We start from the raw sequence: 288,358 nt of genomic DNA, 5'->3' as shown, positions 1-288,358 counted from the left end.
AAATGGAAAATGAAAGGGTGAAAAGGAAATAGGCCAAGTACACTTAAACCCAATTGCATTAGTAATTTCAATAATGTAAACAGAGTTGCAACACCAATTAATTTTTTTAATTATCTGAAAAGCTAAAAAGAGAACTCTATGCACTTTTACAGAACACACAGTTTAATTTTTTTTTAAAAGCCAAATATTTAAAAACAAAATGATAGGAAAATGATATATTACCTAAACAATAGATGTGAAAACAAGAAAAATGGTGTGGCTACTTAATATTAGAAAAAGTAGACTTCAATGTATTTCAATGTATTTCATGTATATGAAACTAATTTTGATGGGCGTACTAGACAATGCCACAATCAAATACAGAAATATAACACATCTTTCCTGGTAGCTGACAAAATGAACATAAGTTAAAATGATAAAACAGAAAATAATTAGTGAGGATATGAAATATTTGAAGAATATACTTAATTCCAACTGCATGATATGGAAAACATTCTATTTCAACAACTGCAAAATATGTATTCTCTTTAGGGAACACTTACGTGGAACACTTAAAACATAAAATGCAGACACAAAACAACTCTAAATGACTGAATTATTAACTTCATCAATGAAGATAAATGATTGACATGTAAGATTATAAAACAATGTCACTGTCATTAAGCATAAGGGAAAAGCAAGTTATATCACAATGAGATACTACTGCATGCGTATTAGAATGTCTAAAAAAATGCTGACACTATCAAGTGCTGACAAAGATGCAGAGCAGAGCAACTGGAAATCGTGATGGGTATGTAAAATGACACAGTCACTTTGGAAAACAGTTTTGCAGATTTGTTATAAAAAATGTATATTATGGTTTAGTAATTTCATTTCAAGTTAACTACCCAAGAGAAATGAAACTATGTTCACAGAAAAGACTACACATAGATACTTATAGTAACTTTACTCATAATTACCCAAATTTTGGAATAATACATGGTTAATTATTATTAATACACTGAATTATCAAACTATAGTACATCCTCACATTGGAATACTATTCCAATAAAATACCTATAAAAAGGAATCAGCTATAGAGTATGCAACAACATGGATGAATCTTGAAAGCATTTTATTAAGTGAAAGAAGAAAGAACCCAAAGATTACATATTTCATTTATATGATCATTGAAATGATACATGGGAAAAGGCAAGAAGATAAGAAGGAAAACAGTTTCAAGTTGCTGCCATGGTTGATAATCAACCCCTAACCATACAAAGCTAGGAGAGATACTTCCTTTATACGTATGATAGGTAAATATATGCTTCACCTCTATAGTATTATTTATACAAAATCGATAACCACTGTCTAAATATGGGAAACATCACATAAACCCAAATTTATAGACATTCTTTAAAACACCTGCAATATTCTTGAAAATATCAGAGCCATAAATGACAAGGAAAGAATGAGGAACTGTCACAATGTAGAGGAGACCAAGGAGATATGCCACATGAATGCAATGGATTGCATTCAGAAACAGGGGAAAAGACATTAGTGCAAAAAGATGGATTTGTACCAATGTTAATTTCTCAGTTTTGATAAACAAATGAATGATCCATGGTTACAGTAGATGTTAACAAGGCAAAAATGGGTGAAGGTGTATAGAAATGCTATGTTCTATTTTTGTAACCTTTCTGTAATTCTGACAAAAATTCAAAATATTTTTAAAAGTTTTTACCAATAAGAGGTCTGATGAACTTAAAAAAATGAGTCAGAGGTAACTATGAGACTTCTTAATGAGTATATTTATGTAGTTAAGATTTTTGAAACTATGAAGGTATGAGCCAATCAGAAATCAATTTATTATTTAAAAATAAATACAAATAAGAGAAATGAGTCTTCTTAGGAAGTGATTCTTTAGCAACTCTCCAATATTTTTTTAAAGATTTGTATACAGGGCCTCCCCGGTGGCGCAGCGGTTGAGCGCTGGGTTGCGAAGCTGCCCGCAGCCTCAGCAGCACCAGCTCGATCCCCGGCCACCGGCTGAGGGTCCCACATGGCGCGCAGACCTCTCCTGCCTCCCGCTGCTCCCCTCAGCAGTGTACTTCGGTCCTTCTGCCTGCTCTGCTCCCCGCTCTGGCTCTGGTGAATTCTCTCACCCTCCCGCGCTTCTGACTGTATCCAGTGCTTGTATAAATAAATAAATAAATAAATAAATAAATCTTAAAAAAAAAAAAAGTCAAAACTACCACTTTAAAAAAAAAAGATTTGTATACAAGGCTGGTCACATGCATGTATGCAGTAATTGCAATAATACAATGTGCTTTAGAAGAGAGAGAGATATTTATATACCTTGAAAAAAGTAATATAAAATATAAGGACTTATGTAAAATTTGTGGCAGAAAGTATTCAAATCTTGAGATCTCATAATATAATATCAAAATAAAGTTTCCATTGTTACTGTGTGTGAAGCACAAAAGTATATCCCAACTCTGCCAGGTAATAATTTAGATGACATAAATCATTCTAATTAAAGTCCTAGTAAATGGTCAGTGAACACTGTTGCCTTTCTCCTCTTTAGGCCTCAGATGGAAAGGGGATAGAGTATAATTTTATGGCAGCCTTTTTCTGGACTGAAATATACTTTGAGTAGATGAACTAATGTGCAGGAAAAATCAACTGGAGGGACATGATGGCCATAAAAAAAAAAAAAACTTTCCATCTTTTGTTTCTAAAATTACTTTTCTATGTTCAATTGAGAATCCAAGGTTGGGCCTACAGATTTATAATTATTTAACTGTACAGAATATTTAAATATTTTCTTTTGTTGCATGTGCTATGTGTGACTAATGTTCACATGTTAAAATTCAACCATATTTGCTAGTGAGTGAGTGCCGTTAACAAAGATATTAAGGGAACCATGTGCTTTGTATCTCTTCTCTGATAATGGATTCTTGTTCTATGACTCTGCCATCCAGTAGACAATGTTTTCTTTAATTTTTTTTTGTGGTTATTTTTCTGACCATATCAATTTACATGAATTTAAAATCAATTTACCTCCAAATACATGAACTGGAACACATTTTCCTATTTTTATACAATTATTCCATGTACTTAAGGAAAACACTAAGATTAAGTCATATTTTCTTTAATGTCAGGATACTTTACAGCCATGGCTTGCTTCAAGGATTTGCCAACGCTCTAATCTAAACCTGTTCTCCTTATCAAGTTTCACTATAAAACTGGGTTATATCAGGTCATATTAAACATCTACAACTTTGTTAACAGTAAATTTATATAGCGTGGTTTCTGACAAAAAGGTTATAGCTAAATGCTGCTTTCTGATCAGAACTTCTTGCACAGACGATTATTTGATTGCAACAGTCCCTCTGATCTTTTTCTCAATCTTGAGCACATGAAAAGTTCTAGATTAAAGTGATGATTTTTCTTATTGGAGATGTTTTACTTTCATGTCAAATATGTGTTCTCTCTGCAACTTCCTACTCTTATCAGATTATATTTTCATCATGTCTTAGTCTCAATGATTCCTCAACATTTTGAATGGTGATTTTGTTATTGCTGTTGATCTGCCTCTATGTGAGAATGTGTTTTAAATTATTTCTTTCCCCTGAATAATAACTTTAGGATTAAGAATTCCTGAACACTATTAATCCCATAGGCAAGCATGTTTGTCTTTCTGAAGTGATGCTTTATTAAGAAATCATTAAATATATTAAGAAATCATAAAATGTAAAGAAATCATTTCCTACTTATATTAAGATCAAACTGTAGGGTTCACAACAGAGTACTTAAATGAAATCTCATTTCATTTAAAACATTTTGGTTAGAATAATGTATTTTTTAGCTAATTTCAGAGCATAATGGAGCTTCAGGATCTCTATTGACACATGAGGGCTGAAAAGTCCATGCTCTGTAGCACACCTCTTCTCTACACAGCTGTAACCTTTCACAACACATTTTCAGGCAAGTTCTAGTTTTGCATACCCATTTATCAGTTAATTTTTAAATGCCCATGAAAGTTATATTTGTATATGCTCCTTGTCAAAGATCTCAGAACCATTCATAGGAAATGGACTCAACCAATCAGAACAGACAATCATGCTGAAACAGGGTCTTAGAAGCTCACTGCTGTACTGTGGAGTTAACTCACGTTTTCCTACAGGAGGGGACTGCATGGCTGCAGTGGGAAGGGGAACCCACCAGTGGGCTCAGATGAAAACTATCAATTAACAAGGAAGTATATGAGAAGCAGAAGCAGTCTTACTTAGATAGGCAAGAAAATGGTGCTAGAAAAAAAATCAAAACTATATTCTACTGAAAATATTGGAAGGATATGTCAGAATATTAGCCATTGATATTCTTTTTTTTTAAATTTATTTATTTATGCATACAAGAACTGGGGTACAGACCAGAAGTGTGTGAGGTGGCGAAAGGATTCACTAGAGACAGAGTGGGGAACAGAACAGGTGAATCTACTGAAATACACTGTTGAGGGGAGAAGCAGGACAGACAGGAGAGGTCTGCTGTGCCATGTGGGTCACCTCCCTGGCCAGGGATGGAACTCGTGCTGTAGTGGGTGCGGATTGCTTCATAGTGCTGTGTCTTAACCCTTTGAGCCACCAGGGAAGCCCCAGTCATAGATATTCTTTGGGTGGAGTGACAACAGATTGTCACTTTTTTATTCTCTTTTGAATTGTTATTTTCCTTGGAAATTAATTATGAATTGCTACTATTGCCAAAAATGAAAAATAAAACTTTTATTTTTAGAGGATATTCTTTAAACACCATATAACAATGTAGATACGGCATTACTACACAATCCTAATGTTCTGAATTTATTTAATATTGCAATAATATGCATATTAGGCACAAGGAAAGCAAATCAGTTCATATTTACAGTTATTGAAATTGCATCTATGTCTCAAAAATAAAAGTTTTTCCAAGGCGAATCTCTGCCACAGCATATCTGAAACTCCAAGTACAGAGTTCATGTGTAGATTATGCAGCAGAACCTGATTTGTAAGCTCTATAAGTGTCTAGAGGAAGTTTCTCTGTATATGGGAATATTACAGCAAGCAAATGGAAGTAACCTGAGAAGAATTCTTCCCAAACTTGGGCAATACACCAAAACAACAATGTATTTTAGCCTGTAGAAGGATGTTTAAACTTGATTTCTCCTGTAGATAATGTGCAAAACAATGAGTGTAATTTGACTTAAATTAGTAATTTTTATGTTGTCCCTATCACTCTGTGGAACCGTTTTAAAAAACTATTTAGTAGCGGTAGCATGTTTTCTACGTGTAGTCTAGAAAATATGCAATCTATAAAATGTTTACATTTGGGCCTCCCCTGGTGGCACAGGAGGTTGAGCACAGTGCTGTGAAGCTGTCCGCAGCCTCTGCAGTGCAGGTTCCATTCCAGCTGGCCAGCAAGGGTCCCACACAGCACAGCAGATCTCTCCTGTCGCTCTTGCTGCTCCCGTCAGCAGTGTATTTCGTCAGTCTGCCTGTTCTGTTCCCCGCTCTGTCTCTGGTGAATCCTTTCACCCTCCCGCGTATCTGGCCTGTACCCTGGTTCTTGTATAAATAAATAAATAAATATTTAAAAAAAAAAAATAAAAATAAAATGTTTACATTTGTTGTTCACATTGACTACAAATGTGAGGCAAGACCTTACATTTAACAATAAAGATCAATGGTTCTTAAAAATAAAGTGTCAGCTTATTCAGAATACCTATAATTCTGAATATTGTATTAAAAACCATAACAATGTTTTATCTGTATTTTGAGGTCATCTCAATAAAAATATTTTATACTTTTTTCTCTAAACTGAAAAAGCATTTTTATATAAGGCCTTTTTCTGCAAAGCAATTAATATGTACTTCTCAATTTTACTGTTTTTACAAAGTAGTTTTAACATCAGCAAAATATTATTAGTTGATAATTAAATGCTAATATTTAATGACAAAATAAGCAGAAATCTTAGTGTTCTATGGCTTCATGATACAACGGTTCCTGATATTCTGCTTTTACAACATAGATTCAAGGTCAAGCATATGTTAGGATCATAGTACCACGAATTAACAATAGCAATTCCAAAATGGTGCCAGAGGACATAAAATTTATAATTACTACTCTGAAGACCTTTATAGGTCTTTAAAATTTTAAAGGTGCTTTAAAACTAAAAATTTGTCAACTGCCATCACTAATTTTTTCTCATATAAAATCAATTCACTCTTTGAATATTATTTTTAATGTTTCACATACATTTCATATCCTTCCATAGTTCATTGAAATGTATTTGGGTTTATTTAAATATGTCATTATTCCAATTCTTCAATTTAGATCAAAGTATGAGCTTGAATTGCTATATATTCTCGCTTAGGAAAAGTACAGAATGATGCTGAAATTATTGGTAGATAGATAGGTAAATAGATGATTGATAGAGATAGATAGAAGGTAGGTAGGTAGATAGACAAAATATGTGACTTGCATTTTCAATATTTAATTTATAATCAGTATCTATGAATTGCCTACATATTATCCATTCTTTCTTTTTGCTTAAGAGAACTCATGGTTAATGGTGACAAAGTACATTTTCTCAACTCCTTTCTAGGGAAACAGAGTAATGCAAAAGTAAATGTTTTTGGGAGAGGCTTCTGAGAAATCTGTTTTGTGATTAAGATGGCTAGTGTTCTTGCCACCATCTTGAACAATAAGGGAGCCTTGAGAATGAAGCCATCACGGTAATGATGCTGAAGCAAAGACTGAAAAGCCTAGGTTCTATATGATTCTGTTAAATTACCACTTGAATCCTGAACTAGCTAATTTCAGATTTCTATTTTAAGTCACTGCTATTACTGGACACTGAACTATCAGCCAAACACAATTTCTAATTTACTTTAGATGTAATCTTTACCCTTAATTAGTGCAATATATTTATAGTCTAGTCATAAAATACTTTGTTATTCTATTTTTTTTTAAGATTTATTTATTTATTTATTTATTTAGACCAGCACTGGGTGCAGTCAGAAGCCCGGGAGGGTGAGAGAATTCACCAGAGTCAGAGCAGAGAGCAGAGCTGGCAAACTGATGAAGTACACTGCTGAGGGGAGCAACGGACAGTAGGAGAGGTCTGCGCCCCATGTGGGACTCTCACCCGGCGGCTGGGGATCAAACCGGTGCAGCAGAGGCTGCGGGCAGCTTTACAACCCAGCGCTCAACCGCTGCGCCACTGGGGAGGCCCTTGTTATTCTATTTTAAATATGTCAGTCATAACCGTAACTCATCTCATAATGCTTTTCTAAGAGATGACTACTTAACAAATTTTTCTTCATTCTCTAAATATTTTCTGAATAACCAGCCATGAGGGCCTTAGAATTCAGCATTGAAATGTATGTGTTGGGGGCCTCCCCCGTGGCGCAGCGGTTGAGCGCTGGGTTGCAAAGCTGCCCGCAGCCTCTGCAGCACTGGCTTGATGCCTGGCCACCGGGTGAGCGTCCCACATGGCGCGCAGACCCCTCCTGCCGCCCGCTGTACCCTCAGCAGTGTATTTCACCTGTCTGCCTCTTCTCTCCTCTCTGGCTCTGGTGAATTCTCTCACCCTCCGCACTTCTGACTGTATCCAGTGCTTGTATAAATAAATAAACAAATCTTAAAAAAAAAAAAAAGAAATGTATGTGTTGGGTTAAATTACTGAATACGTTTTGTTTTAACAGTGTAAATAAGTCAACAATATTTTTTTAATCCAACATAATTTTGGAACTTATATAATTTGATCACATAGCTAAATATATAATCTAATGTTACCTAGAATTTTCTTCCTTTAAGTGAAAGTACATATTTGAATATTATGAATATTTGTTTCTCTACAGTTGTGAAAATAAGCATTGCATAGTTTTTATACTTAGGAGAAAATTATAAGATTATCCCAGAAGTTAAATTCCCTTCACTCTTAAGTAAAAAAATAGTTTTAAAAGATCTTCACACAGCAACTGATTAAAAGATGTAGCCTAAGACTTAGGGAATTTATGATGTTTTCTTCAAATTGTGTGATAAAAAGTGTATGACAACAATTCTAATTGCAAGTTTTAATTATGCTTGCTAATTATCATTTATTTTTTCTAAGAGATGCCATTGTCAATTATATTTATTTTTTTCAAAGACTTATTTATTATACAAGAGCTGGGGTACAGGCCAGACGCATGGGAGGGTGAGAGGATTCGCCAGAGACAGAGCGGGGAGCAGAACAGGCAGAGGAACGAAAGCACTGCTGAGGGCAGCAGCAGGCACAACAGGAGAGGTCTGCTGCAATGCGTGGGTATCTCCCTGGCTGGCCGGTGATCGAACCCATGCTGCAGAGGCTGCGGACAGCTTCAGAGTGCTGCGCTCAACCACTGCAACGTGCAAATAACTGCTTTTGTTTATTCATGGTGATATGTGTATGTATGCTCCTGCTCTCCGTGGAGATAATTTTTCTCACATTACGAAACGCCTCAATTAATATGGAGAACAGGCTTCACCTGCCCTCTTTTTCTTGCCATGATGCACTGCACCATCTTCTTTATGAAGAGCCTTGCCTGGACTTAAAAATAAAAGTTTGGAAATAAAGTGGTTGCAATTTTCATTCTCATCTTTTTAATACTGGAATTTTAAAAAATATTTATTATGCATACAAGAGCTGGGGTACAGGCCTGAGATGGAGGGCAGGGGGAGGGGGAGAGGATTCACCAGAGACAGAGTAGGGAACCGAACAGGCAGACTGACTGAAATACACTGCTGAGCGGAGCAGCGGGCAAGACAGGCGAGGTCTGCTGTACCATGTGGGTTGCTCCCTGGCTGGTCGGGGATAGAACTCGTGCTGCAGAGCATAGAACTGGTGTTGCAGAGGCTGCAGATTGCTTTATAGTGTAGTGCTTAACCCCTTGTGCCATGAGTCCCTAATATTGGATTTAAAGCCTGCCCTTGATCTTGTCTCCTTAAAATATAAATAAAATTATTACGTAGCTTTTTAAAAATAGCTTTTAGCTCCACTCTGTGTGGCTTTGATTTTTAAAATCATTCACTATGCAAATTACGGTAGATATCGTCCTTCAGAATTCAACAAGTCAAATTCATTCTGCTGTTTAGCCTGCAAAATTTTGTTAGCACACAAGCATGCCCATTTACAGCCGCTTTTGTACTACAGTGGCAGAACCAGGTAACTACAGTGAGACTATAACACCAAAAGCTAAAATACTTATCATCTTGACCTTAGGAAAAACGCTTGCCAACTCCTAGTCTCTATAGTAAGCCTGGGAGAAAATTTCTTACAGGGTTCCTGTAAAAACAGAAAGCCTTTTCCTGTTTTCGAATCCCCTGCTGGGAGAGCTGGTGGTTGGAAATTCAGGGCTCTAAGGTGTTGTAATATTTACAGATCTGAGTGTTTGAACAAGTTGTTCCACCTCTCCAAACAGTTCACCATAGTGGGCAATTAGCATACATAACTTTTCTTTGCTGTGCAAGGAAGCTTTATGTTGAAAATGTTATTGTGTGAATGCTGCTGATAAGAAAGTTAAGTATTTAAGATGTCAGAGGCAGATTTTTCAGCACTTAACATCAAATAAACCATCTTTGTAAGGCCCAATGCTAATGCACCATACATTTCTTTGCATTTAATTAGTCTTCAGACATCTACTCAATACTTAGCTTTCTGATGAAACCCAGTTAAATTTGAAATGTCAATATTTTCCTGTCTACTTCCACATCATTCTTTGTACTAATATACTTGCTATCTTTTGTCTGTCTGATACCTTTTATTGTATTTATTTTCTAAAATTATATTTGTTTCCACAGGAAAACCACCTCTATTTTATAATACTAGAGTATTTATCCCTTGAGATCAGATTTCTTCATTAATTCTATCTTCATTTCAGTCTCAAGCAAAGATAAGTAATTAAATAATCCCCCAACTTTTTTTCTTCTCTTCTGATTTCACTTTTGTAAATAAAAATGGGCTTTATATATACAAGAATTACTAATTTATTATTTAACTTAAATATATATTTTCTTGCCTTTCACATCTAAATTTAACTCATAAAATAGAATTATCTGATGTATTTGGATAAAGCAGTTAGCTTTTCAGGATGAAACAAGTATTTCTATCCCGTGGTTAATTGATTAAATCATAACTAAATTAGGGGCTTTTAATAAATCCCTACATATAAAGTGTGACGGGGGCCTCCCCGGTGGCGCAGCGGTTGAGCGCTGGGTTGCCGGCAGCCTCTGCAGCGCCAGTTCGATTCCAGGGCGCCCAGTGAGGAGGGTCCCACATGGCGTGCAGACCTCTCCTGCCCCCGCTGCTCCCCTCAGCAGTGTACTTCATCAGTCTGCCTGTTCTGTTCCCTGTTCTGGCTCTGGTGAATTCTCTCACCCTCTCGTGCTTTTTTTTTTTTTAAAGATTTATTTATTTATTGATTGATTGATTGATTTATACATACAAGCACTGGGTACAGTCAGAAGTGCGGGGGCGGGGGTGAGAGAATTCACCAGAGCCAGAGCGATCGCACTTCTGACTGTACCCAGTGCTTGTATAAATAAATCAATCAATCTTCAAAAAAAATAAAAATAAAAAAAATAAAGTGACGGGAAAAAATGGAGGAAATATTATTTTTAAAGCTCTATTTGGTTTTGGTTTTGTTTACCCCTTGTAAAAAGATAAATGAGCCAATGGAGAGAAACCACCCTTATTTCACATGATGGGTGAAGGGCAGAGCCACGTTCAAGCAGAAACTTCCAAAGGAAGGCTACCCCAGGGAACGCGCCTCAGCCATTTCTAATCTCTTTGATAAATGCTACTGCAGTTCAAGTTTCAGAATCAATTGGAGAGAAATCTGAAGCAGGGCTTTTTCTGAAGCAGTGGCAGGTCTGTTCTAGACAGGCATACATACTAAATCAGAGTTTTCACATTTCATTGCCTGGAACTAACTCAAACTGTCAGTAGGTGGCCAGGTGTAAATAGTGCAGTTAAGATGGAAGATAAGAAACAACTTGAGCTGCAGTATAAGATACTGGAAAATAATTTGTAGATCACGTTCTTGGACAAATCACTAGGAAAAGTCAAATTAATGAGAATAGTAAGAAGATTAAATGCTAAGTGTGCAGACTGCAGGATTAAAGTGGAACAAACTACTAATTAGGTTATATCAACAACAATAATAATAACTGGAGTGAATCTCATTTAATTTGTTAACTTGATTTTTAAAAAGTCACTAATGTATATGCGTTGTCAAGGCTTAAACGTAACTATAAAAAGTAGTAAATGTCTTTTATCTGAACGTAAAATCACCTGATTATCTTCTATAGCTGGAGGGCCTAGCTCCACTGATTTTTATATCTCTAATTTTTTTTTCTTTTGTGCCACTGAATTTTAATAAATAGAATATTTATGTTGATGTAGTCAACACTTAGATCTCTGCAACATAGTGCAGGATCCATAGGTACGCTCTTTTACAGGAAGGCTTAAGAGTTTATCTGGTGGCAAGAATACATATTCATTCTTTCTCTCTTTCCTAGGTGGTTCTGAATTTTGTCAATCTAAGGCACATATTTAGACATATATTGTGCTTTAAGGTTCATCTACTCCAAGCTTTTCGTATTAGAGATGAAGAGAGGCCCCATGATATTTAATGAATCATTAAGGAGGAGCGTGATCTCTTTAAAATAAAACTTAGTTTAAAATAAAACTCTTTAAAATAAAACTTTCTCTAAAATGAATTTAGAGAAAATTAGATTTTAGTCCTAACTCTAAAAACACAATTTTATTAATGTCTTTGAAGCTCAGTTTCTTTCTCTATAAAGTAAGAACATAAAATACTCTCTCCCCCCCCCCCACCGCCCCCTCCCCAGGGAGAAACTTTCTTTTATTTTTTCTAATCCTGCAGCCAGCCTTTGTAATTTGAGTCTTGGAAACTCTATTTGTTCCAGAATTAGTTATCAGATTAGAATCCATCAACAAAGACATCTATGCTTAGCTTTTCAGTTTAATAGGCAAGGTCTCAGTGTTTACACTGAAATGATTTGAAAGTAGATATAGATGTAGTTTGCAGTACATGATGTAGGCTGGTTCTTTTCCAATACCACTGATACCCATTTCCCTACTGGAAAAAGACCCTCTACAATTGGGAGTGAAGGAGAATTAGAGGGTAAACAATGCTTCTTGGAAGTTAGTCTGTCTCCTGGAAGCCTGCCATCTCCCTAACTCCAAGAAGGTGGGTATAATAACAAAAGGCTTTTAAGTGGGTTTGAAGGATCACATAACTACACTTTCATTATTGGACTTCTTAGGCATTTTGAATCAGAAATCAAACTGATTAAGAGGAAAGACAGGTAGAAATTTGTTCATGTGTTTGACTGTCAAATGAGTACTTGTATTAGTTTCCCATTATCACTCTAATAAATTACCACAACTTAAAACAATACAGATTTGTTCTTTCATAGTTCTGTAGGTCAGAAGACCAAAATGAGTCTCGTGGACCTATATCAGGAAATCGACAGGGATGCTTTCCTTCGGAAGCTCAAGAGAGGAACATGTTGCTGAAGCTGTTTCTTTGGTTAGTGGTTCCTTTCTCCATCTTCAGTGAAGGCAGTGTAATAGCTTTAAATCGCTCTCAAACTAATTTGCCTGGCTTTTCCAATGTGTAAGCATCTTTGTGCTTAGACAAGGGTCATGCAGATAAACCAAGATAATTAAGATTATTGAGACACTTATTTTAATCACATCTGCAAAGTCCTCTTTACCCTGTAAGGTAACATATTCACAGTTCTAAGGAATGGTTTGTGAATACATTGTGGGCCATTATTCTGCCTAACATACTACTTTTGTGTGTGTGTGTGTGTGTGTGTGCGAGAGAGAGAGAGAGAGAGAGAGAGAGAGAGAGAGAGAGAGAGAGAGAGAGAGAGAGAGAGAAGGAATAACACACTTCATAAAAATTCATTTTAAATATTCATGTTTCCATCCTTCAGATTAGCAGTTAGTTAGTAAAACCACTTATTAAACCACAGGACTCTTGACTACTTTCTATTGCATAAAAGAAGTCCCCCTTAAATATCTAATGCATTTGCTTGATAAAATATCAGAATGAGACTATTTCTGAGATGATTTTCATTAGATTATAGCTACTAAGAACTAAACATGAAAACAAATAAGCATCACACTGTGAACAATGACCAGCCCTCTTCAGTTTGATATCTGACTTCCTTCACTACCTGGTCCTAGTCTATTTTTCTAGTCAACCCACTGTTTCCCTTCATTCCTTCAGGTCAATAAGTTCAGGTTTATTAAATCATCTGTCATTCATAAAAAGCATCTTTCCCATGTCTTTGTTTATGCCATGCCCTTCACATTCAAGGTAATTTGAAGGCCCCAAATCCTGGCCATAGAACACCATGCTCATATTTTGATGCTACAGTTAAGTCTTATCTCTCCGATGAGAGTTTCTAAGCTACAGTACACCAAAGATTGTATGACGCTCTCCTTTGGCAATTCACACTATACAGTATTTGTGTCCCTACTTTAGAATTTTTCTTTTATTGCTTTTTTTAATATCTGACTTCCAGCAAAAATTGTGTGCCTCTGGAATCTTAGACACAGTTTTAGTCACCATGATATTCCTCACTTTGAGGCATGTTTTTATTTATTTATTTGTTTGTTTGTTTGTTTGTTTGTTCATACATGCACTGGGTACAGTCAGAAGCGCGGGAGGGTGAGAGAATTCACCAGAGCCAGGGCGGGGAACAGAGCAGGCAGAGGGACCGAGGTATACTGCTGAGGGGGGCAGCGGGCGGCAGGAGAGGTCTGCGCGCCATGTGGGACCCTCCTCTGGTGGCCGGGGAGCAGCCGGGGATCGAACCGGCAGCTTCGCAACCCAGCGCTCAACCGCTGCGCCACCGGGGAGGCCCCCAATCTCAAGAGGTTTTACAAATGCTTTCTTTTTATTCTAGCAGATCCCAAATAAATAACTAAAATGTCACTACAGTTTTGATTCCATCATTTGAAAATTAGCTTAAACTGTTTCTCAAGTCACTATTCTCAGAGACTTTGTACTGAAGGATATAATTTCAAACAAAGCACTTAGAAATAAGTTGATGAACCTATACTGGCATGTAACAAGAGACAAATTAAACAAGAATCTGCATCAGGGCCCCTGCTGGTATATATGTGTATACAAGGGGAAAAATGCTTTCATCTAGAGGACAGAGAAACAAAACAGTGATATTTGAGGGGAGTAAACTGTAATATCAACTACCCCACACTGCTGACAGCTGTCATCCAACCTATTCACTACATCCACTAGAAAAACAAAGCCCCTGAGCATCTCTGGCACCTTAGAGAATGACTCCAAAAATACTGTAAATAAAGTGGAAAATGAGGATCACCTTTTTGAGGGAATGATAAGTGAGTTTTATGCTAGTTCTTATACAATAGCTTTCTGATTCTCTGTGTTCAAAAGTATTCTGGAGGCACATCAAAGCTCAGTGGGAAAGAGTGTCAAGAGAAAACTGGCATTGGTAGAGGTGAGGGCCAGCTAGTTACTAGGGAGGCACCTGCCAAAGTTTTTATTTGACTGTGGGTACTTGGATCCTAACTCCAGGGGAACTAAACACGTGATTAGAGAATCTAAGGACCAGCCTCATCCTACCCTGTCTCCAGGGAGGGAGAGGGACTGGAGGTTGAATCAATCAACAAACCAATTATTTAATCAACCATGCCTATGAAATAAAACCTCCATTGGAGAACTTCTGGGTTCTTGAACGTGGTGCTGGGAGAATGGCTGCCACAGAGAGCATGGAAGCCCAGAGCTCTTCCCACATACCTGCGGTTTGCATCTCTTCGTTTGGATGTTCCTGAGTTATATCCTTTTATAAGGTTTCCCTATTATCTAAAAGTTCGAATATTCCCATGAAAGCTTTGGCAAACATTGCATAAAACAAAAAAACAACTACCATTAATTTATATGGAAAAAAATATTGAGAGTTTTCAGACCCATATTTGAGTAGGTTAAAAAATAACCTAACAAACCATACCAAATAACACATAACACCTAAAACAACACTAACATGTCGTAAAAGCAGTTATGAGATAAAAACACAACCCTTATAAAGTAGAAATAATATATGTACCTGCAGTTTCACTCACCAGCACAGAAAAGAGAGCAAGCACCCTGGAAGCTGACAGGTGGTGAGTGAGGCTGTGGCGTCAGTTTGGGGTGGTGGGAGGACAGGAGAACCAAGGGTGGGAGTCGCAGGAAGAAGGTCATCTGTTAATATTTCATCTTCATCCGAATCCCTGGGGTGGGCAGGCCACTAACATCTACCCCTTCTCCTACCTGCCTGCCTGTGTCAGAGGTCGTGGTGTCTCATCTGCTGCTGCTGAGGAGGCCAAGGTGGAGGGCGTGAAATAGACGTTTCTGGTTGACTGCTTGGCCTCGCACATTTCATCATCAGACAATTTTTGGAAGACACTCAAAACACCCTGCTTCAAGCCTATGTTTCCTTTGAAAATTAAAGTCATTACAGCTCTGTCAATTGTAGTAAAAATCTCCTGGAAGAGCTTCACTCCGCTCCTGGACAGCGTCCTTGGCCAGAGGAGAAAAAGAAGTCAGTTTCACTTTCAGGCCTTTCACTGTTATGTTCACTATGGATTCATATTCGTTGCTTTTGCAATTGCCTCAGCTCTTCCTCTGCCAGTTCCTGGCCATGGATTCCAAAACCTCTTCAACATCATCTTTGTCAAACACCCCTTGATGTTGAGATACTGAGTGTCGTCCCTGGCAGAGCTTGTGGGTGGGCGCTGCACCCGAGGCGTGCACAGGCCTCTCTAGAGTCTGCCGTAAAACAATCCGCTGAACGCTGTTACAGCGTTTCAACTTTTGTCGTAAAAGGCAAACGCGGAAGTCGAAAAGTGTCCTCGAATTTCTCTCATTAGGAAAAACAGGTGGTGATATAGTTCTCTCACAAGAAGGAGAAGTTGAAGCAATTTTTGAAAAGCAGGAGATACCTGTCGAACAAACCAGTAATCTACAATAGTAATTTTTTTTTCTCCAAATAGACAAGCACAAGTCATAAAGATTCGTGATTATCAGTGAGAAGGTGGTTTGTGGAGTAGGTGAAATGAGTGAAGGTGGTAGGAGGTAAATATTTCCAACTATAAAATAAAGAAGCGGGCCTCCGCGGCGGTGCAAGGAGTTAAGACGATGCTATGTGCAGCTACTGCAGCATGCATTTCGATCCCTGGCTGAGGAGCTGACCCTCATGACACAGCAGGCCTCGCCTGTTTCTCCTGCTGCACCCCTCAGCAGTGTATTTCAGTAAATCCACCTGTTCTGCTCCCCACTCTCTCTCTGGTGAATCCTCTCACTCCCTGCCCCCCCACACATACCTCTGGCCTGTACCCCAGTTCTTGTATGCATAAATAAATAAATCTTTAAAAACATCTATTTCAGAGTTATATGTCAGTTGCTATTTTGACATACATTCTGATATACTCCTAAATTTTATTATTCTAAATTATCAGCATTTCCCATTAGCCTATACAAATGATTTCTCACTTTATCAACCTCACTAAACTTTACCAAAGCCCACTTCTCAGTCACCCCATACAATCCAGCACATATGAAAATTATTTGTGTAAACAAATTCCTCTATTAAAAAGCTTTTTATAATCTTCATTTTAATATTTCATGAAGCAAAAAATTATCTTGACTGGTAATAAGACTTTCACGTTGATGGCATCTATAACCACAAGCACTCCTAGAGAAAGTAAGGGAGCTTAACAAGTAAAAGATTGTAAGACTAATTGGCCCAGACCATATAGAAAAAAAAGATATAATGAAGCAAAAGGAATACTCACTAATGATTGGGAAAGAATCCGCTGCATTGCTTTGGGATATTGAAATACGTGGTAATAAACCTTAGCTTACTGACAGTGAGGATTTTCAGCTTAGACAGAAGGGTGAGGGGATAATTCAACAAGATTTAGTCATGGTTTTTTTGACAAGAAGAGTTGTGAAAACACATTTTATATAATCAGTTCATATATCTTCTTTCCCATTTCCTTAGCACAGAGGAGAAAAAGAACTAATTAGTAATACTGTACTTTCCTGAGAGACATATGTTGAGGTCAGTGATTAATGATTAATTATAGTTGAGAATATATTGCTAAACATTTCAGTGATTTTATTTTTATCAAACAGTGGAGATTGGAAAGAATGTATATTGATGTTCATTTTAAAACTAATATCCAGGAAAGAATGCTATGTGAGAAATGTGAGTATGAACTATTGATTATTTCAAAAAACATAATAAATTAGACTAGAGAAAATAATAGAATGTATATAATACTACAGCTAAAGTTATTTGAATGAAAATTTGATAATGGTCACAGAAACTCCATAGCCCCAAATATCAACTCTGAGATTCTACTTCATTGACTTGAACTTTACTGCATATCTTTGGGCTAGTCAATTAAGTTTGTAGATATAAATGCATTAACTTGAGCATTACTCACCACAGGAATTACCTAACTCTTCAGAGGATTATTTAGGACCTAGTGCCATTGAAGTGCTTCTCTCTCTCTCTCTCTCTCTCTCTCTCTCTCTCTCTCTCTCTCTCTCTTTCTTTCTCTCTCTCTCTCTCAAAACTGCTGTTTGGACTACACAAAGGTCTTGATATAAAAAGTGATGATTTTTATGTTCTATTTATTGAAACTGAGACCTGACACAGTTGCATATCTCAAACCCCATTCACATTTGAATGCTTAAACTACCAATATAACATACCCAATTTATTTATGGGTGTTTTTAAAAGATTTATTTATTTATGTATAGAAGAATTGGGGTGTAGGCCAGAGGTATTGAGGGTGAGAGGATTCACCAGAGACAGAGTGGGGAGCAGAACAGCCAGATCTATTGAAATATACTGCTGAGGGAAGCAGCAGGAGAAACAGGAGAGGTCTGCTGTGCCATGTGTGTTATCTCCCTGGCCGGGGATCAAACTCAGACCTTCCAGTGATATGCTGAGACTTAACCCCTAGGGCCAGTGAGGCCCTATTTATGAGTATTATTCTATTTGAAAAGTAATCTCAGCCACCAGGGACAGCCCAAAGAGAAGGTTGGCTAGAAAGAGGATTTTACCACTAATATTACTTAGACTTGCTGGAGCATAGTATTCTTGAAAAGCATCCTGACTTCTATGTGTTTGTTACCATTTAATATTCTCTATAGACACTGCCTCCTAGATTGCCTGTGTGTAGGTGGACTGCTCTCACTGCTCCACTCCCACCCTCTGCTCCTTGGTTTGTCAGTAACTGTGCTTTAGAAACAGTATCCCCATTTTCAATACAATGGTGGTATTTTGCCATCTTTAATTACTGAAAGAAAGGTGGTTGTTTGCTGTGAGGAAGTAGATGCCAGGAAGCATGAGGTAGGAAGGGGTGGGCATGAAGAGAGAGAGAACATTTATATAACTTTGATTATAGTATATTGTTATGGCTGTTTTATTTTAGTAGTAGTTAATGTCATTAATCTCTTATTGTGCACATTGTTATGTATGTATATCCATGTATAAGAAAAATCATAGTATCAATTAAACTTTATCATAGGTGTGTATATATGTATGTATAGAGAAAAAGGCAGAGTATATATAGAATGCATTACTATCCAAGGATGTGTACATGATAAATGGTGCTTTGCATTGCATCACCTTGGCCAGTCTGATTGTGTACATATACTGGGGGTCTTACAATGTTTCCCACTGGATTAGGGAGTACTGTTCTAAGAGATACAGACCTGTAGTTGATGTGCCTACTTTGAAAATGCAAGTTCAATTCCATTGACCGCCAGTGAAGTCTCCCAGACTAGAAGACCACCCAGAATTGTTCACCTTTATTGTAGGAGGTACAGCATTTATTCACAAACTTTTATACCGATTTGTATGGACTTAGCTTGGGGAGATCATAATTAATTATGATAGACTTCTTTTCTTTTTCTTTCCCCTCTTTTGTTGTTGTATAATTTTTATTGCTTTTACATGTAGTAGCAGCAGCAGTAGTAGTAATAGTAACAATAGTGGTGGTAGTAATTTGACATTGTGAACCATGCAGTTTAAATCAGACTGGCCAAGGGGATGCAATGCAAAGCACCATTTATCAGAAATTATTCTGATTGACAATGTTCACAATGGCCTGATGTTTGATAGTGCTTTCTCAACTAGGCATACGTTAAATTTACACGATAACACTGTGGAGTTGATATTTTTATTTTCATTAATATTCCTACTTTAGATGTGAGGACTGCTTGCCTTAAATCAACACAGCTAATAATTTGTAGAGCAATGACTTATACATACAGTGCTCTTTCTACATTATTTGCTATTTCTTTTTTAAAAGAAATAAGGCATGTAATACATCTATCTTTGCTTGATATTTCTGCCATTTATATGCATGATATTTGAATATTCAAGGGAAACTGAGTATCAGAAGTCATGTTGACTTCTGGTTTTAGTTGTAGAATTAAAAATAGAGACAGATAAAATATACATGAGGCTAGAACCTTCATCCATGCTAACCTGTTCAACTCATTTTACTTGCTATGATTCATACAGCCCTCTGAGGAGCGCTATGGCACCCAGCCAGCCTTTGTGATAGGCTTCAGGATGTCTGCATCCTGCCATTAAGTAGCTCCTCTACCCTCCCCTCAATGAATAGACTAATCTGCTTAACCAAAATGGCAGAGTGTGATTTCTGAGCCTCTATCGTAAAACACATTTTCATGCTTTCTCTTAGCTTATTTGTAACATGTCATCTGCCATATGATGAGGAAGCTCAGCAAACCACTGATAAAATCTCATGGCAAGGAGCTGAGGCCTCTGGCCAATAACCAGCACTAACTTTCCAAGGATATGAGTGAACCAGCTTGGAGTTAAATTCTCCAAGCCCAATCAGTCTTCAGATGACTGCAACTTCCTAAGGGACCCCAAACCAGAGCCACTCTGCAAAGCCACTCCTAGATTCCTAGCCCGCAGAAACTGTATGGGATAATCAATATTTACTATTTTTTTAAGCCACTAAGTTTTGAGAGATGTTTTTATGCATAAATGGATAGTTAAATCAGACAAGAATCTGGAAGGACTAGTTCTGGACTAGTTTTTATTACTTTGAAAATATCCAGCTGTGCTGCATTCTTAGAACTGACAAATAGAATTAAGATTCACAATAAATTACATCTACTAAGATAAACACTGTAAAATTCTTACAGATTAAATATCCAAATAAGGAAGTGCATTTGTTATTATAATAGCTGACAAGACTTTCTGGTGCAAAATGAATCTTCTTGATATAAATCCCAATCTAGAAAATTCTCTTTAACAACTAGTGTTACCACAAAGTTCCCATAATCTATATTTATTTGGCTCCCTATATTATGTCAGCTCATATATAGCACTTAAGTTAGAATTTGGGTGTCCTAACCTTGCTGCTCACATGGTTTCAAGGTAACCAACAAATCATAATGACCAGATTTGTCAATCTGAAATAACTTACCTACAGGTATAAAGCTATAGCATATACTATGAAATGACTGGGGGGAGATAAACAGGGGATTATTATATTTAGTGGAAGCGATTGGTCAAGTGAAAAAAATGAAATGAAAGTTAAGTAATAGATAAAGCATTTTAATAAGCAATTTTAAGACATTGAATGCAAATTGCTTATAATAAATAAAGGGGATGCTCTAAAAGCTAGGAAATCTATAAAGAGAGTTACAATAGAACATCACAATTATACTACAATACTTTAGGGGAAGATAAAAATACAGAATAATACTAATATCTAGTATATAGAGAGTAATTTATGTGTTGTGTGAAGTGCTTTATACGTATTAATCATAGTTAATCCTCAGGAATGAATCTTTAGAAATTCTTCCACATCTTAATTATTCTCAGCAGCATACAAACATTTTGTAATTCCTCTCATTTAAAAACAAAAAACCTTTCTTGACCACATATTTCCCTAGCTACTACCTCATTTCTCAGTTTGGGCTTATATCAAATCCTGAGAAAACTGCCTATATTTGTTGAGTCCAATCCCTAGAGGGCTTGCAAGCGCTCACTCTCTCGCACGCACTCGCTCTTTCTCTCTCTCTCTCTCTCTCTCTCACACACACACACACACACACACACATACACACACATTCACACATGCTTGCTCGCTTGCCTTCACATTTTACAAAGGCTTTCACCTATAGCAGTCCACCCAAACTGCTCTTGGCACTTGTCAAAGTCATCAAAAATCCTTACCTGCCAAAGTCATTCACTCAGTTTTCAATAATCAGTCTTATTTGACCTTTCAACAACACTTAATACATGTGATTCTTCTCTCCTTGAAACACTTCACTCACTTGGCTCTATGACACATACTCTAGTTCTCTGCCTAAAGACCATCCTATCTCTTTTTCAGTGCCTTTATCTCATTCTTCCTAGAGATATTGGGTTACTGTTGGGCTCAGTCCTTGAGTGTCCTCTCTTCTATATGCATTCACTCTTTTGGTGTGCAGACCAAGGGTCACCATGTGGGTTCCCAAATTTGCACACTCTAAAGGGATCTGGCCATCTGTGCACCCAAAGGAAAAGCGGACTTAGTGTGAAAGAACTTTATTTAAATAGGACAAATGTGCACAGAGAGAAAAGAGAAGAAATGATAATAGTTTCCCAATAAATACCCAAAATTACCTGTCTCTTTTGGGGTAAATATCCAGCCAAACAGAGCTGGCCCGATGTGGGACTGCTGTGGCCTAAAAGCGTGCCACAAGTCTAAGGAAACTTCTGGCTGGAAACCATAAAAAAAGGGCTGGGGGAAGCAACCAGGAAAATCTGGGACCAAAGGAACAAACTCAAAGTACAAATTAAGTTACTGCCTGTCAGTGTCAGCCTCCCCATGTATTTCTCATCCATTTTACATGTTTCTCCTTATGTTTCTTCCCATGTCCCCCAAGTCCTTAGTGCAAGTCCAAAGTGGAGAAGCAAGAAAGCCCTTTTCCATATGTCTCCACTCTGTCTCTTCAGAATCTACCTGCCTATACCTGGCTGCTCAGTTCTACCCACTAGTTCACAGTAGCTGGTCCATGGTGGCTGCATTTAAATAGGTATGGAGAACACATATTTAATGCCTCCACATTTTTTGGAGATGCTTCTGTTATAACTTCTGCTAGTCTCCCACTGTAAGCACCATCCATTCATTGTGGGCATCCAAATTTGCACTTACACTGTCGACTCTCATTTGAAGTCCAGACTTGTATGCAAACCCTCACTTGATTTCTTTTAAATGCCTCAATCTCAACATGTCCAAAACTGAGCTTCTGATCTCCACAAATGTTAGCCCTCCCCATTTCAGTTGGTGGAAACTCATTTTTTTAAATAGTTATTTAATTTAGAAGCCTTGGAGTCAAAATCTATTCTTCCTTCTCTTCTAACCTTTATCCAGTATACCAGCTTACCCAGTTGATACTACAGTAGAAATATATTCAGAATCTAACCACTTTCCAACTTTGTAGTGCCGCCCTCTGGTTCATGCCACTATGTCCTCTCAACAAGATTATTACAATGGCTGCATAAGTTTTCAATCTTTGCCAACCCAACAAATTATCCTAACAGAGTAGCCTGCTTTCTTTTAGATATGTATGATCATGTCGCTTCTCTGCTCAAACATTCTGGTGCCTTCACTCAGTCAAATGAAGTTTTGACTTGATGCCTCAAGTTTGCCTTACCTCCTACTTCACTCTCCCTTACCTATAGCACTTCAGCCACAGTTACTTCTGCTTCTCTAAAGATAGCCACTCATGTATTTTCAGGGCATTACCCCTTACATCACCTATGCCTGGATACCCCTTCCCTGGGATATCTGCCTGGGATAGTCTCCCCCTCTCATCAGGATTTAGCTTAAATGTCTCATTCTTGGTGCATGTGATGCAAAATTCAACCACAGTGGTTTGAAAAAGGAGTTTATTTGTTTCATGAAACAAGGAATTTGAGGTTAAGCCACCTGGGATGATTATGATTGCTTGAGGAAGCCACACTTAATATGGATTCAAAGTCTTTCATTCAAATAAAACATAAAGCAAAGTGCAGGTCTGTTTATGTAGATTAGTTTTAAAAATTATTTTCAGTTAATATAAAAAGAAAGTAATGTTTGATTTTCCTCTTCATTTGAATTTTCCTTCTTACTGAATGAGATTTTGAGTTTTAATTTTGTTATCCATTATGTTTTCTCAGCTACCAAAGTTGTCATCAATGAGTGTGTCAAATATCTTTTAAATTCTTCACTTTACTTACTGAATCACTAAGCAGAATAGCTAAGAAAGAGCCCGTGACAAGCTATTAAAGACCATTCTTTAAACCATCAGTGCTTTATTGGAACAATCTTTCTATGAAGAATCAAAGTAGATATAATATCATTTATAGTTCTCAAAATTTTTTGTAAGCTCTTGTGAGAGATCTTGTCAACCACAATGCTAAAATTCTGACACAGAATTTCCCTGGCCAAGATCTTGACACTGAGCTTAATGTCCCTCTCCCTCCTCATAATATTTTTCGTTCTGGTTTCCTCAGGCCCTTTCACCTATGCTTTGAACCAGAAAATGAGCTAGCACTTATCACAGACATAATTATTATTACTTTCACAAGGAAAACAGCTCCAACCTTGTATGGCAACAGAAAAGGTTCTCTTTGCCTTCTTGATTGCAGTGATAACTGTTCACTCTGGAAACTGTTTCCTCTGGCAAGTTTACTAGCAAGCTCCTGAAAAGTTAGTCAGTCAGTCAGTCAACATCTTCCTTCTGCTCTGAATGGTGATATGTGTTCTCATGTGGTAATCAGATGACAATCAAGAATCAATAACAATGACTTTCTCTCAGTCACTAGTCTACATTAACTGCTGACTAAATCCATCTACTGGAAATCCTATAGGACCATTATAATCCTCATGTGCCAGTCCAGTGATCTCCCTCACTCCTAGCCCACTCTACTTTCTCCTGTCTATACCCCAATCTTCAATTTAGCCCAATTCAGTGCAGACATATATAAATATTTTTTGGGTACTGGCCCCAGAAACTACTCTAAGCTTTCCATATACAAACCTCAAAGCACTTGGTCTGGAGGGGTTAACAAACAGAAAATGACTTAATTATATGAACGATAGCTTAATTAAATTAAAGAAAAATAGGATATTCGTGTATGCAGGAGTATCTGAAGTATTGCCTTTCAAACGTATGTAGTCTATAAAGTGACTATAAAGTAGACCAAGAACACTCAGCACACAGGGTTCTTTTTAAGGATTTTACGCAGAGGAAACATCTAGGAGACATAAAGCATTACCCTTGCACTTAAATAACACTGTAAGACAAAAGGGATATACAATGCATCTTGGGGGGATGGTTAGGGGAACAAGGGGACATCAATCAAGGTAGAGGAGGAGCTATGACAAATAGCCAGAGCCTTTGCCCATCTTAATGTGAAGATTCAACATATTTCTGGGTGTGGAGAGGCTGAAAATGTTGGGAAATGTATAGCTTCATCACAGATGGCTTCAGTACTCATCAAGATCACCAAGAAACTTAAAATATCTTCTGAAGCTTGCACTCAGTGGAGAATTTGGTACACATCATGTCATAGTTGGTATTAGTTTATGCAGATATCTCTAGCTTAGTGCTACAGTGAAAATCATCATATTTTTATGGATATTCACTATATGCCTAGCTCTGGACCACAGACTCTAGGAAGACAATCACTTATGATCTCCTTTTGAAAATATTCATTCATTCACATAAGGTTCCGAGCCATTATACAATCTGCTATATTGTGATATATCTGTATACATGTGAAGAATAAAACAGTATAACTACAAAGAGAGAAATTGTGTAAAGGGCAAGTAAAATGCAATTCTTCAGAGTCAATATGGAAGTTTAACTCTAATAAGATCTATGAAAACACTTTTTACAAAAGAAGAAACCCTACAAATGCAAGATCACAGCAGTGGTGACAACAGCATATGTCTCTTAATCCTGTGTCCTTGATAATGCATTTTAAAATTTCTAGCACTTTTAATCCACATTTTATATTTCTGCATGTTCTTTGATATCACAGATGTAGCATATTAAATGGGAAAATAAGGATGTAAGAAATAGGAAAGCTAAGAAAGGGAAACCAGTGATATCAGAGAGATTAAAAAAGTGTAGGTGTGTGGCCATTTAGCAGAAAGCTGTGGTAGTTTAAAAAGCTCAGTGTGGGGTGTGACTTCCCCACATACATTCTTTAACTGTCTGTTCAAAAAGCTGTGGTTTCTGACCAAGAGAAAATTTTCAGTGATTTAGAAAGCCCCAAAGAGAAAAGAATGTTTTTGCAAACTTCTGAGATAACACCCTGCCAGAGGCTGCCTTTCCCAAGCAAGCATCCATCAGGCCCTGACTCAGCCAGATGTCCATCAACAGTGCACTGGGCTCACTGTTCACATGCAAAGACTGAAATTGTGGCAATGAAAATAATAGAGACAGGAAAAGTAATAGTTTGTCTTCAGGCCAGGTAACTCTCCCAACCAGATTAAATTATATTAGTTGCAATACTTCGCATTTGTTAAAATATGTAGGCTTTTTTTTTGTTGTTAAAGATTTATTTATTTATCTATACAAGCACTGGGTACTGTCAGAAGCGTGGGAGGGTGAGAGAATTCACCAGAATCAGAGCAGGGAACAGAACAAGCAGACTGAAGAAGTACACTGCTGAGGGGAGCAGCAGGCGGCAGGAGAGGTCTGTGGTTTCTGACCAAGAGAAAATTTTCAGTGATTTAGAAAGCCCCAAAGAGAAAAGAATGTTTTTGCAAACTTCTGAGATAACACCCTGCCAGAGGCTGCCTTTCCCAAGCAAGCATCCATCAGGCCCTGACTCAGCCAGATGTCCATCAACAGTGCACTGGGCTCACTGTTCACATGCAAAGACTGAAATTGTGGCAATGAAAATAATAGAGACAGGAAAAGTAATAGTTTGTCTTCAGGCCAGGTAACTCTCCCAACCAGATTAAATTATATTAGTTGCAATACTTCGCATTTGTTAAAATATGTAGGCTTTTTTTTTGTTGTTAAAGATTTATTTATTTATCTATACAAGCACTGGGTACTGTCAGAAGTGTGGGAGGGTGAGAGAATTCACCAGAATCAGAGCAGGGAACAGAACAAGCAGACTGAAGAAGTACACTGCTGAGGGGAGCAGCAGGCGGCAGGAGAGGTCTTCTAACTGGAGGCCATGTACTATTAGTTGTGTGTTTGTATTACACCCTTATTCATTTCTCTCACACTGGTGTCAATTCTCCCCAATAGTGCCCATCATCAATTTATTCTTTATTTTTCATCTCTAATTTTATGATTAATATTTTGACAGGGTTACCTGTTAAAGGCCACCAGTAACTTCATTAACCAGCGAAATATTAATAAACCATTTTATTCTATCTGATGTGAAAAGTTCCTTTAGTATGGTTATTTTTGTTGAGGATTTTGAACAAACTCCAAATCATTCTATATATTCAGCATTCTGACTAAATGCTTACAGACCTCATCCAGAAAGGTCTCATGAAGGATTCTAGAGTTGCTTTGCCTCATAATGTATCTCAAATCCTTCTTAATTTTCTTCCCAGAAATATGGCCATAGGAATTCACAGATAAAGGTGGTCCTATCTTATCTCAGGAATAAAGTGCTAGCAGCATGTTATGGAATTTGGATTCTGAAACCAGAGCCAGGAGTAGACAAACTACAGATGGACCTTCCATATTTAACCAAGGCAGCCAACCGTACTGCGACCAGAGCTCAGAGCTGTGAAACCAGCTGATGCAGTACATGTCACCTGGATCTGGGGAGGATCAGAGTCTTCAAGCAGCACAGAAGCAAATCCAAGAGTAAAATATCCTATAGATAAGGATAGATCTGGAATCTTTTGGGAAACTGGTCAGAATAACTGGTTGCATAAACAGGGTTGCCTACATCCTTAGAATGTTTGATCCATCACAGTCGAGTGTCTGACTCCCCAGCAGGTTAAGAATTGTTATTAAGTTCTCAAGAAAATGGTCTCCTTTTCACAGGTTCCTGTAGTGCCCTTCACTAATATAGCCAATAGACATGTGGTGAGGACTCTCTATGTGCCAAGTCATTGCTTGTGCTGTAGGCAAAAGTAGAGTGAAACAAACAAGATGCATATATGCATTGAACTTAGACTCTACCAAATATGGATACTCTGTTGATAAAGAGTTAGAGATATATGAAGCTGGATACAAAGAAACCATATAAGATGTTATAAATAATTTCAGATTTTTTTTAAGATTTATTTATTTATGCAAGAACCGGGGTATAGACCAGATTCACCAGAGGGTGAGAGGATTCACCAGAGACAGAGGATTCACCAGAGACGGGAACAGAACAGGCAGACTGACAAAATACACTGCTGAGGGGAGCAGCGGGCTAGATAGGAGAGGTCTGCTTCGCCATGTGGGACCCTCGCCAGCCAGCCGGGATTGAACCGGTGCTGCAGAGGCTGCGGACAGCTTCACAGTGCTGTGCTCAACTGCCTGCACCACCAGGGGAGGCCCAAATTTCAGATTTTTAGATGATAGTAGCTTGGACTAAACCAGTAGGGTAAAATTGGAGGTAAAGACGTGGCTTCACAGGACAGTTAGAAGATAAAATTGACAGAATTTGATGAAAATTTGATATTAGTTTGAAGGAGGGATAATCCCTGGGTTTCTGACATGTACAACTGTATATGTGGTGGTTCCCTTTACTGAGTGAGATCTACCATCTGCAGTGGTAGATCCAGGGAAATATTCTAAGTTAACATGCTGATTTTAAGATGCCTTTGACACAATCAAGAAGCTATTGAATAAGTAGCTGGGCAATGTAATATATCAAGGCTTAAGAGAAGTCTGAGTTAGAAATGTAGGAATATCTGCATATGGATTCTATTTAAAACAGTGGGTATAGTTGATAGTGTTGCGAGGAAGATTATAATAGGGAAACAATGCACTTATATTGACATATGTTTCCAGTGAAAAATAAGTACCTGTGGCACATCAAAATCTTCCTCGGTATTAAATATCAGTCAGAGGTTCATCATATAACATAGACATATCAACTTCTCCAACTTTAGGATAAGCCTTTTGCCCACCCAGTTTCCTCCTATCTGTTCTAATGAGGCTGTCTGTTCTCTTTTGCCTCATGTTTTGAGACCTTAATCCAAGGATTATTGACAGTGAGGACCAGACCCTGCTTTCTACTTTTGTCCTTGTGTAGTGAATATGTCTGCAGTCTATTCTGGTTCTGGTTCACCAGGATCCCCAAGTTTAAGATTAAAATTTGATGATCCACTATAAAAACAAAACTGTAACATTTCTAGTCTTTCCTATTAAACATAACAGGAGAAACAAAACTGGCAAGTTAAGCAACTTACTTATGACTTATAAAGGCAAGAAAGGAAACATGTTCAATTGTAAATAGTATATAATAGCTTTCAAGTTTCTACTTCCTAAAACTAAAGTTTTCTTATCAAGTGGTATCTTAGTAAATAAGTATATCGAATCCTAGTATATTTATATTTACACACATGTAACAAAAATAAACAAAACTCCCTTATCTATAAATAGTGGACTAAAAGTTCTGGAATTTATGATAGAGTAGGAAATATGGACTCTTAGGAAGGACATAATATTCACTTAATAATTGCTCAGATGACAAACTCTAGGGGAAAAATGTAGGATTTTAGAATTCCTCAATGTTTTCCTTTCAGCTTTTTCTTGCACAAGAGGGGAAAAAGTGATAACCTAAAATCTTATAGAAATATGCTAACTAAGAATGAAAGTAACTAAGAATGAAAAGATTAACAATTTTAGCAGTTGTTGACATTTTAAAAACAATTCATGTTGATTTATTTGCAAAATGTTATTTACATAAATTATACCTAAAATTAATGAAACCTAAGGAATACCAGTTCTTCAATTTTCTAAAGATTGGTTCTTTGTAGAGCATGCCTGAGTATATTTTCTTCTTAATTCTTTGGTCTACATGGAACACTGAGATAATAATGATTTCTTGTATTTTACTTATGAGTAAAAGGGAAGCCATCTGTCTTGGCAGTTCTCTCACTTAACCAGCTTAATTTAAGGAATGCTATTGAAGTGATGTCAAGACACATAGGGGAGAGAGCATAGTCAGCAAAAACCACAAGCCACTGTAAAAGAAGATATGTCTGGAAGGGAAGAGAAGTCATGGGACTAAAGTGTCTGGGGACCTCCTAGGAGAAGTGACAATCAAATACTTTCACTGGTGAAATTGGTGTCGCCTATCTACCTGTTGTTTTATACACCTGAAACTTGTATAAAGCAATGTCACTTCAATAAGAAAAACAATTAAAAGAAAAACGCTGTAAGTGCAAATAGAATGAAGATTGTTTGAGATGAAAGGGATGACATGAGAGAATGACTGCAGTGGTAGTTGTGACTCAATTACAAAACAATCAAACAAGGAAATAAAAAACAATAAAATCCTACTCCTATGAAATAGAAGTTAACTTGAATCAATTAGTAGGGGTTAAACTAGCAGTACATTAGAGTAAATTTAACTACTTTCGATACTAAAAGACTGTTAAAGAAAAATATCACAACTATGTATTTTTTTTATTCCTATGCCAACGCAATTAGGCAATGGATGTATCTTTGGACACATCTCAGTACTTAATTATTCAAAATGTTTACTTACAGACACAGAACAGAGATACCCATCAGGTACTTGAGAAAGAACTGGGCTCCAGAGCTATAACCAAAAAACAGCAAATTTTAAGATGCAGTTGAGGTGATGTCAAGACACCCCCACTTACTCCTCTCGGTCCTCCTTGAATGATTATTACAGAATGTAAAGCTAGTGTAACTTTCACAAAACTTGCTCATGCACCTCAACTTTTGTCTCTAGCATTTAAATGCATTGTAGCTTTTCTCCAGTTGGAAAGGAGAGGAGCTCCTTTTTATCTCAAGTAAAAAGGACTAAGAAATCTGTAGATAATGGGAATTTTAGATATTCAGAAGTAGGCAGCAGATGGTTTCAATCAATTCTTTGGAAGGACTAGGATTGATGTGAAGGATGCTACACAAAAAAGTTCCATCTAAGCAGATAATAAGTCCTCTAATCAGAAAGAAGCCTTGGTAAACGTGAAGCACACTCTCCCATGTTCTTTATTTCTTTTTTAATATTCATCTTGAATATTTGAGATTTGGGTAATAGAGGCACTACCAGATCTAATACTTTGACCTTTCTTTGAATTTAAAAATAGAAATCTCCTACTTGGTATGGCTCCCTGTATTCCTTTAAGTGAAAAACTGAAAATAAGGATTTTTTAAAAATGTAGACTGCAGTCACATTTAATTGCATTTTATCTTATGCTTCTCTAACTTTGACTATTATCCTTAGCAAAAAGCTTAATAGCATAATTACAGTGCTATGAAAGAGTCCTTGCCCCCTTTGTAAACTCACATCTTCATCTGATACATTTCAAAAAGTGTCATTAAGTTACACAACCTAATAATTATTAGGTTTCTAATATAATTCAAAAAATCCAGGAAAAATATGCAACATTTTCAGAGTACACTATTTCTAACTTTGCTAATCCCTAAAGGCAATAACCCAAATCTTTAAAGATGTTAAAATATTTGATAAAGCCAGTTTTTCATAGATATTTATAGATTATGGAAAAATAGATAGATTTTATTATATTGCATGTTATATACCTAATGAAGAACTACTAAAATACAAATGTTACTTTTTGGTAAAAATAGGAAATACTAACCTAAATAAAAATTCATATCTGACTCTGTGTACGAAACTACAATCCAGTATATCCTCCCTTTTACTGAAAAATCACTAGACTACAAAATTTACTTTTCTTGTACCATTTGTGTGTGTCCAAAAAGTATGCTCTCTCTTTTTGGGAGGGTTTTACCTCCTGCTGACAGATGTGTTTATTGTCAATTTCAAGTTGCTTTTTAATGTTGCTTTATCTCTTGAAAATAGTCTTATCTCAAATACAGTAAATACGTTTTATATAGTCAGTTTGCCTTCTTTGTACCACTTACTATTATGTCATACTTCCTTCTGTGACAAACATAAGATAAAGTCTTCCCATAGTCTCCACTCATCTTCTTACTCTTCTATGCAAATATTTAGGATTGAACTGTATATTTTCTACAAACATAAAAAAGCTGCAAAAATAATTCTACAACAGATTTGTCTTCAGTGTAATTTCCTGGGTTTCTGAGTTACATCACTGGACCGCAGCCCATAAGTAAATTTTAATATTCAGGAATCAAAAAACTATCATTAAAGTATGTATTGGAATACATACTAGTCATAATCAGTACTTTATACAATAAATAATGTAAACTTTTTTTAGCATCAGATGAATTTTATAGTGTTTCACTTTATTTTTATTAATGAAGCAATCAAGCACTTACAAGGGTATTTTCATATTTCACTGGAGTATTTTTAATTGAGAAAATTTGCATTAATTTGAAATCTTCTAATAATTTTCATATCATGAATTTTATCGAGTCAACTCATATAGATTTAGCTCAACTTGTGGTTTTTAAGTATTTAAATTGTTGAACTGGTGCTCTCCAACTGGATAGTAGACAGAAACTAATTTTGAATGTGAAATATTACATTATAAAAATGAAAAGAAGACATGACCATGACCAAAATTAAAGAAAGAATTATACAGCTGCCCCAATACAATGTTCATGTGCAGTCTAAATAGATTTTAAATATAAAATAAGGGAGAATCAATCCCTGAAATTGAAATTGAAGTGATGCATTTAGGAATTGATATAAGTAAGGGAAATATAATAGGTTTGGATATATTATTTATAGAGCTTAGCTGAAAAGTAGCTATACAACTACATCTACTAATTGCTTTCAATTGAATGAGCTTATCAAGATACTAACATGTCTAAAGAAATAAGACTTTTGTGTTAAAATGAAAATGCATTTTTTCTTCATGGCAATAATTTACTTAATAAAATGTCAATAAATAACTCAAAACATATACCCTAGCTAGATAAGATTTTCTGTTTTTCGATGAATGTGGTCAACAAGATAGCAGTAGCTACTCAAATAGCATTCTTGTGTCAGAGAGCCCAGTTCTTCAACTGTGAATGTATTTTTGATCCTACAATGGTTTGTTTTAAAACTTAGTTAATCACTAGTTAAGTGCAATAATTAACATAGCAGGGAACTTTTTTTTTTGCTTCATCATTTTGGGAGAAATTAATCTAGCTTGTGATCTTGGTTCCATCAAAAAGGCTTTTGTTATCCATTAGAAAGTCCTTTGTGAAAATAAAATAGTTCATGTCCAACCTTCTTTGATCCTTTCTCTCTTAACATAGCATTCTAAATCCATAGTGTTTTTTCCTCTAGCCAATGTCATTATCCATGTCATTCTCTCATTTCTTCAACTTCTTTCCCCCCAAGACTATTTAGCCCTCTGGCTCAACTATATACTCCTTAATGTTGCCCCAAAACTCATTCATCTTGCTGGGCCAATATAAAACACACGTATGTTTCTTTTCTTTTCTCTGAAATTCGGACCAAAATCCACATTTTTCCAAAACATTTGATTTCTGATGATTAAGATAGATGAACCTTAGTTATTTTCAATCCCTGTGTTCCATGTTAATAAGTACCTGGAAATTTGCTAGAAACCTAGATCAAATGGTTGAAACTGTAATCCTAGAATAAGAGTGTTTGAGAGCAGTGAAAAAATATGATAATATTTACTGAATTATATTAATACATAATAATGTCCCTAAATTGTAATTTGCAATCAAAACAGTTGGTGGCACCTTTGAAGCAGTTTGTTTTTAATCAGTGTCCCTGTTTCCTATAAATTGTTAGACAGTTACACTAATAAACAAAACCCTCATAATTACATTGATTTAAATATATTCCTGATGTTCCAACAATCCTGGGAATGAATAAATACAGAAAAGCAACTGTGTTTTAAAATAACATCACTTAGTATTCACATATCTTTGTGAATAACATTTTAATCTGATATAATATTTATTTAACCTGATATAAATTTTGTTTTCTCTTAAAAGCAAATCAGGGGTTCCTTGGAAAGGGTATTTCTTACTCAGATATGAGATCAGACTCTGTAAACACAGCAGCACAGGGAGGATTGAAGAGACTTATTATTAACCTCTGAATTTGTCCCCGATCTAGTAGATCCTCTTTCCCATTACACTGTTTCTTGACTTAAACTTCCTACTGCCGCGGACCAGCACAGCAGTAGACGATGAGGCCACCTCAGGGTTGAGAGAAGCGTGCAGGGTGGTCAGGGCATCGGTGAAAGAAATGACAAACAGACACACTTCAAGAGTGAAAATCTGAGTGTAATTTTCTTTGAGTTTGTGACCAGTATATATATGTTTTCCAAAAGCACAGGAACAATGAATATCAATGAAATCAGCTTGCTCATGGGCTCAGCCTATCACCAACAGGGCGGTGATCTACATCTGGACTCAGCCTCATTCCTAAGTAGATAGACCATTAGTTTTGTTTTTAAACTATATATATAATCGCATTTTTTATTAACTACTTTTTTACCTAAACTATATTTTAATTATTACAGGGTTTAGTAATGTTTCATTTGAGTCAGCCTTGTTTTAAGGATTTCATATGATTTTTTAATTAACAAGCAATGACCTTTATAGAAGAAAGAAGGAAGTTTAGAAAGACAATAAGGGATTAAAGTTTGTAGTTCTAGAAAGACAGGATAAGGTTTTGTAGCATTCTTGTAGTGGTTCCTGGTGGTCGTTATCTTTTGATAAGCTTCTGTCTTTTCAGGGAACTTTGCTGTACTTCCCCTGCTTCAGGGTGTTTTGCTGTTCTCCCCCTGCGCACTGGTTGCCCGAGCCGGACCTAGGGACAATGGCGAAAGCCTTTCCTAAAGGTCACTGCAGGGGGAGGTGCAGCAGGTATGTCTTCAGGGGGTTTTACTGTTCTTGCCCTGCACGCTGGTTGCCCAGCCGGACCTAGGGACAGTTAGCCCTAAAGGTCACTGCAGGGGGAGGTGCAGCATCCTACTATAGAAAATTATTCTTCAGGGTAAAATATTACAAAATCTGTGTAATTCCTTTAAAGGGCAAACATCCTGGATAGGTGTAGCACTGAGGTTTATTCAAATTTAACAATAAGATACATTTAGATAAAAGAATATAAATATTGATTATATAATTAGATATTTGGGTAAGGTTTTACAGTTTTTGTTAGAAGTGGTGATGGATGATAATCTCAATTCATCCTTCAATTTTAAACCAATTGTGAGGTAAATTCATCCAGATGAAGAACAGACTTTATAGAACTGAATTGAGAATATGTTTTGACCAGCCACCAAATACAACTCTGAATACTTCAGCATGAGATTTCACCACCTCCTCCTTAACGACTCAGGAAGTTAAAACAAGGGATAATGGAGGGGCATGTACTATTCTATTAAGCAGTTATAGTATCCAAGATAAATAAAGCTGGAGACGAATTTAAGTAGTAAGGTGAGATTTTAGTCATTATATCAAAACTATTGCCAATGGGAAGAGGGTCCAGCTTGAACTGAACAGAACTGCAGTTTGTTTAGGGTGACTAGCCTTTTAAAGGGTAAATGAGAAAGTGGGATTTTGACCAGTCAGGAAACTGAAAGATTACTAAAGCTTGGTCAGTGTAAATGCCAATTAGGGTAGCTGTACTTTTACCTGAAAGTATGGAAGTTAGGATTCTCTCCTTCCAAGGACACTGAGAGACAGGCCTTGTCCTAAATTATTTCATTTCAAAGAAGTGGCTTGCAGGTTTTTGAGAAAGATACCTCTGAGAGACAGAAAAAGGATTCACAATTGTAAGCCTTTTTTAATAAATGTTCTGAAAAAAGAAGATCATGGGCCTATCTCAGGTGCTGCCTAGAACAAACAGTATTCTTTTGATAGCCTTTAGCTTGTCCAGATGAAACTCAAAAGAGGACCTGCTGGGTTGTCTTGGGAACTCTGTGGAGGCTCCCTGAAGCATGTTAAAGTTTGGCCAAGACCCTTAGTGTACGTGTTTGAATGTTCTGCAGAGAGATTTTCAGTTCTCAGTAACCCACAAAAAATGCTCAGAAGGGGCAGGACTCAAGCATGCTCTCTACCTCTGCCAATTGCTGGAACAATGTGAGAGTTTTCTTGCCAATACCAGAAGACAAATATTTCTGTTCTTTGGAACCAAGCAGGGTTACAGGAGGAGGGTCGTCCTCAACCAGGAATGGCAATGCCTAGAGATATTTTTGTTTGTTTCATTCAAAGGAGGAGGATGCTCCTAATGGCCGTCAGCAGGTAGAGACCCAAGATGGTGCTGTGGGAGAGAAAAATAATATTCCTTCTACCTTTCTGATTTCTTGATTGAGATTCCTATAATTTAAGACAGGTTAACAAGCAGAGACAGTTTATTGACATGTATGTATGGGAGATATCCAGGGTTTAGAAATCAGGATTAAATACCATCTTCATAGGGAAATGGGAGGGAAGATATAAGTCTCTTGAGAAAAAGAAAATAATTTTTAGGAGGCCAGGACCTCAGGAAAATATGTGGGAGATACGTTAATATATGACAAAGTTAGTCTGGCAGTGGCACTAACTTCTAGTCTCCTCTGTGGAGGTGAGTCAATTTTCTGTTCTTGAAAGATAGGAATTACGATAATTGACTTCCTTTTGGAGAACTGTATTTAGGCAGGTAAGAGGAACTAAACACATTTTTTCTGTCCATATGACTTTCTATTTTTAATCAACCAAATGAATATCCACAATGAGGAGAGAAAAAAAAATCTGAATCAACAATCTGCTGCCACATAGAAATCATTTAAATAATGAGTGGGCTTACCAGGTATATTTTGTAATTAAGGCAAAACCATAGAAGTTGGGAAGCCTTCTTGTTCTCATATGTTAAATGTGTTTTTTTCCAGGTAATCAATTCCTAATTATAGGCAAAGGTAACTTGATAGTCAAGGGGAAGATTTGCTCCTAAACCATATAAGTTACTCCTGTTCTCTACTTATGACTGGTCTTTTTACTTTCAATGCTTTTTTTTTTTTAATATACAAAAGAAATTATAACTCCACCTGGAATCTTAGAAATATCACACAATTGTCATGCTCAAATTGACAGTTAAAACATCTCTGGTGCTGTCCTGAGTGGTTAGCTAAGATGGCTGCATCTTAGAGTTGTTTTCACATGTGACTGAGTGGTGAAACATAGCTCTTCCTTTTTACCACCACCAAAATGGGCTTTTTTAATGGCTTTTGTTTAGTTTTCACCAGTATCTGCTTTCATGATCTGTTGTTACTAATGCTATCTGTTCTTGCATGAAGAATATTTTACTGAAAGCTGTGTATCTGGTGAATTCACCTTTACAGTTATTTCTCAGATAGTATTGAGTTAGCCAATAAGATGACCAGCCATTTACCTATAGAATTTGAAAAATAATATTCTGCCTTTTATTTTTATTATTTTTTAAAGATTTATTTATTTATGCATATAAGAGCTGGGATATGGGCCAGAGGTATGGGGGGGCGGGGGTTGAGAGGATTGACCAGAGACAGAGTGGGGAACAGAACAGGCAGAGCTACTGAAATATACTGCTGAGAGGAGCAGCGGGCAAGTCAGGAGAGGTCTGCTGTGTCATGTGGGTAGCTCCCTGGATGGCTGGGAATTTAAATTGTGCTTCATTGGCTGCAGATAACTTCATAGGTTGCGTCTTAACCCCTTGCACCACCAGGAAGGCCCTATTCTGCCTTTTAAGTTAAGAGCCATGGGTAGCACTATGGAAGCATAATGAGCTGTCTTTTGCATCCACACCAGCAGGCATCCAGAGCATTTGCCTGACCTTATTTTTAGAGAAAGCACAACATCATAGTCACGTTGTCCTGCTTGAAGTCAAAGTCATTTTAAAACCTAGAGGCACCTTATGTAGAAACTCAACAGTAATAAATCCAAATAATCCTCACAACTGGTAAATAGAACCAGAACAAGAAGTCCACTATTAACCACATTAACATCTGCCAGAATTTTATCCTGAAAGGTTGTCTCACTGCAGGCAAGGCAACTACTGTCATCAGCTTCTAGCTAATTAATTTAAGGAGACAACTTGCAGTTAGTCACACAGTTTGCAACAAAGTAAGGATTTGGGTACATCTGCTAGATACCCCCAATATAGTCTTATAGTCTTTACAATCCAAAGCATGAGCAAGATAAAATACACTTTTGTAATTATCAAGAGATGCTTAACACAGAATGGAGCAAATACACAGTTTTAATATATCAGTTCTCCATTTCTTACAAATATATTTATCTAGACAAAATCTTTTTTTTTTCCTAGGACTTATCTTTACTGTTACCAGAGAAATAAATTCATATTTTTATAAAACTTATAAAAACATCAACAACTAGTTATGTCACTAGGCACAAGGGTTATGTTGATGTTGCAAAACTATTTAATCTTCCAAACCATGTCAAGAAAGACACATAGATTTCAAATCTCATGCCAAATCAAATCAATTGGTAATAATTTCAGGAATACTTTACTTTTAGGTAATTCCATGGTTGTGTCTCTGTTTGGCAGAGACAGTGCCATGATTGATTAGTGATGAATGCTATGGGCATGGGAGGGACAATGACAGCTCCCTTAACATGAATTTTTCATACCAACTTGAGGCGTTGGAAGACAAGCTTAACAGGCAAGCAATGTCCTAGTAGTATAAATGAGCATTGATTACCAAAAATATCACCAAAAAATTCTGTGAAAACATACATTTGTAGAGGCTTGAACCTATAGCCTCTTAAACAAATACAATGATGTAAAACTAATTTACCTCAGTAAAAAAAATAGTAATAAAAAATATGACCAAAATTCAAGAATATGTCTGTGTACCATAAAACCACTTCTGTTCTTCTTACACAATCTACATGTCATGAGAAGTTTCTCAGTAATAATTCAGTAGAGTAGCAGTGCTGTGAGGCTGTCCAACCTGGAGAGTTCGATCCCTGGCTCGCCAGGGAGCAACCCACATGGTGTGGCAGACCCCTCCTATCTCGCCCGCTGCTCCTCTCAGCAGTGTGTTTCGGTATATCTGCCTGTTCTGCTCCCCATGCTCTCTGGTGAATCTTCTCACCCTGTCTCCCCTCCACCCTGCACACTTCTCAAAAAAAAATTTAGAAACACATAACATCCAACATCACAGGATAGAGTTCAATAAGCTACTGATACCTATTTCCTTAAAACTTCAAGTAAATATGAATTAACTCATCCCATGATTCTAAAAAATTTGTAAATTTGCAATATGTGAATATGAACACCACAAAGAATTAAGGTAGTGAGTTAAAAATGTACAGTAGTGTACTGCATTTAAAAGGTAAGGTAAAAGTTCTGATCATACATTTTGAACTGAATAAATTTAAAATACCACATAATCATGAAACTATAACATCACTCTACAGGATCAGCTTGGCTCTGATTTTTCATAGATTGAATTCCAGTTTTCTTACACACTAGACTTTAAGTATCATTAAAATTTTAGATTATTTTTGAAGTGACTTTATGACACTTTTTTAAATATTATAACGTGTTTATAATAGTTTTATTTATTAGTGTTGTAGTGAAGTAAGTGCCTAAGGTTAATAAGCTGGTAGTTCAAAAAGTGTGCTAACTAGAAAAGAAATGACAAAATGTGATGAATCCACCAGAGAATCTCTGGAACATAAATGATTTTTGCATTCAAAGGATTTAAATAAAGCAAATGATTAAAAATAAGGTGTTTATTATTAAATTAGATATGATAGTAAAAATATATAGACATAAATTACAGATAATATTCTATTTATTCTTTTTAAAAATTAACAGAATTAATTTTTTAAAAATATACTGTTTATAAAAATGTTAATAGAAATATAAATAAAATAAGACTGAAATCAACTTAATTAAAAATAAAAAATGTTAACATTTTGTTGACCAAACTGTGAATTAATGATTTTATTTTTACATCACTGATGCATTTGTGACTAAACCTAACATGGTTGAGTTCTCAAAAATCTAAATTATTGACCATTTACTCACACCATGAACAAAAATTAAGTCAAAACAATCCAGGGACCTAATTATAATTATAATTAAAATGATAACACTTGTGGAAAGCAACATAGGAGAAAAAATGCTTTGTGACATTGGTTTAGGGAAAGATTTCTTAAATAGGAAAAAAATTATGAAACATGCAAAAAGTAATAAAGTGGACTTCATCAAAGTTAAAATACTGTGGTTCTTTTCGGGACACAGTTAAGAAAATTGATGACAAGCAATAGACTGAGAAACTATTTGCAAAAAAAAAAAAAAAATTCTGCATCATAATTTAAAAATAACTTTTTTGTACCATAATAAGAAAAAAGTACATTTTTTAAATGAGCAAAATATTTCAACACATTTCAAATAAAAAAATATTTATAAGCAGTAAACTTATGAGATGTTCAATATCACTAGTGATTAGGAAAGTATAAATTAAAACCGCTGTGACTTCCCACTATATACTTACTAGTAAGTTCAAAATTAAAGAGATTAAGTGTTGACAAGTACATGAGCAACTAGACTCTCATAAATTTTGGTGGGATTGAAAAATAGAGTGAGTCCATTTGGAAAAACAGCTTGGCGGTTTCTGATCAAGCTAAATATTCACTTGCCATTGACCTAGGACTATTCACTCCTAAGTATGCACCCAAGAAAAAATGAAAACATATAGAAATATATATATGCTAATGAGGGGTTTATTTATAATATCCAAAACTTAAAATGAATTACATTGACTAGTGACTGAACAAATTGGTATAGCTATACTATGGAATATTAATATAGGAATGAGCTATTGATACATGCAGCAATATGGCTAAACATTTTATTATGGCAAATGGAAGCAACCAGAAATGAAAAAACTATAAAGTCTGATAACATTTATATGAAATATAGACTATAAAAACTATAGTAAAAGAAAGTAGATCTGTGGCTGCTTACGCTCCATGTGTTTGAGAGAAGATTGTATGCAAAGAAGCATGGGGAAACTTTTGTTTATTGATGAGCATGTCCTATATGTTGATTGTAGTGGTAGTTACATAATTGTTTATAATTGCTCAAACGCAACAAGCTATGCCTCAAAATGAGTGAATTTTACCATGTAAATTTTATGTGAATAATACTAACATGTCTTATTTTTTCAATTGCATCAATTCCATTGATTCCATTTTCCCATATTTCACTCCTGAGCTATTGATACATTTACCTAATTATTATGTATGGAGTCCTATATTTACCTAACTTTAATTGTGTGGGATCCAATGTTCTCTGAAACCAAAAAAAACAGAAATAACCATTGAATTTATATATATATATGTATTTCTAATATGTAGCTTATAAGTACCACCCTACACTAAAACCTGCTCCTATAGTAGAACTTTCAGATATAGTCCAAAACACAAATATGACCCAAATAAAATACAATCACTAAAATAGTACCACATTTAAAAGTTATGTTCTAGAATTCTTCTTTATAAGAATAATTATAGTACACGACTTTTACTCTAAAGACAATGAAAGATCTGACAGACTAAGAACTGTCAGAATAAAAAAATAAATAAAATCAGGTCTTGATGCTTGATCCAAGATTCAATCTAATTAGCAAAGGAAATGGCTGTGCTTTGTCAGAAGAATCTAAGCTGGCAGAAATAGGAGAGGAGAAAGAAGCAGAGGCACGAGAGGAATTGGGTCACAAGAATGAATGCAGTAGATGCATGTGTAAGGATGACTTGGTCAATGCCTGAGCCTGCAGATGTGGGACAATACCAATTACAATTCATGGCCCAGAAATAAGAGGCAAATTAATGAAAAGAACCAGATGGTGGGGCAAGGACCAAAGCAAGTACCTGTAAATAATCAAACCAAGCTGCACTATACAGTCATAAAAGGCAGCCATGGTAATGTCCTATGCAAATGACAGATGTGGACTAGGAGCGTAACAGTAACAAGAAGTCAGTGATCCTAGAAGGCAAAGGAGTGGTGCAGTCAAAGGGGCACAATTCAGTTCTGCCGGAGCGAAATGGCATTCCTGTGTGACACATCATATTCATAACACATCATCCTTTTAACCAGGTTACACAGGACTGCAGTCATAGTCTTGTGATTTCAAAGAACAAATCAACTTTATTGTTGTCTTTGCAATAGACAAGAAGTCCCCGACCTTAAATCCCAATGAGATATAATGAACCCAGAGAATCACTGACAATGTGAAAGTTTAATATATTTTCCAGCCAGGTTATTTAAATGGAAGCATTCTTGATACTTTTGCAGAAAAAGAGTGGGAATCATGGCTGAGAAGAGCCTAAATTTCCTTAAAGAAGACTTGGCATTGCTAGTGTTACACCTGCTCAGCACAGTAAAGAGCAAGAACTATCATTTTTCATTTCTAGTCATTCAAAGTAGCAGTCAGCTGCTGAGCTGCCCAGCGTCTTTTCCCAACCAAATACTTAGTGACTGCCAAAAGGTGCATGATCCTGAAAAAAGAAAGAAAATATTTTAACGAAACCAATGCCGATGAGATTCACTGTGTGCCTAAAACATCAAATCGTTTTTCATGTTATTTGCAGACTAAATAAAAAATGGGGAAAGTGAAAAATATGTCTGTATTGCTAGAATCATAGGAATTCGAAAGAAACAAAGAATACAGTAGTGTTACCCAAGAGAAACAAGAGCCTGAAGAATGAGAAATGACATCTTTCAACATAGAGGAAGAAACAATAAGGTGGCATATCAAAAGTCTTCTAAAAGAAAACAGGCTGAATATCACTGTATTACGGGAAGCGAAGCAGCAGAAGTAAAATGCACAACAGATTTGTAATAAAACTGTACTGATTTTTATTTCAGTAGCAGAAAGAGTGTTTTACATATACATGTATTACTGTCTATTGTAAACCAGGGCCATTTCACCATCTTGAAAATCTGCATAAACTGTCAAGGGGGAAAAGTCTCCATTTTACAGTTACAATATGATTAAAAAGAATTTTTCTAGATATGTTAATTTGGATGTGATACTATTACCAGGACATCTACTGATTAAACCTTAACTTGTTCTGATCATACTTTGCATGCTAGCCCACATAGAAATTCTTCTATTTTCACAAGAACTCATTCCAGAAGGATTTCACTACTTCTCCATATTTCCTAAAAAATACTTTGAGACCAGCAGTGCAATTCAGGTATCTTGATACCCCGAGTATCCAGCGTAGTGCTTGGCCACAGATAACAGGTGCATAGTAAAATTTTATTAATATATTAATTTTCTGTTTTTCTAGTGCCAACTGAAAATTGACTGGTAATTTATGAATAGAAGGTGTAACTCAGAAACCTATTTTGTTACTTTTAGTTGAACTTGAAAAAGATTTTGTAATAAAGTAGATTGAAACTACTGGTTCTGCACTATGATTACATGTTAATACTTTATTCAGACACCCTTTCTCCTTCGTTAGCGTGAATAATGGTCGGTGTAAATCAACTGATCTAAGAAGGACCTTATTCTTGAGACCACAGCAATGACCAAAGCAGTTTTAAATGGTTCCTCATGGAAGAGGAAGTTCAAAAGTCTAAATTGGCAGTGTTGGTAACTCAGAGGAAGGAAAGAATCCAGGTAACTCTTCACATTAGTGTTTCATTGATGTCTAACACAGTGCTTGGAGAATAATGGGTGTCAGTATATCTCTGAGCAATACCACATGGTAACTTTATTTGCCAAGTAAGCATAGGACACCGATCTTAACTCCTTGTGCAAATTATAACTTACTGCGTAGGCTGTGAACTCCTAAAGAACAGGACACATAGCTTCTATGATTTTTGTGTTTCTAGCATATAGCACTGTGCATGACATACAGGAGAAAGCCAACTATTTAGGGAATAAATATATGAGTAACTGTTCCAGACTGAACAAAGGTATAGTATGAGTCTCCCCTCTCATGATATATGGTGGTGTTTTTTTTTTTTTTTGAACTATTAAGGTATGTGAGCAAGGAAACAACGTTATGTTTTACAACTCACTCTCTCAAAGCTCCTTTTTGCTTTTCTGTTTCCTTTTATTCTTTGATACTACTATGCATGAGTTATTTAGAACTGGAAATTTTGAGCATAAAGTCATCTTGCAAAAACCCAATTTCAAAATTGTTTTGACCTTAAAATTGCGTCACCTGATGTTTACTCCACAGGTATGTATTGTTGTCTTGGTAGTAAGATGCTGCCAACCTTGAAAGTCAAGGGAGACAACTAGAGCAGAATAAATTGAAGTGGAATAAAAGGAAACTCACATTTTTTTTTTTTTTTTACTAATTCTCTTCACTTTCTGAGGCATTATGTTTAAAAGTATACCAACTGTCAGATAGTGTATTTGCCCCCATTTCAAAGCTCTGACTCAGAGAGGTCAAAATGATTTGATCAAAGTGACTGTAGAAAAAGTTTGAAGGGAGACCGAGCTGATCTCCAGTGTCTGTCTCTTTACTGTGTCTCATTGTTCACATTCAAAAATAAAGACCTATACTCTATTGTGTGCTCCTGAGAAAGGATGGACAAACTTAGAGCCAGGATTCTGGTCACAAGTTCAATATTCAGGGCAGAATTTGTCTCTTTTTTTCAAAAAATAAATGGCATTGGCCAGTCACATAACATGCTTAACTCTAGAAATATGTTGTTCCCTTTGTTTGCAGGTAATGACCCATGACAGCATTGAGGTCACTCTCCTGTGATTGCTCACAGCTATGTTCTACACACCTTGGATAATGCCAGCTCAACAGGTTTTAAAATCTGCAGGAATAGTACCTTTTGAAGCCAAATGACAAATCTATCAGAGTGAGTTCTTTTTTCTCAGTATGTTACAACCTGCAACATCTGACTGAACCCCTTGATATGGCTCTCTTGGGGAACTGGGAAGCCAAAACAAGTTTTACCTGGTGTTTAATGATAACCTCTGAAAATAAGGGGAAATGTGAATACTTGTATTCGTTGACTTGGCAGTTTCCTTACAGATTAAATTTATTAATATGAAGTTGTGGTCAGAAGCACTAAAAGCAATTTTGTATGGTCTATTTGACACATTCAAAAGGTAGCAATTGGGGATAAATAACTATTTCCAAACAAAATGAAGGTATTGCTGGTATATATAAATATAGCTATAGATAAATATATCTCTAATGTTGTAAACATTTTAGAGTCTCTCCTGATCTATCATTTATAGTGTCTCCATTAAAATTATATTTTGTTCTCTATATTTATCAAAATGTATTTTTCTTGGTTTTAACTTTTAACATTTATTAAGGCAGTTTATACACATGTTTTTTTAAGCAAATACTGCTATCCTATCACTCTCCAACCCCAATATAAATCCTATTTCCATGAACTTTCTACTTTTGTGCCTTTTATCTATTTCTTTAGCGTGCAACACTCCGTAACCATCAAAGGTTCTTATAAACCCTATCAGTGGTATTAATGTCTAATGAAGACAATGCTTAGTCTTTACTTTGGATATAAGTTAATCCACCTAGACACTCAGGCTTCTAGGAGTGTTCTGGGTTCCAATATATTTTAATAGAGACTTCAAGTGGGAAAAGTACCTTTGCTTTCTCTAGTGCCCTTGTAGTCTGGATTGGAGATCAAGGTCAACTAGAACAACATTAATTCTCCTCTGACCTCAAAAGGTAAGTCAGTCTCCTGCAGAGCACGAGGACCAACTGTGCCTAAGTCAGTCCACACTGATCAGTGCTGAGGTGATAGGGTGGGACAAGTGCTTAGGTGAAGATCAGGACTGGGCATCACTGGACTACCAAAACAGAGTTTGGAACCAGGCTGGAACCCAGCCTTCTGATCATTCCAAAGGAGGTATTTAATTGTTCCCATAAAAAAACAACGAGGAAGAACAGAGAAGGAAGCCAAGATTTTGGTGTCCTCCTGCTCCTGGATTCCAAGCCATGATTATACTAAGGTTGATGTTCTCCTTTCCCAGTCATGTAGCATAAACGTCCTGTAGCCTGTCAGGTTCCATCCCCCAGTGCTGACATCCAGCGTTTGTAGGTCTCTTCACATTGCCCCAGAGTACAATGAACAAGGGAGACTTCACAACCTATATGCTTCTAATTATAGTTTACCCCCAAAATGCTGACTCAGTCTGGTCTATGCACTGTCAGATCGGTCAACTCTAATTACTCATAATACATTTTAAAGTAATATTACCTAGTGTCCTAAATCTCATTCCAATTTTATATATCTTTTACTCTTCCTGTATTATGGTGCTTCTCTTTAAGCTCTAAAATTTCAGCATGAGGACAATCTGCGTTAGAGTAATTATGCTTAACTCAAAATCTCCCCACTCCTCAAATCTGGTTTTAAAGATTAACTCTGCCTTTACTCTCTGGCCTAGTGTGATAAGGGGAAAAAGTAAATGCTTTAATTCATGGTCTTTAATAACCATCCTTTGTTAATGATGACTATAAGTTGCATGGAGGAAGAGAACACGGGCATTAGTAAAAAAAATAAAAGGAGTAGTTGTCTAGGAAGAAGAAGAAGAAGAGAAAAAAGGGATGGAGGAAAGGAAAGGATAAGATATCTCACAGGAAATAGCTTGCCTGGCTCACAGAAAGCATTTTCATCAAGTCTTCTTCAGCTCAAAAAAAAAATGTTACCACATATAATCAGAGACATCCAGTCATCCCCTTTCTTTCCTTTGAAAATTCCATCATATACAGTGTTGTAACCCAATAAAATAAATGAAACTATAAAAATGTTATTAAAAACAAATAAAATATATTGCAAAAGGAAGAAACTGCCAAAAGCAGCTGCATGCTAGAACCAACATAGTTCAGTTTTCATAGCCAGAGAGAGTGCCTTCTCTTCCCAACTCCACCTTCTATGGTAGCACATCAATAGTTTGAAATTGGCCATGATGAAAATATTTACACCATGAAAATTGGCATGCTAGGGTTCAGGCTTCTTCCTCCCTGCTTAGAGAATCAATAGTTGAATATTTATCACCACACCCCTGGCTAGAAGCCATGGAGAGGGAGGAACCCCAGGATCAGGATTACCGGGAACAGTGGGATTAAGGCTTTTTTTGTAGTAGAGAAACAAATGAAACCAGGTGGCAGTAGGGCACAACTGTAGAGACTACTGATGGTGCCCGGAGTATTAAAGCTCATATTTAAACCAAAGAAATAATGATGATCACTTATGTGATTTGCAGTTTTAGTGAAATTTTGGTGAAATAACTTCAAAAAGTGGTGCAGAATCTGAGCCTGTTGGTTGAATACTATCTGAGGGAACCAGGATGCCATGTGCTAGTGTCAGTGATCTGTCTGACCTCTCTGCATTTGAGCAGCCCCACTGAACATTTCTGTCATGCTGCATTGCAGTCAGAAGTCATATATTATTTGAAGGTAGACAGAAGTAATGCTGTTCTATGTTGGCGAATCCCAAGTCTAGACATACCTTACTACAGAGTGGGGAATAATAAAAAGCCCTTAAGTGACCTCAGCTTATCTCTTGAAATTATTAATAACCACATATATGAAGTCTTATATAAATAAATCATGTGCTTTATAGGTCAATTTTATTCATTTTGTTCACTCATAAAAATATTTTTTATGAAATAATTTTGTGGGCCTTCCTGGTGGTGCAGGGTTAAAATCTCAGCCCTATCAAGCTATCACCAGCCACTGCAGCATGAGTTCCATCCCCAGCCAGGGAGCTAACCCACATAGCACAGCAGACCTCTCCTGTCTTGCCCACTGCTCCCCCCCAGTAGTATATTTCAGTAGATCTACCTGTTCTGCTCCTTATTATCTCTGGTGAATCCTCTCACCCCCCACAACTCTGGCCTATACCCCAGTTCTTGTATGCATAAACAAATAAAAAATACTTCTAAAAAACAATTTTGTGACATACTCCCTAAATCAACACTATTTTCATCAAGTTATTACACTTATTATATCATAAGTAAAGGTATAGAAATAGAAATAATGTATTTAAAGATAATTTTATATGCATAAAACAACCATAAAATACATAAATAAATATGTTTAATCTTTATTTTCACTGCATTAGTCAGCCTGATTTAATTACCAAAAGTACTTGGTTTTTCCTTTTTTTCCTCTGAACCATGAGTAAGGGGGAAACTTGATGTATGTCTTCAAAAAGAAGACTACCAGAGAGGAAAGGTAGCGGATGGACAGCAAAATGTGAGGAGGCCCCAATGGAATGTGGTGGAGGATAATGGGAGCTTTGGTGGTGGGTGTGGTGTGGTAACACATCTGAAGCAGTGTCAGTCTATACTACTAAATCATACATGGTGTGGTAAGCTAACTTTACCTCAATAATAAACAATGCAATAAAAGGGTTTAACTATGGCATGTATCAGACAGAGATTTAATATTTACTGATATCTACCTGTTGTTAATTGGAAATTTCTGTATTTCTTAGGTAGACTTTACATATATATTTTTTCACCATACATTAATGAAATGAATTCTTTTGGCAACAACATAATTCCTGGGGTGGAATCAAATGTATTACATTTGTATGCTATATTCTCAATAAGGTTTAAGATCCCTATTGTGAAATGTATGTATTCCATTACATTCAAATGATTTTATAGTTTTAATTATGCATGACACTACAAATATTATGAAGCTTAAACCCTTAATTGCTAATGATAAAAAGTGAGTTCACAGAAAATGAGAACCACAGAAATAGAAATCATAGAAATATGTGTCATGAGTTCGTACTCTTCAGAAAATATGAGCATTAAATTTGAGTGAAAAAACAAATTCACAACAGTCAATACAAGATATTAATTGCATGTTTACAAGTCAACCCTCTGACACAAACTTATAATTAAATGTAGAGAATCTTTTCATTTGCCTCTCTTCTGAGGCAACATTAACAGGGAATTTCCTAATAAATTCAAAAAATACTACATTAGGAAATATTTTCCAGAATATAGGAGCCTAGCTAAAAATAACCTAGTGTATTTTACAATGGAGTGGCACTTTATGTATATTTAATAGCCTAAAAACTTATGTATGAATGTAGTGAGAAGATAATATGCATAAAGAAAAATAAGAGTATGAGATGTCAATGATGCAGAAAAAGGACTTGACAAGATTCAACAATATTTGTGATAATAAATCTCAATAAAATGGGGAAAGAAGGAATATACTTCAACATAATAAAGACCTTATATGACAAACCCACAGCTAGCAGAGAACTTATTTTGTAGGTATATGTCATAAATTTTTCCAAACCCATAAAATACATAACACCAAGACTGAACCCTAATATAAATTGTGTCAGTGTAGGGCCTTCAATTATAACAAATATACCATTTTGGTGGGGATGGTGACAGTGGGGGGAGGCTATGGGAAGGGGTTATGCGGTATATAGGAAATCTTTGCACTTTTGACTCAATTTTGCTGTGAACCTAATACTGTGAAGCATATCTTTTCATTAGTCTTTCATAAAAGGTAATACATTTTCTCAGTTACTACTTACATGTAGCACTGTGATTTTGTCTTACATTCAAAATTGTTTTCTTTCAGAATATTGAAGATATTACTCAAATGCCTTCTAGCATATGATGGGATTGTAGTTCCTTTTACGTTAACATTTTCCTCCTTCTCTTTTTTGTATTCTGTATATTTATGGTGCTCTAAAATGTGAAGCACATACACTGAGGCATCAACGTATGTTATTTTGAAGTTTATCCTATTTGTCTCTTGGAATCTTTTAAATCCAATTTTAGGCTTATTTTAGCCCTGAATGTCATCTTCTGTTATTCCCTTGCTTCCAATATCTCACCACCACCAGAAAACACACACACACAAACACACACACACTCCTCATGTCATTCACTTATGGGATTCATATTATTCGGTTTTGAAACATTTTATTATATTGCTTTTTTAAATCAAATATTACTTTTTTTCCTTTAGATTTGGTTCAACCCTTCCACTTTCTATTCCAACTAATTTATTCCCTTTTCATCTAAGCCCATTTTTTATTTTGTTTTTCTCTTGAATTTTCATGCCTAGAAGATTGATTTTTCTGTCTCCTATTTTCCAATCTTTTGTGAATGGAACATAATAATCTTACTAAGGATATTAATGACAATTATTTTAAAGGTTTTTGTTTTGTATTTTCTTGCTTTACCCCATTACTCAGGTAGTAGTTTAATTCCTCAGTCTGTTGCCTGTCTTTCAAACATTGATATTTCTCAAATTCTTGGTTTCTCCTCAACTTTGTATTTCATAATTCCTATTTGCCTGTCGGTAGCTATAAATTATGAATGCTGGATCCTTTTTTCTTTGAGAGCAGCAGTGGTATAGAATGTGTGCAAGAAAAGATATGCAGTTAAATTGTTTTTTGGTTATGCTGATTCTATTTGCCACCTGAAGATTATTAATTGCCTTTGGCCACTGTTCTGCATTTCAAATTCTAGCTTTTACATTCTCTAGTTTAGCATGAACCCAACATTTCTATTGACTCCTGCTTGGCAAGAGAGAGAAAAGGTGCAGCATGAGCTTGTAAAATCCTGGTTAAAGTTTCATATATAATCTCTCAATTTTTACCTCTGATTTTTTCCCATTCATAACTTCCATTATCTCAGAATTTGCTACAAACAGAAAAACCCTACTCTCTGCATCATGTGTGACTTTTGCAGTTTCATTGTTTAACTTTCTTGTCTATCCAATGTCATTTCTTTTTATCAGGATGTTCTTCATTTCGCCTTCTAGCATGCTAATAGATGTTTGTAAACACTTTTTTTTTTTTTGTAATTTCAAGCTATTGAGGTAGATGGGGGATATCAAATATGTACTCAGCCAGCTGTCCTGATTGAAGCTACATTTTAAAAGGGACAAAGCTGAGGCTTCCACCCAGTTCTCTGTTAAAAAAACAATTCTCATTCCACTACACTGTGCAGTAACACTTAAAAGCCATGATAAAATTGGTAAACAGAAGGTGATTTAGCCCTCCTATCTTTTTGGATCAATTAACTTTTATAAATTTACCCTTCAGTATATAGAAAAAGCATTTTTTTCTTTTAATCCCAAAGGCAAACGCTCCTCATGTAAAATCAGATCAGTTATGAATTCACTTTAGGCAAGAAAGCATATTTGCTAGCTTTGCTTTTTAATGTAAATAATAAAACCAATAAGCAATAGTCTTGTTGAACATGAACAACAAAATGTATAGACTCTGTTTACTATACAGAAGGCTTGCTGAATAAAAAATGGCCTGACTTTTATTTATTTGGTGATCGAATTATTATTTGCATTAACAGAGCAGAACTTCTATGCCATCAAAGCTAATTTTTTTAAGTTCACAGCATATCTTATTCCTATCTGAAATAATTTATACTGGTATTATTTATTATTAGCTTTATTGATTAGGTCAAAATTAAGGACAACTTAAAATTCAGAATTTTCTGTTCTCATTTTTGTTCTCTGTCCTGCTTCTCTTTACCACCTGCCAAGTTTTACTACCTGTCACGTTTAAACCATATCGTAATCAGGCACCAGGATTTTTGACATTTGATTATTTTAGCTAATAATACAAAGGCATATCTGTATACTTCTCCTTACTTCAATTTACTCACACAATCAACACCTAACAAGCCTTTTCCAGAGAACAGTCTGAGTCATTAGTATTAATATTTACCAGGCTGTCATGTTATCTCTAGCATTATTTTAAGTTATTCCCTTTTGAAATATGAGTATGAAAATATTTTTCCCTCAACTTAGTATTAGTCCACCCTTGAGATACCATCTGTTTTTTTTTTTTTTTGATTGCTTATAGTATTCATTCTTCTCTGCTTTATGTGCTACTTTTTTGGAAGTCATAATCCAATTGGATCAGTTACTCTTGGTATAGAAGTAATTTTCTAGGGGACCACTAAAGCCAAATTTCCCTTGTAACACTTCTATGCAACAAAAGCATAAAACCTAGATTCTTTGTGAGTTTTGCTATAGTACTCTGGCCAAAATTCAATTCCTTAAGTATGTTTTTCCCAGAAGCTACTCAAAACAGAATTAAGTTACCACCAAGAACAATTGAATAATCATACCACTTTCAACTTTTCAAGGGGAAGGGTTGTCTATTAAAAGCTTTTTCATGATTTGGTATCAAGAAATTTGCTCCCTAATTATTATTCAGATCATACAGTCCTATTTTGAGGAAAATAAGTAGAAGGAAAGTTCATGAAAATAAATCTACTATGCTTAGGTGCATAGCATGATCTAGGAAAGAGCTTCCTGAACCCACGTACTTAAAAAGGTTACACGGATGACAATAAATTGAACCCCTAGCCCTTGTGGTGTTCCCATTTGGTCCCAGGGCCTGGAGACCATGTGCGGTTGACTCCAGTCATTACTTTCTCATACCTCATCATACTACACAGTTGCATTATTCCATGGTATCATGACTGGGTGGTCTCACCAAACCCAAATTACTAGATCACTTACATGATGTAGATAACTACTAATAAACCCAATCACCTCAACCCATAAAGTTTTTTTTTAAAGATTTATTCATGCATACAAGAGCTGGGGCACAGGCCAGAGATGTGAGGGTTGAGAGGATTCACCAGAGACAGAGCAGGGAACAGAACAGGCAGACTGACTGAAATACACTGCTGAGGGGAGCAGTGGGCAAGAGAGTAGAGGTCTGCTGCACCATGTGGTTTTCTGTCTGGCTGGCCAGGGATTGAATTCGTGCTGCAGAGGCTGCAGTTTGCTTCATAGTGTGCTGCTTAACCCCTTGCACCACCAGGGAGGCCCCTCAACCCATAAAGTGTTTATGCTAAAAATTCTGTTCATTTCTAAAGCAATCAGGAGAGGAACTGAAGTGCATTTTCCAATTGTTTACTGCTTAATCAGAAAAAGAGAATTTCAGTATGCAAAAACTTTAGCAATTCTATATCATTTCAGTTTTCAGAAAATAACTTACTCACTTCTCAGGGGTAAAACCACCACTGACCTGTATATAGCCTCTGATAGTGATTATTGTATTACAGTAAAACAATGTGAGACTTGCTAAGAAAACTAGATGTCACTCTTCAAATCAAAGTCATTGAACATACCTTAACACTGACTCAAATGAAACATCCTTTATAAGTAAACTCTCTTTTCAAAAAAAAAAATACCCCACTAAACAGTCAATATAATTTGTTGCTTAGTTAATAATATTTAATTTCTTAATTTTCAGATTTTAAATATAAAGTCTTATATATCCTGACTATCCCTTTATTTCTTAATCTTCTTAAGAATTGAATGCAAAATTTATTCACAGTACTTTGCCCTTTATCTTCTGTTTTACTCAGCATTAAGAGCCTCTTCTGTAATCTGTTTGTCTGTGGAGGCTAGGTTAGGGAGCAACCTACACTCCCTAGGAGATACTTAATAAATGGGTTGACTGACTAACTTTAGTTTCTTTTTTCTTGTACTGCACAGCAACCTTGACAACTCATTTCTTTTCCTTTCAGCACAAAAAAGAGAATAGTCAACAAAGAAGTAAATAGCTATCTTTTAGAGAATTGGCATTAAAAGAATGTTTGCCTTCTAGTTCACCACCCTCCCTAGGATCCATTTTTACCCAATAAGAAAAATATTTCTTGGGCCTCCCCAGTGGCAGAGTGGTTGAGCGCTGGGTTGTGAAGCTGCCCGCAGCCTCTGCAGCGCCGGTTCGATCCCCAGCTGCTCCCTGGCCACTGGAGGAGGGTCCCACATGGCATGCAGACCTCTCCTGCCACCCACTGCTCCCCTCAACAGTGTACTTCAGTCTGCCTGCTCTGCTCCCCTCTCTGGATCTGGTGAATTCTCTCACCCTCCTGCACTTCTGACTGTACCCAGTGCTTGTATAAATAAATAAAAATAAATCTTTTTTAAAAAAAAAAGAAAAAAAAAAGAAAAATATTTCTTTTTCAGATAGTTGTTTTTGCCCCTCTCTCCTTATCAAGCAGTAACTGCTGGTCTAATCTAATATGACCAGAAGATTGCTTGTCCATCAACCTACCATTGCTAGCAATGGCTTCAAATACAAACTGTCTTGAGTGAAGTGAACGCATCTCTAACAGCATAGCAGAATATTTTTGAACCACAAATTGGCATAAGATTTTAAATGATTTCACCATAAGCTTCTGCCTAAGAGTTTCTTCTCAGTCAATCTAAGTCACATCTGGGCTGTGATAAGCTGCAAGATAGAATCATAAAAAGTGAAAGGATTATGATATAATTTAGTGGATGGCTATAGTAAGGTAAATTTCAAGACAGTAACTGAGTCTTGAAAAATCTCAAGTATTATGAATTTTTGGCATAATTTGAAAATGTGGGCAAATGCTTTAGGCAGTACCAAGGGCAATGCAGTAGTAACATGCAAATATAATTTGGTAATGAACCATCATGAATCCCCTCAATCTTAAGAAAATAGAAAATTATTGGTATTTTCATTAGCTAACCTCTTACTTTTCCTTACTATTTTATCACAAAAAAGCATGTAAGGCTTATAGGAGAACTAGATTCACCTACAACATTCCAGGGGAAAAAAACAGTACAAACATTCATTAATCAAATTCATCATTAATTAATCCAATTAGTCCTTTAGAGCCAGAAAGAAAAGAAACACACATTCCTCTAAGTTAACAACCAACATTTTCAATCATAGTAACATGAGAGAAAGGTTAAAATATCCTCTTCCACAGGTATGAATACGAGAACAACCAGGTGCAGTGACTATATCTGCTGATAAAACTCTTGGGGGGAAGGATGATAGCAATTTCCTCCTCTTCCATTCTTTCCCCAGGATCCTTCAAAGAAGCCAGGAATTTAATAGAGAGGAAGATCTACTTACACCGAGAACTTAGGGCCATTAATACCAATTTTGGTAACCAGACTGAGATCTCTCCCTGGCCTTGGAAAATCTGCGGAGTATCAGTAAATAAGACTTGGGAGCCTTTGAGGTCAGAGAGAGGAAGGACTGCATTGGGCTGTAGCTTTTCAATTTGCCATAACATGTGAGAAGCTTACATCTCAGAAGTCAGACAGGATATGAGTTTTTTTTAATTCCCTTAATATAAAAGCAATGCTGCTTGTAATAAAAAGAAAAAAAGGCTGACTTAGAGGAATTCCTGAGAACTATTTTCAATCTTTCTGCTTTTTCTATATAGAAAAATGATATAACATATGTCATTTGAAAAAGAAAAACAACTGAAATGTAGATGAAAACAAAAAAATTTTAGCAAAATTGGGATAATTTGCCAGTTAAAAAAACTATACGGCCAATTTTAAGTCAAGATAAATGGATGGAAGTGTGTCAGGATCCTTTCAAAGAAGTGCCTCAAAGGGAAGTAGGCCACTTACTATATGATGGAGGACATGCAATTAATGATGACTAAAATGGGGAGAGATGAAACATAAAATTTTAATAAGAGAAATGTCTACAATTATTTTAAAGCAAGAGAGCACTTAGAGAAAAAAAAGCAGCCATTAAAAAAATTAAAGCATGTGAGCCAATAAAAAGCATCCAGGTAGCCCACATCTAAACTGAATGTATTAAATGAATTAATTGCAAAATATTCTTAATCACATACTAATAAAGAAAGTAAGAGTGGTTTTCAAGTTAAAACATGACAAATTATACAAATATAAATAAAGCCCGGTAATAAATATAGAGAAAAATATGTATGTAATTCTTTTTTTTTAAATATCGAGAACTATATTTTTAAAGGTAATATAATGAGCACAAATGCAGTGATTTGTAGAAGATGCTACTGATGACTCTAAAGAGAAAGTGCTCGTGTGGAACATTTTAATCTGAGTACAAACTTTCTCAGTCTTTCCATTTTCCTTATTTCTCCTTCAAAGAACTTTTAGAGAGTACTTAATAATATTAGAATCAAGAGAGAGGAACCATAGATACTTATAAAATCTTTAGAAAACATTCAGAAAAGTCTATGTGGCAAAATCAAACAAACAGATACTTGGGCTTGTATGCTAAGCTTTTGCTTCTGTAACCATCATTACTGGCTGTGTAGTTTGGACAATCTTTTTTATCTCTTGAATTTCATGTTTTGTATTGTGTTGGTTTTCTAACTATACTATGAAGAAGATTAGGCAAGGAATTCTGCAGTGTCATCTGTTCCATGGTATATATATTATAATTTGTTATCAGATTTGTCACACAAATATTTGTAAAATATTTAGTGAGGCATCGTAAAACATTTGATAAAGCATTGTATGTGAAAAAAGCCAAATAATTAAGCTGTAGGGGTATGTTTATTAAATGTAATTTTTAAATGCATAGGAGTTTTGGTACAGGTTATTGCTGCTTTGGTGGCAGGCATGGTATGAAAACATAATTTTGTGGAGGTATGCACTTATAGTTCTAAAACATATGCACTGTTGTAGACCAACATTATGACAATAAACATAATAGAAAATGTTTTAATAAATAAGATAAACAATACTGAAAGCATAGGAGTAATTATTGAGTCATGAGGTTGGTGAGATTTCAAAATGAGAGAGAGAATAGAGAATGCAAGAGTGATTCTGGGGATTTCTTTCTTCAGGGTTCAAGAAGCTACAGTTAGAAGAAAGGACAAACCAGGCAATAGATTTCTTTCTTTTTTTTTTTAAAGAGGCATGTATTTTTATTTATTTGTTTGTTTATTTGTTTGTTTGTTTGTTTGTTTATACATGCACTGGGTACAGTCAGAAGCGCGGGAGGGTGAGAGAATTCACCAGAGCCAGAGCGGGGAGCAGAGCAGGCAGACTGACGAAGTACACTGCTGAGGGGAGCAGCGGGCGGCAGGAGAGGTCTGCACGCCATGTGGGACCCTCCTCCGGTGGCCGGGGAGCAGCTGGGGATTGAACCGGCGCTGCAGAGGCCGCGGGGAGCTTCGCAACCCAGCGCTCAACCGCTGCGCCACCTGGGAGGCCCCAGGCAATAGATTTCTAAGGAAGCAGAACTTAGAGTGAGGAAATGGCTGAAAGGATGAGGAGCAGCAGAGTGATAAAAAGGTAAGTCAGTCATAGTAATTTCAGTAAAATAGACAGTGACTTTTCTGACAATGAAACTACCTTGACAAAGTACTACCTGTTGTCTAGTGGAGGAAGTTGTGACAGTTGCAGTAGACCTTCCATTTTCTACCACACTCACACTAAATCAGATGCACTGCACTCTTTACTTTCTCATCAGAAACTCACGGAACTAACTTCAAAGACTTAAACACAGAAAGGCCACATTTAAACAGCTGGTAGTGGCAGAAATAGCAGTATGTAAGAACCCAGAGAAGAGAATTCATGTAGATGCTCTATGACAGGCCAGGCGGGAAGCAGTTGCACTGGGACAAAGGTGAAATTCAGAACCAAGATTACTATGGGAGCTCCGGGAATCACCACCTACTTCTCAGAAGATCAATAGCACCACTTTTTCAGTTTTTCTCCCTTTTTTGTATCATAACGAAAGGAACACTGACTCTTTCTAATCTCTTTCTCACTCCATTTTCCTCTTCTCTCCTTTTGCTCTCTCTCATGCTCAAGAAGAAGGGCTTTCGCATTTCCAGAGAAGAGACATGGCTGTACCCTGGGTTCTTGACATCCTGATTTGGATCACTAGTATCAATTAAAACGGCTATATTAAAAAAAAAGAAAACAACCAAAAAAAAAACTACAACTCTTTCATAAACTCCTCAACATTTTCACCTACTTTAAAGAACTACAGAAATGTTGACAACTTCAAAGATCAGCAAAGGCTTTATTATAGCAAATATTCACATTTAAACTTTAAATTATATAAAATTATTTTTAAACAACCACAAGGCTCATCTTTAAAGTCTACCAGATGGTTCTTTGCCGGCACAAATCGTTCCCTATGTTTATAACGGGTTTCTGTAAGTGCTTTTGATTGACAGCAACCAGTTATGTTACAAAACAGTGTGACATCAGGTCAATCATGATGAAACTTGATAATGCCACATCAATAATGTGACATTTTATATTGTAGTTGGAAGCAAATTGGTTGAAGGGAGGAAAGTGATACTTCATAATGGATAAATATTCTAAACAAAATGTTAACTCATCACATCTCAGTCTTTGTTGGTAATGTTCAAGGCCATTGGCATGAGACCAATGACCCACCGACCCCCTAATGACTCTTAAGTTGAAAAATCAACACATCCTTCAATTCAGAACATAGCATGTCCTGTTGTTTTCGTAAAACAATTGCTCTACATCATATAATTTATTTGATTCCACATCAAATTAGAGACATTTGGGTACATATTTCACAAGTATAAACAAATCTTAAAGGCTACCTCATGCACTACCACTCTAATTATAGGATGAATAGAGTGGAAAAATCTAGCCAATTTTCTGTAGTGTAGGTTGTTCAAATAAACAAGTCACCACACACAATAATCTGATCCATTCCTGGCTCCATTAGTTAGTGTACTTGACTTTCCCTATCTGTGATGGTCATGGCAGCCTTCGCATAGTAGAGAAAGAAGTTTTAGCTTAGCTGCAGAAAATTCAAGAAGAAAAGTAAATCATAAAAAACATAAAATGATTTAAGAACTGTCTTGCTTGCAGGATATTTGATACAGAATGAATGAGGTAGAGTGATATAGACAGTGAGAGAGATGAAACAGTGGCAACTGTGAAGATAAACTCTGGTAGGAAATCCAGAATTTTCTATTGGGGAATTTGATTGATTTTCTGACTTGTATAATGAAATACATTTCCTTACCTCCCCAATTAAATCTTCACTTAATTTTGTAATGTTGATGTGTGGAGGAGGTGGCTCTCTTAGGAGTGCCATGAGTAGAGCTGTTTTGTGGTGGGTGATAGTGTGAATTAAAGCTGCCAGTGAGTCTCATATAACTTATACTCCTGCTTCTTTGCAGGACAAGTTGTCTGGCCTTTCTCTGAATATATGCATCATTGCCCTACTTTCATAACTTGGGACTTCCTCTTCTCTTCCCATGAATTGAATCTAATAGTCCTTTGTTATAGGGCAGGGTGAGGCGTTTCCCAGGACCTCCAAACCTGCGTGCTCAAAATAGGTTCTTCCATATACCACATAAAGACAAAATATATTCTGATCCATAAGACATTCAATGGGAAGGAAATTTAACACACTTAGTGTGCAATAGTGATAAGAGAAAGAGTATAATTTAAAATAATTATACACCCAAAGTTACCCATCCCCTTATGAGTAAATGCCCAGCCAAACATGTTTGGCCCACTAAGGCACAAAAGCTTTCCAAAAGTCTAAGGCACTTCCTGGTGGGGACCCATAAGAAAGGTGAAGAAGGAGCCAGGAAAGTCTCGAAGGAAAAGAACAAAAGCAAAATACAAATCAAGGTAAAGTCTGCCATTGTCAGCCTCCCCACAGGTCTCTCACCCATATCTCTGTCTCTCCTTGGTACAAGTCCAAGCCTGAGAAGTAAATTCCGCTTCTTCACATGGCTCTCTGCTCCATGTGCTTCCTCCAAATCTTCTTGATCTCTCTGCTTCTCCTCCTCACTTCCTTCCCCCAATTTTCTCTAATTTCCCCTCCATGCTCAGCATCTTCCTTCCTTGGGTGGGACAGGCAACCTGAAACTTCCCCTTTCTATGGATATCATACTGTCACACCTTCAAATTTCTACCCAAATGCTACATTCTCATTGAAGTTTGTTCTATTTTCCTAACTGAATATGAATGCTTCCTCCCTAACATATACACAGCATTTTTTTATTAAAGTATCATTAGATTACAAAGTAAATGTGTTTTACACATTCATTGTTGAGAATAAACATGTGTATATATGACACTAAGTTCCCTGCTAAAAGTCCAAACCTTATAACTTTTTGTAAATATATTTCTTAAGATAATCTGGCTTTTATTCTACCTGGTATGGCATTTAATTGGAGATCTGGAGTTGTGCTTTATTTATCTTTATGGCCACTGAAGTGGCTATCCCAGTACTCAACAGGTATTACTTAAATTATATTGAGCAGAACTAACAGATTATTATTATGAAACAGAATATTTTCCTTTTAGCTGCCTTGATCTCTAAAAATATCTTTAGAAGAGAGGGGAAATGCTTAAATTTAAATATTTGATTCAACTGGGTTCTCATACCTTTTGTGACATCAATTTATTTTAATAATTATTTCCAAATGTAACAAGAGAGCAGGTATTTTGTCAAAAGGAGAACATGGCCTTTTGCCCTTATCCACTATCTTTTAGAGGAGACAGAAAGTCAGGTTCTCTGAAAGTCCTGTGATGTAAGGTACATAGTATAGTATAGTATAGTATAGTATAGTATAGTATAGTATAGTATAGTATAGTATAGTATGTATTTCTTACATAGCATACTACTTACTAGGCACATAGTATAGTATAGTATGTATTGCTTACATAGTATAGTATTTTTTACTATATACTGTATTCTGTCTTTGTTATTCTTTTTCAGTGATCAATTAAAGGAATATATTCAGAGTATGTTTTCTTTGACAGATGTTTTCTAGAAGAAAGAACTTCTTTTGATTTTTGCCATTTTTTCCCCTTTATCCCTCCCCTTTCTAAATAGTTAACTGAGGACTATGCTAAACTTGCCCCAATATAATTTATTTTGTAGTTCACTGTCCCAACTGAGACACAAAAATTGAGTCTCACATGGTGTCCTATATATTTTCCAGTTTCTTTTTCGGGTTTAGACATCAGCAGGAGACAATAGTGATTGGAGACAATGGATTGGAGCCACAAAAGCCCTTGAATTCCTCTTTCACAAAATTAATCTTTTCCTTTGCATATATAATAGACCTGCCTTCTGCATCTCTGCTAATGTCAGGAAAAAAAAAAAAGGTAAACAGAAAGAATAACAAAAGTACCATATATTCTAGACCAAGGTATGAAGAAGGCTTAAGCATTTCAGTATGGACTGTTTGCCGTGAAAGTATCCGAATGAAGCGGCCATTCACAAAGAAAGCTCTATCCAGTAAAGATCACTTAAATTAAATATGCTTGAAATCTACTGCTTTTGCATACAAATTGCAAAAGAAGTAGTCCTTAAATGAAAATACAATTATAGCTTCATCTTCATTGCCATGTTACTTCAGATTTTGTTTACTGGTAGCTGTTGGGGGAAATTCTGACTTCTTATAAATAGAATTCAAAGTATTTTGAGAGACAAAATGGGAGAAGTAAATTGCTGAAGGTGTGTATTTCATTCTTCAACAATGTAAATTCATGGCAAGCACTAATGTACATCAGGATGATTCAGCTCAAACATGATGTGACAAATACTGAGGCAAAATTAAACCTTTTAATTTATTGGAAATTCCTCCTTTTCATAAGGTTGCATAGATGATTTTGGCCTTCAGAACTCCCCTAGCCATGGTGCCTGCTCAAAAATTTTATAATCATTCATTGAACACATATTGATTGAGTGTTAATAGATGTCAAACAGGGCCTCCCTGGTGGCCGAGGGGTCAAGTCTCAATGTTCATCAATACAGCCTAAGTTCAATCCCCTGACTAGAGAGCTAACTTACATAAGGCACAGCAGACCTCTCCTGTCTTACCTGCTACTCCCCTTAGCAGTGTATTTCAGTCAGTGTTCTTATTCTGCTCCCCACTCTGTCTCTGGTGAATCCTCTCACACCACCTTGCACTTCTGGTTTACACCCCAGTTCTTCTACAAAATAAATAAATAAATAATTTTAAAAAATAGACATCGAACAGTGTCTGAAGCGCAAAACTAAGGAAAGATACTGCCTCTCAAGGTGTTCATAGTTCAGAGGGTTGAGAGAAAAAAGAAAAAAAAGATATTATTAAATTCAGTAATGGTAGGGTATTAAATGAAAGTATTGAATGAATCCTCTTGCGTATATTAAATACAAACTCTTGATAAGTTAGAAAATGGATTGTTGTTAGCAGTGGATGTGATAAAAAGCAGAGAAATTTCAAAGAAAGACCAAACTTGAAAGAAGGAAATCATGCTGTGTTTATCATTTATCCCAGGATATGCCTCAGTCTAATAGTGTGAAACAGATAAGCTTGAACAGAGAGCTGCAAGTTTTCTGAGCTGCTGAAGGGACTGGAAATTAAAAGAAAAATTTCAAAAAGGAGCCTCTACAGAGGAGAGCCCAAAATCTACATATAAATTTTTCTAAACTCTTTATTGATTCTTGAACTGTGCATTTGAGAAGGAAACTGAATGCAGTCCAAGAAGTAGCAACTGGAATGTTCAAAGAGCTTAGCAGAAATATGAGTACCTGTTTCAAAGGAGACAGTGTTTGAAGTTCAAATTTCACATAGTAGGACCATACAGTAAATATCTCATACATTTTATTGAACTCCCAGAAAAGTATTGTCTTAGGAGTAAGAAATATGTCCTGAACTAAGAAATTTTCCATAAGCCTAAAAGTAAAACTGAGATAAATCCACTTAAAAAGTCAAAAGCCATTTCTAAAAACTAAACTCACAACAATGCATTCACCAACTAGAGAAACTGAAAATTTTTATAGACTTGATCCACAACATTTAGTATACAAACAAATATTGTGGAGGTGTGAAGAAATGGGAAAATGTGGCCCATAGTCAAGAGAAAAATCTGTCATTGGAAACAAACTCCCTAACAATACTAATGAGGAAGTTAGCAGATAAGAACTTTTGAATATCTATAGTAAATATGGGGGAAAATCAACAGGAAAATAGATACAATGGAAAAAGAGATGGGTAAATCAGGAAAAATGGAAATGTGAAAAAGAATGTCTAAAATGAAAATATAACATTTGAAATAAAAATGGAATTGAATAAAAGTTGTTATATTGGGTAAGGAAAACAAAACCCAAACATCCAAATATCTGTGAACTTGAAAAAAAAAATCTCAAAAGAAATCAATTAAACTGAATAACTTAGAAAATGTAGAGAAAAATAATAACAAAGGCTCTGTAACTTGTAGAATAAAGTCAGACAGTTTAATTACACATAATTGTTTCTCCCAGAAGAAAAAAGGGAAGAATTATGGGGCAAAAACTCTGTGGGAAAATTAGCTGAAAAGATTTCAAAATCTGACTTAAAAAATTAGCAACTTACGTGTGGTAGATTGTCTCCAAACTTATAGAGACAAAAACTATAACGTTTGACAATAAAAATAATGCTTAATGAGATTAAAAGCAATTCATTATTGCAGATTAGTGCATTTGAAGACATAGAAAGACAAATTATCCAATATGAAGCACACACACAAACACACACACCAAAAATAAAGCAACAGAATAACTTCAAGTAGCCTAATACATGTGCATTTGGAATCCTGATGGGGAAAAGGGTAGGGCAGAAAAGTAAAGGCCAATTTTTTCTCTAGTTGATGAAAATTATAAACTTCCAGATCCAAGAATTTCTACGATACCCAAACTCAGAAATATTATAAAACTAAAACTATGGTAATTTAGACTGTAATTATAGTCCAAAAATGACAAATAGATTAATGGAATTGTATCCAGAAATAGACTCAAAACATACATGGTCCCTGAATTTTTTTTTCAAGTTCCTAATGGGATATAAAATGGTACAACCACTTTGGGAAGCAAGGAAGTTTTATTATAAATTTGTATATTAAAATATTATATGGCTTAGTCATTCCACTCCTACATAGTTAAAAAAAAGGAAGTAAAGCATATACTCATAGAAAGACTTGTGCTGGAATACTCTTTCCAGCTTCATTTCTAAGGGTCAATTACTGATACAATCAAAATGTGTAACTGGTAAATGGATGTACAAAGGTGATATGTCACTATCTTTGTATCTCTATACCTATATCTATCTATATATATATATAGATTAGCAATCTCTGTATCTATATCTTTTGATTAGTAATAAAAATTTACTTACTCAATACGAATGAAAACGTGTCCATAAAAAAACCTGTATAAGAATTTCATAGTATTATCATATACAGTACCCAAAAAACTATAAAGGCCATTAAAATACCACAAGAGGTAAATGGTAAATTATGGCCTGTGTAATATATGGAATATTTCTAAGTATTAAAAAAGGAATGAAGCACTGACAAATACAATAGGTTTTTGTATTTTCAAGTATCAAAGAAACCATGCATAAGGAGTACATGTTTGATTACATTTTCATGAGGTTTCACAACAGGCAAAACCATAGTATGTGATAGAAATAAAAAGTATTTCCCTTCAGGTGTTTGAATGATTATCTGGAAACATGGGAAAAGGGACTTTTGGGGGATAATATGCATGTTCTAAATCATAATACAAGTGTAAGGTAAGCAATTGTAGACATTTGTAACAAAGCAATTTAAACTTCATATAAGATCTGTGCATTTTATTGTATTATTGTATCTCAATAATAATACTTATAAAAATAAGAGAGCATGAGTATTTCATATCCAAAATAATGGGGTCTCAATTTACTCTGCCTCACTGAGGGAAAGAAAAGTCTTCCTAGAAGAAACACACCTGAGCTGAAGCTTGAATAGGAGTTTGCTAATAATAATGTTATTTGGATAGGAGATTACCAAACTTTATGCACTATCATGAAGCTATGAGAGATTGTGTCCCTTTTGAGGAACAGATCTTGGCTTAAAAGAAAATGGAGTTAGGTCCTCCCCAGTGGCACAGCAGGTTGAGCGCAGCGCTGTGAAGCTGTCTGGAGCTTCTGCAGCACCGGTTCAATTCCCGACCTTCCAGGGAGAGTCCCATATGGGGCAGCAAACCTCTCCTGTCACACCCGCTGCTCCCCTCAGCAGTGCTTTCCGGTCCATCTGCCTGTTCTGCTCCCTGCTCTGTCTCTGGTGAATCCTCTCACCCTCCCGCACCTCTGGCCTATACCCCAGCTCTTGTATAAAAATAAATAAATAAATAATAAACAAACAAACAAACAAACAAATAAATAAATAAATAAATAAAATGGAATAATTGGAGAGGCAGAGATGAGTCAAGAAAGGTGGGCAGAGTTTTAGCTGAGAAAGGTCTCCTGTACCAAACTAACAAATTTCTTTATATCATGCCTTAGAAAGTAATTGAATGATAAAGCCACAAAAGAACTTTAAAAATCTTTCATTTTAATACCATCATTTTATAACTACTAGTATTCATTTGCCCCTGAAAATCCTAATGACATGTTCTATTCAGAGTTCTTTTTCAAATTCTCACTGCTTTTATAAATTTGGCCATTTGCAGCTATGTCTGGAAGAGGATAAAAGTGTACAGACTTAGGAACTGTTCATAAAATAGAGAAAGTGCAGTTTGAAGACCATCATAGAAACAAAGATTTTACAAGTCTACATTTGGAGAGTATTTTCACAAAATGATTTAAAGAGATTGCCCTTTCAGCTGTTGTTATTCTTTTGCAATCATGTTCCTGTTGTAGGCCAAGTTCTGCATTCTAGTTGAAACGGAAAATATCTCTTCTCTAGTTGAAGGAGAAGTTCTAGATCAAGAGGAAGATATTCAAGACACAATTAACACTTACTCTGAAAAGTAACTGAGAACCCCTGGAGGACTGTAGCGCCTCAGAAACCTAGGGTAAGAGATTCACTTATCCAGGTAAGCACTATGTGAGCGTGGAGAAATCTAATTGAAGAAAACATGAGTTTTCCCCTGAATTTAAAAATAATTTATAATCCTTCACAATATTTCTTCTTTTGATTTTATCATTTCTCTTGTCTTTATTCTTTTTTCCTCTTTTTATCTTAGGAGTTACTTTGTAGCTTACAAGTGTTGCTGCTTAAACACCTCAAGTTGAGCGGCATAGCTAATGACTGTATTTAGCATGCGTAAGGACAAGGTTCATACCCCAGTGTCTCCATTATTTGTTCTCTCTCAACTTCTTCACAGCTAAAAACATTCAACCTGCTTTTGAAGGCTACGTGGATGAAACAGTGGTAATATCCTCATTTCATAATGAAAAAAAAAAAGTAGACCTCTCTCTGCAATCATGATTCTGTTATCTGCAACAGACTTCAAAATCATTTTTCTCAGTAAGTATAGTGTACCTTAGTGCAGCCATTATGGAAAGAGTATTGCAGTATTAAAGGCCTTCAAAAAGCAGTATTGATATTCCACAAAAAATTAAAAGTAGAAATTCCATGCAATAGAGTTATTCCACTTAAGGATATTTATGTGAAAAATGATAATTCTAGGAATAAAGGCATGTCATGTTTATCGCAGGACTGTTTACAGTAGCCAAGAATTGGACACATACTATGTCCTTATCAGCTGATGAATGAATAACACAGATGAGGCATATATACACAATGGAATCCTATTCAGTATAAAAAAATTAACTGCCATTAACAAAGTGTATGAAACTAAAAGGAGTTATGCTTAGTGAAATTAGTCAAACATAAAAAAAAACTATGATTTCACTCATGTTGGATGCAGAAAAAAAGCATTATTTTTTAAAAATAGTTAATTATCTTTTAAAGAGATTAGAAAATTAACTTTAAAGTCTTATATATTTGCTGTATAGTTACCATTCCAGAGATCTTTATTCCTTAGTAAAAATTCATATTTCTCTGTTATTTTTCTTCTGCATGGAGGACCTTAAACATTCCTTGTAATGCACTTATTATCTGTAATCAACCCATGTGGTCCTTTCTCTAGTCTTTGAGAGTTTCCTCACACATATGAACTGATCAGTATACAGTTCAATATTCAAAGGGGAGCATCTGCAGATCTCTGGGTTTGTTTTCTATTCAGCTCTCTCCTCTTCGGTGCACTCTCCTGAGGACTCTATCCATCTTTGTTTCCCCAGACTCTCAGATCTACCTCATATCTCACAGATATAGATGCTCATGTGAATATCCCCTCCCATGTCTGCATACAGGACTTCTCCTTACAAAGCTTAGAAGCAAATCCAATTGCCAAGATTAAGACCTATTTATTTTCTGAGACAGGTTACACTCCTTATCTAGATTTTCACTCAGACTGTCTAACAAACATACTTTCCTTTCTGCCTGTTATGGGTTGTATTATGTTTCCCAAAAGTGTGTTGAAGTTCTAATCCCAAGTAATTCAGATGTTGGGAAATAGGGTTGGTGTAGATGTAAGTTAAAATCACTTTGGAATAGGATGAACCTTTACCCCCAGATGACTTGTTCCTTATAAGAGACATTGTGAAGACACAAGAAGAGATTGCTATGTGACAATCTCACATAGTAGTACAAGAAGAATGCCATGCAACTGCAGACAGAAGTAGAGATAGGGATCACGAAGCTGTAAGATGAGGAATGCTGGTGAGCACCAGAAGCTAGGAAGAACAAAGAAGGATTTTATATAGCCTCAGAAGGAGTATGGTCCCACTAAAAGCTTAATTTTGAATTTCTAGTCCCTAAAATTATGACAGAATATATTTCTGCTGTTGTAAGTTACTCAGTTTGCAGTACTTTGTTAAGACAGTTCTAGGAAACTAATACACTGTCTTAAAATGTTTAAATTAATTTACTCTATTTTTCACACCCACAACGTTACCAAATAGCATTAGCTATGTATGTACTTCATTCAAGCTCAATCTGTATTCATGAACAAGAAAGAAAAGGATTTAGGTTTGACTAATAGATTTCAGGAAAATTTTATAGAACTTATTTATAATCTGTACCTTATTTTTTGAACAGATTTTGCCAACCAAGGGTACCTAGGATAGAAATGCTTACAGAGGAAATATATTTTTATCTTTTCCAATCTTTAATTCTGACCGTAATTCTGTCTAAAAGACAAATCCATCAATACTTTTTCTGTTATTATTTTTGATTCTCTTGTTTTTATAAAATTAATTTACTTCTCTGACTTTCATTTGTAAATAAGGACTTTTTTCCCCAGCATAAGAACAGTTGATCAGGTTGAGTAATCTCAATTTAGATAATAGAACATTAGAAGTCATCACACTCTATATAAAAGCATAGATGCATCATACTTCTGTCAAACAAACAGAAGTTGGCAATGAAAATCAAGTGGTGATAAATTCTATGCATTTGAATTACATACATAAATCTAAGACTCAAAAAACCTTAAAGACTTTCCTCATAGCAAAGAATATTTTTGTTCTCTGTTTTCTTTGGTTTTCATAACAATTACATTCACTAGTATAGCTCTGTATTTTTAAGACATTTTATATTGATACAGCAAATTAAATCATATAACAAGACACCTAACAATTTATCTATTGTAATCAATAGATTCCTCCTGCCTATGGGACAAAAGATTACTATTCTTTGTTATTCCTGTTTCAGTGTGAAAATAAGTATAGTGGAGCTTTCGTTTCATGAGCTACAGCACATGGAAGTTTATTGTCAGTGAATTGATAATTGTTCTTTGAGGAAATATCTAAAGCCACTAATCTTAGATCATAATTAATGTAGTCTCTAACTTTGCCAGTCCCTAAGTATGAACATCATGACCTTTGTCAAAATAAGTATACTATACCTGTTTGTGGACTGACTTTATATATTTAAATAGTTTATGTATCAATACCACATCCAAATTATATATTGAATAGAAATATGTAATGTAGATACTTAATAGCTTACTATTTTTAAATGAAAAAGGCTTTGAAGTTGGACCTACTCTAGTTCATAAAACATGTTTCATAGAGCACTGGATTCCTCAAAGGAACTGAAATAGTTTCCTAACATATATAGCACATATTACATCATTAAAATACACAGCACAGCAAGTTCAAAGCATGCACTACAGGATGGGGGCAACAATTAAAATGTGAGTATCAGATATTGCAGTATATCTCCGTAAGGTGAACAAGTGACTATGAAAAGTTAATTAGCATTACCTTATATTTCAACTCAGAGTGGATTCCAAAAATCTTCCAAAAATCTTCATCTAACTACATTGATTAGATTATGTAAAACATTTACAATTCCAGATATTCAGTATATCTCTCCATTTTGCTAATGTTTTTCATGAGCTTTTCATATAGACAAGTATAACAAAAGATATAACACTGGATTATGTTTGATGCAAGAATATAAAAAAGAATACATATGACTATATATATGAACATGTGAAGCATATATATTAGGACAATCCACTAATTATCCTGTGTCCACTAATAATCTAGAAATATCAAGACCATAAATTTATATGAAAAAATTTTTGAATATTCCCAGTTCCAATATAGAATCTACCAAATCATACCAAATAGCAAAGTTCTAATATAAGATAGTGGGAAAAATACATAGTTAAATGTCTTTAAGTAATTACATTACTATAGTAGCTAGCATATTGCTGGTATTTTTGCACAATAGCTAAACTAAATTTGATAATAATGTAGGGTATGAAATGTAATTGTGTTTACAGTTGAAGATAAAATGGCAACAATGAAACAAAGTTAAATATGGGATTCAGTAGGCAAAATGAAATAAGTGCCTACACTTTAAGTACAAGGAGAGACTATTTGCCAGAGTCAGGAATTAAAGGAACTAAGACTTTTAGTGGTCATTTTTAGCATCTTATAATGGCAAAGATCATCTATTAGTTTCTGCCAAACAATAAAGCATTTAAATTTGTTAAGAAATAAGTTATTATCACCTTCCAGATAAAAGGCTGACCTACTGAGGGATTCACTAAATAGATATGTTGGTGATTCAAGTTTGAAACAATAATTTCCTTTAACTCTTTGTACACCCTTCAAATTTCCTCGCCAACTCATTGAGCACTTTTTTGCTATCAGTTTTTGTAGCTACTTAGCTAGATGATATGATGCTTTCAATATGATATATTTATTTATTCATAAAAACAACAGTTTAAATGTTCAGGTTAGTATAAAACTTCAAGCATACTTTCTTTATTAAAAAAATAATTATTTATTTCTGCATATAAGAACTAGGGTACAGGCCAGATGTGCAGGAGGATGAGAGGATTCACCAGAGACAGAGTGGGGAACAAAACAGGCAGATTGACTGAAATACACTGCTGATGGGAGCAGTGGGCGATACAGGAGAAGTCTGCTGCACCATGTGGGTAGCTCCCTGGCCGGGGATTGAACTTGTGCTGCGGTGGCTTCGGATAGCTTCATAGGTTGTATCTTAACCCCTTGCACCTCCAGGGAGGCCCTCGAGCATACTTTCTGAGGAATAAATTCCTCATAGGAGTTTTAATGATTGCTAGGTAAATTTTATAAAATTTGGATTGTATTATTATAAATATTACATATTATTGTATTACATATGGATATATATTATTACACATTTATATTATTAAAGTATTACAGATAATAGAAGAGAGATAGATGCTGCACATATCAAACTTCAAAAGAATAACATTTTTCATTTAACCACTATTTACTTTGTCCCAACAAAGAATGTACTCAAACCTTCCCAAGAAAATTATTATTTAATATCCTTTCTAAAAATATCTTTAGAAGAACAAACATCTGACAAATAAATTCTAGTTATTTCCAAATCAAAATCCAAAAGTTTTCAGCATCTACCCTACATTTATGTAACTTATTTTACTCTATAAATTTTGCCCTAACCTTTAATAAACATAACAACCGCTGTCATAGGATAGACTTCAGAATAAAATTAAATCACTTCTTTAAGCTTTATCTTCTTAAGGCTAGACAAAGTAAATATCTTTAAGTTTCAATTATAGGGGTTATTTTACAGTATAACGTCCTGCAGGAATAAGAGAAATCAAAACCTTTTGTTATCAATGACCTTTACTGGCCAAGAGTTGAAAATGATACAAAAGTCTACTATCCACACACCTGGCCTAATCAGCAGAGAAAAGCAAGATCGCCTGTTAGCTTTATAAATAGAATGAAAGGAAAGAGATTGTAGATTGTTCTTAGATTGTCCTGTGCATGAAAGAATAGAAGTCATGGCTGAAAATTGTGTAAGACAATGTTTTCAGACCCATTAACTTAACAAGTCTGGATTTAAAGCTATGTTCTTTATTATTTTTTTTTAAGATTTATTTATTTATTTATTTATACAAGCACTGGGTACAGTCAGAAGCGCGGGAGGGTGAGAGAATTCACCAGAGCCAGAGCGGGGAGCAGAGCAGGTAGAAGGACCGAAGTACACTGCTGAGGGGAGCAGCAGGGGGCAGGAGAGGTCTGCGCGCCATGTGGGACCCTCCTCCAGTGGCCGGGGAGCAGCCGGGGATTCAACTGGCGCTGCAGAGGCTGCGGGCAGCTTTGCAGCCCAGCGCTCAACCGCTGCGCCACCGGGGAGGCCCTAAAGCTATGTTCTTTAAATGGATCACAGGAACATATAGCTTAATCTCTAGGGGTTATTTCCAAATCCTCTTTAGAGCATCTACAAAGAATTTTCTCTTAAGCACCTTTAAGAAACACAAGAGGTCTACATCTGTAAGCTTATGTAACACTATAAAGCACCATAAAGATTTCTTGTACGCAAATCTCAGAAAAATTCCTGTTAAAAACTTTTTATGAACATGATATCTTTCACATAGACATGCAATAATCTTGTCTCAGTTTTAATGTTTTCATTTTGCTTAGCTATTAACTCAAAACTAATTATTGTAGTTTCAAGGTACCTATTGCCCTCACACATTTTTCTTTTCTTTGAAATTTTAAGTATTTTCTGCTTCTTTACTTTTTTCCTTTTTATGTTCCTTTACATGGCTTTCATGAGCTTAATAAAAACCAAAGGTTTTTAGTTACTAATGCTTTAGCTAAAACACAGCTTATTTTCAAATTTCTGAGTAAAGATGATTCTTAACTTGTATAATTGTGTAGATGCAGTAAGTAGCACTAAACCACTCCTGACTAATTTACATTTCTTTGTTGAAAGCTGTCATCTATAATTTAAGAACATACTGGTATTTCATTTGTTTTTTAAAAAAAGATCAAATTTTTCTCATCAAATTTTTTATTTTTCATTATAGTTACAAAGCTTACTAACCCAATATACAGAAAAAAATACTTTAAATTCATACATATAATTATACATACATGTAGTGGGTTAAAAAGTGGAAATAATAAAGTCAAGTGAGCTATGAAAAAATTTAAATAATAATTCACCCTTCAACCTTATTATAGAATATTTTTAGAAAACTATAAAGCATTGTCCAACAATTCAACTCATTGACAGTGAAAAGAGACATTAGTCATTTTATGTAATAGAGTTATCAAATGTTTTCTTGTCCAAGAAGGCCACAATTGATTCTTAAAGGAATTGCTGTGAATAATTCACTAAAACAATAGAAATAAAACAAATTATCCTGGGAAGGAGGGAGATGAAACCTTTATATAAATATTGGAGTTACAAATTAAATTTTAATCTTCCTTGTATAATTCAAAAAAGTTAAATTTTGAACAACCTAACATGTAGATATTTATAAATTCAGTTAACATACTTAAATTTGAAGCAGGTATTATAGGTCTTGCTCATAAAAATTTAGTATTATTAGGGAAGGATATGCAGTGTACTCAGGGAAAGAAGTCTCTTTTACCAGCCGCAGGATATAAATCTTGCATGTTATTATACAATATCATTCATTATCAAAGAATACATATAAGTTGCATGCACATACACCCACTCTGTATACATGAGAATGTATTTTTTGTCTGTGCAATCTTAGGGATAGTTATCATTTGCAATACCTTATTCCAAGTATAGATAATTAGAGTTTGGACTATCCTATTTACAGTGGATATAGAGTGTTTAAAATGTACTACAAAGCCATAATAAATATAACAGGATGATACTGGAACAAACACAGACTCAACAGACCAATGGAATCAAACTGAAAGTCCAAAAATAAAGCCACACATAAATGGTAAACTACCCTATGGCAAAAGAGCAAAGAATATGCAGTGGAATAAAGAAAGTCTCTTCAATAAATGGTTCTAGGAAATCTGGACTGCCACATGCAAAAGAATGAAACTAAACTACCATCTCACACCATACACAAAAATCAACTCAAAATGGATAAAACACTTGGACGTAAGTCCTAAAACCAGAAAATATATAGAAGAAAACATAGGCAATATATTACATGACAACTTCTGAGCCATCTTTGAGGGCTTATTTCCAGAAGCAAGGGAAAAAAGGAAAATGTAAACAGCTGGAACTATATTAAACTTAAAGGCCTCTGTACAGCAAAAGAGACAGGAACCAAAACAAAGAGACACCCAAATGAATAGGAGAAAGTATTTGCACATTATACATATGATAAGGGGCTAATATTAAAGATCTACAAAGAGCTCACACAGCTTAACAAAAACAAAGCAAATAATCCAATGGGAAAAAAAAAATGGGCAGAAAGGCTAAATAGACACTTCTCCAAAGAAGAAATGCAAATGACCAACAGTCATATGAAAAAGTATTCAACATCCCTTATTGCCAGGGTTGTGCAAATCAAAACCGCAATGAGATATTGCTTAACACTGATGATAATGGTTCATATTTAAAAAACAAACAAACAAAAAACAGAAACTAGTGAAGATGTGGTAAAAAAGTGCTGGTGAAGTTGTGGTAAAAAAGAAAACCTCTTACACTGCTGGTGGGAATGTAAACTGGCCCAGCCACTATGGAAAGCTGTGTGGAGGTTCCTCATAATACTGAAAATGGATCTCTCATGTGAATCAGCAATTCCACTCCTCAGAATTTACCCAAAGGACACAAAAACACTAATTCTAAAGGAAAACTGCATTCCTATATTTATTGTAACACTATTGACAGTATTACAGCTAAGAAATATAAACAAGATAAATGCCCCAAAACTGATGAATGGATCAAGAAGATGTGACATATATATACACAATGGAATAATACTAAGTGATCAAAAAAGATAAACTCATGCTATTTGCAGTAAGATGTATGGAGCTGGAAGGGATTGTGCTCTATGAAATAAGTCAGAAGGAAAAAGATAATTATTGAGTTGTTTCACTTAATGCAGAATATGTAGAAACCAAACAACGGGTCAGGAAAAAGACAAAGCTTGCAAGCTGACCATATAGATTTGAGGCATCCAGGAAGAGAGAAGGAGGTATCAAAACAAGAGAGCAAAGAGCACAAGGGACTATGGTGAGGAAGCATGGGTTTTATGGTGGTGGGAGAACTAAGCAGACTACACACGAGGGATGAAATCACATACTGTCCAAAAATCAACAGTGATATAAGAAAAAGGAAAAGTGTTTTATCTAAAAATAAACTTATTTTTTAAAAAGAATAGATAAAAAACCTTACTGTGTGGCTAGATCAGGCCCCCTAAAATAACAGATGTGTCTGATAATACACCTAAAAAGTAGTGTAAATGTAGGAGTCAAATTAAACCAAACTGAGACACTTTGGACTCCATGCCCATGGAGTCTCTGAAACCTTCTTCAGATTGATCACTGGAGTCTCAGCCAGAAAACTAGAAATCTCTGCCTCACCCTGAAGAAGCTGATGCCACAAATGCCTCTCCTTTTGGTCTCCTGAACCTCAACTTAGTGGTTTATAAATTCGCCATGTTTACTGACAATTGAATTGCATGCTTATGTCATCACAATGTGGATTTTCCCCAATATATCATATTATACTTATACATAATTATCTTGAGTCATAATTGGAGGTCTGTACTTTATATTTCAAGAAATAAATCCAACTTATTAATAAAAAAAAAAGAAAAGGCAGAGTCAAAAGAATTATAAGCCAAAAAACCGGTATCCAGATTGTGTAAAGAACACAAACTGCCCAATTTTAAAATGGGCAAAAAATTCAAATAGATATTAAACCAAGCTATGAGCATGGCAAATATGCATATGAAAAGATGCTCAATATCATCATTCATGATACAAATAAATAAAATGCAAACTAAAAACACAATGAAATACTACTACGCACATATCAAAATGTCTAATATATGTAAATATGTATATATGAACTAACCATGGCAGATTTTGGAGGAGATGTGGAGAAAGCAAAATACTTGTATTCTGTCGATATGTAAAATGGTTCAATCTTTTTGGAAAATAATTTTCTAGTTCCTTAAATAATTAAGCACAGACCTGCTATAGAATCAGTGACTCCACATGAAGAGAAAAAGAAATATATATATATATATATATATATATTTTTATAGAGGCATGTTTTATTTATTTATTTGTTTGTTTGTTTTTTTGTTTGTTTGTTTATACATGCACTGGGTACAGTCAGAAGGGCGGGAGGGTGAGAGAATTCACCAGAGCCAGAGCGGGGAGCAGAGCAGGCAGAAGGACCGAAGTACACTGCTGAGGGGAGCAGCGGGCGGCAGGAGAGGTCTGCACGCCATGTGGGACCCTCCTCCGGTGGCCAGGGAGCAGCCGGGGATCGAACCGGCGCTGCAGAGGCAGCGGGCAGCTTCGCAACCCAGCTCTCAACCGCTGCACCACTGGGGAGGCCCCGAAAAGGAAATATATATTCACACAAATTTGTAGGAATGGTCATAGCAGTTTTATATGTATTAACTAAATCCTGGAAACAATTGAAATGTCAGTCAATGGATGAATTGATAAAATAACTTGTTATATATCCATACACTGGAATACTATTCAACAATAAAAAGGAATGAACAATTAACACAACAACTTGGATGATCTGAATTATTTCTATTTCACTTAGAGTGAAATAATCCAGATAATATAATTATAAAAATTTATTCCAAGTAAAAGATGCAGAACAAAAAATAGTCATATCATAATTTCATTTATATAAAACTCTAGAAAATATCTAACAATATAAAGAAGATCCATAGTTACTTGGGAGTGGGAAGATGTGTCACAGTAAATGAAAGAGAGGAATTACAGACATGACAGAAACTTTTGGGAGTGATGAATATGTTCACTGTCTTGATTGTGACGATGGTTTCACAAATGTATTCTTGGCTAAGCCTATCAGATTTTTCACTTTAAATATATGCTATTGACTGTGTCAGTTGCATCTCAGTACAGCTGATTAAAATAAAATTATGTTTTACATGTTTTTGAACTATATATAAATGAAATCATAAGAATTATTTTGTGACCTGTTTCTTTTATACTGTACTACTGTTTGACGTTTAACCCTGTTGATTAACTAGTTATTAATTAGTTAATAGTTATTTTCACTGCATACAGAATTCTTGTGCAAAAATATATCTCCTATTAAATTGGCTGCTAATAAACATTCAGGTTCCTTCAACTTTTTCCATGGTGGACAGTACTGTTTTGCATATTCATGTACTTCTCTCCTGGTGTACTACTGGAAGCATTTTCCTGGAATACATTCCTCAGGGAGAAATGTAAGGTATTTGCATATTCTGTTTTTCTAGGAATTGCCAAACTGTTTCAAAATGTGGTTGCTCTAATTTATATTCCTTATCAGCACCAAATGAAAGTTCCTTTAATCCCTCAACTAACCAAAATACACACGATGTAATCAGAGTTTTTAATGGTTGCCAATCAGATACATGTTGTCATCTTAGTCAGCTCAGTCTGCCCTAACAAAATGCCATAGACAGGGTGGTGGTGTAAAAACAGAAATGTATTTTCTCATGATTCAGGAGGTTGGAAGTCTAAGATCATGGTACTAGCATAGTCAGCTTTGGTGACTCTCTTCGTGACTTGCATATGGTCATTTTCTTGCTAAATCCTCACGTGGCATTTCCTCAGTGCAAAGGCAGGGCAGTGGGATTGATGTTGCTCTTTTTATTCTTTCTCTTGTAAAATAGAGTTTATATGTTGCTATTTAGACCACTGGGAATCATGAATTTTGTTTGATTATTTAATTTAAACTAATTAGTGCCGAGGACCAGCCTCCGGCAAAACGTCTTGCCAGGGGTTCCTGAAAGGATGAGATGGCGTCGGCGAAAACGAAAGATCTGAAACTTAAGGGCTGAGGGGAAGGGGAATGAGGTAGAATGAGGAGACACTGACACTTGGTGAGGTGCTAGTATCTTCTGCCGAGAGACTCAGCAGGTCTTTCTTTATTCATTATTAGTAATAATAATAAGGAAATACATTATCATGTGTAAAGCAAAAACAATTAGTATATTATGTTTCCCATAGACTACTGGCCCCTACAGGTCTCAGCTAGACGGCAGCTCTCAAGGTTAACAGATAATAAACCAAACCTAACATTAAAGCTACTTATTTTTTCATTTAGACAATTATTAAAAACAGTGAATAACCGCCAGTGCATCCCTATCAGCTAAAGCCTAAGCATCAAAGGACTATTCTATTCACATGACCTTCAGCCGGAGACCAGCTGCTGTTCAGCTATCAGAACTTTTTTCTACCTAGAAATTCCTTAACTCAAATAGCTTTATTTAAAAACTTTCCCAAGAAACTTCAAGAGAAGGCAAAAGAAGGACCTATTATAATTATTGTATTGTAATGCTTGTCAGGCATGTTTAATAAACCATCTCCCATTGTCAAGTGGGCCAAACTGCCCAACAACTAATTTCTAAACAGACAATTTCCATGCTATTTACTTACAGTATGCTGATACATATAATTTATTGCCTAATATACTTTGTGATAAATTTTTCTCTATGTCCATGAACAAAAAGCAAAGGGATGTCAGATCTTCAGCCCCACGGTGTGAGGCCCTTTCTCTTAGCTGCTTGTCAGTATCCTATCTGGCTGGAGCAACAATGCCTCCTGCAGCAAATTAGTAATAGCCCAACAAAGATCTTTGGCCAACCATAATGTCATAGTAAATGTTGGATAGCAAATTGGAAAAATGAAAAGATCTTTAATCCCTGATGATGTCGTAGGATCCCTCAATAAACTCTGGAGTCTATTTATTACTATGGGAGTTAATCTTTTCCTGCCCAAGCCACTCTTGTCTGAATATTCTTTTATTTACAGCTAAATTTTAGCTATTTAATACAAGGTGAGACAATTACGTGGTCACTTTTTCTTGAGTGTGAGTAGGTAACAGAAGAAAAATCAGGACATACTAGAACAACCCTGCTTCAGTAGTTTTTTATCTTGTTACTGGAGCTTGCATAATGCATTTCTTAATGCCTAATTGGAGAAGTTACCTTATCTTTATGGAGAATCCTGCTCTGTTTATAAGATATTGGAATCCAAAATAGAAAAGAAAGTGGTCAGTTTTGGTTAACCAAACAAGGTACGTTTTCGGTATTGAATGCAACGCCCACCCTTGACATCAATACTGAAAATCAACAAGCTCTTCAAACAGTTCCCTTAAAACAGCCTCCACCTTGGGGGTGGGGGGAGCCAGAACCTGAAAGATTTGACTTGTTATTAGTGGCAGTAGTTATGTGGTGTTGTTCTCAGAGCAGTGCATTTGACAGAGCATTATTGTAACTGAAGGGCTATGTTAATGTCTTATGAGTTGTAAACTTATGGAAAATGCACCTGAATTCTCAGAGGTAAGGAAATGAAGATGTAAGTAAGCCTGGAGCGAATGTTTAACTTTGCAGTTTATTTTTTGCTTAACAATAATGGGAGAATGAGCAGCAAACTCCTGTTACTTGTATTTCACAGAGCAATCCTCTTAGACCTCAGGTGGACAACTTTGGCAAGATGAAACTGTTTGCATCTTTATACTCAAGAGAGTATTCCTCAAAATCTGGATTGTGAAGAATTGACAGTGTGAGGCATCAGACCATTTAGAAAAACCCATTATGTGCAATTTGTTCCAATTAATATGAAAGCCTACCGTTTCTCCAAAAGCACCTCCTAGGGTAAGCTGTGAATAGACTGATATTTTACAGATTCTGTTGATTAGGTTATCCAGAGCATAAGGCATTATGACTATCAGTCACCAATAATTATGTTTAATGGGTATAACAAAGTCTCTCATTTGCCTCTGTGGCCTGACCTTTCAAATCCCCAAATCACTTTATTGCTATTCAGTTCATTTTGTAGGATATGACCTCCCAATAAAATTTATTAGTTAACAAAGTTTGGTGAGAAAGTCCTATACAAAAAGAGATGCCTACTTTAGAAGAATTAAGGAAGGAGAGCACAACACAGACTGCTCTGGGATTTGGGAAACTGATAGGACCAGACCTAATAATAGCAAAAAGCATTGTGTGAATTATGTAAACTTTTTTAAATTTTATATGCTTTTTATTTTATAATGAAGTGCCATTGTTTTATATCCTTGTTAATTTTTGGACAATATAGGATTAGGGTTACAGAACCCTGAAGACAGAGAAAGTGTCATATGAGCCAAGATGAACCATGTTTACATGAAAGAGAAAAATCATGTTATTTTTCTTTTCTATCAAACAGTATAATGTAATCTTGACTCATTTAGGTCTTTACCCATCTGGGAAATAAGGAAGAGGCAAATATAACACCATTTAACAGAAACTGATTTATAGTGTCGTAGAGCAGTGTGTTAAACACACACGCACACACATACACATGTGCACACTAAATACTCTCAGTTAAAAAGCACCATTGCCAGCAGAAAAATTGGATGAAGGTCAAAATCTGGACTTTGAAATACAATTAGAATGTAGAAAGGATGGTTGTTGACCATGAAAACAACATGAGCATACAATTAGTTGGGGATTAATGAGACCACCCAATAGAGGTGATTGGTGGCTAACAATGTAAAATAAAATTTGGGAACAAAAGTTATGAAAACTGCTTTGGCAAAATATCCTAAAGAAACCTGTGCTGGTGATCTGCCTATTGACTTTAAGGTCTATCCTTGTCCTCCATCCTGCCATGTATGACAAAGACCTGTCCCTCCAATGACACTTAACTAGACCTTCCTTTGATTATTGTCTTCTTACCTAGGTTTAGTCGATGAGAAGTACTGGCTAGACTTTGTGGAACAGGAAAACGGACAAAACCAGGGTATATCTTTTTCTTACAATTTAACCAATATCTCCTATTTCTGCTATAGAGAGCCCTAGCTACTGGGCTCATGAGCTCATTTCTTTCCTATGGTTATCTCAGTGTCAATTTCTAAGGAAACACAAACCCAGGTAGCTTGGATTTTATATCCCAGGCAAGACCCTAAGTTATTCAAAGCCTTTTCTTGAATCTCCATGTCCATCCTTGTTCCACAAAATCCTATGTAAACCTTTATCTTCATAGTACTTACTTTATGAATTTGAAATTATCCATTTACATTTCTCTATTCTCCAAGGAATTGTAATTCCTCTATTGAGTACATTCCCTGGCATAAAGTAGCAGCCCATTAAATATTTGCTAAATAAGACTATGAAAGAAGGGACAAGTCTTGGAGGGGAATATTCTCACCGTTGTAATACCAGAACCCAACACATTGATTAACAGATTAGAGATGCTCAATAAATATTTACTGACATAATTAATAACTGAATGAGTTTGCTGAGAACTAGGTTTGAAGCTAGATTTTAAGACAGGACAAGGTGAATTATTGGAAGAAATGCATAAACATAAAAGAGAATGTTATTGTAATAAATGAGGTAATTTTGTAGCAAGGGAACTATAATTGAAGCATTTGAGTGGGAAAAAATAGGAAATATGAATTCTAGTGACATCATTTCTTATGATTTCCTTGGAAAAATAATGAGTCAAAAATCAGGAAGGTATCTAAAGAAGTCAGTATGTAATAGTAATAACTTCAAAGTCACCTTAAAATCAAACATTTAGATAAAGGTGATTAGGTTCATATACAATATTTGAAAATCAGCTACAAATAACTTCCTGAATGATACACTGAAATTAAAATTTATTTAACATTTTATTTTCAAAGTTATTTTTCACTATAGTTATGTGCCTTACTAATTACAAATTTTTCTCAAAAAATAATTGCCATCAAGTTTCTAAGAGGTCATATTTTTTGCAGTCATATACTTTTCATTTAGTCTTTTGAAAGAGGACCAAAAGTATTATATGACCCCTCCATCCCCTTCACTAATCTAAAGTATAGTGAATCAAAAATATTTCATTCTTGGGCCTCCCTGGTGGCACAAGGGTTAAGATACAACCTATGAAGCAATACACAGCCACTGCAGCATGAATTCAATCCCCTGCCAGGCATCAACCCACGTGGCTAAGCAGACCTCCCTGGCTCACTGGATGCTCCCCCCAGCAGTGTACTTCAGTCAATCTGCCTTCTCTGTTCCCCACTCTCTCTCTGGTGAATCCTCTCACCCCCCAAACCTCTGGCCTGTACCCAGCTCTTGTATGCATTAATAAACAAATCTTTAGAAAAAAAATTTCATTCTTAAAAGGGTCTATTGAAAATACAGACATAAATCTTTATGATATTCTTAGGTATTAACAGAATCAGATTCTTTTAAAAACTTATATTTAAATAAATAATTATGGTCAAATATAACAAAAAACCTGGTACTCTATTATAAGTATGATATGGTGCTTATAAAATATATATAAATATAAAAATAAATGTTTATTCTTAACAAACATTTACTAAGATAAATATTTCATGCCATGCAACCTGGAGAAAGTCAGACATCAGTAACTCTGACTCTAAATGAGGACAAAAAAATCAATTTCAGAAATTTGTTTACTGCTCAAACTACTTGTCTGCCTATTTTAGATCACATGGTAATTTTTTGTTTTGTGTAAGAATTCTCATTCTTTTAGCTTCATGACAGCACACTCCCGTAGTTGCTCTACTTGTATGGGATGCTCCAACTCCAAAATATTTATCTCCAGCACCGGTTTGTCCCAATCTCGCCATAACTGAAGACTCAAATGCAAGTTCCTATTCTATATCTCTACTCAACATCATAAATTTAGTGGGATCAAACAAAACACTGATTTCCCTCCTCACTTTCCACTCACTCTGCTTTGATTTTCCTCACTTTATACAGTGATACAATCCATCCCCAGCCCTCCACTCTCACTCAAGAATAACCCAGAGGAATTATCCTTAAGTAGTCTCTTTTCCTAGCCCCATATCTAATTTTTCATCAAATCCTGTCATGTCATCTCTGAAAAATTTCCTGAATGTCTCCATCCCTCTCTTTCTCCAGTATGAGTATAATGATTTCCATGATCTGTTCTGTCTCCTTGTCTCCTATAGTTTACCTCACAAAAAGACTACAGAGAAAACTTTTACAAACAATAACCTGATCACATCAAACACCTTACTTAGAAAAATACCATTGCGTTTGAAATTAAAGGCTAAACTCATTACAAGAGCTTTCAGAAGCAACCTAGCTAAAGGTTTCCTACCTTGCCAACCTCATCAACCTTCATTGATGCTGATCTTTTATTTCCTTGAATATGTCAAGACCATATCTATGTTACCTCTTTGCATTAACTATTGTTCCTCATACTTACAATGCTTTTAAAAAATTATTTGCATGGCTTATTATAAATCATCTCAAATGACACCTGCTCAGAGAGAACTTTCCTGACAACACAGTCTAGAGCATTATTATTACACTATTTATATCATACCATTTTGCTCTCATCACAGCACTTAGTCTCTCATGTATATTTTTTCTTTACTGTCTCTCCTCCTTCCTTCCTTCACTTTTTTTATGGTTCCATTTACCATAATGTATGTTATATCAGTATAGACTTAGTCCAGTTTTTTCATTTGAGTATGCCTAGAAACTAGAATAGCACTTAGAACAAAATAAGCACTCCACAAATATTTGTTGAATAATGAATAAATTAGTTAGTTTTTTTCCCCTGGAGTAACTAGAATGAACATTTTACTGTGCATTCTTTTAGTCTTTTTTCTATGCATATCACTAAATTAGTAATTAATTTTTTTTTAATAGAGGCATGCTTTATTTATTTGTTTGCTGGTTTGTTTGTTTGTTTTGTTTATACATGCACTGGGTACAGTCAGAAGTGCGGGAGGGTGAGAGAATTCGCCAGAGCGGGGAGCAGAGCAGGCAGAAGGACCGAAGTACACTGCTGAGGGGAGCAGCGGGCGGCAGGAGAGGTCTGCGCGCCATGTGGGACCCTCCTCCTCCGGTGGCCGGGGAGCAGCCGGGGATCGAACCGGCGCCGCAGAGGCCGCGGGCAGTTTCGCAACCCAGCGCTCAACCGCTGCGCCACCGGGGAGGCCCAGTAATTAAAAATTTGAATCTACTGTTTTGACTTCACTGACATCTCAAAATCTACTAATTACACAGCTGGAACATTGGGAGATAGAATTCTGTATTCCCTCTTTGAAAAAATTTAATATTTAGACAAGGAGACACCACACATCACAATCTAAAATTTAATGGAGGAGGGCCTCCCCTGGTGGCGCAGCGGTTGAGCGCTGGGCTGCGAAGCTGCCCGCAGCCTCTGCGGCGCCGGTTTGATCCCCGGCTGCTCCCCGGCCACTGGAGGAGGGTCCCACATGGCGCGCAGACCTCTCCTGCCGCCCGCTGCTCCCCTCAGCAGTGCGTATCGTCAGTCTGTCTGTTCTACTCCCCGCTCTGGCTCTGGTGAATCCTCTCACCCTCCCGCGCTTCTGACTGTACCCTGTGCTTGTATAAGTAAGTAAGTAAGTAAGTAAATAAATAAATAAATAAATAAAATAATAACAAAGAACATTTAATAAATAAATAAATAAATAATAAAATTTAATGGAGGAGCCTCCCTGGTGGCACAAGGGGTTAAGCACCACACTATGAAGCAATCCACAGCCTCTGCATCATGAGTTTATTTTTTTTTAATTATTTTTTTATAGAGGCATGTTTATTTGTTTATTTGTTTGTTTGTTTGTTTTGTTTACACATGCACTGGGTACAGCCAGAAGCACAGGAGGGTGAGAGAATTCACCAGAGCCAGAGCGGGGAGCAGAGCAGGCAGAAGGACCGAAGTACACTGCTGAGGGGGGCAGCGGGCGGCAGGAGAGGTCTGCGCGCCATGTGGGACCCTCCTCTGGTGGCCGGGGAGCAGCCGGGGATCGAACTGGCGCCGCAGAGGTCGCGGGCAGGTTCGCAACCCAGCGCTCAACCTCTGCGCCACCGGGGAGGCCCTGCATCATGAGTTTAATCCTCGGCCAGCCAGGGAGCAACCCACATGGCATGGCAGACCTCTCCTGTCTCTCCTGCTGTTCCCCTCAGCAGTGTAATTCAGTCAGTCTGCCTGTTCTGTTCCCCACTCTGTCTCTTGTGAGTCCTCTCACACCCCTGCATCTCTGGCCTGTGCCCCAGTTCTTGTATGCATAAATAAATAAATATTTAAAAAATTAATGGAAAATATGTCATTATATCAAATAAGTTTTATGAGGCAGTGTCTTTCAAGTTTCAGAGGGAAAAAGCCAGAGCAATTAGACAACAAGAAATAAAAAGAATACAGATTGGTAAAGAAAAATTGAAACTATTATTATTTGCAGATGAAAAGAATATGTATATACATATGTGTATATATAAATATATATAACCCTAGAGATGCCACTAAGAAACCATTTGAAACAATAAATAAATACAGTGAAGTGGTCTGTTATAGAATCACTATGTAAGAATTCATTGCATTCCTATATGCAAATAAAATATGAAAAATAGAAATTAAGAAAATAATACTGCATATAATCACATCGAAAGAGTCAAATATCTGGGAATAATTTTAACAGAGGAAGTGAAAGAACTATACAGCAAGAACTACAAGACACTGCTAACAGATGTAAAATAAGGGGACATGCTCAGTGAAATCAGCCAGAAAGAAAAAGAAAAACGCTGGATGGTTTCACTTTCAGGAGGAATGTAGAGGATCCAAATAAGGCATCAGGGAAAAAAAGTAATTATAATAAAGTAATTATCAAAAATCAACAGGCAGCTATAAACCAGAGACATTCTACAGAGGGGTATAGGGGAGTAGGGTCAAAACGGGTGGGAAGAGCACAAGGGACCATGGTGATAGTTCACGGATGAATGGGTGGTGGCAATTTCATGGGGACTACAATCCAGATGAGAAGGCATACATTGTACAAAAATGAAGAATGATGTAAAAAATATATAAAAGAAAAGAAAGATACAAAGGGATCAAAAGATATTTCATGTCCATGGATGGGGAAAATTAATATAGTCAAAATGACTACCTTACCAAAAGCAACATACAGATTCAATTCAGTCCCTATAAAAATTCCAATGGCCTTATCCAAGGAAATAGAGCAAAAAATGCTAAAATTTGTATGGAACCCCAAAAGACCCCTATAGAGCTAAAGCAACCTAGAGAAAAAGAAGAAACTTGAAAGCATACTGCCTAACTTCAAACAATTTCCAAAAGTGAGTAATTAATGGAAACAGAAGTAAACAATTGGGAATATAGCCAATTAAAAAAAAAACTTTTGCACATTGAAATAATATTTCAACATATCAAAAGGACACCTCCCTGAATGGGAGAAGATATTTGCACATCATATTTCTGATGAGGTTAATATCTAAGATATACATAGAACTCATAAAATTTAAAAAGTGATATATGATCGGATAAAGAAGACGTCGTATACACAATAGAATATTACTCAGCTATAAAAAGATGAAATATTGCCTTTTACAACCAAGCGGAAGGAACTTGAGGGGATTATGTGAAGTAAAGTAAGTCAAAAGGAGAAAGACAAGTTTTGGTTGGTCTTACCTAAATAAGGAATATAATGAAACAATGCAGATGAAAGAAAAAAATAACAAAATAAAAATAAACCAGTGGACAATGATACCAGAACTGAGATTACCAGAAAGGAAGAGGGTGAGAGTGAGAGCAAGGTTGAAGGCGGTCTAACCAATGGCAATGGATGTGTGGTTAACAAATGAAAAAGAAAAAGAGTAAGCAAAGAGTGAAAACTAAAAGAAATAATGGGTCACCTGAAAGTAGTATGAGAGTGGGAGGTAAGAAACAAGGCACGATTCCCAAATCTGTCTTCTCTCTACATTGTACTGTAAAAAACAAACAAAACAAAACCCCTCTTTTTATGGAAGTTCACAGAAGGGAAAATCAACTAGATGAATGGTGAAACAATGGTTTGATGTTGGGACAGATAGAGAGGATAGAGGATAATAGAATAAAATAGTGAAGCAAGAGAAAGAGCATGAGAAGGCAGGGAGGAAGAATTGCTAATCTAGACTGAGCTGCTAGGACTTAATAGGGTTCAAGTATGGAAAGCTTTCAAATAGAAAGTGATGTAATGAGAACAGTCAGAAAGAAGACTGATCCTGGTCCTCCCCTGGTGGCGCAGGCAGTTGAGCGCCGCGCTGTGAAGATGTCGGTGTCCTCTACTGTGCGGGTTCGATCCCGGCTGGCGGGTGAGGGTCCCACATGGCACGGCAGACCTCTCCTGTCATGACCGCTGCTCCCCTCAGCAGTGTATTTTGTCATTCTTCCTGTTCTGTTCCCCGCTTTGTCTGGTGAAACCTCTCACCCTCCCATGCATCTGGCCTGTACCCTGGTTCTTGTATAAATAAATAAATAAACCTTAAAAAAAAAAAAAAGAAGAAGACTGAGCCAAAAATAGCAAGCAAAGGAAAGAGAGGAAAAATTATTAGAGGAAGGAGGATCAGTTGGGAAAGTTGCTGTAAAGAGTAAAGCATGAGACAATTAGGATTCAGACTAGGATAGTGTTAATGACAAGCAAAGGGTCCATAGAAAAAAATGGTTACTGTATGAGGTGATTGATGTGTTAATTAACCTGATTGTGATAATCATTTCACAAAGTGTATGTGAAACTTCTTGAAATGTATGTCAATTTACATCACTAATCTTACCTGATTTTTAAAGTTTATGACAACTTTACAAACTCACAGATGATTTATGAATGGTATTCTATTTTCTTAACAATACGGTGATGATCAAAAATTGTTTAATGACAGCAATAATTTAAAGACAAATTTAAATGACAGAATTATTGCAATGAAATTGCGGTCTTTGTTCCCCTGACTAGTCTCCACAAAAAAGCATGAATTTTTACATTTTCAAATAGTGCAACTATAGAAAGCTAAATATCACACATCCTCCCTTGCATTATCTAAAACAAGAAGAAAAAAGTCAAAAAATGATTTACTGAATTATTAAATTTATCTCAAAACTCCAAAAATTTATAAATTACTAAAATGTGAAATATATCAACTTTGTGTTTATTTCCTGCCTAGAAATATAGCTAAATATGTTATTTAGCTCTGGAGAAATTGAATAAAAGGTACAAAATCAGTCTTAAATCAAGCAACTATATAGCAACTCTCCCTACTTGCTTTGCTTCAGAATGCGGAAGAGTCACTAGTTCATAGGATACGCTATAATCTCTAGCCTTGTGAGGTTTTTATAAATAAGTTATTATTTGGCTTTAGCCTCCTTTAGAACAATAAATACAATAAAATCAGAGCTTAAACTGAGAACTACTTTAGACCCAGAATGTGAATAAGGGATAACCATTCTCTTTTTCACCTTGACTTTCTCTCATATTTTATCCATACTTTGGAGAGAAATCAACACCAAAAATGATAGGCCATATAAATTGCCTTATTTGTACTATGAGTTCACCTAACATGAGCCTATGGAGATGTTTAAAAATGAGGAATCATATTACATGGGAACACAAAAGAGGTCACTTTGTAACAGGGAAATCTAAGGGATTGTCAGTTTAAATTTAAATAATCCTTAGGCAAAGGGAGGAGACTCATGAATTTTGTATATGGTTCAGGATCATTAAAACAAAAATAGGAAGAGACTCTTGACTGAAACGCTGAAAGATGAAGAATACCTTTTTTTTTTTTTTTTTTTTGTTTCTTCTGACATTGCTTGGTTTTCAGCTGATCCGAGAAGAACTCAAACTATATTCATAAATCAAATAGTTTAAATGTTTGGATACTGAGATGAGAGGAACTGCTGCCAAGCATGAAACTTTTCTACAAGCTACTTAATTCCATAGTTGTTCTGTTATGCAGGGAGCAACTTTCAAGATGATGAAAATTATCAAAAGTTCAAGAGAAACTTTTCTCATTTTAAATACTTTGTTTTGTATTTGAATATGATCTATATCTGTCTTGTCAAATCTACTTAAATACTTTTCTGCTTAGAGGCAGATTGCATAAGTTAAGAGATAGCCTCACTTTTAGGATATTAGAATTTCAGAGTTCCTGGGTTCCGATATAATATACATTGTATGATATAATACAATAGAAAATATCTGATCAAGTCTTTCTGGGAAAAAAGTTAGTGGCTTATCTAAGATTATACAGTTGGCTGATAGTAGAATCAGAATAAACTACTTCAAATGTAGATGAACAAACTATGTATTACATCAGCAACTTTTACCTTTTAAAAAAATCACTGTTAACTAGTAATATGCACTCAGGATAATTATTTAGCTTATCTCTCATTCAGCATCCATATATAAAAATAATTTTCAATTCTTAATCTTTTTTTATAGAGGCATTTTTTTAATTTATTTATTTGTTTGTTTGTTTGTTTGGTTTGTTTATACATGCACTGGGTACAGTCAGAAGTGTGGGAGGGTGAGGGAATTCACCAGAGCCAGAGCGGGGAGCAGAGCAGGCAGAAGGACCGAAGTACACTGCTAAGGGGAGCAGCGGGCGGCAGGAGAGGTCTGCGCGCCATGTGGGACCCTCCTCTGGTGGCCGGGGAGCAGCCGGGGATCGAACCAGTGCCGCGGAGGCCGCGGGCAGCTTCACAACCCAGCGCTCAACCGCTGCGCCACCAGGAAGGCCCTCAATTCTTAATCTTATATTCAAATTTGGTATCTGAGTAACCACTAAAATTTGTGAACTCAAAACTTTAACAATGAACTTCTGTAAAAAGCCTTATAAAATTTGGTATGTATACCCTATATGACACAAATACTTGGTTTTGTTTCCCAAGAACCATGAAAATGTTAAAATTTAATATAAATAACATTTGGTTACTCTTCATATATATTTCAAAATTAAGAAAACATGGTTACTTCAAAAATATTTCAGATATTAAGAAAAATGTATGCTGTTTTCCTTTTATGATTTGTTGAAATTATCAAGGCAATCAGGTTAAAAATTTGCAAAGTCTTGGAGACTGAATTTCTGGTCTTATTAGAATTGCCCATTCTCTTCTCTTTATAATATTGTTTGCCAAATTAAAGGAGTACTTTGCTATGTATGTGAGAGAGCTAGATAAACACACATGGACTAGTTGAGCAGTGAACTTCAATTCAGAAAAATAAAAATAATATTTTTTGAAAATAGAGAACCTGAAAGTTTAAGATAAGCTATCAGGTGACTGCAAGTAGCTAAAGTGGATGTTATCCATAAACTCGATTTAGTCAAAAGGCAGACATTGTGTTAATCACTAAATTATTCAAAACTGAACATGTTTACTTCCTACGTAATTTTGTTCTACTCTTCCAGTGAATGCCTGTTATTCTTCTAGATTATATATACAAAAGCTTTTAACGTAGGGTCTGGCAACATGTTGGTAACCAGTAAAATCAGGTTTTCTTCACATCACATTTATGAGAGACAGAGAGATGAAATTTGCTTACTTTTTATTTTTTTTTAAAAAAGGTAGAAGTATATAAAAAACTATAGAAAAGGACCTTAAATATAGAAATCATAATTCAAAGAATCAGAAAGCTGGAGGAATTTGCAGGAGGCTCAGATAATTTGGTTAATATTCATGTGCACTAGTGAAATCCTGGTAACCACTGGGAAAGGTAAACCCCATGTTTAGCTCCATAGTAAAAATGTACTGAATGATGTAGAAAATATTTCTTGTGGAACCTTCACTCCCACTCTCCTCATTTCTAAGTTGATTAACCCTGTTTTCCTGACAACTCCCACCATTGTACTAGAAGACTAGGATTACAGGATTTCCCTCTCATTTTTTTTTTTTTTTTAAGATTTATCTATCTATTTATACAAGCCTGGGTACAGTCAGAAGCGTGGGAGGGTGAGAGAATTCACCAGAGTCAGAGCGGAGAGCTGAACAGGCAGAAGGACCGAAGTACACTGCTGAGGGAAGCAGCGGGCGGCAGGAGAGGTCTGTGCGCTATGTGGGACCCTTGCCCAGCTGCCGGGGATGGAACAGGCGCTGCAGAGGCTGCAGGCAGCTTCGCAACCCAGCGCTCAACCGCTGCACCACCGGGAAGGCCCCATCATTTTTCTTTTTATGCTATCTTTCTTTCCAACATTTTGGCCATTATCTGATTTTTCTAAGCCACAAATGTAAAGCAGTCTGAAATGAATGTAGTGTCTAGCTGATGGTTTTCACCTCTCCATCCCCTTTGTCTATCAAGAACATTTCTATCTTCCTTGGAGAATTGACTCCCACATATGGTCTCCTTTAGGTTGGTTTGACTCAATATCCCATTGTTCCCACACCCCCTTCCCTAGCTCCCAATCCAGGAATGAGCATGTGGTCCTAATTAGAGATTCAGTACATTCTATCTTTTTAGAAATAATGAAGAGTTTAGAGATATGTTTGACTTGACTCTGCTGAAATTGTCAAGAAGACAGGACTATCACTTTGCTGATGGGGCAGAGTTATGAGAATGCTGGTGTGGAGTTGCTAGTACCCATGTCTCTCTAAGGAAAGAGCTTTTCTGAGAGTGAAACTACATGCAGGAAACCAAAATCAAAAGAGAGGGGAAGAATGCCTGTGACAGAGTTTGAGCTAATCTGATCCCTATGATTAAAGAATTAAATCTGAATGTCTTGATGAGTGTAGAATCAAGGGACAATTGAAAAAAATCCAAGTGAGTGATAATGGTGAATCGGATTAGGATGGTATTAGTGGGAGTGGTGAAAGGGATTACTTTGTGAATAAATTCTGTAAATAGATCAAGCAATATTGATCAGATGTGGGGTGCTAGAGGAAAAAGGATTTTATTTTTAAAATTTGTATATGAGCAATAGAATAATGGAGCTGTAATGGCTTGAGATGGGTGATGTTGAAGGAAGAAAATTAGGTGTGGATAGAAAGATTCACTGGTCGGTTTGGTTATGCTTATATTTGACATACTGATTATTCATCCAGGTGGCTGTGTGAAGTAGGCATTGGCAGGTGGTTTGTGAGTCATTTCCTTAGAGATCTTAGTTATTAAACTGAGTATTAATACCTCTTTAGGGAAGTGCGGGGATTTTTTTGGTTGTCATGATTTTTAGGGAGAGTTCAGCAGTATTTACAGGGCAGAGATCAAAAATGCCAGGGTTCTCACAATGTACAAAGCAGTCCTGACAACTGCTGAACTTCCCTGAAATTTCACTAATTCTTGAATGTCCTGCTAATGGGAGTGCTAATAAAGCTAACAATTTCTTTTTTGATATATTCTGAATTTTTCTGGAACATGACTTTTAGACAAATCAACAGAATATTATACATTGTTTTGTTCTCAATTATTATACTATTTTTCATTTCAGAATATGTAAACCAACATTATCATCATTACTGATATTTGAGATAGCACTTACCCCTAAATACCAGCCTGCCTTAACTACTATCATATTCAAATATGTGACAAAGGGGAATTGAGACTCCACTTCAAAAATCCTAGAATCAAATACTATTAAATTAGTGGAGATACATGAAATGCATGTTTTTTTTCAAATATTAATAAATACTAAAAAATCTTATTGCTGCTCTGTGAATTTTAAATATTCTGTTGTATTATAATAAGAAATCTATGTTGTGAAATTACTTATTGAAATTTTTATTTAATTACTGCTTCTTTTTCTAATTCATTCACTATTCCCCATTGCCTATAAAAAATATGGTCTCCAAAACCTCATTAAATACAAAAGCAATTAGAGCAATTCTAGGTTAAGATGTATGTTATGCATACATACATACATTATGTGTGTGTGTGTATAATATACAAATACTTTTAACACACTCTAAAAATATGCTCATGCTCTAGTATTAGAGCATCATGTTTTCTCATTTCTGTCATTTTAATAATCTAAAATGTGATTTTGAACATCATAGTTCAGTAAAAGTTGTTTATATTTTTCCTTATAACAGAGTAAAAACTCAGATCTTTTTTTTTCTTTTCCTAACTATTTTTTACTTTAGCGCCCACCCCAAAACTTTCATTCTTCAACTACTGGTACTTTTGATACAGAATAACTACTGGTCTTTTTATTTATCTTACAGCCAAACTTATTTATTCTAAATCTTATTTGGCTTTTTCACCACACCTTTTAAGTGTAGTTGAGATTGTGCATTCATATGATAAAATATGTATTATTTTATTGTAAGTATGTTTCTGTAATTTTCCTTTGTATTATATCAGTATAATAATTTTATTAATCATTTATTTTGGTATGTATATTATCCATAGGTTAACTTTTATGATGAAAGTAAGGAAGCATCAATATGTATTTGTTATAAAATGGAGTATATTAGTAGATAGAGATAAGAACACTTGACCTAAGGAATAAACTACTGTATTAATCAAGATTCTCCAGAGACTTAGGAGAGGGTAGTCTTTTGATATATTCAGACTTTCACTTGATTGGATGAGGCCCATTTATAATATAGAGGACTGTTTTACTGAAATTCCTCTGATTTAAATGTAAATCTGATGAAAAGACAGGCTTCCTAAAAAATCCAGAATAATGTTTGCTCTGTATTTCCCCATTATATTATTTATTAATCTTTTTTCTGCAAGAGTAGAATTCTTCTCTGCTTATTTTTGTACTCATAAGAAAGTAGCTCCCTTATATCAGCATATTTCTTCTCATTTCTGATCTGTGAAAGTATTGGCCTTATTTTAAACACAGTAATTCATCATTAATGTTTAGGTTTTACATGTTACCCACTATTGTTTAGAGCAGAGAAGAGCCTCAGGTTATAAATTGATAAGATGAGATGAATTAGAATTCCATTTTTCTTCACTTTATTTTTGAGAATTTCAGAAAACACATTTATAATCATACAATTATTTTAAATGTTCATATAAAAATGATAAAGAAACAAATAAACATATAACACACACATGAACATGAATAATTTTATGTGAGCACCATAGTAATGTTCCAGAGAGATCAGTGTATGAGAAAAGAACAGCATATTTGGCAGAGATATTCAGATGGGGAGATGGGGAGTGGTCAGATAAAGAATGACTGTCTCACAAATATTCAAAATATTGTTCTATTTCACAGAAGAATGAAAGTTTTAGGGCAGGGTATCTTAACCTTGACATTATTGATATATTTGATCAAATAATCTTTGTTGTCAGACTATCCTGCGCATTGCAGGATGCTTAGCAGGATAATCTAAATCTATTCCCTAGTTTCCAGCAACAATCCCCAGTCATGACTGTCATATATGTCTATAAAGATAACTAGATATTTCTTGAGGGTAAAATTTTTCAGTTGAGAACTACTGCTTTAGGTCAATGAGTATTAATGCATGTGATGTTGCCAATGGGCAACATCATATTACTCTTGAGTCAGTGAAATGCAGGATGATAATATTTAAACCACACAGAATTTGTTTGAATGCTAGATGTCACTGTAACCTTGCACAATCATGTTGCCTTCCAGGTTTTTTTTTCTTTAATGATAAAAAGGATTGTAAACTGTGTAACTGCTCTGTACATATGTTGAAAGTAGCTCAGATTACTGGAAAGACTTGGACAAATCAAAAAGAATTTGCTTATCTAAAGGATACAGAAGGAAATCAGTATGGTGATGGTATCTGATAGATAAACATAATGCAGGACAGCGGATGCTTCACTATGGAGGTAAGGATGGGTGACAAAGTAGGGGTGGTGGTGGTGAAACAGTTGAGAGAATGCATATTTGGTGTTGCTAATACAGAAGAAGAATGAAGAAATGCTAGAAATGCAGGAATTCTCTGGGTTTTCATATATATGTGGTCTTATATATAAGATAGGAATCATATTCCAAATACCCTTGTCTGAAAACATGAGTTACATGCCTCTCATCAATCCCATAATTATTTGATGCATGATATATTGTCAGACTTGAATGACGTTTTTGTCATTTATTACCCCTTCCAAGATTAAGAGAGTCTGGTCCTAGTAGATTCAAGAACACCTAGGTTTGGGGCAAGAATGAAGAAAATTTACCCAGAAGTTTTTTAGGGTCTTCCTAACAGACCTTGACCAGTATAGGGACTATCCTACTATTGAATCCCATAGATCTTTGCTTTGAGGGTTTGACAGAATTAAATGAAACAAAACAAGGTAAATACCTGGTATACTGATTCTCCTCAAAAAGCACCATCATTTTTATCATTACTGTTACAACTTTATGGTTGTCTTTAAGGTAGTATGGTACAATCTGTTGACATTGAGGTCATTGGTGGAAATAGAGTCCCGGCAGTGACTTCTGTCCTGGCTAGTAATAATGACCTAGAAGATCAGAAATTAGATTTCTCATATACATCTTATTTCTGCTTAGTAGTCTTTTAATATGTATCCAGGACAAAAATAATTAAAGCATAGAAAAATGTGAATCGATTTAAGCAAAAGAGCAAGATTATAAGGCTAAAATAAATAGAAATATCATACTCTTCGCACAAGAAATTCAGAAAAATGTGTATTGTGATGAAGTTAGTGATTTCTATTTTAATGTTCTCCTATGGCCATTACATGTCTTAAAATGGATTTTTGAAAATCTTTTGGGCAGAATTAGTTTGAAAAACTAGGAGGAGAAAATTCAGAATTTGTTTACTCAGTGTTTTGGCCATGCAGTATGGGAAGGTCAAACATGAAATTCTGTATAGTCAAGCTTCATTTTTAAACAATTGCAGATATGGTTAAAAGTCCTATGAATTTACTTTGTGTGCCAGAGCTAATTAGCAGTAAGTTATCTGTAACTTTTTCTTTGAGAAGTTACTGATAAATGTTAAATCATAAATATTAAAGCTATGAAGCAATGTTTACAATATGTAACACTATTTAAACTTCAAGGTTATCTCTACTACTTTCTATGCATGAATTGGCCATAAGCTAAAAATAATGAATTGTTTCAAAATCAGGGGAAAATTAAGAAAATATGAAATTCTTAATTTAATTTTGCTAAGGAACTATTTGAACCATAAAGTTATTTTGTTAAGAATAGATATGATTTATCTGAAGCAGCAATAGATAGTCCAGGAACATGGAAAAGAGGAATATTAGGATTGCCTTATGGGAAATAATTACGAAGTTGCCATTAATGGATAAAATATAGATAGGCAGTCACTTTGTGTTATGTAATGGGGCCAAGGCCAAAGAAATTCTAAAGCAAAAAAAAAAAAAATCATTTAAAAGTGGAGAAAACAAGCAAGGAAAGCTGAAAAAGATATGATGTGGAAAGCCTACCCTGGACATACATCACTGATCAAAGATGGGGTATCCTGGCCCAACTCATCTGTTATCTCTGTCCTTATGACAAAAGTGTACATATTGTTGAGGTTATTGAGTATTTCTTGTCCTCCAGCATTTGATTTGTTCATTTAATTTTCTTTGCACTGATTTCATGTTTGTCAAGTCACTATTTGATTATAATCTGTTATTCCAGGCATAAAGGAAAAAGTAGGAGTCATTCCTGTGTCTTACATATTATGTTTTTGTCTTACACATTATGTTTTATGAATCTGATTAATATAAAATAACCCCTAAAAAATGCATGACCCTTCTGAGACCAATGCATCAAAGTTCTGATCCTGCATAGCAGCAATCTAGCCTCCAATCTGTGGTGAATTTACTAAGATTAATGCCACTTTGCAATGATCCATGGGAGCTTCCTGCTAGTTTCCTGTGACAACCAACTCTCCAACTCCATTCAAACATCTACACATATATTTTTATAGGTGCACATGTGCACACAAACATTTCTATGTAATGTATTAGCAATCTACATCAGAGCAATATAGTAAGCAAGCAGATATTGATACTACTTGGAAGTCATAATTACTAATTGCAACTTGACCCCCAAGACTGCCAGATACTCTTCCATGCTCTTGTAATCAGCTCATTTTTCCAATCTGTAAGGAAACTAGTTCTCATTGTCATTGCTCCTCACAAGCACCATGCTCCTTCCCTTACCAATCAATTTCAGTGGCTGACCTCTCTTCACACACCTTACCACAAACCAAGAATCAGTAATGTATTTATCTCCTTGTCTAATCCACAAATGTACCTATTATGGGGAAGGAGATTTCTATTCCTATCTCAGAGATGTGAGTCTTTAGATCAGGAGTCAAATCTATGTTATATGCTCTTGGATTCTACCCAAATCTTAGGGTAGGCATTCTTAGGGATTTTGTTACATCAAGTACGCTGCCTCCTTTATATCAACCTCTGATAACTCTACTGGAGATGATGACTTCTGTAAAATTCAAAAATGCTTTTTTCCAAAAAAAAAAAAAAACAATAGAAACAAATTAATCAATTAGACAACAAACTTGTATTTGTGCCCATATCTCATTTCAAACCTCCACCCTATCTCCTTTCTTGCCTTAACTGAGCTTTTCCAAAGAGTTCACCTTGTAGGTCTTCCATCTCCTCTTCCTCACCTTCCATTGGTATCTTCACCCACTCTATCATAATATCTCCATTAAAAACCCAACTTCCAAAATCATTACTGACTTTACTGTTACTCCAATTAAAGGAAATTTTCTATTTTAATTGTATGTTGCGCCATTCAAAACAGTTGATGAATCTCATGCTAAGACACTCTTCCCTTTGCTCATGTAATTCTCTACTCTCCTACCTCCACTGGCGCTGTTTTCAGACTCCTTAGGATTTCTTCTTCTCCATCAAGATTTAGAAGGGGGGGCCTCCCTGGTGGCTCAAGGGGTTAAGTGTCAGCACTATGAAGCTATCTGCAGCCACTGCAGCATGACTTTGATCCCTGGCCAGGAAGCCAACAACCCACATGGTGCAGACCTCTCCTGTCTTGCCTGCTGCTCCCCTCAGCAGTGCATTTCAGTCAATCTGCCTGTTCTGTTCCCCACTCTGTCTCTAGTGAGTCCTCTCACCCCTGATACCCCACACCTCTGATTTGCACCCCAGCTCTTGTATGCATAAATAAATAAATCTTTGAAAAAAAAAATTTAGAAAGAAAACAGGGGAGATGGGGTTAAAGTCTGAACTATGTGAGATCAATTCCTACAACCAACAACAGGGAATAGGTTAGAGCCACTCCTGAGATGGGAAGCACTAATGGAGGAAACCTCTCAAGAATGTGAGGAAGAACTCTGTGCAATGAATTTTGAACATATTTGTTTTGAGAAGCCTTTGAGACACCAAATGGAGATGGCCAGAAGTCAGGTGGAAAAGGGGTTTGAAGTTCAGATAACAAATGCAAAAGGAAAAGTGTAAGAATTTTCTTCTGGTAGATAATATTTGAAATCCTAATATTGGTATCATCCAGGGAGTGAGTACAAAGTAGTGCATAATAAGATGGCCTGATAATCATTCACAAGGAATTCCACAACACAAGATTTATAAATGGAATTTATAGGCTCCAAATACCTGTAAATGGATGAGATCACTTAGGGAATATGTAAGGATTTTAAACACCCAGGAGGTCCAGCAAATTTTAACGAATGAACAGTAAAGGATGCTTCAGCAAGGAAATTGAGCAAGAGTAAAGCAGATGATGTATAAATGTATCTGAAAGATTGTAGCTTTAATGACAATAGGAAATGAAACTATTTCATAAGTTTAAGGAAGGAAGAAAGTGGGTGGGGGAAGAGTAAGGTAAGAAGAAAGGTAGAGAGAAAATGAAGAGGGTCAGTTTTAAGAGCAACAGTCATTTCAAAATGTAGTGTATTAGTGATTATAAACAAAATCTGCAGCCATTAGTTGCAGTTTGGAAATCCAGATAAGTACAGAGAAGAAAATGATGATCAGTCACAATGCCTAACATTCAAAACAAATGACTGTTCACATTGGTGTAAATTTCTGTATTTTATCTATGCACATCATTTTTGCTATTGATCAGGTCATGTTGTTTATTCACTTTGAGGGCCTGGTTTTCACTTATAATACTGTATTTTAAGAATTTTTCCATATCACAAAATTTCTTAAAACTTTTTAATGGTGCAATAGTATCCTGTTTTAGAGCTCTCATAATTGTTTGTTCTATTATTATAACTCTATTATGTATCTGTTCATTATTATAATAGAGTAGTATTAGGATATCTTACACCATTAAATATACTATGATAAGCATACATAGACATTTCAGTGCTCACATATTTGATTTTAAATGTAGAATTACTACATCAATAATCTTGTTGAATGACAATTATATCAACATTAAAAATGAAAATAAAAACAGGAGAAATATGACCAAATATTTTGAGAAGTAAAACATATGTATATGCCCTAAGGTTTTCCAGGAATCGATATTAACCATTAGCTTTGATTAAAGAATTTTGCACAAAGGACTAAGATCCCCACAGCTGTCTCAAAATGGCATTCTGAATACTCTAGAATCCACAAGCACTAATTGATAAATATTGTTACCTTCCATTATTTTAGGAAATGCTCTTACAAATGGAATTTATCAAGAGCATGCCAATAAAATGTAATTGAAACTGGCTCTCACTTCCTTGCTGCCAGAGTAAGCCAATCTTGTGAAATGATGAAATTATTTGTGTAAGGGGAGCGAGGGATATGAGCATATAAATAAAACTATGAATTATATGTAATATGTTATGTGTGTGTGTTTGGTTATAAGCCCTTTGTAAACAATGTAAGTTCTCAATCTGAAAATGCATGAATGACTTTGGACAAATCATTGACACTTCAGTTTCCAATGTGAAAACAAGTTAGACAATGATCTGTGGGGGGGTGAATGGGAAAAAAATGAAAGTATAGACTCTTTTTCTAAGTTATCATTATTTATTATAAAGAAATAATTTAGTATCATAATTTGGATATTTAGAATTACAGTTCTAAAGTTTACAGTTGCAAATTTTTTTATGGTACTACTGCATCCTGAATTATGTCTCCTGATCTCTTTCCCTAAAATTTTAACTTTTAAAAAGTGCCTATAGTGTATCAGTTTTACTTTGAAGCTTATAAAATCTTTATATTTCAAAAAATTACTGAAGCAAGTACTGTGGGGATATTGCATTCTGGGTTGCTGTTTATAACTTGAGTGCAATATTAGAATATTCAACAAATATAGCATATCAATCTATAATCATTGCGCAGGGGTGGGGGCAGTGTCAGAGTGATTTTTTCCCCATCAATCTAGTAAAATTGACCCAAAAAGGATAAATTCATAAAACATGACAGAACTAACTTTCCAGTCCCCTACAAAAATATCTTTAAAAGAATTTAGTAGTTGGGCCTCCCTGGTGGTGCATTGGTTGAGCGCTGGGCTGCGAAGCTGCCCGCAGCCTCTGGAGCACCGGTTCGTTCCCCAGCCGCAGGCGAGATACCATCTTACACCAGTGAGAATGGCACATATTAAAAAAACTAGCAACAACAAATGCTGGCGAGGGTGTGGAGAAAAAGGAACTCTTCTACACTGTTGGTGGGAGTGCAAACTGGTCCAACCACTGTGGAAAGCTGTGTGGAGATTTCTGGACCTACTAAACATAGAGCTTCCATATGATCCAGCAATTCCACTCCTAGGTATTTACCCAAAGGACACAGATACATCAATTCCAAAGAACACCTGCACCCCTATGTTTATAGCAGCACTGTTTACAATAGCTAAGCTTTGGAAACAACCCAAATGCCCAAAAATAGATGACTGGATCAAGAAGATGTGGTCCATATATACCATGGAATATTACTCAGCATTCAAAAAAGATAAACACATGCAATTTGCAGCAACATGGATGGCGCTGGAAGGGATCATGCTCAGCAAAATAAGCCAAAAAGAAAAAGAAAAATACCGGATGGTCTCACTCATAGCAGGAATCTAGAAAACTTAAATAAGGGACCAGGAAAATGAATAACTATAAGAAAGTGAAAATCAAAATCAACAAAAAACTATGAACCAGAGACACTTTTAGGGGGGCGGGGGTGGGAGGGGAGGGATTGGGGTCAGAATGGGGGGGCTGCAATTGTATGGGGAATATAACAATAAAATTTATTATTAAAAAAAAAGAAAAAGAAATTAGTAGTATTTAGTAGTTGGTTCTAATATAGAAAGGTAATATAGAAAGGATGGAATGCTTATCTGATCTTTGGATTCTTTTGTTTAAGAAGACAAGATTTAAGATAAACTAGAAATCTTTTTTTTTTTTTTTTTTGGTGGGACCCTCACCAGGGAACAAATCAGTGATGCAGAGGCTGCAGGCAGCCTCGCAGTCCAGTGCTCAACCGCTGTGCCACCAGGGGAGGCCCTAAACTAGAATTCTTAAGTGAATATCTTTTGGAGAAACATTTGGTAAGTTGCACTGTTTAATTGACACAAACATAGAAAAAAAACTATTTTACTGACAAACAAACAGGTATAATATAATTTTTTCAAAGAAAAATTTTGTCAAACATGAAAGAAGTTATTAATTCCAACAGTTTTTTGATAGAAACTTTTAAATCTGCTACTTTCTTTAGGCACTGTGTCGATTAGAAAAAAAAGTTTTTAATAACAAGTTTAGTAAATACTAATCCCAACTATCTGGTTTAGAAAAATCTGATTTAGAAAATTCTTATTTCAATTGCGATACAACTTTAAAGCTCTTTCTCATTGCCCTATCTCTTTTTTATTTTTCTTAATTACTGTTAATTTTGTCATCTCTACTATTCTTACCATTCTTTAATCTTGACACTTATTTTGGGGCAGCTGGTCTTTTTTCAACTGAAATATTTAAACTCAAACTTTAAAAATGAAGACAGTAATTTCCTATTATTTGATCTGCTTTAATCACAATTGTACATGGTCCACATTTATTCTACCTTTATAGATTTGACTTTTTTTTCACCTGCCATATGAATAAAATTGTTTTCTAAATGTCCATAAATGAAAAAAAAGAAAAAAAATTCTACTCAGCTCCTCATTTCATTTTTTCTATCCATTATTGTCACTGACTTCAAGCAAGCAAATCAGGGGCAAACTTTGATCATTTTTCTTTCATCTCACCAGGCCTAAATTTACTTTTCCCTTTAGGACACTTCTGAAATTTATCCTTTTTTTCCATGAAGCTTTTGCTAGGAAGACATCACACATATTTTAATGTTACCATTTTATTCTTTCAAATTTCTCCTTCTTGCTACATATCCTATTCAATGTCAGGGTAGATAAAATACCTATGTGGAAATAAATTTTCCTGTAAATGCAATCACAACTCATTTTTTTCTAATCAATTTATTTATTGGTTTTGTTTTGCAGTTAGTATGTAGCTCATTTACTCACTTCATGCCTACTTAATTATCACTCTGTAAAAAATAATGAAGACTTAGGTGACACAAATAAACAACACTTCATAAAGAAGATAGTGCCTTTTCAGAGAATGTCCAAATGGGGTAGAAGGTAACATTTTTTTTTCTATAAGATGAAAAATAGAGAGCTAGTACAAATAGAAAATAATCAGGTTGGGACCACAGTCAACTTTGCTTAGGGTGAGTAGAAAGAAGGAAGGATGTATAGAGCCCAGAGTTAGCTTGGCATCTGGGGATTAGCCATGTCTGACAGCATTCATGGTCAAGCAGAACATCAACAGGAATGCAGTAGTTATCTTAGTTTTGCTTTGCTGACAAGGCACCCCAGGTAGGAACAGCTCCATTTTGGACCTAGAAATTTATTTCAACAATTTCTCCTTTTGGTCATTGTCTTGGCTATTCAAGAAATTGGAATTAAAAAAAATAGCAGTCTTAGTGTGACTCAGTTACTATTCCAAATTCAGTGTCCTATTCACAGGAATCTATGGCAGGCTCTTATTCTTGACGCTGACTACTGATATGTTCTGTTTCGCTTGTGTGATTCCAGCTGGAGAGAGACTGGAATCTAAAACTTTTGAGAAAGTGAGGCATATTAGGGAGACAATAATAGTTTTTACCCTATGGTTTGGAGAGCAGTCCTGAGGACACACATGACCAAACCAGCTAGAGTCAAAATAAGTAAAAAAAATTCTCCTAAGGAGAGGGATACTTCCTTAGGCCAATTGATCAGTTTATGTATTTTGCGTAACTATGTCTGCCCTTTCTCAGAAGTGTATGTCCAACAACTTATTCCAGAGAAACAGGCATTGGAAATCAGGGAGAAATTTGTGGTGAGAAGAGGGAACTATAGGATCATCAGTATCACAGAAAATCCAATGTTTGGTCAAAGATTGGATTACCCTCCTCTGTAATAGCCTGAGATATGTGAATCACTGCATTATCTTCTCATGTCATGACAAAGCAAAATGATTTGGCATGAAAAGTTTTAGCTCCTTTTAGTTTATTTTGTCCTATAATTATCCCTCTTTTTCATACTGAAGCAATCATTTTAACTGTAGAACAAAATTACTTTTTTCCCCTTATTAAAGAGAAAACATATCTTCTATAACTTTATTCAAAAAACAAATTCCACTTTCCTTACCTACTATTCATACACAGTTGTTTCCTTTTACCCTTATTATTTTTTGGTGGTTTTTATTTTATATATGTATATGAATTAGAATTCTTAAGTCAGAGAATCCTTAATTCCTAGTGAAAATTGAGAGATAAGAAAATTCATAAATACTTGCCATATTTTACAGAGGTTTATTCTTCCTCACAGTAAATTTTTTTTATAAAGCATAAGACATATCTATTAACAACTCTGAAAGTCCTTAGTCTCTTTATCTAAAGCAGAGTATAGAAGGCTTGGGTATGAGAAATCAGCTCTCTGAAGGGATAATTGTTCTTCTTTTCCTTTTACCTACTATAACCAACATTGTGCCCTATATTAAGCTTATACCTATTTGCTAAATCATTGAATAAAGAGGATTATGGAGTGAAAATCCAAAGAGCCAAATAATTTGTGAGGCATAGAACTGTCAAGAAAAAGAATAAGGACTATTCTTCAGACTTCAATTTATGTTTAGGTCTATTGGAATTCCAAAAGCTGGATACACACAAGCACACTTTTGGTAAAAAGATAATGTATCTATGCAATGTCATTTTGAAAAAAAAAATCAAATATTTTTATATTACAAAGAGACAGAAAGACTGGCCAGCAGAAAAATCATGTCACCTAATTTAAACTTTTAATGCATTTATTTTCCCTTTCAAGCTTCTCTTTTTATGCTACTGCTCAAAAGCAGTCAGATTTCCTATATGGTGTTTAGGGTTTTTTGCAACTATATATAAAGTCTTTGCTCCACTGAGCAAATCCTCCCTCATTCCTGGTGGTAAGCCAGTGATAATAGTATATTCTATTTTATTTTGAAAAGAAAAAAATAATTAAAAAAATTTTAGATAGAAATCATTATTCAAGCCATTTGTTATTGAAAATTCAGGAACAGCACTTTTTTTTAATTTCTGCTAGAAAATGTATTCTGAGATGAATATGAACACTTTTTGAACCATTTTTTCCCTTGTATCCTTGGCTTTCTTTTCTACATGTAATGAATAATTTTGTGTGAGTCTTTTCACTTTACTTGTAACAAGGCAGCCAAATAGTCAAATAGAATTGATTCAAACAGAAATGCATTCTTTTGCTAATATTCCTTTTTTTGAAGAGAGAATATTGTGTAAAGAGAGTGCATTTTCTATTAATCCTTCTTTTGATAGCCAGTGAACACATATTAGGAGTGAAAATTCATACAGTATCAAAAAAAAAAGCTGCATATCAGTTTGATTATTGAACTTACTAGCATTTGTAATGTGCTTAAAACAATGTCTGGCCACAGTGCATGAACTCTGATGGATTTGAAAACCAAAAATATAGACATTAATCCAGTCAGGAATGTATGTTATTGAGAGACCTAAATTCTAAAGAAAATCCTTCACTTCTAAGCCTTGAATATACTAATCACATGATAAAATATTTTTTACTTGATTCTGAAGGTAATAAGTTTATAATATTTATATTTTGCTTCCATATATGGAAATATTTTTACTATTTTATTTTAAAATTTTTAGCAAAACACTAGGTCTCTTGATCCTGTTCCAAGAGAAAAGGATTCCTTGGCTCCACACATTGATTCTTACAGTTTCCTTTCCTCAACTAATCATTCATTGAACTGTGAGGACCAGTGAGTGACTCTCAGAGGGTAGTATGTGTAAGAACCACCGGGCAGTTGGGAGGAGGAGGGAATTCTGAAAATGTAGCTTCCTAGACCCCAAATCTGAGATTAAGGAGGCCAAAGAGTTTGAATTACGTAAAAGTAACACAGCTAATTGTGTGAAAGCAAAAAATAACACATGCAGAATGCAGCTGGCCTTCTTTGCAAGTTAGAAATTCAGTGTTCTTGACAGGGGTTAATTCAGGTCCAATATTAACACTTCCCCACACAGCCTCTCATACCTAAGCGGGACGCTCACTTTTCTTTATTTTGCTCTTCAGTCTATTCTAGTAATTCTGAACTTTGTTTTGGGGTATTTCACTTCAATTTAGCAAATATTTACTAATCACCTGCAACGTGTAAGGTACTTCCTAAAACCTTACTAATTTTTCTCTCATAATTACACTTTCATAGAAGCATTTTTGGCTATTTATATTTTGTCTTAGCTTAAAGCTCAAAACAAATGAATTTGTTATCAAATTTGATTTTTAAAAATGATTAGTTATTTAATCATATTTCCTATTAACAATCTTTTTACTTTTAGATTGATTCAGTAAATTAATTAGCTACTCAGGCGATAGCAAACCTTAATGTGTTATGAATTTTTAATACTGCAATTTTTCTGTTCATATTATAATATGCTTCTGGCAATAATTTTTGAAGTACAGAACATTTGTGCCTAATTTTCTCTTCTGTTGTTTTGTTCTAAATTTAGAACTAATATTTCAAACTCAAATTTCTAAAATAAGCTGGGTTTGTAGACAGAATAAACAAAACCCACAATTGAATGTATTGCTCAGAAAAAGGAAGTTTAGTATAAAATCATAGATGGCCTAAAACCAGGACAGTACCTTCATTACTACACATACATTCATTCATCCCGAAACACTCACATCTGCCAATAGCTCTAATAGACATGCACATCAATCATTCTGTAGGAAGTCTTGAGTACCTCAAGGAAATTAACATACCTTATTTATCTGTTATTAATGGTTAACATAATGGACAATTTCTGTGTGTCAAACACTTTGCTTTGTGCTTCAAATGAACTACTCTCATTCACAACAACCCAACTGTAGTATATATTTTATTTATTTATTTATTTTAATGTGGAGATTACTTTTTTTTTAATTAAATATTTATTTATTTATTTATTTATACAAGCACTGGGTACAGTCAGAAGTGCGGGAAGGTGAGAGAATTCACCAGAGCCAGAGCGGGGAGCAGAGCAGGCAGAAGGACTGAAGTACACTGCTGAGGGGAGCAGCGGGTGGCAGGAGAGGTCTGCGCGCCATGTGGGACCCTCCTCTGGTGGCCGGGGAGCAGCCGGGGATCGAACCAGCGCTGCAGAGGCAGCGGGCAGCTTCGCAACCCAGCGCTCAACCGCTGCGCCACCGGGGAGGCCCTAGTATATATTTTATAGATATGAAACCTAAAATTTGGAGAGGTTAAATAGTAAGTTTTTGCAGGTGCTATAACCAGTTAGTGGCAAAACTGGCATTTGAGTTAGTCATCAGATTCTAGAATTTGCACTTTAAGCTACAGTCCTGAAAGGCTTCAGTACCTTTGATACAATAGAAAAAATGCAGTTAGTGGAATGAATAGCCAATTAGATAGAAGATATATGTGCCTGAAGCTTAAAGCAGAATTGGATTTCAAGAAAGGTATTCCATACTCCCTTACCATTCTCATCAAATATTTCTGCCTTATTACTCATATTCTAAAGACATTCAGACAAGAATTGATATAATCAACAGATGAATAAAATCATCCTTAATTTCACAGCTTTCTCTTACAAGCTTCTTCAACCTGCACTGCTATTTCTTACTTTTTTTAAAATAAAAAACCTGAGTGACTTTCTTGCTTCATATCAGAAATATATTTTGAAATGTTTTGCTCCATCAAAACACTTCAAATGGAAATTAGCAATTTTAAAAGAACACCTATTTGGCACAACATGCTAAAATATTAATATTTCCAACAGATTTTTAAAAAAAGTCATTTCCAGAATATTCTTGATTCTTTTAAATTCTAGGACACATGCAAAAATATTTCCATGAGCATTTCCTGTTTTTTATTCCTCTCATCTATAGAGATGCTGAAGTAAAGCTGCACAACAGGGAACACATTGTGCAAAGCAGGAAAAGAATATTATGGATGTCAGAGGATGCCTTTAATAATGCACAGAGACATGGCAACTCTATGAAGTGTTAGGATAGGAACAATATATAAATGAAATTTTAGCTCTTCCAAATACGTTCTCATGCTTGCTGTATCTGTTCCATTAATATCCCCTACCAAAAGGAGAAACAAACAAAAAGGAGAGACTTTCTTGAGGATGGATTTAAAATCAAAAACATGGAGATGATGGATGCAATAAGTTCCTGATGAGTTTACCATGAAAACAAACATTCACCCCAGCTGGCATTTTCAAAATTGTTTATCTGGGTAAGATACTAGATAGTATAAAAGGCAATCCTCAACAGGATAGTATTTCTAAAAGATAATCAGATAGTGAAATCACTGGGACAAAGAACTTTGGTTATCTCAAGTATGGTATCAGAAATTCAGTTTTCATTCTAAGAATGAAATATCATTTGCAAACAAAAGCTTCTGATTTTCAGTCTAATAAGAGCAAAACGAACAGGTAAGAATTCAATAAATAAGAATGCAGTCATTTTTGATGAGTATACATGGGTCCAAGGATCTTTTCACAGTAAACAATTGGAAATAACTTTTGGAGCTAAGTAGTAGGTAAGAAAATGAACATGCAGGTGTTATTAATCTACTGGCACAGCTCATTTTAGTAACATTTGTTAGAGATATGAATTCAAAAATGGGGTGTGTGTATGAGTATTGTTTACTTCAAAAAGATAGCAGCTTAAATTTACCAATAGATACTTTTTGCTACACATCCAGGTACATCAGGTCCTATTAGGCCTGGAACTGGGCACTTGTACTCCAAAACACTGCCCTTCTTGCCATACCTTGACTAGTCTTATCAGAAATCTGTTTTGGCATTGCCTGTTCCAAAAGCTTTCTCCAATTCCCTCTGCCCCCTGAGTCTGCTGGTCACCCCATGTTTCCTACAGCACCAGGGATCTCTTCTTCTCCCCATTAAAACACATGCTGCACTGTAATGCTTGTTAATCACTCTGTGTTCCTCAAGAGACTGAGTTCCTTAATTGCAGTTCCTTTATTGTTTGCCCAGTGTTTTGCGTGCACTTTGAAGGTGTCCAATCAGTTTCCTAGTATGGGTCATCAAGAAATGAATACAGGGTTTTCAGCCTCCACTAGTAACCAATTTTTTCATATTATATATGACAGGAACAAATAAGGCAGCCTCATTCTTGTGTTATATCAGTACACTTAGATTTATAGCAAATGGAATACACTTGAATTTTATATGCAATCAACATTATACATTTATCATTTTTTCTTAAGATGGTCACATGTGACTTAAAAAATTTATTCGTTTATTATTTTTTAAAGATTTATTTATTTATACAAGAACCGGGGTACAGGCCAGATGTGCGGGAGGGTGAGCGGATTCACCAGAGACAGAGCAGCAAACAGAACAGGTAGATTGATGAAATACACTGCTGAGGGGAGCAGTGGGCGCGACAGGAGAGGTCTGCTGTGCCATGTGGGTTGTGCCATGTGTGTTGCTCTGCGGTGGCCAGGGATCCAATCAGCACTGCAGAGGCTTCGGACAGCATCACAGCACTGCATTCAACCACCTGCACCACCAGGGAGGCCTTGACTTTTTTTTTTTTAAAGCAATTGTGGCAATACTTTTTCTTGTCTCTAAAAGATAATGGAAAATGTAGAGGCTGTGCAGAAGGATAAAGAGACAACTCAGGAATTTGAAACAAATTGAAAATTAATGATACTGTTTGGGGCACAATTAGAATTTCAGGGAAGAAAGGAATTTTTGAGGTCATCTTTCCCAAAGCCTTTTTATTACAGAGAGGTAAAGTGATCTTCCCAGGGTCACAGTGCAATAAATGGTAGAATACAGATAAAATCCCAGGTGCCCTGACTTTAAATCCAGTGTCTTTTCCAGGATATCACAACCCCTTCAACAGTGCAAGTAGAAACTGCATGTTTCTGGATCCAACTTAACAATAGGAGCAGTATATAGTTATTGCTTTGTTTAATGTAAATCCAGGGTAAAAAGACTGTTTCCATTTTTGATGTGAATTCCTTGTGCCATAATAAGACAGTATCAGTGGAATCAAATGAATAGTTCTTTATATAAAGTTGTTTGGAATGGAGTATTGTGAAAAGTTAATATAACTGGAGTCATTTTTAAAATGGGATCGGAGGAACCACTGTAGAAAACAAGAAACAAAAAATGGTTTACTGTCTTTTTTAACTGAGCCATGCCCTTGGACTGGCGCAAATGACCAGCATTCCAAAACCCTCATGGAGAATACCCTGTTTGAAAGGCTGACAAAAGAGAACTTTTACCTACTTTTAATCTGTGACCCCCTCCATCTGACCATTACCTCATCTCTGTTACCTTATCCTTTAGTACATCATCTTTCTATGTGAAAAACTCCAATTTTTGTCCCTCCTGGAGACACAATTTTGGATTTCTGCTTGAATTTGTGCTCCCCAAATTGTAATTTATTGATCCCAAGTATCATTTAATTGCCTTGTTAATGGCCTCCTGAATTTTTAGGACAATAATTCATAAATGAAAGCTGGCTACCTTGTAAAATACACAGGGATTTGGTTTTAGGTGTAGTAACTCTTGTAGGTTGTGATGAAATACAGCTGAGTTTCACTTAGCCCTGAAGGTGGATCATTGGGAAGTCTGATTTGATTTAGGTTTTCTGAACCAGATAAAAGTTACCTATCTGCCACATCTTCTTGTTCCAGTCATCTATTTTTGGGCATTTGGGTTGTTTCCAGGTTTTGATGTGGCAATATACACAATGGAATATTATTCAGCACCCAAAAAAGATAAACTCATGCCATTCGCTGCAACGTGGATGGAACTAGAAGGAATTATGCTCAGTGAAGTAAGCCAGAAGGAAAAAGAAAAATATCAGATGGTTTCACTTATAGCAGGAATATAGGGGAACCAAATAAGACATCAGTGTAAAAAAATAATAATAGTACAAAACACAACAAAGCAAAAATAGACAATTATAATCAGAGACATACTGCAGGGGAGGAGGAGGGAGAGGAATCAAAGGGAGGAAGAGAGGAGCACAGGGGGCTGAGGTGATGGTGCACGGGTGCATTGGTGAAGAAAACTCTATGGGGCCTATTCCTGCGGTGGTGGGGGGAAGCAAATATTGCTTAAAAATGAACAATGATGTAAAAAAATTAAAAAAAAAAACGAAAAAAGATGAAAAAAAAATAAAGTCAAGCCAGAAGGAAAAAGAAAAAGAAAAAAAAAATAAAGGTTATGTTTTGATTGTCAACATTCTAATACTGAACTAAGCCGGTGCCTTCATAGAGATTGAATGTTGTTGTTTCTGCTGTTTTCTGATATTTATGGCAAGGCTTCCCAGAAATCTAAATTCAAGTAAAAATTTGGTAGTCTGTCATTTGGTTGATAGAAGGAAAGTTGGTGGAATCTCAGTAGAGCTCCTGAGACACTCCACAAGATTTCTCCCTTTCCTCTTGGGAAAGGCATTAGATGAATTTGTCCTATTTGGCTTACCTAGTAGAGTAAAACTAGAAGGGAAGCATTGTCACTTGGGAAAACGTAACACTTTGACATGTACAGAAATGTTCACATTGATTTTCTAAAACATGTACACAAACTCTGAATACCTGATATGTACGTAAATTGTCAATGGTGAATGTTGCCTTGCAGTATTGTATAGTACAGAAATTGTTTCTGGAGAAAATAGGGAAAAAAGACCTCAACAGATTCCTATTGATGGAACTGTTGAGAGTAAAAATTTCCTACAAAGAACTGAATAGACCTGGAAACACACCTGATTTTCACTAAGTTTTCTTTGACATATTACTGGTAATTTTTTTTTTTTTTGCATTTTGTTCTGAATCCACAAAGTTTTCTTCTTTTGAGTCACCAGGATTTGCAGCAATGTTGTTTTTGTTTTTGTTTTTATTTTTCCCAGCAAAGCAAACTTGTGTGCACATTTTCTCTCCCCTTGATACCAACACAGAATGAAAATAGTGGTAGTATTTTTTTTTACTACTTATCTCAGAGTCTATTTTCGCATAACTTCCATAGGGATTTTGTCTGCTTAAACTCAAACAATTGGACATGAGTGTCATTGTGTGGCTTTGAATGGAATCTTCCAGGAAGTTGAAACAGAGCTGAACCAAGAAGAGGAGAACCTGATGCTTTGTCCATAGGTTCCAGAGACCTCCAAGGGAGGTGAGGAAGCTGCCTCCATGGGCAGGACTGGACAACCTGGAAAAATAAAAAGCCCTGGTACCCTCTAGAAGAGGAAGCCCAGATGGAGTCTGATGAGACCAACTTTGTTCTTGAAGCCTACATGGATTAGTTGTCAAGAGTTCGCTCTGATCCTTTATGGAGTATTCCAACAAAGCCAGCTAAAATTGCTGTTTAGTTATTCTGCCCTGTGATTTTATGCAAAAATAGGTAATATGGTTTAAAAGTAGATTTGGTTTGCAAACTTTTGCTACGCTGTTGAAACAATTTGGGATCAAGGTTGAGAGAACCTGTTTTTGCATAAGTTGAATCAATTTTAATATTTTTCCTGTGATTTGATATATTTGCTGTTTTGTTTTGGCTAATGCTTATGCTTCCAGATGCTTTTTTTTTTTTTTTTTCCCGGCTTGGACTGATAAACTATTTCCCAGGAATGGAAGACTTTTGCTTTCCACAATGGACAATACCTGGAGAGACTGGTTTGCTTTCCAATGGGAACCCTAAGAAAAATTTTCATCTGAGCCCGTACCCCAGCATCCATACATTTGATCTTCAACACCATGGAAATGGTGGCAAAAAGTGAAAGGGGAGAATTGTTAGGGGGAAAGGATGTCCTGAGCTAATTACATACAGGCTTTGTGGATGCCACCCCCACTCCATCAAGACACTGGGAACTACAAATCCCAGGATCCCCAAAGGGAAGTTGCGAGGACCTAAGGGCAGAGTTAAGCAGCCATTTTCTCTGTTTGTAAATAAAAACTAGCCATGTTAGTGGGGTTGGGCACACTTCGCTGGTGCTCTTGGTCAGGCAGGTTTGGTCTTGGCTGGTCATTTGGGATTCCAGGTTGGCAGAATGGATAGGACACATTTAAGAATTTATCTCCTTCTTTTCTCTCTGAGTTGTCCATTTCCTCATTCCCCTTCCCTTGTAAATAAACCTTTTGTTAACCTTCAAAAAAATAAATAAAAAGTAAATAAAGTAAAAAAAAAAGTTGGAATGACACAGAGAAAAAAAGTTACCTATCTCAGTGTGTATAGGGAAGTGCAGGAGCATCTGCTTTAAGTGGGAAAAATGAAACTGAGAACAGAAAGTGACTCAGTAAAGGGATATTAGAAATGAGTTGGTTATACTAACTTCAAATGCCATAGTTTTACTACTTCAGATGCCTATGTGCCTGTTATTGGGAATGCTAATTAACTTCTGTGATTTGTTACTGGAGGTAAATAAAATAAGAATATTTATCACATATAATTGATGTGAGATTTATAAAAGAAAGTTAGCAAAGTCCATAGAAAGAGTAGTACATTGATAAATTATAGATATTGTTACTTATTATTGTGTTCATTTTTCAGATTTGCAGTTTAAACAGCCTTGGTTGAAGTTTCCACACAAATAAATACCTGACAAAGAAAATGGAGTGGGAAATAATATATAAAATTTGTTTTTACCATATCATAACTCTATTTTCTTTCTGATTCCCTGGCAGTTTGTTATATTAAAAAAATATGATACAGTTGGTTTATCAAACTTCTATCTGAATGAAAACTGGATTTAGATAATCTCAACACAGCCTTTAAAATTTACATTTTGAGGACACACTGAAGTAAGGAGGTTATTCGAGGTACTTGTGATCTTTTAAATCTCTACTGCAACTTTCCATAATAAACTCTATTTGGAAAAGATGTGCTCAAAGGCAATTGCTTTCCATGTGATTTTTTGGGTCACAATGTGTAGCAAAGGGTGTGGAAGCTTACTGGGAAAGTCATATTCCTTTGGGAGATCCAAATTTACTTGTGAATTCTTGTTACTAAGGATGAAAAGAATTGAGCATTTTCTTATGGATAGTAGCTTCTTATATTCTGTTTATGAGCAGAAAAAAAACCACAGCAATAAGAAGTACAGTAATCTATTTGTTTTTATATTTGGAGTTGCTAAAAACAATCACAATGCAAGGAAAGCAGGAATTCAGTTAATAATAATAATAGCTCTATTTAAAACAGTGTGGTACAAACTATCTGAGGTGCTATATGTGAATAATATATCATTTAATATAAGTATAATTATTATCATCAGCAATTTGTATATTAAGGAAATTGAAATTTTAAAATTAAAAAAATTTACCTTTGTTCAATCACTAAAGGGCAAGACTAAATCCAGGTAATCTTAGTTCAAAGTTCATGCTCACTACAAACTATGCTTCCTATCAATGATAAAAAAAAAAAAAAATGACAAATTCATCTCCACTGAGGATAAAACAAGTGTGTTGCTAGATAAAACAATGTAAAGATATATTTTTTTCTATTTCACAGTATTTTATATATATATATATATATCTCACTCTGACTCTTTTTGACAGTTTACATGTCTTAAACCATATACTGTAGCATCTACATACTCACATCCACACTCTTCAATTAGTATATTTGCTACCACTCTGCTTTTTTCCTTCCTTGAGTATAATTAAGTTTCTTTTGAAATAATCTTAATGTACCTTTCTTTAACATGTTATTTTATCTGGGCTGTTTCACAAAGATTAATATTTTTGGTATTAGGTAAGATAAACATAGTGTCACATAAATTTTTCTGTTTTTTTCTCCAGTTTTATTGAAAAATAATTGACATACATCACTGTATAATTTTAAGTCATGATAGTTTAATGTACATATATCATGTCATTTATTTCCTTTAGTAAATGTATTTAAGGTCCATTCATGTTGCAAACAGTAGGATATTTTCATTTTTATGGTATGTATATAGATATATATCAAAACTTCATCCATCAATGGACATTAGACACATTTTTTTTAAAGATTAGTTATTTATGCATGCACAGGCCAGAGATGCTGGGGGTGAGAGGATCCACCAGAGACAGAGCAGGGAACAGAATGGGCAAATTGACTGAAATACACTGCTGAGGGCAGCAGCAGGCAATACAGGAGAAGTCTGCCTCACCATGTGGGTTTCTCTCTGGCCGGCTGGGGATTGAACTCGTGCTGCAGAGGCTGATGATTGCTTCACAGTGTGGTGCTTTATCCCTTGTGCCACCAGGGAGGCCCCTAGACACTTTGTTTTATGACTTGTATATTATAAAGAGTGCTGCTATGGACATAAGAGTACAGATATCTTTTCATGTTAATGTTGCTTCCTTTGGGTTGGTTTTAATGTTTGTCTTTGATGCTTTGTTTTCTCTGTATTTCATATATAAGTGACACCATCCAATATTAATCTTTCTAATTTTGGCTTATTTCACTTAGTATAATCCCTTCCAGTTCCATCCATGTTGCTGCAAATAGCATGACTTTATCTTTATGATTGCTGAGTGGTATTCCATTGTGTATATTCCACTATATCTTCTTGATCCCTTCATCTGTTTTTGGACTTAGATTTTTTTTAAAAGATTTATTTTTATTTATTTATGCATACAAGAACTGGGGTGCAGGCCAGAGGTGCAGGGGTGGGGTGAGAAGATTCACCAGAGACAGAGGGGGGAGCAGAACAGGCAGATCTACTGAAATACAGTGCTGAGGAGATCAGCAGGTGAGATAGGAGAGGTCTGCTGCACCCTGTGGGTTAGCTCCCTGGCTGGATGGGGATCAAACTTGTGCCTCAGTGGCTGGTGATAGCTTCCTAACGTTGAAACTTTAATCCCTGTGCCACCAGGGAGGTGCTGTTTTTGGGCTTAGATTGTTTCTGTGTCTTGCAAGCAGCACTTTTTTATGCCTTTTCTTTTTGATAAGGACATTTTAGTAAATGTGAGATAACATCTCCTTGTGGTTTTAATTTCTATCTCTTTAATGGCTAGTGAAAATTGGACATCTTTACATGTATCTATTGGCCTTTTCTTTGGGGAATGTATACCCAGGTCCTTTTGTCTAATTACAAATTGAATTATTTGCCTTTTTTCCTATTGAGTTGTATGAGTTCTTTATATATTTTGTATACTAACCATCTGAAAGATATATGATTTGCAATTTTTTTTTCCATTTTGTAGGTTGTCTTATCACTTTGTTGATGGTTTCTTTTTCAGTGCAGAAGTTGCTAAGTTTGATGTAGCCCCACTTGTATTTTTTTATTTGCTTGTATTATTATTTTTGTTGCTTTTGCTTTATGTATCATTTTAAATGTCATTGTTAAGACTCATGTCAAAAAGCTTTAATTCCTGTGTTTTTTTCCTGGACATTTTGTAGTTTTTGGTCTTCCATATAAGTTCTTAATCCATTTCAAGTAACTTTTTTTTGAGTGGTGTTAGGTAGGGTTCCAGTTTCATTTTTTACATGTGAATATCCAATAACTCCAAAAAATATTGAAGAGACTATCTCTTCTCTATTGTATATTCTAGGCTTCCATGTCAAATATAAGCTAACCTTATAAATTTGGGTTTATTTCTAGTATTTCAGTACTGTTCCAGTGGTCTATTGGTCTATTTTTATGCCGGTATCATACTGTCTTCATGATTATAGCTAACAATAAAGCTTGAAATCAGGGAGAGGCTTCCTGCTCTTTTTTTTATTTCCTCAGGATTTTGTTAGCTATTCAGGGTCTTAATATATTTTTTCCCACTATTAAATCAACATTGTTGTATTTTTAATGGTACTTTAATGCTTACCAGAATTCAATTCTAAATATATTGATATCTCTGCCTAATTCCTGTATTTTTTTCATTTAAAATTAATCCTTTAAAAGTACATATTTTTCATAGCAACTGTTTTGACTTAACTTTTTTAAAAAAAGATTTATTTATTTATGCATACAAGAACTGGGGTACAGGCCAGAGGCGTGGGGGGTTGCAGGATCCACCAGAGACAGAGTAGAGAACAGAATAGGCAGAGTGACTGAAATACAGTGCTAAGAGGAGGGCAAGTCAGGAGAGGTCTGCTGTGCCATGTGGTTTGCTTCCTGGCTGGGGATTGAACTCATCATGCTGCAGTGGCTGCGGATTGCTTCATAGGTTGCATCTTAATCCCTTTCACCACCAGGGAGGCCCTGACTTAATTTTCTTTGTTAGCATTCTTTATCTAGTCTTTAAGAAAATTACAATGAATCTAATAGTGACTGAAAAGTAAAACTATTCTTCGAACTCATCTGCATAGAAGGATTTCTTTTATATGCCTCTAAAGTTTCTTTTCCAAATTGTTAATTTGCCAAATTGATTTCCATGATAAGCTCAAGCTTCTTCTTTTACTTGATTTGTTAATAGAGCATCTTTCTTTCCTAATAGACCAAAAATGTCTTCTGTGGCATTTACAATTTTAGTGGAGTAGTCTAATTTGTTCTGTATATCTTCACCACTTCAAGCAGTAAAGCTATAAAAACTTTATGCAAAAAAGCACAGAAATTCACTAATGTGCTCTTGGAAAACAACTGATGCTAAAGACTGAGGATACAATCACATTAATTAGGAAGCAATATTCAAGAGAAAAATAATTATTCATTTTATACATTGATTCCTATTGATTTTTTTGGTATGTTTCTTCTAAGTACCTAATGTTTTCTGTAAATTCAAAATAGAAATTTCCTATAAAATACTTATAAAATTCTCAAATACAAGTATTTAGGTAAAATAACATCCTTAGGGGAATAGCCATATTTCCAGAATGTGATTTTAAGTATATGAAAAAAATGTAATTCATAGTTGTTAAAGTTTCCTTTTCTTAGCCATATTCCCAGTCTTTTGATTCAATTTTTTTCAACTCTAAACTTTAAGATTCAAAATTAAATGCCTTAAAAACATATATTTCTATTTTTTATGCACTTATATTGTTTAATGGTCTTAAACACTTGCAAGCTTTCATGCTTTTTTTTTTTTTAAAGGCAAATATATTGATAAAGGATGGGAAAAAGTTGCAAGGTAGTATCTGGACCTATGCTAGTAATTATATAAAAGACAGTATAGATTACTAATTTTGTGTTAACAGCAATTGAAATATTGAAAATAATGGTATGTAGGATTCTGTGAGAAGATATTGACTCCAATGACCACAAAATGTAGGCTGTTACCACAAAATATAACACTGTTCCCATCTAAGGTTTTATATTTTACATGGAGTTAAACCATTTTTCTTTCTGTTTTTATTTGGATCCTGAAAATTCATACATAGGTATCACAAATAATTGTCTGTGGTATAAAGATTGGCATTTGATGAATTTGCTCTCTAGAAAATGTTACATGAGAGAACTATAATTTCCAAAATATTTTGTTCTTATCAGTTCAAGACTCCTTCTGCATTTAAGTGCATTGAACATTGGGAAAAGTTAAAAGACTTTAGCTATATCTTCGTACATTTTCACCTTCTTCTGTTCTTTATAAATGCTTGAGAAGTTGTTTGGGTTGTGACCCACTGAGCTGGATTACAACATTTTTAGAAAAATAGTTTCTAAAAGGCATAAATAAAATATTGAAGATACTGGAAATCCAGTCATTTCTTTATTCTTTATTCATGTTTATGCCTTGATTACTTATTATATTCCCATTAGGAATGAGTAATATGACTACTTGTACAATTTTCATGAAAAATATACTTTTGTAAAATCCATAACCATTCCATCTTCAGAAATACCCCAAAATATATTCATGTTACTGGGTTAATAGGTAGCTACCTGAAACTTAGTAAAAAAGGATAGGATTTTGTTAAACTTGACTGCATTTTTCCAATGCAATTTCAGGAATTTTGATATTTGTTTACTCATTTATTTTGATATTTGTTTACTCATTTATTTTAATTACCATACAATAATCTTGCCTAACTCAGTACCTGGCACATAATAGCTCAATTCAATTTACATAATGAATGAATTAGTGGAATTGAAATGGATTTCACAGATGTAGCAACACAAGACAATTTTGCAACATTTCCCTTATTTGCCTGATTATTTCTCTGGTAGGTGAATTATGATTGAATTTTACATTTCTCAGGTAAGAAAAGACGTACAATAAACCATTAATTTAGTGTTCATTAATTTGGAGCTAATTTAAACTTGGTTTATTTGAAATTTACCTCTACAGAATTAATGAAGAATGATATATTAAACAAATTATAATAGACTTATCATAGCTGAATCTCTATCAGGCAGATGATTTGAACAATGATGACTAACATTTTAAAGAACCTACAATAACTGATTGGGTATAAATGGATGTCTTAATAAAGGTTGAACCATTTAGTAAAATAAGAGGAACAAACTTACAAGTTTTTCCATGTTTTATTCTTTTTTTGTTGTTGTTGTTGGGCCCTCGCCGGCGGCCGGGGGACGAACTGGTGCTGCAGAGGCTGCGGGCAGCCTCGCAGCCCAGCACTCAACCGCTGTGCCACCAGGGGAGGCCCTCCATGTTTTATTCTGTAAATATGTTTTCAGAGTTCTGTGCAGTAGCAACCAAAGGCTGTGTATAATGCTAAAGAAAGCTACAAATAATCTGTCTTTTGGGTGCTTAGAATACAGTTGAGAATCAAATATAAAGAATTTTAGAATGAGGTAAGGCAGAAATAATTAAGAATATAGATTTAAAATATAACATGAAAAGTAAAAAATGAGCAATATCACTCTATAACAGTCACAATTTCTTACATGAAATAAAAATTTAACTTTTGGAAAAAGAAAAAAAATGATTTATTTTATTGCTGTTTATTTAAATTTATTTTTAATAATCTATCAAAGTAACATTGCGTTTAACATCATTCACAATTCTTTATGTATCAACATATACACCTCATCTCCTTTGTATTAGGAAGTTAAACAAGGGGGACTATGGCTGGTACTTAGATAGGGCAAAATTACTTTAGAATTTATGTTTCAAAAATAAATAAATAAAAATTAAGTTAAAAAATACATGTTTCCCCCATTTTCGGAATTCCCCCTGTGTTAGGCAGGAGATGAGTTCTGGGGAGTCTCAGGAAACTCCATAATACTGTACATTAGCTCAGGCTGAGGCCTACCTAGTCATTATAAAATAGAAAATGACATTTTTTCCACCGGAGATGTGAGGCAAGCCACACTCTGATAGTGGCTGTCCCTATCTTTAAGAAGGAAACCCTCCCCAATACAAACTTGAGATGAAATAAAATCTTCACCACTAACCCTTTAGGCTAACAACACTCTAGGCTAATGATACACAATCCATCACGAAGAAGTCACAGGCACAGGATCGCAAGATGGAAAGATAGAATGATCTTTTGGAAAGATGAGCGCAGACAAGACCTCAGCCCTTTAACTATGCTGGGTTAAAACTGCTGAAATAGAGCCTCGATCCGGGCCTCGGAGCAGCACATTGATCCTGTGCGAGGCTAACTCCCTAATGCTAAGTTGCATACATTCGTATTTGGTACCTGCAGGACTGGCATTCTCCATGATTTCTATTTCTAAGAGGACTCAAGAGCCCATAGTCGGGGAACTAAAATCAAATTTAATCAACGCATCTCTTTCCATCAGAAGTCTAAGGATCTTTTCTCCTCCTTCTTCAGAGGTCTAGATTTCACTTTCCAGGCAGGAAACCCAGGGGGCGAACTCCTGGGGAAAGGACCCAGCTTTCCTTTCCTGCTGCAGAACCTTCAGAAAAGGGAGGCTGGGGGGGGGCATGGTTTGAAAATGAACAACGATGAAAAAATATATATATATATATTTTTTATTTATGTATACAAGAACTGGGGTACAGGCCAGAGGTGTGGGAGAGTGAGAGGATTCACCAGAGACAGAGCAGGGAACAGAACAGGCAGACTGATGGAATACACTGCTGAGGGGAGCAGCGGGCAAGGCAGGAGACGTCTGCCGCAACATGTGGGCTCGCCCTGGCCACCCGGGAATCGAACACGCGCTGCAGAGGCTGCGGACAGCTTCACAGCGCTGCGCTCAACCTGCTGCGCCACCGGGGAGGCCCTAAAAATATATATATATTTTAAAATTTTTAAAAGGAAAACAAATGAATAAATTTGATGAAATAAAAAAGAGAGAGAGAAAGATCCCCCCCCCCCCCCCCCCCCCGTTTGGCTCGTCTCCACACCAGGCGGAGGCGCGCTCTCTACACGCCTCGGAGCAGCCTCCCTGCGCGCTCGGCCACCAGCAGCCAACCAGGCGGGCCCGCCGCGGGGCCTTCTGGGGCTTGTGGTGTCTGGGGCCTCCTGCCAGTTCCTGGGGCAGGAGCTGTGGAGCAGCGGAGCTGTGCTCCAGAGCCCACTTTTCTGCGGTCACACTGACCTCCCCACCGCCCTGGGTAATGGCTCAGAGCTGCCCCAGCGCTTCCTTCTCCTGCAAAGGCGCCAGGTGGAGGGCTCCCTCTTTCCTCTGCGGGAATCCCGAAGGTAGGTGGGGAGAGGCACACAGCTCCCCTCCCCCACAGCGCCGGTCTAGTCCTCCTCCCCGTGTACCACGTGTGCTTGTCACGCGGCGCGGGTGTAGACAGGGTTGCCATGATTCACAGCTGTGTGGAACGCTGCACACGCTGGGGGTTTAGCGTGGCCTGATGAAGTTAAGTTGCGTCTGCTCAGAAGCTTTGGTGTTTCTGAAGGATGAGGGCCCTCAGATATGTGGATTTCGCTGATTATCATGCTTCTGAACAAATTCAAGCCTGAGGTGACCACCAGAATGGTTGCTGAGGCTTCCTGGAGGAGCAGCCGGCGTCTTGAGGATATTGGTGCACTCGCAGGCCCATCTTTTGAGCAGATCTTTTATTGAGCACCCACTAGACTGGAGGAACCGCCGAGTGCTGTAGGTATCACAGGTGGCCCTGTGAGGTCTGCTCTCTCACAGACCTCAGGAGCTCCTGCTTGAGATGGATGGATACATAAAAACGTTCAGAGGAAAGGGTGAAATTGCGTTGGGAGGATCAGATTTTAAAATGCTGTGGGGACAGAGAAGCTTCATGGAGAAGATGGCACTTGGAGGGATAAACCAGCTATTTGGAAAATAGGGGAGAGAGTGGGGTCTGTGTTATGAATGAGGGGTTTAGGAAGAGTGAAGGCAAGAGGCCAGGCAGGCTTGGAGAAAACGGAATATTTTAGTGTTTAGCCTGCCTGAAGTGGCAGGAAATAAGATGGGCGCAGTAGCTTGGACTGAATTAAAAAAGGTTTGGAGTAACTTTGTAGTCTGGAATTGCAGAAACACATTTTGGATTTGAATTTCATCAAGATCCATAGATCACAAAGAAATGTGCTGTTTAATATTCATTAAAATGCTCAGAATGTAGAAAAAACTCATAATAACATGGACTGTTCATGAGGAGTGTATATTTTTCAATAACAGTATTTGTGTCAATTTAATTACCTACATTGATCACTTTCTTGGACTTGTTTGTGTTGCCTTTTTTTTTCTTTCTAAAGTGGAGAGATTTATAGTATATCATGTGGTTTCAACAAGACTTAGTGGTTTGGCAGATATTTGTGAGTTGCTGTCCACTTATTCTTGATTTTATTTGGGAAGACATACTGTTTCAGCAGGACTTTACATGAAGGACAATAAAAAGCATATATAATTTGGAACACATATAATCTGGATGACTTTCAGAGCAGGAAAATGGACGACTAATAAGAAAATTCCGAGGTAAAATTTGGGGTTGACCGTCAGGGCATTAATTAGTGACTTAGAATGTTTTTTTTTTTCTTTAAGAATGATGGTATGAATACTAGTGTTTGGAATCAGCTTTCCTACCTAGCATTTTAGAGGCTTTGGTAAAGCTTTGAAAATGTTGCCTTATATATGTTTTAACATAAAAATATCTTAGGACGCCAGTGCATATTGTTGTAAAGAACAGAGGGGTTTTTTTTTGGTTATTTTGAACTTTATTTTTTTAATTTATTTTTTAATTTAATTTTATATTTTTTACATCATTTTTCATTTTTGCACAATGTATGTGGGTTATTTTAGCTCTTCTACAGGGCACAGGTATTTCACTGCTTACAAAGATTTGAAGCTGAAGGTCAGAATAAAAATTTAACCAGTTAAATTAGGCTGGGTCACTTTGGAACATAATGAGGTAAACATGTGATTGCACTGTGAAGAATGCATTGGAGGAGCTGAGAGATTAGTCATAAGGCAGATGCAGAGATATCAATGGTTTTTGAGGAAAAGATAGATACATATTTAAATATATTAAATTATAAAAGTGATGGCCCAGGGTATAGAAGACTGTTGGGGGGCAATAGTGCCACTAATGTCAGAGAGCAAGTGTAGAGGAGTAATTAGGGTCAGATACTACAGAGAAAGATTGAGGAGGATTTTCAAGAAGCCTTGAGATTTGTCAATTATGATGTCATTTCCAAATTAGTAAAACAGCTGTGTCAGGTGGGGGAGTCATTGGTGAGGTTTTCTTCACCTCCCCCTTTTTTTTTATACAGCTGAGCGCACCTTGAGCTTGATATATTGAGAGGTATAAGTACAGAAGAAATTAAAGCAGAGAGGAGATGGTTGGTGGAGAAAATACAATGAGTTAGCATGCCATTAGTGCATATTCTTAGAACATTGCCCATGGTATATCAGTGTAGAGGCAGGATGACACACTTCAGGATTTCTATGATTGGAGAAGATGGGGTAAAGGAGAGTCCTGGAGCCCTCTGTGGCTTTTTCAGGCTTTATTGAAATTTTACCAGGGACACAGCAGGCAGGGGTGCTGGGTTTGGGGAGAGCAGGCAGCAAGAGGCTGGCGGTCCTCCCAGCCCCCAGCAAGTCTTCATTCTATCCGGGCTCTCCAGTGATCTTTGTTTCTGCTTCTTTGCTTCTCTCTTGGCTTCTCTTTCAGCTTCTCCTGCTTCTTTCTCAGTTTCTGCTGGCGTCCCCATGACGCCGCCCTTAAAAGCACAATCTTAGCCCAGGTGAATCCCATCTACCTATGCCCACACCCTATTCCAGGTGCCTGCCGTCAGGCATCATCTATCCTGATGGCAGGAAGGTAGAAAAGCCTGACATTTTTCCTTACCCTACAGTGAGATAATCCGATATTTTTCTTTTTCTTTCTGGCTTACTTCACTGAGCATGATCCCTTCTAGCTCCACCCATGTTGCTGCAAATTGCATGAGTTTATCTTTTTTGGTTGCTGAGTAATATTCCATTGTGTATATGTACCACATCTTCTTGATCCAATTATCTATTTTTGGGCATTTGGGTTGTTTCCATAGTTTAGCTGTTGTAAATAGTGCTGCTATAACCATAGGGTGCAGGTGCCCTTTGGAATTAATGTTTCTGTGTCAAAATGGATTAAAGAACTAGACATAAGACCTGAAGCCACAAAATATATAGAAGGAAATATAGGCGAAACACTACATGACATTGTAAGGGCAGGAACAGGCACAGTGCAGGTTTTCTGATCCAGCAGATCGGGTAAAGGAGGAATCAGAGTCCTTAGTGGGTTTTTTTGCAGGCCTTTTATTGGGGTTCACCATATGGCAGGCAGGGGTGCTGAGGGGCCGGGAGGCTGGCAGTCCTCCCAGCCCCCAGCAAATCCTCACTCTATCTGGGCTCTCTGGCGTCTCTGCTTCTGCTTCTTCTCAGCTTCTCTCTCGGCTTCTCTTTTGGCTTCTGCTGCTGCTCTTTTGGCTTCTACTGGCGTCTCCATGACGCCATCCTTAAAATGCACAGTCTTAGTGCAGGTGTACCCACTTCAGGTGCCTGCCATCAGACATGCATTCAAGATCACAGGGTTCCCTCATCTATCCTGATGACGGGAGGGCAGAAAAGCCTGATATTTTTTCCTTACCCTACAGACATGCACCTCAAAGACATCTTTACAGACACATCACCCAAAGCAGTGATAGCTAAGGCAAAGATAAATAGCAGGGACTACATCAAATTAAAGAGCTTCTGCACAGCAAAAGAGACAATAACCAAAATAAAGAAAAACCCCACCAACTGGGAGAAAATTTTTGCATACAAAACTAATGATAAAGGACTGATCACAAAATCTACAAAAAGCTGATGAAACACAACAAAAACAAAGTAAATAAACCAATCAAAAATGGGCAGAAGAACTAAAAAGAAACTTCTCCAAAGAGGATATGCAAATGGCCAACAGGCATATGAAAAAATGTTCAACATCACTTGTAATCAGGGAAATGCAAGTCAAAACTACAATGAGATACCATCTTACACCAGTAAGAATGGCACATATTAAAAAAAACTAGCAGGAACAAATGTCAGGTGAGCATGTGGAGAAAAAGGAACTCTCCTGCACTGCTGGTGGGAGTGCAAAATGGTCCAACCACTATGGAAAACTGTGTGGAGATTCCTCAACCTACTAAGGTAGAGCTTCCATATGATCCAGCAATTCCACCCCTAGGTATTTACCCAAAGGACACAGAAACATTAATTCAACATAGCTTTCTTATATGCTAGCAGAATGCTTAAGATCCAGCTTGCTTACTGTAGAGTAAGGAAAAATGTCAGGCTTTTCTGCCCTCCCGCCATCAGGATAGATGATGGATCCTTGCAGTCCTGAATGCATGCCTGATGGCGGGCACCTGGAGTAGGGTGTGGGGCTAGGTAGATGGGATTACCTGGGCTAAGACTGTGCTTTTAAGGGCGGCATCACGGGACGACAGGAGAAGCTGAAAGAGAAGCTGAGAAAGAAGCAGAGAAGCCGAGAGAAGCAGAAGCTGAGAGAAGGCCAGAGAGCCCAGAGTGAAGACCTGCTAGGGGCTGGGAGGCCTGCCAGACTCCTGGCCCCCCAGCACCCTTGCCTGCCGTGTACCTGGTAATCCCAATAAACCCCTGCAAAACCACTGAGTGCTCCAGGACTCTCCTTTACCTGGTCTGCATGGGATCCTAGAAAACCTGCTCAGTGGCCAGTCCTGACTCTACACTTACCTATTCATTCACTTGTTAAGTCAATCAGCTAATATGTTTTTCAGTGCTCATCTTGTGTTAGCCATTGGGGTTTCTGCTCTCACAGACAGGTTATGAGCTCAGTGGAGCTCACTTGCCATTGAGGGACAAACATCAAACAATTGATATTATAAGGAATAATCGAGTTGCAGTTGTGACAACTGATGTAAAACAAAGGTGTGGAATGTTAAGTTTGTTAGGGGAGGTACCTTATTCTCCACCCCCACTTCCATGGAGCTGCCTTGGACTAGCTACTGGGAGTGAGGGCGGAGCTGAGGAGCCAGGTGAAGCTATATAATGGAAGGCAGGTGCCTAAAAGGAGCAGAGAAAGCTCTCTGCTTCTGCTGTTCTGTTTGCTCTAGTCCTGCTGGGAAGGAGACATGTAGAAGAGAGATGTAGACACACATGGGAGAGACAGGTGGGTGAGAGATGTGTGGAGAAGTTGACAATGACAGTCGTTAACTTTGATGTGACGTTTCCTTTTGTCCCAGCTTTCTGGCCAGATCCCTTTGGCTTGTATAAATTTGGGGGGCCCTGGGTAGCCCTTGGTCATGTGCTAATAAGAACAACAATAAGAACTTGTATTAGAGGGAACTGAGATGATCTCAGGCTATCAAAGAAGGCATTTAAGCTACTACCTAAAAGAAATTGCTCTTATTGCCAAGTCAACCATCCCTTCTCCAGGTAGCCTCCCTGTTAATTACCTCATTCTTGATTCTCTGTTTACTGTTGGGCCAGACTCCCCTAACTGGAGCACTTGAAAGGTATTTAATCTGTGGGTTTGTGGGGTGGGATAACTTTCAGGCACTAAAGCTTTGCAAGGATATTTCTCAAGCCAGTTATTGCTGTCCTATATGACTAAATATGAACTAAGTGGCCATTTAATTTTCTTCATGCTACATTGATTCCCATTAGGGAAAAAAAAGCCTTTTGGAGTAGCCGATCGATGGTCAACCATAGCCACCACTGACTTAGTGTCTTAACATCCTTGAAAGGAACACAACCAGCACGGATCCTGTCACTTCTTATCAGATATTTTTTTGGTAACAGCCAATGGAAGCTAGTTTGTTGTTTTTTCTTTTTCTTTCTTTCTTTTCTAAAGATTTATTTATTTATTTATTTATTTATTTGTTTGTTTGTTTGTTTGTTTTATTTATGCAAGCACTGGGTACAGTCAGAAGTGCGGGAGGGTGAGAGAATTCACCAGAGCCAGAGCAGGGAGCCTAGCAGGCAGAAGGACCAAAGTACACCGTTGAGGGGAGCAGCGGGCGGCAGGAGAGGTCTGCACGCCAAGTGGGACCCTCATCTAGTGGCCGGGGAGCAGCTGGGGATGGAACCAGCCCTGCAGAGGCTGCGGGCAGCTTCGCAACCCAGCGCTCAACAGCTGTGCCACCGGGGAGGCCCTGTTTTTTCTTTCATTTAAAATTTTAATGTTCTCTGGGTCAAGTGATTGGGGAATAAGCATCCACTCATTTCTTTCTGCAGGGAAGTGAAGATACTATTGCTCTTATGATTTTGCATTTATATGCAAGTGTTGGCTAAGTGCTTTTACAATCAATTTTATTGTTCTGTTTAAAAATCAGCCTAAAGTCACCCCTGTCAAAATTTGTTTGGCATTATTCAGAGAAAAGGGTCTTTCGTAAAAATAGGCCTCTATGATGTTAAACTCTGATTAATCAAAAGATTAGATATACTGTCAGACAATGTGAATGTCATCTGAAGTGTTAGCTGTTAGTAGAAGCCTTATGATACTTTTTTGTCTGCGTTTACAATGAAAGAAAAAATACACGACCAAACCAAAACATGTAACAGCAGAAATACAATTCTGCAGGAAGCCAGTCCTCCTCATGGTTTGGTTTGTAACTGGGGCATTCAGGAATGTTTTATGAGTGTCAGTATGGGTCTTTTAATACATATCCTTAAATCATCAGGTTTTACTTAGAGTAAGTGCTGGCATACTTTTTTTTTTTTTTTTTTTTTTGTACTGGGCCACATAGTAAATATCTCAGGCTTTGCAGGCCATATTTTACTGTAGCAATAACTCAGCTCTGAAATTGTAGCCTGAAAGCAGTGGTAGACAATATATAAGCAAATGGGCCTGGCTGTTTCAGTAAAACAGTTTCTAGAAACTCTTCATCCAGATTTGGCCTGCAGGCCATAGTTTCCCAGCCTCTGATCTGTAGCACCTGAGTTCCTTTTCCGAACAAGGGTGGTTAGATTGGAATGCTTGATCATCAGCTGAAATCTCCATGAAGGCAGACACGGACTGGTCTTTTTGAATCTTGTGTTACATGTCTAGCACCGTGCCCGTCAGGGAGACAGTTATCTGTTCAGTAAAGAAATGAGTAACAAGGATATCTGATTGAAAATTACATGACTCAGGTAGGCAAGATGGTTCTGTGTTCATGTGTGTATTCCATAGCACTATGTTCTGTGTGTGTATTCTACGGCATTGCCATTTTGGGTAGAACTTGTGGTTGATGCTTTTCTTCAGAGAGCTTAGTTCAGAGCACTTGGTTCATAGAACAAATCCAGGGGGATACCTGAAGAATGAAAAAGAGCCAGTACTGTAAAATTATAGTTTAAAAAAAAATAGGTCTGTGACTCTACACCAGTTAAAAGACATGTTTATAGCTTTTGGAAGGAACTGAAAGAGAATACATTTCAACTTATGCGGTCTTGGGTTTCCTTGTTTGCCTTTGGTTTTATATAACTTTGCTAGCATTTGTACAAGATAGTTTCCTTTTAGCTCACCGGAGCTCTCCCCATCCTTCCATCTTGCAGGTCCACACCAGCCTTTTCTACCTCCATAGCCCTTAGGATGATCCCTTCAGTAGAACCGAAAGTCACAACTTCCTGGCAGGTGGCTGTTCTCTCCTGTTATCCCTTTAGGCCTAGTGGAAGTGAAGGGTGCCCCTGTTCACTCCTGTTGTTACTGCCCCCTGGGACATTGTGTTGTGACTCCTGTTGTTACTGCCCCCCTGGGACATCCCTCTTTCTTACTTCCCCTGGAAGTTTGCCCACACTTTCAGAAATAGTATCTTTATTAAACTCTTCTCATATTGCTCAAATTGAGGTGCCAAATTGGGCCCTAATGGATATCACATTCTTAACATTTCTTTCAAATACGCCTATTGTTTGTCATTGAATGAATTTTAAGTCCCCTCCCTCCCAAATTCAGTGACTGTGACTTATATTTCTTATAATCACAAAATGTCAGGATGAAAGTGGTCCTGGAAGGTGATGTATTTATCTTTTCTGTTCAGACTTTGGGCATATTCCATCCCTATCATACCTCCCCACTTGAACACCTTCTGCATCAGGGAGCTCACGAGTTCTAATATTCTCCAGACACATCTTTTGACATATCTGACTGATGGAATATGTGTCCTTGTCCTTCTGATTGGGATTTCTTAGAATATGTCCAGGTTGCATTTGTTCAGAAGTTGCATTGTTAAGACACCAGGTTGCATTGTTAAGGCAGAAGGTTTTGAATTCCGTTACCTTCTCTATATGAAAGCAGGTTGCCTGGAACAGAATCTTTTTCCATTTTGCTGTCCCAAAATGCTGAGTTGAGCATAAGTTTGGTAACTATACTTGGAAGGCTTACTTCCAGTTAACATGAAAACCATCAACACCTCCTTTCTCCTTGTCAGGCAAATGTAAGGGAGAACATGAGCTGACCCTGCTCTACATTCCCAGCTTCTACTGACTTAAGATTCACATCATGAAGCTTTGATGACAACTTAATTTTAACCCTCTTTTTGGATTTTTATATATTTAGAGATTGTGTATCAAGGGAGTAGTTTAAAAATTTCAGATCTTTAAAGGGCTATGTCTACTGTTTAATTTTGTCTTGCTTTTACTCAAAATATCAAATGTACATTGATCATTCTTTTACTTTTGGGAACACGAAAGTCCTTTGCTGATTATTTAGGTTTCAAATCTGAACAGATATTGGTAGACTCATATATTTTAGTATTTTGTTCCTCCCCCACTTCCCCTGGATATTCACTTTATGCTTATGCCTATTATTATAGTCCTTATATTTTGGAAGTAAAGCAAAATGCATTGCAATTCAGTATTTTTTGGTTGATAATCTGATTAAATTTAAGGAAATATTTTGAAGTAGGTTCTTAAGTATACCATTCATTTAAGTCAATTTTTATAATGAAACTCCAATTTATTTTTTAACAGACCTTCAAAATATCTGCCAGCTCCTTTAATTTGTCCTTCTGATTTATTCAGTGATCTTATTCCCCATTTTATTTTTTATTAGATTGTTTTTACCATGGCAGAACTCTCGAAAATAAATTCTCTGGTATTTAATGTGTGATTTAGTTTAATCTGAATGAATGGAAGTATGAAAACACCCATTAGAAAGTAATTTTAGTTATTTGAGAAGGAGAGATGTGAGTCTCTTAATCTTTAATATCATTGTTAGGAAATACATTTCAGAGGTTGCTTCTTTTCCCATGCCTTCCGTTTTCATGAATATGTCTCTTGAAAGATTAAAAAACAAAACAAAACATACTTGTGATTCTTTTAAAATACCCCAATGGATTTTACAATAGCAGATAGTTTATGGTCTATTTCCTTTTATCTCTTAGAATAGTGGTGTGAGAAAGCTACCTCTACTTCTGAATTTTTTGTGTACTTTATATTTTGTTCTATTATCCTTGCATTAGTTTGTTTTTAATTTGTTTTCTTATTTGTCTGCCACCCCTAGTAGAAGAACTCCTGGGGGAAGGTGTTTTCTATCTCAGTGCCTGGCACAACCAATAAATAATGTTGAATGTTTGTTGACAGTGCGAGTTTTCTCATGACAATGAGATAGACAATATAGAAGCAAATGGGCAGGGCTGCTTCAATAAAGCAGTTTATAGAAGCTGGTCGTCCAGATTTGGCCTGTGTGCCTTTTTATAACATTGCAGAAACATTTATGTCACTCTCAAAGAGTTACTGCTTCCAAAAAAATTATTTCTTTTGTAGATATGGCTCCTAAATAATCCACACTTATAAAAATTGTTGTCTTTTAATGAAAAAAAAAGCCACATACATCATCCATCTGCTTATTTGATAATAACTAAGCACTATGCTATCTATATAATGAAATAGATCTTTAAAATTACATATATTTCCAGTAAACTTCGTTCATCAAAATCAATTTTCAAAGCCAGAATTGCAGTACTTTAAATGCTGCATGCATGCAAGTAACTGTGGTATAACTGCGGACTATTGTAAATGAAGCAGCTGTTTCAGCCCAAAGACCCCAACAGTACATTTCATATTAGATTGCTGCTATAAAAATCTTCAGTGGTAAATAATAGACAAATTCCCAGTTTCCCAGTATATTCCAAAAAATGTGACTCCTGCATAAGAGCGCTGAGAAAGGCACCGATTCAAGCTACAACCAGGAAGCAGATTCTTTAATTATTAATGTACCTACCTCATTTTCATTACTCTTTGATAAAAAGCTAAGGTTCAGTAAAGAATTAAGGGAACAACCTCAGAGAATAGTTCAAGTGGTCTGAGTAAATATTTTATCAGCATTGCTTTGTACTTTCCAGTAATTTTAGTCCCTGTTTCTGACTGGGGTCCATCACTTTACTGGTCTCTTATTTGGATGGTATCTGAGTCTTCTTTCATTCTCTCTCCCTCTTTTCCGATCTGGCAGCCAGCCCGGCCATCTCACAAGCCTCTTTCAGAGCTTCCTGTATCTGTGCACACTCAGTGCCCAGCCGGGTTCCCTTACCAACACTTCTTTACTGTGTGGTGTTGATGATACTCCCTTGTTCCTTCCTACCCAGGGTAACCTTCCTAAAACACCACTGGTTCAGTCATCCCTTTAGAAGAATTTGCCAGTTATCTGACCCCCTGCAGAAAATTCAGATTCCTCTGATTTTGAAGATCCCTGCCTCCCTACCCTATGTTATTTCTCTCTATTCCCATAAATAGCTTTTTCTTTAGTCACAAGACCCATCTAGTCAACTGTGACTATGTGTTATCTTCTGTCTGCTCTTATTTACTGCCCATCTGAAGGACTCTTTTGTTTCCTCTTTGTCTGTGTTTTACTCATGTGTTCGAGCATTCAGGCACACTGTAGACAGAGGTCCTTCTCCTCTTCACATCAATGCACATATGTGTCCTTCTCTGAGCTCTAAATAGAGTTGTAAATGGACCGGTGTGAAAGCACAGGCTTGAAAACAGTGGGCCTAGGATTGAATCATGCCATGTAAGTGCACTAAGTGTGGCAGTGATTGTTTACTGCACACCCCATAGAGTTCATAGGGGTCTATGCCTTAACTTCTTTAATCTCCTCAGCAACTTTATATGTTTAGTACTATTTTCATTCCCGTTTTACAGGTGAGAAAACTGAGGCACAGAGTTTGACTTTATATCAAACAGCTACAATTGGCAGAGTGAGGACATGGTTTCCTAACCTGTTCTCCTAACCCCTGTGTTATTCTTGCCTCTTTAAGACATATTTGAGGTGATTTTTATACTTTTTGGGTGATCAGATGCAATATTACTCTTTCCTAGTCTTTGGTGAATCTGTGTGTGTCTCTATGTCTGTTTATGTTTGTATTTGTATGTGTTTCTGTGGTGATGAGATAGGGGTCAAGCTTGACACAGATGACCAGAGGGCAATTCAGGGAAGCCCACTCCTATCCAGGTTATACTTAATTCCTACCCCCCAGGCCAGAAACTATATGACTACAGCTCTTGATAGATTTTTTTTTTTTTAAAGTCTGGATAACAGATGGGTAGAGAAAGGTGAATAATCAAAACACAGTGCCTATCACTTGTTAAGAAGGTATCCTTGAGAAATCTCTCCTCTCTGAATTTGTTTCATAAACTCTATACCTGGTACTAAATTATACACCATGGACTTATTAAAGACAGTAATAAAATGAGATAATTAAATGAAGCACTAAATGTAAGTGAATGTTAGGTATGCAGTGGTGTCCAGAAGACTTTGTTATATGCTCCTTTGAGGCTCTAAACTCCAGCCAGGCTCATTGTGTTTCTCATCCTTGCTGGTGCCTTTCCTGTTGTCCCTTTAGCCTAGACAGGCCTTCATTTCCATATTGCTAAATCTTTCTAATCTTTTCCCCTTTTCCCTTAAGTACTGTCATTTTTTTGAGATTTCTGTGATGCCTTAACTGGAATTAATCTCTCCTTTCTGTGAACTGTTTTACATGTAAATCTTTTTTATAGTTATGGTGGTATAGTATAACTTAACTTTCTCACTGGGTCCAAGGTTAGTAATAATAAGGTGAAGGCACATTCCATTCCTCTGATGAGTTTACTTGGTGTCTAGTAGGGGAGCCTCCAAATTGCTACTGATACTACCTTGTGACAAGAATGATCCCAGAGTGCTGTGGGAATGCAGGTAAGGGTTGCTAGAGCTAGAGGGAGGAAGGAAAAGTAAATCCGGAGGATGTCAGAAAGGGGCAGTTGAATTGGGCTGGGAAGCTTGGGTGGAGGTTCCGCGGGCTGGGGGTTGGAAGAATGTTTCTGCCACGGAATGAGCATAATGGACAAAGGCTCACTGCCCTGACAGCGTGTGGTTTGATAGGGAGGTTGCAAAAGCCCTCAGTGGGTAGAGTCCACAGGTAACAGAGAGGTGAAAATGGACAGAAAACAGTGTTTTTGGTCTTTGGCAGAATCAGTTGTATAACTACAGATCTAGCTTTAGAGCTAGATTTTTTAAAAAAATGTTTAGTTTCTCTCTCACTCTGAACCATCACTGAGACTTTACCTTTTAACAACTTAGCACCATTTCGGTAGCATCAAGAGAAAGATTCAGTGGTTGTAACTGATTATTCATTCCTGAATTGGAGGTTTAGTGCTGGGCGTCACTGAATGAAGAAGGATTTTGAAAGTGCAAAAATAATCAAAGGAGGCTGCCAGAATGAAAAGAAATTCAATATTACGGTGTTACAAGAAGTGGGGTGTAGGGAATTTTGCAGGTGGACAGCATGATTGCTCACTTCAGTTCCTTGGAGGGTGATTCAGGAAAGTGGACTTTATACTGTTTTGCTTTCAAAGGCAGATCTGGGATTAATAAGCAGAAGTTATAGAGAGTCTGGAAAAAATTTCTAATAACTGATCGTTAGGTAATCACGTTTTCAGTACTGTAATGTCTGTGGGGACTGGATTGGACTCTTTAGTTTGTCACTGGGTAACAGACTGAATCATCTTTTCTGACACCAAGCTCTTAAGAGACTAAGACAAATATTTCACATAGTTTTAGTGCTAATAATTTTTTATCAATTATATATTTTATATATTTTTAATATTTTATTTTATATAATTCTTACATCATTTTTCATTTTTGTACAATGTAGGCATTTTCATTTTGGTTATATTCCCCATACAATTTCACCCCCCCTTATTTTGACCCTAATCCTTCCTCTCCCTACCCCCCCGTAGTGTGCCTCTGGTTTATAGTTGCTTGTTGATTTTGATTTTTACTTTGTATTAATTAGTCTTTTTTCTGGTCCGTTATTTAGATTTTCTAAATTCCTGCTATGAGTGAGATCATCCGATATTTTTTTTCTTCCTTTCTGACTTATTTCACTGAGCATGATCCCTTCTAGCTCCATCCATGTTGCTGCAAACTGCATGTGTTTATCTTTTTTGATTTCCGAGAATATTCCATTGTATAGATACCACATCTTCCTGATCCAGTCATCTATTTTTGGGCATTTGGGTTGTTTCCTAGCTTAGCTATTGTAAATAGTGCTCCTATAAACATAGGGGTGCAGGTGCCCTTTGGAATTAATGTTTCTATGTCATTTGGGTAAATACTTAGGAGTGGAATTGCTGGATTATGGAAGCTCTATCTTTAGTAGGTTGAGGAAGCTCCACACAGCTCTCCATAGTGGTTGGACCAGTTTGCACTCCCACCAGCAGTGCAGGAGAATTCCTTTTTCTCCACATTCTCACCAAAATTTGTTCCTGCTAGTTTTTTTGATATGTGCCATTCTCACTGGTGTAAGATGGTATATCATTGTAGTTTTGATTTGCATTTCCCTGATTACAAGTGATGTTGAAAATTTTTTCATATGTCTGTTGACCATTTGCATATCCTCTTTGGAGAAGTTTGTTTTAGCTCTTCTGCCCATTTTTGACTGGATTATTTTCTTTGTTTTTTGTTGAGTCTCATCAGCTCTTTGTAGATTTTTGTGATCAGTCCTTTATCATTAGTGTTGTGTGCAAAAATTTTCTCCCAGTCGGTGGGGTTTTTCTTTGTTTTGGTTATTGTCTCTTTTGCTGTGCAGAAGGTCTTTAATTTGATGTAGTCCCAGCTGTTTATCTTTGCCTTAGCTAGCCTGCTTTGGGTGATGTGTCTGTGAAGATGTCTTTGAGGTGCATGTCATGCAGTGTTTTGCCTGTATTTCCTTCTATATATTTTATGGTTTCAGGTCTTATGTCTAGTTCTTTAATCCATTTTGAGTTGGTTTTTGTGCATGGTGTGAGGTAATAGTCAAGCTTCATTCTTTTGCATGTAGCGACCCAATTTTCCCAGCACCATTTATTGAACAAAGTTTCTTTGCTCCAGTGCATATTCTTTGCTCCTTTGTCTAAGATTAGTTGACCATAAATCTGTGGGTTTATTTCTGGACTTTCTATTCGGTTCCATTGGTCAGTGTGTCTGTTCTGGTTCCAATACCATGCAGTTTTGATGATTATGGCTTTGTAGTATAGTTTGAAGCCTGGGAGTGTGATGCCTCCATTCCCTGCTTTTTTTCTTTTTCAGGAGAGCTTTGGCTATTTGGGGTTTATGGTGATTCCATATGAATTTCATCAATAATTGTTCTATTTCTTTGAGGAATGTCATTGAAATTTTTATTAGAATAGCATTGAATCTGTAAATTGCTTTTGGTAGGATGGCCATTTTGATAATGTTAATTCTTCCAATCCATGTGCAGGACATGTCTTTCCATTTCTCTGTGTCTTCGTCTATTTCTTTTAATAGTGCTTTATAGTTTTCTTTGTATAATTCCTTTACCTCTTTTGTTAGCTTTATTCCCAAGTATTTGATTTTTTTGTTTGAGTAATAAAAGAGATGGTTTTGATTTCTTCTTCAGATTTATTGTTTGTGTATAGGAAGGCTAATGATTTTTGTGTGTTGCTTTTTTATCCTGCCACTTTACTAAACTGATTGATTAGTTTAATTAGTTTTTCTGTGGAGTTATTGGGGTTCTCTGTTTATATTATCATATCATCTGCAGATAGTGATACTTTAACTTCTCCCTTCCCTATTTGGATTACTTGTATGTCTTTCTCTTGTCTTATTGCTCTGGCTAGGACTTCCAGTATTATATTGAAAAGCAGTGGTGAGAGTGAACATCCTCGTCTTGTTCCAGATCTTAATGGAAATGTTTTCAGCTTTTCAACATTGAGAATGATACTGGCTGTGGGCTTGTCATATATGGCCTTTATGATGTTGAGGTATGTTCCTTGTATCCTGAGAATTTCAAGGGCCTTTATCATAAATGGGTGTGGTACTTTTCGAAAGGTTTCTCAGCATCTATTGATATTACCATATGGTTTTTATATTTCTTTTGTTGATGTGTTGGATAACATTGATTGATTTTCGGATGTTGAACCTTCCTTGTGTCCCTGGAATAAATCCTACTTGGTCATGGTGAATTATCTTATGGATACATTGTTGGATTCTGATAGCTAAAATTTTATGGAGGATTTTTGCATCCAAGTTCATTAGAGAGATTGGCCTGTAGTTTTCTTTTTTTGTGTTGTCCTTGTTCGGTTTTGGTATTAGTGTAATGTTGGCTTCCTAGAATGTATTTGGTATTATCCCTTCCTTCTCAATTTTTTGAAAGAGTTTGTGAAGGATAGGCACCAATTCGTTTCTGAATGTTTGGTAGAATTCATTTGTAAAGCCATCAGGTCCTGGGCTTTTTATTGGGGGGAGGTTTTTGATTACCATTTCAATCTCACTGCTTTTAATTGGTCTGTTTAGGTGTTCTATTTCTTCTTTATCTAGCTGTGGGTGATTGTAGAGTGGTGAAATTTGTCCATCTCTTCTAGATTGTTGAATTTGTTTGCATATAACTGTTCATTATAGTTTCCAATTATTCTTTTGATTTCTGCTATGTCTGTTGTGATTTCTTGTCTTTCATTTGTGATCCTATTTATTTGTGCTTTCTCCCGTTTTTTACCTTTGTGAGCCTGGCTAGGGGTTTGTCTATTTTATTTTTTCAAAGAAACAACTTTTGGTTTCATTGATCTTTTGGATTTTTTTTTTAATTTGTATTTCATTTATTTCTGATTTGATTTTTATTATTTCTTCTAATGTTTTTTTTTGTTGTTGTTCTTTTTCTAGTTCTTTGAGCTGTGAGATTAGATTGTTTCTTTGAGTTCTTTCTTGTTTCTTGATGTGAGCCTCTACTGCTATAAATTTTCCTCTTATAATTGCTTTTGCTGCATCCCATATGTTTAAGAAATTGGTGTCCTCCTTGTCATTCAACTCAAAGTATTTTTTAATTTCTTCTTTGATCTCCTCACTAGTCCAGTGGTCTTCCAGTAGTGTGGGTTTTAATCTCCATGAGGTAGGAGAGTTCCTTGCCTTCTTTTTATGGTTTATTTCTAGTTTGATGCCTTCATGGTCAGAGAAGATGGTTGGTATGATTTCGATCTTGGTGTATCTGTTGTTGTTTGTCTTGTGTCCCAGTATGTGATTGATCCTGGAGAATGATCCGTGTGTGCTTGAGAAAAATGTGTACTCAGATTTTTGGGGGGTTTGGTGTTCTATAGATGTCTGTTAAGCCCATGAGCTCTAGATCCTTATTTAGAGCTTTAGTGTCCTTACTTATTTTTTGTCTCGTTGATCTATTCATTGTTGATAGTGGTGTGTTGAAGTCTCCTACTACATATGTGTTTTTTCTGATGTCTGTTTTCAGAGATGATAATAGTTGTGTGATATATTTTGGTGCTCCTTCATTTGGTGAGGATATGTTAATGAGTGTTATTTCTTCTTGAAGTATTGTCCCCTCGATCATAATGTAGTGACCATTGGGGTCTCTTTTTATCTTTTTGTTTGAAATCTGTTTTATCTGATATAAGTGTAGCTGTTCCTACCTTCTTTTGGTCCATTTGCTTGTAGGATTGTTTTCCATCCTTTTACTTTGAGTATTTTTATCTTTTGTAGTTAAGTGAGTTTCCTGGAGACAGCAAAAGGTTGGGTTTTGTTTCTTAATCCAGCCTGCAACTCTGTGTCTTTTTATTGAAGAGTTTAGTCCATTTACATTTAGAGTTAATATTGATACGTTAGCATCTGTATTTGCCATTTTGTCTGTCTTTTCTCTGATTTTATTTGTTTATTTTTTTAATAATTTTTTTTTTGGTGTTGTGTTGTTCTTATTCATCCCTCTGTTGGTTCTGGCTTTAGGACTCCTTGTAGTATTTTTTGGAGAGGGGGTTTAGTTGTAATGAAATTCCAGAGTTTCTCTTTGTCTGGGAAGGGCCTTATTCTTTCTTTATAGTGGAAGGAAAGCTTTGCAGGATAGAGTATTCTTGGTTGTCGTTTGTTGTCTTGGAGTCTGTTGACTATGTCCCTCCACTCTCTTCTTGCCCGTAGTGTTTCTTCGGAGAAGGCTGATGTCAGTCTGATTGGTTTTCCTTTGTATGTTATCTGTTTCTTCCCTCTTGTCAGCTTCATTATTTTTTCCTTGTCTTGGATTCTTGGGAACTTTACTATTATGTGTCTTGCTGTATTTTTCCTTTCATCATGGAAGTTTGGTGTTCTTGCTTCTAAGTTCACATCAGTTATTTCCTTGAATATTTTCTCTGTTCCTACGTCTCTCTTCTCTCTTTGGATTCCTATAACTCTTATATTTCCTTTCCTCATGGAGTCAGATAATTGCCAAAGTCTTTCTTCAGTCTTTTTCATTCGTACTTCTCTTTCCTTTTCTATTTTTTGTTCTTTTTATTTCTGTGTCTTCGAGAGTGCTTATTCGTTCTTCCATTTCATCTATTCTATTATCACTACTTTTCCCAGAGTTCTTTAGCTCTACCATTAATCCTTTGATCTCCTGCATTTCCTTCTCTTCCCTCTTTAGGGACTCAATTTCATTCTTCTCATCGTTGTTTTCCTTAATGACTTCTGTCAGTTTTTTCATCACAGCAATTTTAAATTCTCTTTCTGGAAGGCTCAGAAGTTATTCCAAGTCACTGTTGTTGCAACCTGGTGGGTGGTTTTCTTTTTGTGGTGTGTCTTTTTCCTGAGGACTTGCTTGGTTGCATGTAGTTTTTCTTCTCCCTGCTGCTTGTTTTCTAATTTGTCCTATGCGTTGGGACACTGTCGCTGGCACTGGCTGGCATCTTTTTTGTGTGCTCTTCTGGGATGGCGGAAACTAGTGGTCCAATCGAGTCAAAAGCTGTTATATCTGAATTCTGGTAGGGCAGTAGTACTATGAAAATGTTAGTGGTCACTGTCACAGAGAATCTCCTCCTTCTATATTTGTTTAATTCCAAGGAGGGTCTTATGGCCCCACAGTCTACCCTGTGGTGGCAGGATCACCTGTTGGGCTCCAAATCGACAGATCCCCCTCTGGGCTCAGACTGGTGGCCAGATGGGCCCGGGCTTGTGGGGGCTTTTCAGCTCACCTCTGGCTGTGAGTGCAGCCCTTTCCCAGCTCCACACAGTCTAGGTGTGTTGTGAACACACCAAAGGTCCCTGATCTAAGATGGGGAGTCTGCTAATAAATTTTATTGTGCTTGCAATATATTAAAATAGATTACCTATGCCAAAATATGCTTGTTTTGTGTGTGCACATGGCAGACCATATAGAAAGATGAGTTTAGTGTCAAGTTGCATATTCATTTCTTACTCTTTGACTTTGAGCAAGTTACTCCCTGACTTCCTATTTGCATGTTGATAAAGCGGGGATATTAGAAGTTATGTCACAGGGTTATTGGGGGATCAAATAAGGTGATGGATATAAATCCATACATACACTATTTCATTGTACAAATAGTGTTATTGAAAGTATTTTTTCTTTTCTATAATGTATTACACTATACTATTCTAAAAAGATCCAAGCACCCTACTGCAGAGATAAAATATAGAGATTTGTCTGAATTTTTTCTAAAGTGAAGGCTTCTTTTATCATTTGTATCTGTTCTTGAATGTTTTCTCATTAAATAATGCCAGTTTATCCAGAATGACAAAAGTGATGGCAAATTCATCTAAAGTTGTAATGCACTCTTCACTGTCTAGAAACTATTCTAGATTCCTGCATACAATTAGAAATTTTTGTGATTATTTTGCTCTCATTTTCTATTAATACAGACATATATGCATTAAATACTCGACACTGATAAGGGAGATCTGGAACCATTTTATTAAGAAGTAATCTAGGGCCTTCTTGGTGGTGCAAGAGGTTAAGACACAACCTATGTAGCTTTCTGCAGCCTCTGCAGCATGAGTTTGATCCCCCGGCCGGCCAGGGAGCAACCCACATGGTGTAGCAGACCTCTCCTGACTCGCCCACTGTCCTGCTCAGCAGTGTACTTCAGTCAATCTGCCTGTTCTGTTCCGCACTCTGTCTCTGGTGTATCCTCTCATCCCCCACACCTCTGGCCTGTGACCCGGCTCTTGTATGCATAAAATAAAATAATTTTTTTTTAAAAAAGAAGTAATCTAAAAGTCTCTGAGTACTTTTGTTTAAGTGTTTATTATTGCTGTCATTAGTATCTTCATGTTGTAATTTACCATGATGTAAGTCAGCTTTAGGCACTAAAGCTGCTGAGTATAAAAAGATAAAGCAGAGATGAAACAAATTTGTGCATCCCCGATGCACATATCTATGTAAACTAGACTTCACTTAGTTTTTGCTAGGTGCTAGATACTGTGTTATATTGTCTTTTCCATGAATAATTTTATTTAATCCTCACAACAAACCCTATGAGGTAGCTTTTGTTATTTGCCTCATTTTTCAGATCAGCAAACTGAGGCTTATGGAGGTTAAACATACAAAGCTTATAAGTGGTAGAGACTAGATTTAGATTTGAATCAGGCCGTTTGGCTTCACAGCTGGACCTTTCAGCTGCAACACTACACTGTCCAGATGCTTCTCTAATCACTGACTCAGAATTGGAAAAGACATTGGTCAATCCATGTAGCCTTGACATAAGTGCTGAAATCTGTCTTCATCTCAGACAGATGGCTGGCCATCAGCCTCTGCTTGAGCGACTCCAGTAATTGCGGTTTCGTGACTTCACAACGCATTCCATTGTTGGACAGCTCCTGTGACCAGCTAACTTACTTATCGCTATTGGAAATTTGTCTCTCTGTATTTTCCATATATTGGTTCTAGTTCTGCCTTTTGGAGAAATATTGAACACTTTTCTTCCTTCTCTCTAGCAGCCTGTTAAATGCTGTGGTCCTATGCATTTTTTTTTTTTTTCTTCAGCAGCTTGTACAGTTTCTAGACCTCTGACTCTTGCAGTCATCCTTCCTGACAGTCCAGTTTAATTGGTCATTCCTGACAGTTGTAGTACACAGAATTGGACATAGCATTGTGGCAATCTGTGTGATGGAGAAACTTCTGGAGTGAATAAACTGAAACATGTCTGTTAAGGTGTTGTCAGCACTCCTGCTCATTGTAGACCATTGGAAAAGTGACAATATAGCTCAATCTCTTGTCTGAAGCACAGGTAGAACGATCCTAACATGCAACATTATTATGGGGATCAAATTACATGGTGCCTGGGGAAAAGTTCCATGTGTCTCATGCTCTTTCTCAGGCCAGTCAGGTCTCTTTGACCTGATTACTTGCAACCTCTTCTCCCTGTGCATCTTTACTTAATCACAGGCTAATTGAGGCCTTTCTTGACTATTTTATTTAAAATTGCAACTAATCCCTTCTCCATCTTACCTGTAGCTTTTTTTAATCACCATTTGACTAAAATTTTATTTATTTTGTAACTCCCCTAACTAGAATGTAAACATTGTGAAATCAAGATTTCATCTGTTTTCACTGCTACTGTATTCTCTGGATATAACAGGTGATCAAAAATATTGTCAAATAAATGAATTACCATCAAGTTTGTTTCTGATGTGCTGTGACCATCAAAACTCACAATGGTATGCTTCCCAGTTTTTTGTTTAACAGAAGAAAAATGCATAGCTGGCAAATTTATGAATTATTCTCTTAATATTTCAATTTCATAGATTAATTGGTCAGTTAATTTCCTTGTGCTGCAAGGATATTTTCTGACAGACCAGTTTATCTAAAATTAGACTCCTAGAGTGAAATATTAGAGTTGTCTAATTAAAAAATGTTACTGAAAATGAAAAAAAAATTACTGATTTAAATTTTCATTGGCTCAAGGTCACAGTTTAGTGGATGAATGCATACAAATTTTTATTTAAAAGAACAACACATCTTTAAGTTTCCTGTTTTTGTGATCATTGTAGCTATTCATCATTGTGATTTCTGGTTGACAGTGTATCTTACAGCTACAAGACCTCTGTCTCAAAGTGATCATATCATAGCCTTTGCTAGTTGTCTGTTTCTGTGTTGATACGGTTTCTGCAGTTAGTGGATGAGGGAGAAAAGCAAATGTATTTAGGTTTTAAAAATAGGAGGCAAAGGAGGGTCAGAGGGCTGCTAGGACCTCAGCTCGTCACCCAGCATGAACAGGGTGTAGGCAACATGCTTCATGTCCAGAGAGAGTTCTCAGCATTGGATAGGAAAATTTCATCTACTTAAAGACATCATGGTGTTAAGATTCCTGGGAGTTTGGGAAATGCCAAATTTCCAGACTCACGGCTGTCTTTTGAGGTTTAGTGACTTGCACATTAAGCTAGCTGACTGCCTGGTCTTAATGGACTAGAACCACTGAAGTCAGCAGAACATCTGATTATAACAGGTGATCTTTCTACTGTCATGCTGAAGAGGGAAGAATTTCCTCAAGGCAAAAAAGTGTCTTGGGATATGAGGAAAAATAAAAAGATACACTTTCTTTTCCCAAGATAATTGATTTTAGGCCTATGAATTATTGACACATGCATTTTGGTTGTTGAATGTTTGCATATCTACTCAGATCAAATAATGCTGTTAGCAGTTAGTGCTGTGTCAAACTGTTCTGAATTTAAATCTGCAGAATCATGCTTGGTCAGAGTGCCTGAAAAATCCCACAGTTGCTTATTTAAACTTATTTTTAATTTGCTCTAAAATGTGTTTTAATCACAAAGGAGCTTTCAGCAGAATTCTATAGATCTGTCATTGCTAAATGCCAAAGCATTGCAAATATGCTTGACATAGGAGAATAATGACCAAATGAATGAGTTAAATGCTTTAAATGCCTGCTTTAAATGGGAAGGAGGGCTATATTTTAGAAGAATCTTTCTTTGTGCATCTATGACAACATCTTTATAATTTTACAAAATATATCGGAATTGAACAAATTAATTTCACTAGGGATGTCATAGATAATGATTAGTGCAAACTTTATGCCAGCAATTACGATAGAAGCTTTTGTTAAGTAAACAATTACCCTTGTCTAGGGAAGTGAACCTTTGGGCACAGAATTAACTAATTGTTTTTCTAGTTGCACCGGAACTGCCTTTGGATTTAAGCTTACTAATTGGGTGTCAAGAAAGATGTTGATCAATGTAACAATTAAACAAAGAAAGTTGGGTAGGAAAACACAAAATTAAAGTTGTGTGACCTAAGGACGTTTTGAGTCTCATTTCTCCTCTCCAAATAAAATTAGTAATAGTACCAGTAGTGATAAAAGTAACAGTTCTTCAGTGCTTCCCATGCATCAGGTAGAATCATAAGTGCTTTTCAGCCAAGATTTATCTTAGTCTTTAAAGCAATCTTACTAAAATGTTACTAATATATTTTCTATTTTAGGGATGAAGTGAGATATAGCAATTGCTTCTGTCATTCAATAGCAAAAGACAACCGGATTCAGCCTGCAGGCTCTCTGTTCTGAGATCTGGGCCTAGTCCCCCACCTCCCCAATTATACCTATTTAATCAGACCCTCTTGGGGATCTTGGAGAATTGAGAAAGGGGAAGATGACATAGCCCCTGAACCCCAAGAGCTGAATCCTGCCTGAGAGAAAAGACCAGAGCAATTTGCTGTTAATTAAGAGCCACAATCAGTGTTACAAGTGTTAAATTTTCCAAGAGTTAAGAGAAGGGAAAATCACTGAGCTGGAAGTGGTTATGGAAGGCTTCCTGGAAGATATGGAATTTGACTCATCCCTTATGTGCTGAAAAACTTTTTCTCACAACACTTGGGGTCCTTTAGTGTTCAGGTTCTGGTAAGAATTTTATAAGTCACACCCTAATAGAATTCAAGCCTTGTTTATCTTTAAAGCAGTTTTTGAACACTTAAATAACTCAACACATGTGTCTGCTTTCCATGTAGTGATACATTTCTGAAAATGGATATAATTGCTTATCCTTTCTAAATAAAATGTGAAAGCAGACAATATTCACTTATTAATATTATCTTCTGTATAGAAGAAACAGTAATGAATGGTGTATTAGGAAAAACTGAAATTTTCTGCTGCAAAGAGAGAGCAATGATTGAACAAGACAGTTACCTACATTTCATTGTCAACCAATTCATGCTTCCTTCAGCAGTTGGGTTGGGCTATACTAACTACAGATTTCATCTTTAGGCCTTTATATTCAAATATCATCTAAGATCATTCCACCTTGTTTCTGAGTTCTAGTACCATTTTTCCTGTTGTCTGATGAATCTCAACCATATTGTCACACAGGTGTTTCAGGAACATGTAGTCTGCCTGGTCCTGCTCCTTCCTCCCACTAGTTTGTTTTTCCTTTCTCAGTTTAGGTAATCACTGCCAGCGAGCTGTGCAAGCTAAAAGCTTAGGGGTCATTTTCAGTGCCTTCCCTTCCCTAATCTAATGTGTCTAATTGATCACAAGGTTACTTTAGTTTTACACCATATATGCCTTTTCCTTTTCTGATACATCTCTCCTACTGCCCTCTCCCTTCTTCATCTCTCAAGCAGAAGGGGGATTCTGGCAGTATGCTTTTTTGGCCTCCTAATTTCACCTCTTTATTTCTCCACAGGACTTTACCGGAGTCTCAGTGAGAATTATCTTTCCAAAGCTCAGAAATGAAACACAGAACTGAAGTCTAAAAATGGCCTTACATGGCAGTTAGAAAACAATTCTTATTTCCTGATGTGTCATTTATAAAATGGGACTTAGCATATGGTCAGTTACCTTTTCTGGGGGACTCTGTGTCTCCCCTATTTAGCATTTTCCTTGAAGCTCAGGCCCTGGCATAGCTGATCCCCAGAAGCTAGCTACTTGACTCCCCCTGAATTTGCTCTGTCCTATAGTAGTCTTTCTATGATGCACAACTTTTTCCATCTCCAGATTGTAGCTTCATGAAGATTCCAAATTTGTGGAGTCTATAGATTTGAATTATGTAGATTATCAGGTTTTAACATATCCCGAAAGAGCAACATATTTGTGTTTTGTAATAGGATTGTGCCCATATCAGTGTATGAAATACCTGTGTGACCAGGAAACACTTAACATTATGAATTATTTTTTAAAATATGTGTTAATAGGTATTGGGTTCGCTTTCCTTCTGTGGATTTACATATGTGCCATAAATACATGACTGTGCATTTCTGAATCAGCATGTTGTTTGGTGATTTATGTGTGTGATGCTTTTTTCCCATGTGAAATTCTATATTTCTTGCCAAAACTTAGAGAAATCTTTCCTATACCAAAGAAAGAAACAGGAATCAAAGTGTGAGGGAGTTGCAGAAAAAGAAAACAGTGTTAAGAGATTCTGGACAATTAAAAGCTATGACTAGTTAACTCTTAACCAGAGGAAAATTATAGATATTTGGCCTGTTTTGATGTGAATGAAACAGGAAAAAAAAAAAAACACACAAGTAGGCATCCTTTTATCTTGACAAGCCTCTTGTCATGCACAAATTCTTTTTGTTGGGAAGTTTTTCAAAAGCCCTCTAAATAATTAAAGTGGAGAGATTTGAAATCTTGAGTAATTCCTGATTCTTTTATGTAAAATTTCACATGACATTAATCTGCTGAGCACTTCACGGTACAATATGTGCTGAAACTATAACAGTAATTAGAGAATTTGTCAGCTGGATATAATCCAAAAATTATATGTTAGACCTTGTCTATACTGAAACTAATTATCTAAAAAGTTTTATAATATCTTAACTGTTCTGGCCTTGCCAGCACTATGCCCTGCCCCAGGCCAGTGTTTGGCATGTGCGCAGCTTACCTTTGTGGACTGTGGGCACCTCCTCCTGCACTGTGACTTCATCCCATCACATTCCTCCCAGTGAGTTAGGGAATGTTCAGCCAGTGTTCTTCACATTCTTGCTGTACTGGAAAGGCAAGTAATTATTGTAGGGTTTACATGAGATAATCCGGTTTTCTTTCATAGCATCCCCTCTGACCTAAACCTGGCTATGAGTAGATTTTATTTTTCCTCTGTTGTGTTTTTTTTTTTTTAATTAAAAAAAAATATTTTGGTGAAAATTGAAGGTTTACAGTAGAAAAACATACCTTTAGAGGGCTTAGACTCATGCAAATCAAGAAACAGTGTACCACAAAGGGAAAAGATACAAATGTGAACTTCAGGTAAACGGAGTCAATTTCCCTTCTCCTTTTCTCCTTCCAATCTCATTCTCCCTTGTATGTGATTGGCAAAGACATGGTGATGAGAGCCAAGGTGAAAAGCTGCCCTCTGCTGATGCACATGCTCACTCTTTCATTTAAGTCCATAATAGAGCCTGCCATTACCTAGGCAGCGCGTGTGGCATTACAGATACAGTGGCTAGCAGCTTGCTGCCTGGTCATTTTGGAAAGCTTTTCTACCCCACTTCTAAAAATCTATCATGTCCTTTGATTTAGTGAAAGGAGCACCTAACACATCTGAATGAAGGAACATGTATTTACTGGTGAAAAGTGGAAAGGTCTGAAGTCACCTGGTTAATGAAGCTTGGGGAAAATCTATCAAGAAGGGAGATTAGTGAAGCTCAGAGGCAGGATATCTCATTGACAGCATTTCCTCAGTTCTGAAAGCACATTTACATATTTAATGTGCTGTTATTTCATTCTTATCCTCCTCCTACCCTCCCCCACCCATCCCAAGATTTTGTTGAGCCAATGGAATATTACAATTAGAGATGTCTCAGAATTGAGGGGAGGCTACAGGCTGGAGCTTCTCATCACAATCACTGATGATTGGTGTAGAGCTCTAAGGCTTCATCCAAAACCCCTCTTCATTTCCGTTTTAATTTCTACATTGTAAAATATAGAATAGGGAATATTTCTTTAGGATTAGTCATAAGCTTTTTTTTCTTTTGTGTAGTATGTTGTGTAATGTTTCTTGTAGAAAACTTACAAATTATAAAAATGTGTGTATAAACAAGGAAATTAAATCAGACTTCTTCCTCTCATCGTCAATGCATTATTTGTATTTTGGGGAAATTCTAGCCTGTGTCCATCTTTCCTCTTCTCTCTTTCCCTCATTTCCTCCATTCTTCCCTCCTCTATTTTTAATTCTATCAGTTTAGCAATCTCTGTCTGTGGACTTCTTTTTCAAATTTTCATTTTCATTGCTGTTCTTGTTTTATGTTTTACTCTGCAGTTAATATTTTATTAATGTATTTTGTTAATAATTCTCTATACTTCTTTTTAAAGATTTATTTATGCATACAAGAGCTGGGGTACAGGCCAGAGATATGGGGGGTGAGAGGATCCGCCAGAGACAGAGTGGGGAACAGAATAGGTAGATTGACTGAAATACACTGCTGAGGGGAGCAGCGGGCAAGACAGGAGAGGTCTGCTGTGCCGTGTGGGTAGCTCCCTGGCCAGCCGGGCTGCAGAGGCTGTGGATTGCTTCATAGTGTGGTGCTTAACCCCTTGCGCCACCAGGGAGACCCCTAATTCTCTATACTTTTATATTTTTTTTGGAAGTGTTATATGCCACAGTTTAATTTGTCTCTATTGTTAGATGTTCAAGATGGTGACAGGTTTTGGGTTTCGTTTTGTGTGTTTTTTTTTTATAGGGGGGTACTTATAATACTCCTATAAGATTATCTGTGGCATAAAGTTTAAGATATGTAGTTTTGGCCATTTCCTTAAGGCAAAAATCTTAGAATTTACATTGTTGGGTCAACAATCAGGGATAGATATATTGAAGATATTTGGTGCATATTAAGAAAATATTCTCCTGAATGATTATCTAAGCTTCCACCACCTTGTATAAGAGTGATCTGGGGCTCTCTTTTTCATAAAATTTTCATCAGTGATCTTGGAGATGAACTAACTTTAGAATTCAGGATTATAATTCAGAAACACTTTTGACAGTTCAGAGAATTGGTTAGTTGGTAGCAACTTAAAATCCAGTCGGAGAAAATGATGGTAGGAGAAATAGGGCAGAGAAGAATTGCCAAAAGTGCTGCTTGAAGAGTAGCTGTTTTTACATTTATTGCCTAAAAGAGAATCCAGGGGTCATAGGGAATGTGACTAGATTTTTTCAAGGCCCTGTGGAGGAATTTGCTATGAAAAGGACTGGTCCCAAAAGCAAAGAAAAAGAAAATCCACTTGAATTAATGCTCTATTCTAAAAAAAGACTGTTTAACTTTTATATTTTCCACTATTAAGAATTCAAAGACACTAAATACCTTCTTGGGAAACATTAAATGTTAATTTTAATTATTTACCATAATTAGTTGAGCATAAATTGAAAAAGGATTTTGGAAAGTTAATACTGATCTTTTCTCAATAAAGCAGAGAATATATTTAGGAAGCTCATTTTTTTCCCCTTGAAAATTCAGAGGAATTTTAGAATAATCTTTATGTCACAAAGGGCATTTTTAGGCTAGTAATGATATGCTAAAATTGAAATGGCACATTTGTATAAAAACACACACTTTAAAACATGATGAAGCAGTTTAAAAGAGCCTGTTTCTGTTTGCTTGTAGGTGGTAGTTGTGTGTTTTAGTGTGATTTATACTGGAAAAGCCTGTACCAAACCTACCAATTAGAAATCAGTTTTGCTCATTTGTATCACAGTTTTAATTAATATAATTCTAATTAACCCTGCGATAGTTATTGTCAAGAACTTTATAATTTCATATATATGTTTTTTAAAAATTTATTATGAATACAAGAGCTGGGATACAGGCCAGAGGTATGGGGGGTGGGGCGGTGAGAGGATTCACCAGAGACAGAGTGGGGAACAGAACAGGCAGACTGACCAAAGTACACTGCTGAGAGGAGCAGCGGGAAAGTCAGGAGAGGTCTGCTGCGCCATGTGCTGTGCCATTTGATCCCTGGGCAGCCGGGGATTGAACTCATGCTGCAGAGGCTGCGGACAGCTTCATAGGTTGCTTCTTAACCCCGTGTGCCACCAGAGAGGCACCTCATTTCATATATTTTTCTGTCAACTTATGCATACCACAGTTTACTTTGCTTTTTTAAATTTAACATTTTTTTTAAAACTGAGGTAATACTGGTTTACAACACTGTATATGATTGAGAGGTATAAGGATCATGCCTTTTAAGATATATGTTATCTAGCACAGGTCATGTTTTTGATGCTATTAACAAATCACATACAATGACTTAAAAATCAAAACATTGAATTAATCAACTCACATATAGATCAGTTAAATATATCTGCAAGATGATGGGGGATTTATTGTGTTTTTATTTTCCAAATAACTTTGTCCTTTTATGCTCATAAAGTACTTTTCTTTCTTTTTTTTTTCTCTCATTAGATCCCTATCACAGTTGAATATCAGATCATTTTCTAACCAAAACACTATAAAGAGCCTACTTATTGTGATATGATTGTTATTACTTTTGTTTTTGGTCACTGCTGTTGTATTATGAGAATTGGTTTACTTCTTTGGGGGGTTACTTCTGTTTAGGGGGGCATCCATGATTCTCTACACAAGTGCTTCCCTGTATCACTGAGAGCAGATGGAGGATGAAGCAGCCAAGTGGAATAGCTGCTATAATTCTAATTAGTTTGTCTAGCTTAACAATATCCAGTCCTCAGTGTATTCTATAGTTAAGAAAGGTTAAAAATAAATGGCTATTTACTTTGCTTTTAGAAATCTTTTTTTTTTATAAATTTTCCTTAATTACAATTTTATCTGTTTATTGCAGAAAATTAAGACAATTTAGAGAAGTATAAATAAGAAAAATCACCAGTAATTCTATAATAGAGAGAAATGCTATTTATATTTTTATATTTTTTGTTTCTGCATAATTTAGGTCCTACTGTACATCTAATTTCATGCCATCATCTTTTCTTTCTATTCAGTATTACTGACGTTTTCCCATGCTAGTAAAAAAAAAAAAAAAAACCTCTGAAAATAAAATTTTTTATTCTGCTGTGTCCAGTTTTACTCTTATTACTTAACTCTGACTTTTGGTGCCATTTTTCAATATTATAAATAAGCCTGTGATGAATATATTGTGTACATATTGAATTTTTGTGTTCATTTTTGACTGATGAAATGCCATTATGCTACCTGTTAGATTGTAGCATAGATTTCCAGTGCTAGTTAGATTTCCAGTGCTAAATTATAGGATATCAGACAGAAAAGAGTTTATATTGTAGTCTATGAGCTGTTTTTTGAAGGTTAAGATCAGGACTTTTGCTAGGACTGAGCCAGCACATCACTATTGGGGAAAATTTATTGAGCAAAGATGTGCATGAAAATGAGCATGGGTTGTGGGTATTAGTTTCCATGTGTGTGATCCCACTGCAATGGAATGTTAGACTTGAGAAATTGAAGGAAATAAAGTTTGAAATGTGGGGTAAACAATTTGAAATTGTTAGTAGTGTTTAGGTTTGGTAACCAAAAATTCTGAATATTCTGGATCATTACACTTTTAACTATTGGGTTGTCAGGAAAGTCATGATGTACTTTTTTTGTTTTTCCAAGAAAAAATGCATCACAACTTTTCTGACAACCCAATATTTGTTAAATGTTTTTAATGTAACATATTTTGTAGGGTGTTTTTTCATTTTAATGATAGTTTCTTCACTGTGCAGAACTTTCTGGTTTAATGTTTATTCATGTTTGCTTTCATTTCTCTTGCTGTTGGAATTGAGTTCTCAAAAAAGTTGTGGAGCATGTCACCTATGATTCTATGTATTACATGGCCTTATATCTTACTTAAAACCATAATCCATTTTGAATTTTTTAGTAGAGTGTGAAGTATGGTATAGTTTTATTTTCTTGCATATATATGGCTGTCCAGTTTTCCCAAAACCACTTATTGAAACATTTTTTCTATGTTTTTGACCACTTTGTCATACAATAACTGTTCATATATGTATGGGTTATGTTCTGGGTTCTGAATTCTATTCCATTGATCTGCTTGTGTCTTAACTGTTTTTCCAATACCATTCTGTTTTGATTACTATTGTTTTGAAGTATTGTTCGAAGTCTGGTAGTGTAATTTCATTTTTTTTTCCTTCATGTTTACTTTGCCTATATGGCATCTTATTTGGTTCTATACACATTTTTGTAGTGTTCATTCTATTTTCTTGGTCTTATTCTTCCCATTTCATAAAGCACAGAATATCTATTTCTTTGTGTCTTCTATTTCATTTAAAAATGTCTTGTAGTTTCCTTGTACAGTTTTTATATGCAAATCACCCTAATAATTTGGCAACATATGGTGGTCACAAAAGCTTATACTTCAGTAGAAGTGATGATATTAGAGCAATGTATGTAATGGTCTGTCATGTTGTTCTCATAAGTATATTCATGTCAGAATGTGCTGATGCAGTGTTGGTTTGGAAAAGTATTTCATTGTAGCAACCAGAGATCTTTAGTGGTGCAAAATCAGCAGTGTCAAAACTTAAATCATGCAAATATTTAAAAAAAAATAATATATATTGAAGGGGCCTTCTTAGAGACAGGAATAGTAGGTGAAGCTCCATTAAGGAATTCAAGTTTGGGAAGTACAGGGACTGTAAGACTACAGAATGAGTTGGGGAAGAGGGGTTACATTTAAAATGAATAATTTCATTTAGTGGTTCTGATTCCTCAGTAGGCTATTTAAAGTATAAAAACTTCAGTTCTACCCCAGTGTGCTGAATCAGAATCTTTAGTATAATGAAACCAGGTATATATTTTTAAAATTTCCCTTAGAGATTCTGATGAATGTCTCTGGTTAGAAGCCACAAAAATTTTTTTTGTGTGTTTTTCCACCCCCAAGAATTTGTCAGATTGTCTGACCTACTGTTTTGAATAGTAATACACTTAATATGCATGTGTATGCATTTTCTTGATTTTTTTATGCTGTTTCAAGTTCCTGAGAATTTTTTTTCTGCTACTGAGTGTCAAATTGTACTATAAACTTATTAATTAGTATTACTTTGCAAAATCAATTTTCAGCAAAGGAAATGTACTGCAAAAATTAAAAGGAATTTCTCTGTAACCTATTTTCTTATTAAATCATAGGGACAAGAGCCAGGATGGATGATCAAGCATGGTATTTGAGAACTTCAAAGTTGGCTCTGGCCTTGGCAATTATCCATTCAAAACCAGCAGACAAAAGCAGCAGAGAACACACAGAGCACCTTGCAAGGGTGGTGTCTGGGCAGGAGTCACAGTGGAGTTCAAAGGTTGAAGCTTTAGAAGCCGAAGTTCTGCAATTACGTCAAAAACTTCTTCTGAGCAGCATTTGTTCAGGATCATTTAAGAATGGTGAGTATATGAGATTGCCTTTTGGTGATATAATAATCTGTTTTATTTCAGCTTCATAATTATTTAGAAATTTATTACCAAAACACCAAACTAATTAATTCTCTAAAATTAGTTTTTGTATTCTTTCCTGATAAAGATTTTTTTTTAACTTCTAATCATTCATGAAATGTTATTGTCCCTTCCTAATAAATGGAGCCACAGTAGATATTGGAATGAAGATAGAGAATAGTCTAGATGTGAAAGCAATGTTTTAGCTTACTGGGTAAATTAATTTTAAGATCTGGTCAGCCTTATTATTTTACCATATATTTTGTTGCCTTTATATTAAATAACTCATTTAGCATTCATATATCATGTCCCATCAATGTACCAGACAGGTAGTGAGTCATGACGATACACCTAAGAGGGAGGACACACCTAAGAGGAGGAGTTGTCCTTTTTGTGAAGTGTCTACCAACCTAGCAGTGAAAAGGGGCCCAGCTGTAACAAATGCTATAATAGAAATATTGACAAAGAGGAGTCATTTAGTTCACTTTATTTTTGGAAAGACTTCTCAGATCTGGCCCTCAAATGTTTGTTCACTTGTTAGTGAGCTGGTCACAGAATGTGCAGCAGGAGGCAGGGACATGAGCAACACTGCAGCCATGGAGAATAAAAGTGCCACTCAGGACACTGTCTGCATGACATTTCAGAGCACCATAAAGAAAAGACATGATAGGTGAAGAAAAAGAGAGGTGATTTGGGACCAGGTTCAAAAGAATGTTGAATGTCAGTCTAAGTCTACTCCCTATCAGTAAGTTGACAGTACAATTTATGGTCTTTTGGGACCCTCATGAGAGTAGAAGAGGACTACTACTAGTGATAATAGGACAACAGGCAAAGCCAGGACTCACTTGAGCAAACTGGGACATGAGGTCACCCCATTTACCAGGAGCTGTACATTGTTTTAGAACAATGACTTTCCTGTTGGGCTTGGGAAACAATTTGATGTTCTTTCTTTTGAAACTGTAAATTGGGACATACTACTCTTTTGCCAAAAACCCTCCCTTAACATCGGGATCTTTCACGCTAGATTTATAATTGTGTCCCATAATGCCATGGATAATTTCACTTCTACTCACCTCTCCCACTTCATCTCATAACTCTCCCCTTTGTTAACTCGGCTCCCACCGGCATGGCCTTCCTCCCTACCTTTCAGGGCAGTCTTGCCTTGAACCTTTGTTAGGCTGTTCTCTTTGACACTTTTTGTGATTGATTGACTTCTTTCCTTCCTGGAGGTCCAATTCTAAAGGACACTTCCTCAGGGAGAAATCTAGATACACAACACCCCCACCAGTTATTCAAGCACCTCCTGTGTATTACCTGTATATTTGTTTACTTAATTCATGTCATTGGAGAATAATAATATAAACAGAATATAATATAATCAAAAGACACTTATTCAAGAATTGGCATCATAATCAGGATCTGTGACCAAAGTTGGTCCTAAGGTGTGTAACATCAGGATCAGGACATAGGGGATTTTAAAGGACTAGGCAGGGAACTAGTCTGAGATTAGGTCATTTGTAGTGATACTGTAGGATTGATTCTTAAAGTCTAAGTTCCTATCTGATTGGTGGGCAGAAGTGTTCAGACACAGGGCTGTAATGTGGGGGCCTATGAGCATGGTGATCAGATCATCATCTCTAGATGATTTCTTATTTTTTCACAGTCACCTAATGGCTTAGACAGGCTGTTTAATTTTTTACCTAGAAAGTTCAAGATCAGGCAGTTAGAGAAAAAATGGAGTCTGTTTGACTCAAAATGGGTTCCACACTCCTGAACTAGTCTAAATTATCTGGAGAAGTGGCCTTTGATTTGCTTAGCATTCTCTGTTCATCCACTCCAGCCTGATGCACAGAAAGCAAGTACTCAGTAAATACGTATCAAATGGAAGTGGAGCATATTGGATAGTGGGGCTACAACTGTGACTGGAGACTAGGAGACCAGTTTTACAAGGGTTCACCAAAGTCCATATAAAGAATGATGGGTTGAACTAGATCTATGTTAGTGAGAACTGAAAGGAGGTCAGATATATATGAATGATTTCAGAGTAGATAACTTCAGAAGTTTGTGAATGATTTCTGAGACTGGTTAAGGAAGACAGATTTTTAGGATAATTGAGATTTCTGGCACCAACTTAATGATGTGATTGCAATGTTTTGAATCTAGTCAACACAAAAATGAACTTGTGGGATAAAAGGTTGAGTTTGAGTTTGAGTGTGGGCTGATCCTTGACTCCTTAGGGATTACCTAGAAGGCAGATAGAAGTATGGCCCTAAAAATTCAAAGGGAATGAGCAGATTAGAAATGCAGATACAGAGTTAGGTTTTGTTGGCATTTAAGTGTGAGTTGAAGTTACAACTGTAGATATGATTCTCAGGAAAAAAGGAACTTTTGGGGGCTGCAGATGCTAACATTCCAGGGGTGGCAGGAAAAAAGGAGCAACTATCACAAAGGAATGTGTCACTCTGTGGGTAAGAGAGTGCCTGCTAACTATAGTTTTGGGAATTATAAGGAAAAGTCTTTAACCTAATATTTAGATATTACTAAAATCTCATATTTGTGTGATCAAAAATGTTATGATTTATAGCCACATTCTAATCTCTCTAGAGTCTTTCTAGGTAATGGATTTTTTGAGTATACCCTATGAATGATAAAGATAATAAATTTTTCCTCATTTTTTCCTGTTCTATGATATGACTGATATAATGGCACACATGTAAAATTTCCAGTAACTTTAAACTCTGACTATTATAAACATTGTGATACCAAAACTCTTTCTTATCACGAAAGGTCTCTCTTTATAACATGGGCATGGTGCTGTGTATTATTTGTTTGGAATATGACCATGTCTAACAGCAAGAGCCGAGGTGATAACTTGTTCTTACACTGAAAACTTTCACTTACAGTGCCTGTGAGAGAGATTTCAAATCTCACATAATTAAAATCAGTTTTCCTCGCAGCAGGAGTTACAGGTAAAGCGTTTCAGTGCAGATGTTTCAGTGTAATCTATCTCTCCATCTGTTAGCTTAAGCTTGAAAAATGAGGAATAAATAGATAGATTTAGATAGTCATTGTTAAAGGAGAAATAAAAAAAGAAGAAAAGGAGGTATTAAATTGATAATCATAGCCATTATTTAAAGATCCGTAGCTTGAAAGACTTACATGCCTTGCTTTGAGAAAATGCCATTGCTGAAAATCAAACCCTATTATAGATGTATTTATATTATTAAGTATTTCTTTCTATAATTTTCCATGATTGTTTTACCTATACAACTGTTCTCGAATGTTTAGAGACAGGAGGCCCTCAATAAATGTTGAATAGAATGCTTCTTGACAGATTGAGAGGCTGGGGAACTAAATTTACAGCATCAACTATCCATTGAAGCAACTGAGCAAACCAGAATTAAATTAAGCAGAGCTGAAATGGCAAACAAATAAGGAAGTATGATATGGTTGATACAGCACTTCAGGAACTCAGCTATTTCTTTATTCTGATTTATTTCTCTACAGTTTCTTAAAGAGAAATAATTCTTTACTAAGGGACTAGACAGTATTAGGAAAGGACAGAGGGACTTGTTATTCAAACTATGACACATTTTAATATTACTTAAATGTAGGAGGAGGGAGAGCAGGAGAAGGGATCAAAGAAACCCAGTTATCCAATGTCACATTTCTCAAAATCTTTTTTTGATGATGTGTGGAAGACATGGTTGGCTGTCTGTTCAACAACTAGTTCCCTTCTTACTAAAGCACTCTAATTTTGTTTTGGCAGATGTGTGCTTGTGCCAGTGGGTTAATCCATAAAGGCTTAGATTTGTTTTGCCAGTACTGTTCTAAGGTTGGGCAGAAGCCAATGAAAGCTAAAAAGCAATATTCTGAGCATTTTATAAAGATTTCCCTCTGTACAAAGAAATTGAGACCCATAAAAGAGAACAATAAAACAGTTTCTTACTTAAACCACTTGGTTCCCAGATGGGGCACTGCCACATGAAAATAGCATGTATGCAACTGTGGAAGCCAGTTTGCAGCTACAGGCAGGATTGAAAATCAGCGCCAACTTGCTAAGGATGGTGAAGTCGGAGGATGTGAGGAGCCTTTTTGACTTTGCTAAGCAGCCAAAGCGACTCTGGGTATTACTTTAGTAGGAATCTTGGTTTAAGCCTTGGCTATCCATGAATTCTCTTCCTGTGTCTGAGCATATCCTAACTTAAAGAGTAGGATAGGGGCTAGAAGTCATGGCTGTTATAGAGTCCTGCTTTTTTCTCTCAAGAATCTTCTTGATCTATAGGGGTAGAATGAGAGGAAAAATATGTTCCTTAATCTAGAATGACTTCCTGATAAAGATAGCTTCATTATGTTGGCAAGAACTTTGACTAGGTCTGAGTAGGTGGCTAAGGGAACCCAGTACAAAGCAATTGGGAAGGAAGGTTTATTGACTATTATTAAATGTTGACCAGGGATTGAGGGGGTTAGGGTGACAGGAGCAAAGCCTTGTAAGTGGGAAAAATGGTAGAACTTCACTGATCACATTTAGGATTAAGATTTGAGAGTATGGTGTTGGGGGGCTGTACAGAGCAGCACAATTACCTTCGGTTGAACTTAGCTCTTCTAAAAGTTTGGGCCCCTGGGAATTAACCCACCCAACCAGATGGCTTTAGGACCTTCTCTACTCTTCCTGTTAAGATTGCTTGCATTTGTTTAACCCCTCCTCTGTTTTCCCATTTTCTCCTTATACCCTGGAGATCAAATCCTTACTGTTCCATGATCTACTTTACATCTAGTTTAAGTCTGGATTCAGGAAAGGGATTTTAGCTAGATTGGGATTGAAGAAGTGTCAGAACAGGGAACTGATATTCTAGCAGCCTGGGTTGTCCCCTGGAGACCCAGCTGGAGCTTGTCTTCAACTCCTCACTGCTGCTTTTCTGGTCCAGGTCTACTCAGCTTCTGTCCCCATCTCTCTGTTCTTACCTTTTCCCAGGCCACACAGAGGGGATGATTCAAACAACTGACTTACAGACACAGTTGTGGAACTCAGCATGATCATGTTTGGGCACTTACTGTTTTATTGCTGCAGGAAAAGCATGGAAAGTGAGCTAACAAGCACTTCCTTTTAGTTTTTATATAAGCTCCTTTAATATGGTCAAATATAATGGTGGGAATTGCTTAAAATTTTAGTTGATTTAAAATATACATGCATAATGTATATAAACATCAGAGAATATGCCCTTAATTTAATGCAAATTCTAATGACAGCTTCAAAATAAAGTAAATTTATAATTATACTTTAGACATGCTTTACTTATTATACAAAGTTTGTATTAATCTTTTGATATTAGAGACCATCAGCATATAAAGAAATTAAAGTTGAGGTTTAAAAAGCTGAGAATGTTCAATGACTTTAATAGTGATAAGGCAATAATTTAGAAGTGTAAATACCTTAATTATTATAACAGGGGCTGATTCTGTTAGGAAAGGTGTTAGGAGAGAGGGAATAAGAAGGGCCAAATGAGCACTGGCACAGGGATGCCAGAAAGAAGCAGCGGAGCCTCAGAGGCAGGACCGAGGTGAGGGTGACTGAGCATTCCACAGTGTGCAGTGTTCTATTTGGAAATCGGTCTGTACAAATCTCTTCTTCATAGCAGACCCTGAATCTCACTTCATGATTCAGTTACTTCTTGCCTAAGCTGGTTTCCAGGAAAGTATCTTGGATAGCCAGGAAATACTCTAGTGGGCCTGACAGGGCTCTCTGTGTATCTCTATTCTCCCTACTTCACTCCCAGACACTTCCCTGATCCTGCCTAATACCAATTAGACCCCATGTCTATAGTTATACCCTTGTGCTTTCAAATATGGATTGTAGTCCAGCCTCAGGTCTTGTCTTTTGCTGTAGGATAAGGTCCACGATGTTTAGAATGGGTTGTAATCCTCTCCACAGTGTGGTGCTTACTTACATCTCCAGGCCAAACTCTACCACTGCGTCCCCACATTCTACCCACAACACATGAAATTTCATTCATTGACTTGAATCCTCCTTGTTCCTGCTCAGCTCCAGACTCTTACCCTTATTTCTCTGAGTAGGATATGTTTTCCTTTGCCTTTCTGTCTGGCTATACACTACTTTTTTTTTTTTTCTGATATAGTTTTAATATCTCTTTTGCCTTCACCGACTGTCTCCCTAGAATAGATTAGATTCTCTTCTGGGTCCCCATACTATCTGTACTTTCCCCAGCATTTGTGAATTAAATTCCACTTGTTTAAAAAGCTGACCTCTTGATATAGCCTAAACTCATATGCAACAGAGTATGTCTTTTCTCACCACTGTTTTCCTAGTGTTAGTACAATACCTTTCTGGAGGAGATGCTTGGTGATATTTGTTTGAATGACTAAGTTTGGGCATGGTTTCTATGAGTGTTAATATCTAGAATAAAATCGCTTTACTGATCTGTGGTTTCTTGAGGGCTGTCAAACTCTTACAGTGATGGCAGGAGGATTAGAGAGCAAGATGCAGCATTCTAGGGAAGAGGTACTGGCTAAGTCAGGATGAGGAGCAGTTCTCTTCCCGTTGAGGGGGCTGTACATGTGTACAGTAGTTGAAGCAGAAGACAGTAAATGAAGCGTGACCATGCTGCTTCTTATCTATGAAACTAAAACACTATAACTATTCAGAAGCACTTTTGCATTCATAAATGCACAGGGTGTATTTTTTTTTTTACTCGATTAACCTATAGCAATTTTTAATATTTATGATTAGGACTACATATTTTTTCAGACTTGTCAGTGTTTTTGCAGTCCCTTGCTAATCATCTCTTTGTTTTTACACACACACACACACACACACACACACACACATTTTAACTGCAATAACATGGGTTTATAACTCTGATTCAAAGGCACAGGGTCCTCCTCCCCAGGACCATGTCCACATCACCACCAAAACACCTGTAGTCTTCCACCAAATCTGTTTTTGAATTTTAGGACTCTATTAGAAATCTCAAGGTATCCATGAGGATTCTTAATTTAATATTGGATCCTAGAAATCCTGAAATGCTTTTTTTAGAATAAATTCAAAATACAGTGAGTGGAATCCAGGTAGATGATTCTGAACTATAATTCAGACAGCAAAAATTAATGGGATTGTATCAATTTCATTATCAAGCAAGAAGGAAATAAGGTAAATTGGGTAAGTTAGAGTAGGTTGAGAGTCTGCCTTTCTGATAAGCTCCCAGATGATGTCGATGCTGCTGACTGTGGACCACAGTAGGACTAGTATGGAACTGTGGACAATCTTGGGGATGGTAGTGGGGGAGCGTTTGTGAAATGAAGGAAAAAGATAGGCTGGTATTAGGGAAGAATGCAAGATAAAGTTTTGTTGTTAAGATGGAAAAGACATCAGTTCACTAGTACTTTAGTGGGAAGGAATCAACAGAGAGAAAAGTGGAAGACAGAAAGGAAGAGTATGATTACGGAATCATATGGGCCTACAGCCTGGAAGAGTTACAGAGCACGAGTGGAGAGATTTGCCCTGCACCTCAAGAAGGGGCTGACATCTCCTCTGAAGATAGAAGCAGGTCCCTTTATTCATATTTTTGCTGAGTTCATTTCTGGCAGCTCTTTAAAGAGCTATCTTTAAAGCTCATTTCTCCGCACCGCCCTGTTCTGCCTCCAGTGCTCCTTTTTCCTAAGTCAGTTCTTTGGACCTATTGAGTCTTTATTCAAACTGCCTTTGGCTTTTCATTCTTGGAATTCTTTCTTTACTGTTTCAACTCTCAACTAAGAAGTTATCCCTATCTCTTCTTTGATAATAAAGAAATGAAAAAAGCAGGGTTAAGTAACTTGTCTAAGATTAAGTAGATAGTAAATGGAGTGTGATTCCTGTAGAATCTTAGAAAATGCATTTATAGTACTTTAAGGTGTTGTCCTAAACCAAAGGTTCTCAAGGTATGGTCCCCAGACCAGATGCCTCAGAGTCAGGTGGGAACTTATCAAAAATGCAATTTTTTTTTTTTATTGAGGTACCATTGCTTTACAACACTGCATGTGATTTAGAGACATAGGGTTCATTTCCTCAGATGCATGATTCCACCTCTTACTTAACTGAATCAGAAACAGGGCAGAAACAGCAACCTATGGCTCAGTCAAATCCAGGTGATCCTGCTGAAAACCAAAAATTGAGAATCACTGGTTTGAGCATATAGAAGTGAAATGTGTTTTCAAGGAACATAGTGAGGCCTTTCCAGAATAGGGGTCAGTAGAAACCTATTCATCTCCAATCCAGAGCATCCAAGTAATAAATTAGGATGGCTCTGTAGGCCAGCTTCTGAAAGGTATCAGTACTACCTGACAATATTTGGTCTTACTCACCAAAGAATTGAAAATGTATGTCACCTGATTGAGCTAAGACAGGTAGTAGAGAGTAGAGAAAGTGAACAACAATAACAAAAAGTAACATTAATATGACCTAACAACTATTTTTGATACTATTGCATACTGTTAGATGAAATATGTATATAACAATAGTAGGAACCCAGGATTGTATATTGTATATTCTTGTTCTAAGAGAACTTGTTTCTCTTGTTCTAGGAGAACTTGTCCCTCTGCTCTTTATCCCTCTTCTCCTCTAGCCTTATTTACCTTGACCTTGCCTAATAAACACACAAATATGATGATGTAGCTTCTGACTATATGTCATATTTTTTGTAAATTAAACATGCAGTTGCATAAGACATTTACCTGGCTTTCATCTTTGCAGAGGAAAATGTTCTTGTTACACCTAGTCAAAGTAATTTTAAAGACATAGGAGAAATTTTGATTAGTAAATGCAGTACATGGTATACTACAAATCAGTAGGAGCCCTTAAATTCTGTTTATATTAGTCCTTTAAAAAAGTATATAAGGTAACATAGTTAAAACAAAAATATTTCTAATGGGCCACCCTGGTAGCGTAGGGGTTAAGTCTCAGCGATATCATGCTATCACCACTGTGGCCTGAGTTTGATCCCCGGCCAGGGAGCTAACCCACATGGCACAGCACCCACTACTCCCCTTAGCAGTGTATTTCAGTATATACACCTGTTCTCCTCTGTCTAATGAACCCTCTCACCCATCACTCCCAGCACCTCTGGCCTACATCCCAGTTCTTCTATGCATAAATAAATTAATCTTTAATTTTGTTTCTATAAATGAATGCTCACATGTTGTAGCAAAGCACAATTATTTATCAAGTTTCATATCATGCATGTGGAACTATGAACAATTGTACTTACTTTGTATTACGGGTCATCCTGAGAGCTAAGTTAGCTAATCTTGATAAAAAAGTGAACTTGAATGAATTCCTAAATGCAATATGGAGACAAAGACATGCAGTGACAATGTGCAGTGCATAGGAGGACTCTGTAGGGAAGGTTCAGCACTTGTGGGCTCTTGCATGGTTTATGTTTGCACATTTTTTAAAAAAATATTTATGCATACAAGAATTGGGGTGCAGGCCAGAAGTTCGGGCTGGGTGTTGATGAGAGGATTCACCAGAGACAGAAGGGGAGCAGAACAAGCAGATTGGCTGAAACACATTGCTGAGGGGAACAGTGGGCAAGACAGGAGAGATCTGCTGCACCTTGTGGGTTAGCTCCCTGGCCAGGGATTGAATTTGTGCTGCAGTGGCTGTCGATAAGTTCATAGTGCTGAGATTTAAACTCTTGGGCCACCAGGGAGGCCCTGTTTGCACTCTTTACATGGAGGGACATTATTATACTTTTGTTATACCTGACAAAAGTAAGAAAAAATAAAAACCAAATTAATTCCTTATTTATGTTTATAAACATGGTGGCATTTTCCATTGAAGCTCCTGTTTTGAAAACATCATTAATATGGATCTTCAACTTTAAATTGCTTGCAAGCATTTCTTGCAGTTAGTCTGAACATTAAATACATCCGAGTGTCTGAACTGTGAGATCTGTGTCCTGGGAAGGAGACATTGAGGTGTGAGCTGCTCTTAGCCATTGACACCATCAATTATTCTATAGTAAGCATAGAATCATTTTTCTAGTTTTTGGTCTTTCTCACTTCTCTTGGAGTCAAAGAGAAATATTACCTGTGTCTTTAACACTTTCAGGCTAGTCTGCACAGTTTTATCCTTTGAAATAAGTGAAAGACTGCTTCCAGAGAAAGCTGGCTCTTACGCTTTCAAAAACCTCACTGTAAGAATTCCTCATTACTCTCTTAATTAATAACTCACAGGAAGAACAAGACTAGGTTGCTTCCGTGTCCTTCTTTGGGCTTATTCAATGAGATATTATACACAGTAGTTTTTCAAAGATGCTTCTGGTCTTGATATTTAAATTATCACCTCTGATTAGACTTGTAAATATTTGTAGCAGAAAAAAATTTTCATGGACTAAGGTGGGGTTTTCTATGTGTAGTATAATGTAATATATACAGAATGTTAACATTTTACCTCAGTATCACATATCATCACTTGGTGAAAACTAATTGTGAAAATCTGAATAATTCTACATCCTTTTTATTGTATGTGTTTTTCTAGTTTATCAATAAAACAAAATAATAAAATTTAGGTGTCTTTCCTCCTTCCCATGGTTATTCTGGGCTCTAATATAATTTTCTTTTCTCGTGGGCTCTAGTATAATTTGTCCTATCGTCCTGTAAAATATTTTTTAGCAACTTTATTCTTCAACTCAGGTCATACAACTTAAGTGGCATTTTGCATAATTTACTACCTAATTTTGTAAGCAATCATGTCTTTAACAACTCTAAAGTTATTTCTGCTTGTGTATTTTATGAAGTGTTTGGCCTCATCTGGTTATTATTTTATCCAGTAAACCACAAGGTGGCTCATCATATCAGTAACTTCCAAGCAGGAGTCAGACCAAAATAGGCCAAGTCCATGCTGGTGACAGCTTTGTGGGCTGCACAGTTCTTTGATGTCTGGCTGACCGAGACATAAAGCAGGAGCTGGACCTGAGAACTGTGTACCTCAGTGATCCGTATTTTTCCACTCCCTCTGAAATGTCTCTTTAAAGAGAGGTGCCTTGTCCATGGCAGGATCTGCTATGGTGAACACAGCAATGATAAACTTAGCTGCTCATGTATCTTTCTATAGCAAACACTATAGAAATAGCAAATGCTATATGAATCTAGACCTTTTTACCTACAGGTCTTTGTGAAAAAGAGAAGTACTATTAATCAGATTTGCAATGTTGCTAAATTTTTATTTTTTTTAAAAAATGACTGTCTGAAAATCTTTGGCTCAGTAGTGTTGGTAAATATATTTATACTTCCAGGCAGTGGCTCTCACTCCTGCCTGGGCGCTAGAACCTGGGAAGCTCTTAAAAATTCTGATGGCCAGGTTATACCTCCAGTTAGCTACATCAGAATCTCTAGAGGTGGGACTGAGTCATCAATATTCTTTCCTAGTGCCTAGGTTATTCTGAAGTACAGCCAAGATTGAGAAACAGTGGTTTAAGGCAACTTTTATTTTCTGTATTAATCCCCAGTGCACTTATCCACTATTAACCCTACCGAGTGTTAATCCCCTTGTTTCATTGGCATTCTCTCTGTTGCATGCTACAGTTCTGTATTAGAGTAGAAGACACTGGCATGGGCCCTTTTAGGGAATACATTTGACTGTAGATTTAGTAATGGTCTCTGTGAGATTTGGGAGTGTGGATGACACTAGTGAGAGGGGGTGGTGGATATGTTATTAGCTGGGGAAGGGTCCTTCAGTTGGCTGTGTATAAATTTGGATGTTCTTGTGGCATAGTTGGATTTAGGGCTGGGTCTTTGGTGGGGATCTGAAGTTCTTTTGTGTTATAATGAGCAGTTATAAAATGGAAACTGGCATTTATTCCAACCCTCTTATTTTCCTGCTGTAAGGGTAAAATAGTAATGACAGCATCTTCCCATCCTGCAAAAGCATGTCATAAGTCTTATATTTCCAAAAATTAGGTAATATTTGAATCTCTACTTTTTCTACAGCATTATGTGTTTATTATATAATATCTCTTATAATTGCTTTAATTACTATACTGTTCAGGGCCCTTGAATTAGAAATAATACTAAGTGGCCCATGATGTGTTAAGATGCTTTTTGTAGAAAGGAATAAGGTACCATTGCTTTCATTGACTCACATGCTACAAGTGACTTCCCATATACGCTGGCTCTGAAATCTTACTGGCAATACTTTGGGATATTTCTGAGAAGCCCTATATTACATGATTCAGAGACATTTTTCTATTGCAGGGTTTATAAATAAATAAGAGGGTATGGTGTATATATATATGCATGACTAATTAGTATTGTGGTTAAAATTACATTAAAAATATTGTGGCTGCATGGTCTTAATTTGTGCATTCTGATTTTAAGGCCATTAACAACTAGGAATTCTCGGCTACTAAAGTCATATAAATAATTATAAAATGCTGTCATTTAGATAATTCTGCCTAGATAGGCCTCCCCACCCCCAACTAACAATTTGTGTACTTTACTGGAAGAAGTCAATGCTTATCTTTATTTTTTTTTTAAGATTTATTTATTTATACAAGCACTGGGTATAGTCAGAAGCGCGGGAGGGTGAGAGAATTCACCAGAGCCAAAGCAGGGAACAGAACAGGCAGACAGAGGACACTGCTGAGGGGAGCAGCAGGAGCGGCAGGAGAGGTCTGTGTGCCATGTGGGATCCTCTCTGGTGGCCGGGGATCGAATGGGCGCTGCAGAGGCTGTGGGCAGCTTCGCAGCCCAGAGCTCAACTGCTGCATCACTGGGGAGGCCCAATGCTTATCTTTCATGACATGAGCATCATGGATTTATATATTCCCCAGAAGTCATCTTAGAAATAAATGGAAGTGAAGTGATGTGATTGTAACATCCATTTTGGCAATATGTTTTTTTTTTTTTCTCTTAATTGAGGTAATACTGGTTACAGTACTGTGATAGATGGGAATAGGTTTGCACCTCCTCAGATATATGTTACCAAGCCCCCACCCCTAGCATCAAAGCACCCACAGTACTTTACACTGGATTTTTGGACCCTTCCCCCTTTTGTTCCACCCTTACTTCTCATCCCCCTTCCAATAGCCTCAGAGCTGTAACTATATTTCTAGGGTTTGTTTTGGGTTTGTTTAGTTTGTGGCAGCATGTTTGAATAAGGAGAAAGGCAATACCTAGAGTACAGTGCTTCATACAACACATGTGAATACACTCAGGAATAACCATCATCAAGGTTTAGTACCCAGTACATGCTCAGAGATTAAGAATGAATGTGCATAAATGAATGAAGATATAACCAGCCATGGAAGAGGAGGTATTATTAAGTGGAATGGGGGCTGCTGGCAACAAGCTCTAGAAAGAACATGGGTTTGGAGTTAGAGGAGTCTGAGTTGAATCTCAATTCTACCAACATTAGTTCTTTCAGCCAAGTCACTTAGCTCTGGGCTCATTTCCCTCCTCTGTGAAATGAGAAATGGTAATGAGGAAGACAGTGACAGGCTTTGGTGATGCTTAAGGGGAATACTTTACACCAAGCCACCTGACAGGTATGTTTCCAACCTCTTTGACCTTGGTGGTCAGATGGAAATTGTCAGTGATAACCTTAGCAACAGAAGAACTAAAGTTTTTTTTTTTTAATTTAAGAATTTCATTGTTTATATCTGTCTTTTAAAAAAATTATATAATTTATTTATATATATTTTACATCATTGTTTCATTTTTTACAATGTTTGCTTTCTCCTCTCAGGTGTAGTTCCCATAGAATTCCCACCACCAGTTCACCCATTTACCATCACCTTAGTCCCTTGTGCTCTTCCGTCCCCTGTTTTGCTCCCTCTCCCTCCCCTGCAGAATGTCTCTGATTTATAATTGCCTGCTAATTTTTTATTTTCTCTTGCAAAGACCTGGATCTGGTAACAGATTGCATTAATGTGAAGGGAAAGAATAAAGGTTTTAGGGTGTGTGAAGTTTTTTTTTTTTTTTTCCTTTTTCAGTAGTAAAACTGAATGATCAGCATCATTGCCCATTCTCAACTCCAGCCCTGTGAGTTCCTCAGTGTGTTGCAGGCCTGGCAGCTTGGTTCCCTTAGGAGTAAACTGCTTAGAAACTTTTGTAAGACTTCAGCTGTTATCCTGTTTAATTATTTTGGGAGTTACATTAATAGAACTTGATTTTCATACTCTACTCTGTCCCTATATTGTTATAAAAAGTTCTAATTCAATTTCTACTTTTTTATTCTGATTTCTCATATAATTTTCAGTGTTCTTCCACAGTGAGCCCTGTGATCTCTTTCTCGTTTATAAAATGTTTTTCTCCGGGGCTGTTACAGGCACCTCATATCAGTCATCTGCCACCAGGTTTTGACTTTGCATTTTTTTTTAAGATACGGTTAAGATCATGTTTTAAACAGTGTATCATTGTCGGTTGTCTTCCTCCATGTGAACCCAGAATTTCCTTTTATCCCTGTACCCTACCTTTCATCCTCTGCATTCCCTCTGTTCCAGCTACATCTCTGAACTCCTGTCTCTGTGCCCTGGTTACTGCTCATTCCTGGTATGGAAAATATCACTAGTGAAAGCTTGTGATCCCTTGACACACATACTGTGTGAAATATTTCTGACTTTTCTTCGGTTTGAACAAATTCCTTTGTATTTCCATGGTATCTTACCTCTCCTTAGCACTCACTAAATGCCTTTTTGCCTTGTAGTGGAGTTGGTTGTCCTGCCTTTTTTAAAGTTCCTTTGATGATAGGAGACCGTGACTTACTTACTATTTGAGTCCTTTCAGTGCCTATTCCAATGCCTTTACATTGTAGGACCCAACATGTATTTGATGAGTTAAGCTGAATACAGAATACGCTCTGTGAAATCACCTAGTCTGGTGAGGCAAAATATATTTAGTTTGGTTTATTTTCTCTCCGAGAAATGTGTGTTAATTTCATTTCCTAATGGTAAGAGATTATGCTACTCTTTTTTCGCTCAAGTTTATTTAATTTCCTAGACCACTGATTTTTACAATGAGTGATTAGATGAATGAACTATAATACTGAAGTATGCTGTACTGCTTTATAACTCAGCCTTACAAGTTATGAAAACCAGAACCCCTGAGAATGGGTTTTATTTTCAGGAATATAACAATGGTAAAAATCAGTAGAAATGAGTTCTGCTTGGTTAGCAGTAGGCATCTGCAGAAAATTGACTTTGAGCTCTCTTTTTTAAATACTGACAAGAATATATTTTAATCATAATTGACAGTGTGATAATTGACTACTCAGTTCTCCCTGGCTCCACCTCTTTTTCAGAACTAAGAATATTTTTACTTTGTCTCCTTATGCTAGAGAACAGACTCTGAGAATTAAGTATATGGCTTTTGTCCTTATCCATATGTTCTTACAGACTTGTCATTTGAGGCTTTACTGGGAGATAGACTGTATTTTAAAAACATGAGTGTTAGCTGTAGAAATGTGTGTGCCTCTGGACTGTGGGTTGTAATTTTTGGATTTCATAAAAAAGCCTATAATTAGTTCACATACTTAAGGTGTATGATGAGCTATTATGTCATGCTTCCAATGTTTTATTTCATGGTGAAATGAAAGACATTTAATTCTAGATTCAAAATTTGCCAGTTACTGTAATTTTCTATTTCTAGATTGTCTGTTAGTCTAGGGGGTGCAACAAATATCTTCAGATAGTCTTGTGAATTTTTAAAAACAAGAGTAATTCCACAGTGAAGTAATCTTTTCACATCTGAGCTTTCATAACACTTTTCTTTGAAGTGCTATTGTAATATTCATTTAGCAGAAATTGTGAGCACCCCTCTTGTGCCTGGAACTGTGCTGCATGCTTAGGATATAGGTGTATGATGGGTGTGTCACCTTCTCTTTGAAGTTCACATTGAAAGGCAGAAGACAGTTATGATAACATCTTCTATGTTATACAATCTTGGAGGAATTTCATCTGATCTAGAGGGTCAGGGAAGGGCTTCCTGAGGAAAAACTTTTAAATTAAAAATTGAAGATTGAACAGTAGTTAGGATAAGTGGGTTTGGAAGTGGTGGGAGAATGTTCTAGAAAAAAAAAATCATTTTGCACAGATACGGAGGTAATGGTCAGAGGAGTGGTTTTCAACCTTGGCTGCGAATTAGAATCACCTGAAGACTTTAAGGAAATTCAGTGCGTAGAGCCCACTCTGAGAGAAACTATGGATATTTGGATAACCTGTATTGAGGTAGCTTCAGCAAGTGGGCGACACAGTAAGATTTGGGATTGAGAAGATCCCTGGGCTCCAGCTTAAGACAGTGTGAAGAGGAATGATTCTGGATGTGCAGAAATCAATTAAGAGGTGATGTGTTGCAGAAAATTGGATGACAGAGGGTAGTAGCTTGGACAAACTGGTGTTATTTGGTGTGGTAAATAATGAGGAGAGTAAAAGTTGGTGCCATAACCTATTCAGGCTGCTACAATAAAAATACCACAGAATGGATCGCTTATAAACAACAAAAATGTCTCTCTCACAGTTCTGGAGCCTTTGAAGTCCTAGCAGGTGTGGTGGGGTCAGGTGAAGTCCATGTCCTAACTCATAGACAGCATCATCCAGCTGTCTGGCTGTGTACTCCCAGGGTGTACAAGGTGAGAAATCACTTTGGATCCTCTTTTGTAAGGACACTGATTCCATTCATAAAGGCTCTACCTTCATAATCTAGTGATTCTCCAAAGGTCCCATCACCTTAGTGTTAGGATTTCAACATATTAATTCGAGGGGAGGGGGCCACAAATATTTAGGACACAGCAGCTGGCAAAAGTAAAAGAGTAAAAAAGTTCAATTAAGAGAAAATGCTAGGAAAGTTAGTACTATATAACCCAAGTAAGAGAATATTTTTTAGAATGAGTAAATACATGAGTTCAAACAAGATAGAAACTGTTGACTATTTAATCAAAGTGACCAAGAGGTCACTTTGCTCACTGGTAACATTGCTGAGAGTAGAATGAAAAATATATATATATATTATATATAATATATGGGATATATTATATATATTATATATATGGAAGTTGTACATGTGCATGTGTGTATGTTTGTGTGTGTTTATGGCACTTCAGTGAGCAGGATGTACACATCCAAGGAAGAACGTCTCAAGAGCAGCATGTGTTACACTGTTCTTAGTAACTTTGGGTTTTAGTTTTCAAGGAGGAGGAGACATTAAAAGGTAATGGAGTAGGACTGTTATTAATCCAGCAGCAGTGTGCTGCATACAGGAAAGGAGGAGAATTAAAGGCAGGAAAGTCTGGTAAGAGAGAAGGCAGCATTCTATGAATGAAGAGAAGAGCACAGTCTAGGATACTGGTAGGGGGAGTGAAATGGTTCCAAAGTGGTGCATTGTGAAACAAAAAAATAATGCAGTTGATAGAATCACTGGCTGGCTGTAGGGAGAGAAGAAAAAGAGAATGCCCACAGGGGATTCCAAGTTTTCAAAAATCGGTTGTTTGGAAAAATAACTTCTGCTTTAGCAGTAATGACAGTGATACATATATACATGTGCTATTTAATCAGCTAGTTGATTGAGGTAAAAAACATTTTACATTTTGAGAGGGCAAGGCAACATGTATTTAATGAGCCAAGATTTCATAATTTCTTTTTTTTTAAGTTTTGTTATTTGCCCTTAGTTTACATAACTATATAATTTGGGGTCAAAGTGGAAGATCTTAAGGTTATTATAACTCCTTTTTGCTATCAGCAAGATCCATTACCAGACCCCTCTTAAAGCGACATCTCGCTATGAAAGGGAAAGGATCTGAGATTTGAGTGGTGGTTTCTGAGTGCTGCAGGCTCAGTGAGGGTCCTGGAGCAGAAGCCCTCTTCCTGGGTCAGTAGAATGTATGGGACTCAGCACCCTGAGGGACAGTTCGGTAAATCCATCAAGACTGAAAGGAACTAGTTGGATGATTTGTGTGTCTTGTGACTTACATTATAAATGTTTAGCACTTGGGAGAAACATTATCTTTAATAACAAAAACTGAAAGCCAAAGGAGATTTGATGAATATTCGGTGTATACTAGAGCTTCTTGTTGGAGAAGGCTAAGTAAATTAAAGATAAATGTTTAGCAGTTTCCTGAGTATAAATGGAACTGTTATTCCAAAACAATTAAGAAGGGGGTTTGGAAGGTAGTAGTGTCCACCATGGGCATAAATGGAATCATATTTTAGGTGATACTAGCAAAAACAGTTACAATAGCTAGAATGTGTGTTTTCTTTTCCTCTGTTTTGCTTAGAAAGCAATTTCCTTAGTATCTGTGACTGTCAATAAGGTTTAGGAAAGAACATGATTCTAATCTTGATTTTTTTTTTTTGATAGCTTTTTAAACAAAAGCTAGATTTCACAGTCAGGTTTTGATATATCAGATATAAAAAACTAAAAAAAACAACAAACTATTAAAACCATAATGCATAGCCTCTAGGCTGTCTAAGACAGGCTCTATGAAGTGTCCTACTCAGAGGGCAGCCTTATCCCTAGGGTGCAGCTCAGATTTGGGTCATCCCTGTAGCAGTTTCCTCATTGAGATCTCGATCTGTTTGAGCTGAACAGATGTACATCAGTTAGGAAAAAAAAAAAATGTGCTTTTCTCAGCATCATACAAATCAATGGCCACATACAGGCAAAACCTGTAATTACTGATTTACATGTTGCATTTTAGCTAATAAGCTAAATTAGCTTAAAAAGTAATATTGAAGGTTGAAAGAATTAGAAGGCATATTAAAGTTAGAGACCTAGTGTTGTGTTTGTTCAGATGTGATATAGTAAACATATACTTTATTTATTTTTTGGAAAGCCACTTTTATTTTTTAAGATTTATTTTTATACAAGAGCTGGGGTACAGGCCAGAGGTGCAGGAGGGTGAGAGGATCCACCAGAGACAGAGAGGGGAACAGTACAGGCAGACAACCAAAACACACTGCTGAGGGGAGCAGCAGGCAAGTCAGGAGAGGTCTGCTGCGCCATGTGGGAATCTCCCTGGCTGGCGAGGAATTGAACCTGCACCGCAGAGACTGTGGACAGCCTCACAGCGTGCGCTTAACCCATTTGTGTCACCAGGGAGGCCTATAAACATATACTTTAGGCAGATGTTTATGGGCTGGAGGATTTGGGGGAACTGAAAGTTACACTTACTTTCCTTTTTAATAGAATGCTGAAGATCTTCTAAAATAGAATACAAGTATTTAAATGTATGATATTTACTCTGTACTGTGATTGATTTTCAAGGTTAGAAAGATGAAAAAGTTTATTTGCTGTCTATTATAAGCATATGGCTTATTAGAGAGGCAAGATCTCCTGAAATGGTCACATGTAAAGACACTTTCCATGGTGTATGCAGTTTTCTTTGATGTTGTATTTATTCGAGTTTATTCATTTATTGATTAGTTGATTAATTTCTTCAACAAAAACTGAATTCTTAGGTCTAGAAAAAGAAGTAGACTATGTACTCTGTGTAATATATGGAGAGAAATAGAATTCATATTTCGTGAAGACAGACAATAACAAGAAACTGATAAGAAGGATCAATTCCGGGAGTTTTAAAAACTGAAGAAATAAACTAGACTGAAGTGATAGAGTGTGCCTGGGGATGGGGAGGGCTGCTAACTTAGACTGGGTGGGCAGTGAGACCTCACTGAGGAGGTGTTTGAATTGACTCCTGAAGAAGCAGGTCCATCCAGGTGACCTTGAGGAACTAGTGAGCAGAAACAGGCCAGTGTAGCTGGAGAACAGTGAGTGAAGAATAGAGAGCAGGAGATGAGGCCAGAAAGATGGCAGGGATATAGATTATGTAGGGCTTGTTCCAGAGGATAGGGCTTTCAGAACAATGGGAATCCTTGGGTGAGCATGAAGGAGTTTTCCATATGGTCCTCTGGTTGCTGTGTGGAGAGTGGGTTGTAGGCAGGAGGAAGAGCTGGATTGCTGGCTAGTAGTCCAAGGCTGTGGTCCACAGGGAAATGATAATGGCTTAGGATATGATGGGACGGAGACAAACTTTTGCAAAACAGAAAATATGGTGATAAAGATGGACCCTGAAAATGAAGTGTAATTCTAGCTGAACCTTGAAAGATTAAACATGAATTAAACATGAACACGTAGAGAGGAAGTAGAAATACATTTCTGGGAGGTTCAAAGATGTTAGTGGAGAGAGAAGGCGTGGGGCACAGCCCATTTTTCAACTATGCAAAGAAAGTAGAATAAACATAAATTTATATACTTAAGACTGTGGTTTTCATACCTGGGGAGCTATAAAAAATAATTGCTATCTGAGTTCCACCCCATGAGATTCGGATATCCTTGCATGGGGGACTGGTACTGGAGATTTAAAAAGTTCCCAAAGTCACTGTAACATGCACACAAGGTTGAAAACCACTGATCTAAGATCTTTCAGTGTCAGTTCTTACAACAAGTAAAAGTGAAACAGGCCGAGTGAATGGGTTTGGGAGTAAACAAAGTGCTTTTGAGACTTGTTCAGTTTTGAGACTCCCCAGAGGAGGTTAATTTAAAATCTAAATTCCTGGACCTCCCCCCTTGGAAACACTGATTATCTCTGCCTAGCTAATTTTTAATTTTAATATGTTCCCCTTATGATGATGTAGGTGGGGGAGAAACTATTCTGGGTAAAAAGGCCTCAGTGTTTCTGACTTTTGATAAAGAGTGAATTAGACACCTCTGATGGAAAGGAATACCTTTGTCCATCATGGGTGGGTTGGGGGCACAAGCTTATAGAGAACATTTCACCCCTATGGATATGAGCAAGTTGGAATTCTGTGGCCAATGTGCTGACATCAAAGTAGTGGCTTCAGCAGCTTGGTGGGAAGCAGTTTCAGGCAAATTCTCTTGGCTTGATCAAGAAAAGGTAATGGAGACTAAATTGCAGAGAATTGTACGGTTTGGAATTCACCATTTTGGGAGGCTAATGGATCTGGCAAATTTCTGGCTTCAGTAATTTTGTTGGTTTTAGCAATTCCTTTGAATTTTCATAATGCCCACACACTGATGAACAGAAGTTACACAGGTGGATTCTTTGGTTCACTTGGTAGTTGGTTTGTATTTTCTGCTTTGATGTTAATTCTATAGGGTTGTGACACTGGCATCATAGTATAAGTGTACATGGTCTCTCAGTCTGCAACTTTCTGTTGGGAAAGGAAATTAGAGCAAGATTTTTACATATATTGCCTCATGATAACTCATGACTTGTGTTTGCCTCATAAATGACTGAATCCAAAGAGAGATTGCTTCTTATCAGCTTCTAATTTCATCCTAATAATTATTTTCCTTTAGAAAAATTATTTTGTTCATTTATTCAGCCCCTTTTAACTCAGGAGCTGTTAGGTGGAGACTGCAAGGAGAGATGAGATCTAAGTCCTGCCCATAGGATCACACAGCTGGCTGGGAGCAAGGTCATATCACTAATTGCACCCAATGAGACTCTATGATCCCACAAAAAATACTGACTTTTACAGGAGAGAGAGAGAGAGAGATTATTTTGCCTTAGAGAGCAGAACTTTAAAAAGTCTTTTTGGAGGACGTTGCTGACCTTGAAGGATGGGTAGGATTTAGAAAGCTCTGGATTCTGTGGTATTTCAGCAAGAGGGAAAAATTGTAAAATATGGATACAGGAATCTATTGAATGGATTACTCTGACTGGAATACATAGCATAAAGGGGGTATTCTGGAAAATAAGATGAAAAACTAGGACAGAGCCTATTAAGAAGATGTGTGACAGCCTGTGAAAACATGCTTCATTTTTTAGGCAGCAAGGTGCCTTTGGAGATTTTCTAGCAGGAAAATAGAAGGGAAACTAACACTTATTGGGTATGTGCTATGCGTGTACCAAGCAGTATGCTGTCTGAAAGTGAGTCCTTTCGGTGATCTGAGGGATAAGGTTATTTAGGCAGAATAATTTGAGCTTGAGAACTTGTTTGGAGGTTCAAGCAGGGCAGCACAGCTACTTGTATACCCCTGACTGAAGAACGGTCCGTCTCTATTTTGGGAAGTTCATGCTCCTTGGCTGAGTTCGCAGCTTCGGGAGGGATGCACATGGAGCAGTGAGGGGAAAAAGTGGACACCTGCCTCACTAGCCATATCAACCCTGACAATCAATGGGGTGACAGATGTCACAGCCAGATCTTCCTCACATCTGCAGGCAGAGTGTTTGGGCAGCCCTGTTTACAGTATCATCACTGTCATAGGCTAGGTCTTACATGTAATTGATGTGGGGGAAAAAAAAGGAGGTGATAGTGATAATTTTTTTAATTTTATTAAGCAAATATTGAACTCTTATTCTGTGGTCCAGACTCTGCTATCTGACATTAATTGAGGCAAATCAAAACTGTCACAGAGGGCACATTCTTGTGGCTGAGACAGATATACCAGTAGGAATTGATCAGGCAGTGATAAGTGAGATTTAGAGAATTAAGACAGGAAGATGTGACAAAGACTGATCTGGTGGCTTCTTTGGATTTGGAAAGGCATCTGAAGAAGTAAGATTAACAGACAGTTGAATGATAGTTAGGCACCGCCTTGAGAAAATTGGGGTTTGGAGTGAGGAGAGTATCTGGGGCAGATGGGGATGTTTAATGCAAGGGCCCTAAAATGGAAACAAACAATGATTGAAAAGAAAAGAAGGGTTTGTCAATCCAGTATACACTGGGAGTCAAAGAGGTCTTTAGAAGTGACTCTTAGGTTTCAAACATTGGAGATTGTAATAGAACCGGAGTAATAGAACCGTTATCAGGATATTGTGGTGACTGATTTTGAACATCTGTGCTTCTAAATGCTGAGGTTTTAGTTATGTTAAAATACCTAGGAACCTGAGCTTGGGAAAAGATACCTTGAAGGTTGAGCTTTGAGAATCATTTGCCTAAAGGAATTCTTTGAGTATGTAGGAAGGTGGTGGCATCCAGAAAGTTGGAACAGGGGAAGAAAGTTAAGGGTAGCAATGGGGAACTGTAGGCTGTACAGGGGGAGAGGTAGGAAAATAACCAGGAAAGTTCAGAATTGAACTCCTGAAAGCAGGAGGAACTGTACTGTCAAACAGTCCAAAATACTGTTTTATGAACCTCATGTAGTAAAGATAATCTTTCCATTAGCCAATAATTTCATGGCTTTGAAATACTGATGTATTAAGAGTATTCAAAGTTAGAATTGTAATGCAGACTAATAGATTAGGATTAAACACAATTTTAGGCTTTGTTACTATTTTTCCACACATGTTTTATAATCTACCAAAAGTATATTCTTTCAACAACAGAAAATAAATAACTGCTTGAAGTGCAACACTGTCCTGGCAGGTGAATCATAAAGTTAAGTGAGTATTTCCAGTTTGACCACTAGGTGGCATAAATAATTACTTTTTAAATTCTTCAATGCATCGAATGTGATTATTATTAATGCTAAAAAAATCATAGTAGTGACAAATTATATATGACAGAGATGATCTTTCAGTACACTTGGAGAGAAACTCTTTGATTTTCACTTTTTTGTTCATAGGTAAATTCACACTACCAACTGTGTAAGAGGGCTGGCCTCCGGCAAAAATACCCAGATTAGTGAACTGTCTGCCCTCAAGAATCTCTCCCTTTTAATACTCAGTGGCCAACACATTCAAAACAAGTTGATGAATTCAGTAATAGAAAGCCCAGACAGAGAGTGGTTTCATCTCTTCCTGGAGAGAACAGAGGAGGATTTGAAACAGCATTTGAAGAATCAGTATATCTTTGGGTTATAGTACAAGACATATCAGCTGGTGGGATCAATTTGTACAAATGTATAGTTGTGTGAATCATCATGGTGTTTTTGGTAAACAGTAAATAGTTGATAATGCTTGTACATAAAAAAGGTAAGGGTGGAAGTAAGGCTGAAAAGTGGGCAGCTACCACACAGGGAAAGGCTATGTGGGTCAAGCTGAGTAATTTGGAAAATTCTGTCCTGTAAGGTTAGTGAAGACTTTGGAAAGTCTTAAAGATGGGTGCCCTATGATCAAAATAGTTTTTTATCAGGATGAATCCCAGCTGTCTCAGAATGTGATCTTGAAGAGGACACAACTAGAGGTAAGTAGGTCAGTTAGAGAGGATGTTGTGAACTAAACTAGCGGAAGGGGTTGGGGGAAGGACAAACTCAGACATGATTTATTATAGTTACTTTATGTGTCTGTCAACATGACTGGGCTACTGGGTGCTCAGACATTTGATCGAACATTGTGGCTAGGTCCAAAGGTCTTTTGGATGAGACTGATACTTGAATCTGCAGACTAATGGCCCTCCCTAGTGTGTGTGAGCCTCAGCTAAGTTACTGAATAGAACAAAAAGGCTGAGTAAGAAAGACTTCCTTCTTCTGGACTGCCTTTGCACTCAGGCTGACACCTTAGCTCTCCAGCCTGCCTTCTCACACATTTAACTCTCTAGCTTCTCAGGACTCCGTAGTTGGACAGTGTACTACACCATCAGCTTTCTAAGGTCTCTGTCTTGTTAAGTGCAGAGCTTGGTTCTTCTCGCCCTCACTCATTGCATGAAGCAATTCCTTATGATAGCCATCTCTTAGATAAAGTATATTTGCACACACACTGTTGGTTCTGTTTCTGTGGAGAGTCCTGACTAATACAATCAGCATGGCAGTTCACTGCATGTAGAGGACAGAAGAAGCAAGAGGCTGAGAATGTTCTGTTATCCTGAGCCTGGTGACTAGAGGGACAGTTCTGCAGTTAACTTGGATAAGCAATATGTCTGACAAACACAAATTATTTGTGTGTGAAGATATTTTTTTCAGTTCTATAAACAAAGTTCATGGGACTTGCAGGAAGCACAGAAATAGATGCCTTTTAGAAGTTGGTTCTGTAGGTCTTGCTTTATAAATGAGGTAGGTTTTGTAGAAATGGACAAGAAAAGGCATTTTTAATTGAGGTAATACTTGGATACCACCAGCCAATCACCCACAGGCAACCACCACAATCCACTGTGCTTCCTTCCTCTTTGTTCTCAGCCCTTCTCCACCCAAGAAAAGGCATTAGGAATAGATAGGGATGGGTATTTCCAGGGCAAGATGTGTGGAAAGTGTGCATCGGCTCTATTTTGCTGAGTATAATTGATTGCTGCCCTGCTTTGAAATGGTAAGTGGGTTTAAGATGGAAATTAAAACCTGAAAGCAAATGGAAGGGCTAAGCACCCAGTAAAATGAAATAAGTCTAGGGGACCCAATGTATAAGAGGGAATACAGGGTATTTTAGACAGAATCTGTTGTTTTAATTGATATCAAGAATCTATATTAAAGCGATGACACATAAAAGTACATGATATCTATATTAACAATAAACACCGAGCATTTGATATGTGCTATATTGTTCTTGATTAGGGTGTAAGTATGTATTTTTTAAATCTATTTTAAATATAATGACAAACATGTTAGTTACACCAAATCCAGTGACTTGGAGTGAAATTGCAGTCTTCAATCCCATCAGCCCAATAAGAAATTGAGAGAAGCATTATTTGACTTCTGCTTTACCTTAGGCCCTGTTGGAAAAAACAGAGATTAGAGAAAGTTTCATTAGTATGGCTTCCTTTTCACTTCTCTCCTTTAGATATGATGCTTTGTTAACCATGCTTTGAAATTTATGTTGAGAAAAGTCAGTCAAACAAATTAGTGGAATCTGGTTATAGTTATGTAAGACTCATTTAAAGAGTTAGGGGGCTATGTTATTGCCTATTTCCATGTCAATATAGTTCTCAAGTATGGATATTTAAAAGTCTTATTTAGTCATAAAAACATCTTTTTGACATTGTCATTGATTTTTAACCTGTTAATATTCATTATCACTCAAAATGTTTAATCCTCTCTAGAAAACTTCCCCTTACTTCTCTATTCCATCAAAGATATATACAGTAGTGACACTCACCCCCTATTATTTACTTTCTTCAGTAGTGAGTGGTTTCCAACATGAAAGTTTGGCATGCAATGCAAGTGCACTTTATAATCTTCAGGTTTCATCATTGAGGACAGATAGGAGAGGATTATTGGTTATGAGAGGTAGTAGATGCTACAAAAGGCATATTTGCTTTTTTTAGTAGGTATTCTGAGTAACAGCCATTCTTTAAAGGATTTTTGCCATAAACACATTCTGTCTTATCTCCCTCATCTATGTTATTGCTGTGGTGTGGCAAGTTGTCAGATTTCATCATCACTTCTTAGGAATGTTTAAGGATGAGGCTACCTGTCACCACCATCAATAGGTTGTAGGACTAAGTGTTTCTCCTGATAAGGTGACTTCTATAGAAGATGCTTTCATTCAGGGTGAGATCCACAAGGATGATAGGAAACAGATCTGTACCATTCAGAGGCTTAAAAACAAGATAACATATAGAAACTGATAAATGCTATAATGGAAATCACAGAAGCTGGTATGGAAACCCTCAGGCCTCTGCCATAGTTAAAAGTGATTGAACTTGGCACTGAATAATTGGTTTTCCTCCTCATTTGCTGTATGCCTATTTATAGTCCTCTTAATCCAGTTGAGCCTGCATTTCCTTAATATCTCCAAGGTTGTTGAAAATAAAAAGTGAATTATTGGATAAAACTACATTGTGAAGTGAAATGTGATTCTTTTACTCAGTTTGACAGAGTGACTTTACCAGCATAAGCTAAATAGTGTGAAATCTCAATGTGATCTTCCCTTGTGAAGTGTGTGGGTTCCTAAAGGATCCCTAAAGGGCACTGAGAGGAGATCTCACTCTGGTTTTCCACACTGGCATCTCTAATACAGCTGTCACCATTCTTTACAGATGGTACAGAAACAAAGCAGCCAGGAGGAATGGTGACTGGTTTTGTGTATTCCTATCCCCCAGCACAATTCCTATCCCCCTCTTCAAATCTGCACCTGTCAGCACAAAGAGATTATATGGAGTGCTTATGACTGGCCAAGAGGCACACCAGTAAGGAGTGAAAAGCAGAAATAAGAAAGCAGCTTTTTGCTTACCAATATAATATTTCATAGAATTCATTTTGAGTTTCCCCTGAAATCATCACCATGAAGTTCCACTTATCTTGATGGAAAATTGAGTAGGCTAATGAAAAATTGAAACATGTTAGCTTCATTAGGACAGAACCATTTTCCATGAAAGAAAATATCTACCTGAATATTTACCATAATGCCCCCCAATTATTTACCTTTGTGAATCTTTGAAGTCTTTCCAGATGTTTGCCCTTGCTCATAAGAAAAATGTCTGTTGACTTAAAACAATGAGGTGATATACCTGTTTTAGTATAGAAATAGCCATGTTCAAGTAAACACTGGGCTGCTAGTTTCTGTTTTAGGTAGCACCATGCTTGTGACTTACCCACTTGTGTAGTGATTATAGTGGGCATTTGTTAAATGAATGAGCTCGAAGTTAAAGCTCAATCCTCTTGATTCTATCAGCTTCTAATTATTTCCAAGGACAAAGTGCAATAAACTAGACATATTTCAAAATATAAGATTCACATGTGAATCTTCTACTCACTCCGCTTAATCCCTTTTCCATACTATTCCCCTGTTTCCAATTTTAAAATTGACTGTTAGAGGACAGGGCCTTTAGCATCCTATATGCCATAGTCTTTTATTTTTAGCATCCCTGCACATTTCCATCCTCTTCAATATTAGAGGAAAAACATGACTTCCATATTACTAAGCACAATTCATCCACTGGACCCCTCACCCAGTCTCTTCCCACCTTCATCAGGGCCATTTCCCACCTGTCTTTTTAATTTTCTCTCAGATCTTTAAGTTTGACTTCTCCTATTTTTTAAAATCTTCTTTTCAGTCTATATTGTTTAGTTTCTCGCAACTTGTGATAACCCATTTGTCTGCAGTTACTACCCATTTTATAATCGCCTGATCTAAGTCTTCAGAAACACTGCCATTTTTCACTTTCTTGCTTACCCATTCACTTTGCAGCCCATTGCACTCTGGCCTCTGTTCACCCTTGATCAGAGCTGTGGATAAGACCAGATTTTGGTAATTCCAAAGTATGTTTCCAGCTCTTTATTGTACTGGAGTTCTCTATTGTATATAATTCTCCTTGAAAGTTTCCTTCACTTTCATGCCATTATCATTTTTATTTTTCTTGTGCTTTACTCATTCTTCCTCTATTTCCTCATTTCTGTCTCTCTTCAGTTCTCAAATATTGATTCTCCGCAGGATCCCCCTTTGCTCTTCTGTTCTAGTCACTGATTATACCTGATCATTTTCCTCATTTGAGACTACCTACACACTGATGACTCCTAAAATGTATTTTCAGTCCAGACCTTTTCCCCACCCTTAGACTCATATAGCCAATTTCCAGGTAAATATCTTTGTCTAGATTTCCTCTGATTGCTTCAAGCTTTGTATGACTGAACCTGAACTTCTCATTGTTTCTCCGAAGGCAGTTCTTCTGTCTGCACTGACTTCCACACACCACCTAGGTGAGAGCCATGGTATGCATTTACTCCTATTTCATTGCTGCTTCAGGATTGTTTTTTGTTTTGTTTTGTTTTGTTTTTTTTTTTTTTACTAATTTCCAAAGTTTTTCTCTTCTTTTCTCTCTTGTGCAACTGCTTGTTCATTTCTCTCATTGTCTTATATAGGTAGCTTTATAAACTGACCTTTTAATGCCTCATTGTTTCCTCCTGAAATCTGTCCTTCGTTTAGCCAATAGTGATCTGTGAAATGAAAATAAGACCATTTCACTTTATTGTATCACATCATTTAGTGCCTCATTCTTGCTTCCATTGCTTACAGCGATATTTCTCAAATTTGGTTTTATATAGATGCATGTTTTAGAATATTCAGTGAAAATTTTTCAATTTTATGTGTAAATTATACTGATAGTCATTTTACAAACAACAGCATCCTTATTTGTGTTTATGATGACACCTCTGTCAAAGAATGACCTAAAGTTACTAGGTTAACCCTTCACTGCAATATTTCGCAGCCATGTCAGAATTTTCTAGAGGTTATAAGAAATAGTTCAAAGATGTATATCTTAGATACGCACATATATAGGTATACTTACATAATTATAAATTATATGCAAATTGTTATACTTGATACATAAGCACAAATACATAAGTGGGTGAATATATAATTTTTCTAAAGGATTAGTTACATTATTCAAATTTAAATTACACTCACTCTACACCCTACTTGTAAATTCTAAGGTCCTTAATGTATGTGTCTTTAAATCTTTTAGTTCCTGATCTCTATACTCATTTCTCCATCTTAATCTCTTGCCTTATGTTTTTTACAAGAGGAATATCAAACTACTTTGGGTCCTTGCATATACAGACTTAACCTTTTCTTTCTTAAGTCTGCTTTTATGTTTACCCCTTTGGTGTATGAATTTCCCTTTTTTTCCTTGATTCCTTTCACTTTGAACCCCTACTTACGTTTTATAAACTAGTTCCATGGTGGTCACCTCCAGGATGCATTAATCTAAGTAGGGTGTGCTGCCTAGTGGTTCTCCTGTTCTCATAGTGGCCCGAAAATAGATCTCTAGGTACATCTTATTGCTTTGGTTCCAACATTACCTGTTGGAAACTGGACTAGATGGTGACCTCTGTCAGGTCTTGTAGTTTCACCTCTGTGTCTTTCAAACATGGCATGTAGTTGAACAAGAGTAAGGTAAGTACCCGTGAATCACCTTTACTTTCTTATTGTCGGCCTAAACAATTGCTTTCACAGTTTTTCATCTATATAGTTTTCACATTACTGTTTTTAAAAATGTTTAATATGCATTTGCATGCTTCACTTGGTATTTTAAATTAGAAAATCAGTGTCTAGTTGCAGAAATGTTAGCTATAGAAAGATAACATTTTTCTATTTCAGGAGACTCATCGCTGCAGACTCAGGAACCTAGAAGTTCTGAAAATACATTAACTTTCCTGGAAGATTCTGGGTGTGATATGTCAAATGAACAGAGAACAGAACCTTCAGAGATGTCCCAGCACTCTGTGGAGAGCTGCGCCCCTCTACTCTTTCCACCACTGCCTATGTCGAAAGGACATTGTGCTACTCTGGAAAATCCTCTGTCTTCTCACATGCAATTCTTGCAGCGTCTACTTCAACTGAAGTGCTTGACAGAACCAGGAAGTGTGAAAACAGACTTAAGCCATTTTTCAAACAACTCTTCCACAGTGTCTGATTCTGTTCTTCATTTGCTAGATGGCTTGATCACATTTTACCGTAAACCCAAATTTCCTTTTTCAAGCTTTTGGACAGAAGCTGTTGATACTTTAGCTAACCTGATCAATGATAGTAACTTATCCAGTCATATTTTTAAAAAGTGCTACAAGAAGTTGGAAGAATTTGAGAAAACTCTACTACAAGTTATTTTAAAGAACAACCAAATAAATCGGGTAAGTGATATATGTTCTTCTATTCGTGAAATACTATTATCAGTAGAATAATATATCACATATTTTGATATATACTAATATATCAGGAGAATGTTTTGGCAGACATTTTTGTTGGATAATGTCTAATACTGTGGCTTTAAGTAAGGTCTTCTGGCTCATAATCTCCAGTTGGATTTCCTTTGCAGCCATCTGCAGCTCTTACCCTTTTTTATATTCCCACCTGTGGCCTCTGATTACTTGTCTTCTCTAGTTTGTTACCTTTCCTGATTTTTATAATTATTATTGGATTCTTCTCTCATTTTTCCCACCTACCTTTACTTCCTATTGCTGAAGAACTGTCAATAATTTTCAAATAACTACTAACACTATGCTCCCCCAATCTATAATTGTGGTGTGTTAAATTCGCCATGATGGATTACCTGTAACTGTATTAAATTTGTTATTTTTTTTTTCTTGGCATTGGCTAGTGATAACTGAAGGTCAAAGAATATTTTTTTTTTTTTTTAGAATTCCTCTTGTAAGTAGCATTATAACCCAGGGACCTCTGCAGCCGTGGGTTAATTGAATATATTGGCTGTAGAACACATAAAGTGACTTTATTCTGTTTTGTTTCCCCCCCCCCCCCTTATTTAACATGGTTTAGAAATGCTGACTCAGGAATTCTTTGTTTACAAGTGACACTGAAGTAACCTGAAGTTTTATTGTTGTTGGGCTCTTGACACATACTGGAGAGTTTCCTTTTTGTGTTACTTTCTATCTTCCTCACTATCTGATCCTTTCTTTGGGAAACTCCAAATGCCTTCACTTTTTAATCCCTTTTTAATTGAGTACTAAAAATATCACAAAGAAGACTAAAGGTCTGTCTGAATGATTAACTGTATCTTTTTGTAGGAAATAGGTGGTTGGACCTTCTTTCTTTTGACAGATGATTGTCTAGTAGTTTGTCCTCAATACTGTCATCCAGTTGTTTGATGTTTTTGAACTAATAACCTTATTTGTTGCACATACATGTGTTTTTTCTTATTCTATCAAGATATGACTAGATCAAAATTGCTGGAATCTTTGCATTTGCTTTTTTGCCATTTGGAAAGATCATGAATTTTCTCAATGGGAAACAAATCTGTTTTTGCTAGGCATGGTTATTTGGGTATTAAATATCAGATTTCTGATAGTGTATCTGAAATATATACTGTTTTTTAACTATCAGTAAATAGCTACTTAACAATTTCTTTAGGCAGGTCTTATGACTTGGAACCTTTCAGGTACTGGCATTTATATTCCTTATAAGTTACCTGATGATTCAAATATTTTTTTCAGTCTTCACTTTCACTAAAGGTCTGAACTACACAAGAGTAGCCTTGGGAACTGTACACAAGTAAGGTGTGTGTGAAAGAAGCTTGTGATTATACACATGTCTGAAATGTGTTTTCCAAACCATTTGTCATGGTGCCAGCTGTTGTTGAACAGTTGGTCAGCAGTGTAACAGCAAGTGAATGAGTATCTTTGGTGTTTTCTTGGAGAGGTAATCATTGCATTCAGAGAAAGGAGAATCATAAAATCCTTCCTTACATTATAATTGGTGATGATTTGTAAATGGGTTTTTTTTTTAAATTTTTTTTTTTATAAATTTTATTGTTATATTCCCCATACAATTGCAGCCCCCCCATTCTGACCCCAATCCCTCCCCTCCCGCCCCCGCCCCCCTAAAAGTGTCTCTGGTTCATAGTTTTTTGTTGATTTTGATTTTCACTTTCTTATATTCATTTTCCTGGTCCCTTATTTAAGTTTTCTAGATTCCTGCTATGAGTGAGACCATCCGGTATTTTTCTTTTTCTTTTTGGCTTATTTCGCTGAGCATGATCCCTTCCAGCGCCATCCATGTTGCTGCAAATTGCATGTGTTTATCTTTTTTGAATGCTGAGTAATATTCCATGGTATGTATGTACCACATCTTCTTGATCCAGTCATCTATTTTTGGGCATTTGGGTTGTTTCCAAAGCTTAGCTATTGTAAACAGTGCTGCTATAAACATAGGTGTGCAGGTGCTCTTTGGAATTGATGTTTCTGTGTCCTTTGGGTAAATACCTAGGAGTGGAATTGCTGGATCATATGGAAGCTCTATGTTTAGTAGGTCCAGAAATCTCCACACAGCTCTCCACAGTGGTTGGACCAGTTTGCACTCCCACCAGCAGTGCAGAAGAGTTCCTTTTTCTCCACACCCTCGCCAGCATTTGTTGTTGCTAGTTTTTTTAATATGTGCCATTCTCACTGGTGTAAGATGGTATCTCATGGTAGTTTTGATTTGCATTTCCCTGATGGCAAGTGACGTTGAACATTTTTTCATATGCCTGTTGGCCATTTGCATTTCCTCTTCAGAGAAGTTCTTTTTAGCTCTTCTGCCCATTTTTTGACTGGATTATTTTCTTTGTTGTTGCTGAGTCTCATCAGCTCTTTGCAGATTTTTGTGATCAGTCCTTTATCATTAGTGTTGGGTGCAAAAATGTTCTCCCAGTTGGTGGGGTTTCTCTTTGTTTTTGTTATTGTCTCTTTTGCTGTGCAGAAGCTCTTTAATTTGATGTAGTCCCAGCTGTTTATCTTTGCCTTACTATCACTGCTTTGGGTGATGTGTCTGTAAAGATGTCTTTGATGTGCAGATCACGTAGTGTTTCGCCTATATTTCCTTCTATATATTTTATGGTTTCAGGTCTTATGTCTAGTTCTTTAATCCATTTTGAGTTGATTTTTGTGTATGGTGTGAGGTAGTGGTCAAGCTTCATTCTTTTGCATGTAGCGACCCAGTTTTCCCAGCACCATTTATTGAACAAACTTTCTTTGCTCCAATGCATAGTCTTTGCTCCTTTGTCAAAGATTAGTTGACCATAAATCTGTGGGTTTATTTCTGGATTTTCTATTCGATTCCATTGGTCTGTATGTCTGTTCTTGTTCCAATACCATGCAGTTTTGATGATTATGGCTTTGTAGTATAGTTTGAAGTCTGGGAGTGTAATGCCTCCATTCCCTTCTTTTTTTTTCAGGAGAGCTTTGGCTATTTGGGGTTTTTTGTGATTCCATATGAATTTCATCAATAATTGTTCTATTTCTTTGAAAAATGACATTGAAATTTTGATTGGAATAGCATTGAATCTGTATATTGCTTTTGGAAGGATGGCCATTTTAATAATGTTTATTCTTCCAATCCACGAGCAGGGGATGTCTCTCCATTTCTTTGTGTCTTCTTCTATTTCTTTTAACAGTGTTTTATAGTTTTCTTTGTATAGGTCCTTTACCTCTTTTGTTAGATTTATTCCCAAATATTTGATTTTTTTTGTTTCAATAACAAAAGGGATGGTTTTTTTGATTTCTTCTTCTTCAGATTTATTGTTTGTGTATAGGAAGGCTACTGACTTTTGCATGTTGATTTTGTATCCTGCCACTTTACTGAACTGATTGATGAGTTGAATTAGCTTTTCTGTGGAGTTTTTGGGGTTCTCTATGTATAATATCATATCGTCTGCAAATAGTGATAGTTTGACTTCTTCTTTTCCTATTTGGATTCCTTGGATGTCTTTCTCTTGTCTTATTGCCCTGGGTAGGACTTCCAGTATTATATTGAAAAGCAGTGGTGAGAGTGGACATCCTTGTCTTGTTCCAGATCTTAATGGAATTGCTTTCAGCTTTTCACCATTGAGAATGATACTGGCTGTTGGCTTGTCATAGATGGCCTTTATGATGTTGAGGTATGTTCCTTGTATCCCAAGAATTTCAAGGGCTTTTATCATGAATGGGTGTTGCACTTTGTCGAAAGCTTTCTCAGCATCTATTGATATTATCATATGGTTTTTATATTTCTTTTTGTTGATGTGTTGGATAACGTTGATTGATTTTCGGATGTTAAACCATCCTTGTGCCCCTGGAATGAATCCTACTTGGTCGTGGTGAATTATCTTATGGATACATTGTTGGATTCTGATGGCTAAAATTTTATTGAGGATTTTTGCATCAGTGTTCATTAGGGAGATTGGCCTGTAGTTTTCCTTTTTTGTGTTGTCCTTGTTCGGTTTTGGTATTAGTGTAATGTTGGCTTCATAGATCGTGTTTGGTATTGTCCCTTCCTTCTCAATTTTTTGGAAGAGTTTGTGAAGGATAGGCACTAATTCGTCTCTGAATGTTTGGTAGAATTCATTTGTAAATCCATCAGGTCCTGGGCTTTTGTTTTTGGGGAGGTTTTTGATTACCATTTCAATTTCGCTAATTGTAATTGGTCTGTTTAGGTGTTCTATTTCTTCTTTATCTAGCTTTGGGTGATTGTAGAGTTGTAGGAATTTGTCCATCTCCTCTAGATTGTTAAACTTGTTTCCATATAACTGTTCATAGTAGTTACTGATTATTCCGGTCACAATGTAAATGGGTTTTAATGACATTCTCCTTTGGAATTTTCTCCCTGGCAAGATCATCTTAGATTAAATCATTGTAATTATTGTCATCATCTTCCTTGTACATATTTGTTCATAAAGCTTGGATTTTTAACATATTGAAATAACATCGCATTATGTTTCAGATGTGCAACATTATAATTCAACATCTGTATATGATATATTAAGTTCACCACTAAAAGTCCAATTTTGTCTTTCCCCATGTAGTTTACCCCCCTTTAACTAGTTTACCTACTCTTCTTCACTCTTCCCTTCTGGTAACCACCAATTTGGTCTCATAATCAGGAAGATTGTTTAATTTTGTTAATTTGTTGTTTAGTTTCCTTATGTGCCCTTTATGAATGAAATCTTAACATGTTTGTCTTTCTCCCTGGGACTTATTTCACTAGGTACTCTACCGTCTGGGTCTGTCCGTATTTTGTTGCAAATGGCAGGTTTCACCTTTTTTATAGCATTCATATTATAAGGAATGAAAATGCAAATCAAAACCACAATGAGATCTCACTTCAAATATTTTAGAATGACAGTTATCAAAAAGTCAAGAAACAGCAAGTGTTGGTGAGGATGTGGAGCAAAGGGAATCTTTACAATTACATTTTAGTGAAGCCACTACAGAAATTGTATGGATGTTACTCAAAAAGGTCAAGATAGAACTGTGATATAACTCAGAAATTCCATTTCTAGGCATTCATGTGAAGAATATGAAAACAGTGATTTGAAAATATATCTGTACCTCTGTATTCACTATAGCAATAAATCACAATTATGATACATAAATAACCTAAGTGCCCATCCACTAATGATTGGTTAAAGAACTGTGTGTCTGTGTTTCTGTATACACATAGATACATCCTTATTTATGAAAAAAAAATCTTGTCATTTGCAAAGGCATGAATGGATGTTTAGAGGATTATGCTAAGTGAAATAAGTTAGTATGAGAAAGACAAATATGGTATGTATGAGTTCACTCATACTTGGAATATAAAGGAACACCCAAACAAACAAGTAAAAACAAACCCTTGGACTCTGACAGTAATGGTGGTTACCAGAAGCAAAGAGGATTGGGGGAGGTTGGAATAGATAATGAGGGTTGATTGCTTAGTGGTAGACCTTTGGAGTGACCATGGTGTGTCATATACAGATGTTGAGGTGTAAGTCTGTACACCTGAAACTTACTAGGTATTGTGAACCATTATCTCAAAGTAATTTTAAAGTGATAGAGTTAAAAATACACCTCAGATGTAGTCTTTGTGAAATTGGAAAAAAAATTGACTGCCAATTAGACATTAAATTGGAATCTTTTCTATGTATGATAGATAGAATAATCATCCCTACCTTATTCCCTGCATCCTATTGGTGTGTTATGTGACATGACAAGGAGTAAATTTATGGTTGCTAACCTGTTGACCTTGGGATGGAGGGATTACCCAGGTTAACTCAGTACTCACTAGGGCCTTTGTAAGTGAAAAGAGGGAGACAGGAGTATAGTGTCCTCTTCAGAAAGAATTTGAAAATGTTATGTTGCTGATTTTAAAGATTAAGGAAAGTGCCATGGGCCAAGGGATACAGGTTGAAAAAGGCAAGGAAAAGGATTCTATTGAATGGTTCCTTCAGAATGATAGCAGGCTTGCCAATACCTTCATTTTGCTCCAAGGAGCAAAACCCATTTCATACTTCTGAACTATAACTGGATAAATTTGTTGTAAGTCACTAAGTTTGTGGTAGTTTGATGTAGTGGCAACAAAAAAATAATGCCATGTTTATCATTTTTTTATATTTATTCAATATATGTAGATGTATGAGTGACATTCTTATTTCCATTTGATAGATGAGAAAAATGAGCCTCAGTGTTGCCTAAGCCCACAGAGCTAGGTAGTAACAATTTGGATACTACCACCTAATATTAAGAGTTGAATGTGGCTCTTTATTCTCTCCCCACAGTCCTCAGATTTGGTTAGTTGACCCAAATCATAGGATTAATGCACATGTTGTTTATATAATTCTCCCAGATCCTACTGTTGTGGTGTATATGCCTCTCCCTTCCTCTCCAGATTTCTGCATTAGCTTCCTGACAGATCCTGGACTCATTGCTGCTTCTCTAGTCTTTCCACCTCACCTTTGTCAGAATGATCACTAAACTGTGCTGAAATCCTTCAGGGACTCCTCTTGGATTTACAAAAAAGTACGTTCTTCATCGTTGCCCTTAGGGCTCCTATCCAGACTCTGGTATTAGATTTCTCCATTCCATCCTAACACTCTGTGCCATACTAATAGTACTGTCAGTCCCTAGGCCTAGATTCCCCTTTTCCCATATAGCTAGTTCCACTGATCCTTACAAATTGACGTCTAGGATTTGCACCTCAAAGAAGCCATCCTTTCTACTCAGCATCTGCTTTCCTTTCCACTAGCTGATTGAGTATTCTTCACATAAGTTTAACACCGAACACTCTAGAGAGTACAATAGTCACTGACTTGTTGCCATCCTCCACTAGATTCAGAATCTCCAAGTCACATGCCCCACCTCCCTCAGTTGCTGTTCTCAGTGTTCAAGCTACTGCCTAGTGAGAGCCTAGGGCAGGTGGAAACCTAGCCTCCTCAGTTGGCCTGTGCGGGTGGCGCAGATTACATTTCTTCTGTGGCATTTAGCTTCATAGGAGGGTTATCTTTTAAAAAGCTTAAAAAGGTAGGCTGACTCTTTTCTGGTCCCTTGGCTAGAAAGAACAGGCTTTTGTTATGGTTGTTTATTTTTGGTTTTGTCTGAGCTCATTTGTATTTTGGGTTTGTTGGCTGTTTAAACTCCAGGTCTTTTATATATGAGGCAAGAAGAAAATTGAAAGAACTCACCACTTTGTGCTTTCTTTGTCTTCCTTTTCCATAACTGGTCCGTCAGCTGGTCTTCCTAGGTTTGTTTTCTATATAATGCCCGGGGGGGGGGTAGTTGGAATAGAGAGATATTAGTCCATTTCCTAGAAATGAAGACATGTGAATGTATTTTAAAAGTTAAGTATTATTCTAAACTGTGACACAGAACTTCCCTGATGCAAACTACCCAGCTCCTTGGTACCAGCCTTCAGAGACCACCACTGCCAGATATTTGCTCTTACTCTCCACAGTTTTCAAATAAAACACTTCACTGCTATTTCTCATTTTGTGTCATGGAAGATAATAATTGATGTCTTATATTTGCCTTCCTCAGCTTATCCTCAAATTTTTGTATATAGAATGATTCTTAGCAGCAGCTCTGTCTTATTGACATAGTGATATCATTCACAAAGCACTTCTATCTACCAGGTAGCTGAGTATCTTTTCATGGTGTCACTAATTATCCTTCCTCAGCCACAGCTCCCCACTGAGCTTGGTAGGACTCCTGGATCTAAGAAAACCAATGGCAAGTTAACTGAATGTTGTGGTTTCACTTAGTGTTTGCACTGATCCCTTCCTGAAGATCTCTGTAGTGTTGCATCTCTGATCTAGGATTTTTTGTTTGGTGATTCCTAGGTTGCCATTTGTGCATGTATCACCAATGATGTGCTCTTAAAGCAGTTTATGGGTAAATCTGAAGATATATTCATGAAATCAGATGTCTTGTTTTTCCACAAGTATGTATCTCTTAGAAAAAACACCTTACTAATAGTAGCATTTGTTACATGTTCTCTGCCTTGAATTAGGATATCATTTTAGTAATGACATCCACTTTTGTTCCTGTTCTGACTTCCCAAAAACCTTATTCTCTGCTGCTTTTGTCATAGATGTTCATCAGTTTCTTAAAGCTTGCCTCAGGGATTTGTAAGGTTACTTACAGTTCACTTTTCTCTGAGGATGTTCCTGGGGGAATAGAAGTGAAGTGTAAGGTTAAGGGCTATGCTCCCATTTCATCCTTCTGTAGAACTGCATTAAAAATATATATATATATATATATATTATATATATATGGAGGGCCTCCCTGGTGGCACAGGTAGTTGAGTGCAGAGCTGTGAAGCTGTCCACAGCCTCTGCAGTGTGAGTTCAATTCCCAGACGGCCAGGGAGATATCCACATGGCGCAGCAGACCTCTCCTGGCTCACTCACTGCTTCCCTCAGCAGTGTATTTCAGTCAGTCTGCCTGTTCTGTCCCCCACTGTCTCTGGTGAATCCTTTCACCCTCTCGCAATCTGACCTGTACCCCAGTTATTGTATAAATGAATAAATCTTTGGGGAAAAAAACTTAAAAAAAATAATATCTGGACTAATGTTGCTGTAGTTCTACTTTAACTTGATAAGAATTTACTAAAACAATTTGTATCATAAAGTAAAATATTATTACTCATTTTATCACAGTATCAATATATAAATCAGACATTTTAGGGCATTGTTTTTCAGCACTCCTGTAGAGGACAGATGAATAGAGAGAAAAGGACTTTGTTGAATTTACTTTCAAGTTATACTTCACATTCCAATATCTCTTCCTAAGATAGTAAACAACAGTCTACCTCTATATTATATTTTATAGTTTTTAAAGCACTTTCACCTGGAGTTTATTATCTGCTCTGACAACAACTCTGTGTCATGGGGGTTGTTACTATTTTCAATTTAAAGATGAAAAAATTGAGGACAAGCAGGTTAAAAGACTCACTGAAAGTACTTAACCAGTCATAGAAGACCAGGGTTTTAAACCTCTGTATGTGACCATAAATTCTTCCTCTTTCCACTATTTCTTATTTTTATCATTTAGTCTTAGAATTTTTCTGTACATTTTTGTGCTAAATGTAAAAGAGTTAAGCCGATTTTTGTTTATGGGTTAAAATTTATTCATTGGAAATCAAGGACTTTGACAGTATTGCTCAAAATCTTATAAATAGAATATTTATAGTTTGCTTGGGTAAGTTGTTGCATTTTTTTATGCACAAAGATTTATGTTTATAGAAAGCAAAAGAGAAAAAAAGAACTGTTCTGTGTTACAATGCAGGCTCACCTGTTCTTTTTTTCCTTTATTGGCTATAAATAAGTCTGTTGGGCATTTTATAATTGCTTATGGAGACTTGTAATCCTAGTTTCTAATTGAATATAAACTATGTGGCTTTGCTTGTGTCTACACTATCTCCCTCCCTATTTTAACAAAATTTGTGAAGTACATTTGAATTTTATGGAGATTTATAAATATGATTATGAAGCTGTTTTTTCATTTCTTTTTCTATTGAGTTCAGAATCTGCTTAAGCAAAGTAATGCCCTGATATTTATGAAGTTACAAGAGTGGAGAAATTTTAAAATCATAGCTATCATATGTGAGCCTTGTGAAAGGCAAACATTTCTGAGAACATGAAATTCTCTATTTATATGTAATAATGGTTTTAAAGCAGAACATTTTACTTTGGGCATACAGGGATTAACCATTAATCCACTTAATTGGTCATTTTTTATTTGACCCATGTTGCTTTTCCAGCATTAGGTCTCTAATATGGAACAATGGGATACCCTATTATGTGTGGGTACTGTCATAGATACTGGATCTACTGTAGTAGACTAATAAGACAGAGTTTTTACCCAAAGGACCTAGTAGTGTAGATAACCATTGAATAAATGAGAGATTAATTGGGTGGAATGAGAGAGAATAAGAAATATCTAATTTAGATTGATGGGAAATGGAAGCCCTCATGGAGGATGTAGATTTAAAACAGAATGAGAGTATGTTTGGAGTAAGAACTTCCAAAATGGCGGTCATTGCATCTGTCCCTGGGACAGGATTTATCTGAGTATTTGAAAAGAGGCAGTGAGTTCACACTGAGAGTGTGAAGAGCAGAGAGAGATGAATAATGAGTTTTAAAAAGTATGGACTACAGTAACTTGGCAGGTTGCCTATTGTATTATTACCTGGAGCTGCTGAAATAAATTACCACAAACTTGATGGTTTACAACAATAGAAATTTATTGGAAACCTGAAGTATGAAATAAAGGTGTGGATGTGGCCACACTCCCTCCCAAGATGCTAGGGAGAATCTGTCCCTAGACTCTTAGGGCTTCTGGTAGTTGTTGAATTTATTAGCTTGTCGGTGCATGTCTTGACATTTTCACATTGCTTTCCCTACCATCTGTCTAATTTTTCTATTTTTCTCTCTCATAATGATACCTGTGATGACATTTAGGGACTACCTAAATAATCTATGATTAGCCATTCATTTTAAGATCTTAGGTAAATACTTTTACAAAGACCCTTTGTTACATTCACAATCCACAGATTTGATGTGGATGTCCTTTGACAGCCATTTCTCAGCCTACCATACCTCCCTAGCCATTCATTTTTTTTTTCTTAACCTTTTGTTTTTATTACATTATCTTTCCCTTTCTCCAGAGAGGTCATGTACCTATCCCTATAACTTTTAAGAAATTAATATCTTGCCACGAAGAGTCATATAGGCATTTCAGATCAATTAGGCACAAGGAGTTGCATCCTCTGGGATATTTGAGCGTTCTCCATCTCTTTCTCTGGCTAGTACCTTATAAACCTGCAACTCTTATAGTCATCTTGCTGCCAATATGAAGGGCAAAGTAACTGTGTAAAGTTTGGAGAATCACAGTAATTGTAATACAGAACTAGGTTAAGTTAACCCTGTAGCCTACCCAATCTCTGGATTTACAGTCATAGAAGTCAGTGCATTATGTTAGCGTTTCAGGTAGTCTGAATTGGATTTTCTGCAGCTTGTAGCCCAGAAAAATCAAGGAGTTAGGATTTTATTTGATATGTATTGGGGAGTCATTGATTTAGACTTCAAAGCCTCACTTTGGATACCACTGGAAATGCATGATTGGAGAGGTTAAGGCAAGACACGATTTAAGCCATGTGGTAGCCTAGATGAGAGTGGATGGTGGTTTAAACCAGGGTGATAGAAGTAAAAATGGAAATAGGTTTAAAATAGATATTGGAGGGAAAATGTATATATACTGGAAGATTTCTCATTAAACTTGAATGACTGACAATCAGACATCTAATTTTACATAATAGACTCTTACCACTAACTCAAATTAGCTCTACTATACTTCTTATCTGTGAAAGAGGGAATGGAAGCCAGATGCTAGAATGTACAATAAGGAGGATTGATCAGAAGTTTGCTATGGAAACACTGGGGGCCTTTGAGCACTATCCTACCTTACCTGGTAGGGGCATGCCCCTCCCACAACTGGAAAAAGACTAGAGATTTATTTTCTAGGAATAATAATTTTAAAGGTATTCTATTGGGAAATTAGGAAGACTTGTGAGTGAAGGTAATATATTTAAAAGAGGGATTAAGTAAAGCTGTGTATAGAGTTACTGATACTTTCACATTATTTCCCCATTTGCTTCCAAGATCTTTAACTCTCAGACACTAGACAGAAAGTCTTTTTTTCAGGGAAATTGAGCACCCTAGGAGTAAAAATCATGACCACATTGATATCTAAGATTCCCTAAAGGAAATCAAGTAGCTAGGTCACCCTATACTGAAGCTTATAGTGCTTGGTCTTACAATGCAGTATTAGCAAATATTTGAGAAACATATAAAAGCAGCTTGGTCAAGTCAGAGTGCAGGCTGATATGCAAAACTTAAATCTCTCTATATTTCTGTATCTAAAGTTATATTCTTTTTATATATACATACATGCACGCACCTGTCTTTTAACATTCTGAGAAAGGTAACAGCATGTTTGCAAAGATAAAAATAATTGGTGCATTAAAATAAAATTTTCAGGGAATAAAAAAATATTTTTTTAATTAAAAATAGGATAGTGAAAACACAAAGGTTTCGAAGTTTAGGTCAGAAATTTTCTCAAAGTAAAGGAAATAGAAAACATGGGCACAAAAGAAAAAAAACTAGATAGTTAAATGTTGGGATTCTAACATTTGAATAATAGACATTCCAGAAAGAGGGAACAAGACGCAGTAAGGAGAAGACACAATTTAAGAAATTTCTTCGATGTGAAAGAAAGTCTATCAAGTGCCCTGTATTTGGATGAAAATGCAGGCCATCACTGTGAAATTTCAAAATCCTAGAACAAAAAGACAATATATATATATCCAGAGGTTAGATGGAAAAGATTACAGATCACAAGCAACACAGAATACAAATATTACAAATTTTCAAACACAAAACGGGAGAAGTGGAGACAATAGAATCTTCTCAAAAATTTTCAGGGAATTTATATCCAACTGAGAATTTGGTTCCTGATCAAAGGTACATTAGTGTTCATATATTTATAAATGAATATTGTATACTATTATACACCAGTGATCAATCCAAAAATTATTTTTGGATATAGTTTTAGATGGACAAACCTTTTCATTGCTTTCTCTATGATTTAGAAAAGATGTTATGACATTTTTACCACAACTGTTGTTTTTTTTTTGTTGTTGTCCCTTTCCTGGAAAATTTTGTGTCTCAATTCTCTGTCAGAATGCTATTTTAATCCCACCACTACCCTCCGCCCCAGTTCTACACTTTAATTCCTTAGTTCCACATTTTCAGAAATTCTTAGAGATAAAGAACAGAAAATATGGCATTGAGTTTGGCTACAGTTGTCTCTGTTCAAATGGGGAATCCTCAGCACTTTCAGACAAACACTGTTTTATCTTAATGAAGAACATGTGCAAATGTTTTGAGACAAGATAGCTATCTGAGAATATCTGGGAGTCAGAAAGTTAGTAGTCACATGGTAGGGATGTGTCCTGGAGGAAAAAAAATAGGTATTCTTAGGAAGGTGTGAGGGATGGAGATACTTTTAGATTAATTTTGGAAAAAAACAGGTTGCTGTGAGGATTAACACAGACTGGCTTGGCAGGCTGGTCACAGGCAGCTGTGGGGACAGGGTACTTGCTTTGACCTCATGATTTGCTTTTCAAGTTATGTGGGCATTAATATACTCATAGACTTAGACTTCTCTAGCTTGCTCATAAACTTGGCACCCTATTTATTATTTTTCTATAACATGGCCTTCCCATTCCTCTGTATTTCAACCAAGGGCCAAGCACAGTCCCTAGCATATTTTAGTGTAATTAAATAATTCTAATTCTAATACAGTATTATTGAATTAAATTAATGAGTAGTTAATATTCCTTCTGCTAAAAGTGTAAGTGAAGAGACATACAATGAGGGATAGAATTGGACTTTAGTGCTGACCATATTATGACACAGACATTGGTTTCAGATATGCACACCTGAAACACATAATGTTACTTCAATAAGACTCATGCCATACTCACCACACACTCTTAAATAAGCCACATATATGAAGACTAATATACATATATGGGATTTACTCTTTAAGGAAGGTAAATCATAGTAAAATTAATCTGGCAGTGAAATATATACTGATTTTGAAACATGTGATAATTCTGGATTGCTTCTGTAGATCCAAGAAAGTGTGTCCTTCCCCTTTCTTTGTTATTTTTCAAATACCTATGATCTGTGCAGTTAGATTGTGTTATTCTTCCCAGTAGCACATGAATACTTACTTCTATACACATTCAACCTTAATGCTTAAAATATGGTCCAGATCTGGCCACATCAACATCATCCAGGAACTTGCTAGAAATGCTGAATCTCAATCCATGAGTCTGATTTTGCACTTTAGTATGTTCCCCAAGTATATACACATTAATGTTTGAGAAGCACTGTGTTACAAGAAAAAATTTGAATTTATCTCTCAACTAAGGCCTACATTGATCATTTCACTTAATATTTGTAACAACCCAGAAAAGGTATTTTTATTATCCTTATTTTTGAGATGGAAAAGGGGAGTCATAAAGAGGTAAGATAACTTTCCCATGAGCATAGTTAGGAGACCAAACAATCCTGCAAAAGTAGTTTAATTTTCAAATAAGACAGTCACTTTCTTCCTAAAGCTGTGGTTTCCTTGCTCCCTGGTGTATGTCCTTTAAGCTCAGAAAATAGGGCTTAACTGTAGAAGTCTTGAGAAGAGTATCCACACTCTATGACCTGGTTAACAGGGTTTTAGAGCCACATGCATACATTGTGCCTGTTGTCTGAGGTGGCACAGGCAACAGTGGAAGACTCAGGATGGGTATGGGAGAGATCTTAACATGTCTGGAGTCTGGCATTTAGAATTCTCTTAGGAATTAAAATCCAAATGTTGGTTAGGAATTAAGGGAAAGATGCATGAGAGAACTTGCATGCCAAGAAACGTAGTTTTAAACATAAAAGGATCTCCATCTAAGTAAAAAATCTTATCATCTACTCAGATTTTAAGCAACTTTAGTGAGTTATAAAATAAACCAAACTTACTTAAAATACACAATTTGATAAATTTTTATATACAATTTTCTCTACAAATTTTATCTGCAATTCTTGTCACTATAGATAAACACCCTTAAAGCACAAAATGCAAACAGAAAGTATATGGAAGAGTTTATACTATGATTGGATTTTGGCCAAATGAATTGAATCTTTTTGGTTTTGAAAAGGTACAGAAGAGGCAGGGGGAATGGCAGGCACAGCTGAAAATAAAATAAAGCAAGACTGGACCACTTTTCCAGTTTGTAGTTTCAGCCTGTTATCTATAAACAAAGGGACTGTTTTATGTAGCTGTGATTGAAGTGAAGCATGGCTATTGCTCACACATAGTTTGTACTTAAAAATGACAGTGTAAACATAGGTTTTGAATGAATAACTTTTTGAATATATCTAAAAAAAAAGTTTACTATTTTTAATCAAAGGCCTAACAACTGAAATTTATAGCAGTCTCTGAGTGAATATCATAGTAAGCCTCTATTTCTCCTTATGGTAGTTACTGAAATTCAGAAGGGGCTATATTTCTTGGTATATGTGTTGTTTTCCCCCCACTCCCTGTGCTGCAGTCATTTGCATCGCTGCACTTTCCAGGGAAACCATGTTATGTATTTGTCTGGGAAGCAGAAGAACTAAGCTTTCCTTCACCAGTGATTACTAAAAGATGGAAGTCTTTCCTCCTTCCTTTTAGCCATTTTCATAAACATTTCTGTTAATTAATGTTAAGTAATTTTTCTTGAGAAAAATAGGTTGAAAAAACTGCTAGGAATTAAATGGTGCTAGTTTAATCTTCTATTGCTTCCAAGTAAAAGAAAATCACAGCCCTTAAACACTAATACATGCAACATTTAAACCAAGATTTATTTGCAGTTACTTATAAATATATGTTTATTATGCTTAGTTAGTTTCAATTTTCTTCCAGGAAATGAATTCTCTAAAAGCAATACTGAAACTGCTTTTGTATAGCAAACTAATCTTTAAAAATAGAATTAAGATAGATCAAGTTGGACATTAATATAGGGAACTTTACTGTTGCATTATCTTCATTTAATTTCTATTAACTGACATGAAATTAGGCATGATCCTCAACCTATTTTTAAAAATTACTGGTACCAGACTACTTACTGAGTCTCTATTTTGGTTTCATGAATTTCAGTAATGTTTGTTCTTTTCTTTGAAGAATGCCATTGAGACATGATAGGGATTGCATTGTATCTGTATATTGCTTTGGGTAAGATGGCCATTTTAACAATGTTAATTCCTATCCATGAGCAGAGAATATTTCCATTTTTTTATGTCTTCTATTTCTTTTAACAATGTCTTACAGTTTTCATTGCACAGGTCTATTTACTGCTTTATCGTTTACTCCCAAATATTCTTTCTGATGCAATAATAAAGGGTGTTTTTTTTTCCTTGATTTATTTCTCTTCTAGCTCATTGTTTGAATATGACACAACTGCTTTTTGAAAGTCAACTTTGTAGCCTGCCACTTTGCTGAACAGATTGTTTCAATTACTTTTTTCAGTGAAATCTTTAGGGGTTTCTATGTATATTATTATGTAATCTGCAAATAGTGATAGCTTTACTACTTCTTTCCCAGTTTGGTTACTTTTTGTATCTCTCTCTCACCTAATTGCTCTAGCTAGGACTTCCAAAACTATGCTGAATAGTAATGGTAAAAGTGCACATCCTTGTTTGGTACCTGATCTTAGTGGAAAGACTTTTAGTTTTTCACCATTGAAAATGATGTTAATTGCAGGTCTGTCATACATGGCTTTAATTATATTGTGGTATGGTCCATTTACCCCCATTTGCTTGTGTTTTTATCACAAATGGATGTTTACTCACTTGTATGTGGAATATAGAGAGACAAACAAATTATAAACTCTAGAAATCCAACTATAGAATTGAGGCTACCAGAGAGGGAAGGCGAGAGGGGAATAAAGTGGGAAAGGTGCACAGTGGACTAAAATGAAGAGCTTTTTGCACCTGTGTGCTATTATATTCTAAATCAGATACAATTATAAACCAATGTCATTTCAATTTAAAAAAATAAAAATTACTGATGCCAGGCACATTAAAACACTATCGTGGGGCATCTGATAGTTTACAAAGTATCACAGGTGTTTCTAATGCTCAATAAAATGGAGAACCACTGAGCTAAAGGGACAGCATATTTACAAAACAAAATACACGCAATACACTCACATATACACCATTTAGTAATAAAAAGGACATCTTTTTTTCCTTTCAGATAATTTAGGTCTTGGTTTTCAGGTGCTAAAATGTGCACTAATTTCTCAATGACTGTGTTGTTTGTGTGCAGTCTAGATTAAAAGCTGTTATTGAGGAGACACTGAGATCTGAGTAGCCATCTCATCCTGGCTGTTTTGGCAACTATTGGATTGACATAACCTGACTCAGCAACCAGGAGAAATTTTCTGTTCATGGACAAATGTTATTTAAAAATAGATTAATGTGTCTCCTTGATGCCTTTCAAATTTATGAACATGAGGCTTCATTCTCCACGAATTAATTAAACACCAAGGGAATTAATACTGAAGAAATACTGTACATTTTTAGGTGCAAGAGTGTCAGTTAAGGCTGGCAGTACAACAATTCAATCACAGGGGTTATTAAGAAGCTCTTTTAAAATTTGCAGTCTGGTAAGTAACAGCAAGTGACTGAATACAGAGCATTGTTAAATGTCAAATTAAATTGACTTGCCCTAGGTTGTTTTCTCAGAAAACCGTATTTACATGCATAATTTCTACTTTTATACTCCATGATAAATAGAGGGTAATATATAATCGACCATCTGGGTCCTGCTCAGTTGTCATCCTGGGCAACACTTATTAATCCTAACTATCAATTTCTAACGAGCTACTACTTGTCCACTGTTTTCAAGAAATCAGTGACAAAGAACGTAACCTCAAGGATTGAGGCTTATTACGTTGTTCATACTCCTTCCTCCTATCCCAGTAACCTTTATAAATAACACATGTGTATAAATGTGTGTAGTACACACACATACATATTGTTGAAAGTTTATGTTCTACAAACTAGATTAGTCAATTCATAAATGATTCCAGTCAAACTATTAGGAGCCATAACCTACTTCGGACAATGGCAGTTTATGAGGAAAACTTTGACAATGAAGATCAATGAATAAATACAAGCAGAAACATACCTAGATACCATAGTCAAACTAGTAAGCAAATCAAAGAAAGAAGTATTTGCATCAATAAGAGAAGGAAGGTATGAAGATGAAGAGGAGCTTTTTATCAAAAAACAAACTCCTTGCGCCACCAGGGAGGCCCTTAGTACTTTATTTTGAATGTTGATTATTTTCTGAGACAGAAAAGAAAAAAAATTTAAAAAATAAAAAATAAAAAACAACTGAAGAAGGCACTGTTAAAAAAAGAAACTGATAACCACAATTCTATACCCCATAGATCTACCTTTTAAAATGAGGTTAGAGGGCCTCCCCGGTGGCGCAGTGGTTGAGCATAGGTTTCAAAGCGGCCTGCAGCCTCTGCAGCGCAGGTTTGATCCCTGGCCACCAGCAAAGGTCCCACGTGGCGCGCAGACCTCTTCTGCCGTCCACTGCTCCCCTCAGCAGTGTACTTCGGTCCTTCTGCCTGCTCTGCTCCCCGCTCTGGCTCTGGTGAATTCTCTCACCCTCCCGTGCTTCAGACTATACCCAGTGCTTGCATAGATAAATAAATCTTTAAAAAAAAAAAGAAGTTAGAATATTTTCAAAGAAAACAAAATCGAGAGAATTGTTGATAACAGACATGCATTTCAAGAAATAATGGAGGGGGCGGAGCAACATGGCAGCGAGGAGACGCTGCGAGTAAGATCTCCCATTAAAAAAAAGTTAATAGGGAAGAAAAGCGGCAGGTCCCAGTGAGAAGTGGGACACGGAAGATAAACGGGTGACTCCAGCAAACTACCCAAAGAAGAAAGTGGCCATAAAAGAGGACTAGAAGGGAGGAAAGCGCAGAAACCTGCTCCCCTCCCCCGCCCACAGTGTCGGCACTCTCCGACCGGCAGAGAGGAGGGAAACAACAAACTAAAACGACCAAAAAGAACAAACTACGCAGGGCCTCCCCGGTGGCGCAGCGGTTGAGTGCTGGTTTGCAAAGCTGTCCGCAGCCTCTGCAGTGCCGGTTCAATCCCTGGCTGCTCCCAGGCCACCGGAGGAGGGTCCCACATGGCACGCAGACCTCTCCTGCCGCCCGCTGCTCCCCTCAGCAGTGTACTTCGGTCCTTCTGCCTGCTCTGCTCCCTGCTCTGGCTCTGGTGAATTCTCTCACCCTCCCGTGCTTCTGACTGTACCCAGTGCTTGTATAAATAAATAAATAAAAATAAATTAAAAAAAAAAAAACGAACTAAGCAGCAAGCGGGACTGTGAGTGAAAAGGAACTATTGCAGCCACCACACCCCATGAACGGGAGCTGTGGAGAACCCTGCAGGATTCGCCTCAGCGGTGAGCGAATGGCTCCAGGTGCCATTAGAGAACAAAGAGACTCTGGAGGAGACCTGCACACAGCCCCGGGCCGGGCCGGCCGGTAAGCTTGCACGGAAAAGCGGCTTGCTTGGCGCACTTGAAAAGCAAACACGGATCGGGATCGCGGCTGCCCAGGTCCCCGCACCTGCGACCTAGGCTTGCGGGGAGACACGCGGAGGCCCTCACTGAGGTGAAAGTCCCTCACTGAGTAAGCAGGAACCAGGCGCCCAGGCACGGGAGCGGGGTGCAAAAGGCGCCATTCCTGCGCCACTGAACTGGGCTACAGCCCATGTCCTGGACCTGAGGGCTTTGGAACTGAGACCCGGGGCACGAAGTTTGGGGCGTGGGTTCTCCACGACGGTGGGGCACAAGGCAGACACAGCACCACAAAGCCGTTGAGGTTTACCCTACCATTCCCGCTCTGTTCCCTGTCCCACTGGGTGGGGGGGGCGAAAAACAGCCCCCCAAGGACAATAGGAGAGATCTCTGGCACCACCTAGCAACCAGGAAAAAAAAAGTCACTAACATCCCATAGAACAGGGAAATTTCTTAAGTCTGCTTGAAAAGGGCAGAAGGCTCCCGGAGGAGACAGTGGCCAGCTGGGAAGTTAGCCCACGCCAGGCCCCTTCCGACCAGCAGTCTGAGCCCACAGAGGGAACAGGCACCCACGGCCGGGGCAGACCAGGCGCGCAGAAGAGTGTGCCTGAGACCGGAAGCTCAGGGAGTGAGTCCCGCGTTGCCATTTTAGAACAGGGACGTTTCTTCAATAAAGACTTCCTGAAACCAGCAGAAAGCTCCCTCAGAAGCCAGAGATGGCTCCTGGAGGAGCCAGAGGGGAGCGGAGAAGTTCACCAAAGATGCCGGCCAGTCCGAGCAACACAATGTCCCAATGCATACGACAAATTAGAAAACAGACAGTAGGGAGTAGAAGAACCACACGCAACCTAACAACTCCTCAGGAAAAAAGCACACCACAAAAAGAAAACCACCCCCCAGATTGCAGCGACAGTAACTTGGAAGAACTTCTGAGCCTTCCAGAAAGAGAATTTAAAATTGCCGTGATTAAAAAAATGACAGAACTCATAAAGGAAAACAATGATCAGAAGAAGGAAATTGAGTCCCTAAAGAGGGAAGCAAAAGAAACGCGGGAGATCAAAGAATTAATGGAGGAACTAAAGAACTCTGGGAAAAGCAATGAAAGCAGAATAGATGAAATGGAAGAACGAATAAGTACTCTTGAAGACACAGAAATAAAAAGAACCAAAACAGAAAAGGAAAGAGAAGTACGAAGGAAAAAGAACGAAGAAAGACTTCGGGAACTATCTGACTCCATGAGGAAAGGTAATATAAGAGTTATAGGAATTCCAGAAGGAGAGGAGAGAGATGTAGGAACAGAGAAAATATTCCAGGAGATAATTGAAGAGAACTTCCCAAACGCGAAGAAGGAGCTGAAAATTGATATACAAGAAGCAAGAAGAACACCAAACTTCCACGACGAAAGGAAAAATACAGCAAGACACATAATAGTAAAGCTCCCAAGAATCCAGGACAAGGAAAAATTAATGAAGCTGACAAGAGGGAAGAAACAGATAACATTCAAAGGAAAACCAATCAGGCTGACATCAGACTTCTCTGAAGAAACACTATGGGCAAGGAGAGAGTGGAGGGACATAGTCAACAGACTCTAAGAAAACAGATGCCAACCAAGAATACTCTATCCCGCAAAGCTCTCCTTCCTCTATGAAGAAAGAATAAGGACCTTCCCAGACAAAGAGAAACTCCAGAATTTCATTACAACTAAACCCCCACTCCAAAAAATACTACAAGGAATCCTAAAGCCAGAACCTCAGAGGGACGAATAACAACCAAAGAAGGCCAAAAAAAAAAAAAAGTTATTAAAAGAATAAATAAATAAAATCAAAGGAAAGACAAACATAATGGCAAAAACAGATGCTAACATATCAATATTAACTCTAAATGTAAATGGACTAAACTCTTCAATAAAAAGACACAGAGTTGCAGCCTAGATTAAGAAACAAAACCCAACCTTTTGCTGTCTCCAGGAAACACATTTAGCTACAAAAGATAAAAATAGGCTCAAAGTTAAAGGATGGAAAACAATCCTACAAGCAAATGGACCAAAAAAGAAAGCAGGAACAGCTATACTTATATCAGATAAAACAGACTTCAAACTCAAAAAAATAAAAAGAGACCCCAATGGTCACTACATTATGATCAAGGGGACAATACTTCAAGAAGAAATAATACTCATTAACATATACTCACCTAATGAAGGAGCACCAAAATATATCAGACAACTGTTATCCTCTCTGAAAACAGACATCAGAGAAAACACATACGTAGTGGGAGACTTCAACACACCACTATCAACAATGGATAGATCAACAAGTCAAAAAATAAGTAAAGAAACTAAAGCTCTAAATAAGGACCTAGAGCATTTGGGCTTAACAGACATCTATAGAACACTAAACCCCCCAAAAACGGAGTACACATTTTTCTCAAGCACACACGGATCATTCTCCAGGATCGATCACAAACTGGGGCACAAGACAAACATCAACAGATACACCAAGATTGAAATTATATCAACCATCTTTTCTGACCATGAAGGCATCAAACTAGAAATAAACCATAAAAAGAAGGCAAGGAACTTTCCTACCTCATGGAGATTAAAAACCACACTACTGGAAGACCACTGGACTAATGAGGAGATCAAAGAAGAAATTAAAAAATTCTTTGAATTGAATGACAAGGAGGACACCAATATCCTAAATGTATGGGATGCAGCAAAAGCAGTAATAAGAGGAAAATATATAGCAATAGAAGCTCACATCAAGAAACAAGAAAGAACTCAAACAACCTAATCTCGAAGCTCAAAGATCTAGAAAAAGAACAACAAAAAAAACCCAAAACCAGTAGAAGAAAAGAAATAATAAAAACCAAAGCAGAAATGAATGAAATTGAAACTAAAAAAACAATCCAAAAGATCAATGAAACCAAGAGCTGGTTATTTGAAAAAATAAATAAAATAGACAAACCCCTAGCCAAGCTCACAAAGGAAAAAAGGGAGAAAGCACAAATAAACAGGATCACAAATGAAAGAGGAGAAATCACAATAGACACAGCAGAAATCAAAAGAATAATCAGTAACTACTATGAACAGTTGTATGGAAACAAGTTCAACAATCTAGAGGAGATGGGCAAATTCCTACAACTCTACAATCACCCAAAGCTAGATAAAAAAGAAATAGAACACCTAAACAGACCAATTACAATTAGCAAAATTGAAATGGTAATCAAAAACCTCCCTAAAAACAAAAGCCCAGGACCTGATGGATTTCCAAATGAATTCTACCAAACATTCAGAGATGAATTAGTGCCAATCCTTCACAAACTCTTTCAAAAAATTGAGAAGGAAGGGACAATACCAAACACGTTCTATGAAGCCAACATTACACTAATACCAAAACCGAACAAGGACAACACAAAGAAGGAAAACTACAGGCCAATCTCCCTAATGAACACTGATGCAAAAATCCTCAATAAAATTTTAGCTATCAGAATCCAACAATGTATCCATAAGATAATTCACCACGACCAAGTAGGATTCATTCCAGGGACACAAGGATGGTTCAACATCCGAAAACCAATCAACGTTATCCAACACATCAACAAAACGAAATATAAAAACCATATGATAATATCAATAGATGCTGAGAAAGCTTTCAACAAAGTGCAACACCCATTCATGATAAAAGCCCTTGAAATTCTTGGGATACAAGGAACATACCTCAACATCATAAAGGCCATCTATGACAAGCCAACAGCCAGTATCATTCTCAATGGTGAAAAGCTGAAAGCAATTCCATTAAGATCTGGAACAAGACAAGGATGTCCACTCTCACCACTGCTCTTCAATATAATACTGGAAGTCCTAGCCAGAGCAATAAGACAAGAGAAAGACATCCAAGGAATCCAAATAGGAAAAGAAGAAGTCAAACTATCACTCTTTGCAGATGATATGATAATATACATAGAGAACCCCAAAAACTCCACAGAAAAACTAATTCAACTCATCAATCAGTTCAGTAAAGTGGCAGGATACAAAATCAACACGCAAAAGTCAGTAGCCTTCCTATACACAAACAATAAATCTGAAGAAGAAGAAATCAAAAAAAAATATCCCTTTTATTATTGAAACAAAAAAAATCAAATATTTGGGAATAAATCTAACAAAAGAGGTAAAGGACCTATACAAAGAAAACTATGAAACACTGTTAAAAGAAATAGAAGACACAAAGAAATGGAAAGACATCCCCAGCTCATGGAGTGGAAGAATAAACATTATTAAAATGGCCATCCTTCCAAAAGCAATATACAGATTCAATGCTATTCCAATCAAAATTTCAATGCCATTCTTCAAAGAAATAGAACAATTATTGATGAAATTCATATGGAATCACAAAAAACCCCAAATAGCCAAAGCTCTCCTGAAAAAAAGAGAAGGGAATGGAGGCATCACACTCCCAGACTTCAAACTCTACTACAAAGCCATAATCATCAAAACTGCATGGTATTGGAACAAGAACAGGCATACAGACCAATGGAATCAAATAGAAAATCCAGAAATAAACCCACAGATTTATGGTCAACTAATCTTTGACAAAGGAGCAAAGACTATGCATTGGAGCAAAGAAAGTTTGTTCAATAAATGGTGCTGGGAAAACTGGGTCGCTACATGCAAAAGAATGAAGCTTGACCACTACCTCACACCATACACAAAAATCAACTCAAAATGGATTAAAGAACTAGACATAAGACCTGAAACCATAAAATATATAGAAGGAAATATAGGCGAAACACTACGTGATTTGCACATCAAAGACATCTTTACAGACACATCACCCAAACCAGTGATAGTGAAGGCGAAGATAAACAGCTGGGACTACATCAAATTAAAGAGCTTCTGTACAGCAAAAGAGACAAGAACAAAAACAAAGAGAAACCCCACCAATTGGGAGAACATTTTTGCACCCAACACTAATGATAAAGGACTGATCACAGAAATCTGCAAAGAGCTGATGAGACTCAGCAACAACAAAGAAAATAACCCAGTCAAAAAATGGGCAGAAGAGCTAAAAAGAAACTTCTCTGAAGAGGAAATGCAAATGGCCAACAGGCATATGAAAAAATGTTCAACATCACTTGTCATCAGGGAAATGCAAATCAAAACTACCATGAGATACCATCTTACACCAGTGAGAATGGCACATATTAAAAAAACTAGCAACAACAAATGTTGGTGAGGGTGTGGAGAAAAAGGAACTCTTCTGCACTGCTGGTGGGAGTGCAAACTGGTCCAACCACTATGGAAAGCTGTGTGGAGATTTCTGGACCTGCTAAACATAGAGCTTCCATATGATCCAGCAATTCCACTCCTAGGTATTTACCCAAAGGACACAGAAACATCCATTCCAAAGAACACCTGTACCCCTATGTTTATAGCAGCACTATTAACAATAGCTAAGCTTTGGAAACAGCCCAAATGCCCAAAAATAGATGACTGGATCAAGAAGATATGGTACATATATACCATGGAATATTACTCAGCATTCAAAAAAGATAAACACATGCAATTTGCAGCAACATGGATGGCGCTGGAAGGGATCATGCTCAGCGAAATAAGCCAAAAAGAAAAAGAAAAATACCGGATGGTCTCACTCATAGCAGGAATCTAGAAAACTTAAATAAGGGACCAGGAAAATGAATAACTATAAGAAAGTGAAAATCAAAATCAACAAAAAACTATGAACCAGAGACACTTTTTGGGGGGTGAGGGGCGGGAGGGGAGGGATTGGGGTCAGAATTGGGGGGCTGCAATTGTATGGGGAATATAAAAATAAAATTTATTATTGAAAAAAATAATAATGGAAAATTTTCAGACTGAAAGGAAATAACTCAAGATGGTACCTAGCATCCCCAGAGGAATGAAGAGTATTAGAAGTGCCAAATATGTGAGGAAACCTATTTTTTTTACTTTTTCTTTCTACTACTTTAAAAGACAGATTACTCAGTAATGCAAAAATCATATGCACATACATATATACAAAATACTATATTGAGGGCTTATACCACAGCTTAATATAAAACGTAATGGGAGAAAAATGGAACCAGATTAAGCTCCCTCTATTTTTCTGGAAATAAGCCGGTAATAACTTGAAGAAGTTATGGTATATTAAAAATGTATATTGTAATAACTAGTGCTAACATTAAAAACTAACTCAAATATAACTAGTCAACAGTTAATTCAAAAAGTATGTATTTGACAAAAGGAGGCAGTAAAGACAGAATAGTAGAACAGAAAAGAGTTGGGACAAATATAAATCAAAAGAAAAAAGACAAGTCTTAACATATATAGTTAATTGTAGATAATGAATGAAATTATAAATTTTAAAGACTAAACATAAGTTTTTGTCCAGTCTGACAACCAACTGCATGCTATCTTTAATTGCAGCACTTTTTTTATTTTAATTTTTTTTGTATTTTATGTTTTTACATCATTTTTCATTTTTGTGGAATATGCATTTTCATCCTTATGTTTTTTCTTTTTTATATTAATGTTTTTATTTTTTACATCATTGTTCATTTTTAAACAATATTTGCTTCCCCCCACCCCCTCAAGTGTAGTCCCCATAGTTTCCTTCCCGAATGCACCCGTGCACTATCACCTTAGTCCTCTGTGCTCCTCCCTCCCTCATCCCTCTCCCTCCTCCTCCCCTGCACTATGTCTCTGATTTATAATTATCCATTTTTGCTTTATTGTGTATTGTACTGTTGTTATTTTTTACACTGCTGTCTTATTGGGTTCCCCTATACTCCTGTTATAAGTGATGCCATCTGATATTTTTTGATTGCTGAGTAATATTCCATTGTGCATGTATGCCACATCTTCTTGATCCAGACATCTATTTGGGGGCATTTGGGTTGTTTCCAGGTTTTACCTATTGTAAATAGTGCTACAAGAAACACAGGTTTACAGGTGGTCTTTTAAATCAATGTTTTTGTGCCCTTTGGATAGATCCATAGTAATGGAATTGCCAGGTCATATAGTAGCTCCATTTTTAGTAGACTGAGTAACCTCCACACAGCTTTCCGTAGTGGTTGGACCAGTTTGCACTCCCACCAGCAACATAGGAGAGTTCCTTTTTCACCGCATCCTTACCAGCATGTGTTGTTGCTTGTTTTTTAGATATGTGCCTTTCTTACTGGTTTAAGGTGGTATCTCAATGTGGTTTTAATATGCATTTCTCTCGTTATAAGGGATGTTGAACATTTTTTCATATGCCTGTTGGCCATTTTAATTGCAGCACTTTAAATTCAAAGACAAAAATAGGTTGTAAGAAAAGAATGGAAAAAAAACATACCAGACAAAAAATAAGTATAAAAGAGCTAGAGCAGCTATATTAATATCAGAAAAAATGAGTTTAAAGAGAATACTAGAGAGAGGGGAACATTTCATAATGATAAAATTGTCAGTACATCTTGCAGACATAACATTTATAAATGGATATGTACCTAACAATAGAAATGACAGAATGATAGGGGTAATAAACAATTTAATATTCCTCCTATAATAAATGATAGCACAAGTAGAGAGAAACGTAATAAGGATATCAAAGAACTCTAACTTATATAGAGTATCCTAGTCAACAACAGCAGAATGCACATTCTTTTTAAACACATATGAAACATTCATGAACACAGGTGTTATACTCAACCATTAAAGTACTTGCCTGTGAATTTTCATCGCAGCATTATTCAGAACAACTCCAAATTGGAAAAAGTCCAAGTGCACATTTGTGAATAAACAAACAACTTGTGGTAGACAAGTTTCCACACAGTGAAATACAATTAACAATGAAAAGGTACAAGGTACATGTTTACGTTACAACATAAATTTGTTAAGTATTAGAGCAGAGACCAGAGAGGGTTATAACATTGTTTCTTCTTGTCATCCCTAAAAACAGAATAGTTTCTTAGTATGTTAAGAATGCTTCTTCCTGAAAAGAAAAAGGATAATAACCTGACCTCTAACATCTTGCCTGTTGCTGTACATGAGGAGAAAATATGGCCAGAAGCTTCATTAGGGTATCATATTCCTTGACTTAACTACATATTACACAGTGGTAGTCATCAAAACATTTGATATTGGAACAAAAATAGAAACACACAGCAATGGAATAGAACAGAGCCCAGAAATAAACCCATACTAATATGGACAGTTAATCTTGGACACAGGAGCCAAGATCGTACAATCGAGAAAGGAAAGTATCTTTAACAAGTGGTGCTAGGAAATGGTGATAGCCACACACACCCAAAAAAAAACTAGATTAATTATTGACTTCATACACAAAAATTACTTCAAAATGGAATAAAGACCTGGATATAGACGTAAAGCCATAAAATACATAAAAGTATCTCAACCAGAGAGATGTATTTGGGGATGCAATTCTAACAAAGGAAACAAAAGCAAAAATAAGCAGGACGTCAAACTTAAAAGCTTTTACACCTCAAAAGAAACGACTACAAAAACAAAAAGGCAATCTGTGGACTGGGAGATGTTTACACATCATATGTCTGCTGAGGGATTGATTTTCTTATAAAGAACTTATACAACTCAACAACAACAACAACAGTAAAACAAGTAGCCTAATCAAAAATATGGACAAAAGACCTAAGTAGATACATCTCTATTCAGATGGCCTATAAGCAAATGAAGAAATGTTCATCACTTATTATAGGGATGTTGGGTAGGGAAATGCAAATCAAAGCCACCATGAGATATCACTTCACCCCAGTGAGAATGGCCTATATCAAAAAGAATGGAAACAACAAATGTTGGCAAGAATGTGGGGGAAAAAAACCAACACACCTCTACTGTTGGTGGAACATAGCTTCTATGGAAAACCATGCAGATTGCACAATTTGAATTTTTCTATAAAAATACAATGGAAAGCCACTGAAGCACGAGAGTAATGTGGTTCCCATACAAATAATGCAGAACCACTGTTACACCTTGTAATATGGGTAGTAGACTAAATGACCAGAGTTAAATAACAGAGAATACAGGGTTGGAATTTAATTAGTTTATTTAAAGAAACCATTGTGATATTTACTGTAATATATTTCTCATATTGTTGGGGGAAGAAATAGAATGGAGTCACTTGAACATTGAATATGATGCCTTTCCTTGCAAACATGTAAGTTGTGATTTCTTTCTATTTGAAAGATAATATGCCACCTGCCTTTATAAAATGAACTAACAGTGACTCACAGTTATGGTCATCTTATATTCAGGCTTTTGATATTTTAAACATCTATTCACTTAGTTGATGATGAACTCTGTAAAAGTAATAGGGAAAAGAATACTAGAGTTCATAAAAAACATGGGGTATCCTACAGACTGAGTCTGTTAATAGATAGAATGAGGCTGCAAACCCCATCTTTCGATGGGGTTTGAAAAGACTTCACTGGTCTTTTCATCAAATCTAGTTGACCTACTAACTGGATGGTATTAGAGAGGGCTTAAATATGTTATCAAGTTCAAATTTTCATAATCTTGCATGTAGAATTACCAGCTCATATATTTGGGGCATGCTTAAACTAAAAATGTATTGTCTAGCTGAAATTTAAATTAACTAGATTCCGTATATTTTAATTTACTGTTTAACACCTCTAATTGTATGACACAATGAGATTTTCAGTTTGCTTTATATTCTGTACTGCAGCAGCAGTAGTAGTAGTAATAAAAAAGAATGAATCCCCTGATTCATGTGTATTTGGACAATGCTAGAAATATAAAACCTACCAAGTATAAACCCTATGTTGGTGGGCATGACTAAATTAACACAAGTTTAATGTGCTAAATCAACATATGCTGAACAAGTCTGGCTTATATGTGTTGCCCACCATCAGATGTAGAATCTCATTAATTTCCATCCATTCTTCCCAGGTGAGGAGAGACATGACATGATAGTTTTAATGAGGGTAGAGGTATACTTGGCAGATGGTCTAGCATTTTTCAGTGCCAAGTAGCAAAAATTTGTAGTTAACACTTGAATGGATATCCAAATCTTTCTCCAGGCCACCTGTTGGGGACTTTGGCAGCCTTATTCTGCCCTTAGAATGGTAAATATTCTGGAAAAAACGGAACAGGAATAATTTGTCCCAGGTCACCATGATTAGACATTAATCTCTAGACCAGCTGATGTCCACAGAAGGCATTTTTATAAGTATGATCTTAGAAGTAAAACTGTTTTTATGCTTGACAAGAGGTAAAGAAGGCATCTGTCCCATACCAGAGAATAACTGTAAAGACAAGTTAGTCAACACGTTGCACAAACATTCATTTGAACATCAGTGTTTATTTAAAGCTTATACTAAGTTCCTATACTACTGTTTTTATAATGAAAATAATTAAAACTCAGACTTTGGGGGTCTTTATAGTATATGGCTCTATTAGTAGAGCCTTATTGCCATTTAAGGGAAATTACATATCAAGACACCTGAATTTTTAATAGTCAACAGCTAATACGTAAATAGGTCACAAAATACAGAAGGTAGTATCCACAAATATACAGGTACACAAGCAGCAGTATATGTCCCTGTTTACATATTGTTTTTGGATGTTCTAAGAGGTTTCTTCTTATATTGTAAGAAACCATGATCTGTCTCTAAATTAATGCATTTGAATACATCATCTTGATTAGAGAGAGCTCTTGCTGTGAGCAGGAAGAGAAGAGGAAAAAAATCTACTTAAAATCAGAACTGCTTATATTGAAATTGATTGCATGATTGGGTATTCAAGCATATTTAATTAAAACTCAGTTGTGTTCTAATTTTCTTTCAACTATTGATTAAAGCTGTGTAAATAGATATCAGAGACATCATTCCATTGTTTATAGATGCATCTCCAGTAATGGAAAACAAATTTATCTAAGCATACGCATGTATTTGGTAATTTGGCATATAGTTAGGAGCAGAGTTGTGAGTCAGATTGTCAGTGGTGTGGGTTTGAGTCCTGGCTTAACATTCACTTGCTGTGTGACCTTGGCAAAGGCACTTTTCCCCTCTGAACTTTATTCTCTAATCTTTTAAAAGGGGGTGAATAATTATACCTACTAGATAAGGTTGTTGTAAGGATTAAAAGAGTTAATCTAGAGAGAATATTAGAATTCTATCTAGTATAATGAACTCTAAAGTGATGTAAACATTTGTCCATAAAACTCTCTTTATGATAAGGTTTATAGCTTCTATTAATGATGAGGTAATTCCACATTACCCTTCATGAAAACATTTGAGATAAATCACCCTAGAGGTAAGTCTAAATATATTTTAATATTTTAACAGGAGGGTATATTGGTAAGAATGACTAGCATTTTAAAAAGAGTTTGTGTGTAAGACAAGCAATAATTAGCCATTTTGCTCATTTCACAGTAACTATTTCATTTGTGTACTTGATTTCTAAGATATTTTTGGAGATAATCAGTAAACTCACTACATGTGAAGTCCTGTTTTAGGTTCTGAAAGAAGTCTGTGGAAATACATCTTATTTTGTTTAAGTAAACATATAAATGATGAGCAATAATTTTCTGTGAAGTTATAGCTAAAACATATGGCTTGTAGTTTTTCTTCCCCTTTTTTACTTGAGTAGTTGTTATTCAGTTTGGGGTTAATATTCACAAATGATTCTTGAAAAGCTTAACACTGGGACATATACTAACAGCTGTCGTGAAACCCTTGTCAGTAACTATTCTGCAGAGAATCCACAAAGAAATATTTTCTATGTTCCTTAATTATCGAAATTTCAAATATTTTAATTATATTCAAACTGCTTAGTGATTATTAATGTACTGGAGTGAGCAAAAACATTAAGTAGGTAAAAAGATTAAGTAGATAGAGCAAATGGATATATTAAACTACATGCATAGCATAGACTCTTCTGCAGGGAATTGTGTCAAGCTTGCTGTCCTTGATTTCACCTTTAGGCAGAAGCTGAGGAAATAACCAACACTTGAGGTTAGGTCATGTAGGGGTAATACAGTTTGCCTCTCTGGAGATGGAGGGTCAGTTTGGGAAGCAAACTGACATCAGGATAGCCAGAGCACATCTCTGGCAGTTTTGCCAGAACATCACAAAAAAAAAAAAAAAAAAAAAAAAAAAGAGTCCTTAAGTTCCCTAGTGCCTGGATGCTTCCATGCTTAGGTGCCTACTTGTTAGGAAAGCAAGTGAAGCAACATGGTGTTGATTCTCTGTCCCTACAAAGACACCCAGAAAAAACTTGATAAAGAAAAAGCTAAGTTTATAGAACACTCCCTTTGAAGAATTGTAGGGAAATTAGACAAGTGTATTTATAGAATTTTAGAGCTTGAGCTCAGTAATATTCAGGTGTATCTTGCCAAGTGGGTGCTGCGGCAGAGGGGGCGAGGAGACTGATGAGAAGGGAAAGAGTTTGTGATGTAATGGCTTTGGATGATTGGCATGGAGCTAGGAGAGACTCCTACTAGCAAATCTCTACAAGCAAGTTTTTTGTTGCCCACAATCTTATATTATTTTTCCCAGAACAAGCAGGTACATTTTAAAATTTGTCACCCCAGTACTTAATATAAGGACAGAAAACAAACCTTTGTACCCATAGTGTTTAATATCAGGTCTGGAAATTAATTGTGCCTGGTTTCAGTACTACTTAACTCTTGGTTTCAGGTTTCAGCATGCACAGCTAGGGAGGAGTTCCCTTCCTTTTGTCTGAACAGTGTCAACAGGGTGTCAACAGCCTTGCTGATGTCTATTACTCTTTTAACAATCGTCTACCCTATCTTTTAATTTGCACAAAGTAGACTACAGAGTGGGATGCACTGATTCCAAACTTGACCTCTTTACCCTCAAGCAAGGCAATCACACAGACAGGTCTTCCTCACTGAGGGTTGTTTCGCTAATCAATTTGAGGAGCCAGAAGTTAATGAGAGGAGCAAATATAGGCAAATCATAGTCAATGTTCTAGATACCTCTCTTACAAAAAGGTAGTATCATTAAATTTCTTTTACTGTTGATCTGTTGGTAGGGTAATCAATATAAATTTGAAAGAAGACTAGAATTTATTCCTATTTTAAAACTTCTGAATTTTAACTTTAAAATAAACTTTAAAATTAAGTTTAACATTATTATAGGCTATTGGATTAACTGTTATCTATTATAACATTATCCCTGTGTTTCTTATGAACTTCCTAATTTTACGTAGGGGGAGATATTAAGCATTTAGAAGGGGCTCTTGGTTTTTAACTGTTTTCATAGTGAGATGAAACTCTGTGTAGTGATCATTAGTGGATTAGTTATGTTTAAAACTGTTTTGGTCCTTATAGATTAATTTAGATACCTTAAAATTAACATTGGTTAAAAAATAGTATCAAATATTAAAGGAATTTCTTTATGACCGAAGTCTGGCATTCAGTAGGTTTTCCTCTTCAGTGACTGGATATTCCTACTCTTGTTACTATTGCTGCTTAACAGATCAGCCCAAATCTTTAAAAACAACAATCACATCACTGCCATTGCTGGTTGACTAGTCACAGTCCACCTCGGTTTTAAGAGGAAGAGACTTAGTCTTTGCTTCTCCGTGGGAGAAATGTCAGAGACTCTAGGGCCTTATTTTTAAAGCGCCATAATTCCATATAGTGGATGTTAAGGCAAATTTATGGAATGGATTATAGTGTAATGTTTAATGTGGGTTAATTCCTTGGGAATTGGGACAGGCTCACATTTAGAACCTTATCAATCACATATACACAGAAAGAATAAAGGAAATTCAAAAGCAGTCACCAGCAAAGCCTTTTTCTTTTCTTTTTCCTTTATCCTCTCAAACTGTTGACCATAATAGTAAAGTAGGTTAACATATCCCCCCCACCGTTTTTTCAAAGGAAATAGAGTTGGTATCAAAAACACTTGCACTGTTAGTCTCTCCTGAACCTTTGATTTTGAGTGGTAGTAGTGAGTATAAATCTTGCACGTTATTCTAGAAGATGTATGTAGTCTAAAAACATCCAATCGTTCAGTGTCTGTTTTGGTTATCTTTGCTGAGTTACTGGCTTTATAACAAAAACTAGTACCAATCCAAACACTGATTGTTACTGATATTTTTAAATAGTGGGTCATTTAGGGCACCTCAGCCTTTCGTTTGATGCAGATTCTTTTCAGCATTTAGACATTTGAGCACCTGCAGGGTTCCCAGATTCACTTGTGTTATGGTCTATATTTAAAATGGAAAATTGCAAAAAAACTAAGAAGACTGAGTTATTGTAGAAGGTCATGAATATACTCCTTAGTAAGCTAAAACAATAAAAACAATAACATGGATTCGTGTTTAGTGATTGCTGTTAAAAAAATAAAAAATCTCAGGAGAATTTCCCTGTGTCTACATTATAAACAGGTGCCTTTGAGCAGCTTCATCAGTGGTTCTTCAAGAACCCAGCCCATTTTCTTTCTTGGGTCTTTATAATCCCCTACATTCTTATCACCTCTGCTGCATCCTTGGCATCCAGTAGAGAAATGATGTGGAGAAGCATGTGGGAGTGTTTAATGGGCCAGAACTGTAAGTCATGTGTTCCTAACCTCAGCCACAGGCCAGAACACCACAAGGAATGCTGGTAAATGCGGTCTGTGGTTATTGAAAAAGTAAAGGGTTCTGGTGAGCAGGTAGGCAGTCTCTGGCACAGAACTCTTCATCTATCATTTTCAAAAAAGTTTAAATCCTAATGAAAAATATTCCAAAGATATAACTATCATTATGTCCTCTTCTAGTCATATAATAATGAAAAGAAATATATTAGTGTCTAGGTGGTTTACATTGAATAACAAAGTAAATGTTTATGTTTTTAGTTTCTGGACAAATATGAAGTAATATCCTTGATTTTGTGTGACGAGCTATTTTATGGATTATAGCCTGGAGGGACAAGAAATACAGTCCTAATATGATAACATTCAAGTGATGGCAAGAATTTCATCAGGACAGGTTGGAATTGAACATTAAATAAAAGTATCCCAAACAGTGGTATTCAGAATTACAAAAAGTTTACACCTTTAAATATTATTTTAGGGAGCAAACTGTTTAAATATTTACTTGACTTCAAATTAGAGTTCTTAAATTAGCAACCCATCTTAGGCTCTTATTTGATCTGAAGCTTTGACTTAATGTTCTTAATAATTGAATCAAATTGGATTGGATTGAATGGGCATGAGTCATTCAATTCTGAAATGATAAATTTTAAGCTCAAAAATTGCCAATAATAGCTTAACTATTTACTATTAATAATTAAATTTAAAATACCCACTCACAGAGCATGAAAAAAAAAATCTAAAGTTGGGTTGACACTATATTAAGACATCTAGACAAAGTATACTTTAGCTTAATTCAGCTAGCTACTTGTATTTAGTATTTCCCTATTAAAGGAAGAATAACAACACATTTTCTGTATGGGTGAAGAGGAAAATATAAAACTGAAGCTACCTGTGATGTAAGAGCTTGCCAGCTTTTTCCAGGTTTTTAGATAAAACTTACATTTTAGGTCTACAACATTATAATTTGCTATCTGTATGTACTACATCATAATTACCACCAAAGTCTATCTACCACCATAAAATTGAGCTCTCTACCCATTCCCCCTCCCCCAGCTATATCTAAGAGTTTGCTTTTGGTTTTTTTATATCTAAGAGTTGTTCTATTTTGTTTGTTCACTTGCTTTCTTTACATATACCAAATGGTAGAAGATATCTGCAAATCATACATCCAAAAAGGGTTTCCAATAATAATGACAAACCTAATAATGACAATAATGACAAACAATAATGACAAACCTAATAACCAGATTAAAAAAATGGGTAGAGTATCTAAAAGATATTTCATAAGAAGACATATACATGGCTAGCAGGTACATGAAAAGATGTTCATCATCTGTTATCATACAGTAATGCAAATCAAAGCCACCATAAGATACCAGTTCAGTTCATACCTGTTGGAATGACTTATCAAGAAGACAAGAAATGAGGATGTAGAGGAAAGGAAACCTTATATTCTGTTGGTAGGAATGTAAATTGGCATAGCCACAAGAGAACAGTGTAGAGATTCCCCTCCCCCCCACATCGAAAAAATAAGAATAGAAATACCTATGATTGAGAAAATCCATTTTCTGAAGAATATGAAAACACTGAAGAAGATTTATGCATTCCTGGGCCTCCCCGGTGGCGCAGCGGTTGAGCGCTGGGTCACGAGGCTGCCCGCAGCCTCTGCAACGCCAGTTCGATCCCCGGCCACAGGGCAAGGGTCCCGCATGATGCGCAGACCTCTCCTCTCCTGCCGCCCGCTGCTCCCCTCAGCAGTGTACTTCGGTCCTTCTGCCTGTTCTGCTCCCTACTCTGGCTCTGGTGAATTCTCTCACCCTCCCAGGCTTCTGACTATACCCAGTGCTTGTATAAATAAATAATCTTTAAAAAAAATAAAAAATTAAAATTAAAAAACCTACAAAAGGGCCATTTGTAATACTCTATTAAAAAAAAATTTATGCATTACTGTGTTCCATGAAGGAACATTTACATTAGCCTAGATATGGAAACAACCTGTCTCCATGACACAAGAATGGATAAAGAAGGTGTGTATAAACAATGGAATATTATACAAAACGTAACAAAAAGGTGAAATCTTACTATTTGCAACAACATGGATGGAACTAGAGAGGATTATGCTAAGTGAAAAAGTCAGATGGAGAAAGGTTTTTTTATTATTATAATGTAAGTACCTGACATTAAGCTTTGGTTACCAAGTCATAAATATCAGACAGCTAGAATAAACCCATTGTCAGCTAGATAAAGAGACAGACTATTCCACCCATGAAGTTATCCGTTTATGGAGCCCTGGTAACCCAAGATAACTGATCATTTGAGTTATCCATTATTTCTTATCTTGGGCTTTAATTCTTGCTCTTACGTTTTTAATTCACCAACATAGAATGAATCCACAAAACCCTAGGCCTCCACATTCAACCCAATGAAAGCAGAACCCCAGGTTGGTAGACTAGCTGACAGTCTCTCTCCCTCTTCTCCTTTGCCCTAACCCCTTTCCCTGCCCTGCCTCATTATCTTGGGCAAGCCTCCTACATGTCTTACCATGTAAGTAATAAACCTTGTTTAGTCAAAGTTCCCTGATGGTTGTTATTGAGGTACATCTCAGTAATTACAGTAATGCACCCAGGACCCTGCTGCAGTGAAGGGAATATCTATGGGGACTCTGCCCAAGTAGCTGAGCTTAGGTGAGTGCCCCAGGCATTTCTAGCCCTAACATCACTAATATAGGCTGAGACCAACACAAGACACTACCTAGATAAAGTGAGCAAGAATGCTTATAGAAATTTTAGGAATGAAAAAGGAATAAGGGATTAATTGTTACACTAGACCAATGAAAATTAAGGGCAAAACAAAGGAAGCTTTTATAGATAAAAAAAGAGAGAACTGCTTAGTCTAAAGTGTCAATAAGAAGAGAAGCAGTAACCTTTTTTTGTTAATAAAAATGTCTTGGTCATAAAATATTAGCTCCATACTTCAAGTGTTCAGCAGAAGTGACATAAAAGGTGTTATGAAAATGCCCTAAAGGGCTCTGAGTCAGTTCTGTATATAGTGAGGGCACATTTGGAAATTAGTTTTGGCCTCTGGTGGACAATAAATCTGCCTCAACTCAATAGAAATCAAACCATAGACCAAAGAAAAGTGAAGACCCGGATGAGGAGAAACAAAATCAAATAAAGCCCAGGAGTCAGAGGAAATCATCTCTACACATTACCATGCCACTCTCCTGACAGCCTCCCAGACATTCTCTGATGGTTACCATTGCAAACTGTGCCCCCCCCCAACCCCAGAGGCTGCCTTTGCTGCCTCTGGTACACATAAAATAAATTATTGATAGTTCAGGGAAGACAACACCACTTCTTCTTCCTATAATCACTATTTTTTTTTGTTTCTCGTCTGCAGAGGACAAAGGACCATATCCAGGGAATGCTAATTAAAAGGTAAATGAACACTTGAAAATAGTTGGACTTGGATCCAACTATAAGTTACCAGTCCTGACTTTTCTCTGTGCCATGGGGAAGGGGTGATAGAGTATCTGGGTAAAATAACACAATCACTGCCAATATTCTAGATTCACACTGTGGGCAAACTTTGTTACACTTCTCAGAAAGAATGTCCCCCTAGCCTCTATTTTTATCTGTTCCTCACTCCTGTATATATCTTTCCTGTAGGGTTCCTGGTTGATTTTACTCCTGGATAGAATTCCTAACTTTAATTTCCCCGTGAAAACAGCACATAGTATCTCCTCACAAGAAAACTCATCATTGAGCATGCTGAATGCCTGAATACTTTACCAATTATACTGACCCACAATCCTACGCTCAACATCGTCATTTCCTTTTGCATTTGCAAAGGAATAGTGATTGCATTATTAATATTCAGACCTCTTCACTGCAAAGTATAAGTTATTTACAGAAAATTACTTTGTTTTCCATCTACATATATTTACATTTTAACAAATGGCTAGAAAACATATCTACATAACCATTACTCTCAGGTCAGGAAATAATGTAGCCAGTACCCCTCTTCCTCTCTACATATTTTTCTGCATAAATTCTTTTAAATATAGCTATATCACTTAATTGTATCTTTCGAAAGAACAGTTTTTTTTTTCTGTTTTTGAACTTCTTGTACATTAAATTATACTGAAAATATTTAGTGTCTTGATTTGCTTTGCTCAATGTTATATCTGTAATCCTATCATACTGTTGAGTGGAGTTGTGGTCCTGTATTCATTCCTGGATGGCACTGTGTGTATGTACATATTTTTACTTTCTTAAATTTTCTTGTTTACCAGTATTTCATCTGTAGCTCAATTCCATTCTTATTATACATATATTACCCTTGGCATAATTCAAGTACTAGGAAAAAAAATCCATAGACAATAAGGCAGTATGTTTCACATTCATGGGCTAGATACAGAGAAGTGCCTGAGGAGCAGAAAGTTGACAGAACCTCTCCTTGACAGTGTCCTCCATCCTTTTGAAAGATGTAGGCCTCTGTGAGGAGAGAAATGGCAAAGTTTTTTGCCTGTCAAGGACCATCCTTGAACTTAGGATCCTAGAACTCATTTCTTATTTTCAGGGTGATCTTTGCTGTTGATACAACCTCCTCTTTGGGGCTAACTTTCTATCTGTACTTCTGCTGACCTGAGTTCTGATTGACCCTGATGGCCAATCTAGTTAGTGTGGGACTTTGTGCTCTCTTCATTCTCCAGACATCTTGTAGTTTCTCGAAGGAAGTTTGCCACGTGCCATAAACAAAGCAATGATAGCTTAGCCTTTAGATATTCTAAAACCTGCTCTTATTTCTCTATTACTTTCAAAATTTTTTGACCTTTCAAAAAGGATTTTATTTTTTACCCTTTTTTTTCCTCTCCCAAATAGGACCAAAAATTGTAGGCGGTGACTTTTAGCATCCAGGTGTCAGGTAACGGGCCATAGATCTCATACACCTTACAACTTACCATGTTTTTAAGTGCAACATTCTAGTTCTATCATTCATGCAGCTGTTTCTATCATTCTTAGCTCATATTGTTCACTGTCCTTGTTTTGATGCTTATTTGAATTGCACTGCTCAAGAATTGCAGAGATCAATTGCCAGTGTGTCAGAGGATGCTCATCAAACTGTAAACTGAGACATTGCCGCCAACAGAACAAGGTTTTTTCAAAATGTTATTAAATTGGAACTGGGTTTTCCTTTCATTTTTTTAAATTTGATTGCTGCCTTCTATTAGTCTGGAAAATTCACAGTACATTTTTGTTTTTAGAATTTCATTCTATTTTGATACCTATATGTATATATTGCCCTAAGTTTTCATTTGAAACTAATGTTTGAAAGCAATGTTCCTGGGAAATTTTATGTCTAATTTTCCTTTAGATCATATCAGGTAAGCATTAGGAAATTTTTCAAACTAGGAATCTTTGCATTTTTTCATAAGGTAAAAAATGAGCATCACAGTATTATTAACTACATTACATCAATTTAATTGATTTCTTAAATTAATTTCTGAGGTTTTAAACAAAAATATCAACATCACTTCAACTCTAAAATCGAGTTAATGTTCACAATTCTACATCTCCAGAATATTCATTAGGATAAAATTTGAAATGCAGACCCAACATAAACATGCATGACTTTGCACATTTGAAAAGTGACTATTACTAATCCTACTACTGGTATTATTAACTAATTTGAAAGTTTCTTTTGCTGGTAGATAGATGTTGCCAAGTCTATCTTTCTTAAGGACTTTAATCTTTTAGCCTTAACCTATAGTTTATTAGGCCCTTCCCCACTTTGGAAGGGTTTAGGCTTAGTGGGTAATTGTGTGCCTTTAGTACTGTTTCCCAAGAAGGTAGTCCCAGCCCTACCCATGCCTAAGAGTTCATTGTCTGATTTAATCTCATTTCTATTTCTCTTTTAAATTTAGCCCCTGGGCCTCCCTGGTGGTGCAGCGGTTGAGTGCTGGGCTGTGAGGCTGCCAGCAACCTCTGCAGTGCCTGTTTGTTCCCTGGCCTCCGGCGAGGGTCCCACAAAAAATAAATGAATAAATAAATTTAGCCCCTGATGATCTCCCTTTCTTTAAGAATTCAGCAATGTATTAAAGTGTATTGTTTCATCTAGTCTTACATCCTCAAGAGCCTAGAAATAAGGCAAAGGGTTGGTTGCTTATACTGTCAGTGACAGACTAAGGCATTCTCTAAAGCTAAGCCAGAGGAGTATTTAAATGTTTGGGGATGCAGTTTGTCAGAGCCCTATTCTGAGAAATTCTATATTAACCCCTGTCACTATCTGGTATAGATGTAAATGATTTCTATACAGTGGAAAAGATTAGTCCTGCCAAGTAGAGGATTTTGTGGTAATGAAAATCTCTTAAACCTTATATTAAGATCTGGGTTGATACTGCTGAATATTTTGGTTATTTCAAAAGTTCTATAGGCATGCTTATAACATGTATGGCAAAATGGTTTTTCATAGCAGTCCAGAAGTAACATCCGCTGAGAATTTTTTTCACTCATTCTATTCTCACTTTATATAATAAATGCATATTAATTACAGCAAAAATAGTAAAAGGGGTGAAATATAAAGACGGTTGCTTCAGAAATATAAAGTAAGTGCCTCATCTACTCAGATTTTTATGAGGAATATCGTCTGTTCCTGTGTATCTATTTTCCCCTGCTGTTCAACTTGCTTATACTGTGTTGGTCTGTTAATAGAAATTGATGATTCACACAGTAGCAATCATGTTTCTTTAATTCAATGTTGCAATTAATAAACATCCTTATGGAAACCTCGAAAATAGATGATTATTTTCCATGAATGTTCCAGAGACAGTTCAGAGTTTTTAATGTCTTCATGAGAGGTTGGGATAATATAATGTTTAACAGCATTAGATAATCTTGATTCTTATATATATTTATCTAACTCCAAAAAAAATTTATTCTCTCTAAAGCCTGGATTCCTATTATTCTGATTAAGGTTATACTACCTCATAGAGATGCTGGGAGGATGAGTGATAATAGTATATAAACACTAAGAACTGTATATAATGTAAAATAAAAGATTTTTATTATAGTACATTTATATTGGTATTATCTTCTGCTACTTGTTACCATGCTATCCTCTAAATTTCTTATGCTTTATTTTACTGACAACAGAGATAACAGTCCCTCAAGTTAAGAAAAAAGATTTGAAGGGCCTCCCTGGTGGTGCAAAGAGTTAGGCACAGCACCATGAAGCTATCCACAGCCTCCACAGCACCAGTTTGATCCCTGGCCTCCTAGGGTGCTACCCACATGGCACAGAGACCTCTCCTGTCTGGCCCACTGCTCCTCTCAGCAGCGTATTTCAGTCAGTCTGCCTGTTCTATTCCCCACTCTGACTCTGGTGAATCCTCTCACCCCCTGCACGTCTGGCCTGTATCCCAGTTCTTGTATGCATAAATAAATAAATCTTTAAAAAAAAAAGATGTAAAAAGAATTGAATGTATCATTAGGCTTTGTCATTCATCTTGTGACCTTAACATTTTTTTTAAAGATTTATTTATTTATTTATTTATTTATTTATTTATACATACATACATACATACATACATACATACATACAAGCACTGGGTACAGTCAGAAGCTCCAGAGGGTGAGAGAATTCGCCAGAGCCAGAGCGGGGAGCAGAACAGGCAGAAGGACCAAAGTACACTGCTGAGGGGAGCAGCAGGTGGCAGGAGAGGTCTGTGTGCCATGTGGACCCTCGCCAGAGGCCAGGGATCAAACCGGCACTGCAGAGGCTGCGGGCAGCTTTACAGCCCAGGGCTCAACTGCTGTGCCACCAGGGAGGCCCTGTGACCTTAACATTTCTGAACCTCAATTGTTTCACATTTAAAAATGGGAAATATCATCCTAAGTGTTGGGATAGTATCCCAACTCTTTTGCCTAAATCCTTAGGCAGAAAAAAAACAGCAGTTCCAATGGACATTTTCAGTCCATTGGCTTCCTACATTCTAGAACTGTTTGAGTAAGTATCATAGCAATAGATGGAATGGTTGAGCATACTAATGCTTATCCATAGGCAGTTCTTCCATATAACCAATCTCTACCACTTTCACTAGCTCAGTGATAATTACAAGCCTTTGATCTCAAACTTTTTTCCAATTTATTTCACAGTATTCAGTTGTCAACTTGCTAGCGTTCTCCTTTTATCTTTTATTCTCTTGTGAAGTGTGATTCAATGTATCTGATATTAGCAATACACTACAAATGTTAGTGACTCAAGAGTTCAAACTATTTTGATTAAATGAGAAGGCATATCATTTCTACAAAACCCAACATCCTTTTGAACACACAAAATGTCATGCTTTTTATTATTATTTACTTTTGACTTCCATTCAAATGTCACACAGTACCCAATGATAAGAACATGAAATTTTGTTTTATTAATTTGTTGCCTTTGAGAAGAGGGTCATACATGAGCCAGTGCACTCATCATGTAGGCAGATGGCCATTTGAAATCTTGTCATATAGGATTCCAGAGCTCTCCATTTTCTCAAGTAGCATCATATTGAATTGAATAAATCATATCTGAAAGTAACAAGTCACTGTCTGTCCCATGTCCAAATCTACACGAAACATCTAGGAAATATGAGCACCTTTATGAAGGTGCCAATGGTCATTTTTAAGGGGGACTTTTGGATTCTTATGGATATTAATTGTCCTTTCTGCCAGTCTGGATAAATGCTTAGCAGATAAAAAATATTTTAAACATCTATAAGTATAATTTTTTAAAAGCTTATGAAAATTTAAATAGATATAACTTTATACATCTCTATAACATTTCACTTATTTGGGATTGATTAATTACTCAGAGAGTTCATCTGACTCTTGACTCTAATATCACAGCACTAGTTTTCCCATTACTGCAGTGTTTAAAATTTTGATTTATAAGATTTTGTTCAAATCATTCATTAAAAATGTGATGATAGGACTACTATGACATGTTATTAGAAGAAGCCCTACAGTTACAATCCATACTCTTTAGGTGCAATTTATTTATCCAGACTGAAACTCCTGTGACCTATTATATCTAAAAGAAATCCTAAAGGCTTGCTAATGGGTCTTTTTAAAATCAATACATTCTATGTCTGTGACTTCTTTTTACTGAGGATAACAACCCTACCATAATAGAACAGCAATAAAGGTTAGTGTGGCTTTACAGTTTTTAATTGACATACTTTACTAATGCACTCTAATGCTCTTAGTTCTCACAAATTTTCTGTATAGAAATGTCCTAGAATTGTCCCAGAATCCACACTTAGTCTATGTAGTGAGACATCTGCTTTCATATTTTGAAAAATCCCTGATTCACTTGTCTATTTCTGTTCCCTTAGTGCCTTTTGTATGACTTCTAAGTGATTATCATGAGTGTACTAGCAATCATGTCTACAAGTACGTTGTAAACTTCAGGACAAAATCTTTCAAACTTTGAATTCAAATAACCTGTATTGAATTTTAACCCATGATTCTGCTTTATATTATATATTTAACTCATATTGAAGACCATTCCTCCAATAGGAAAAAAATTTAGACAACAGTTTGGCAGTTTTTCAAAAAGTTAAAGATAGAATTATCTTGTTTCTTAGTAGTTAAATGTCGGTGTATATATCCAAAAGAATTGAAAAAATGTTTAACCAAAGACTTCTACCTAAATATTCCTAACATCACTATTTCTAATAGCCAAAAAAAAAGAAATAACCCAATGTCCATCTAGTAAAGACTGGATAAACAAATAATTGAGAAGGAGAAAGACAAATACTGCATGATGTCACTTACATGTGGAAATATAGAGCAACAAAACAAAGATCAGATAAAGTCAAACCAATAACAAACCCTAGAAATCTGACTGCAGATCTGAGGCTATCAGAAGGGTTCAGGGAAGTAAGACAATATAAAGTGGGGAACATTATGGGCTGTGGGGGAGACATGGGTGTCTGGCGGTAGGTATGGTGTGGTAACAATAGCTGAAGAGGGAGATTCTGTACCTCTAAATCATAAGGTTGTAAACCAATGTTATGTCAATTAAAAAAAATACAATTTCTTTCGGGTACAAACATGGATCTGAGGCCTCCAGTAAGGTAGGGCGAAGGGGAGAGGTGAAATGGGGTGGGGCGAGCACAGTGAACTATGATGGAGGATTATGGTTGTTTTAGTGGTGGGAGAACTATGATGACCACACCTATGCTGTCAAAAAAATTAACAAGGATGTAAAATAATGGTACTTCATTAAAAACTTAAAATTAATAAATGGTATTAGAGAGTTATAGAAGGTCTGAGGCTTAGCCAATTACATTGTTAAGCAATAAAAATGTTAAATACCTATGATTTCCTATGGTAACACTTTGATGTAGTTTTAGTATTAAGTTGATCTAGAGAAGTTAGAAGTTAATTATGCATGTCCAAATTTATAATAGAAATTTTTCAACACTGATCCATTCACTTTCTGCCTATCATTGATTAGTTTTTGAAATCAACATATATTAATAATATCAATTTGAAAAATACCTATGTGTTTTAATTCTGAAGGACTCAGGCAACATGTCCTAGTTTCATATGGCATTTATTTGGCATTGTCATTTAAACATGCTATATATGAAAGCACTATCTCCCTGTTATGATTGCAAGCTTACATAGAACAATCACAAAGTAAATGCTGTTTTGTGTTGTGATATTCCTGATGCCTCCTTTCTTCCAGCTACATTAAAGGATAGATTTAATGAAATTCCAGCTGTGAGTTTTATATACCTTAATGTGTTTAACAATCAAATGGTTTTTCTCCTAATAACTATGGGCTATAGTTTATTGTCTCACCTGGTCTTTTTAAATTTATCAAATGATGAATAGTTTTGCTTCCTCTAGATGAAAACTTAGAGCCCCACATTGTTTTTCTTTTCTTTTTTCCCAGATTTATTTATTTATTTATTTATGCAAGCACAGGGTACAGTCAGAAGTGCAGGAGGGTGAGAGAATTCACCAGAGCCAGAGCTGAGAACAGAACAGGCAGACTGATGAAATATACTGCTAGGGGGAACAGCAGGCGAGGCAGGAAAGGTCTGCACACCATGTGGGACCCTCACCCATGGCCGGGGATCAAACTGGTGCTGCAGAGGCTGCAGGCAGCTTCACAGCCCAGTGCTCAACTGCTGCGCCACTAGGGGAGGCCCCCCACATTGTTTTTCTTCACTCTTTAAGTTCCTCTCTTTGACTAGAGAGAAAATAGAGCAGTGGCTCCCACCTGTCCCTCTCCAGAGCAGAGATAGGACTCATAGAGTACCAACAGATCTCCCCAATCTACACTACATCCATAATCCAATCTTTATTTAGGAGGTACCTATAGGTAGGTATCATGTCCTGTATTCAGCCTGCATGAGGTCTGCCATCTAAGCATTTATATTATCTTTTGATACTTTAGCTAATGCTTTCATCTTGGCTGCAGTCATACATTTCAAAATAAAGAAAATCTTATTAACTGTATTGTTTTAATTTCTCTATTGTAATTTGCCTATTCACAGTTTTGCTTCAGGCCAAACCAGAATTGCATTGACAGTTTTTGTACTCCTCACAGCATGGAGCTTAGTAAAGTGTTAGAAAATGTACACTAAATAGAGTTGGACCCAACTTATTCGAAACCTACTCATCTTTATGTTTTTAGTTTCAGATGCAGCATTGTCTCTCTCAGAATCTGGTAACTCTGGGAAGTTGCAGCTTGTTGAGAAAATCCATAATATCTCTGCTTCTATCAGAAGTAAATTGTTTTGCTGATGATCTGGGCACCTTCATTCAGGTATATATAAACTTGAAACTGTAGCTCATTTATCGTTAATATAGCTATAGGCTTTTCTTTCCCTATTTCTTCCCCTTTCTTCTTGCTAGGTTTATATTTTCATTGTTACCTTATTTCTAATGTATATGAATACTTTTGCTGGCTACTGAAATGAGAGATACTTTCAAAAAATAGTTTCAAAATGAAACCACCTCATTCTCACTTGTATATAGGTGCCAAAGGTGCCATTGGTGACAGCAAAGGCATGCTTGGTTGAATGACCTTAAATCTCTTCAGGCAGGCATGTTCCTAAAGCTAAGCAGTGAGAGAAAGCGAACCAGAGAAGATGCTAAATTGACAATGGCCTCTACACTGTGAGTCCTATTCCTAATTGCTTATGAGAATCTCTGGCTAACTTAAATATCCCATTGCCAAACCATATGCTGATCCAGTTAAATGAGGTCTCTGGGGTTAAGATGCAGCTATTGGTATTGATAAAGCTCTCCAGGTGATTCCATTGTGTATCTAAGGTTAAAAAACCAGGGCTGTAAGTTCTTTCATCTTGTCGTATCACTGCTGAAAATTTGCCTAAGGAACAGAAATTCTGCCTATGTTTCAGTGTTGACACTGGCTTAGTCACTTTGTCAGTTCATTTGATATTCTTGCTGACTCAATGATAGAATTTAAAAAAAAATAAGGAAATCAGAGTTTTTTTTTGTTTGTTTGTTTGTTTTTTTTGCTGGACCGTCACCTGCAGCCAGGGAACGAACCAGCGCTGCAGAGGCTGTGGGCAGCCTCGCAGCCCAGCACTCAACTGCTGCACCACCAGGGGAGGCTCCATAGATATTTTTTGGCAAAGAGGAAAAAAAATAAGAAAATACATGTACATAATTTTAAATAGAATGTCACCAAGTACTTACAACTAAGTTATTTACATTTGACGATATATTCTAAAATTATATAATCTAATTGAAATTAGTGTTTGACATGATAAATCATCTGCTCAGCAATTTTTCATTTTCACAAGTGACTACTAAATGGTATGCTCTCTTAATACCTTTGTCAGATATTTTTTTTTTAAATAATTGTTACTGGACTGGAGGAACTACAATCCATTTGAGAAAGCAATCAGGTATATTTACTAATTGAAAAAGTGTAAAGAGCTAAAATGCATGGTGCTGTTTGTAGGAGTCCCAAGATCAAGAAATGAGAAGCTTTAGCCTCATTAAAAATAAAGCAGAACATAAACCTTTTTCATAAACTAAATCCCGCTTTCCTAGGTAAAATCTAATTTATTTTCAGGGCCATGGCTGAAGTGAAGCTAAGGTGGTAGAATAGAAGCTACCAGTGGCCTTGAGGGAAGGACAAACAGGGAGGTAGAAAAGATACCACTTTATAAAGAAATTGAAATCAACAGAAAGACAGTTTTAATGATGTGGCAAGGAAAATCAGATTGACAGAGAATCCAGAAACAAAGAAGAGAGTAGATAATAAACAGACTCTGTGGGGCTCCAAGGTTGGCCCTAGCAAGATACCTGCCAACACTTGTAAACCAGCTCTTGATTGGGTTGTCAAACTGAGTCTCATGAAACAGAGAATTTTGTTCAATGTTAACTTTGCTAATAATTTTAAAGATACAGACAATCAAAGGACACAGATGCAGCAGAGAGAGATGTGAGACTCTCTCCAAGGTTCCCCAGGTCCTAGTTTTCAGACATGTCTCTCTGACCTCAAAAAATGATGAAGTTCCCAAGAGAGATTTTTGTGGGGTATCTCACAGAAATGGAACATTAAACTGTTAAATGTCACTTTAAAACTTAGAGTATTTTATAGGTAATATTGTCATATCCAAGGAGGTATGCCTCATAGATTCTGAGTCTGTAGTATAAGTAATTCTTTATCCAGGAATGTTTTGCTCAGAACAGTCAGTAAGATTTACTCAGATTGCAAATACCAGGATGTCCACATGAAGAAGAGACAGGACAATTTTTTCTTTATCCTTGGCCATATCCCCATGAAGTGCCAGAGGTTTATTTTCTTCCTCCCAACTTGTTGTCAAGCTCCTGAGGTCTCAGTGTGGTAAGAGAAGGTTAATGGAACTGAGTTAGCTTAGAATGAAAATGTCTTTATAAAGGTGTATTTAAGTTGTTAATATGGATTTATAGTATTAATACCAAGAAAATATAATCATCTGCATACTAACAAACATAAACAGTCTAATATTATGAAAACAGTAAAGGCAACCTACTGAATGGAAAAAATAGTACTCACATATCTTACAATGTGTTATACACAAAGACTTCATAGAACTTAACAAAATACAAAGAATCAGACTTTTTAAAATGGGCAGAGGAACTGAACAGACACTTCTCCCAAAAATACATACAGATAGCCAAAGGGTGCGTGAAAAAATGTTCATCATCACTTATCAACCTTTAAGGATAATCAAAACCACAAGATACCATCTCACCTGTGAGCATGGCATCTATCAAAGGCATAAAACAGTAAGTGTTGGCTTGCTGAAAAACAAACCCTCAAATGCTTTTGTTGGGAATGTAAATTGGTGTAGCCACAGTAGAAAACAGTATGGGTTTTCCTAAAATAATTTAACAAAAGCAATACCACATGATCCAGTTCTACCACCACTGGGTGTTTATCTGAGGAATACAAAATCACTTATTTGAAAAACTATGCACTACCCCCTGTTCACTACAGCATTATTTTCAGTAGCCAAGATATGGAAAACAACCTAGTTACCCTTGGATGGATGAGTCAATAAAAAAGATATGACAAACATACACAATAGAATACTATACAGCTATAAAAAGATAGCTGAAAACCTGCCATTTGCGACAACATGAACAGACCTTGAGAGTATTATGCTAAGTATATCAGATAGAAAAAGACAAATATGATATTATTTCTGTCATGTGGAAGATACAGAAACAAAACAAAGGAACAAACAAAAAAGACATTCTTGGATTTAGATAACAGAATAGTACTTGTCAGAGGGTAAATGATGGAGATAGGTAAAAGAAGTAAAGGGTATCAATTGTATGGTGCTGGATAAAAACTAGACTTGCTGGTGACAACAATGTAGTTAGTTCATACAGATGTAGAGTATAAAGTTGAACATCTGAAACATATATAGCACTATAACCAGTGTTACCCCAAATTTTAAAAGTATTTTTAATGTAATTTAAGAAAAAATTAAACCTTAAAAATGCACATTCTATAGCCATTAAAATGAATAAATAAGGTCTTCATGCATTAACAGGCAGAGATTTTGAAAGGATAATACTGAGTTATAAAAGAGGAATGAAATTGTGAAGGAGAGAAACACAAATATGCCAAATATTTGGAAAAATATTTCAGAATTAAAACTCTAATAGATTATAAAAGAAAATGCCTCCTTGTGTATGATAAGTATATTGATTTAAAATGGAACCTTGATTTTTTGTTTAATTTTATTTATATCTTTTATATCATTGTGTGTGCTCTGTAAAATTTCCACCACCAATCAGTTTTTGATGACTTTTTATAGAAGTGTTTTTCTCCTTAGACACTGTTCATACCTCTAGTCATTATGTTTTTGGGGTGTAGTAGTCAAGCTATTAAATGAGTGATGCTTTTGGACTGCTGATATGGATGGGGTGATATATGAATTTAGAGTATTACATGTACACTCACATTTGATACTTCAGAAACCTAATGTCTACAATGTAAATAAATTTTCACATGAACATAGATTTTTAAAATAGGTAAGAAAGCCTATTAGGAGAGGAAACTTAAAAAAACTGCTGTGTACATCAGATGTCTATTTAACTTGCTAAATAAAATAAAAGCTAAGCAACTCTAGAGATTCTGAACTTGGAACCAGTTCTCCAAAGTAAACTAATTTTCTATATTAGGGCAAAATGTACCAATAAAATAAGCAGTTTTTAAAAGATAAAGAGGAAAATAATCATAGCTCTAAGCAAGAAACCTCTGACCTATTTAAATTGAGAGAGGAACCATATTACTTTCTGAAATTATGCATATTTTGACCATATTTACGATGTACAGCCTGACTCAGTCAGCAGGCAATCTATTAGAGAGATTAGTTATCTGAAACTGTGCTCACAAGTATAGATATGAGGGTTCCTAAGCACAGGCCTTTCCTTTTTTTTTTTTTAATTTTGGATTGTTTAGGTGAGACCATACAATATTTTTCTTTTTCTTTCTGGCTAATTTCACTGAGCATGATCCCATCCAGCTCCATCCTTGTTGCTGCAAATGGCATGAGTTTATCTTTTTTGATTGCTAATATTCCATTGTATATATGTACCACATCCTCTTGATTCAGTCATCTATTTTTGGACATGTGGGTTGTTTCCAAAGTTTACCTATAGTAAATAGTGCTGCAATAAACATAGGGGTGCAGGTGTCCTTTTGAATTAATGTTTTTGTATCCTTTGGATCGATATCTAGGAGTGAAATTGCTGGATCATATGGAAGCTCCATTTTTAGCAGATTGAGGAACCTCCACACAGCTTTCCATAGTGGTTGTACCAGTTTGCACTCCCACCAGCAGTGCAGGAGAGTTCCTTTTTCCTCCACATCCTCGCCAACATTTTTTTAATATGTGCCATTCTCACTGGTGTAAGGTGGTATCTCATTGTGGTTTTGATTTGCATCTCCCTGATTACAAGGAATGTAGAGGACCCAAATAAGGGATCAGGAAAAATACTAATTATAATAAAGCAAAAATCAACATCAACAGGCAACTATAAACCAGAGACATACTACAGGTGGGGGAAAAGGGAGTAGGATCAAAACAAGGGTGGTGGGAATTTAATAGGGACTATAACCAAGATGAGAATGCATACATTGCACAAAAATGAAAAATGATGTAAAAAATATATAAAATAAAAAACTCAAACAAATAAATAAAAGCAATTCAGGAAAAATTCCTGATAATGTGCTTCATTTTAGGTTAGTGCATTTTCTCCACTATCCATTTTTTTGATGCAAATAATATTAGGTAATGATGAAACAAGGTTTAAAATTCTCACAAATACACTACTGACCTCAAATTTTCCACATTACAAATGCCTTTTTGAAATTGCTTCTAATTAAGGAAAACTTCTATGAACTCAACTGGCAACAAAGATGAAAGTTAGCTATGACATTCTTTTTAATAATCTAAAAAATATTTACATCAGGGTAAGCTAAATCATTTTGGCTGAGAGTATATGCTTTGATATCCATTGCCAAAGTTAAAATGCTTTATGATTTCTGTAATAGTCTGTATTGTCAAAAAAAATGAAACCCTTAGCCTTTAAAATGAATTGCAGTTTACAGAAATAAAAAGAACATGTTAAATTAATCATGAGGATGGCAGAATTCAGATTATGCATTTAAAAAACCCTCATTTTCTTCAACTAATATTTGTGTTATAATTGAAAGTCAGGGATATAAAGAGAAAGAAGGATCCTATATTTTAAGAAACCAAAGAGACATATTGCTACATATCATGGAATATACTGTGGTTTGTGGGTCAAATCTGGCCTGCCATCTACTTTTGTAAATAAAGTTTTATTGAAATAGCCATGCTCATTCATTTTTGCTTTGTCTATGGTTGTGTTTGCACTAAAACAGTGGTAGTTGAGTAGCCTGAACAGAGACCATATTCTGCAAAGCATCAAATATTTACTCTGACTCTTTACAGAAAAGGTTTGCCAATTCCTGCTCTATATGGATCTTATTTGTATCCTGCTTTGAACAAGTCAGAAAATATAATAAATTATGAGAAGTTTTGAAGAAATCTGAGTAGTGAATGTAATGACATTAAGAAATTGTTCCTTTTTAAAGATGCGACAGTATTTTTGTATGATTTTTATAGGATTCTTATCTTCAAGAAGTTTTCGAATATTTAAGGATCAAAAAATAAATATAATCCTTTCAAGTCTCAAATTTCCTCCTCTTAAAATATCTACAGCAGTGGTACCTATTGCATACAATTTTTTGTAGGTCTCACTACATTATTTGTATTTAAATTTAGGAAATTTGACACTATTAGTGTCGAAAGCTATTAGATGCTGTTATTACTTTCCAACAAGATACAAAGACTATAAAACTGCATTAACATTAATGTGCAGTTATCAAAATGAATTCTAGAACCATCTCTACAGTTTTCCAGGTAGTATGTTTGACAGCAGATGGTCTCTAACCCATCTTATGTAGAATATAGGGGTGTGAGTAACTATAAAGATTTCTGGTTTATGCTAAACATATAATTTTATGATGTTCATCCTCCCTTCAATATAAATACCAGACAGTTATGGAAGGAACATTTTGAATGTTCTATTGGTGATGTCAGAATTACTTTGTGTGACTTACGACAATAAGCATCTCCCAGGGATTGAGAAATCTGTCCTGAGAGGCCAGAAAATAAATTTTGCTGACTTTAGATTTTTACCTTTACAAATGAATAACATTTTAAATACTAAAAGTGCAAGGGTGCTGGATGAGGTAATATAAGCCACTATAGTCTGTCTCTCCACTGATTAAAACTTAAAAAAAAAAGAAGCAACTCGCTGAAGACTGAAATATCCTCTCTCTCTCTCTCTCTCTCTCTCTCTCTCTAGATATGTGTATATATATATATATATATATACACACACACACACACACATACACACACACAATGTGAATTGTGAAAGAGAGCAAAGCTTGAAAAACTACATGTCATATTTTTCTAATTTCTCCCCCTTTTATCTCCCAGATATGGGAGATAAGCTGTAGTCAAGGAACAAGTGTTTGAGCGCAGTAAAAGCTTTAATAGAAACCTATCTTTCTGGCAAGAGTAATGAGAATGGAACCATTTTTAACTGAAAAGTGTGACAAGAATCCTTGGGATTTTTATTTTTGTTTTCTCTCCAGTCCCTGCAGCAAGGATCATGGTCATTTAACTTTGCATCAATAGCATGAATGTTTAAAACTCTGAAAGAAACCCAGTCTCCTGTCAGAAGTTATAAAAGACAACTCCTTGGAGCATGAGTGGATGGGGGCGAGGAAGGAAGGGGACAGGGATGAATAGAAACTATCTGAGTTGTTAGGCATCTTATTTCTGGTCTTCAACACTGAGTTTCAAAGAATTGACTATTATAAGTTTTTATGGTAGTGAGATCCGGGATGTTGATTATGTAAGGATTACTTAGCCTTGGGAAACCTGTTGAAGTTTTAGACACTGCTTAATTCAAATGAATGTTTTGTGTTTGAATGTTATGGAAGTGGGTGGCTATTTAAAAACAAAAACACTCTCGCAGTATTTCAATGGATAGTTTTTGCTGAGAGTTGAAATGGATAAATAACTGAATATTTTATTTTTTCTAAAAGCAAAATGTCTTTGTGTCAGTTATATATGCCTTATTTTGCAAAATCTATGTTACAAAAATTTCTCATTAAATAATTTTAATTACGCTTTTTGTTTGTTTCCAACGAAAGCCAAAGACCTGTTGAGAAAAACCAAGCAAGGAGAAAACTGTAAAGATGCAGACAGAGATATTTTTGAAAGCTGTTACAGAGCCAGTGGTTCAGGGCCTCCCCAGTGGCACAGTGGTTGAGTGCTGGGTTGCGAAGCTGTCTGCAGTCTCTGCAGCGCCGGTTTGATCCCGGCCGCCGGGTGAGGGTCCCACATGGCGCGCAGACCTCTCCTGTCACCCACTGCTCCCCTCAGCAGTGTGTTTCATCAGTCTGTCTGTTCTGCTCCCGGCTCTGGTGAATTCTCTCACCCTCCCAAGCTTCTGACTGTACCCAGTGCTTGTATAAATAAATAAATCTTTAAAAAAGAAAAAAAGAGCCAGTGGTTCAAAGTAACCATTTGAATCTCTATCTCATTTGTGCCAGAGAGCATAGATTGAGATGGTTTATAAGTAAAGGCCATATATCATTGTATGCTTGTGAGTATTACAATGGCCTGTGCTCTAATTTCAGAAACTGTTACCTGAAGATGCTGTGACAATACACCTCAAAATATGAAAGAAAATTATTATTTCTTTAAAATGAGCTGACATTTTAAAAGTAATCCTTAACTTACTCCTGCTTTATCATTGATGAAGGCAGAGCTGTAAAAAGCCCAGTAAAATACAAGGGATGTAAAAGAGTGCCACTTAGGAGATCTGGCATTCTGTTCTATCTCTGTTATTAACTAGTGTTCTGATTTTGGAAAATCTCTTGTCAAATTTTATAATCAAATATCTGGTGGTATTTTTATTTCTCTTATCCTCAGGCAGTTGAATCAATGAATTCAAGTGGCAGCCAATCCAGCATGTGGTTTATGGGTATTCTTCAAACCCACTGCATCATGATCACTCCATTTTACCATTTCAGTTTGGAGAGTCTCTCGAGGGGTATATAGAGCAGATGCCCAAACAAAGCGCAGTGGCATTACTGATGCTCATTGGAATGGCTTGTGAATCTGTTTTTGTGTTTGACTTTCTCTTCACATAATCATTATCGGTAGCTTTTTTGAATCACAATACTGATAATTTTTTTAAGAGTAGAGTTCGTGATCACAAAGCATGAACTAAAATTTAGATTGGGAATTCCTAATTATTCTTACACCTGCAAACAAAAGTTCTCTGTCCACATCGAAAGACTGCAGTAAAACAACTTTCAAAGTCTTAAAAACGTAACAAACCTACAAGCAGTGCATGAATGCATTGGACTAACTCCCCCCATGCTGAAGATCTAAAGTAATCTTTGTTCGGTAAATTGATTAAACCTCTCATCTCTCTTAATTTCTGTTTATCATTTCAGAGGTTTGTTAAAAAGATAAGACAAATAAAAAATACTAAGTAAATCCACAGAAATAAGTAACTTGGTAAATGCTTTAGGTACAAAATTTAAATTATACAATGTATATATCAGAGTACATTTACTGTTATATTTATAATAGTGACCATACATGACTCAATCTTCTGATCCCTGCCACATGTTGAGAAAAGAAAGACAATGGTTTCAATTATAGAAATTTATAGTATCTGGGCTTGATATAATCCATGTATTTATATATATATATGTAATACGGCTAATATTAGAAAATTAAAATGGAGTCTAAGACTGCTACACCCTTTACCCTCTTGCTCTTTGAATTCTGCTTCGTCTTTCCTACTTCACCTACTGATGGTTCCTTTTGTGGCTTCAGACTTATGTGGATGCCTCAGTTCTAAAATCCCATCTTGTACAGAGAGGGCTTTTGTTTTCTTGTAGACAGCTGGCCAGATACACTGAAGATATTGGTTCGCAAGCATTGGCAAAATCTCCTGATGGGAAAGCTTAGAACTGGCAGACAAACCATCTTTTTGTATTCAGTTTTCTTATTTCTGATTCCCAAAGAAGATCATTATTATCCAGACCATTCAGCTTTTCTCCTTTCATTGATTTTGGGTCCATATGTCTATATGACTAGGGGGAGGGTGCTGATTACTCAGTGCTTTTAAGCATTCTGTAGTTTTAAGTATTTTGTAGTCACTCCCATGCATCACATTGCTAGAAATTGATATCTGAGATAATTTTCTACATTTTTTAGTTTATTTAGAAAGTGTATCATTGCAAGGAGTAAAATGAGGCTACAACTAGGAAAAAATCGTCTTTTCACTTATTTATTTAGTAATTCTAAACCCTTTCCTTTGGTTTATGATGACCCAGTTGTTTATATGTTCAGTTTTCACAAATACAGTATTTTTTAATCTACCTGTTACACTGCTACCACACTAAATTACTTTTAGCTTATATTTTAATACTCTGTTGTTATAACTGCTTTTTATTAACTTCCTTTATACTCACACTGCTAAATGACCTTGAGAATAATTTTTTCGACTTCAAAGTTAAAACTGTATAGATTCTGAGAGTTTTCATTGCATGCTGTGAGCCCATAAAATAACATTGTTTAAATAATCTTTGGGGGGAGAGACATTACTTTTAAATTATGTCTTTTAAAAATCAGTCATTATGGTTTATATTTCACATTATATCATTCTTTCATCTCTTTACCCTAAACCATATTTGGCAATTGAACTTAAATTTTTCCTTTATCATTTATTCAATTTTTTATGTTGCTTCAGTCTATTATTTTCAATATGGATTTCTCTTTTCCTGTTGAAATTTTAGTATTGTTACAATTCTTTTCTCTTCTTACCAGTCCATTTTTATTTAACTCTTTATGTACATTTTATAATTCAATATGCTTGTCATTTTATCATTTATTAACTTTAAGATTTTCATAATCAATATGTATCCTTTCATGCCACTGAACATGTCAAATTGTCTTCCCTCTGTCAATTTTGGCTTGTTTAGTTTAGGAAGTCATTTTCAGACTTACTGTTCTCGAATTTATTATGTCATTCCTTTTCTTATGTCACTATTTCTCATGGGATCTATGTTTTTGTATGTTTGTCTTTTTGCCTTTTCCTTTATCTTCTAATAATAGAGTTATCACTACTTGACTAGAATTTCCCCCCAGACACCCATGTCAATTGTCTCTGTCCTTGGTGCACACTGGTGCTAATAATACACCCCATTTCACTTCTCTGCTAGAGAGCAGATGTGGCACCTGTCTTCACAGTTTTTCTGTATTTTTTTTTTTTGTTTTTGTTTTTTGTTTTTACAAGCATGTCATTTTTATTTATTTTTTTAAATAATAAATTTTATTTTTATATTCCCCAATTTCAACCCCCCCATTCTGACCCCAATCCCTCCCCTCCTGCCCCCCCACCCCCCAAAAAGTGTCTCTGGTTCATAGTTTTTTGTTGATTTTGATTTTCACTTTCTTATAGTTATTTATTTTCCTGGTCCCTTAATTTAAGTTATCTAGATTCCTGCTATGAGTGAGACCATCTGGTATTTTTCTTTTTCTTTCTGGCTTATTTCACGGAGCATGATCCCTTCCAACACCATCCATGTTGCTGCAAATTGCATGTGTTTCTCTTTTTTGAATGCTGAGTAATATTCCATGGTGTATATGTACCACATCTTCTTGATCCAGCCATCTATTTTTGGGCATTTGGGCTGGAAACACAGTTTTTCTGTTAACCCAGGCATGGAACCTGCCATTCTTGGCATGGTTTTTAATGAGTATATGAGATATGGTGATGGTGATGGAAATACTAACCAACGACAATTCCGATGGCCTTTGCCACATCTAGCTATTACCTATAATATCATCCTGATACCCATGTGATACCCATCCTGTGGTTTGCTAAGCACATGTGAATTAGGGGGGATTAATTATGTTACTCTAACCAATTCAGTCAGCCTCCTGCTTAGAATTTCTTTTGCCCTCAGATTCTTTATTGAGAAACTGGAAGACTATGTGTTCAGGAAGCCATTTTTAGTAAGAATAGTCTTCTTTTACTAGGAGCTAAAAGGAGAGAATAGTTCCTTGTTTATTTTGGTGAATTAATGAAAAATTAAAGATATGCTAAATAATCCATAGTGCTCTCTACAAGTGCTGAAATAGTGCAAGGAGCCATTATACATGTAAGCAACTATTGTGCAGGAATCAAGTGCACGGTTCCTATTACAACAATTCTGTGCCTAGATCCTAATTAATTCAAGGGATTATTTTTGTGAGTAAAGAAAACCAAGTAAGTTATTTTCTCTATATTAGGCTATTCTAGAAATAAAATATTAAATATGGATAATTCTTATTTGTTTTCCACAAGCACGAGAACATATTGCTGTAATTTCAATGACTGTCATGAGATTTGTCAGTACTGAAAAGTAGTCACCAGAGTTACTTCCAATCATGAGAAAATTCCAAATATATCATAATCTTTTCCTGATTGTTTCTCTTTTGCTCCCCTTGGCAAGTAAAGTCCTATTTGTTTTGAATAGTTGCCTAGTGCGGTTAAAATTTAACAATTCCATGAAATCTTCTCTAATGACCACAGGCTGAGCTCTCAAATCCTTCCTATTCCTGTTGTGCATTGTAGGTATTAACACATTTTATTGGAAATAATTACAATCCAGGATCATTTTCATGTCTTTTTCTTTGAATATACTAAAATTAGTGAAAATGTCTTATCCATTATTTTATTTCCATAACTCAAATATTAAAAAAAATATGTTGACTAGATGAGGATTTTTCATTTTAAATAGAAAAGCAGTAGCCCATAATTAGCAATCTTCACTTACCCTGAACTTATAACACTTGTTTTCTAAGTGGATATTCATGTAGAATTGGAAACGAAAAAAGGAAAGAAAAGAACATTGGAATCTATATCTCCCCACCATATTTGTTTCATGCAAACATCCTTTGAGTGCCTAAAAGAATGACTTCAAACAGACTAATCTGTGGCTCTTTCTGTTGCTCTGAGAGGGTAGGGGAGATTTATGGCACATACTTGATACTTTTAAGAAGCACTGAATGAATGAACAGAGAGCAATGGATTTGATATCCAAAGAAATAACAAAAGCAAAAATAAGTAAGCGGGTCAGCAAACTGAAAGTATTTGCACAGCAAAGGGTATCATCAAAAAAATGGAAAGGCATCCTACAGAATATGAAGAAGATATGCGACTTGCAAATATCTCATAAACAGTTAGCATCCAATATACATAAATAACTCAAAAAAATTTAAATGGCCTTGGAAACTAAACAGATATTTCTCCAGAGAAGATGTACAAATGACTAACAGGTACATGAAAAAATTCTCAATATCACTAATGATCATGGAAATGAAAATCAAAACCGCAATGAGATATCACCTCACACCTAGAACGGTGATTATCAAGAAGACAGGAGATAAAAATTGCTGGCAAGGATGTGCAGAAAGGGAACTTTACTACACTGTTAGTAGCCCTCCAAGTTAGTACAGCCACCATGGAAAACAGTATGGAACTTACTCACAAATTAAAAATAGAATTGGCATATGATCCAGCCATTCCTATTCTCAATATGTGTCAAGGAAATGAAATCACTACTCCAAACAGATATCTATACCTTCATGTTCTTTGCATTATTATCTTTAATGGTCAATACATGGAAATTACATACCCATGTAAATGGGTAGAATGGATGGTAGAATCTAAATGGTAGAATGGTAGAATTTAAATTGGTAGAATAGATAAGATGTTGTGATACATGTGTGTGCATGCACGCGCATGCACACACACACAGGAATAATGTGCAGCCATAAAAAAAACTAAATCCTTCCCTTTGCAAGAGCATGGATAAACATTGAGAGCAGTATGTGAAGTGAAATAAGTCAGTCTGGGAAATATATACTATCTGTTAAAAAAAATAAAGAAAACTCACAGAAATAGAGACTAGAATGCTGGTTGCCAAAGACAAGGGATTGGATTTCGGGGGAGAGAATTGATGGTAGTCAAAAAGTACAAACTTCCAATTATAAGAAAATAAATTCTGGGGATGTAATATACAGTGTGGTGACTATAGTTAATAATACTGTATTGTTATTTGAAAGTTGCTAAAAAGTAGCTCTTAAAAGTTCTCATAATATAAAAAAAACTGTAGGTGATGAGTGTTAACCGAACTTACTGTAATGTGGGAACTGTTTTTTGGTATATATGTGTATCAAGTCATTATTTTGTGTATCTTAATATAAATTTATATGTCAATTATTTCTCAATAAAGCTGTGTAAAAAAATCCAAAAGTAACTAAAAGGAATAGTGATATTAAGACGTGTCCTGAATGACATAGCATCAAATGAAAAATCCAATGAATAAAAGAAAACAACAGGAACAAGGAAAGCTGTATTCTGAGCTTGGAAGTTTGCAGTTAAATATTTTAGAACCAGAGCACTTTTAGCTGTCATTTTTAAAGTAGGTATGAAGTTCATTTCAGGTAACTAGGCCAAGAAATTATTCATCAGGGACTTTTGATAGCTCCTCTTAGGCGCATTGGAATCTTTCAAGATGGCAGCAATGAAATGGAAGGTAAAAGGCCTAAGAGACATAAGTCAGTATCTACAAGATATATAGTATACTACAAGAATGTTAGCACGTATTACCTCTGCAAATAAATGAAAAAATGCAAACTCTTTGCATAAAAAGTAGAGAAGGGTGCTATTAGGGTATATAATTAAGGCCCCCACCATAGCAGCAGGCTCAACTCTGCCAGCACCTCTGCAAAGGTGGGTGTGATGGTTGTGATGCCCTACACTCAGTCATCACGTCATGTTGTCTCACCCCCCTTCTCAACTATATTGCCACCTACTAAGCACCTCTCTCAAGGAAACACTGGACTTGCTGTAGTAAGTGTAAAGACAAGTTTCAAGGTCACAGAGGCAGTAATAATCTCATATTGAATTATACTAAGCAGTGCTAATTAGAATGCTATAGTTCTTTCTATCCTTATTTATTAACCACGTTTTGAATACAAACTGTAGTTTCTTTCAAAACCATGTGTTATCCTTTATTATTAATCTAATATTCATTGAGCGCTTACTTGTGAGGGGAATGTGATGCAGAATGTCCAGGGGAAAGGCACATAGGACACTAATATTTTAATTGTGAAGAAAAATGCTTGCTGCAGCATTCACATCAACATACATCATCAGTAAGTCATCAATAAGGGTTCTAAATGAACACATACATAAAAAAACAGTTGTTGAAGAAACAGATTTGTGTATTATTTAAAGTATATTCATACAGAGAAGGAATGTTAATATTATAATTTAGAGGACAAGTTCAAAAGGATTTAAGAAAAAAAGAGAATATCTTGATTGGATACCCCCCTGACAGCCTCACAGAAGGAAAATATGTAAGCCTGATTGGATGGAGGGTAAGACTTTAGGAAATATTTGAGGTCAGCTAAGGGTCCTGACATGGGTATGGTGGATTGACAAGATCAGAACTGCATTTCTCTTCACGCTGGGAAAAGTCATAGTCAATATTTTTACTAATGCTTACCTGCAGTTATAATTTGAATCATAACCTATGGCTTATGACTTTTTTATATAAATATTACTTTGTTTTATATATTTTCTTGGAAGTAAGTGCCTAGATGTCCAAAGAATACAAATAGGGAAAAATAAGAACTCCAAAGGACTTTATGAAGAAAGACCTCTCTTTTATCCAGTGTGGGGATTATTGAGCTGTAGTGCTTAATATAGAGTTTAGTATGAAGTAGGGATTTAGTGGCACTTAGAATGCTAGAGTGATCATTTCATGTAATTCAAGAAAATAGTACAGAAAAACCTCTTTGATTTCTCAGTTATATTCTTAAGAGTCAGATGCATTTTGGTGGAATTGCTGTTTTACACATTACATTAACATTGGAGGCAGTGTTTCCATAAACATTCTATAATGTTCCATAAACATTCAACCCAAGCAGCTGATTGATTGTGACCCTATACTGATGAGTACATCTAATATTAAAATGTAAAAGTTGTGACAAAATTTGGTAAAAAGTAATAGTAACTATTTTGGTTTTCATCTTAAAATGTACAAAATGGTTAAGTATCTGAGAAGATGTTTAAAATAACTTTAAAAAATAAATAAAAAGATAGCTTGTTTATTTGCAAGTCAGCCTAGAAAGTCAGGTTAAAAGGATAATTGGATATCTAAATTCTATATATAATTGGCAGAGTAGAGATGGATTCAAATATGCAACATTGTTCCATTCTTAGAGTTTTAATCAAATTCTCGCCTTTACCTTGAATATTACACTATCTTGTTTCTTTTCTGTAGAAGTAAAAATGCCTTCTGAACTTGATAATTTTGCTCTAATAATTAAAATATCTTGTGTCAGAAAGCTGGACCTCAGTGCCCCTATAGCAGAAAACAGGTTCCTGGTACATAGCAAATATTTAAAAAAGTCTTGAAAATAAAAGTGTGCAAATTAAATGTCTTTCTTCAATGGTACTATAATCACCTATGGACAACTTTATCACTCTAAATATACATGTATGGTAAATCAATTTTAAAAAACATACATTTTAAATAAATCCCTACTATGAATTATTTTCTTACTACTTGCTTTTTAAAAAGTATTTCCTGCCAGAGGATACTCTGGTAAGTTGTACTGAATTAATAGTATTTTAGTATCTTAAAAAATACTCATGCTATAAAAACATAGAAAAAAATAAGATATATTTTCATTCAATAAGAGTTGACAGTGCTTTCTACTTTTTGATAAACTGATATGAATACATTAAATTTAGAAACTAGATTTGACTTATGGCATATAGAATTTAACAGAAATCGACAAATATTTTTTAGTGACTCCTATGAGCAGTAGTCCAAATTATATGTCTGAGATTCGCAAAACAGAAAAGACCCACTCACTATAATGAAGGTCAAAAAATTCATCACTATGTGCATTTCTAATAGGTATCATTAGTGCCTTTTAAGGATACTTTGAATTATCCAAGTTGCTATCATTTTTTCATGTTTACATAGAAAAGAGGAGCTGACTCTACTCATTCAGTAAGAGTCAACTAATTCATTCATAAATGAACAGCATATATACTATTGCCCTAACAAATGTATCCTATTTCAAATCAAGATGGGATATGAACACATTCAGAAATGCTTACAAAAAGAAAACTAAGTGATTTGAAAATGTCATGTTTATCGAAAGGGAAGTAAGTGAATTCTTCATTATGCTAGAGCATAGCAAGCAAGCTTTCAGAAGGTTTGTACTCTTCCTGAGCAGCATAGTTCATACTGACAGCATGGAACTGACAGGCTTCAAGAAAGTGCTGCCCATCCTGTGAAATAAGAGACCACAAGACACTGTGCTGTCATGGGGGGTGTCCAGAAGGAGAGTGTGCAGGAAGCATTTCTGTCCACCAGGGAGAAACTGTATTCCATTTCTCTCTGAATCCTGAATACCTTATGAGATATAGGCAATAAGTATTTGTCTTTTCTTTAGTGATTTGAGATTTGAAAAATTTGGTAGTGTATTGGTGTTATCTTAAAACACAAATCTATATTTTTTTATACTTTCTATTGGTATATGCTAGATTTGATAGACCTGAACAAATGAGAAGAGTATAGAAGCATAGAAAGAACAGGAGAGATTTGTAGACGGGGGAAGAACAGGAGCAAAAAATATAAGCACCAAAATGATTGTTCTGGACATCAGCTGATTTAAACCATAACTAAACTTTTCATACTCTTATCTTAGCAAATATAGACCAGAAGAAAAACCCACTGGTCTAGCTTATACTTTCAATGGCTCTTTTACCCATGCATTAGTCAATGGAAACTATTAATTCCCTAAATTATGTAATTCTCCTAAATGTTTACACATTTTATTACATAAAATAATTAAAATCACATCTGTTAATCTCACCACTGGTTTTATCAGAAGTCTTTAAATATTAGGAAACTTACCTTCCTACCTGACAGATATGAACTTTTCAAATTTCTAACTTTTTCCTAAAACTGAATTTATCTTTGCTAACAAATACTGTACCTTGTTTTCTGTGAAATAATTCTCACTTCACTTATAGCTGTCAGCTATTCGTTCACATAAAACTGTTTTTTCATGTAAAAAGTTTAAGTTTGCAGTTCATTCAGATAATTCATTTTTCTCATGGAAAACACTATACTTAAACAATTTTGTCATCTAGAATATTTAACAAGATTAATAATGAAAGTATTTAAATTTAAATATTTAAATATGCAAAAATTGCTGTTTAATAACAATAGTAATTTTTACTTCTCCATCAAGGACGTTCTTAAAACTGACATATTGTTGTCATATTGTTTTACTTGCTTTTGTTTGTACTTCCCTGCTAGGTTGTAAAGAAAGCAGTGTCTGTTGTAATAGTTTGGTACCACTGCTGCAGTACTAAGAACCCCATTGTTTTACCCATGATTGTTTTTTATAGTCAGTGCAAATAAAACAGTGAAAAAGACAAATTCTTCCTTTAGTTTTAGTAATTTTAACCTCACAGACTCTCTAAAAGGGTCTTAGGGCCCCAGCAGTATGTCACGTACACTTTGAGAACTGCCCATGTAGTGGAATAAGGATCAATAAACCCAGTAAGAAAGGTTAATTCCAAGAACAGTGTGTTCTAGAGCACTGTAATTCATAGAATCATAGAGCTACAAGAGAAAGATCATCTGGATTGATCTCTGCATTTTTTAGTGAACAACTGAAGAACTATAAAGGTCCCATGAGTTGCTCAGTGTGGCTGCTCACTTTAAGAACAGCACAAACATTTCCTCTTTGGAGAAGTTTCTGTTTAGCTCTTCTGCCCATTTTTTGACTGGATTATTTACTTTGTTTTTGTTGCATCTCATCAGCTCTTGGTAGCTTTTTATGATCAGTCCTTTATCATCAGTGTTGTGTGCAAAAATTTTCTCCCAATCAGTGGATTGCAGCAACATGGATGGAGCTGGAAGGGATCATGCTCAGCGAAATAAGCCATAAAGAAAAAAAAAAATACCGGATGGTCTCACTCATAGCAGAAATTTAGAAAACCTAAATAAGGGACTAGGAAAGAAACCTAATTATAAAAAAGTAAAAATCAAAATCAACAAGCAGCTATAAACCAGAGGCACACTAGTGGGGGGGGGGGGAGTAGGATCAAAACAAGGGGGGGTCAGGGGGATGGGAATTGTATGGGAATTATAACCAAAATGATTATACATTGTTCAAAATGCATACATTGTTCAAAAATGAAAAATGATGTAAAATCGTATAAAAGAAAAAAAAGAAAAAAATTATATTCAAACAGAAAAAAAAAAGAACAGCACAAACAGAAGTTCTGTGCTTGCTCTGAAGTGTTAGAGTTTGAAGGCCTTTGGAGAAAAAACACTTAATGTCTGTGAATCTCAGTTCCTCTTTTATAAATCAGAGATAGCTATAAATTATATACTCTATGTTTTAACTTAAAGGGTAGTAAACACATGGGAGACAATGTGCATCAAAGTATTTGAAAACTATATTGAAACTATGACAGATCAAGGTTTGGAGAATTCTTATTCTTTGTGAAAAAAATTTAAAGCATGGCCTGAAGTCTTACATTCATGTCTCATGAATTTTCTGTGTCAAGATATAAATTAGGTTCTGTTAGAAAACTAGAAAATGAAATAATGAGAGGCTTAGAAAGTACAATCTAAAGGATAACTCTGTTAGAGAAGATCAGTTTTTGATGACTCCCATTCTTCAAAGACAATACAGTGTTTTATTGGAATATTCAAGTAAAGGCTATTCTGTTTAATTGGATTTTATGTTTAACTGCAAGTTAGCTCATTGTAATTAAATATTTTCTTAACAATTATGAGTGTGATGCTTGTGAATGTCAGTTCTCATTGAATTTTAGCTAAGCTAAAGAGACTGTATTAGTGATTATGTGTGACCATGAACTATTTTTAAAAAATCTTTTTTTCTTATTTTAATTTTCTGTTTCTCATAAGATCACAAAATAGAAGGGGAGAAATAAGTGAATTGAGCATTCTGTATAATTTGGATTCTAGTTAAGGTTTTTGAGAATTTTCTGTATTAAAAACATGCTATTAAATGTACCTTTTAAATGTATATGAGACAGTATCATGAAATGCAACAACTCCTTGCCTCAATTATTTGAGACTAATGAGTTGTCACTTTGCGCAACAGAAGAATTTGTCTGGAAATATTTTTCTTTAAAAAAACAATTGAATGGGAAAATAACTAAAATTATAATGAAATATCAATATCAGCAGTAACTAATCATGAGTGGTTATGATTTTTATTTAATTTTTGCTAAGTGCTCTAAGAATGTATTTTTAGATTTTTTTTTAAAAGAAAGTCTAGGTTCACTGCAAAATTGAAGAGAAGATAGAGATTTTTTCCTGTACTCTGTGTTCCCACTCCTGCATAGCTTTCCTCATTAGCAACATCCCCCATAGAGTAGTATATTTGTTATATAATGAACCTACATTGATTCATCATCACTCAGAGTCCATGGTTTACAAATGTTCCCTTATGGTGGTGTACATTCTATGGGATTGGAAAATGTATAATGATATCTATTCTGCATTATAGTTTCATATGAAATATTTTCACAACCTTAAAATTCCTGTGTTCTTTCATATTTTCCCCTGCCCCAATTGTTGTCCACCACTGATCTTTTTACTGTCTGTTATATTGCCTTTTCCAGAATGTTATATAGTTGGAATCATGTTATGTAGCCTTTTCAGATGGGTTTCTTTTACTTAGTAAGAAGCATTCAAGTCTGCCATTTCTTTTCATAGCTTGATAGCTTTTTTTTTTTAACACTTAATAATATTGCATTGTCTGAATGACCCACAGCTTATTTATCCAGTCCCCTTCTGTAGGACATCTTGCTTACTTCCAAGCTTTAATAATTATGAATCTGTGTGCAGGTTTTAATGTGCACCTAAGTTTTCAGTTGCTTTGTGCCAAAATGCACAGTTGCTATGTCAGATAACAGCATGTTCTGTATGAAACCACTAAACTGTTTGTCAAAGTGACTATCATTTTGCATTACAACCAGCATGAATTATTGTCAGCAGTTGGTATTGTCAGTATTTTGGATTTTCACTAGTTTAATAGCTGTGTACTATTGTCTTAATTTGCATTTTCCTGATGTTACAACACATGGAACATCTTTCATATACATATTTGTTATCTATGTATCTTCAGTGTGGTGTCTATTAAGATCTGTGGCTCCAGTTTAAATTAGGTTGTTTTCTTGTTGTGTTTTCAGAGTTGTCCATTTTGGATAACAATTATCCATCAGATGTGTCTTTTGCAAATATTTTGTCCTACTGTAGCTTACTGGCATTCACTTTCACATGCAGAACTTTTTAATTTAAATAAAGTCTATGAAAAATATACTAGTTATCAGAGAGGATGGGAGCCGAGAAGGAAGAGGGGGCCACAGAGGGAAGATACTGTAATAGGATTGTGATACTGAACAGTTAATGGATCAGACTTGAACACTTATAGAAACAAATCACATTATTAAGGAAACAAATCTGTGTGGCTTATTTACCTCAGTAGAATCAAGAGATGGTAATTGATAGTTGCTTAACTAGAACTTTAACAAATTATTATTATTACTTTGGTGGGACCCTCACCGGCGGCCAGGGAACGAACCGGCGCTGCAGAGGCTGCGGGCAGCCCCACAGCCCAGAGCTCAACCGCTGTGCCACCAGGGGAGACCCACAAAATTATTTTTTAAAGGCTTAAGAGTCAAAATAGGCACCATACATTCTTGTGAGAACAGTTTGCTCTGTTTTTCTCCTAGAAGATTTACTATCTTCTAATAATTTTACCCTGGTATTAATTCTTTACCTAATTGCCACAGGGTCTATCAAAAAATGTTTTTCTTCCATTCCCTGGCAACTTATAATTAGAGAGTGAAATCCAGTCTCTCTCACATCGTGGACAAGCCTCTCTGAACTAGCCCTATCTCCTTTCCCAACTTGTCCCTCCAATGTGTGCTTACATCCAGGATTCTCTTTCTTATGTACTTGGCTTGATTTACACTCCCCCCTCTGACGAGGAACTATCCCTAATCCCAGCCTTCCTTCTCTTTCCTACTTCTTATCTTTCAAATTATACTCAAGGGCCTACCTGACTTTTCCAGACTCTACTGGGTATCCTGTCCTATGTTGCCATGAAACTTCATCTGTTTATTATTACTATACACATGGAGCTTTCCCTAAATTTTTCAGAAAGGGCAGGTGTCATGAAATTAACACTGTTAAGTATTTGTTAAGTGGAGCTATGGGTAAGAGAAAACAGACTAAAGATAACCCATGTAGTGACATGAGCCCATGGTTTGGGAAATGCCCTTTGACCACCATTTGTGAATCAGTGTTCCTTACTAGGGCTGACCACCTCAGGGCTGCAGATGCGGAGTGCAAGAACATGGCTAATACCTGGTATCCCGAACCAGCCTCATTACTCACAGCCAGATAGATTTGCACAAACCAAACTTAGGGCTATTTATTTATGAAATAGAATGAAGCTAATGTACCTCTTGGATACAGATGCTAAAATCAGGTATGCAAATATTTTGTGTCTATAATAAGCTTCAAGTTAGGATCTTTTAGTGTAATGGAGAAAATATCTGGCAAATAATGAAAATTCAGTAAGTGACTAGATGCATTACTTAATCTGGGTACAAAGAATTTAAAGAAATTACTAATTTTGATGTTTATAGAATCTATAAAATTTTAAATTTTAAACCAATTTGTAGATTACTATTACTACTTTATTAAAGGAATAGTAAGTATCATCTTAAAAATGAACCCAAGCTTTGTGTGGTCTTTTTAAACACAGCTGATTTGCCATGTGCACCAGGAGGATTCATAGTAGTCAGTTGTATAAATCATGTTCTTTATTATATCATTTATTTATTTTTGGTAAATTAATCTTATTTTCCTACTGAAATTTATAATCAGTTTGGTGGTATCATTAGAATATCTTTGAATTTTCACTGGGATTATAGTAATTACTTAATATAAGGAAAATTCACAATTTATAATGTTGAGTCTTTTCCAGTTTACATGCTATGATTCTGTAACATGGTTATTTCTTTTTAATTCCTATCTCTATGTTTTCCATCACAAATTTCTTTTATTGAGTTTCTAGTAGTATCTCTCTTCCTACCTGTGTCACTGGATGGCAACTGCCTGTAATTTATGTCAAATGGATACAGTTTAAACAGGATGAATTTTAAGTTGTTGGTAATTCCTTCTAATCAGCTATTCGGAATTAATAACCTTTAGTGGAAAATAACTTTAGCAGATTTTTGTGAGAAGCAATTTTATTGGGCTGCCTACTCATAAATCATGAAAAAAAAAGCAGCCTGTTAATTTTAGCTGAGTACTCATCTCATGTACTCAAAGATAAAAGACAGAAGAGATCCATATACCTACATTTTAGAGAAATCTTCCGGTCCATCTATTTGTCAGTGCAATATACTTCTAATGCAAGCTGATTATTATGTCATAAACCTGCCCTTGCTCTGAAGGCAGAGCAAATCCTAAAAAACATTCTGAATTGACTCGACTGATTTTTATTCCATTTGATGTCAGCGTTTTAGTGAACTCTTGTACTTCCAAAAGGTATAAAATATTACAGAATAATCAAATATTACATCTTAAAATTTTCAAAAATCTTTTCATTACTTAATTGTTATCTCAAACTAGTGCTTTAACTTGCTGCAACACTGATATTCTCATTTTTCAGATGAATAAACTGAAGTCAGCATCCCTTGTAAGTTAGCAGCAAAGATTATGTTAATATGGAATTTTTGCCCCTTTTCCACTGTTCTCTTACTATAATACATGGTTCTCTAAAAGTGATTGTGAAAAATCTGAAATTAAATTTGAACAAAGTCAGAAGGGGAGAGCTGATAGCAACTGCTATGTGTACATAAATCTTTTATTTAGCTGGTTTATGATTCCAGTGGAAAATGGAATCATAATGTAGTTTGGAAAGAGTCAAAAAGCTTTCTGGTCAGTATGATTTGTTAGAAGACATTTTTTTCACACTCAGGTAAGTGTCAAAAGGTATCATCAAGAAAGGCTGTAAAGCTATGAAATTACTTCATAAAGAAACATTGTTTTATTAATGTTAATAAACCACATTTCTCATCCCAAGCTCAGTTTCTAACAGATCCTTTATTTGATTTCATAGCATTGTATCAAACCACTTATGAGTTTTATATTGTATTTAATTATGCCACCCTAATTATATTACAACTACTATATATGTGAGATATATACATATACTTAACTAATTTAACTTACATCTCGTAATGCTATAACATATATAAAATATATATGTAAATATGTATGTGCTGATATCAACATCTCCAGAATACAATGCACAACTTTCCATACTACCATCTCCTTTGTTACCACCATGATGCTTGTTATCATCTGCCACTTGGATTACTGAAATTGCCTCTCTGAAATGATCTCATAACTTTCCCTCTTCATGGTGAATTTTTTTTCTATTCTGTTTTTTGTGAGCATTCTTAGCACTCCTATATCAGGTTTTTGCTTTTTTTGTTTTTTTCTTATTATTCTCTCTGACTTGAATACTGTTTCTTCATTATCTTATGTCCAACTAAATCCTGTCTTCATTTCATAACTCCACTAATAATACCACATTCTGAGACAGAGCTATCCTGGCAGTAGCATCTGAAGTAGACTTGTTCTCAACCCTGTCACACTCAGAACTTATCTGAAGTCATCTTATCCATATAGTAATGGTCACTTTATCCTCTGCCTTGTCATGGTCTTGCTTTTTTTTTGATTGGTTGAGTTCTACTCATGTTGTTACAAATGGCAAAATTTCATCTTTTTCTGTAGTTGAATAATATTTCATTGTCTATATATACCATATTTTTAACCACTCACCTTCCTTGGTTACTCTGGCCCCTTTTAGGAGTCTCTCTTTGTCTTTAATTATTGACATTTTAATTCTAACATGTCTTGTTGTCCATCTGTTTGTGTTTATTTAGAACCTTTTGAACTTCCTGAATCTAGGAAGTTATTTTCTATTTTCTTCCTTAATTTGGGGATGTTCTCACTATTATTTCCCCCAAAATAGGTTTTCTGCCCCTTTTTCTGTCTTCCTTTTAATTTCTTTGTTGTCAATATTGTTCTTCTTGAAGATTTCCACTATTAAATTATCTACCTATTCCCTCCACCCCCCTCTCCTTCCCCTCCAGTAAACATATTTTGTTGTCTGAGTTTATTTGTATTTTGTTAGTCCATTTGTTTTGTATTCCTATAATCACATGAGTGAAATCATCCAGTATTTGTTTTCCTTTTTCTGATTTATTTTGCTTTGCATTATCACTTCAGCTTCTATCAATGTTGTCACAGATGGCAAGATTTCATAATTTTTTAGAGCTGAGTAGTATTCCATTAGTATATATACCACATCTTTTCTGGTTAACTGTTGATGGGCTTTTTTTTGTTTCCTTATCTTGGCTATCATGCATAATGTTTCAGTAAACATGAGAGGGTATACGTATCTTTTTGAATGAGTGTCTTCATATTTTTTGGTTAAATACCTTGATGTGGGGCCTCCCTGATGGCGCAGCGGTTGAGCGCTGGGTTGCGAAGCTGCCCGCGACCTCTGCAGCGCCGGTTCGATCCCCGGCTGCTCCCCGGCCACCGGAGGAGGGTCCCACATGGCGCGCAGACCTCTCCTGCCGCCCGCTGCTCCCCTCAGCAGTGTACTTCGGTCCTTCTGCCTGCTCTGCTCCCCGCTCTGGCTCTGGTGAATTCTCTCACCCTCCCGCGCTTCTGACTGTACCCAGTGCATGTATAAACAAAACAAACAAACAAACAAATAAATAAATAAACATGCCTCTATTAAAAAAAAATTAAAAAAAAATACCTTGATGTGGAATTTCCAGATTATATGATAATTCTATTTTTAACCTTTTGAGGAAATATCCATGCTCATTTCTGCAGGAATTGGTCCAGTCTAGATTCCCACCAACTGGACCAGTCTAGATTCCTACCACACCCTCCCCAACATTTGTCGTTTCTAGTATTTTTTTTACATAAGGCATTCCCATGGTGTGAAATGTTACCTCATTGTGGTTTTGATTTTTTATTTCCCTAACAGTAAGTAATGACTTGCTAACACAATTTTTCAAGAAAATGGAACATAGTAAATTTTTCTATGGAACCACAAAAGATCTCAAATAGCCAAAGTAATCCTAAGAATAAAAGAAGAAAAATAGAGGCACCATACTCTGACTTCAAACTATAGAAAGCAATAGAAATCAAAACAATGTGATGTCAGAATAAAAACAGACACACAGACCAATGGGATAGAATTGAGAAATAAAACATATATACAGTTAATTTACAATAAAGGAGTCAAGATCATACATGCAGCCAGGAAAGTCTCCTTAACAAATGATGCTGAGGAAATTGAGCAGCCACATACAAAAGAATGAAAATAGAACACTGATCTCACATGAAACACAAAAATTAATTCATAATGTATTGAAGACTTCTATGCAAAATTTGAAATGATAAAATGCAAAGAAGAAAACATAGGCCATATATTCCATGATATCAGTGTTGGAGATGTTTTTGGGGACACAAATTCAATAGCAAAGGAACAATAGATGTAATAAAGAAATGGGATAAATCAAAGTAAAAGGCATCTACAAGGGAAAGAAACAATCATCAAAATGAAAAGACATCCCCTGAAGAGAGAAGATATCTGTACATCCTAGGTCTGACAAGGGCTTAATATCCAAAATATCTAAAGAACAGAGAACTCAACAACAAACAGCCTAATCAAAAAAATGGACAGAGGATCTGAATAGACTTCCATAGAAGACATACAGATGGCCAACAGGCACATGGAAAAATGCGTGTCAACTTTTTAATTATTGTAATTTTAAACTTAGGTCAATGATATTTTCCTGGAAAATCAGGCATTTAATAGAGATTTTAACTTCCATAAAAAAATTTTTTCTTAATGTTCTCTTATAAATTGCGATGGTCTTTCATTATATGTGTTTTCTCATTATTAGTTTTAGATATTGGTATTACCTGAGGGTCCATATTGTATTACACATATCATTATATAAAGTTCTGGAATCAATAAGACATGAGTTCAAAACCTGATGCAGGCACTTGTAATAGGGTAAGTTAAGCAAGTTGCTAAACTTTTCTCAGACTCTGAACCATCATCTGTAAAATGGCATTTAGAGTACTCATTATAAGGATAAGTTGATGTAGTTCACATGAAGTTCTTAGCCCTGTGCTTAGCACATAGTAAGTTTTGCATGAAAACGTTTACTCTACCAGTTCACAATTTCTTTCACCTAGTCTATCTCATGAGTTAGAGAATAAATTCAAATCAGTCTAATATTCCAAACCCTTCTGGATCTCATTAAACCCTAACTCTTCACCATTCTTCTCACCTCTCCTCCTGTCTTTCTTCCTGTGCTGTATAATGAAATTCAGATTCTTATAGGTCATGCCCATAATATGCCAAGTGTACAATGTAATCCTCCCCCGCATTACTCCTGAACCCACACATACTCCTCTGCCCTTTTTTTTCTGTTTAGCATAGTTATCAGCTTAGCTTAGGTTGGATGCTCCTATACATGGCTACAACTCCTCAAGGGTAGGAAATGAATCTATCTGTCTTATATCCAGAGAGGCAAGTACAGAGCATGGAACAGTCTATGTAGGAAGAATAATCACTGGAAGGAAGGGTGGGTATGATAGGGGAAGAAACTCAGAGTAATTCGCCACAAGAATGCTTGGAATGTGTGCAAGTGAAAGATAGCGTCATGGTATATGCAAAGACTTGGAATAAGCAAGAGAGAGGAATAATGACATAAGGAGAGGACAAAAGGTTCTGATACAAGCATTTCCCAAACCAGTCACCACAGGTCATTATTCAAAATAAAAGCACATGAAACACCAATTTAAATAAATTAATTCATATATATTTGCTGAAGGATTTATCAGAACCTTTAAAATGAACATTGCAAAGTTTTTGAACTTTAAACCTTTTTATCTTGAGTTTTTTCTTTTGATGAAATGTCTTGTAACCAAACAATGTGGGAAACACCACTCTACTCTACATTATGTAGCAGAATGAGTGAGTTTCAGAAGCTTTAGCCATGTACAGAGGAAAATTAAAAAGATAACAATAGCAATAATGATAAGCAGTTAAGCAACTGATGAGTAGAAGTAGCATTTTCTAGTTGCAAATCTACTGTAAATAATTTTTTAAGTAAAATGGTAGTTTAAAATGTTTAGGTCATATAGAAAAATTTAAGATATAGAACCTTGATATGTTTAGGTTCCTTTCCCTAGTAGGAGTTTGTGTTGAGACACTGATAATGCACACTTTGACAATCAGACCATGGATCAGTAGTACAGCTATTTAGAAATGCAAGGAAAAACTTGGGTATATTAAGCCATTACACACCAACAGTAATATACAGGTAAAGTAAATATATATGTATGTTTGTGTGTATATATACACATGCACATATATATGTATGGAAGATTTTTAGTTTTTAAATTTTATATACAACCAAATGTATCCATATATTTTACTTTGTAAAATTCAACAAATAAGCTTGTAAAGAACAATCTAGAGATCTGTATCATATATAAACTCTCCTTTCAACCCCTCCTCCCTTGATGTCTCCAAAAGATTTCTGTGTTTTGAGAATGGAAAACATATAGATGTTAAGGGCAATAAGAAAGCTAAGAACCTACCTCTAATGTTATCCTGTCTTTTTAAGTAAAAAGACAGTTATTTAACAACAATTTCCAGAAAAATAATCTAAGATTAGGTAAATTAGCTAGTCTATATCTAGAGTTGGTATCCATATTTGCCCTTGATTCTGTGATCATCCCCAAGATCCCAGCCAGCAGCACAGCATGAACACTGGCCTGAAAGAAGTGATTGGTGATTGGAAACATAACACTTGTGCTTCTTGCAGCAAGGTCTGTTCCTATAGCACTTATATACTGAATAGCAACTCTGTTCCAGAGACTGGCATACCAGGTAGGAATACTGCAGTAAGCAAAACAAAGTATTACCCAAACCTTAACAGTCCCATGCAGGGATCCAGAGAAAAAAAATATACATACAAATTCTGCCAATAATAAGTGTTATATCTACAAGTCACAGTGAAGAGATTAAACATTAATGGGCCATGTCATTTGGTAGAGTGGTCAAGATAGATGTGTCTGCAGAGGTGACATGTGAACACTAGTCTGGATGAAGTGAGCAAACAGACACTGACTATTTGGTGAAGAGACTATCAGGGAGTCAGTGCAGCATAGCACAGAGATCTTTAGGCTGCTGTACATGGAATAAACATCTGGTGAAAATACCAAATCGCTAATTGGAAATAGGTGTTTAAGAAGTGCCAATGATTTGGGAGGTATGAGGACGAATTTAGCATCCACTGCTCCTGGACATTGCATCTTCTCCGGGCTCTGGAGAACAGATTGGAAGTGCACTTTGTGGGGTAGTTTCTCAGGGCAATTTCCTACCCTCTATTGGAAATGGAGTAAGTGCTATAGTATATACCCCAGTTACAGGGAGAACAGGTGAGAGAAGGTAAGGAAGTGGGTAACTGCTTTCCTTCAAGTCTAAATATTTTAACGTTGAACTAACGAAAGAAACATTAATTAAGCTTAGATTGAGTTAAGCTATACTGCTGAATGTCACTTTACTTCCTAAAGGATATGTCTAAACTTTAAAGTTAAATGGATATAGCTCTAATTTCACTTTAATTTTGGAATGACTTTTTAAGCCATTTAACTGAGAGGTTCAAAGAATATATTAGGAGAAAACAGATAATTACATGCCATTCAAACTGTTTACAAACATGAATGTTACCAAGCTAGCAAAACAGTAATTACACTGTGAATGAAGCTGTGATATGCTGTTCCCAACAGGTAGTTGCATTATTAAAAGTTCCTTTTTACAGCAAAAAAGTGTGGTTTCTAAAAGAACCCTGTGTCTTGAATTTATAATATCTTCTATTGCTTTCTGATAATAAATTATTGAAACTAGTTCTTCCATTTTAAAATAAGTTTTGCAATACCATTTTTTAGATTAGCTTTCAAACTAAGTTTGGTCTGAGGGAGATTTCATCAGTTAATTTGGCAAATGCCTATCAATTATATTTGAAGATTTCCATAATGATATGTCTCATACATATTTTTATATGTATACTTAGTAACATTTGCTAGATTACTTAACATTCAAACAGAGTCTTATCTTGTGTTTTGATCATCATAGAATTTTATGGCTGGAGGTAGCATACAGGATTTACTTACCTCACAGCCAGTCCTTTTTACAAATGAAGGGGCAGAACCCAAGGGAAATTAGGAACATTTTGAGGACCATAAAGCAAGTGAGAAAACCAGGACTAGGACTGAAGCTTTTGTTCCTGGTGCTCTCTTGTGCTATTTAAAAAAAGAAAAAAGGGTCTCCGCTGGTGGTGCAGGTAGTTGGGTGCAGCACTGTGAAGCTGTCCACAGCCTCTGCAGTGTGGGTTCGATCCCAGCTGGCCAGCGAGGGTCCCACATGGCGTGGCAGACCTCGCCTGTCGCACCTGCTGCTCCCCTCAGCAGTGTATTTCATCAGTCTGCCTGTTCTGTTCCCTGCTCTGTCACTGGTGAATCCTCTCACCCTCCCACACATCTGGCCTGTACCCTGATTCTTGTATAAATAAATAAAATAAAATCTTTAAGGAAAAAAAAAAGAAAGAACCTAACTATTAAAAGGAAATACTTGAGAAATTATAAATATGCTGTAGAATATATTCATTTTAAATTTAAGTTTGTAGATTTAGACCCAAATATCACAACATATCATAGAATGATACTTGCAGAAGAAATATTTATGTTGGAAGGCAACCTAATTTTATGAGCCCTGAAGATGGCAGGAAGATAGGTCGCTTTACCTATTTTACATTTACTCACTTTAAAAACTGAAGGGTCATAGCTATAAGACAAAGGTCAGTTTGTCTAAGTGTATATATGGACCATCTCATCCATACCAGCATTTTATTTTCTCTACCTGTAATGTTCTGCCTGTTTCCATTTGTAGGTAACTCTGCCATAGGCCGTCAGCTCCCGCCATCAGCGGCAGCTCCCATCTCCTCATTTGATCTGCCATGGCAATTCAGTCGAGAGAGAGAGAGAGAGAGAGAGAGAGAGAGAGAGAGAATGTATGTGTGTGTCCCATCTTCTTTACTAGATTGTGAAATTTAAGGCACATTCTATTTCCTTTCGGTTCGCATCCACTTAGAGACCCTGAATTTCATGCAGCATGTAGGAGGCAATTAGGAAATGTTAGGTGACTGAATGCCTGAGTAAATGCCTGTGTTAAGTATGAAGAGATTGCTAGTGATCAAAGTGTAGTTTAACAAGGACTTCACCTTTTTGCTGTTTTTGACATGACTAAAAAGATGTGAGACTTTCAAGGTACATTATAAGTCTGAATTAAGAAACCAGCTTTAAAGAGGGTTTATGAATTGTATATTGAATAGTATTAGCAATTTTCAGTATTTTGTGGTACCTCAAAAGAAACTCAGAATCTCAGAAAAGAATTTCTATCTTTAGCAAGCATAGAATTAATGCTATCCCATATTGTTTTATACCAAATAAATATCTTAATACACTTCTGTGGTAACAGATTATAACAGATTTTTAAAATGTGCAAAGAATTGAGTTGACTGAAATACATATTTCATGGCAAAAATGCATATCACATAGCATAAGAGATGCATATACCACTTCAACTAGTTGGGACCTCTAGGGATAAGGAAGTCACCAAATCACAGTATTCAAGGGATTACTGAGTTGAAATTCTCTATTTTTTTGACAAAGAAATTATAATCCCGAGAGATTAGGTGATTTATTTACTTCAGCTCCTTTTTCTAGAATATGATCTTCTCTAGAATATGGAGTTGTAGGTTACTACCTCTTCATGGTCATACCACCAGCTACTGGAATTTAGGATAAGAAAATGCACGGGGGAAGGGGAGCCTCCCTGGTGGCACAAGGGGTTAAGATACAGCACTATGAAGCTATTGACAGCTACTGTAGCCAGAGTTCGCTCCCCGGCCAGGAAGGTGACCCACATAGTGCAGCAGATCTCTCCTGACTCACCCGCTGCTCCCCTCAGCAGTGTATTTCAGTAGATCTGCCTGTTCTGCTCCCCACTCTGTCTCTGGTGAATCCTCTCAACCCCTGCACCTCTGGCCTGTACCCCACTTCTTGTATGCATAAATAAATCTTTAAAAAAAAGAAAATGCACAGGTTTCAGAACCAGAGAGACCTAGCAAGTACCATAACTACCATGCTTCAGGTCACCTTTACTGTTTCTTTATAACATGGTAATACTACTACCACCTAACCCATTGTGATTTAAATAAGATTTATATGTCAAGTACCTAGTATCGTGCCTGGATCACAATTGTTATTCAACAAATATTACTTTCCTCTGCTTTTCTTTAAATGTCATCTCTCCTACATAATGTTTAATAATAGGAACCCTATAATGCTGCTGCACAGACAATGTTTATTTACCTGTGAAAGCTATTAAGTATGTAAATCGTTATGACTTAGGAAAAATTGAGACAAACTATCATAACTCCTTTAAAAAAATGTCTCAGACAGTCCTTTTCAAGTAAGAAAGGAGTTAGAGAGGGGAAGTGTAATATAGAGGGAGGAAAGCTGAAGGAAAAAGAGGAGAAAGAAAAGAGAAATACATACTGAACATTTCAAATACTACAGGCACACCCACTAGTTCAAGGATTCTACTAATCTCTTATAGAGTGGATATTCTTTGTGAAGCAGCTGCTGATTTAACACTAAAAATAAAATATATAACACTTAAGAAAATATGAAATTTAAAATTTCTTAAAAGTCCTAGAAATTGCCACATTGAATTTAACTATTTCACATTATATTATATGCAAATATACAGATTATATATAACATATATTACATATATACACACAGGTGTATATATAAGGAATATGTGACTATAAAAATATCTTATTTTTGTATTAGGTAAATAAAATGTAACCATACTTAGCTCTTAGTGTTATTAACTTCAAATATCTCTACTAATACCCATCTACCTTTCCTTTTCCTAATGACTTTGATTTCACAGAGACAGTATTAAACATAAAAGTATGAGCAAAAAGAAAAAAAATTTTTTTTTGCTTACTCTGAAAGAATCTGCAAAGAACTTTGCTAAGTGTTCTTGACCTTCTGAATGACACTAGTTATGAAAGAAGACACCACCCATCTTCCCTCTGCACATTTCAGAAACAGTCTGGCTGTGCAGGAATGTAAATGTCTCTTTGAAACAGAGGAAAAATGCTTGAAAGCTTACTAATGGATTTCTTTGCAACAAAATGATTCCAGGAAAATGGATAGAAATTTTCCTTTATGACTTGCTCACCTTTAACTCTGGATCTAGAAAATATTCAATTCTAGACATCTAGTAGATCAAATAGAGTTTTACTAGATAATCAGATTTTACAGTTTTCCATTTATATTAAAAATGCAGCCCATGGTAATGATTTCTTATTTCTTTGGCATAAATAGGTTTATTGGTATAAGTATGACCCCATACTTTTTATCACTTAAAAATAGGTTTTATTACTCTTATTAATGTCAACAAAATGCATTCTGCTGAATACTAGTTCTCCATGAAAAAAATTAAAAACCATTCTACACTCAAAATCCTGTATTAATCATGCTAATTTGGTGGAACCTTCTCAAAATTGCAATATGAACTATGAATCTCTAAGAGGAGAATTATAGTATGCACTGTTTTTTGCTTTATCAGTCATGGAATTCTCTTCTAGAAGAACCTCCTGAGTCTAGTGTTTAGCAAAAATCTTTAGACAAAGTACACTAATTATTTAACATTGTGCTTTATTGTGTAAAAAAATCTCAAATGGAAGTTCTAATGATTTCTGTTAGCCTAATTAGATATTTTGAATGACTGCTTAGATCACATTTGTAGAAAAATATGAAAACACAAAACTAGTTGTATTTTTCTACTTGGGGAGCTATTTGCTGCACCTTGTTTTTTTTTTTTTTTTAAGACTTTTTTTTAAAAGACTATTTATTTATACATGCACTGGATACAGTCAGAAGTGTGGGAGGGTGAGAGAATTCACCAAAGCCAAGCAGGGAACAGAACAGGCAGAAGGACCGAAGTACACTGCTGAGGGGAGCAGCAGGTGAGACAGAAGAGGTCTGCTATCCATGCCATGTGGGTAGCTCCCTGGCTGGCTAGAGATTGAACCCACGCTGCAGAGGTTGTGGACAGCTTCACAGCACTGTGCTCAAACCCCTGCGGCATCAGGGAGGCCCTATATGGTAGCATTTAGAAATCTCCTTTGTGATTACTTGCTGAGTATAGTCTTCCTTTTTCTACTGTAACTCAGCAGCAGTGCTGCTTTAATAACACTGTGAACATACCCCCTTACAATGTGTATCACATTCTATCAAGGTTATTTACATATGTAGCTCCACCTTGAACTGTGAACTCTGAAGGATAAGAAGTCCTATTTCTTGTTATTACTGTGTAATTTCCATCTCAACATTGTGTTTGGCAGCAGCTACTGAAAGAAATGTTATCGAAAACTAACAAAAGCATAAGTCTTCCTTTGGTTATATACTCCTTTTATTTTCTAATATGTTGGTAGGTAGTGACTCTCACCAGCACCTAACATAAGAAAACGTTCTTTAGAGCCAATTAGCATTTTTATGACAGATAAATTTCCCCAGCAGCTTCTCAGCATGACGATAATGAAAATAAACCAGAAAAACGATCTCATAGTTTGAAGTCTAGTTATTTCTCCTAAGCTTCCTGTTACATACGGGTCTTTTCTTTTCATAAAAATTCCTCAAGAGTATATTCAGATTACAAAATTATAGTCAATTGTGAAGAAATATTACATGTAGTAGTGAAAAATACACCAAATGCTCATTATATTTTTAATAAAAAATCAACGAGGTATAAGGCAACAAAATATTTTAAATGTGTTAAACAATAACACCAAGTATAACATGATTACTTTTTCTTATTTAAAGGTTATTTCTATTATGTCTCTGATCTTAAAAGTAATTATTACATTCATAAAATCAAGCACCTACAAACTGTAGGACAAATTTGACTGAGCTAAATCTCAAAAACCTATTTTTTTTTAAAAAGGAGAGTATGGATAGTTGGCTGACCAAAAAAAAGGGAAAAAAAATGAACAAAAGATGTATTACTATGCTACAGGGCCAGTCTGTGCTTCAACAAGATAAAATGTTCATGAGAACAAATAAAGTTTTTCTCTTTTGTGTTTCTCAGCCTTCTTATATGTTGTAAAGTTTACTTAGTCTTTGATTTTAAGTTTTGATAAACTGATTTCATTGAATTAGTGGTGATACATATTGAAACCAGGAAGAAAAAAGGGCCAAATATGTTGGCTTTAAATTTCTCCAAATCCAACCCTGTTCAGTTGGCTTTTAGCAGGTAATTAGTAGATTGTCTACAGTCAATCAAATTTGGCTTTCAGTTTCCAAACAAAATCTTTGGAAAGGTCTGATCACTGATGGACACATCCCTTTATTGGCATTACTCATGGACTTTGAAACCTGTGCACTTAAAATATATGCATATTTCCTGCTTGCTTTGGCAAATTTGGCCTCTGGCTTTTGCCTGGCTGGGTAGTCATCGATGCTGCCCCAACAAATGTCACACACACCTTCTGCCTGGGTGGGCAGGTTTTAATGCTGACTTGGATAATCTTTATTTGAATTGTAAAGAAAGTTTTTCACTGATTTCCCCCCCACCCCCATGGCTATCTGGATATTTGTTTCCCATCAATCATGGCCATCCAGTGCTCTCTTTCCAATATACATCAGATATTTCACCTGCTTTGATTTCTTTTTCTCAAGTTGTCTTAATTACATTTTGAGAATGGCTTAACTTAATGAGACAGTGCAAAATACTATGTTAGTGCTTTCTTTTGTTTTCTGTAACTTCCTTCAGGGAGATAAGTATCAAACATTTTAATGACCATAGATCTCATAAAGCCATACACACACTTTAAGATTAACACACAGAACTGAGTTGGCCCTTGCCTGAACATACCAATCATTCTGTTCTGGTCCCGCTGCTCTCCAGAAGGCTGAAGTAGAGGGATTCTGCTTGAGTGAGTTGCTGCAGAGATTAGTGATATCCCTTCCTACTCTCTTTTTTCATTCTCTGCCTCTCCCTTGCTTTAACGATATTCACCAAACAGACAGAGGCTCCTATAGTCATAACAAAACAAGTGTTTTACCTTTGCTAACAATAATTTGCAAATTTTCTCTCCAAAGATTCCCCTCATACCATCTCAGCAGATGTAAACCTGCACCATCATCTTTCATGATTAAACTCATTTCAGTCCTTTAGCTTCTCACATCTTAGGACTCAAGTCTTTTCTAGAGTTCCTTTATAGCTTTTAAAACATGCACTCTGCATTGCTAATATTTATTTACTTCTTTATCTCTCTAGATACATACTACTTCTTACACAGGTAGGAATCCTGCCCTATTCATTTCTCTAGTCCCTGTACATGAAGGTAGCCAATAAATGTTTATAATGGGTTTAAGAGAGATGTATAAGGCAGACAGAAACAAATTTTTAAAGTGCTAAGTACCCCTAATTAAATTAGTTCTTAGAAAATTTAGCTGCTTTTATTCCAGTTTCTGAATCCTGATTTTTTTTAATTTATTTATGCATAGAAAAACTGGGGTATAAACGAGAAGTTCAGGGGATGAGAGGATTCACCAGAGAGAGTGGGGAGTACAACAGGCAGATCTACTGAAATACACTGCAGCAGAGAGCAGCGGGTGAGGCAGGAGAGGTCTGCTGCACCATGTGGGTTAGCTCCCTGGCTGGCCAGGGATTGAATTCGTGCTGCAGTAGCTGGCAATAACTTGATAGCACTGTTTTTAACCCCTGTGCCACAAGGGAGGACCAGTCCTGATTTTCACTTAATAATATCAATAACCATGTTACCTAGTTTGTGTTACTTTGTCAAGAACTAATATGAGGCCTCCCTGGTGGCACAGGCAGTTGGGCGCCGCACTGTGAGGCTGTCCGCAGCCTCTGCTGCACCCCAGTTCTTGTATAAAAATAAATAAATCTTTAAAAAAAAAGAACTAATATGATGAAAGACCATATTAATAAATGATCTATCTGCTTCTCAAATATACTTAAAAGGGATTTTAGCCAGACTAAATTTAATATTGTAGTACAAAATAATGAAAAAAGTTCCTCTGAGTGAGGTTGATAGTTCATAATTGAGAGTACAGGTCCTGGGAAAGCAGTGGGAAAGCAGGGTGGAGCTATTTTAAGACAACTCAGAAGATCTGTTAGAACAGGGACTCTATTTTTTTATTTTTTATTTAAATTTTATTTTTATATTCCCCACACAATTACAACCCCCTTATTTTGACCCCAATCCCTCTTTTCCCTGCCCCCCAACCCCCATAGAGTGTCTCTGGTTCATAGTTGTTTGTTGATTTTGATATTTTCTTTCTTATAATTCTTTTTCCTGGTCCCTTATTTAAGTTTTCTAGATTCCTGCTATGAGTGAGACCATCTGGTATTTTTTTTTTTCTTTCTGGCTTATTTTGCTGAGCATGATCCCTTCCAGCGCCATCCATGTTGCTGCAAATTGCATGTGTTTATCTTTTTTGAATGCTGAGTAATATTCCATAGTATATATGTACCACATCTTCTTGATCCAGTCATCTATTTTTGGGCATTTGGGTTGTTTCCAAAGCTTAGCTATTGTAAATAGTGCTGCTATAAACATAGGGGTGCAGGTGTTCTTTGGAATTGATGTTTCTGTGTCCTTTGGGTAAATACCTAGGAGTGGAATTGCTGGATCATATGGAAGCTCTATGTTTAGTAGGTCCAGAAATCTCCACACAGCTCTCCATAGTGGTTGGACCAGTTTGCACTCCCACCAGCAGTGCAGGAGAGTTCCCTTTTCTCCACACCCTCGCCAACATTTGTTGTTGCTAGTTTTTTTAATATGTGCCATTCTCACTGGTGTAAGATGATATCTCATGGTGGTTTTGATTTGCATTTCCCTGATGACAAGTGATGTTGAACATTTTTTCATATGCCTGTTGGCCATTTGCATTTCCACTTCAGAGAAGTTTTTTAGCTCTACTGCCCATTTTTTGACTGGATTATTTTCTTTGTTGTTGTTGAGTCTCATCAGCTCTTTGTAGATTTTTGTGATCAGTCCTTTATCATTAGTGTTGTATGCAAAAATGTTCTCCCAGTCAGTGGGTTTTCCCTGGTTTTGTTATTGTCTCTTTTGCTGTGTACTCTATTCTTGATAGGTCTAAATTAGGGGATTAAAATCAATGTGAAAATCTCTTATAATCATACCTCTCAATCTGCTTAATCTGACTACCAAGAAAAGACAATGGGAGTAAGCCACAGGCTAATTCCCCAGAGAAATGTGCAAAGATAAAATTTTAAAGAACTTGGGATTTACTCTGTTATGTTATTGGTTTAGTCACCAAAAGGACATACTACTTAGCAACCAGAAACTCACTTTTACCAGCCTACCTCTAGAATAGACTTGAGCAAGTTAATTCATCTCTTGGATTCCTTATATGGCATTCCTTATCTGACATGAGGGGGTAGAAGGTAGGGACCAGACCAAATAGATCTTTTTATAGTTGTTCATTTCCTATAAGACTCCATGTTTATTACACCTTCTTCAGGGCTTTAAAATGATTATCTCACCATTACATTCTTCAGTACCACCCTTCTATGTAAGAAGGACATTCTTTGCCTAATTACTACAATTGGTGAAAGATGTTCTTGATAGATGAAAGTAAAGATGAATCCTCAAGTTTTTAATGCACCTCTCCATGAACAATTCATGGTAAGCTAGAAATGTTTCCAACAACTCACCACAGTAGAGAACTTGAATTATACAGTAGCCTTCTTTTAGGTGGAAAGTACATCTATATAGGGACTAAGTCTTTTTCACTGGGAGTTAAAATATGACTTAAAAGTTTTACATTATTTTCAAATCATGTCATATTGAATCACACATATTTCTATGTGTATTTATCATTCTTAAAAGCAAAACTATTTTTCATTGAATACCAAATGTATTATTTATATTCAGTACAAAGTAATTGATATTCAAAATTTTATATTCAAATTTTAAATTAAATGTAACAAATATTGGGCCTACCTAGTGGCGCAAGGAGGTTGAGCACCGCACTGTGAAGCAATCCGCAGCCTCTGCAGCATGAGTTCTATCCCCCGCCAGCCAGGGAGCAACCCACAAGGTGCGGCAGACCTCTCTTGACTAGTCCGCTGCTCCCCTCAGTAGTGTGTTTCGGTCAGTCTGCCTGTTCTGTTCCCCCCTCTGTCTCTGGTGAATCTTCTCACCCCCTGCGTCTCTGGCCTGTGCCCCAGCTCTTGTATACGAACAAATAAATGAATCTTTAAAAAAAATTAAATGTAACAAATTAAAAATAATTATGACAGATGATAGTTATTCAAAGGTGTATGCTCCTATGCTATATAATTATATATTATATGTTATTATATATTAATTTAATACTCTCAGCAACTCAGTGCCAGAGTTATTGCTTTTAATTTCAACTTTTACACGAGGAAAGTAAGGTTTAACAAGATTAGATAACTTTCCCAGGTCATATAAAGAGTAAGTATCTGAGCTGGTATTTAAAAGGAAACTAATGTGTTAAATCAGTGATATTCCTTTATGAAAAACCTTGCTTACTATGGTCTATTTTCTCAGAGATCTCAAACAACAGGGGCTCTGCCACATCTGTTCTTTTTGGCAGTCTCAATCCATATTTTTGTCAAACAAATACAAATCATCCTCACCTTCTGTGATTCTTTTCCAAACCCCTCTTCCAGTCTAGGCCAATTTTTTTCAGTCTACTCATTTTCTTGTTACCTTATTACTTAAATTTAGCCTCCAGAAACAGATTTGAGAAAAGTAGGTAAATGAGAAAATCATTATTTAAAAAAAAAAGACTCTTGACAGTTTTAAAATGTCTTCTGCTATGTATATTCCTTTCATGAATATCTTTGTATGTTAAACTGGCATATTTGTTGGACTTTCCCACAGGAAACAATGCACAATATCAAGAACCCAAATGTTAGTAGTTTTAACAAATAGTTTAGAACTTTTTATTTACGTTTTCCCACAATGAGACTTAAGCCCCTGAGAACCACTTTTCTACCTTCAACATTTTAGACAGATAATCACACCATCAATTGTATAACACAAAATGGATTAATAGTTATTGAATCAATTTGTTGTTCTTTGCCTGACACTTTGATCAAAAGATGATTCACCAGTCTATACCCTCACCCTTTGAGCCTGACTCACAATTCATCTCTAGGAAATCATCCCTAATAAATTACATTCTGTTCCAATCAGCCATTTCCTTTATATTCCTTCAGTATGAGTCTGGCACCCAGGTTGCATAAAAACAAAAATGATAGAACAGTCTTTGTAGGAGACACAGTTTTTTTTTTTTTAAGATTTATTTATTTATACAAGAACTGGGGTACAGTCAGAGGCACAGGAAGGTGAGAGAATTCACCAGAGACAGAGCAGGGAGCACAACAGGCAGATGGACTGAAGACACTGCTGAGGGGAGCAGCAGGCAAGGCAGGAGAAGTCTGCCGTGCCATGTGAGTTTCTCCCTGGCCCCCGGGAATTGAACCTGCCGCTGCAGAGGCTGTGGACGGCTTCACAGCACGGTGCTCAACCCGCTACACCACTGGGGAGGCCCTAGAAGACACAGTTTTAAATGGACATCATTTCTGTTGCAGTAAGTTCACTGACTATATAATGTGTATGCACACATGACATGGATCTGGTTCTGTTCTCTAGAACATTGCTGCCATGATCCAGTACAGCATTGCACTGGGTTCCGAGCTAAGCCCCTGCTTACTGTCAGCTCTTCTGTGCTTTCTCCTGTCAGAAGCTGCACACTGTTTAGTAATCTGGTAATAAAGCTAACTTCATCCTCCTCAGCTCCTCAACTGCAGCTGCCTTCTTTGCCTAGTAGTAGATTAAAACAAGGTATGTTATTAAAACTCAGGGGTGAGATTCCCACTTAATTATCATGGTGACAATTGACCTTTTTCTTTAAAGTGCCATGTTGAGTTCATTCTTTGAGAGACTACTAATTTTAGTTGTACCTTACTTACTGCTTCTATCTAATAAAACCTGGCATGCATGTAGGATGCTGAGGCAATGGTATGTTATATTCGGTGAACATTTAATTTAACATTTAGCTTATGTGCCTATGCTCTTTGACTTGATTTTCTGCTCTGTAATGATCCAATTTTCTCCTTCACCTCTTGCACTTGTAGCAAGAAGAAAAATGGCGTGTTGTTTTTACCCCTTCTGTGGCAGCATGCTTCTTGCTGAATGTGTCAGACTGCACCTCTGCCTGCCCTTGGTTAGCACACATAAATTATCATACTGTTGCATTTAACTGTTACATTTCTTCCTATTTTTTCAGCATTAAATATAAACACCCAAATTACCAGTAACACTATAAAATGTATATACTACCTCTGTTAAATTTTCTGCTGCCAAGGAATGTTGCCAGTTAGGCATCTCTGCCCTCTCTGTGTCAGAGAGCAGAGGAAAGTACCTTTTCAATACTAAGGAACCTTAAAAGTTCCCTTCCTGCCTAGGTGAAGTTTCAAGGTTCCATTTTTTTTAGATTTATTTATGCATACAAGAACTGGGGTACAGGCCAGCAGCGTGGGGGGTGAGAGGATTCATCAGAGACTGAGTGGGGAGCAGAAAAGGCAGACTGACTGAAATACACTGCTGAGGGGAGCAGCAGGTGAGACAGGAGAGGTCTGCCGCACCATGTGGGTAGCTCCCTGGCCGACTGGGGATTGAACTTGTGCTGCAGAGGCTGTGGACAGCTTCATAGCTTGCGTTTTAACCTCTTGTACCATCAAGTTTCCAATTTTTTAAGATCAAAACAGAACCCCCATGTAGTGCAGGGGGACCAGCAGTACTGGGGACTATCAGCCTCTTTCTACCAGCCCATGGGTGGCCTCATCCTCTGGCTTACAAGATCCTGCACCACCTGCAAGCATTCTATCTATACTTCAAGCAGGAACACAGTGAACAGGGAAGCCAAAATGACATTCCACCAGATTTTGCCTACTGTTAAGAGTTTTCCCAGAAGCCCCACCTACCTGCTTATATTTACAACTCTTAACCAGAATTAACCTTAAGGGAGACTGGTAAAAAAAAAATTTTTGATCAATCATCAACCTGAACAAATCTGAGGTTCTATTGATGAAAAAGAAATGAGAAATGGTTTTGGGGTAAGCAAGTAGCCATGTCTACTTCAAAGGATACTAAGTTCTTACAAAAAAACATCAGGTTAACCTTCACTGAATTTCAAATAAAACAGTAATTAGAAAACTTTCATGATATGTTTATAGTCTTAAAATTCTAAGTTTTGAAATGAAATTCAGCAGCATGTAAAGGAAATACGAGTATTTTACCACTTAATGATATATTTATTGCACACACTTTCTCAAGTCCAATTAAGGAATAGAAAAAGAATGTTTAAATTCTGAAAATGCTCTATAAAAATATCTGGTGGTTTTTCTATCAGGGAAGTGTCTTCTCTTCTGAAGATCCCCTGTTGCACGAGATGGGTTCAGTTAATAAGAATTCGTCATGGCACTTTCAAAACTTTCTCTCAAGGTTCTTTCAATTCTAAAGACTAGACAGACAGAAAATCTAACAGCACTGTGTTAGCTGCACACAGCCATCCTGCTGTGTATTCAGGTGTGCTCAATCTTCCTAGTGGGGTTTTCAAGAGAAATGCTTGGGGATTTTCTAAGTGGGTATGATACACCTGTGTGGGCATTTTGAGAATTTAAAAGTTACATCAAAACATGGTAGAAATATCAGCTCTCACCCCAGTACCATTTATTTTAGTTTTATTCAGCTTATGTACTAAGTCAGAAAGTGCCTGAGCATATGATTAAGCAGAGCAGGCAGCTGCCACTGTGATAAAATTTGGGAATTACAGGAAAGACCTCCCCCACAGACATGCCGTTTTAATCCGTTGAGAGGGAGGGCTGCTAAGACACGTAAGTGTATACTGAGAAGGGTTCATTTCAAATTAATATTCTATGAGCTATTAATATTCTGGAGCAAAATAGTTTACCCAATTACTTATTATGGGAAAAGGCATTTAGGATAGAGGTGGAACCCAAAACATAGATACTGATAAGAGTAACAGGTAAAGTCTAAAAATAAAGAATGGGACACTATAGAGGGGACCCCAGACCATCTGGAACCAGGGCTAGCCATGCCCAAAATGAGATTCTCAGGTCAAATGGGAAGTACTTGACCCACTTTGGCTGTTTTATACCCTTGCCCTGAAATTACCTGCAATGCTATAGCCTTTATCAGGAGGGAGAACTTCCCTTTGCTCTTTAATAAGCACAATTTCACAATTTTTTTATAATTCATGAATTTGTTATATACTAGAAACATAGTTAACAAAAAGTTCACCTAATGAAAAAAAAAAAGAATAATCATTTGATAAACAAAATCCTAGTGTATTTGAAAGGCCCAAGATGGTAAAAAATAGAATATATAGCAGATATTACCAGTAGAGGGGAACCTAAAGTTCATTTGCATATTGTTACCAAGAGTCATTTTAAATCATTGTAATACTCCTTTTGTAGTTAAAGCTTCAAGTGAATAAAATAAATTCGCCTTTTTCTTAAGGAATTCGTATTTGAGTACTACCTGATTTCTGTTAATGTCTAAATAAACAGCTGTGTTTATAACAATAGTTTAAAGTCTTCTAAAGAATTATCTGTTAACTCTTAGGAATTTGGACTATTCATGTCATTATATGTCATATATGTCATAGTGTAAGCTTGAAAATATTTAAGGATTGTTCACATGATTAAATACATATTTTAAGTTTTTAGCTTTGGAATAAGGAAATGAAAAGTAAATACTGAAAATAATCACTGATTCTCCTTTAGATACTAACCAATACGTGTACATAAGGCATCTTTTAAATTACAAATCCTATTCAATCTAAATTAACAAATGTATACAGAGTTCTACTGTGGTCAAGAAAGGCATTGTTGTAAAAATTATAGAAATAATGACAGGATCACATTTGCTTTTCTCAATATGTTTAGAATCTAAACAGGTAATAAGACTAATATAACCAATGAGAATATAATGCAAATAATTCCAATTATAGTTGTGGTGATGAAGAAATGATCACTGGATACCTGGTTTCTGTGATGGGCCAAAGGCTTATCATGGTCCTGGTTATTAGAAACTGATGATGGAGGCCACTCTAGATCAAGGGACCCTGCATATAGGTATTAATGTATAAACCTAAGAATTCATAGTCCAGTTTGGCAGGAATGTAGTCCATTATAATGCAGCTGGAAAGGTAGTTCTTATTGTTATGAGTTTAAAGTATCAGTTATCTATTTATAATATATCATATGCTGGTTATCAAACCACCTTTCTGAAGAGAACATGCCTCTGGCCTGTAAAAGAATGTTTCCTCTGTCTTCATTACAGGGGTAGATTTGGTGAATGTTTCTAACACATTTATAAATGAGCAGACAATGAAGTCAGCTTACATCTTCACCTGATTCCTGAATTCCCTCAAGCTGTGCTTTTCCACTGTCTATTCCTTAGGCCTTTTTTTGGGCTCACCTCACTCTTAAGCCATCTAAGTCAAACAGTAGCCTCAACAAGACACACCTACATTTTCCCTCTTCATAACCATATATCTGCTACTACATAATCTCATCTCACTCCTCCCTGACCTGTGTAGACTCAGGAAAGGATTATATCTGGTCACTTATGTTGATCATAACTCTACTATAGGGCTGACTTGTACTTGGAGAGATGTTCCTAAAATCCTACTCCAAAAGATCCTTGTATCATTGGCAAGAGTATCATGCATTCAAAGTCTCTGGCAAAATGTTGAATTCAACACATACTTGATGTATCTAAAACTTTTTATTAAGTGTTCTACATTTACCTGAGTAATGAATTATAGCAGCAGCATAGAGAAAGGATTCGGAGCTTTGTAAACCATTAAGATCAAAAAATGTTATTCACCAATATTGTAAAGCTTCTGAAAAAAGGAAGTGTTCTCCTTGCAGCCATTCTAACCAAAGAAAGAAGACAGAAAGGGCTAAATAAGTGTTTTACACTTTGTCTGAAATTTTAATCTATTTGACATTTTTTTGCACACAACTAAACCCAGAAATTTTTTTCTTTTTTTTTTTTAATAAATTTTATTGTTATATTCCCCATACAATTGCAGCCCCCCCATTCTGACCCCAATCCCTCCCCTCCCGCCCCTGCCCCCCTAAAAGTGTCTCTGGTTCATAGTTTTTTGTTGATTTTGATTTTCACTTTCTTATAGTTATTCATTTTCCTGGTCCCTTATTTAAGTTTTCTAGATTCCTGCTATGAGTGAGACCATCCGGTATTTTTCTTTTTCTTTTTGGCTTATTTCGCTGAGCATGATCCCTTCCAGCGCCATCCATGTTGCTGCAAATTGCATGTGTTTATCTTTTTTGAATGCTGAGTAATATTCCATGGTATATATGTACCACATCTTCTTGATCCAGTCATCTATTTTTGGGCATTTGGGTTGTTTCCAAAGCTTAGCTATTGTAAACAGTGCTGCTATAAACATAGGGGTGCAGGTGCTCTTTGGAATTGATGTTTCTGTGTCCTTTGGGTAAATACCTAGGAGTGGAATTGCTGGATCATATGGAAGCTCTATGTTTAGTAGGTCCAGAAATCTCCACACAGCTTTCCACAGTGGTTGGACCAGTTTGCACTCCCACCAACAGTGCAGAAGAGTTCCTTTTTCTCCACACCCTCGCCAACATTTGTTGTTGCTAGTTTTTTTAATATGTGCCATTCTCACTGGTGTAAGATGGTATCTCATGGTAGTTTTGATTTGCATTTCCCTGATGACAAGTGATGTTGAACATTTTTTCATATGCCTGTTGGCCATTTGCATTTCCTCTTCAGAGAAGTTTCTTTTTAGCTCTTCTGCCCATTTTTTGACTGGATTATTTTCTTTGTTGTTGTTGAGTCTCATCAGCTCTTTGCAGATTTTTGTGATCAGTCCTTTATCATTAGTGTTGGGTGCAAAAATGTTCTCCCAGTTGGTGGGGTTTCTCTTTGTTTTTGTTATTGTCTCTTTTGCTGTGCAAAAGCTCTTTAATTTGATGTAGTCCCAGCTGTTTATCTTTGCCTTCACTATCACTGCTTTGGGTGATGTGTCTGTAAAGATGTCTTTGATGTGCAAATCACGTAGTGTTTCGCCTATATGTCCTTCTATATATTTTATGTAAACCCAGAAATTTTTAAGGAGTTTACTATTTATTTATAGGTGCAAACCAGTTATGATGTGACACGCTATGAAAATATTTTTTCCCTGTTTTGGGTTCTGGAGCAGCTTCTTCTAAAGGAGACTAAAGAAGGTAACAATTCAGATACAGGGCACAATGACCAAGAAATCAAGAAATTTCTTCACAAGCATGATGAAATTATTTTCCAACTTTCTGATACATTTCCTTTATTTACTTTTTATTTGTGGAGACTGGGAATTCTCTTAAACTCAGAAGGGAAAGAAACTTGAAAATAACTCTCTACTTTAGCAATATACAATTTCAGAAGCATATTAGCATACTAAGTTGAATGTGTGAAGATCTTTTGTTTAAAAGATTTTCAAGAATATTTTTAAATGAGCATTTTAAATCTATCTCAAATCCAATTATTAATTGAATTTAATGATGTTAAATTGTATATAAATGATTATGGATCACATTTCTATAACAATCAGCCTGTTTCAGTTGAGAATGCATGTGATTCTTATGTAACTACACCTGACAATATGTTACTTAAACATAGTTTTACTCTGTTATTTGAAATAAATCATTAGTTGACTATCTCATGAAGAGGTTTACATTTTGAAAGATTCCCATGTAATAGATTTAAAAGGTAAAAGAAGGCCTGTTTTGTTGCTTTATCAAGAGTAATAAGTGGTTTTTAAATGTCATTTTTAAAACATTTTCCTATCTACCTTCATTTGTATCATCTTACATCCATTCATGTCTGTCATCATAGAGGGGACTGTGTCGAAGGAGAAGAGTTTTTAACATTTGGAAACCTAATGGCCTTTAATTAAATAAAACCAATGTATTAGTATTTACAAATTTAGTTATGTAAAATGTTCTATATTTGTTTTCAATAAATGTTTGTTTTCTGTTAATTATATGATATTCCAGTTGTTAAAAAGTAATTGTTCTGTGTAATTAATTCATTAAGGATATTTTTTACAAATTCTAACATCTGTCCAGAAATATATTTTATACTTATTAAAAGGACTGATTGAATTTTCCAGTTACACAGCTTCATTGACTATTTCAATTATAAAAATCATAACCAACTAGCTTAATGAGCACACATTATATACTTTCCTACAGCACAATTTGGGGCTTCACAAATTTGCTTTATTAATTAGGTGTGATATTATTTCATAAGTTAACTACATTCCTGAATGCCATCAGTATTTAAAAATAAAAATTAGTAATTCTATTCATAATGTATACAAAATCATTATCTGCCACAATTATTTTTTTCTCATAAAGAAGACGTCACCAAAGGTATAATGTTATAATTCGATATTCTTTTTTCCAAAGGCTAAGTATCAAATAAATCATGAGCATATATGAGCAACAGTAGGCTATAAACCAAGGATACATTTATAAATTCCCATGATGGAATTTAGGGATTTCATATCAAGTCGTAAAACATTAGTGGTAGAAGCCACCTAAGAGATCCCCCAGGAGCTGTCCCCAAAGGTCCCCACACACTGATGATACCATTATTTCCTAGGAAACCTGATGCAGAGAGCACCAGCTCCCAGACCTCATTTCCAGAAAACCTGACTTTGTATGGGATGGGAAATAAAATGTGTGCTGTAATTTTCTTTTAAAATTTCCAGGTGATTCAGATATGCAATTGGCTTGAGAACTGCTCCTCTAGATTAGTTCCATGCATTCTTCCTGGTTACTTAACTACTTGCAGAGTTAGACCTGGATCTGCCACATTTCATTTTAGGGTTATTTCAATTCCTAGAAAAGATACTGAAACTCAGTGATGCATCAGTCAGCTGTTTTTGCATAAAATCCACAAAATTTCAGTGGCATACAGCAAGATTTCTCAGGTGTCTGCAGGCCACTTGGGGATCAACTTAGGGTTGATCAACTTAGGGTTAATATTTCAGGATCTGAAATATCCTGAACACATTCTATAATTTTACTAATATTTGGTTCCTGGAAACACTTGTGTTGGTGATTTAACACAAAACCCGTTCTCCATGGCATCGCCCCATCATCTGCTCATCGCTAATGATTAGGTAAGGTTGGTAAATATACAAACTACAGCGATGGCCCCTTTCCACTGCAGCCAGCCAACATAATAATCCTAAGAAACATTTTGTAACTAGACAGATTTCTTAATTTCAGTACTCTTCAAAACTTCATGATCCAAAAATCACATTGAAGGAAATGTGTTCATTATAGAAGACACAAGAAGTTAGCATCATTGTTAATGGAGAAAATGGAGAGACACTATTTTCATTTGGTATTATTTTTACATAAGCATTAACTTGAGTCAGTTATATCATGCCTACCCCTTCATTATTCTGTTTCAGCCTATAACTGTGTTAACTGTGCAGTAAATTTAACATTGAGCTCTGAATCTCCTGCTGCTGAAAAAAAAAACTTTATCTATTTGCTTCAATAAAGCAGTGGAAAATAGAGAGTGAATGAATTAGATGAATTAAAAATACTGTAGAAATTTAGGTTTGATTTATGTTTAACTTTACAATTTGGGGGATAAGATAAGTAGAGACAGTAGAAATTAGGCAGCATTGAAATACATTATACGATAGGCTAGGAAACAGAGGACACCAATAAACAGTTTACAAAATGGAAGAAATGATAAAAATGGTAAGTGCTCACTCATATAGTATTTATGAGTAATGGTAAGTGCTCACTCAATAGTATTTATTGTACATGAAATATGTATAGATTTATTATATATCCATATTATACACAAATACAAATTCTACATATAAACACATACTAATGTCAAGCACTGACTTAACATTTTACCTATATTAACTCATTTGATTATCCCAACAACTCTACAAGATGGGTAACAGTATCGCCATTTTAGAGATCATTCACTAAAACAAAGGAATGTTAAACAAGCTCATACAACTAGAAGTAGGAGAGTAAGGTTTCACTCCCAAAAGTTGTAACTTCCCAGCCCACATTCCTATTTACCGCTACAGTCTTTATTCAGTGTCAACTGTGCTGGCATTTAATGAAACTTTGCAAAACCAACACTTTGTAATTGTAATTAGAGCTTTTCGTACCATCAACTATGAATCTTATAGCATGACTGTTCATTATTAGCTTATTTTGAAGTCGCCACTCCCTGCAGAGCAGCTGTCTTATCTCCTATCATCTCAAAACTATAGCTTCTCTGCCCTTTTCTAGATGTTGTCCTTATTAGTGAAGACCTTTTAGGCAAGTTACAGATTATCTTCAACAACAATATTCTAAAAAAGTGCAGAGTTCAGTGGAATGGGGAGAGGAAATAAATTGAATAGCTTGTCCTTGTATTTATAAATAGATGTGAATCTTTCACAAACTGTTGTAATTTTCAGTCATATTTCAATCAGAATATTCATCTCATTCCTGGAGATATGGTTTCATATAAATGGTAAATGTGTACTTATAGATATGTTATTCTATTTCCGAACCCTAGAGATGAAATTATATCTTCTTTAAATTCTTCTGGAACATGGAGAGATATAAATAATCAATGATTGCCTGTTCTTAACTCTTGTGCTTAATTTATTTCTACCATGTTGAGTCTTTACCATTTTACTGTGAGCTACAGACTTGCCCAAGGATAGCATCCCTGACATGATGAGGGAACAGCTATCACCACTTTTAGCTTTAACAGCTTAACTACGAAGGCATTTTTATGAATGACTAATCACTTCAGGAACACTAGAAACGCCAGTTACTCTGCCAGCAGGGAAAGGGATGTATTTGCTCTTATTCCTCTCTCAAACACATACTCAAATTCAACATTTGTTTTGTAAAAAGAGGTCCAAATCTCTTGAAAATAATTCTAAGCTTCTGGAGAAGAAAAACCTTCTGCTTTCCTTCCTGGTCTTAATAGGATGCTTCCCCAAGCAGTGGCTGCACTGTGGTGCCTTTGTACCCTCACTTGAATGGAGGACGTGGCACAGGTTCTGAGACAGCCCTGGCATGGCCTTGCCCTCTGAGAAAGTTCCAGAGCCGGGACACTCCTCTGAGAGGAAGGACCAAAAGCCTTTAAAATGTATGGCTTGCCTTCTTCCACTGTAACCCATGACCCAAGAAGTGAAGTTCACCACAGCTGACTCCGTGCCTCATCTTGCACTTGATCAAATCTTGGAAAGAACACCAGGGACTGGGCTGAGAGAATACATCCACTCCAATTATGAAACAAACAAATAAAATAGACCTAAACGTATATAGAAATGTGGGGATGTATCCAGCTCCAAGTGAATGTACTGGTATTAAAAATAGTCATTTTTGAAGCTAGTATTTGACTCACAAGCGACTTTCCTTTAAAATAGAGTCTTCCATACATATGCAGTCCACATGGTTGACACTATCACTTTACTAAAACAGGTCATAATACCCAGAATTTATTGAGCCCCTGGAACGTGCTAGACACTATATGTTTGTTTGTTTGTTTGTTTGTTTTTTGATAATATTTTTGCTTAATCCTTCAAACAACCTTATGAGGTAAATACATTATAATCCCCAGTTAGATCAGGAAGCAAGCATAGAGCATGTAAGCATGGAAATAATTTTCTTGTGGCCACATAACAAGAAAAACATCAGAGGCAGGATTAAAACAGGGAGCAAGCAACTAAGTCAACAGTCTATACTCTGAACATTCAGCTACCCATGGCCGCCACATCCTAACTCTCTGGCAGGAGAACTGAGTGTGACCAGTAACATTTCCCAGACACAGTAACTCCAGTTTGCACACTTTTTTAGTGCCCTTTTACACACATGCAACATATGTGTGTGATAATTATCACAATGAGAGATTTATACTCTAGTAAGGAAAATTGGGATGATTGAAATATTTCCTTATATTTGAGAGAATAAAAGTACATTAAGATGCCAGAATTTCCAATTTATGTCATTTACTTAAACAGATATGAATTCTGCTCTAGCATCTGATTATTTTGTAAGCTAATGTGAGTTATACTTTCTGAGGATAAAGCAAGTTAAATCTTCCAAAATGTAAGGCTCAAGATCAGACAGTCATATATGGATTAGTGTTAATTCCTAAATCTTAGACACGGAAATAAATAATACATGGTGAAGATTAGTTTCTCTCTTCTGGCTCTAAAATCATTTTTTGCTGTTTAACTATAAAGAAAAATCTCTATTTTATGGTTAGAATTGATCAATGTGATCCTGTAGATACTATTTGACATTTCTAAACTATCTTATGAAGTAGAAAATGTCTTTATAATTCTGAATATCACAGGGAGAAAACATGTAAATAAAGAATTAATTTAAAACATCAGATGATACCCTCCCCCCCCCAAAAAAAAAAAAAGAACTACGGGCAGCTTTTGTTCACTCATTTTCCTTAGACCTGAGGAAGAGATGTGAAGCCCTTCTCTTGGGATCTACCCTGTCAGTCAGCACCACATTCCAGGTTCCTCTGAGAGGCTTTCCAGGTTCCCTACATTGAAGCAGTGAAGCCCAGGAGAGGAAAGGCTGCAGAAAGCACAAATGAAGGGAAAGTGGGTGCCGTGGGGAATAGAGGACAGAGAACAGAGGCCCATCATCAGCCTAGCCAGCTCGTGACTTAGGACAAGGAAATTAATAAGCTCATTTTCCTGTTATAAGATAGAGCATCTGTTTTTCAATTTTAAAGAGTAAAGAACAAAGAGTATATGTATCTCTGCTAGGGAAACATGTTTCTTCTGAATTGTTTGCATAAATGATTAGACTAAAATTGTTAAACGTCACTACTGTTATTCCTGTTACTGCCCAACACCGGGAATTTTCTCTTTCCTGTCTTCATGAAGATCTTTCAGAGATATGTTGTTTTACACATTTAACATGGTCTAGAGTACTTGGAGTTCAAAGATGAGGATATAATTCTATCCCTGCCATATAAATAAAAACCTCCATTTCTTCATTGTTAGAATTTTTAAAAGGATAATCTCACCACAGGACTGTTTATGTGAAGGAAATAAAGCAGTATGTGTAAAAAGAATGTTGGGAGCACTAAAGGAAAACTATTAATTCTAAGAAGAAGTTGAGCTAACATGCACCCGGTGTTGATTAGGTTACCAGGTGCTGTTCTGAGGACTTTACATGTATTTCTCATTCAGTCATCCTATATTTTCACTTTAAAATAGGTAACACCATTATTTCTGTTAGTCCCATTCAGAGAGGTTAAGTGATCTGTCCAGAGTTGCACAGAGACAGAAACAGTATTAAACAAATTTTGTTTATTTCTATCTCTTTCTATTTCAAGTTTTCTACATGAATTCTAAGTGGACCAAGCGCTGAGCTCTACTGAAATGCAAGCCCTGCTTGATTCTTTCCCTTTCATCTTGAATTTAATGGTGACTATGAGGATTACAATCAGCACCAGAGATATGACCACATGAGTCACACAGATACCACTTCTTTTTTTTTTTTTTTTAAAGATTTATTTATTTATTTATACAAGCACTGGGTACAGTCAGAAGCGCGGGAGGGTGAGAGAATTCACCAGAGCCAGAGCGGGGAGCAGAGCAGGCAGAAGGCCCGAAGTACACTGCTGAGGGGAGCAGCGGGCGGCAGGAGAGGTCTGCGCGCCATGTGGGACCCTCCTCTGGTGGCCGGGGAGCAGCCGGGGATCGAACCGGCGCCTCAGAGGCTGCGGGCAGCTTCGCAACCCAGCGCTCAACCGCTGCGCCACCGGGGAGGCCCCCAGATACCACTTCTTAATCAATAGATGTTAGTCATAGTATCTGTGTATTAGAAATTGTGCAATGTGGATTACTATATAATCTGCTAACCTGCCATAGACAAATCAGTTCTTCAGAAGTCTTGAGTCAATGAAATCCTCAACTAATGGTGTGCTTAGGAGGCCTCTTTCCTGCTCACCAGGGGGCTCTTGATTTCACTTGCCCATAACTTGCACAGAGAATTTGTGCATGGTGCATATGCCAGGTATCCTGCCCTGACTCCCAATTTTCAATCTGGTTCCCCTGAATGCTTGGAATAGTGCACATCACTTCCCTTTCTTATAGAAGTAATCTTAAATTCCCTTTAATGAATTACCTTGCCTCTTGTGTACCATCTTTTTTAACATAAAAAAAGAGGATACCTCTTCTTCTCTTAGCTAAAAGGTGTTCACATGACACAAGTTAGGCTATTTGGAAACTTCCTCTTTAAAACTTGGATTCTGTGCAAAGAAATCACTGAATTAGGCAACACACTCATGATACTATTGAGCAGGACTTACTGTTAGACATCCAGAGCCTCCTGCTTTCTTTTTTTTTTTTAAAGATTTATTTATTTATGCATACAAGAACTGGGGTACAGACCAGAGGTGTAGGGGGTGAAAGGAGTCACCAAAGACAGAGTGGGGAACAGAATAGGCAGACTGACTGAAATATACTGCTGAGGGGAGCAGCAGGTGAGTCAGGAAAGGTCTGCTGCGCCATGCACCATGTGGGTTGTTCCCTGGCTGGCCGGGGATCGAACTCGTGCTGCAGAGGTTGCGGATAGCCTCATAGGTTGTGTCTTAACCCCTCGCAACACCAGGGAGGCCCTTTATCTTTTTTTTAAACTGAACACCTCAGCTTTCCAGATGAATCTGTGAGCTACCAGATATTCTTTAACAGCATCACTTTTCTGCTTACACTAACCAGAGTCCATTTTGAACAGCTGATCCAAATTAATATGCCCATTTAACTATGGTCCTATTATCCTTTTTTTTTTTTTTTTTTTTTTGCTGTTTCAAGGTTTTTATTTTTTATTTTTTTTTTTATAAATTTTATTGTTATATTCCCCATACAATTGCAGCCCCCCATTCTGACCCCAATCCCTCCCCTCCCGCCCCCGCCCCCCTAAAAGTGTCTCTGGTTCATAGTTTTTTGTTGATTTTGATTTTCACTTTCTTATAGTTATTCATTTTCCTGGTCCCTTATTTAAGTTTTCTAGATTCCTGCTATGAGTGAGACCATCCGGTATTTTTCTTTTTCTTTTTGGCTTATTTCGCTGAGCATGATCCCTTCCAGCGCCATCCATGTTGCAGCAAATTGCATGTGTTTATCTTTTTTGAATGCTGAGTAATATTCCATGGTATATATGTACCACATCTTCTTGATCCAGTCATCTATTTTTGGGCATTTGGGTTGTTTCCAAAGCTTAGCTATTGTAAACAGTGCTGCTATAAACATAGGGGTGCAGGTGCTCTTTGGAATTGATGTTTCTGTGTCCTTTGGGTAAATACCTAGGAGTGGAATTGCTGGGTCATATGGAAGCTCTATATTTAGTAGGTCCAGAAATCTCCACACAGCTTTCCACAGTGGTTGGACCAGTTTGCACTCCCACCAACAGTGCAGAAGAGTTCCTTTTTCTCCACACCCTCGCCAACATTTGTTGTTGCTAGTTTTTTTAATATGTGCCATTCTCACTGGTGTAAGATGGTATCTCATGGTAGTTTTGATTTGCATTTCCCTGATGACAAGTGATGTTGAACATTTTTTCATATGCCTGTTGGCCATTTGCATTTCCTCTTCAGAGAAGTTTCTTTTAAGCTCTTCTGCCCATTTTTTGACTGGATTATTTTCTTTGTTGTTGTTGAGTCTCATCAGCTCTTTGCAGATTTTTGTGATCAGTCCTTTATCATTAGTGTTGGGTGCAAAAATGTTCTCCCAGTTGGTGGGGTTTCTCTTTGTTTTTGTTATTGTCTCTTTTGCTGTGCAAAAGCTCTTTAATTTGATATAGTCCCAGCTGTTTATCTTTGCCTTCACTATCACTGCTTTGGGTGATGTGTCTGTAAAGATGTCTTTGATGTGCAAATCACGTAGTGTTTCGCCTATATTTCCTTCTATATATTTTATGGTTTCAGGTCTTATGTCTAGTTCTTTAATCCATTTTGAGTTGATTTTTGTGTATGGTGTGAGGTGGTGGTCAAGCTTCATTCTTTTGCATGCAGCGACCCAGTTTTCCCAGCACCATTTATTGAACAAACTTTCTTTGCTCCAATGCATAGTCTTTGCTCCTTTGTCAAAGATTAGTTGACCATAAATCTGTGGGTTTATTTCTGGATTTTCTATTCGATTCCATTGGTCTGTATGTCTGTTCTTGTTCCAATACCATGCAGTTTTGATGATTATGGCTTTGTAGTATAGTTTGAAGTCTGGGAGTCTGATGCCTCCATTCCCTTCTTTTTTTTTCAGGAGAGCTTTGGCTATTCGGGATTTTTTGTGATTCCATATGAATTTCATCAATGATTGTTCTATTTCTTTGAAGAATGACATTGAAATTTTGATTGGAATAGCATTGAATCTGTATATTGCTTTTGGAAGGATGGCCATTTTAATAATGTTTATTCTTCCAATCCATGAGCAGGGGATGTCTCTCCATTTCTTTGTGTCTTCTTCTATTTCTTTTAACAGTGTTTTATAGTTTTCTTTGTATAGGTCCTTTACCTCTTTTGTTAGATTTATTCCCAAATATTTGATTTTTTTTGTTTCAATAACAAAAGGGATGGTCTTTTTGATTTCTTCTTCTTCAGATTTATTGTTTGTGTATAGGAAGGCTACTGACTTTTGCGTGTTGATTTTGTATCATGCCACTTTACTGAACTGATTGATGAGTTGAATTAGCTTTTCTGTGGAGTTTTTGGGGTTCTCTATGTATAATATCATATCGTCTGCAAATAGTGATAGTTTGACTTCTTCTTTTCCTATTTGGATTCCTTGGATGTCTTTCTCTTGTCTTATTGCCCTGGCTAGGACTTCCAGTATTATATTGAAAAGCAATGGTGAGAGTGGACATCCTTGTCTTGTTCCAGATCTTAATGGAATTGCTTTCAGCTTTTCACCATTGAGAATGATACTGGCTGTTGGCTTGTCATAGATGGCCTTTATGATGTTGAGGTATGTTCCTTGTATCCCAAGAATTTCAAGGGCTTTTATCATGAATGGGTGTTGCACTTTGTCGAAAGCTTTCTCAGCATCTATTGATATTATCATATGGTTTTTATATTTCTTTTTGTTGATGTGTTGGATAACGTTGATTGATTTTCGGATGTTAAACCATCCTTGTGCCCCTGGAATGAATCCAACTTGGTCGTGGTGAATTATCTTATGGATACATTGTTGGATTCTGATAGCTAAAATTTTATTGAGGATTTTTGCATCACTATTATCCTTGTTTGTTCCTATGAATGTTCTCTATAGGGTGACTGGCATAGTTCCAGTATTTTCCTCTTTGAGTTCTCCCACTATCCAGTGACACTGTAGCCACTGCCTGATACCTGCATCAATCACAAGTGTCCTTTGAACTATAGCTTTGTTAGTCACCTTGCAATAAATATCACTACCCCTTGAAATATATGTTACCACGCACTCATCGTCTCCAAATCAGACCTGCCCAATATGAATTTGAATTTTGCACACCTATTGGATCTTGCAATTCCTAATACTGACATTACCAGCCCACCCTCCTGTGGCAGACGTCAAGAGCTAACTACCTCTTACCCACAAATCTTGCTACCTTAGAATCTATGAGAGCTTATCACCATTCACTGTACTGATTCATCATTCATATTCTCATTATGTCTTTAAACATAATTTTTGAGCTTTTGAACTTAAAAGGACCTTGATATCATCTAATTAATTACCCTCTATTTATAGATAAAATAACAGATGCCAAAACATCTATAATTTTTTTAAATCTATAGGGACATGTATCAACGACAAGAAAAGATGAAATATCAAGCAATGAGTCACACTTAATTTGATTTTTAAATTAACAAATATTCTTGATAGTGGCCATTACACTTTCTAAACTTAGGTCCTGATATTCAGTTAAGTACTGTGTTGCTGGCATACTGTAAGTGATCAATAATTCTTCATTACATGACTATATACATTTTTATTTTTTTATTGGTTTCTGCATTCTCACACACATCGGTGTTAGAAAGTTTGGAAAATATTCTGCATTGGTAACTAGTTTCCCAAATTATGAATCTGCACACAAGGAGGTGTGTGCATACAGCCGTCAAGCACTTGTTACTACTTTCAGTGCAAGCAATTATTTATTTCACATCACAAAGTCCATGACCTAATACAGATATGTCTATAAATCAGGAAATAGACAGATGTATTCTCTTGTGTACCGGTCTTGTTTCCAAATGCTGTTGTCCGTTAAAAATGAGATGGAAGTGTTTTCCTTAGGGAAGAAAAGAATGTCAGCAACTGTGAGTAGTTATAGGTCAGATAAGAGTACAAGGTATGTAAGGTTCATCTTGGATTAAGCTGACTTTGTATCCCAAAGGAAAATATTTCTATGTATAACCTATTTTCTATGTACAATATATTCCACTTTTCAGTTACCCTTGTAAATGAATTTTTGCTTTCTAATTTTACAGTGGTCATTTATATACATGCAATATAAATTTCAAACTTTATCCATGCTTGACAACCATCAATTCTTATAATTTTTCATTAGGTTACTAAAGAACAGCTGTATATCAGTGACAAAAGTTCCATATATTTCTACTGTAAAATAAAGAATATCTTAAAATAAGTGTATAAACCCAGATAAAGCAAAAAAGGAAGACATGGGATTTTCATATTGGTTTCATATAGTTTGATTATTTAATAATGACTTTATGAATGATACCATTTATGCTAATTGAAAAATCAAATTAAGTGTGACTCATTGCTTGAAACTTCTGCATCTTTTCTATTTTCTCACAAGATGCTTTTGATGGTAAGAAAGGACAAGGCAGACAGTGCTGCTCAATACTGATTGCTACATTATTCTACACATTTGAAACTCCCTAATAACTACCTCTATTGCCAGCCAGCTCAAGAGAATGAAGAAGAGGGTAACCAGGGAAAAGCATAAAAATAAGGAGTAAGAAATAAGGACCTGGTTTACTTATGCTTCATTTTTTACAGCCACTGTTTACTGTGCCTGCTTCAAAACTTTACTCATTCAAGTTACAAATAAGCCCTTATATACTTATGGATACTAATGCTAACACTACGAAGGGTGATTCATAGCAAATGTTAATGAGCATTCAAATGGGATAAATGGAAAAACATTTTATATTTCTTCCCAAAATTGGGCAAAGGCAAATAGCAATAAATATGATCAATTATGGCAGAATGATGGCATAATTCATGAATAGTCTGAAGTACTATTATCATATCAAGCTGCTACTGAGGGGAAATATGGAAAATCCATTAGAATGTCAAAAAGCATTTATTTTAGAGGCAATGTTTACAAGTAGGGTACATTTCTGAATAGGCAATTATGGAACAAGAACTAGATTCAATCCCTACTGCAGAAGATTCAACATGATTTGACTGTAACCAACATCATTTTTAAATGATTACCATCCTAATTCAAGAATGGACATATTATAATCACTGCTTGTAATGTCAGAATCTCATAGGTTTGTAAGCCGGACAGTGGGTGAATAAATTGTGTTACTGAGTCACAGGGCAAGAGGAGAGCTTCTATGGTCAGAATAGACTAGGAAAAAGCTTCAGGGGAATAAGGAAGGCTCCAGAGATAAGGGCAACATATTCCAAGGAGAACTAATCAAACACCCCCTCAAACTAGGGGCAACAGGACATTCCAGGACAAGGACAATAAAGAAAAAGGACTCTGCGATAAAGGCTGAGATGCAAGATGTAATTCTGGGCACAGAGACATTAAGACTGAGTGAGTGAGGGGTCTCCCTGGTGGCATTAAGCACAGCACTGTGAAGCTATCAGCAGCCTCTGCAGCACAAGTTCCATCCCAGGCCAGCCAGGGAGCTACCCACATGGCACAGCAGACCTCTCCTGACTCACCTGCTGCTCCCCTCAACAGTGTCTTTCCGTTGATCTACCTGCTCTGTTCCCCACTCTTTGTCTGGTGAATCCTCTCACCCCCGCACCTCTGGCCTGTACCCCAGTTCTTGTATGCATAAATAAGTAAATCTTTAAAAAAAACAAAAAGACTGCGTGAGTGAGACCACCGAGAACTGAGAACTAACCAATCACATAGAGACTGGTGGGCCTTAGAATAATTAGGGAAAGAAGGTCTGTATTTCCTGAGGCAATTCGGCTTTCTTGCCCACCCTGGCGAACAGGCTGGGAGATCCGCTTTCTTTCTGTCCCCTTTCTCCTTAATAAACTTTTCCTTATATCTATTTCTGTAAACAAATTTGCCTCTTTCTCTTGCTTGCCTGAGAGTCAGCGAAGTTCCCACTGCAGCTTCATGAGCCACCAACCCAAGGTGGTCTAGTAGCTGGGACTCAGCACTGCCACTGCGGCCTGGGATCCATTCCTGGCTGGGAGACTAGGCCTGAGAACCTGAAATTACAGTATCATTATCTTCACTCATGAAGTGGATGTAACCACTATAACTCCATAGTACCCTGAATTAATGAGCAAAGAATTTGTTTGCAGATGTGAACAGGTAAAACTAATTTCATCTGTGAAAGTGAAAGGTAACGGGAATAAACTAACTGGAGCCTCAATTAATATGAAATAAATGCACAGTTTGCTTGCTGTGAAGCAGTTTTAAAAAGCAAATTCTAATTCCCTCATAACGTCTCTTCTGAATTATATGATGGTTTACATAATATTTCTTGTGCAATTATATAATATTTGAGAAGTCAAGAAACATTGAAACATTTTACATGTAAAGTCCATTAAGTTTCTGATAAAACACACATTACTTACTACCTAAATACTAACTATAAAAGCAATCTATTTTCATTATTCAAAAAAAGAAAGAACGTGAAAATATAGGATACATTAGAAACTATAGAGATGAAGTATCTCAGATGTTCTCACAACCTCTGACTATTTTAACAAATTCAATTTAATATCCATAGAAGATTATCTTACTTTCTCTGTGTTACCATCACTTTAAATTAAAGACTGCCTTCCAAATACCATAACTGATGCCCTGTATCATAATGTCTTTAGATAATAGAAAACAACTTATAAGTCAAATTTCGTTGTGAACAGCATTAACCTAACACTAGAAAGTAGAAATACCAGCATGTGCTAGAAAAGTCTTTTTTCATTCATGTGTTTGTTTTTTTTTTTTTTTTGTAACCATAAGGTTAATGAGCACAGACAGTAGCAGGTTTCTTGTATTTCTAACTCTGCAACTCAGGGTGAGTGCAGTGGTCCATCTTCTGCATTCTACAGACATTTACTGAGCATTGCTGAAGAAAATCACATAAAAGACCTTATATGCCATTATATATCCACTGTTACCAATTTCAGCATCGTTGCAATATGGATCCTCTTCTGTTATTCTCATTACCTTACTTTCATCTCAGCATGGACTATCTCAAACCACCTCTTCTTGCTTCAGATCTCTGACCTCTCCCTATTTCTCCTCGTTCTCATAAAATAATCTTGCCCCATCATTTCCAACCATCTTATTCTCTTTACCAAATTGTAATAAACAGAAAGGACATGCTTGTCTCCTACAATCAGTAGCTACCAGGGTAACAATGTTTTGTATCATACTCTATGTCAAACTAGGCCCATTTGCCTCTCTCCTTTTTCTTTATAATTTGCCAACTCTCCATACCACAAATAAATGAAAAACCCTTCCTGAACCCCACTTCTTACTTCAGCTAACATGTTTTTCATCAAGATTAGTTGCCTGTGGTGCCTAATAGTATTTACCTACCATCCTCATTCTCCTCAATTCTAGTAAGAAATACCATTCTCTGATAGGGTTCTTATGATGATTAAATAAGATAACCAAGTAAAAAGCATAATTATCTAATACTCTTTATTATTTGCCTTTCAAGAGCATTCAACAAGGATAATCACTCCTCTTGAAACACTCACTGCTGGATGGGATGAGCCAAGCTCTGTCTTGTTTCCCCACACCCGGAGTATTACTTCTCTGACACCTCTTTATCCTTCTCTGTTAGCTTCTCTTGCTCCACCTGATGAGTCACCATGAAATCCCTCAGGTGTCTGTTCTCAGGCCACCTTTTTTCTATAGTCATCTCTTTTGTCTATGAGAAATGTTTAGTCCCATGGTTTCAGTGACCATGAGTTTTCAGTGTAGTAGACTACATAGTTGTAAACATCTATATGTAAACTAGCTTTAGCAAAAAAGAAATTTAGTCATTTTAGAATGCTCACAAGATCTTAAATAGGGTCAAAGAGACTATAAAGCTAATCCCAGAAACAATACTCCCATGGGGAAGATGTGCTAGTGAAAATATCATTGCCACTGCTGAAGAATGAGAGGCCTCTCTGCTATTTCCCCTTCACAGAGAAAATTTAGCACGTCTCAGGCATCCAAGTGTCTCAAACTTGTGTGTGATTAGAAAATTATGGTCAGAAGTCTCATGCAGACCAGAGTCAACAAAAAAATGATTTTTCAGATTACCAGCCAAGGAAGATAGGACTCAGGCTATGGAGATTATAGAAGATAGGGAGAGTATTCTGAGATATCAGGTGACCAGAAAGATATACTCTCATTCCCTCTCTTCTACTTGACATTAATCTATATCCTTCTTCCCAATTGAATCTTCCAAGTAACAGTAGGCTTCCACCTATCCTATTGTAACTACCCATAAACAAATACACTATCACCTTCTCATAATGGAAGAAAGTACTTCTTCAATCATAGTATCCAGGGAAGGACCAGTGCATTTCATCACAGTTGGCCCATTGATTTACTTTGTTTACTGGAAAATGAGTTCTTATAAAAGCAGAAAGATTATGTGGAGATAACAGTAAATATGATATTCCATGAAGTCCATGAATAGTGCTTCCGGAGAAAGTCAGGTGAGGATGGAGACAAATAGAAATCCAAATTGAGCATTTATCCTATTAAGGACTGTTTCTACTCCATAATGAAAATAGCCCTACATAATTAATTTATCACCAAGGATCGGATAGTGTCCCTAAGGTATAGAACCATACTGAGGGCTTAGGGTTGCTTCCTGCTATAGGTAAATGGGGTAATCCACAGTTATCGTGTCCAAGTTAGTCTTCTCTGGGGAAATCCATGTAAATCTACTGCCTTTCCCCTCATGACTACTTCATTCCTGAGTGTGGTGG

General features: G+C 36.2%; 1 protein-coding gene across 1 annotated transcript; it reads left to right on the top strand.

Annotated features, from left to right (window-relative positions):
* Positions 1 to 149,949: 149,949 nt before the first annotated feature.
* MEI4 (meiotic double-stranded break formation protein 4) lies at positions 149,950 to 272,554 on the top strand (the record flags this gene model as incomplete). Its single annotated transcript, XM_084258635.1, has 4 exons — positions 149,950 to 150,181; positions 180,090 to 180,619; positions 226,202 to 226,333; positions 272,306 to 272,554. 4 exons carry the CDS (start codon positions 149,950 to 149,952, stop codon positions 272,552 to 272,554), a joined length of 1,143 nt encoding a protein of 380 aa, XP_084114761.1.
* Positions 272,555 to 288,358: the final 15,804 nt, after the last annotated feature.

This window comes from Talpa europaea (genome assembly GCF_964194135.1).
Source record: "Talpa europaea genome assembly, chromosome: 2".
NCBI classification, from domain to species: Eukaryota; Metazoa; Chordata; class Mammalia; order Eulipotyphla; family Talpidae; genus Talpa; species Talpa europaea.
The sequence above is the reverse complement of the archived record's forward strand: the minus strand, read 5'-3'. Positions and strand labels throughout refer to the sequence as shown.